Here is a 255536-nt window from a genome sequence, read left to right as displayed (position 1 = left end):
GGAGCCGGGCGGCCGCCATAGCCGCCAGGTGTCTACTGCTTTAAGCAGTAGACAACCGGCTCTAATGCCTCCGATCGGTCCCCAGACCGATCGGAGGCATTAACCCCTCCGGCGCCGCAGTCAAAGGCGCCGGAGGCGCCATTTTCCCGGCGGCGCATGGGCGCCGCCATTTTGCCCGGGATCGCCGGCTCCTGGAGCATGCTCCAGGGCCGACGTCATGTTGCCATGACAGCCGGGAGCCTGTACAAGGCTCCCAGGCTTGTCTGCAAATTGTCTCTTTTGCAGGCTGGTCTAGGCAGCCTGCAAAAGAGAGGATGATTTTTTGCAATGCATTAGCATTGTAATGCATTGGATTAGTGATCAGACCCCCTGGGGTTCAACACCCCTAGGGGTCTAATAAATGCAAAAAAAATTTTTAAAAAAAGTAAAAAAATATATAAAAAAATATAAAAAGTATTAAAAGTTCAAATCACCCCCCTTTCCCTAGAACACATATAAAAGTAGTTAAAAACTGTGAAACATATACATGTTAGGTATCCCCGCGTCCGAAATCGCCCGCTCTAAAAATCTATAAAAATATTTTTCCTTTTCGGTAAACGCCGTAGCGGGAAAAATAGTCAAAAGTGCCAAACCGCCGTTTTTTCACTGTTTTGATTCTGCTAAAAATTTGAATAAAAAGTGATCAAAGCAATAACATTTCCCGAAAATGGTAGAACTAAAAAGTACACCCGGCCCCGAAAAAAAAGACGCCCTATGCATCCCCGTACACTTACGTATAAAAAAGTTACGGCCGTCCGGATTTTAGAAAAAAAAATTTTTAACACAGTTTTGGATTTTTTTTTAAGGGGTCAAAATGTAAATAAAACCATATAAATTTGGTATCCCTGGAACCGTACCGAAACACAGAATATAAAACCAAAGCCCGTAAGAAAGTCGCAGAAATGCATTTTTTCTTCAAATCCACCCCATTCTGAATTTTTTTCCTGCTTCCCAGTACATTATACAGAATAATTAATGGTAGCATCATGAAGAAAAATTTGTCCCGCAAAAATTAAGACCTCATATGGCTCTGGGAGCGGAGAAATAAAAAAGTTATGGGGTTTAGAAGGAGGGGAGTCAAAAACGAAAATCAAAAAATGCCATCGGCGGGAAGGGGTTAAAGAAGTAGACAGTAATAGTCTACTGAATTATTAAAGTTCACATTATCATAAGTGGAAAAATAACGTCCCATTTGGACAGTTCAAAAGATTACGACGTAACTGCACTAATGAATCAGACTATCAAGCCCAGAGCCAAACAATAGTAAAAAGATTTAAAGAAAAAGAATATCCTCACTCAATCATTAGGGAAGCTAAATTGAAGGCAGGAGAACTAACCCAGAAAGAGTGCCTGGTGCCCAAGACGAATAAGATTCCAACAATTTCAAATACAACTTTATTACTACGTTCAATATGGCCCATCGTTCCATCCGAAAGATCATGGAAAAACACTGGCACATTCTACTAAACGATCAACATTTAAAGAAAACACTCCCCAAAAAACCAGCAATAACATTTAGGAGGGCATGCACATTGAAAAATATTGTTGCACCCAGTAGACTGAAACAATCAAGCACACAGAAAAATAAAACCCCAGGTATCAGAAAAATTACTGGAAGCTTTAAGTGTGGACATATAAGGTGTAAATGCTGTCTGAATATGACACATAATAAGAACACCATAAAGAGCACAACTACAAACAAAATGTTTCAAATTAAATCTAGACTTGACTGCTCTTCAACCTATGTGATCTATGTGTTGACATGCCCTTGCGGAATGCAATACGTAGGGCGGACAACCATGTCTCTGCGTGACAGAATAAAGAAACATAGGTCAAACGTACAAAACGGTTTTGAAAAACAAAGTGTGTCTAGACACGCCAAATTAAAATACAATTGCAGTTTTACTGGTTATTCCATGACCCCGCTAGAACAAATCCCAGTAAATAGTGACAATAGATTTGAAACATTGAGAAGAAAATAAATGTTCTGGATATATAAATTGAACACCTTATATCCAGAAAGATTGAATGAAGCCCTTGAAGATATATCTCGTTAGACATTTTCATTTTTAATCACATCATATTGTAACCATTACCCTATCCAATAATAGTTGGGAACTAGACACATATGTCCACTAAAATATTACTGTAGACTTTGAGTCATTTTTCTCCAACCTGCAACCTGTTTATATATTTATTGCTATTTATTATTTTTATTATTATTTATTTCTTTAGTTTTTTTATATTATAGATATGTAATTATGGATTTAATCGTGTATTATGTATTTTGTAATGAAGGTATCCATTTCTGTTTGTAGTTAAAACTATTATGTATGTATCCTATTAATATTATAAAGGTGAAAGTTTGTGAGTTTGGATGTTTGTGGGTTTGTGTGTTTGGATGTTTGTTCCTCAATCACGCAAAACCCGCTCCACCGATTTGGCTGAAATTTTCCACAAACATAGTCACTACACTCGATTGCGCAATAGGCTACTTTTCGTCACAATAGCGCACATACGTTTTTCCCAGGACCCCCACAAAACCCAAACTCACATCACTATCTCTGCAATCTCACACCATAGCAAGCCACAAAATTCATATTACCCTCTACAGCAGAGGTCAGCAACCCCTGGCACACGTGCCAAGAGTGGCACTCCTGCCATATTTCACTGGCACGCCAGCAGCACAGGACCTGCAAAAGTTAAATGAAGTCCGAGCGTCCCTTCAGTGCTCTGCTAGAGCTGAGGCATAAGGACACTCCCCTTCTCTCACTGCCCTCCAATGAGAGGGGTGCAGGAAACCCAGGGGGTGGAGCTTAATCGCTCAGGTCTCTGCCTGCTATAGTGATAGCTCCTGCCGTCTGCATCCTGCAAACGTTCCCCGAGGAGGAGAGGAAGCTGCTAGCAAAGTGAAAGTAAGAAACACACAGGTCCCTTCCTTTAGTTCCTATTCTCATTAATGTCAGGCATTTGGGGTTATTAGTTTAGTGTTAGTAACTCCATGTGCCTCACATTCACAGGAATTAACCCCATCATGTCCCTCATATTAACCCCTGTGTTCCTCATATAAAGGTTACTAATATGTGAAACATATGGAGGTACTAATAAAAGACCTCAATAATGAAGATATTTAATTATTACCTCCAAGTCTCTCACATATCAGTAACTCTTACACATGGGTTAATGTGAGGGACATGATGGGGTTAATTGCTATTAATAAGAGGCACATGGAGTTACTAAAATGTCATGCACAGGGCCAGACTTTTATCTACAATTGTGGATAACACTATGGTCCTGTAAATTTCAATGGGCCCATACACATAGATCCTGTTTTTGCGGCTGTGTGTCCGGGACAAATTGAGCTGTAAAATATAGAGCAGGTCCTATATTTGTCCTATACCTTTCCTACACCTGTCCATATTTGCAGCCCTGTCAATTTATTTTTAATCTATAGGTCAGTGAAAACCATATCCGTGCCATTTGTGTGCAGGAGGCCTAAGGCTGAAGCACCACGTTGTGTTAACACAGCGTTTTGGTTGCAAATTTTGCTGCGGTTTTATGAGCCACAGTCACCCATGTACCGTTTCAACACACCACAAACATGTAATGCTTGATAATAATGTCACCAATTTGCCTTACTGCCCACCTTAGAATTACCCGGCGTACCTTCACATAAACTAGAACTCAAGATTGGAGTCCCTGTCCTACTCATGCGTAATCTCGATACACCCCGATTGTGTAATGGCACGAGGCTACGTGTCACACTACTAGGAACAAATATCATTGAAGCCACTATTCTTACAGGAGCAGCTAAAGGTGACAGTGTGTTAACCCCACGCATTCCAATTATACCAAATCATTTCACATTACAATTCAAATGACTACAATTTCCCCTTAAGTTGGCTTTTACAATGACCATTAATAAATCCCAAGGACAAACGCTGAAAGTAGCAGGAATACATTTGGCCACACCATGCTTCTCACATGGACAACTTTATGTGGCTTGCTCAAGAGTGTCCTGTGCCCAAAACTTACATGTACTGGCGGAAAATAACAAATCATATAATGTCGTATATTGAAGTATATTCACTTGAAATACCTCTGTCCCAAAGACACTATGTACAGTTTCTCAGAACACCGTATAGCAGCTGAAATACAAATTACATTCAACACAAAAGTCTCATGTATTCTCAGAATTACAGCAAAAACAAGATACAAAGTTACATTTCATATCCCATCCCTTATAGACAGTACGAAAACCTTACCCGCGCCTGTATATACTCACTTCTACAATCACCACAGACGAAGTCGCGGGTACCAGCTAGTTTATTTATATATGTATTTATTGTGAATAGTCATTCTACTGATTATTCTGTTTAGTGTAAACCATTATATATGTATTATTTATTCTTTTATGTATCTATTGTTAATAATCATTTCACTGATTATTCATATTAACAAGATCATGTAAGATCATTACTAGAGATGAGCGAACAGTGTTCTATCGAACACATGTTCGATCGGATATCAGGGTGTTCGCCATGTTCGAATCGAATCGAACACCACGTGGTAAAGTGCGCCAAAATTCGATTCCCCTCCCACCTTCCCTGGCGCCTTTTTTGCACCAATAACAGCGCAGGGGAGGTGGGACAGGAACTACGACACCGGGGGCATTGAAAAAAAATTGGAAAAAGGGCGCTGTAAAGACGTGGTCTCCCTGAGCTCCCGGACCCCGTCGGCAACTTACCTCTCTCCACCGGTCCTACCGCTTCTCTGCCTCTTGCCTCACGATGGTCCGACGGGTGGGCCGAAAGACCTCCACTCCGGCCCGCTTGGAACCCCCGATAGCGAGGTTTCTTCTCGCAGCGGCCTCCTCCAGCTCTCCGGCGGGGACATCCAAAATGGCGACAGCGCGCGCCTCCGACCTGCAGCCTGAAGTTCCGGCTCCCTCCTCGCTCCGTCTGTCAGTGTCGGCTCCAGCTCCGGACCTGTCCGGCTCCTCTCCTGCCTCTACTCGGCTCTCCCCTGGCATGGGGACTCCTGGGGCTGCTGCTGACAAGGTAGGCCTGGCTCCTGAGACTGTCTGCCCTGACCGCATGGCGGCCCCCCTCCCCCAATCACTCTCCACTGTGCCTGGCCCTGGCTGTCCCTGGACACTCCACGCTGACCCTGTGTCCCAGTGCAGTGGTATGCCTCAGGATCATGGCTCCCCTCTCCCTCTGGACTCTGCTGGACTGCCTCCCCCCCGGGCCCTTTCCTCAGTTTTGGCTCATGACCCAGATGATCCACTGGCCCAGGTGGCCCAGGTTTTGGCCCCCCAGGCCTCCTCCACTCTGCCTGCAGTTCTCCCTCCTGGGACCCCTCCTGGGTCTGTCTCCCTAACTCTGCAATCCTCCCTATCCTCCTGGGCTGACCCCCAAAGGCCTCAGCGACCCCCGGATTGTGATATGGATTTTTCTTCTACTCCGGCAGCCCTCCGGGCCCCTGTGGACTCTGATTCCTCTGGCTCTTCCTCACATGCCTCCCTGTCTCAGGGACGACCTAAACGCCCTAAGTTATCGGATGTCTTGGAATTGCTTCGTGCTATGCCTACTAAACGAGACATCGAGGCTATGGTGCGCAGAGTGGAGGAGAAACAAGACAAGATTCTGTCGGGGTTCAAGGCGGACTTGCACACCCTTTCGTCTTCTGTCACGTCCCAACAGCAACGCACGGATTCTATCGATCAACGTCTCCTTGCAGTGGAGGACTCTCTATCTGCTCAACGCATGTTTAATCGCCATCTTATCCTGCAAGTAGACGATCAGGAGAATCGGGGTCGCCGGAACAACATTAAACTGAGAGGCATCCCCGATGCTGTCGCTTCCAAAGAGCTTCGCTCTATTGCAGTTTCGGTTTTCAACACCGTTCTGTCCCGACCAATGGATACAGAAATCAATATCGATAGGATCCACCGGGTGCTTGGACCTAAAAGAACCTCCTCCTCTGACCCTCGGGATGTCCTATGCCGGGTGCATTTTTATAAAGAGAAAGAGGACATTCTTCAGGCGGCATGGCGCCATGGTCCGGTTCCGTTTCTGGATGGCTCTATTTCCTTACTCCCTGATGTTTCCCGCCGCACTCTGGCGATGCGGCGCCTGCTGAAGCCTACTCTTCGTAAAATCCTGGACTCTGGAGCTACTTATCGCTGGGGTCACCCCTTTCATCTCCTGATCCGCCGAAATGGCGCTAACTTTGCTTTGCATTCCCCTGACCAGGTGGAGGATCTCGCCCATTTTCTGGACATCTCCGATTTAACTTTGCCGGACTGGCTGGAGTTCCCTCTTCCGCCCCCTTCATCTGCTGCTGGCTCTTCCTCACCCCCACTGCCCCGTCAGGGACGCCGTGGGAGGGACCCCTTGGGGGCCCCCCTGGAGAACGTTTCATCTGAGCCGATGGTCTAGACTGTGCTGGGCCCTCCGAGGCCGCCTAACTTCTATTGTTTTATGCTCTTTTGTATTTTTTCGTTAGTGTCTCTATGTCTACCCTGTTATTTGCTCCCTATGTCCGGTTTTGCGCCCTGGGGGTGCAAGGGGTGGATTCCTGTCCCCCCCTTCCCCCTAGCTGTACGCTGTTTTGCCTGCCTTCCTTCTTGCCCCCCGGCCGACCAGGGTTGCTCCATGTATGCTTTCCCTACGCCGTGGTCTCTGCCTGTTGAGGCTTCGTTGTACGGTGACCTGTTTTGGGAACCCTTATTGTGTTTGCCCTTTCCACGGGGCGCCAGGATTGGCCGGGGGGTGGGCTGTTTGTTCTCCGCAATTGTGGCTGGCCTCTTCAGCTGGCTTTCCATTGCGACCCCCGTTGTTTTCTCAATTGTTGCCGTGTTGCCGATGTGGGAATGGGTGGCTCTGTGTTTTGAGTTACCTCTCCCCCATCTAGTTAGGTTTAGCGGCTCTCTGGGTGCACTCTGCGGCGTGCCCCTGAGACCTGCTCTAGTGGGTTTTTTCCCACCGATTGGTGTTTTCCCGAGCTTGGATTAGCTAAGCTCGGTCTTAGCAGTTGTTTGCTTTTTTGTCCTCTTGTTTCTGTTTGTCTGTCTGCTTTTTTCCCTTGTCTCTCCCAGTTCTTCCTCCCTTTCCCCCTCCCCCTGCCCATTCCTCCCACCCCTCCTCCCTGGTCCCCTCCTCCCTCATCTGCTCCCTCCCTCGCCTTCCTTCCTCTCCCTTCCTCCTGGGGGCGGTCCCGGGCCCCCTGCCATGGATTCTTTAACCTTCTCCTCCATTAATGTGAATGGGCTTAATGCTCCTGAAAAGAGGTCCTCCCTTTTGCGATTGCTTTGGAGTAAGAGAACGGCTGTGGCTTTCGTGCAGGAAACACACTTCAGGGAGGGTTCTGTCCCCTCTCTCTCCTCTTTCAGATACCCTGACGTATACCATAGCTGCTTTTCGGAATCCAAGTCTAGGGGAGTTAGCATTTTAGTGGGGCGTTCGGTGGCTTGGAAGTATCGAGCAGCTCTTTCAGACACTTCGGGTAGGTTCCTGTTTGTTAAGGGGGAGCTGGCGGGAACCTTGTTTACCTTCGCTAATCTTTACCTTCCCAACTCGGATCAGATTGGTTCCCTGGAGCGCATCTTGGATAGGCTTTCCGATTTTGCTGAAGGGACCCTTTTGGTTGGAGGAGATTTCAATCTAGCTTTAGACCCCGCCCTGGATGTCTCTCGTGGTGTGTCGTACATGTCTTCTCGTGCCTTATGCCGGGTCCGTAAGCTTCTTCATTCTCATCAACTGATTGATGCTTGGCGCACGATCCATCCGGATGGTAGGGACTACTCATTTTATTCGCACCCCCGAGATGTCTACTCGAGATTGGACTATTTTTTCGTCCGTCATTCGGATGTCCCATTGCTTCGGGGTTCCGTGATCGACCCTATCACTTTCTCTGATCACGCGATGGTCCATGTTGAATTGTCGTCCCCCTTGAGGAGGCCTAGATCTTGGCAGTGGCGCCTCAATGAGTCGCTTCTGCAGGATGTCCCGACTTCCCTGGCAGTCACTTCTGCTCTGGAACTCTATTTCAAGGAGAATAACACACCTGACACCTCCCCTGTTATGCTTTGGGCGGCTCATAAATGTGTTATCAGAGGGGTGTTGGTCCAACATGGTTCTCGCTTGAAAAAGGAGAGGTCTAGGGATCTTGCTGCTCTGATAGCCGATGTGGTCTCTCTGGAGCAGTCTCATAAGCGCTCGCATGCGCCTGATGTTCGCGCTGCTCTTCTTCTGGCCCGCAGGAAATTGCGTGAGAGACTCGACGTTCGCACCCGTCGCCTCTTAGCTAGGGGGCGCCGACATTTTTATGAGTACGGTAACAAGTGCAGCAGAACGTTAGCCCGTTCCCTTCGGGAACAACGCTCGCGTAACTTTGTCCCCCTCGTCGCTGGGCCCTCGGGTACGCGCCTCACGGATCCGAATCGCATCGCGGAGGAGTTTGCTAACTTCTACCGGCGCCTCTATAATTTATCTCCCCACTCCGAGGTTCCTTCGTGTCCCCCGGTCCTCCCGTTGATTGATAGGTACATACGTGAATCGGGTCTACCTCGTCTTTCGGAGGAAGTGCTGGCGTCCCTGGAAGCCCCTATTTCTGGTGAGGAGGTTGCGCAGGCCCTTGGTTCTATGCAGCCTAGTAAGGCCCCCGGCCCGGATGGCTTCCCCGCCGCTTACTATAAAAAGTTTGCGCCTTTGCTCTTGGGCCCCCTGACGGGTGCCATTAATGCGGTTTCTGATGGTGCGCCATTACCCCCAGACATGACCAGGGCCCACATCACGGTCATACATAAGGAGGGTAAGGACCCCTCCTTGTGCTCCAGCTATAGACCCATCTCCCTCCTCAATGTTGATCTAAAGGTTTTTTCCAAGGTCCTGGCCACGCGCTTGGCTCCCCTCCTTCTTGACCTAGTGGATTCGGACCAGGTTGGTTTTATCCCCTCTAGAGAGGCCAGAGACAATACTGTTAAGGTCCTTAATGTTGTTCATTTCGCCCGCTCCCGCAATCGCCCGCTATGTCTTCTCTCCACTGATGCGGAGAAGGCATTTGACCGGGTAGGTTGGCCCTTCCTCTTCGCGGTGCTGGACCATATTGGCCTTGGCCCTTCTATGAAGACTTGGATTTCCTCATTGTATACTGACCCCTCCGCTTCCACGAGAGTCAATGGGTTCTTGTCCTCCCCTTTTCCGATCCGAAATGGCACTCGCCAGGGCTGTCCGCTCTCCCCCTTGATTTTTGTCCTCACTCTGGAGCCCCTTCTCCGGACACTCAGAGCTAACCCTGCCTTATTAGGTGTTGAGATGGGGGGCAGACATGTGAAAATAGCGGCTTATGCAGACGATCTTTTGTTCTTTCTGCGCGACCCTTCGGCCTCGCTTCCGGTCCTGATGTCGGAGTTGGAGGTGTTCTCCCGTTTGGCTAATTTTAAAATTAATTTCCAAAAATCGGAGGCGCTTGACGTCTCGCTCCCCCCGGGCCTCAGGGCATCTCTTGCCCTTGCTTTCCCTTTCCGTTGGTCTCACACTGCCATAAAATATCTCGGTGTTTGGATCCCTAGTTCCCTTGACGAACTCTTCTCTCTTAATTACCTGCCGCTTCTTAGGACGGTCCGCCTTGATCTGAAAAAGTGGTCCAGGGGCACTTATACTTGGTTCGGCCGATGTGCCATCTATAAAATGAATGTCATGCCCAGATTTCTGTATTTGCTACAAACCTTGCCCGTCCATATTCCTCCTAGTTTCTTCAAATCGCTCTACTCGGATCTGATTCGGTTTGTTTGGCAGGGTAAGCGTGCCAGGCTGGCGCGTACCATCCTGACGCTCCCAAAGACTCGGGGCGGCCTGGGTCTTCCGGATCCTCGCCGCTACTATGAGGCTGCCCTTTTGCACAGGGTCCTTGACTGGTGCCGTCACTCTCCCTTCAAGCAGTGGATATCTTTGGAGGGTTCCTTTTCCCATGTCCCGTTGCATCTGCTCCCCTGGCTTGACTCGGTCCCTGCCCCTGCCCTCGCCTCTCACCCCACGATTGGACCTACCCTTCGGGTGTGTCGACTGCTCTTTCGCAAGGACGGCCTTTCTCCCTCTCCTTCCCCCCTCCTTCCTGTTTTGGGCTCTCCGTCTTTCCCTCCGGGGCTTTCTCCAGGCCCTTTTCGATCATGGTTGAGGGCTGGGGTGCAGAGGGTGTTCCATTTCCGGGCCAATGGTCAATGGCGCCCCCTGAGTGACATTCAATTGGACTTGGCTCTCCCTTCTCTGGGGCCCTGGGGAGGCCTGCAGCTTACCCATTTTCTCTCCTCCTTCGCCGACTCGACCTCCTTTGATAGATCTCTTACGGTCTTTGAGAAAGCCTGTGTTGGCTCTGGTCTTCAACGCCACTCCCTGTCGGAGTTTTATGCCCTTTTGGTCTCCCCTCCTCCGAACCACAGACCCTCTTTCCTCTCCAAGTGGGAGGCGGATCTTAACCTCTCCTTCTCGGATGCGGACTGCTCTAGAATCTTGGAGCTCGCTCACAAAAGTTCATTGGCCTGCAAATACCAAGAGGCGGGCTACAAGATCCTTACCAGGTGGTACCATGTCCCTTCCCTTCTACATAAATTTTTCTCGTCTGCCTCTCCTCTTTGCTGGCGGTGTGGTTCGGAGGAGGGGATGCTCCTCCATGTTTTCTGGAGCTGCCCAGCTCTGAGGGAGTTCTGGGATGGTGTTCATCGCTTGACTTCCCAGATCTTTCAGATCGACCTGCCTAACTCCCCGGCCTGCTTCCTCCTTCACTTGTCTGGGGTCGCCCGCAAGGCCTACCGGAAGTCAGCTTTTAGGCACCTGATTAACGCAGCTAGGGCCTGCATCCCGGCCTTGTGGAAGTCCCCTCATCCCCCGTCTCTTTGCCATTGGGTTCGCAAGGTGGAGGACCTCCAAGCTATGGAGGATCTCACGGCGTCCTTGCGCGATGCCTATGACGCCTTCCTTGGAGCTTGGACTCCTTGGATCCTTTTCCAGGGCTCTGACCAATACAAGTCCATTGTGGGCAGTGGGTGAGGTCTTGGAGTGGGTGTTTCCCGGGACTCCTCCCCTCCCCCCCTACCCCCCTCTCTTTTTCTCTTCCCCTTCTTTTCTATTTCTTTCTCCTCTCTGTTGACTTCCCTCTGTTTCTCTTTCCCCTCCCCCCTTCCCCCCCCTTGTCTACCTCTCGTCCTCCCCCCCCCTCCTCCTCAGGCGGTTTTTCTCCCGCTTTGTTGTCCCCCCCCTTTTTTTACTCTCCCTCATTTTTTGTATTGACTCTGTGTTGGCCCCTCCTCCCCCGTATTGTTGGTTGTGGTGAGGTTTGGCCTCTGATTTTGTCGGGCGACCCCGCTTATGGTCGGGTCCCCCGTGTTTTGCTATGTGTTTGTTTTGGATTCATATATCCTTTATTTCCTCTTTTATGTGACCTTGCTTTCATAAATAAAGAATTTATAAAAAAAAAAAAAAAAAAATTGGAAAAAGTCATTGGCTGCCGAAATCAGGTGACCTCCTTTTTAGACGAATAGTGGATTTCAAATCCGGGTCATATGAGAATGTGAACTTTGTGACTATGAGACAGGGATAGCTGTACAGGCAGGGATAGCTAGGGATAACCTTTATTTAGGGGGGAATGTTATTAAAAATAACTTTTTGGGGCTCTATCGGGTGTGTAATTGTGATTTTTGTGAGATAAACTTTTTCCCATAGGGATGCATTGGCCAGCGCTGATTGGCCGAATTCCGTACTCTGGCCAATCAGTGCTGGCCAATGCATTCTATTAGCTTGATGAAGCAGAGTGTGCACAAGGGTTCAAGCGCACCCTCGGCTCTGATGTAGCAGAGCCGAGGCTGCACAAGGGTTCAAGCGCACCCTCGGCTCTGATGTAGGAGAGCCGAGGGTGCACTTGAACCCTTGTGCACCCTCAGCTCTGCTACATCAGAGCCGAGGGTGCGCTTGAACCCTTGTGCACACTCTGCTTCATCAAGCTAATAGAATGCATTGGCCAGCGCTGATTGGCCAATGTATTCTATTAGCCTGATGAAGTAGAGCTGAATGTGTGTGCTAAGCACACACATTCAGCTCTACTTCATCGGGCTAATAGAATGCATTGGCCAGCGCTGATTGGCCAGAGTACGGAACTCGACCAATCAGCGCTGGCTCTGCTGGAGGAGGCGGAGTCTAAGATCGCTCCACACCAGTCTCCATTCAGGTCCGACCTTAGACTCCGCCTCCTCCGGCAGAGCCAGCGCTGATTGGCCGAAGGCTGGCCAATGCATTCCTATGCGAATGCAGACTTAGCAGTGCTGAGTCAGTTTTGCTCAACTACACATCTGATGCACACTCGGCACTGCTACATCAGATGTAGCAATCTGATGTAGCAGAGCCGAGGGTGCACTAGAACCCCTGTGCAAACTCAGTTCACGCTAATAGAATGCATTGGCCAGCGCTGATTGGCCAATGCATTCTATTAGCCCGATGAAGTAGAGCTGAATGTGTGTGCTAAGCACACACATTCAGCACTGCTTCATCACGCCAATACAATGCATTAGCCAGTGCTGATTGGCCAGAGTACGGAATTCGGCCAATCAGCGCTGGCTCTGCTGGAGGAGGCGGAGTCTAAGGTCGGACCTGAATGGAGACTGGTGTGGAGCGATCTTAGACTCCGCCTCCTCCAGCAGAGCCAGCGCTGATTGGTCGAGTTCCGTACTCTGGCCAATCAGCGCTGGCCAATGCATTCTATTAGCCCGATGAAGTAGAGCTGAATGTGTGTGCTTAGCACACACATTCAGCTCTACTTCATCAGGCTAATAGAATACATTGGCCAATCAGCGCTGGCCAATGCATTCTATTAGCTTGATGAAGCAGAGTGTGCACAAGGGTTCAAGCGCACCCTCGGCTCTGATGTAGCAGAGCTGAGGGTGCACAAGGGTTCAAGTGCACCCTCGGCTCTCCTACATCAGAGCCGAGGGTGCGCTTGAACCCTTGTGCAGCCTCAGCTCTGCTACATCAGAGCCGAGGGTGCGCTTGAACCCTTGTGCACACTCTGCTTCATCAAGCTAATAGAATGCATTGGCCAGCGCTGATTGGCCAGAGTACGGAATTCGGCCAATCAGCGCTGGCTCTGCTGGAGGAGGCGGAGTCTAAGATCGCTCCACACCAGTCTCCATTCAGGTCCGACCTTAGACTCCGCCTCCTCCAGCAGAGCCAGCGCTGATTGGCCGAATTCCGTACTCTGGCCAATCAGCACTGGCTAATGCATTGTATTGGCGTGATGAAGCAGTGCTGAATGTGTGTGCTTAGCACACACATTCAGCTCTACTTCATCGGGCTAATAGAATGCATTGGCCAATCAGCGCTGGCCAATGCATTCTATTAGCGTGAACTGAGTTTGCACAGGGGTTCTAGTGCACCCTCGGCTCTGCTACATCAGATTGCTACATCTGATGTAGCAGTGCCGAGTGTGCATCAGATGTGTAGTTGAGCAAAACTGACTCAGCACTGCTAAGTCTGCATTCGCATAGGAATGCATTGGCCAGCCTTCGGCCAATCAGCGCTGGCTCTGCCGGAGGAGGCGGAGTCTAAGGTCGGACCTGAATGGAGACTGGTGTGGAGCGATCTTAGACTCCGCCTCCTCCAGCAGAGCCAGCGCTGATTGGCCGAATTCCGTACTCTGGCCAATCAGCACTGGCTAATGCATTGTATTGGCGTGATGAAGCAGTGCTGAATGTATGTGCTTAGCACACACATTCAGCTCTACTTCATCGGGCTAATAGAATGCATTGGCCAATCAGCGCTGGCCAATGCATTCTATTAGCGTGAACTGAGTTTGCACAGGGGTTCTAGTGCACCCTCGGCTCTGCTACATCAGATTGCTACATCTGATGTAGCAGTGCCGAGTGTGCATCAGATGTGTAGTTGAGCAAAACTGACTCAGCACTGCTAAGTCTGCATTCGCATAGGAATGCATTGGCCAGCCTTCGGCCAATCAGCGCTGGCTCTGCCGGAGGAGGCGGAGTCTAAGGTCGGACCTGAATGGAGACTGGTGTGGAGCTATCTTAGACTCCGCCTCCTCCAGCAGAGCCAGCGCTGATTGGTCGAGTTCCGTACTCTGGCCAATCAGCACTGGCCAATGCATTTCTATGGGGAAAAGTTAGCTTGCGAAAATCGCAAACTGACAGGGATTTCCATGAAATAAAGTGACTTTTATGCCCCCAGACATGCTTCCCCTGCTGTCCCAGTGTCATTCCAGGGTGTTGGTATCATTTCCTGGGGTGTCATAGTGGACTTGGTGACCCTCCAGACACGAATTTGGGTTTCCCCCTTAACGAGTTTATGTTCCCCATAGACTATAATGGGGTTCGAAACCCATTCGAACACTCGAACAGTGAGCGGCTGTTCGAATCGAATTTCGAACCTCGAACATTTTAGTGTTCGCTCATCTCTAATCATTACTTAGATTATGTAAATTGACCCACCATATTCAGACTGTTTTAAGTATGATGGATTATCGCATACATTATTCATTTACCTAATTTATCCCACACACATATACAGAAGCCTTTTTGGCAGCAATTCAGAAGCTAACTTAAGTTAACTTCGAGAGCGTCCGTAGAGCAACGGAGGTTCCCGAAGTCAAATTACCACGCATGCGCAGTCACAACATGAACGTCCGAAGAGCCACGGACACTCGGAGCTGGGGAAAACAGCTTTTTTCCACCTCTCCCCATAGCTTTATCCATGGAAACATGGATTGATGAGTTATTCCTTCTGAAAGAGCCATTTCTTGAACCGTTTCTAACAAACAAGAAACGGCACGAGGTGCGCATGCGCGACGGGATGCTAATTTCCGTGCGCATTCAAATCACTTAAAGGGCTCACATACAACACCAGTGTCGTATGATTAGCGCTTCAGTTATCCATTGTAAGTCCCTACAGGAAACCTACCATCAGAACGCCTGTAAGGTAAGACTCCTTTATTGCTTTCTAACAGTTGGTAAGCTAACCACATTGACCCAGTACATTGATCTTTCTAGAGGAGTAGGGGTCCTTCTGCCTAGGAAGAATCTGTTTAGTTACTGCCCCAATGAGTTTTTAAAACTAGATAGCACTGAACCACTAGGATTTCCTGGAATAGTGGTCGTGGGCACTTTTTTACATATATTTATCTAATCTACAATTTTAAGTAAATACAATATAGCTCTCTGGCGACATTATACATAATTTTTATCTCCCTATTTTAAACTTATAATCTCTTGTTCACTTTTAAACGGTCTTAATGGACATATGTTGTTATGATTGTATCATTTTACAGCTGGTTTTCAGGATGATTTTTATAGTAGTTTTGTTTTGTGGTTTATGTATTAATAGGATACGTGTGTATTGGTTGTACACTTGAAAAAGGGGTGCTCCCCGAAAGGCTGTCCTGTAGCGTCGTGTGTAAGAAACCTCAATAAAAGTGCTTGTTAACTCAACATTCTGGGAGTAGCGCAGTTTCCTTCCCATCCATTGGTCTTCATTTTCTAATGTTATTGTTCCCCATCATTGAAATAATCGCCTACCCAGATAGGCGGACAAAGCACCTACGTGTACCTTCAGTGTAGCAGCAGAGAGCCCTTTGTCTAGCCTCTCCTGAAGAAATCCAGGATCGCCTCTACTGGGGGATTGGAGGAGTCCACATTGTGTTCCTGGCTCCAGGAATTGAATATATTACTGATCCTGCAGTAATTTTTATTGGTTGATTCCACATGGGCACATGCAAGGGTCTTCAGGACGGCTCTTTACAGTCCTCTATTCAGTAATAGGGACTGGTCAACCTCCAGTCTGTCAGGTTGAATCTCCTAAGATCCTGGCAGCTCAGCTCTCCTTGGGTTACCAGGTTCTGGGAGGGGGAAGCCTCCAATATACGCCTTGACTCATCCTTATGAGCTGGGCAAATACCCGAGAATTGGTCCTGTCTTATTTACATCAATACGTCCTTATTATTTACATCAATACCCTTGGTATGATGGGAATTGGAGGGAATATGTATATCAGCCTGAACCTCCACGGGATGGACAGGGCATCCACTGCCAAGGGATTGTCCTCCTGGTACAGTGAGTAGAACTTTTCCACCTTGGTGTTGAGTCGGGTTGCCATAAGATCGACATCTGGGAGACCCCATCTTTGGACGATCTGTTAAAATATGTCTTCTCCTGAAACAGATCCCCCGACTCAACTGATCCGCTACTATGTTCAGGGAGCCCTTGATGTGAACAGCGGATAAGTGGTACAGGTTTTTCTCTGCCCTCGTAAAAATTAGATTCGCCTCTCTCAGCTGGGCTGGAGACCTGGTACCTCCTTGCAAGGCAACAGCTCTGAGCTCCTTCAGGTTGGATGTTCCTTTTTCCGGTCTTTTGCAACGTCCTTGAATGGTTTTGTCATCCAGATGGGCTCCCCATCCCCAATGGGATGCATCTGTTGTCAACAGGGTCCATTTGGACCCAGGACCTTACATCTTTCAGGTGTATCACCATCTGAGGAAAAGACGGGTACTGGGAGAAAGGCAGATCTTCTTGTGCTGTCCTTCTGGAGACCTGTTCCAGGTGCTCAACACTTCTATCTGGAGGGGATGCAAATGCCATAAAGCCCAAGGGACCGCCCTGGCCGAGGATGAAATCAGGCCGAGGATTCTCATGGCAGTTTGGAAGGTAACTCGCCAGGTCTTGAAGAAGAAACGGGCAGCTGCCTCTATCTTTAATTTCCTTGGGCTGTTAAGAGAGATCTGCAGCTTTTCTGAATCCAAGATGAAAACCAGGAATTTCTTCTGGCTAGATGGCACTATCTCTGATTTCTCTTAATTGATTAGCCATCCTAGCTTACTAGAAAGGAAATGGCAACCTGAAGATGACGTTGGAATACTGGAATAGAATGAGCTTTTATGAGCCAGTCGTCGAGATAGGGAACAATAACAGGCCTTGGAATCTGAATGCGGTGGCCACTGGGGCGACCACTTTGGTGAAGATGTATGGGGCGGAAGAGATGCCGACTGGCAGTATGGCAAACTGGAAGTGCTCTCTGTGGCCGGAGATCTCTATGGCAATCCTGAGATACTTTCTGTGAATGATAGATGGGGACGTGTAAATATGCGTCCTTTAGATCCAAGGTGATCATAACTTTGCCCTGCTGGAGGAAAGATGTCACAGAGTCTACAGATTCCATCCAGAATGGTTTTATTTTATAAACTGGTTGAGGTATCTCAGGTCTATTATTATCCCCCAGTCTCCAATGGTTTTGGAACCAGGAAGACTTGGAGAATAGACCTCCACTGACAGACTTTCAAAGATGGTCTGTTGAACAGCAGGCAAGCACGAGTTGTAACAAATCGGTCACGGGGAGGCAGGTCGAATTCGATGACATAACCATGCTCTACCACCCGCAGAACCCAGGGATCTTCTGTCCATTTTCACCACACAGTGGCAAAGTGGGAGAGCCAACCTCCCACAGGGCCCTCGGCCACAGAGAGCGGCGCACCTTCAAAAATTGGGTCTCTTCTTTGACTCTTCTCTGGAGAGCCCATGCCCAGCTCCTCTGGAGCAATATCTGGAACGCCTTTTAGGCTGAGGTCTAGCCTGAGAGGAGGAATCTCAACCCCTAGAAGTGGAGCTCTTCTACCGCTTGAAGCCTGTGGCAGGGATCTTCCTTTATCCTCGGTCAACCCTTTCATTAGGTCATCCAGCCCACGGCCAAAAAACCTTACCAGATTGGAAGGAAAGGGAACTTAAGGCGAATTTGGAGGTGATGTCAGCTCTCCATGGTCTAAGCCATAGGGGTCCTCTAGCGGCAGTTGACTGGACCATGGTTTTGGAGGCGAGTTTAAGTTGTTGCCTCAAAGCCTCCCCCAGGAAATCAGCTTCCATATGAATGGAATCCATGGATGCCAGTAGTAGCGTAACTACCGTGGTAGCAGTGGTACCGGCTGCCACAGGGCCCCCAGAGTATAGTAATTGTTTATGGGTGCCCACAGTGGAGCATAATACTGAGTGCAGGGGCCACTAAGGGACATAATACTGTGTGCAGGGGCCACTGAGGGACATAATACTGTGTGCAGGGGCCACTGAGGGAAATAATACTGTGTGCAGGGGCCATTAAGGGACATAATACTGTGTGCAGGGGCCACTCAGGGACATAATACTGTGTGCAGGGGCCACTAGGGGCATTATAGAGCATGCAGAAATGACGAGGAGGGGGTCAGTCGAGGTCTTCGGTGTCGGGGGGGGGGGGGGGAGAAGGCATGTCAAAAGTTTGCCATGGGGCCCCGCCATTCCTAGTTACGCTACTGGATGCCAGGATGTCATCTCTGGGGACACCAGCGTCAATGTCACGCACTAATTGAGCCAGACGGGTCCGTAAAGAATCAGATAATTCTGCTGATGAAATAGCGACTGCTGCCTGAGCCGATGCAGAAGAATATGTCTTCTTCAGGGAGGCATCTACTCTTCAGTCTAGGAGGTCTTTCAGGTTGGATCCATCCTCCATAGGGACGACTGTCCTACGAGGTCCACCTTTGGAGGAGGTCCCCATCGGTTTAGTTGGGATGCATCGATGGGAAACATACTTTGAAGACCCTTGAGGTGACGCAAGCTCTCTCCAGTTGCTTCCATTCCTGCTCCATAATTTTGGCCAGAGCAGCGTTCACATGGAAGGCGTCCCCCAGTGGTGGACGCGGAGGCTTCCCTTTCAACATCCTGGTCCCTTGACCAGATGGACTTCAGCAGCCTAGGTGTTTTACCACAGTGGAAATAGGTCTGCTGGAAATAGTGGACTGTTCATCATCTGATGGACAGGACTCCTCCTCAACTTGTAATCTTTCCATGGAGGGGGGTGGGGGCATGGGGTCTTCCTTACCAGGTACACTCGTGGTGCTTGCGGGCCCACTTCTCCCCCCATCTTTTCTTACTCCCTCACTCCTTCCTGTTTGTTGTTGTGCCCCTGGCCCATTTGTCTAGGAGTAGTTAGATTTGTTCTACTCTCGGTTCTTTTTCCCTTTCCTTTCTCCCCCCCCTACCTTTACTGCTCTCCTTCCTCTACCCTTTTTATTTTTCTCTTTTTTTTTTTTTTTTTTTTCTTCCCTCCCCTTTACCCTCTTCAATTCTTCGTCCTCTCCCCTTCCTCCCTCCCCCCCCCTTTATTATTTTCTCTTTTTAGGGTGTGAGCTGGGAAAGCCCGTCTCCCTCCATGCCTCCGCTTGATCGCCTTTCCTCCATCACCGTGGGCTCCCTCAATGTGAGAGGCCTTCATAGTCCGGAGAAGCGCTCCGTACTCTTCAATCTGCTCAAAGGTAAGCGCCTTCATGTTGTGTTTTTGCAGGAAACTCACCATTGCTCTACCAAGCCATACAAGTTGACTAATGCTTGGTTTCCTCATGCATATCATAGCTCTTCTCCCGACCCGAAATCCAGAGGGACTAGTATCTTGATTTCTCGCTCCCTGCCTTGGGAACATTTGGAGACTCGCACTGATTCTGAAGGGAGACTTGTTATGGTCAAGGGTCGTATCTCCTCTCAGCTTTTTACTTTTGTTTCTTTGTATTTACCTAACTCGGGACAGGGTCGTGCTCTTAGTTCTTACTTGGGGCTGTTGGACGGCTTTGTGGAGGGCTTCCTGGTGGCGGGGGGGGACCTCAATCTGGTCCTAGACCCTTCATTGGACTCTTCTGCTGGCGTCTCTTCTCACCCTTACTCGCTCATCAGGAGGGTTAAGAGGGATCTTCATTCCCACCAACTTGTGGACTCCTGGAGGTTACTCCACCCATTAGATAGGGATTACTCCTATTATTCTCCGGTCCATCACCGCTACTCTCGTATCGACTACCTCTTTATCCGTCACCAACATCTCCATTCTTTATTGGCTGCGGAAGTCGACAACATTACTTTCTCCGACCATGCTTTGGTTACTTTGTCTGTTTCCTTGTCCTCCCCTATTCCCTTCCAGCGTCAATGGAAACTTAACGCATCACTTCTTGATGACGTAACAATCTTGGATGACATTAAGACCCGATTGGGGGAATACTTTGAGAGGGAGGAACTGTTGGGGATTGCTCCCCCAATGGTGTGGGAAGCTCACAAATGTTTTATCCGGGGTATCCTGTTGCAACATGGTTCCCGCTTGAACAAGGAACGCCGGGCTTGCATTGAATCTCTGCTGCAGCGGATCCGCTCATTGGAACTTCTTCATAAACGCCAAATCACTCCTGATGTTTATTCTCAGCTTGCCAACGCCCGAGAAGAATTGCGTACGCTTGTCACTGATAGGGTGAAGGGTACTCTAGTTAAATGTAGACGTCATTTTTACGAGTTCGGAAATAAGAGCGGGCGTTCCCTAGCTAGGGCCCTTCGGGTTCAGCAGTCCTCCACCTATGTTTCATGCATCGGTTCCGCCCAGGGTACTCGATTACACATGCCCCTCGATATTGCGGCTGCCTTTCGGGACTACTATGCCTCTTTGTATTCTGTAGACTCTGGCCCTTCTCCTCTCCCTGAAACGGAGTTCCGAGATCGCATTCGCTCTTATCTCTCCTCCTCTGGTCTCCCGTCGCTGTCCCTAGAGGACTTGAAGGCCTTGGAATCTCCTATTGTTGAAGAGGAAATTTCTTTAGCTATCTCCAGTATGGCAACGGGTAAGGCCCCAGGCCCAGACGGCTTTACCTTGGTATACTATAAGAAACTTGGCCCTGAACTCCGCCCCAGACTGATGAAAGTTTTCAACTCTCTCACCGATGGCTCGGCCCTTTGTCGTGACTCCCTATGTGCTCACATAGCGGTTATTCCCAAACCCGGAAAGGACCCTCTTCTGTGCTCTAACTACCGCCCCATTTCGCTAATTGATGTTGACCTAAAAATTTTAGCCAAGATCCTTGCGACCCGTTTATCGCCCTTGTTAGGAAATATTGTTCACCCGGATCAAGCTGGATTTTTACCCGGCCGTGAGGCTCGAGATAATACTACCAAAGCTATCAACCTCATGTATGGAGCTAAACAATCGGGCTCTCCTCTCATGCTTCTTTCAACTGACGCTGAGAAAGCCTTCGACAGGGTCAACTGGCGGTTCATGGAAGAGACCCTGTTACATATTGGTCTTGGAAATCGCATGATGAGTTGGATCATGGCTCTATACTCTCTCCCTACAGCGATGGTCAGGGCGAACGGTTTATTATCCCAGTCCTTCCCTATCCGAAATGGCACTAGGCAAGGATGCCCTCTCTCGCCTCTCATTTTCGTCCTGACTCTTGAACCCTTCCTCCGCCAAGTTCGAGCCGACCCGAACATCTCAGGTGCTGCTCATTCTTCCCGTTTGTACAAAGTGGCGGCTTATGCAGACGACTTGCTGTTTTTTCTCTCCTCCCCGCATGTCTCTCTTCCGGCTCTGATGCTCGCCTTTCAAGTTTACTCGACCCTTTCGAATTTTAAAATCAACTTTTCGAAGTCGGAAGCCCTCAATGTGACCCTTTCCTCCTCGGCGGCCACCTGCTTGAGTCAATCTTTCCCTTTTCATTGGGCCTCCACTTCTCTCAAATATTTGGGGGTTTATCTTACTCCGGACCCGAAAGATCTCTTTCGTTGCAACTTCCCCCCACTTCTGGCGTCTATCAGGGCTGATTGTACTCGATGGTCCGCTGGAGCCTTTACTTGGTTCGGGAGATGCGCGATTTTTTAAAATGAACATTCTCCCTCGTCTTCTCTACTTGATGCAGGCGCTTCCCATTCACATCCCTCTGTCTTTTCTTAGATCCCTCACTTCCGTCCAACTGAAGTTCATCTGGTCGGGCAGACCCGCCCGAGTGAGCAAGGCTTTTCTCTTTCGTCCCAAGAGTTGCGGTGGTTTATCGCTTCCGGACCTGAAGTTCTATTACTTGGCTACCCACCTGACTCGTGTCGTGGACTGGTGTAGGCATGCTGTTTCTAAACCTTGGGTCTACATCGAACAGGCATTCTCTCCGATCCCTTTGCAGGTTGCCCCGTGGTTAGACTCCTCCTCATTGTCATCTCTCTTTTCTCACCCTACCCTTGGTCCCACGCTTCGGATTTGTTCCAGAGGCCTTGTCCGCTCCACTCTCCTCCCTAAGGATTCCGCTCTTTTTCCAGTGCTGGGCAATCCTGCCTTTCCACCTGGAATGTTTGACCGAGTTTTTCGTAATTGGCGCCGTCATGGGATTTTCCGTGCCTGTCACTTCCAGGATGCAGGGGGATGGACTACACTTCTGAATTCCCAGGCCCCTCCTGAGCTGCCCCCTTTAGATGCTTGGCGGGGGATGCAACTTCGTCACTTTTTACATTCTCTCCCTGCTCCTGCAGTGTTCCGCGTCGAACCTACCCCCTTGGAGAAGATTTGTGTTGGTGCTGGCCCCCTTCGCCACTCCCTCTCGCTCACTTACCGGATTCTGGTTGAACCTCCGGAGGATTTTGTTCCGCCGTTCTTGCTGAAATGGGAATCTGATTTGTCCCTTTCCCTCTCTCAGGAGCAGCGTAGGCGCATTTTTCGCCTTTCTCATACTGCTTCCATCAGCTCTCGCCACCAGGAGGCCAGCTACAAAATCTTGTCCCGATGGTATAGGGTTCCTACGAGACTCCATGCTATGTTTCCTCAGGTCTCCCCATTATGTTGGCGCTGTGGCAATGAGGAAGGCACACTGCTACACATTTTTTGGTCCTGTCCTGCCCTTTCGTCCTTCTGGGAGGGGGTCAAGTGGATAACCCTCCAGCTTACTGAAACTTCTCACCATTTGGGCCCGGCCCTGTTCCTCCTTAATCATTGTGAGTCTTCTGTAAAGGTCTTTAAGCGTTCCCTACTTAGATTCCTGATCCTCGCTGCCCGGGCTTGTATCCCCCTTTTTTGGAAACGAGTGGATCCTCCTCCTCTCTCCCTCTGGATTTCGAAGGTCAACGAGATAATGCGCATGGAAAATCTCACGTCTTTCCTGCATGGCACGACTGAGGCGTACATCAAAACCTGGTTCTACTGGTTCAGGTTTCAACAGTCTGCAGAGTACCGGACGCTCCTGGGCTCTGACCCCTCCTCTGATTGATACTCTTGTTGTTTGTCTCAGGTATTTGACCAGTGGTTCCTCCCGAACCCTTCCCAACTGGCTGTGGTATGGATGACCTGACGAGCGCTCTCACTGGTTTCCTGACTGCTCACACTCACCCCTACCTACCCTTTCACCCCCCACATTTAGTCCTCTCCCCCATCCATCTGTCCCACTAACCCCCTCCCTCCTCCTCCCCCCCTTTTTCCTTTTTCTTTTTTCTATGTTGTTTTCTTTGTCTTTAATTTTTTTTTTTTTTTTTTTTTTTATTCTATTCTATGATTGTATTTTGTGTTGCACTGTGTGCTTTTTCTGTTCGCAGGGCGGGTGTTCGCCCTGTAACTTGTAATTGTTTTTTTTTTTTTTCTTATTGTATAAAAAAAAAAAAAAAAAATTCAATAAAGTTTGAGTTATAAAAAAAAAAAAAAAATCTTTCCATGGAGGGTAAAGATAAGGAAAAACTCACTGTTTTTCCATGAGTTGAACAATGGGGTTACGAATAACCTTTAAAGAAACCTCCTATACAAGAGAGAGAGGATGCTTACCAGAAGTGAGGAAGATACTTCCACTTTTATTCTGGATCCGTACTCACCATAAGCTCCTTTACCCAAACCACTACTTCTCTTGTGGAGGGTCTATAATCTGCGCCTGCAAGATGCTTCTGCTCATGATACTCCCCTCAGGAGCAGAGGTAGCAGGTACTCAAGGCAGGTAGCCACCCCAGGAGGCCAGTAGCTTTGTCAGGGAAATGCCGCAGATGGCTGCCCAAGTAGCCGACAGTCAGTTGGGCGCAGGTAGTCAGGCAGACACAATAGGAGTCAGCAGGCAAGAGGCAGGCAGCCTTCAGGCGGACGCCGCAAATGGCAGCATGAAGATAGCCCAGGTGGTCAAAAGCCAGCCCTCTGATTGAGTACAAACAGTATTGAATTCTAGACCCGGTGCACACAACTTAAAAGTATGTTTTCCTACAGACTGAACCACAAGAAAACTCCCTTTTTTAAAAAAAAGGAGACTTGCTCACTCTCAAGAGTAGTCTTGGTGCACCTTCAGCTCTCCTCATCTGGAGCTGTGTGTGTTGCTGGTAATCCAGAAATCCTCAAACTCACTGCCATATGACAAGCTGCTGTTCACATTAGCTACGATTTAAGGCAGCGGGCAAAGTTCGGTCTGTCAGCGACTACAGAGCCTGATACAACTGTAGCAAAGGTAGGCACGCGCAGGCCATAGCAATAGATATTAGTCCTTTTAAATTCTGCACTGAATATAGAGGGAAACTGAAAGCTCCCACACAACTTCCACGGCTGCGACTGTAGCACAGGCAGGCGCGCACAGGCCATAGCAATAGATATTAGTGCTTTTAGATTCTGCATTGAACATAAGAGGCTGCAACTGCAGCACAGATAAGCACACACAGGCGATGACAAAAAACAACAGAAAGGAAGTTGATAGAGCGCCCATAGCAATAGATATCAGTGATTTTAGTTTCTGCAGTGAACACAGAGGAAAAGCTGGAGAGGACTCAGCTAACTTATTGCTGGGCAGTGAACAAGCTGTAACAGAGCTGAAAAAAATCAGAAACACCCTGCAAAGCAAGACAAAAGACTGCAACATAAACCTAAATCTTTCAGAAAGAAAGGAAGGGGAAAAAAAGGTTTACAGACACCTTCTTCCAAACCAAACAGGAGGCCACAGGGCCTCCACCACCTGTCCAGTCACACAGGACAGAAAAAAAAAACACGCAGGGGGAAGGTCTTGGTGCCCTCTTATAGGGTCATAGCTATGTGTATGTAAATTTGACTGATTAAAAATTCCGCCTGTCCTACCAGCACACAGGGGCAGAAAATAGCTCATATTGTGCTGCTGTGGGACGACAGAGAATTGTGGTGTATCTCGGCATATTCATACACCAGAAAATGGTCTAGGGTTCAGAGAGCGGATACTTGTGCGTGGGGGAGGTCATGATGTATGCGCGCTATTTCTCACGTCATGGCACGACTGCAGATATGTTGGAGAAGATTATATCAGTAATTTGCCTATACACTGTACTATATATATTAGTAGCTGTGGCTGAGCAGTCATTCTACAGCTATTCCTCTCACATCTCTCATGCATATGAACACTTAACAATCATACATGTGTTCTTAACAGTGACTGGCAGCTACTTATAGATGTATCATTCTGTAAAATAATGTTCATTACACTACAAGGACTGTTTGGCCAGTCAGTGGGTTTGTTTAATGTATATGGAGACATTTAGGCTGGGGCCACACACAGAACACACTGCAGAATTTCCACCATGGCAAGAAAACCTGAAATCAGATGGAGTTTGCTCCCAAGCAACACAAAGTACAAAGTGTTATAAAGTGTCAAAAACACATAGAAAATGAGATGTAAACATATAAACCAGTTTTTTGGTGCAAATTACGTCAGAATTCTGGTGCATATTTATTAGTTTGTCTGCCCCAGTCTGTGTGACAAGGCCTCAGCATTGAATGAAGAGCTAAATACCTGGACCGACTGTCCTCTCTAAGCTGTCAAGCTGAAATGACACAAGATGGCTCAGGTAAAGATCTGTACACATTCTACACTCATTGTGACATCATAAGATGTCTGTGATATCATGTGGCATCTACAATGCAGCAGAGATCTGCACCATAAAACCTTCATGTACTTGATCACATCACAGATATATAACAGTGACCGCACCCATATAAAGCTACATCACAGCACAACATGGAAGAGCCCTGGTATATTGTGACACATGTCTGAGTCATGACACACATATAAAGGGATGCTTTTACTTTAATAGATATCACCTACTGCTCTATTTAGGAAAACCCCGGATCCCAGACTGGTCACCCCCTGATCCTACATGACCAAAAGGAGCTGATAACAGAGAACTAGAGCATTGTCCTAACAGGTTTATGTTACAAAATGTTTGTTCTACAAATTATATGGAAAACTACCACAAAAAGAACCAAATTTAAAGGCATTGACTTAACTGGTTCACCTCCCTGCCCAAGTGCCCTGTTAGACCATATAGACATAACTTTGTGCATTTTGGAGGGGTAAAAACCCATTCCCCGGGTGTGCACATGTTCATAGAATGAGGCTGAAGAACATTTCTAAGAATTGTCTGTCCTGTAAAGAATTGTCCTGACAATCACAGCAAGAATCGCATTGTACAGAGGTCTAGCTGAGATTCTGGCAGTGTTGATGGAACAATCCTGAACTTCAGACCCCTCATCCCCCCTCCCAACAACACAATGTGTGAAGGAGTCAGCACTAAGTGAAGTGTCCTCTTCAAGCTGTCAAGCTCTAGTGGCACAAGATGGCTGACGTTGAGAACTTTACACATTCTACATCCATTGTGATGTCACAGGGTGTCTATGATGTCATGCACCTTGCAATGTCACATGGTGTGCCTGATGGCAAGGGGTTTTATAAAACGTTTACCTATAGAGATGATATTTAAGGAGTTTTATTCAGAATTTACCATATTTATATATATGGACAGTGCACAGTACTATTTGTCTTGCCCTGTATACTGGCTGTAATTCTCAGTATCTTCTCTTATTCTGTATACAGGGTCTATTCTAGGTGAAAACACAAATGACACCCCCATATGCGGTCCCTCAACTGACCCCCTCCCCAATTATATGTAACTGATTTCTTCAATTTCCCACTGCTCCAGCACAGATGCTATAGTGGTGCCTTCTAGTCTTTGCTTCCTGTTCTACAACAATGATATACTGAAATTCATGTTATCACTACAGTTCATTTATATATCCCAACTCTCCTGGGTGACCATCCGGACTGCTTGAAGAGCAGGTTAATCTTCCAGGCCACCAGGATAGCAGTCACATTATATGTGACTTGAACACTTTGTGTGCTGGTCATGTCCAACAAAGGGGAGTGTTCAGAACATTTAGTGCCCAAAGGGGAGTGGCTTTGCACTTAGGATACTTTCCCAGATACCCCATCCAAAATGTTGGCAAGTATGAGATAATACTATGACTACCTGCAGTGGTCACATGACCCTGGACCCCATGCAATTGCTGCTATGCCCCTTTACTGTATGCGCAAATGTACAGGGTGGCCATAAAATAACCTGGTCGTGTGCAGGCTGACCCAATGGACGGAATTGCCTGAAAATTTGTATGTGTGCTAATCAAGGCACGGGGAAACGGACGGCATGAAAAAAAAAAATTAATACCAAAACTCCCCACCTGGGGATAATGTGGGGCTGTACAGTGAGTGCGCGGCGCAAAACCCATCTGTCGATACTTGAGGATGTCCCATTTGGACCACCGACTAGCATGACTGTTCAATGTGGCCGCCATCATGCATGGTGAGCATGGTCATCCTATGCAGAACGTGCTCGATGCTTGCGTGTAATATCTCTGGTGAGATGCTGGTTATCCCTGGATGTATTTTACTGCTTTATATACTTGATATTCTTTCTAGCTGTGCATTATTGTTGTTATACCCAATTTTTCTTTATAGACTTACCTTTGTGTATACTTGTTGTACTTTCCTGAGTCGGTCCTTCAGTCTGATGGTATGCTGTCCTCCCTCATATAGTGTTTGGTACGATTTGTCTAATAAAGTTTTTGCATTTTGATTATTATTTTTTGTGCCCTAGTCATTTTCTTTGGTTTTTTGTTGTATCTATATTGTGACCTTTAGGGTCATTCAGTTATTTGGACCTTATCTAGGGAATATTACACTGTGTAATAATGTTTTAATTCCCTTTATTACCATGTTTGTTGTGTAGTTACAAGCGCATTGGCATGCTATGCACGCCGATACCGTGGACATCTATGCCGGAGCACGGAGCTGTAAAGTCCCTGATCTGACATAAATGATTGCATAGAAGACTGGGCTCAATGGCATTAGTGCATCGCGCTCCCTGTGACGGACCGTGCTCAATAGCAGGGAGAGAGTTCAGTATGAGGGCTCTTTGGTGGAGCAAGGGGAGTAAAAGTTTTATTATTTTCTGAAAGATAAAAAGGCACTATTACTGATAAGGGGTGGGCACATATTTATGAGCAGGGACTAATTTTAATAAGTCCAGGGTAAATATGATTTATAGGGATAGCTATTTATCTGGAGGATCTATTTTTAATAAGGCTAGGGGAAAATTAGCTTCCCGCATTATTATAATGAATAGTTCATCCAGCCTTATTATTAATAGTTACCTCTTATAAATAGCTTCCCCAATATACATATATTTATTAAATAAGGAAGATCTATTATTAATAAAGCTAAGGGAACTATTAGCCCCCCTTATTATTAATAGTTCCTCCGTATAAATAGCCCCCCCTTTATATATAATAGTTTCCCCAGCCTTATTAACCCCTTCCCGCCGATGGCATTTTTTGATTTTCGTTTTTCGTTTTTGACTCCCCTCCTTCTAAACCCCATAACTTTTTTATTTCTCCGCTCCCAGAGCCCTATGAGGTCTTAATTTTTGCGGGACAAATTTTTCTTCATGATGCCACCATTAATTATTCTATATAATGTACTGAGAAGCTGGAAAAAAATTCAGAATGGGGTGGATTTGAAGAAAAAATGCATTTCTGTGACTTTCTTACGGGCTTCGGTTTTACGGCGTTCACTGTGCAGCCAAAATGACCTGTCCCCTGTATTCTGTGTTTCGGTACGGTTCCAGGGATACCAAATTTATATGGTATAATTTACATTTTGACCCCTTAAAAAAAATCCAAAACAGTGTTAAAAAATTTTTTTTCTAAAAGTCGCCATATTCCGACGGCCGTAACTTTTTTATACGTAAGTGTACGGGGATGCATAGGGCGTCTTTTTTTGCGGGGCCGGGTGTACTTTTTAGTTCTACCATTTTTGGGAAATGTTATTGCTTTGATCACTTTTTATTCAAATTTTTAGCAGAATCAAAACAGTGAAAAAACGGCGGTTTGGCACTTTTGACTATTTTTCCCGCTACAGCGTTTACCGAACAGGAAAAATATTTTTATAGATTTGTAGAGCAGGCGATTTCGGACGCGGGGATACCTAACATGTATATGTTTCACAGTTTTTAACTACTTTTATATGTGTTCTAGGGAAAGGGGGGTGATTTTAACTTTTAATACTTTTTATATTTTTTTATATTTTTTTTTACTTTTTTTTAAAAAAATTTTTTTGCATTTATTAGACCCCCTAGGGGTGTTGAACCCCAGGGGGTCTGATCACTAATGCAATGCATTACAATGCTAATGCATTGCAAAAAATCATCCTCTCTTTTGCAGGCTGCCTAGACCAGCCTGCAAAAGAGACAATTTGCAGACAAGCCTGGGAGCCTTGTACAGGCTCCCGGCTGTCATGGCAACGTGACGTCGGCCCTGGAGCATGCTCCAGGAGCTGGCGATCACCGGCAAAATGGCGGCGCCCATGTGCTGCCGGGAAAATGGCGCCTCCGGCGCCTTTGATCGCGGCGCCGGAGGGGTTAATGCCTCCGATCGGTCCGGGGACCGATCGGAGGCATTAGAGCCGGTTGTCTACTGCTTAAAGCAGTAGACACCCGGCAGCTGTGGCGGCCGCCCGGCTCCCGGGCGGTTGCCATAGTTACAGACCCGACATGCGCCGTACTATTACGGCGTATATCGGCAAGGGGTTAATTATGCCTTATGTCCCATTTCCGCCCAAAAAATGCAGAGAAAAAAAGTCCTGTTTGCAGGACTTTCGTTTCCGTATTTTTGAAACGGAATGGGGAACAGAATCCCCGAACATTGTTGTGAACCTAGCCTTACTTATACAGCACTGAAAAAAATTAAGAGACCACTGTAATATTTTCATTTTCTCTGATTTTTCTCTTCATTGGTATATTTTTCGGTAAAATGTAGATTGCTCTTTTATTATATAAAACTACTGACAACATGTCTCCGACTTGTGACTATCCATCTTCCTCTTGATTACATTCCAGAGGTTTTCAATGGGGTTCAGGTCTGGAGATTGGGCTGGCCATGACAGGATCTTGATGTGATGCTCCTTCATCCACACATCAATTGACCTAGCTGTGTGGCATGGCGCATTGTCCTGATGGGGTACTTTGCCTGAGCAGAAGGAAGCCTTTCATCAATGAGAAGCAAAAGAGAACCAGGCTTAAGTTTGCCAAAGAACATAAGGATTGGACCATAGAGGACTGGAGTAAGGTAATCCTCTCTGATGTGTCTAATTTTCAGCTTTGCCCAACACCAGGTCGTCTAATGGTTAAATGGAGATCTGAAGAGACGTACAAGCCACAGTGTCTTGCACCCACTGTGAAATTTGGTGGAGAATCTGTGATTATCTGGGGATGCTTCAGCAAAACTGTAATTGGGCAGGTTAATCTTTGCAAAGGACATATGAATCAAACCACATACAAGGTTATCCTGGAAAAACACTGGCTTCCTTCTGCTTCCCATTTCAACGTCAGTGGAAACTCAACACATCCCTCTTAGAAGACACGACAGTTCTCGCCAACTTTAAAACCCACTTCGCTGAATATTTTGCTAGATAGACTGGGGAGCTTCTGGAATATGGGAGGCCCATAAGGGCATACTCCAGAGTTCTTATTCAACACGGCTCTCGTTCAAAAAAGGAGCTCTAGACCTATATAGAATCTCTTCTCCAACAGATATGCTCCCTTGAACTACTACGCAAGTGTCAAATAAGCACTGACAACGATACAACTTGTATGCATTTCCAAGAAACTTATAATCTTTCTTGTTAAACAAGGCTAAGGGAACCTTATTTTGACTTTTATGAGTTCAGCAATAAGTGCATTTGGACATTAGTGAGGGCCCTTTGCACGCAAATGGCCTCTACCTACGTCCCCCAAATCCAAACTACTCATAACACGAGGATAAACATCCCTCCTGAGTTTGCAGCAGCATTTAGACAGTATTACACCTCACTATTTTCATTCGATGCTTCCAACTGTGAAACGACTAATGCACTATTTTGCCACCATATTTGGGAATATTTATCCTCTTCGGGACTTCCTAGATCGATGTCATCAACCTTCGGCACTACAGCTGCTGTGAAACTAATTCCCAACATGCTCCATTCATTTCCATGGAAGTTCCAAGAACAGCAGAGCAAGTATACAAGCTGAGAGATGTAGTTTTACAACAGCTGGAGTGCTGTTCTAGATTGTCTAGCGAGGGCTTAGAGGTTCTGGTGTCTACTATAACAGACCAAGAATTCTCTGAGGAGCTTAAACACATAGCTATGGTTAAGGGTGGGCCTAGGCAGGTTGCCTCTCGCTTGTTACAAGAAACTTGGCCCAGACCTTAAAGGGGTATTCCCACGTCGCACACTCACCAGTCTTCGCTGCAGTAAATTCTTCTGTCTTCCGGCTTTGTTGCGTCATTGGTGGGCGGGGTTACATATGCAAAGCCAGCGGCGAGAAGTCGTCGCTTCTATGCTGCTGGCCCTGCGTGTGCGCTGCTGATGCACTGGGTATCGGACGTACAGCCTGCACAATGTAATAGAGACCCGGCATCCGCTGTAATAGAGAGGCGGATGCCGGGGAGTGTAGACGCCGGCACAGGTGAAGCCAGCAACGGCAGGCAGGAGTGATGCTGATATTCCGGAGGGGGGGGGACGGAGGAGTGGAATAGCAGCACCGCTCCTGCTGCTGATGGCTTCACCTGTGCCGGCGTCTACACTCCCCGGCATCCGCCTCTCTATTACAGCAGATGCCGGGTCTCTATTACATTGTGCAGGCTGTACGTCCGATACCCAGTGCATCGGCAGCGCACACGCAATCGGACGTACAGCCTGCACAATATAATAGAGACCCGGCATCCGCCGTAATAGAGAGGCGGATGCCGGGGAGTGTAGACATCGGCACAGGTGAAGCCATCAGCGGCAGGAGCGATGCTGCTATTCCACTCCTCCGTCCCCCCCCCCTCCGGAATAGCAGCATCACTCCTGCCTGCCGTTGCTGGCTTCACCTGTGCCGGCGTCTACACTCCCCGGCATCTGCCTCTCTATTACAGCGGATGCCGGGTCTGTATTGGTGGCCCTCCCTCCCCTCCAGGCTCGCTCCCGTGCACTTAGCCCCTCATCCCTCCGAGCAGCAGATACATCACTTGACTTATAACCAGATAAGTCAAGGGATGTGTAAAAAAAAAAAAAAAAAAAAAAATGAATAAAGTAAGATAGTGGACAAACAAAGCAGTTTTGCTGAAGCAGTGTATTTAGGAAAAGTCTTACATTCACATTAACAAGCAGTATAGATAGGATCCTTGTGATGGGACAACCCCTTTAAGGCTAGGGCCCCCCACTTTGCAGAAACGCTGTTTTTTTTGTTGAAGATTTTGTTGTGCTTTTTTGAGCCAAAGACAAGAATGGCTACAAATGGAATGGGAAATATATAGAAAGCTCTTATACTTCTAACTTCTGCTCAATCTAATCCTGGCTAAAAAAAAAAAAACACAAAAAAATAAAAATGCTATGTTTCTGCAAAGCAGGGTATTAACCTAAGTGTTCAACCTCTCGATGTCAGGTTTGTCTCTATGCCATGACTCCCTCTGTGCTCATGTTACCGTGATCCTCAAACTGGATTAAGACCCACACCTTTGCCACATCTACCATCTGATTTAACTCCTGAACGGCAATCTTAAAATACTCACCAAAATACTTTCCTCCCAGTTAACGCTCTTGCTAGGAGACATTATACATCCCAATCAAGCTGGCTTTATGCCCAGGGATGAAGCTAGGGACAATACACCAAAGCTAGCAATCTTCTCCAAGTATCTGTTCGATCTCTCATCCTTGTCTACAAATGCTGAGAAGGTTTATGAAACTCCATTATACATAGGACTCTGAACAAATATGATGAGAAAGTGGATTCTCTTACTCTACACTCACCCCTCTGCTCAAGTCCATGTTAACGGCCTACTTTCCTATAGCCAACGCCACCAGGCAGGTCTGCCCGCGATACGGCTTAATTTTTCAAAGTCAGAAGCTCTTAAATGAGACCCTCTCCTCCCCACAGGTTTCCTTACTGAGACAATCTTATACCTTTTTGTTGGGGAAATCGTGTCCTGAAATATCTAGGAGTCTTCACCCCTGACCCAAAAGACCTCTTCCAAACTAAATTTCCCAACCAAGCCTGAATCTTTCCAAACAGATTGTACCAAATTGACTGTCAAGCTCTGGGGCCCACGTCCTGATACTGTGAGAGATGGGAGTCTTTTGAAAGCTTGCTGGCCTGTCTTTTTTTTTTTATGTAGATTGTGAGCCCCATATAGGTCTCGCAATGTACATTTTTACCTATCAATAGGTCTTTGGAATATGGGAGGAAATCCATACAAACACAGGGAGAACATACAAACTCCTTGCAGATGTTGTCCTTGGCAGGATTTGAACTCAGGACCCCAGCGCTGCAAGGATGCAGTGCTAACCACTGAGCCACCATGCTGCCCCTGCGACATCACCCTCTTTGCCCTAGAGCACATATAAAAATGCTTCAGGATAGCAAACCACTTTTTTTTCCCAGAAACAAAAATGCACTATGCATCCCCAAACTCTGAAATTTAAAAAAAAAAAAATAAATAAAAAGGGTTTCAGAGTATGGCAATAGAGATGAGCGAACAGTGTTCTATCGAACTCATGTTCGATCGGATATTAGGCTGTTCGGCATGTTCGAATCGAATCGAACACCGCGTGGTAAAGTGCGCCATTACTCGATTCCCCTCCCACCTTCCCTGGCGCCTTTTTTGCTCCAATAACAGCGCAGGGTAGGTGGGACAGGAACTACGACACCGGTGACGTTGAGAAAAGTAGGCAAAACCCATTGGCTGCCGAAAACATGTGACCTCTAATTTAAAAGAACAGCGCCGCCCAGGTTCGCGTCATTCTGAGCTTGCAATTCACCGAGGACGGAGGTTTCCGTCCAGTTAGCTAGGGCTTAGATTCTGGGTAGGCAGGGACAGGCTAGGATAGGAAGGAGAAGACAACCACAACAGCTCTTGTAAGAGCTAAATTCCAGGGAGAAGCTTGTCAGTGTAACGTGGCACTGACGGGCTCAATCGCCGCAACCCAGCTTTCCCAGGATCCTGAATGGAATACACTGTCAGTGTATTCCCGTATACCCGATATATACCCCCGATACCCGTTCCAACGGTGTGCCCCCCCACCTTCACCCCAGAAATACCCTGCAAGTCCCCTAGCAATAGAATTGGGGCTATATACACCCACTATTTTTGCTACTGCCATATAGTGCCATTGTCTGACTGGGAATTCAAAGAATATATTGGGGTTACGTGCACCCACAATTTTTACTACTGGTATACAGTGCCAGTTTCTGACTGGGAATTCAAAGAATATATTGGGGTTACAAATACCCTCATTTCTTGCTACTGCCATATAGTGCCAGTTTCTGACTGGTAATTCAAAGAATATATTGGGGTTACGTGCACCCACAATTTTTACTACTGGTATACAGTGCCATTGTCTGACTGGGAATTCAAAGAATATATTGGGGTTATAAATACCCTCATTTCTTGCTACTGCCATATAGTGCCAGTTTCTGACTGGGAATTCAAAGAATATATTGGGGTTACGTGCACCCACAATTTTTACTACTGGTATACAGTGCCATTGTCTGACTGGGAATTCAAAGAATATATTGGGGTTATAAATACCCTCATTTCTTGCTACTGGTATATAGTGCCATTGTCTGACTGGGAATTCAAAGAATATATTGGGGTTACGTGCACCCACAATTTTTACTACTGGTATACAGTGCCATTGTCTGACTGGGAATTCAAAGAATATATTGGGGTTATAAATACCCTCATTTCTTGCTACTGGTATATAGTGCCATTGTCTGACTGGGAATTCAAAGAATATATTGGGGTTACGTGCACCCACAATTTTTACTACTGGTATACAGTGCCAGTTTCTGACTGGGAATTCAAAGAATATATTGGGGTTACAAATACCCTCATTTCTTGCTACTGCCATATAGTGCCAGTTTCTGACTGGTAATTCAAAGAATATATTGGGGTTACGTGCACCCACAATTTTTACTACTGGTATACAGTGCCATTGTCTGACTGGGAATTCAAAGAATATATTGGGGTTATAAATACCCTCATTTCTTGCTACTGCCATATAGTGCCAGTTTCTGACTGGGAATTCAAAGAATATATTGGGGTTACGTGCACCCACAATTTTTACTACTGGTATACAGTGCCAGTTTCTGACTGGGAATTCAAAGAATATATTGGGGTTACAAATACCCTCATTTCTTGCTACTGCCATATAGTGCCAGTTTCTGACTGGTAATTCAAAGAATATATTGGGGTTACGTGCACCCACAATTTTTACTACTGGTATACAGTGCCAGTTTCTGACTGGGAATTCAAAGAATATATTGGGGTTACAAATACCCTCATTTCTTGCTACTGCCATATAGTGCCAGTTTCTGACTGGTAATTCAAAGAATATATTGGGGTTACGTGCACCCACAATTTTTACTACTGGTATACAGTGCCAGTTTCTGACTGGGAATTCAAAGAATATATTGGGGTTACAAATACCCTCATTTCTTGCTACTGCCATATAGTGCCAGTTTCTGACTGGTAATTCAAAGAATATATTGTGGTTACGTGCACCCACAATTTTTACTACTGGTATACAGTGCCATTGTCTGACTGGGAATTCAAAGAATATATTGGGGTTATAAATACCCTCATTTCTTGCTACTGCCATATAGTGCCAGTTTCTGACTGGGAATTCAAAGAATATATTGGGGTTACGTGCACCCACAATTTTTACTACTGGTATACAGTGCCATTGTCTGACTGGGAATTCAAAGAATATATTGGGGTTATAAATACCCTCATTTCTTGCTACTGGTATATAGTGCCATTGTCTGACTGGGAATTCAAAGAATATATTGGGGTCACGTGCACCCACAATTTTTACTACTGGTATACAGTGCCAGTTTCTGACTGGGAATTCAAAGAATATATTGGGGTTACAAATACCCTCATTTCTTGCTACTGCCATATAGTGCCAGTTTCTGACTGGTAATTCAAAGAATATATTGGGGTTACGTGCACCCACAATTTTTACTACTGGTATACAGTGCCATTGTCTGACTGGGAATTCAAAGAATATATTGGGGTTATAAATACCCTCATTTCTTGCTACTGCCATATAGTGCCAGTTTCTGACTGGGAATTCAAAGAATATATTGGGGTTATAAATACCCTCATTTCTTGCTACTGGTATATAGTGCCATTGTCTGACTGGGAATTCAAAGAATATATTGGGGTTACGTGCACCCACAATTTTTACTACTGGTATATAGTGCCAATTGCTAACTGGGAATTCAAAATGCGCAAGGCTCCCGGAAAGGGACGTGGACGAGGCCGTGGGCGAGATCGGGGGAATGGTTCTGGGGAGCAAGGTAGCAGTGAAGCCACAGGGCGTCCCGTGCCTACTCCTGTGGGGCAGCAAGCATTGCGCCACTCCACAGTGCCAGGGTTGCTTGCCACATTAACTAAACTGCAGGGTACAAACCTTAGTAGGCCCGAGAACCAGGAACAGGTCTTGCAATGGCTGTCAGAGAACGCTTACAGCACATTGTCCAGCAGCCAGTCAGACTCTGCCTCCTCTCCTCCTATTACCCAACAGTCTTGTCCTCCTTCCTCCCAAAATTCCCAAGCTTCACAGAACAATAACCCCAACTGTTCCTGCTCCCCAGAGCTGTTCTCCGCTCCTTTCATTGTCCCTCAACCTGCCTCTCCACGTCACGATTCCACGAACCTAACAGAGGAGCATCTGTGTCCAGATGCTCAAACACTAGAGTCTCCTCCATCTCCGTTCGATTTGGTGGTGGATGACCAGCAACCCACCCTCATCGACGATGATGTGACGCAGTTGCCGTCAGGGCATCCAGTTGACCGGCGCATTGTGCGGGAGGAGGAGATGAGACAGGAGTTGGAAGAGGAAGTGGTGGATGATGAGGACACTGACCCGACCTGGACAGGGGGGATGTCAAGCGGGGAAAGTAGTGTGGATGTTGAGGCAAGTGCAGCACCAAAAAGGGTAGCTAGAGGCAGAGGCAGAGGTCAGCAGCTTAGGCGAAGCCAGGCCACACCCGGAATCTCCCAAGATGTTCCAGTTCGTACCCAGCCCCGAAAAACTCCCACCTCGAGGGCACGTTTCTCGAAGGTGTGGAGTTTTTTCAAGGAATGCGCCGAGGACAGATATAGTGTTGTCTGCACAATTTGCCTCTCGAAATTGATTAGGGGCTCTGAGAAGAGCAACCTGTCCACCACTTCAATGCGCCGTCATTTGGAATCCAAGCACTGGAATCAGTGGCAGGCAGCAACGGCAGGACAAAGGCCGCCTGCCGTTCACGCCACTGCCACTGCCTCTGCCACTGCCTCTGCCTCTGCCACTGCCACTGCTGACTGTGCTGGCGATGCACTCCAGAGGACGAGCCAGGACACCACTTCATCTGCCTCCGCCACTTTGTTGACTTCTCCCTCATCCTCCCCTGTTCCTGTCTTATCTCCTCCTGCACCATCAAAGGCACCATCAGGCGCTTCTTTACAACAACCCACCATCTCTCAGACATTGGAGCGGCGGCAGAAATACACTGCTAACCACCCACACGCGCAAGCCTTGAACGCCAACATCGCTAAACTGCTGGCCCAGGAGATGTTGGCGTTCCGGCTTGTTGAAACTCCCGCCTTCCTGGACCTGATGGCAACTGCGGCACCTCGCTATGCCGTCCCTAGCCGTCACTACTTCTCCCGGTGTGCCGTCCCCGCCTTGCACCAGCACGTGTCACTCAACATCAGCGGGGCCCTTAGTTCCGCGCTTTGCACAAAGGTCCACTTGACCACCGACGCGTGGACAAGTGCATGCGGACAGGGACGCTACATTTCACTGACGGCACACTGGGTGAATGTAGTTGAGGCTGGGACTGCTTCCCAAACTGGCCCGGTGTACCTCGTCTCCCCGCCTAACATTCCTGGCAGGGACACGAGAAGAACACCCCCCTCCTCCTCCTCCTCTACCGCCTCCTCCTCCGCCACCGCCTCCTCCTCCGCCACCGCCTCCTCCTCCGCTGTTAGATTGACCCCAGCTACGAGTTGGAAACGTTGCAGCACTGGCGTTGGTAGACGTCAGCAGGCTGTGCTGAAGCTGATCAGCTTGGGGGACAGACAGCACACTGCCTCCGAGGTGAGGGATGCCCTCCTCGATGAGACGGCAATATGGTTTGAGCCGCTGCACCTGGGCCCAGGCATGGTCGTTTGTGATAACGGCCGGAACCTGGTAGCAGCTCTGGAGCTTGCCGGACTCCAACATGTTCCATGCCTGGCCCACGTCTTCAACCTAGTGGTGCAACGTTTCCTAAAGAGCTACCCCAATGTTCCAGAGCTACTGGTGAAAGTGCGGCGCATGTGCGCCCACTTTCGCAAGTCGACAGTAGCCGCTGCTAGCTTAAAATCTCTCCAGCAACGCCTGCATGTGCCACAACACCGGCTTTTGTGCGACGTCCCCACACGCTGGAACTCAACGTTTCAGATGTTGAATAGAGTGGTTGAGCAGCAGAGACCTTTGATGGAATACCAGCTACAAAACCCTAGGGTGCCACAAAGTCAGCTGCCTCAGTTTCTCATCCATGAGTGGCCATGGATGAGAGACCTTTGTGACATCCTACGGGTGTTTGAGGAGTCCACAAGGAGGGTGAGCTCTGAGGATGCGATGGTGAGCCTTACAATCCCGCTCTTGTGTGTTCTGAGAGAATCCCTGATTGACATCAGGGATAACTCAGATCACACAGAGGAGTCAGGGATAGCATCCGATCCGTCACAGCTGGAGAGTAGGTCCACACATCTGTCCGCTTCATCGCGTTTAATGGAGGAGGAGGAGGAGGAGGAGGAGGAGGAGGAGGAGGAAGAAGAGTTGTCCGATGATGTGATGGTGATACAGGAGGCTTCCGGGCAACTTCGAATCGTCCCATTGTTGCAGCGCGGATGGGTAGACATGGAGGATGAGGAGGAAATGGAGATTGAACTTTCCGGTGGGGCCAGAGGAGTCATGCCAACTAACACTGTGGCAGACATGGCTGAGTTCATGTTGGGGTGCTTTACAACCGACAAGCGTATTGTCAAAATCATGGAGGACAACCAGTACTGGATCTTTGCTATCCTTGACCCCCGGTATAAAAACAACATCTCGTCTTTTATTCCGGTAGAGGGGAGGGCCAATCGCATCAATGCTTGCCACAGGCAATTGGTGCAGAATATGATGGAGATGTTTCCAGCATGTGACTTTGGCGGCAGGGAGGACAGTTCCTCCAGTAGGCGACCAAGTTCTCACCGGTCCACACAAACGAGGGGCACACTGTCTAAGGTCTGGGACACCTTGATGGCACCCCCTCGCCAAAGTGCCGCCACAGAGGGTCCTAGTGTCACCAGGCGTGAGAAGTATAGGCGCATGTTGCGGGAATACCTTTCCGACCACAGCCCTGTCCTCTCCGACCCCTCTGCGCCCTACACGTATTGGGTGTCGAAGTTGGACCTGTGGCTTGAACTTGCCCTATATGCCTTGGAGGTGCTGTCCTGTCCTGCCGCCAGCGTCCTATCTGAGAGGGTGTTCAGTGCAGCCGGTGGCATCATCACTGACAAGCGCACCCGTCTGTCAGCTGAGAGTGCCGACCGGCTCACTTTGATAAAAATGAACCACCACTGGATAGAGCCTTCATTTTTGTGCCCACCTGTGTAAAGCACCCCAACATGAAACTCCATGTCTGTACTCAACCTCTCCAATTCCTCCGCATCCTCATACTCATCCACCATAAGCGTTGCACAATTCTGCTAATACTAGGCTCCCTCCAACATGATTTCCCCCAACTCTGCTGGTTAGAGGCTCCCTCCACCCTGCTTTCCCACAACTCTGCTGGTTAGAGGCTCCCTCCACCATGAATTTGCCCAAACTGGGCTGGTTAGAGGCTCCCTCCACCATGAATTGGTCCAAACTGGGGTTTTTAGAGGCTCCCTCCACCATGAATTTGCCAAAACTGGGCTGTTTAGAGGCTCCCTCCACCATGAATTGGTCCAAATTGGGGTTTTTAGAGGCTCCCTCCACCATGAATTTGCCCAAACTGGGCTGGTTAGAGGCTCCCTCCACCATGAATTGGTCCAAACTGGGCTGGTTAGAGGCTCCCTCCACCATGAATTGGTCCAAATTGGGGTTTTTAGAGGCTCCCTCCACCATGAATTGGTCCAAACTGGGCTGTTTAGAGGCTCCCTCCACCATGAATTGGTCCAAACTGGGGTTTTTAGAGGCTCCCTCCACCATGAATTTGCCCAAACTGGGCTGTTTAGAGGCTCCCTCCACCATGAATTGGTCCAAATTGGGGTTTTTAGAGGCTCCCTCCACCATGAATTTGCCCAAACTGGGCTGGTTAGAGGCTCCCTCCACCATGAATTGGTCCAAACTGGGCTGGTTAGAGGCTCCCTCCACCATGAATTGGTCCAAATTGGGGTTTTTAGAGGCTCCCTCCACCATGAATTGGTCCAAACTGGGCTGTTTAGAGGCTCCCTCCACCATGAATTGGTCCAAACTGGGGTTTTTAGAGGCTCCCTCCACCATGAATTGGTCCAAATTGGGGTTTTTAGAGGCTCCCTCCACCATGAATTGGTCCAAACTGGGTTTTTAGAGGCTCCCTCCACCATGAATTGGTCCAAACTGGGCTGGTTAGAGGCTCCCTCCACCATGAATTGGTCCAAACTGGGTTTTTTAGAGGCTCCCTCCACCATGAATTGGTCCAAACTGGGGTTTTTAGAGGCTCCCTCCACCATGAATTGGTCCAAACTGGGGTTTTTAGAGGCTCCCTCCACCATGAATTGGTCATAATTGGGGTTTTTAGAGGCTCCCTCCACCATGAATTTGCCCAAACTGGGCTGTTTAGAGGCTCCCTCCACCATGAATTGGTCCAAACTGGGTTTTTTAGAGGCTCCCTCCACCATGAATTGGTCCAAACTGGGGTTTTTAGAGGCTCCCTCCACCATGAATTGGTCCAAACTGGGGTTTTTAGAGGCTCCCTCCACCATGAATTTGCCCAAACTGGGCTGTTTAGAGGCTCCCTCCACCATGAATTGGTCCAAATTGGGGTTTTTAGAGGCTCCCTCCACCATGAATTGGTCCAAACTGGGGTTTTTAGAGGCTCCCTCCACCATGAATTTGCCCAAACTGGGCTGTTTAGAGGCTCCCTCCAGCATGAATTGGTCCAAACTGGGGTTTTTAGAGGCTCCCTCCACCATGAATTGGTCCAAACTGGGGTTTTTAGAGGCTCCCTCCACCATGAATTGGTCCAAACTGGGGTTTTTAGAGGCTCCCTCCACCATGAATTGGTCCAAACTGGGCTGGTTAGAGGCTCCCTCCACCATGAATTTGCCCAAACTGGGCTGTTTAGAGGCTCCCTCCACCATGAATTGGTCCAAACTGGGCTGGTTAGAGGCTCCCTCCACCATGAATTGGTCCAAATTGGGGTTTTTAGAGGCTCCCTCCACCATGAATTGGTCCAAACTGGGGTTTTTAGAGGCTCCCTCCACCATGAATTTGCCCAAACTGGGCTGTTTAGAGGCTCCCTCCACCATGAATTGGTCCAAACTGGGTTTTTTAGAGGCTCCCTCCACCATGAATTGGTCCAAACTGGGGTTTTAAGAGGCTCCCTCCACCATGAATTGGTCCAAACTGGGGTTTTTAGAGGCTCCCTCCACCATGAATTTGCCCAAACTGGGCTGTTTAGAGGCTCCCTCCACCATGAATTGGTCCAAATTGGGGTTTTTAGAGGCTCCCTCCACCATGAATTGGTCCAAACTGGGGTTTTTAGAGGCTCCCTCCACCATGAATTTGCCCAAACTGGGCTGTTTAGAGGCTCCCTCCAGCATGAATTGGTCCAAACTGGGGTTTTTAGAGGCTCCCTCCACCATGAATTGGTCCAAACTGGGGTTTTTAGAGGCTCCCTCCACCATGAATTGGTCCAAACTGGGGTTTTTAGAGGCTCCCTCCACTATGAATTGGTCCAAACTGGGCTGGTTAGAGGCTCCCTCCACCATGAATTTGCCCAAACTGGGCTGTTTAGAGGCTCCCTCCACCATGAATTGGTCCAAACTGGGCTGTTTAGAGGCTCCCTCCACCATGAATTGGTCCAAACTGGGGTTTTTAGAGGCTCCCTCCACCATGAATTGGTCCAAACTGGGCTGGTTAGAGGCTCCCTCCACCATGAATTGGTCCAAACTGGGTTTTTTAGAGGCTCCCTCCACCATGAATTGGTCCAAACTGGGGTTTTTAGAGGCTCCCTCCACCATGAATTGGTCCAAACTGGGGTTTTTAGAGGCTCCCTCCACCATGAATTGGTCCAAACTGGGGTTTTTAGAGGCTCCCTCCACCATGAATTGGTCCAAATTGGGGTTTTTAGAGGCTCCCTCCACCATGAATTGGTCCAAACTGGGGTTTTTAGAGGCTCCCTCCACCATGAATTTGCCCAAACTGGGCTGTTTAGAGGCTCCCTCCAGCATGAATTGGTCCAAACTGGGGTTTTTAGAGGCTCCCTCCACCATGAATTGGTCCAAACTGGGGTTTTTAGAGGCTCCCTCCACCATGAATTGGTCCAAACTGGGGTTTTTAGAGGCTCCCTCCACCATGAATTGGTCCAAACTGGGCTGGTTAGAGGCTCCCTCCACCATGAATTTGCCCAAACTGGGCTGTTTAGAGGCTCCCTCCACCATGAATTGGTCCAAACTGGGCTGGTTAGAGGCTCCCTCCACCATGAATTGGTCCAAACTGGGTTTTTTAGAGGCTCCCTCCACCATGAATTGGTCCAAACTGGGGTTTTTAGAGGCTCCCTCCACCATGAATTGGTCCAAACTGGGGTTTTTAGAGGCTCCCTCCACCATGAATTGGTCCAAACTGGGGTTTTTAGAGGCTCCCTCCACCATGAATTTGCCCAAACTGGGCTGTTTAGAGGCTCCCTCCACCATGAATTGGTCCAAACTGGGTTTTTTAGAGGCTCCCTCCACCATGAATTGGTCCAAACTGGGGTTTTTAGAGGCTCCCTCCACCATGAATTGGTCCAAACTGGGCTGTTTAGAGGCTCCCTCCACCATGAATTGGTCCAAACTGGGATTTTTAGAGGCTCCCTCCAACATGAATTGGTGCAAACTGGGCTGGTTAGAGGCTCCCTCCACCATGAATTGGTCCAAACTGGGTTTTTTAGAGGCTCCCTCCACCATGAATTGGTCCAAACTGGGGTTTTTAGAGGCTCCCTCCACCATGAATTGGTCCAAACTGGGGTTTTTAGAGGCTCCCTCCACCATGAATTTGCCCAAACTGGGCTGTTTAGAGGCTCCCTCCACCATGAATTGGTCCAAATTGGGGTTTTTAGAGGCTCCCTCCACCATGAATTTGCCCAAACTGGGCTGGTTAGAGGCTCCCTCCACCATGAATTGGTCCAAACTGGGCTGGTTAGAGGCTCCCTCCACCATGAATTGGTCCAAATTGGGGTTTTTAGAGGCTCCCTCCACCATGAATTGGTCCAAACTGGGCTGTTTAGAGGCTCCCTCCACCATGAATTGGTCCAAACTGGGATTTTTAGAGGCTCCCTCCAACATGAATTGGTGCAAACTGGGATTTTTAGAGGCTCCCTCCACCATGAATTGGTCCAAACTGGGCTGGTTAGAGGCTCCCTCCACCATGAATTGGTCCAAATTGGGGTTTTTAGAGGCTCCCTCCACCATGAATTGGTCCAAACTGGGCTGTTTAGAGGCTCCCTCCACCATGAATTGGTCCAAACTGGGATTTTTAGAGGCTCCCTCCAACATGAATTGGTGCAAACTGGGCTGGTTAGAGGCTCCCTCCACCATGAATTGGTCCAAACTGGGTTTTTTAGAGGCTCCCTCCACCATGAATTGGTCCAAACTGGGGTTTTTAGAGGCTCCCTCCACCATGAATTGGTCCAAACTGGGGTTTTTAGAGGCTCCCTCCACCATGAATTTGCCCAAACTGGGCTGTTTAGAGGCTCCCTCCACCATGAATTGGTCCAAATTGGGGTTTTTAGAGGCTCCCTCCACCATGAATTTGCCCAAACTGGGCTGGTTAGAGGCTCCCTCCACCATGAATTGGTCCAAACTGGGCTGGTTAGAGGCTCCCTCCACCATGAATTGGTCCAAATTGGGGTTTTTAGAGGCTCCCTCCACCATGAATTGGTCCAAACTGGGCTGTTTAGAGGCTCCCTCCACCCTGCTTTCCCACAACTCTGCTGGTTAGAGGCTCCCTCCACCATGAATTGGTCCAAACTGGGCTGTTTAGAGGCTCCCTCCACCATGAATTGGTCCAAACTGGGTTTTTTAGAGGCTCCCTCCACCATGAATTGGTCCAAACTGGGGTTTTTAGAGGCTCCCTCCACCATGAATTTGCCCAAACTGGGGTTTTTAGAGGCTCAATCCACCCTGATTTTCAAAACAAATGTTGGTGCCAACCTCAACTTACTACAAGGGCCAAATTCACTGCTGGTGACAAGCTCTCCTCACTGCAAGTGCCAAATACACATGTTTCAAGGTGTTTTCCTACTGTCAGAGAGGTGGTATTGAGTGTGTAAAGTGTGTAGTTGTTAGGCTGTGATGTTGGGGTAATAGAGGGTCTTTGGTGTGTTAGATGCCCCCAGACATGCTTCCCCTGCTGTCCCAGTGTCATTCCAGAGGTGTTGGCATCATTTCCTGTGGTGTCATAGTGGACTTGGTGACCCTCCAGACACGGATTTGGGTTTCCCCCTTAACGAGTATATGTTCCCCATAGACTATAATGGGGTTCGAAACCCGTTCGAACACACGAACAGTGAGCGGCTGTTCGATTCGAATTTCGAACCTCGAACATTTTAGTGTTCGCTCATCTCTATATGGCAACTTTTAGGAAAAACATTTTTGTGAAGTTTTAAATTTTTGTTAAGGGGTCAAGATGTAAGTAAGAGTGCACATTTTCTCAAATTCACCGCCACAACCACCAGCAAGTCTGAGGTTTTTTTCCCCAGTACATAATACAGAAACAGTAAAACTGAGGTGAGCACATGCCAGAACTATACTCTGTATCTCAGCAGTGAAAGTAACCCTCCCCTCTAGTCCTAACTGCAATGATAGAATAAATGACAGAAAACTCTGTTGTACTAAAGGAGGAACGTATGTGGGGGCTAAAGGGAGAGCGCCAGCAGTAAATGTGCTATAATCCTAACCACAGCAGTGCAGAGGTAATGCTACAGTTTCAAAATATGTGTATATGTTTTTCAAGCTTTGGAGCTCCATTTCATGTAAATTGCTGTATTTGCATGTGAAATTTTTTTTTATATGAAGATAAACATGTTTGGAAACTGTAGAATAACTTCTACAAAGTACTGAGATTAGGTTTATATCAAAATTTACTACCAACAGACTGCCTTCATCTGATCAGTTTTTGACTGGTACAAACTTCAGTTTGAATTAAAAAAAAAATTTTCTAGAAAAAACAAAAACTAGTATGTGTAGTAGATTCATTCAGAAATGTATAGCTTATTAGATGATCCATAAATACACTGCCTTTTAATAGTAGATTTTCATGGTGTTTTTTTGCCTTTTCAGGCAAAGGCCCTAGGTAGCAGGCTACAGCAAAAAGCGCTCTGTGGGAGGGGAAAAAAAAAAATTGCAGCAGCAACGCATCGAGGTTTCTCCTGCAGTGCTTTTCACAGGAAGTCCACTTTCTGCTTCTATTATACCTATGGGGAATCTCAATCTCGAAATTGCAGCATGCCCGCTGCATGTACGCATTTTTCTGCAGTGTGGGGCCCTGGGTTACATGGAGTTTTTAACCTCCCCCGCCCTCCCAAAATGCAGCATGCTCCAAGTATGTTTTTTGTCTTCACATTAATTGTAGACAAAAAAAACAAAAACAAACAAAAAAAAACCAAACAAACACTAATTCTGTGTGAATTAAAAACACCAAGGGCAAAAAGTCAAAATGCAGAAATACTTATGCCAGAAGATGACGTCGGATCGTGCATCACCGCCCAGGGTGCACATTCAGGTATGATTTACATATATGTTTTTATAGTTTTATTTTAAAACGGGACGGGGGTTTAAAGGGGCTCTATCACTAGGAAAAGTCATTTTTAACTAATCACATCTTTGCATAGCCTTTAGAAAGTCTATTTCACACCTACTTATAGTATGTAGATTGCCTCAGTGGTTTCTGAATAAGTCCGTTTTTATTCATATGCTACTTAGACTGGTGCACGATACATCGTGCACTCCTCTCCTGTTTCCTATGGGAGACTGATTATGATGATGACTCAGCTTCCTGTTTGCTTCACACACATAGGAGATAATAGGAGAGAGGAGGCTGCTGGGAACTTCCTCAGCTGGCTGGGCGCTCATTAGCATATGAATAAAAACGGACTTATTCAGAGACCACTGAGGCAAGCTACATACTAAAGGTAGGTGTGGAATAGACTTTCTAAAGGCTATGCAAGGATGTGATTAGATAAAAGTGACTTTTCGCAGTGATAGAGCCCCTTTAAAATAAGATTACCGGTGCCTGAATAGCCTTTTTAAAGGTGATAGTGATAGAGCCCCTTTAAGGCCACACAATAAAACCCAGCAAAAACCATGTTGCTTTTTTTGCAGCAGTTTTCATTGCGATTTTTCTTCCCCCATTAAATATAAGGTAAAACTAATTAGGATTCCACAGCTAAAGTTACCATGCTGTATTTTTCGAAAACGCAGCTTTTCCACAAGGATATAAAAAAAAACAAAATCTTGTTCACTTTGCTGGTACTGTAAGATACAGCTTTTTAGCAATAATACGCCAACAATTGAGCAATAATTTTAAAATAAATCTCTATATTTTGTCCACTATATATTTTATTTGAAAAATGTATGTGTTTCTTCAAGTCTTTATAATACAGAATAACTTCTCACACCACACCAAGTTGACCTTCTGCCCATTAATAAATCTGATGCTTTGACCCAAACAGAGTTAGGATTATATTTTGCTCAATTAGTCAAGTGTCATTATACAATTTAAGATTCTTTATATACACTTTATTAAATGAAATTCATCTGATCTATATCCATCAACAATGATGTGAGAATTTCTGGTTGTGCTCATCTCATGGGGTATAAGGTGGGGGCTGAGTCTCACCAGCAATCTTTTCATATGCAGGGGGCGCTCCAGGAACCTTAAAGAAAAAACAAAAAAAAAAAAAACATATATAATCATTATTAATTCATGGACCTTTGGTGCAAAAGCTCAGCTATTTCCTTCTCTATCTGGATCTAGACCTCCCGGAAGTTTGTGGAAACAAGCATTCCATCCCCCCCACACATCGGTGGCCTTGAACATGGTGTCACACAGGGGAAATGATCACCGTCATCCCCACAAAACTCCTTCACTATATGCTGCAAACTGCTGTTTTAACACAAAAAAAAAACCAAACACAAAAACACACAAAACAACCCCCCCCCCCCCAAAAAAAAAAAGTTAACGTTCTCCTTTTGGACAGTGGAAGGTCATTTCAGTACATAGGGGTAATGCATTTATAGAGTATTGAGTGAGACCTGTGGGTTCCCCTGGCTTCTGGGCCCAAACACTGCACCAAAATAAAGGTTACATCAGTGAACAGCATTGTTACAATCCCTGGGCTGAACACATGGGGAAGATTTGTTTAGTCTTGTACACCACTTGCAGGGTCCTTCGGTCCCACCAGATTCAGTATTATAAGTGGTGGAAATGATGCGGAAAAGGTGCGCCAGCCATGGGCTGTGGTACATTTTATTTCAGACACATGGTGCACCTTTTTTTAAAAAAAAAAAAACAAAAACAAGGAAAGTCCTGAACACAAGACTGTCTCCTAAAAATAAGGATTGAAGAATGCTTTGATCTTGTTTTTAAAATTACACTGTTTGCATCATTTATTAGTATTTGAGTTATTCTGACCACGACAGATCATAACAGATAAAAACATGTTATATGAACCTGACTTCAGATTGCCATGTACACCCTTAAAAGGGATTTTATCATTAAAATCACATTTTTTTTTCTCGATCACACGTAGGAATAGCCTTAAGAAAGGCTATTCTCCTAACTTTAGATGTCTTCTCTGCACCGCTGTTCGGTAGAAATCCCATTTTTCCTCTGTATGTACAGAGGTCTCTCAGAGCACTGGGGACGTCCCCAATGCTTCAAGAAAAATCTCCAGCACCGCCTCCATCTTTTTCAGGAACAGGGCCTTAAGTAGAGCTGACTGCGCATGCCCGGCAGCCACAAGAAAATGGCTGTTTACACCAGCTTACTGTGTAATCGGCCACTTTCTTGTGGCTGCCGGGCATGCGCAGTCGGCTCTGCTCGAGGCCCGATGGCAGAGCAGACTGCGCATGCCTAGATGATTGAAACCTAGGACAGAAGACGCAGGGAGAGGCCATTCCTGAAAAAGATGGAGTCGGCGCTGGATATTTCTCTTGCAGCATTGGGGACGCCCCCAGTGCTGTTTGAGCCCTAGGGCCCGCCCCCAGCACTGTGAGAACTCATTTGCATACAGAGAAGAACCTGAATTTCTACAGAATAGCAGCACAGAGAAGACATCTAAAGGTAGGAGAAGAATAGCTTTTCTTAAGGCGTTCCTCATTGCTCTCAGTACAACGCAGTAGACGCTACTGTGAGGAAGGGTGTTCCTGACTGACTGTCAGAAATGCCTTTTTGGCACCGATACTGGCACTGATAGCTCTTCACCAGGGGCACAGAACATGAAAGCAGATAGTACTTTGAATTCAGCACACTGTCGGCTTTCTAGCAGTGTATTACATCTGTAAAGCAGAGGTCACCAAAGTCATCTGTTTTTCATGGGCCCATAGACTTTCAATGATTTGATTCATCAGCATCAGTGAATCAGGCCCTACAGTCTGCAAAAAATGTGATATCTAAATAAAATACATCAAAATGAATAGATATTTATGGCATGTGTGAAAAATACAGACGCCACAAAAATATGACATGTCAACATGTGTCTAAGGCATTACAACATAGAGAGTGTAAATATTACATACCACATTGTTTAAAGTGTTATAATCCTGTAGAGGCACTTTACATTCTCCATTCTCTCGAGATGTACCCAACATAGATCTGACTGCATTTGGACTGAAGTGGTGGGTCTGAAAAAACATTTTAGTTTTTTGAGAAATGGAAGATTGAAGGAAGGGGGGGGGGGAAAGAGTTCCATTTCATTTAAAGGGGTTGTCCCATCACAAGGATCCTATCTATACTGCTGGTTAATGTGAATGTAAGACTTTTCCTAAATACATTGCTTCAGCAAAACTGCTTTGTTTGTCCACCATCTTACTTTATTCAATTTTTTGTGGCCACAGCCCTGACTTAGCTGCTCCTGAGTCAAATGATGTATCTGCTGCTCTCAGGGGGGAGGGAGGAGGGGCTAAGTGCAGGGAGCGAGCCTGTGTATCTAGCTAATCCTGTGTCTACACCACGTGACCTAGGTCCTGCACTCAGAGGAGCTGCTTTCATTTCTTCTGTTCTCCCAGTTATCAGGCTAGCTAATTCAATTGTGTTCATTATGGCAGAGACAGGCAGTCTCTGTATGTAACACAGAATGGAGTTGCTGCTGCCTGTACTTCATAGTCCAATGTGGGTGGGCGGAGCTACATGGGAATTTGGGGGCGGAGCTAAACAGCAGGTTGCCTGTGAAACCCCACCCACCAAATGATGCAAGCAACCAGGAAGAAAGAAGATTTTACAAGAGTGAAGACTACTGAGTATGTGAGGTGGGAATACCCCTTTAAAGTTTATAAGGCATACACGTAAAGGAAATATAAGCCATTGTTACAGAAATTTACATATGTGCGCTCCCACCTTGGTTATGTGAGTAGTTGGCACTTGTGCACTTTGTGCAGTCACATGATGGGGCACTCACATGATTTGTCCAATGAGGTCATGAAGTGGTGTCCAAAATACCCTTATATTCTGGAGCGTGCCTCCAACATGGTGCGGCAATATCAGTCTTTTCATCATGGTAGACAGGAGGACTTCTGGTTGGATTTGTCCAAGTCATCATGTTATCTGCCTCCCATGACATACCTTATACCATTATTTAATATTCTCTAATATACTTGGCTTTTGATTTGTTATAGATGTTTGGCGTTTGCTTTATAGTTGTATGGCTGATATGTGTCATATTGATCTATTTGTTGTTTGGTTATGATGTTCTAATGTGTCTATTTACACTGTAGATACCAGTTCATAAAGTTCAAGTTGAGATGGTATCGCCCGGTATACACTGCCTATCATGCTACTATTCTACTAACCCATGGGATACTGCCATTTCTATTAAAATATGTGAAAAAAACTTTTTGATCATGTATAACCTCAGAGTGTTGTGGATTCTCTCTACTATTGTTTCTTCTCATTTTCCTGAAAGCCACTGCTGCTGCAAAAAGCAATCTAAAGCTGAGTTCACTTGGGTTTTTTTGGTCTGGATTTTGACATGGAATCCACCTCAGAATCTGGTTCCAAAAAATGCCTCCCATTGACTTCAATGGGACCTGTGCACTTTTTTCCGCTAGCTTTTTTTGCTGCTCGCGGAAAAAAGAAGCGATTTGCCCCATCTTGACGTGGATTCCGCTGCGGCACGACACTCCCTCCCAAATAGGCCCATTCATTTGGGCCTAACCCAAAGCACAATGTCCTATAATTTCAGGTTGCGGCTACCCATTTTTTGGACCGGATTCTGAGGAGGCGCCAAAGTCTGGTCCAAAAAAATCTGTGTGAACTGGTGGCATGTATGCAGGAATAGGCGTGCATAGTAAAGGGTAAAAGTTGCCGGTAGCCCCTGCAGCAATAATTGCAATTAATTTTTTTTCCACCAATAGCCTGTCAAAGTGAACTGTGCTGCAATCTTTATGTGACATAGATGGGATTTGTAGAAGTGGCTTATAAGAACTGCTTATAGAGCTGTCCAGGAGAAACCCTTCCATCACAAGCAGAAGGCCAGGTAGTAGGGCATATTGAAGCTGCATAATAAGACCATGTGTCAGGTCCACTGCTTTCAGGTGCGATTCCAATGCATCTTGCCCTGGCATTCACATTTACAGAGATGAATGGGGCTGATAATCTGAGTGTCTTGCATCACAAGTTCTGTAGCTATTGAACTACGTACCATGGCATGATCAAGTAGGACACCATTTCTATCTCTACTTCCCATTGAAAACAATGGCCAATGTTTTGTGTTCACTTTGAGGTGGAATACACCTCAAAAACAAGCACCAAATGCCTACATGTGAACTTACCCCAAGTGTGCAAGTAAGAATAGCAGACATTTCTGTTAGGTATAGAATGAATGCTAAGAATTCACCCCCTCCCCCCCCATAACTCATGTGTTATGAGAATATACAGTTCTTACCCCAAGTATTTTGTAACCATTTCGTTTCTTGAAGTACCAACATCCAATGATGAAGACAAGGGCAGCTATAATGGCAAGAATTGCAATGCCGGCAGTCCTAGCAAAATACAAAAGGAAGAATATTTCACAGACACCTAACATTATTTGTATATTTTTGCCACCATTGTAACTGACATCTACGTCACTGTTCCATCGCCTCCTTGCAAGTCTTTGCTCACTTGACTGCACATCAACACGTGATAGATCACTTTAGCCTGGCCTGGCTGCAGCTATGACAAATAAATTACATGGCCAGTTAAGACTGTGAAAACCCTCTACCTAGCATAGGAGCATGGTTTCTGCCTCCAGCAGCCACCCATACCTTGCCTTATAGAAAAGGTGATGGCATGTTGCTGTGATATAGCACTACTTCTGACTGTCAGACTATTAATGATCCCAAGAATAAAGGAGCTACCACAACACTAGTTTTCAAGCACCGGCACTTTCTATGATGGGGGGATGGGAGGGAGGGAACATCCCACACACTGAACAAGACACAAAAATGCACCATAGGAAAAAAAAAAAAATGCCAGCATTTCTGTAAAGGTATAATGGATAGCCCACAATTTTTGAAAACCCGTGGCTTTGAAAATGCAGCTTTTCCGCTGTAGAGCTTTTTTCTTTTATGTGTGGATGGGATTAAGAATCCCATTTACTTTGTAGGTACTGTAAAACGTAGCATTTTTTGCCCCTGAGTTTCTGCCTCAGCCAAAACAGTGTCTTCACAACATGGAGCCCTAGGCTTACACAAGAAAATATTAAGCTTTGCAACACCAGTACCTATTTCTGCATACAGTATTGCCCCTTCAAACCAGCATTCAGTGCAAACTCTTTAGAAGCATTAACATCTATAAAACCCATGTTACACGTTACATAAAGCACAGCAGGAACACATTCAACAAAACACCACACAGATTACATAGACTCAGTCTAAGATCACTTACTCTTCTGCACTTAGCCCCAAGTGTGGTCGGCCCCTGCCTGCATCGTATGCCCCCAGTGCACGAGATGAATCAGGACGTGGCATTCTCCAAGGTTCACAGAACCAACTTTTGCCAAACTGCAAGAAAGAATTGTTTATACCCATCACTTCAGTCTTGTTTTTCATGTCTGTGAGCTAGCTCTAAGCACACACCTAAATACCCTCTCAATCCCAATCCAATTAGCACTTTGGAGGTACATTAACCCCTTCATTAAACTGATCTAACTCCTGGTTCACATTAGCATATGTATTCCGTCCGGGGAGAGTCCACATGGAGACCCTCCCCCCGACGGAATACAATCGCAGTTGCAAGCAGTGTACTGCAAAAGCACACGGACCCCATAGACTATAATGAGGTTTGTGTGCTTTTACAGCACAGCGCTTGAAATTGCGATTGTATTCCGTCTAGGGGGGACTCCATGTGGACTCATACGCTAATGTGAGCCGACCCTCATGGTAAGTTCATACGTTTTTTTTTTGGTCAGGATTTTGAGGCCGTATCCGCCTCAAAATCCTGTCCAAAAAGACGACTCCCATTTAAATAAATGGGAGCCGGTCAGTTCTTTTTTCCAGGAGCCGTTTGTTCCGGCTCCCAGAAAAAAAAGAGGTAACATGCTCATTCTTCAGGCCGTTTCGCCTCACGTTTCAGCCTGAAGGTACTCCCTCTTCCCGACTAGGCCCATGTATTGGTCCTAGTCTGGAGCAGTGCACCGGCATTCAGTTGCGGCTACCCGTTTTTTGGTCCGGAACCTGAGGCAGTCTCCGCCTCAGTCTCTGCCTCAGGTTCCAGACCAAAAAACCCCTGTGAACTTACCCTTATGGGGATTAGGATGTTCACGATCTTACTACATCATAACTCACTATGGTGCATTGAGTTCAATTTCACATGGATCTAGTCAGTCTAGGAAATACAGCACACACATTGACCATGTTTCCCGTGTGGAACTTGGTCATGTGACTAAGCATTCATGTTGTGAAATGCTCCTAACATATAGGTCTAACATTACCATAGACTATCATTAGCCAATTTTTTATCTAATGTATATTTCAAGCCTTAGGGTAAGTTCACATGTGCGTTTTTTGGACCAGAATTTGACACGGAGGCCGTCTCAGATTCCGGTCCAAAAAATAGCTACGAATTAGCCTTTAAAGCAATCAGATTTATCATAGTGGCAGATCCTGGATGCTAAATCTGGTGTACCTTTAGGTTAAAGCACCACATTGGGGAAACACAGCTTTTTTTGTTGCAGATTTTGCTGCAGTTTTTTGAGCCAAAGCCAAGAATGTCAAGGAATGGGAAATATATAGGAAGTTCTTATACTTCTACCATCTTCTCAATCCATTCCTGGCTTTGGCTGAAAAATTGCAACAAAATCTGCAACACAAAAAGCTTCGTATCTGCAACGTGGGGCCTTAGCCTAAAACTGTCTACTCTGAAGATATACCACTTATTAGTTGGCTTAGATTGGGATACACATTTGTGGCATAATTTTGGCACACTTCTGGTTCACATCTTAAGCATATCTCACATGTCCATATTTGTTCAATCTTTTTACCATCTGTGATTCTACAACATTTCAAAAAAAAGAAAAAAACAGAGCAAATACGGAAGAATAATGGACAACTTGGAACACAATATAACAAAAGTGTAAGAAAAAAACTATCACTAATTTGCATTGTGTGTGTATTTTATGTGTATTTTCATAAGCATGTATGGCGTTACTGCTAAATCAATACAAATGTTTATTTTGTGTACACTGTGCTGTATAAAAATGAAATAAATTATTATTTAAATGAGCATTTCTTTCTCTGTGTAAAAATGTATAAGGTGGAGCTAAGAAAAAGCAATACAATTCCAATTATGTAAACTGATGTAAAAATTATGCGGCCAAAAATGACTGGTGAATGAGTCACTTCAAAGACCAGAGATTTTATGGGAAATTCAAAGAAATAATTTTTCAAAATCAAATTATCCACACAATAATTCTTAGCAACATGTCATGCAAACCATTACTGTCCAAATCCTAACTGCTTGAGTTAAAATGTCAAAGAATAAATTTACAGTTATATTAGTGTTTCGTTGTCATCATGGTCTGTTAAACAGTGCAAAAAATATTTTTAAATATAATTTTAAAGAAAAACAGATGCACCAGCTTGGACGTACCTCTTGGTCAGTGGAGTAGCTCCTTGTTTCTGGGCATAGATACTGCTTTCCTCTCTTAATCTTTTCAGTCTGAATCTTGTGACCGTCACGGGTTGAACTCTAAAGAAACCCTTTGATATGTTTTAATGAGCATGAAAGCTGAAGCTATCATCCCTTCTCACTGCCCTCCAGGAACAAAAATCTCACCATTACTTACATGAAATAAAATAGGTTTAGGCTAGATGTATAGTACACCCTGATGCGTGTATGGCTATATGTTAAAAAATACACTGCCTGGCCAAAAGAAAAAGTCATCTTGTGCAACAAGGTACCGTTCCACCCCTGATATAATTATGAACTGTTCATGACAGGAATTTGCATATATTCTTGAATATATATAATTGAGCTGTAGCCTGTCAAGTGCAGATCATAATTAAAGGTGTGAAGCGATGTCTAGCAATGGAAGAGCTACCAGAGGAAGAGATGTTAGTACCTTCAAGAAGGGGCAAGTCATTGGATTGCATCAGGCCAACAAATCGACCAAGGAGATAGCCGAAGTAACTGGTATCGGACAGAGAACTGTTCAGTGTATCATACAAGCATGGCGAGATGGTGGAGAACCCCCCCTCCAACCGTGGAAAGTGTGGGCGTAAGACTGTACTCGAAACTTGAGGTCGTAGGTCCCTAAAGCGACTGGTGAAGAATAACCACCGGAAAACCACCTTTGAGCTCATACAGATGTTCAACTCGACAGAGCGACACATTTCAGAGCGAACAATGCGATGAAAACTCAAAGGAATGGGTCTCAACAGTTGTGTCGCCACACGAAAGCCATTGGTGACAGAAACCAACAGACGTCGGCACCTGTCATTTGCAAGAGACCACAAGGATTGGACCCTAGAGCAGTGGAGAACGGTCATGTGTTCAGATGAATCACGTTTCACATTGTTCCAGAGTGATGGTCGTGTCCGGGTGCAACGAGAAGCACACGAAACACTGGAATGTGCTGGAAAGGAACCTGCGCTGTCACTCACCACCCCCAACGAATCTGCGTAATGGCCAATATGTATGGTACATGATGAAACTAAAAATCAGTCAGAAGATCTGGTGTAGATAAGGAGGAAATCTTTCTAAGATGTTTTTCTGTATTAGTGACGTCATCAAAAAATTCATAAGCTATAGATATGATCCTTATTTGATTTACTATATATTTGGTAGTCACTTATGGGCCATTCATATCACATTTTTCACTTGAGCAGAAAGTTTCGATACAGAAAAAAGTATTAAAACAAAAGTGTTGCTTAACATTCCCCTAGACTTATGTCGGTAAAACAGATGTCAAAAGTACATACATTTCACCCCGTTATACCTCCTGTAAGTTATGATCCTTTAGATTTAATGGACAGGAGAGTGTGGTAGGCCACACTTTTTTTCATCAAAAGACAGAAGGGTTTTTTTTAAATTAAAGTTAATGTACAGATCAGGGTGAACCCAGCCTCTCTGCTGCCTCTGTCTTTCTGAGGCCAACTATAGAAAGATACCCCCACTTCCAAAAAAAAAATACCCAACCCGGCAATCTATGTTTGCCTGATGGGACCCATCTAGCTGAGATTGTAGGACACACTCCCATCTACAGATAAAAAGATTCTCCTTATTTGACCCCACATAATATAACATTGCCTTTATTTTTAACCCCCCCCATGACATATGACCCCCACTTTTTGGCCCTCCATGTGGTATATGAGCCACTTGTCTGGCCACCACATGGTATATGATCCCTTTTTTTTACACCCCCCCCCCCTGCACATTATATGATCCCCCTTCCCACTCCTCACGATATATGATCCCTCTGTTTATGGCCCCCACACAGTATACATCAGTCAGCTACCTATTGCATCATCTGTCCACTCTTCTGTTCAGGCCTGCCACCTCCAAAGTGCACTGTAGCCTATTTTTAACAAAGCCAGGACAATGGACATAGTTTTTCAGCATTGTGACGTAAGTGTAGCGCTGCCTAGAGGCGGCAGCGGAGACTGGCCTGGACAGAAGCGTGGATGGGTGAGTAAATTATCAACCGCTGCCTGTTGCAATAATATAATAAGTAGTGGGTGATTAAAAAAATAATGAACCCCTCAGTTTATTACATGAGGTGCTGTTTAGCTTTGTGTTTTGATCTGTTATAGTGGGTCCGACATGGCACATCTGACTACCCCCTTTGCTTGGTCATATGCAGGGGTTGGAGACATCCTCCCATACTACAAAGACATACTGGTAGAAAATTAAAAGTCAGTTCTTTACCTAGCTATGCTAATGATCTGGCCTGTATGACAACACATCTTACTTCCTACTGATATGTCACCACTCCCACGAGTGAACATCCGATATTTATACTGATAGTTATTTAGGGAATGCTGTTGTACATGCAGAGTTTCTCATAGATGGATTCAGACAATCAAGTTTTAGTGCCAGTGTTGGATCCATAAACCTGGGATCACACAAGCAATTTTGTTGCTTTTGTGCATCAGCCAATTCCTTTGTGGGCTGTCCATGGCAATAATCGAGGGTCGACAGATTTATTATAACTCATTATTATTTCTTCAGAAATCTCTTTGTTCCTGCGCAAGTTGGGCCATTTATTACGACTGGTGTACGATACAATAAGTTTTTCCCATAGTCTTTTTTTGTATTCACTCTTCTGTTTGGCTTAAAAAAATGCACCAAACAATGCATGTGTGTATCCAGCCTTATGGTTTATATTTGATACAACTCACACGGTAATATTTATATTATTTTATTTATTAGATTAGGCAGTTGAGACTTTATAACAGTGTGGATTCTATCATGATACCCTATAAAGCATACCACATTCTCAGCTGATTTCTTGCATCCTCATGATGGTCATGGGTTTTAGTCTCAGACATTCCTTTACAACAGCTCAAGACTCTATTACAGTCATTGTGTCACTGAGGAAACAGTTTTGAAACAAAGTAATGGTATTGAATTAAAGGGGTATATATCTCAATGATTAACTTTTATTAGCTCTTTCTGGGAAGGAATAGAAAAAAAAACACAGCAATTTTGCCATTTCTTTTTTATGATATAAATTTTGCGCCATTCGCCATGCATCTTACATAACTTGGTAAATTTATTCATTGGGTTGATACCATTTGATATTTAAATTTTTATAACAATATTGAAGTCGAGACTTCTTTATCTTTTTTCAGGCCACCATTCCAGACTTGTGTAATACATGTTACTTGGATGTCTGTGATCTCACTATTACAAAGCATACAAGCCACTTCCACTACTGTGGCATTGCCAGGGTATTCACATGATGCAGTTTGGCAATTTTCTTGGCCTAGAGAATCACCTCCATTTCTTAGCTGTTCTAGATTATGGGGATAACGTCCATCCTTAGGGAGAGACCACCTTTTCAGGTGTGTGGAGACTTATACAGCCATAGTTGCTCCACTGCAAAGGAACATGGGAAGAATATGCAAATCTGTCTCCCAAGATGTAAACAGGGAGACAGTGCCTCTGTTATGTTCAGGGTGTTTCCCATAGAGGGCAACATAACAGAGGCACCGTCTCCCTGTTTACATCTTGGGAAACAGATTTGCATATTCCTCCCATGTTAGCTGTTCTAGTCATTCCAGTGCAGTTAGAATTTATTCTCTATCCTTCAATGTTCCTGAACAATCATGCAGTCAGTTTTGGTGCCTGATATGCTGCCAAGGTTTTGCACTGTCAGGTCTCTAATCAGATGCGGACAGTGTCACAGCTGAGAATTAAACTCCTAGCCTGTTCCTGCCTCACACCACCCATTTTACAGTACATAAATAGTGCATGAAGAACCAAAACTAACAGAAGTTATTGCTCAAGAAGGGCACCGATTGGGTTCCTTATATCATATCTTTTGGAACCACCCTGAGTGTTCTTGAGTCCTTAGACCTACTTGCTGAAACTGCCTTCTTCACATTTAGGAAAATCTAAAAAGCTAAATTAGTGACCCACATGACTGCAAATCTGACCAGCACAATAGACCGTTTCAGGCCTTCTGGAAATCTTGGGTAATCTATTGTATTGTACAGTGTCTCTGACAGTGGTTATTCCATATACGGCATTGAGATCCCAGTGCAGATTTAAATGCTGACAGCATTTTAACAGCTAAGGCTGGATTCATACAGTATCTGTGCTCGTTGAGTGCTCAGGGATTCCGTCCCCCATTCTGCTTAAAAAATGCGTAGAGAAAAGCCCTGCAAGCAGGACTTTTTTCTCACATTTTTTTGGGTAGAAACATTTCGGACCCCATTATAGTCTATGGAATCTGTGGGTTTCCACAGATAACCACTTTTTAAGCAGATTGGGTTTCCATTTTTCGAGTCTCGAAGTGGACCCGAAGAACAGAAAGCCAAGCGCAAGTGTGAACCTAGCGAATTTGCTCTGAATCTGAAAGGGCTATAATGATGATCATGGTATCAATTTAAAGAGATTCTCAATTTCCTAGCCCTAACGGATCCTGAGATATGGGGCACTAAAGTGTCCTCCCCCTCCAGCCTCAGGCATAATCTTAGAGTTGTGTGAAGGAGGAAAAGGAGGGGGAAGGAGCAGAGCTGTAGACTGCAGAGACAATGCTAAATCGTAATTGTCCGTGCATAACCTGTATGTGACCCAAGGGGGAGGGGTAATTTGAACTTCTGTCCATGTTATCCCCTCTCTTATCAATCGGAGAGAAAACTATACTTGCTATCTGATTGTCATATAGAGAGATAATGTGATACTCCTATGAACTTAATCACAGGGTCAGTGGTGTAAGCTAGGAATGGCGGGGCCCCGTGCAAACTTTTGACAATGCCCCCCCCCCTTTGACCGACGGATGCCAAAGACTTCAACCAACCAATTCCCCCCTTGAATTTCACTATTATGCCCATAGTATAATATACCCCAGAGTATAATAATAGGAGACCCAGGGGGGGATAAAAACATTAAAAAAAAAAAACAGTTACCTATCCCCGGTTCCACTGCACTCTCTGCCACTGTCTGCCATCTTCAATGACGTCCACAACGTCATGTGACCGTGGATCCTGCTTCGCGGTCCCAGTCATGTGACGTCAGGGACATCATGCAAGTAGGCCCGAAGCCTGCCCGGAGAGATAAGTAACAGTTTTTTATGTTCCTTACCTCTCCTGAATTTATGATCATTATACAGTACTTGGGGGTATGAAAAGACCCCCGAATATAATAGTGCTTGTGGGGCCCGCGCAGCGCCGTACCTTTAATGAGGCGAGGTGAGGCGCTCGCCTCAGGCGGCACACGGGAGGGGGGGCTGCAGCCCAGGCGATTTTTTTCTTTTTTTTTCTTTGAACCAGCGCAGGAGAGCTGCCGCTCGTCTTTGGCTGGTTCAGACGTCTACGTATCAGCGTAGGCGGCGTCATCACGCCGCCTACGCTGATACGTAGACGTCTGCCGAGAGAAGAGGATCGTGGAGGCAGCGGGAGCAGCAGCAGCGCGATCAGTAAGTATAATAACATTTTTTTTGTTTTATAATAGGCCGCTACCTGCTGGAGTATCTCCAGCATGTAGCGGCCTATTTACCAACCTCCCCGGACTTGCTCATTGCAGCCCCCACTTCCCCTTGTACTATAGGCCGCGGAGGCCGGCAGTGAATAGGGCCAGGTCACGATCCCACTGCCGCTATTATTATACTCGGGAGTCTTTTCAGACCCTCAAGTATAATAATCGGAGCCCCAGGGAGGTGAGGGAACATAATAAACAATGTTACTTACCTCTCCGGGATTCGATGTTAATCCTAGCTGGCTTCGGGCCTGGTCTAGTATATTACCATATAGGCCCAAAGCCTGTGCTAGCAGTACCATATAAGCACGAAGCCTGCTAGGATTAAAGAGGACCTTTCATGGGTTTGGGCAAAGGCAGTTTTATATACCGCTGGAAAGCTGACAGTGCGCTGAATTCAGCGCACTATCGGCTTTCCTGATCTGTGTCTCGGGTGAAGAACTATCGGTGCCGGTATCGTAGCTCTTCATAGTCAGAAGGGCGTTCCTGACAGTCTGTCAGGAACGTACTTCTTCCCAGCAGCGCCTATAGAGCAGTACTGTTTGAGCGGGGAGGAACGCCCCCCTCCCCTCCTGATAATACTTGTCTATGGGCGAGCACTGTGAGCAAAGGGAGGGGGCGTTCCTCCCCACTCACACTGTACAGCGCTATAGGCGCTGCTGGGAAGAAGTACGTTCCTGACAGACTGTCAGGAACGCCCTTCTGACTGTGAAGAGCTACAGTACCGGCACCGATAGTTCTTCACCCGGGGGAACACAGATCAGGAAAGCCGACAGTGCGCTGAATTCAGCGCACTGTCGGCTTTCCAGCGGTATATAGAACTGCCTTTGCCCAAAACCATAAAAGATCCTCTTTAACATCGGATCCCAGAGAGGTGAGTAACAGTGTTTATTATGTTCTCTCATCTCCCCTGGGGCTCCGATTATTATACTCGGGGGTCTGAAAAGACCCCTGAGTATAATAATAGAGCTTGAAAGGTCCACTGTGGCCCCTGTAACCTCTATTATGCCCCACAGCGGCCCCCCTGCAACCTCTAGTATGCCCCACAGTCTATTGTGCAACTGTGGGGATAATATAGGCTGCAGGGGCAGCTGTGGTATATATATATATATATATATATATATATATATATATATATATACTATATATATATTTATATTGGGTGCGTGGAGAAGTCAAAGATGTCTGTGTTTCCAACTTTACAGTCAAGTCACAGCTGAAAGAAGCGGTCATGGCGGTCCAAAGGGAATAGACGGGAAATGTGGGGAGACGTCTCCTGTGAGTATTACTGCATTGTATTTATTGTATATTACCAAATAGACTCAATCCGGGGGGTGGGGTGGGGGTCTTTCAATCGTCCGCCTCAGGCAGCAGAGAGGCTAGGTTCACCACTGGGCCCACGGCGTCACTTACCGATCCTGGCCCCTGCCGGGACCGGTAAGTACGTAGGGTCTAACTCCAGCCGGTAACAGCCTATTAAAAAAAAATAAAAAGCTGCTGCTACCCCGGTAGTTACGCCCCTGCACAGGGTTATTCTTACATAATACCCCTCTGAACATAAGCAGGAAGTTTATTGGCGCTGTGACCCAGACGTTTACCATTGTCTAGGTTGCAGCACCAAAGAATTGCACCAAACACTTTGTTATGTTACCGGTATATGCGGCTGAAATCTACTGGCCAAATGGAATAAGCCAGGAGCATATAGGTATTGAGGCGTAGTAGTCCGGGGTGCAGCTTGAAGTGAAGATCGTAAGAGTAATACAGCAAGTTGTAGAAACAGTCTTGGGAAAGACAGTTCTGAGGAGCATGAGCCTGAAACAAGTCACAATACTCAAGCAAAGGCTGTACTGCCTCATGGATGTAAACAGGCCCAAACCGAAAACAAGATGGCTTCGCATTGGTACAAATTGGTCATCCATGTTAAAGGCAATTCCTAGAATGAGCAGCTTCCAGTGGTGAGGAGTGGAAGTGCAACACAATAGTTCAGAGTGAGAAACAGCGGCCACTGGTGGTAGAATAGCAAACTACACCAATATTCTAACACACAACCCACACACAAATTTTTTTTATTTGACAACCCACACACAAAGTCATCAATAAAGTTTACATTTGTCTCTGTCCCTATCCTGATCTTTATAGAGTAAAAAACGTCAAGCGCCTCTCTAGAAGTAATCGTTACACACTAAAATAATAGCAAATATAATTATTATTAGAGATGAATATAGAAAACATTTCTAACAGGCTGTAAAGTTCCATCAATCAGAAAACACATTCTCATCTGCTGAATGTCACCATATAAAATCCAAGTTTTTGGCAGCTTTTAGATTGGTATAATAAAGGGTGGGGTTTTTTTGCGCCCACAGTACAAACAAAACACCTGGACTTCTAGTAGGTCATAAGATCTAGAATTATGACTCTCTAACACCATTAATGATAAACCACAGGAACTTCAGAGGTTTCGCCCATAATGTGCAAGCAATAAAGCAACCATGTTACGCCAATCTGAAACTGGCCCTAGTTATCACATTAGTTAGGTATAGAGATTATAATTATTCATTAGAGTTACAACTTTTATAGGGGGATAGAAAATTATATTCTTATGCAACCCTTATTTAATTAAGCAAGCACAAAATTGTATTTTTGTATTGCCTTTCTGCGATCTTGTCATTACTTTAACACCCGCACTTATAAATATGTGGACATGTGGTATTAATGAGTTCTTCACATCTTGCAGTTTCTTGGAAAGTACATTTTGTTTGCAATAAGGATTTATTTGAGCAAGTACTTTAGTGGCAAATTTGAATTTTTGTGAAATTTTTGCTTGTAGGGTGGCTGTATATATAAAAGTTGTGTTTTATAAACGGTATGCTATGCAAACTTAAAAAAAGTTAGATTTTGGTATCACAGTCACAGTTTGCTATTTGTAGTATAGATTTTTAACATATTAGTGAATGATAGTTTTTGATAGTACAGTCATGGCCAAAAGTTTTGAGAATGATACAAATATTAATTTTTACAAAGTCTACTGCTTCAGTTTTTCTGATGGCAATTTGCATATACTCCAGAATGTTATAAAGAGTGATCAGCTTAACAGCAATTACTTGCAAAGTCAATATTTGCCTAGAAAATGAACTTTATCTCTCCAAAACACATTTCAACATCATTGCAGCCCTGCCTTAAAAGGACCAGCTAACATCTTTTCAATGATTGCTCCATTAACACAGGTGTGGGTGTTGATGAGGACAAGGCTGGAGATCAATCTGTCATGATTAAGTAAGAATGACACCACTGGACACTTTAAAAGGAGGCTGGTGCTTGGCATCATTGTTTCTCTTCTGTTAACCATGGTTATCTCTAAAGAAACACGTGCAGTCATCATTGCACATGGCCTAACAGGGAAGAGTATCGCAGCTAGAAAGATTGCACCTCAGTCAACAATCTATCACATCATCAAGAACTTCAAGGAGAGAGGTTCCATTGTTGCCAAAAAGCCTCCAGGGTGCCCAAGAAAGACCAGCAAGCGCCAGGACCGTCTCTTAAAAGTGTTTCAGCTATGGATCGGCTACCAGCAGTGCAGAGCTTGTTCAGGAATGGCAGCAGGCAGGTGTGAGTGCATCTGCACACACTGTGAGGTGGAGAATCTTGGAGCAAGGCCTGGTCTCAAGGAGGGCAGCAAAGAAGCCACTTCTCTCCAAAAAAAACATCAGGGACAGACTGATATTCTGCAAAAGGTACAGGGAGTAGACTGCTGAGGACTGGGGTAAAGTCATTTTCTCTGATGAATCCCCTTTTCGATTGTTTGAGACATCTGGGAAACAGCTTATTCGGAGAAGAAGAGGTGAGCGCTACCACCAGTCTTGTCTCATGCCAACTGTAAAGCATCCTGAAACCATTCATGTGTGGGGTTGCTTCTCAGCCAAGGGAATTGGCTCTCTCACAGTCTTGCCTAAAAACACAGCCATGAATAAAGAATGGTACCAGAATGTCCTCCAAGATCAACTTCTCCCAACCGTCCAAGAGCAGTTTGGCGATCAACAATGCCTTTTCCAGCATGATGGAGCACCTTGCCATAAAGCAAAGGTGATAACTAAATGGCTCAGGGAACAAAACATAGAGATTTTGGGTCCATGGCCTGGAAACTCCCCAGATCTTAATCCCATCGAGAACTTGTGGTCAATCATCAAGAGACGGGTGGACAAACAAAAACCTACAAATTCTGACAAAATGCAAGCATTGCTTGTGCAAGAATGGACTTCTATCAGTCAGGATTTGGTCCAGAAGTTGATTGAGAGCATGCCAGGGAGAGTTGCAGAGGTCCTGAAGAAGAAGGGTCAACACTGCAAATATTGACTTGCTGCATTAACTCATTCTAACTGTCAATATAAGCTTTTGTTACTCATAAATAATATAATTGCAATTATATTTCTGTATGTGATAAAACATCTGACAAACACATAAAAACCAGAGGGCAGCAGATCATGTGAAAATATAATATTTGTGTCATTCTCAAAATTTTTGGCCATGACTGTACAAGCTCTTGTTGTAGTTGATGTTTGTGGTATATATAAATTGTGTACAGCTTGCTCTATTATTTTATATGTGTTTCGTATGTGATTGTACAGCTGAATAGGAGTTTTATGTGCAAATATAAGTTTTACTGCATTTTTTTTCAAAACATTACTTGTGTTTGTCACAAATTTACATGAAGGTGGACATGGCTATTGTTAACTGAGACACGTACTCTTCAGGTGGTCTACTTTTAAGACATATATAGGGTTTATATGTGCATATGTAGGTGTAGGCCTTGGTGATATGAATGAACTCTGCACATGTTGAACTCTTATTTGTAGGACCTTTGGTGCATATAGCTTTTTGTTTGATTTCCTCTTATAGCAACTAATATAAATGTATGTATTTTTTTTACACTTTAAATTCAAATTGGAAGAAAGTGTCTGTTCATATACAGTACCAAGTGGCATTATGACAATGCTTCTGGTGTCTACTTTCAGAAAATATATAGGTATGGGGGATTAGGGTAAGTAAGTTCACACTGGGTTTTTTGGTCCAAAATACGGGTAGCTGCGACTGGATGCAGAATACGCCTGAAAGAATGAGCATGTCGCTTCTTTTTCCGGGAGCCAGAAGGAACGGCTCCAGGAAAAGAACTGACCGGCTCCCATTGATTTCAATGGGAGCTGTCTTTTTGTTCAGGATTTTGAGGCGGATACGGCCTCAAAATCCTGACCAAAAATCCCCGTGTGAACTTACCCTTAGTGTAATTTGTTTCATGTTGCAATTTAGGTTTTATTCATCCATTTCCAAGCTGTGAAAATTGCCCTGGCAGCCGCAAAATATATGAAAACCCCTGGCAGTGAAAGAGTTAAACGATGCAACATGGATGGAATTATAACTGCATCAGAAGGCAGTGTAAGGGACTTGTGTTTAAGAAGCTGGATCAGTTGTAGCCAAGTACAAACACAGTGAGAACCAAGGAATCACTGTGAATCCTCTTAGAGCTGCTGACAAAGGTGGCTGAGTTTTCAGAGAGTTTACTCCCACATTGAACTTCTGTTGTTGATCCTTACTGCAATGGAACATGTTAATATCTTTGTGACTGAAAAAACTCCATCTCTGTAAAGTGGAATGGGGGAAGGAGTCTTTTTAAGCTGGACAAGATGGCGTTTTTATTCATACCATTTTGGTGAAGTCCTGATGGTTTGATCTGTTTTTATTTAGTTTTTATAGGAGGCAAAGTGTTGAAAAAAAAAATCGCCATTTGGGCATTTTGTTTTTACCCCACTACGACATTCACCATAGGGCAGTGGCGTAACTAGGAATGGTGGGGTCCCGTGGCGAACTTTTGACATGGGCCCCCCCCAACTGACACCGAACCCCTCGTCTGCATTCCTGCGCGCTCTATTATGTCCCTTAGTGGCCCCTGCACACAGTATTACAGCGTTGGCCAAAAGTATTGGCACCCATGCAATTCTGTCAGATAATACTCATTTTCTTCCAGAAATTGATTGCAATCACAAATTCTTTGGTATTATCTTCATTTAATTTGTCTTCAATGGAAATCACAAAAAGAATTGTCAAAAAGCCAAGTTGGATATAATTCAACACCAAACAAAAAAAAGGGAGTGGACAAAAGTATTGGCAGTGTTTGAAAAATCATGTGATGCTTCTCTAATTTGTGTAATTAACAGCACCTGTTACTTACCTGAGGCACCTAACAGGTGGTGGCAATAACTAAATCACACTTGCAGCCAGTTGAAATGGATTAAAGTTGACTCAACCTCTGTCCTGTGTCCTTGTGTTTACCACATTGAGCATGGAGAAAAGAAAGAAGACCAAAGAACTGTCTGAAGACTTGAGAAGCAAAATTGTGAGGAAGCTTGAGCAATCTCAAGGCTACAAGTCCATCTCCAAAGACTTGAATGTTCCTGAGTCTACCGTGCGCAGTGTCATCAAGAAGTTTAAAGCCCATGGCACTGTGGCTAACCTCCCTAGATGTGGACAGAAAAAATTGATGAGAGATTTCAATGCAATATTGTGCGGATGGTGGATAAAGAACCTCGACTAACATCCAAACAAGTTCAAGCTGCCCTGTAGTCCGAGGGTACAACAGTGTCAACCCGTACTATCTGTCGGCGTCTGAATGAAAAGGGACTGTATGGTAGGATACCCAGGAAGACCCCATGTCTTGCCCAGAGACATAAAAAAGCCAGGCTGGAGTTTGCCAAAACTTACCTGAGAAAGCCAAAAACGTTTTGGAAGAATGTTCTCTGGTCAGATGAGACAAAAGTAGAGCTTTTTGGGAAAAGGCATCAACATAGAGTTTACAGGGAAAAAAAAAGAGGCCTTCAAAGAAAAGAACACAGTCCCTACAGTCAAACATGGTGGAGGTTCCCTGATGTTTTGGGGTTGCTTTGCTGCCTCTGGCACTGGACTGCTTGACCGTGTGCATGGCATTATGAAGTCTGAAGACTACCAACAAATTTTGCAGCATAATGTAGGGCCCAGTGTGAGAAAGCTGGGTCTCCCTCAGAGGTCATGGGTCTTCCAGCAGGACAATGACCCAAAACGCACTTCAAAAAGCACTAGAAAATGGTTTGAAAGAAAGCACTGGAGACTTCTAAAGTGGCTAGCAATGAGTCCAGACCTGAATCCCATAGAACACCTGTGGAGAGATCTCAAAATGGCAGTTTAGAGAAGGCCCCCTTCAAATTTCAGGGACCTGGAGCAGTTTGCCAAAGAAGAATGGTCTAAAATTCCAGCAGAGCATTGTAAGAAACTCATTGATGGTTACCGGAAGTGGTTGTTCGCAGTTATTTTGTCTAAAGGTTGTGCTACCAAGTATTAGGCTGAGGGTGCCAATACTTTTGTCCGGCCGATTTTTGGAGTTTTGTGTAAAATGATCAATGATTTGACATTTTTTTTCATTCTCTTTTGTGTTTTTTCATTGCAAGCAAAATAAATGAAGATATTAAACTACTGCGCATGCACCCAGGGCATTTTTTTTTATCAATGTCAGTTCGCGAGCGCTGGAGGACATCGGAGGAAGAAGAGGCGTGGATGAAGAAGACGGCGCACCCTGAATGCCCGCCCAGCGTGCACGATGTATAAGTAGATCATATTGTTTTTTAGGGTATTATTTTAATAGTAGTTTAATATAACATTTACAGTGCCTGAATAGCCTTTTTAAAGGCTATTCACGCATATGTGGGGCTCTATCAGCATGATTTTGCTGATAGAGCCCCTTTAACTCCTATGCACACCAAAACATCCATGTACATCCTGGTGGACGTGACTAACTATAGCGGCTGCTCTGAAGGAGAGTGGATGAACTAGGGCATTTAACCACTTAGATGCCGTGGTCAAATGTGACCATGGCATTTCAGTGGTTACTTTCACTTACCCTGTCATGTTCAGTAATGGGGCTGCACCCCCCACACACACGTAAACCATAAACACATTAGGCATCCCTAAGTCTGAAAATGCCCAAAATATTAGGGCCCCTTCACACGCATATATGCCGATATACACGTGCTTCCCATTGAAATCAACGGGCTCTGTTTTGAAGCGCCGCACTCGGACACGTGTATACGTGTCTAAATGAGCAGCGCGCTTACGTCGTGTGAAGGGGCCCTTAAAATATAAAAATATTTGTCTCATATAGTAAATGCTGTAGTAAGAAAAAATAAAAAGCATCATAAATTCCCCAACGTGGTATTGATAAAAACTACAAATTGTCCTGCAAACCCCCCTCCCCCCAAGAAAAAACACTTTACACAACTCTGTGCACCAGTATAAGAATGTTACAGGTGTCAGAATATGGTGATTCAATGAATTTTTTAGCATTTTTTCCAAAGAATGGAAGCCGTAAAAACAAAACCTGTCAGTAAATGGCACCTCATCCTGAATTTTTTCCCACTTCCCAGTACATTGTACAGCAGCGCCGCACCTACCATGAGGCGACCTGAAGCGACCGCCTTAGGCGGCGCTATGCCAGGGACCTGGGGGTGGGGCATTTTTGCTTACCTAAGCCAGTCCTGGACAAGCTGTCCTGGACTGGCTTAGCGTCACCGTCTCGCAGCCCGGCATGGGAAGCGAGCGGTGGATTGGGAAGGCCCTGTGGACGCAGCGCTGCTCCAGCAGCCTCCCCTCACGCAGAGAGCAGGTTCTCTCCCTGCCTGCTAATGCCACTCCGCCACACCCCCTTCACTCCGCCCCTGGGTGGGGGCGGGGCGGCTTTCTGTCGTTCGCAAAAAAGGTAGGTTCACCCTTGTTGTATAGAACAATAAATGGTACCATTTTGAAGTACAACTTGTCACTCAAAAATCAAGCCCTCTTCTGGCTACATAATATGGCTAAATGGCTTTTAGACTGCAGGGAGTAAAACATTAAAAAACATAAATGATAAATATCAGCTTCACGCTAGAAGCGCCCAGGTCAGAGTCTATGGAGCAGTGAGCAGAGCTTCCCTGCTATGGTGGCAGGCAGAGTGTGGCTCTCCCGCCTCACCACTCTGGTTGCCCTCTCTCTCAGCAGAAGGCAGTTTGACCCTTTCCGCCCACTGTTATTTGCCGGCAAAGATAAACGCGGATTGTAGGCTTGTCAGCTGATTGCCTTGCATGCTAGCACCCTGATTGGACAAATGCATGACAGCGCGGTCTCTGATTGGCTGGAGGTTACCATGGCAGCGACAGGCGGAGCTACAGTGTGTCAGGCATGGAGCGGTCGGGGATCTCGGTTCGTAGGTCCCGGCACAATGTGGTCAGTTCTGGGACAGGGTCCGGTCATGGGAACCGACGCGAGGATAACGGTGGCAATGAACGGAAGGCACGGAGCCGTAGCTTGGTGTTTGGAGCCGGAGTCCCTGCAATACTGCTGCTGTATGTGCTCGGGATAAGAGCTCTGGTGCACTTCTCATTGCGGCAACTAGTGACACCTGGTACCCTCAGCACCGGCTTTAATGCCACCACTGCCAGGTAATGGCTATGGTCACTGGGGTGGGATCATTGTGTATAGTGCTAGTGTACTGTAAGCCATTCATTTGCCTGCAAGTCTATATGTATAGGAGCCATCAGGCCATAGCATGGCAGCTATACCGGTGTTACTATGTTATGTGAGTAGTTTGTAAGGAATGAATTCAAAGCTACATAACATTACTTATTGTCAATGGCACAGGTAGATACAGATTTTGCATTGGGGCCTAGGAGCTTCAAGTTACACCTCTAAGGATGAAGCCAGCGCTCTATGTCCCACTATGTTCACTTCTGTATTGTTGTCTCTATTTAGCGATTCCATGGCAATGTGTGTCCTGCAAGTCAGAGTTTTTTGTCTGGCGGTTTAATTTTAAAGAACTGTGACTGTTGTTGTACACCAGGTTCACACCTGCATTCGGGTGTCCGTTCGGGCCCCCTCCCCATGAAACAGGAACCTAATTCGCTTAAAAAAGTGGGTACCTTCGGATACCCGATGGAGAGAGAAAAGTGCTGCTTGCCGGACTTTTCTCTCCGTACTTTTAGGCTGGGACACCATGGACGCTGTGATTTGCCCGTATTGCTGCTGTGTTTTTTTTTTTGCTACGGGACGTCCTGTGGGGCCTTAGCCTTAAAGGGATCCTATCATACAAACATATTTTTTTTCTTAGTAACACGTCGGAATAGCCTTAAAGGGGCTCAATCAGCAAAATCATGCTGATAGAGCCCCACATATGCGTGAATAGCCTTTAAAAAGGCTATTCGGGCACCGTAAATGTTAAACTACCCCCCAGTTTTAAAATAAAACCCTAAAAAAGAATGTGATCTACTTATGCATCGTGCACGATGGGCGGGCATTCACGGTGCGCCGTCTTCTTCTTCCACGCCTCCTCTTCCTCCGATGTCCTCGGGTCCCGTCCTCCTCCGGCGCTTGCGAACTGATCTTGATAAAAAAAAATGGCCTGGGCACATGCGCAGTAGGATGTGGCTTCTACTACGACTACTGTGCATGCACCCAGGCCATTTTTTTTTATCAATGTCAGTTCGCGAGCGCCGGAGGAAGACTGGACCCGAGGACATCGCAGGAAGAGGAGGCGTGGATGAAGAAGACGGCGCACCCTGAATGCCCGCCCATCTTGCACGATGCTTAAGTATTTCACTTTTTTTTTTTTTTTTTAGGGTACTATTTTAAAACGGGGGAGTAGTTTAATATAACTTTTACGGTGCCTGAATAGCCTTTTTAAAGGCTATTCACGCATATGTAGGGCTCTATCAGCATGATTTTGCTGATAGAGCCCCTTTAAGAAAGGCTATTCGTCTCCTACCTTTCGTTGTCTTCTCTGCGCCGCCGTTCCGTAGGAATCCCGGTTCTTGTCCGTATGCAAGTGAGTTCTCTCACAGCACTGGGGGCGGGCCTCAGTGCTCAAAAAGCACTGGGGACGTCCCCAATGCTGCCAGAGAACTCTCTCCAGTGCCGCCATTTTCTCGTGGCCTGTGAGCATGCACAGTCTGCTCTGCCTGAGGCTTAGAAGTCTGAGACCTTCTTCGGATGAAGAGGATGTTCCTGACGAAGATGGAGGCGGCGCTGGAGAGAGTTCTCTGGCAGCACTGGGAATGCCCCCAGTGCTGCGAGAGAACTCATTTGCATACGACAAGAACCCGGATTCCTGCGGAACAGCGGCGCGGAGAAGACAATGAAAGGTAGGAGAAGAATAGCCTTTCTTAAGGCTATTCCAACGTGTCACTGAGGAAAAAAAAAGTGTTTGTATGATAGGATCCCTTTAAAGTGGAATGCGGAACATAATCCTCAGTTGGAGACTGGGTACAGGTGTGAACCTAGCCATAGCGCTTTTCATATCCGTTGTTCTAGTCCTTAGACAGACCAGACTAATGGATAGGCTGATGCCAGTGTGACTCTAGCGTCACTCATTCATCATATCATGACAGCTCTTTACCCTATTTGACACTTTCAGCAGGGTAATGCAGCAATGCCGCATGGGTTAGTTCCAGGTAGCTGACAGGTAGCTTCACAGCCCCTCGATCCTACAGAGTGTCTATGTGAGGAGGTAGAAAAGGGGCTCTTGGCATCTTTATACCCCCAAGTCATTTTCAGCAGCTGTTAGAAGTTGTCCTGTGCACATGGACTTATATTCCTGTAGAACGAGTTCAGCACTTAGTGGAATTCACTGTGCCACATTTGATCACTGCATGGATACCTGTAATAATTCAGTGTATACTTGGCCGTACAGTACACGGTAAACATTGCTATTTGTCTTGGGGATTAATATCATTAATAAATTTCATTAACTGCCAGTTATATACTTTTTTGGCACATAGTTTTTCCATTTGATAAAACACGCAAGCGTGAGATAATGTTAGGTTCATACAGTAGTGGTGCCCTGTGAACTATGAACCAGGCAGGAGATAAAGTAAAGTTTAGGTAATAATTTAGAGACAGTTTTCTTGTCCTTCCTCACTGTATGTGATATTGTCTCTGTATACGCGCGTAGCCGTATGTACAGTTTGCTGCTGCAGATTTTTATTTAGTGCATTGTTCATTGAACACCACAGTATGGATAATTGCAGATAACCACCCCCACTCATTAGCAATATGTATTCATTTCTAGTTTCTTGTACAGGATTTTCTCACTTTCAGAGTTTTTTTGCCACTTCCTTTTCTCCTATCTGTCGCTTTCACATAGTAACGTGCCATAGTGTGCGCTATTTTGTCTAATGGAAAGCATTTCCTCACATCCTGTCATCGTGCACATTTTTTTTATGGCTTTCACACCACTCTGCATTTCCTTTCTGAAAAGTTTGGTATCGATAGTTTGTGGTTACAAAACAGACCATCACTTACAACCATAAACTAAAGTTGTGTATACTACATTGCTTTTCCTATCAAAAATTGGGATGAGTCATGGTTACATTTTGCATTCACTTCAATAGCTACTTTGACTAAAAATCCAGCTCAATGCCATTTTGATCACTTCTACCCGACAGCTTGACCACTCTGAGAGTTTTTACTATTAATATGCCTGACAAGGTGCCCCATTGTCCGTGGTGAACCACAGAGTCTCAAACACCGAGACCCATCTTCAGATTATGCCCTCTCCATATCCATTGATGTCTGATTTTAGAAATAAACTTTTGATAATGCCATAACTTTCTTTATACGGGTTATATGTGATAACAATGTTCATATAAAAATGATTAAACATAAAAAATAAATAAATGGGGGAATGGATGACAGTATAAGGCTCGGTTCACATCTGTGTTCAGGGATTCCGTTCCTGTTTCTGCATTTTTCGTGCTGAAACCACACAGACCCCATTATAGTCTATGGGGTCCACGGGTTTCTTAAGGTAACTGCTTTTTTTTTATTGGGATTAAGTTTCCATTCAGGGGTCTCCAAGAAGACCCCCCCACCCACCCTGAACGCAGATGTCAATCAAACCTAACATGGAAATGAACACTGAACACAGTGGTGGCTCCAAATATATGATTGACTTTATTCTGCTTTATATGTAAACAGCCATGATGTCTATTATCTCCATCATACCAAAAGACCCTTTACCCTGGTGGATGCCACTAGAGATTATTCTGAGAGATGACAATCTTTGCACAATGCTAGAGAACATGTTGGCATTATACAAGGAACAAGCAATAAATTAGTGTGGTTGGTGGCTCTGTTGCAGATGTTGTATCATGGTTCAGAATTGTCAACTTAACCCTCATCTGCTCAGTCCAACAAATCTAGATGCGACATACGTTGGGGACCAACGTTTCGCAAGACGCTTATCTGCTGTTGGTTACCACAGAAAAAGACAAAGCAGAGAACTCAGTAGCCCATCAATTTTCTGACTTTGATGGGTGTAAATGTGGTTTATATTGGCCCCTTTTTATGCCACCACATTTCTGGAGCTGGAATGCACCAGCATTATTAACAGACTGGAGCTTTGTAATAATTCATGTGCACCTTGCGCCAACCAGGGAATTGATTTAGACTAAGGGAGCGTTCACACTACCGTCGGTGTCCGACATGTAGTGTCCGCTCCTAGTGTCCGCTCAAAATCTGTCACGGACACTAGGAGCGGACACTAGATGTGTCCGTGACACCTGTCATTCACTTGAATGGGCATCGGGTGCGTTCTTTTGCACTCCGTGCCCTTCCTTCTCTGTCCGCAAGAGAAGATGTCCGACTTCTCAAGCGGACAGAAAAACCCTGCATGCAGGGTTCCTCTGTCCGCTTGAGAAGTCTGACATCTTCACCTGCGGACAGGACAGGACGGGCACGGAGTGCAAAAGAACGCACCTGATGCCCATTCAAGTGAATGACAGGTGTCACGGACACATCTAGTGTCCGCTCCTAGTGTCCGTGACAGATTTTGAGCGGACACTAGGAGCGGACACTACATGTCGGACACCGACGGTAGTGTGAACGCCCCCTAAGCTTACTGAATGGTTCAATATATTTTTTCATTTGTGTTGAAATATATAGTGTAAAACTTAAACAAATGTCAGAAGGATTCTAAATATTTTGACATACACTGAAGATGTTTGAAGAGTTTCCCAGTATGACGGTTTAGTCATACAACCATGTTTCATCTGGGAAACGCTGACCATGTGCAGGCCGTATTTCCCAGATTGACCATGGCTATGTAAGTGTAACTCACTACATCATAGTAAGTTATGATACGGCCAGATCACTACTGTATTGAGCATTACAGCTGAGGCCAGTCTGGGAAATGCGGTCTGCACACAGACAGAATGTGGTCCTGTGAATAGGCTAGTCAAGTATAAGATGTCTGGTGCGCAGGCCAGTACATGAGACAATTACTGGGGAGGGAACCAGTTATATTAAGATTCTTCTTAAACCTAATCCTTCCCAGAGGGTACTAATGCACCATTGTTGGACACTGTATATATCCAACCAAGCATCAGAAATGAAGATTGCATTGGAAATAATTTCTAATGTATTCAGGTGGAGATCTTTACCTTTTAGGATTTTTTTTGATGTTATATGATCTGTAGCTGCCGGCTTTTCAGGTTTCAGGTATGTATCAGATTTAGTAAAGATGGCTACACCCTTGCAGCATGATGAGGCATAACTTTCTTAGAACGACCATTTTATTTGTGTAAATCGAGGGTGTGTATGAAAGCATTAATATTTATATGCAAAGTTGCACTTTTCGCCCACATGATTCTTGCGGAAAACACATGGACCCCATTATAGTCTATGGAGTCCGTGTGGTTTATTTGCTAACCACTTTTTAATGTACTCAGTATTCCATTTGGGGTGCCCCCAAGCAGCCTTCCTGAACGGAACACCGAACACATATGTGAACCAGGCCTATGATGTGAACTAAGCCTAATCTACTACTCGGGGTTTATCTGTAATCACTTTCACCAGGTGTCTGGAAATACTTGTCTTTCTTTCTCTAGCTCCAGAGAGTGGTGCCAATTTATACATTAAAAAAAACATGCAAGTGCCTTTTGACACAGTTATAAAATATGCACATTACTAATTCCTTTAAAAATGTTTTTCGAACGTTCAGGGTGTGGTATGCCTACAATAAAAGGCGGGGTAGGCATATATGTGTGTGTGCATAATAAATAAATATATATATATATATATATATATATATATATATATATATATATATATATATACACTCACCGGCCACTTTATTAGGTACACCATGCTAGTAACGGGTTGGACCCCCTTTTGCCTTCAGAACTGCCTCAATTCTTCGTGGCATAGATTCAACAAGGTGCTGGAAGCATTCCTCAGAGATTTTGGTCCATATTGACATGATGGCATCACACAGTTGCCGCAGATTTGTCGGCTGCACATCCATGATGCGAATCTCCCGTTCCACCACATCCCAAAGATGCTCTATTGGATTGAGATCTGGTGACTGTGGAGGCCATTGGAGTACAGTGAACTCATTGTCATGTTCAAGAAACCAGTCTGAGATGATTCCAGCTTTATGACATGGCGCATTATCCTGCTGAAAGTAGCCATCAGATGTTGGGTACATTGTGGTCATAAAGGGATGGACATGGTCAGCAACAATACTCAGGTAGGCTTTGGCGTTGCAACGATTGTCAATTGGTACCAAGGGGACCAAAGAGTGCCAAGAAAGTATTCCCCACACCATGACACCACCACCACCAGCCTGAACCGTTGATACAAGGCAGGATGGATCCATGCTTTCATGTTGTTGACGCCAAATTCTGACCCTACCATCCAAATGTCGCAGCAGAAATCGAGACTCATCAGACCAGGCAACGTTTTTCCAATCTTCAATTGTCCAATTTCGATGAGCTTGTGCAAATTGTAGCCTCAGTTTCCTGTTCTTAGCTGAAAGGAGTGGCACCCGGTGTGGTCTTCTGCTGCTGTAGCCCATCTGCCTCAAAGTTCGACGTACTGTGCGTTCAGAGATGCTCTTCTGGCTACCTTGGTTGTAATGGGTGGCTATTTGAGTCACTGTTGCCTATCTATCAGCTCGAAACAGTCTGGCCATTCTCCTCTGACCTCTGGCATCAACAATGCATTTCTGCCCACAGAACTGCCGCTCACTGGATGTTTTTTCTTTTTCAGACCATTCTCTGTAAACCCTAGATATGGTTGTGCGTGAAAATCCCAGTACATCAGCAGTTTCTGAAATACTCAGACCAGCCCTTCTGGCACCAACAACCATGCCACGTTCAAAGGCACTCAAATCACCTTTCTTCCCCATACTGATGCTCGGTTTGAACTGCAGGAGATTGTCTTGACCATGTCTACATGCCTAAATGCACTGAGTTGCCGCCATGTGATTGGCTGATTAGAAATTAAGTGTTAACGAGCAGTTGGACAGGTGTACCTAATAAAGTGGCCGGTGAGTGTATATATATAATATATGTCTGATTTCTTTTTGTGTATAAAGGGAAACTACCACCAGTGAAATTGCTTCTTTTCATGGGCCTTAACCTTAGGCATCCTCCTTTTTAATTTTTCTAGTGTGGTTTCTCTAGTTCGCAGTCCCCTCTTTATTTTTGCTGAGTGATCAGTATCTTCTCAGACAATTCGCCCTGCTGTGAGCTAGTCCAAGGTCTTGTGTGTAAGAGTAGTCTGAGAAACTTGCCTTTCTTGGATCTTGAGGGAAGTGGTTGTTCAGATTTAATAATTATCAATTGAAGATCTGCAGTGGTAAGCATCTGTTGGCATGGGAGATCTTTCTGTTCTTCTCCTCCTCTCATCTGCCGGCGCCTGCACAATAGAGCCCAGAGGCTGACTTCTTCTCTTCTTCATGTTTGCCAGAAAATCAGGAATCAGAAAATGTTCCTGGGGCAGTCACATTACCGCCCTAGCCAGTGCGGCGGGTAAATAACAACTGAGTTTTGCCTGTGCCATGCCTCAACAGTTATGCATTGATTCTGCCATAGACTCCAATACAGTTGAAGCATGGTCTATGTGTTAGTCTGTATTGTTTCCTGTATGGCGGACTTTTTATACTGAAACCAGTGGAAAGAACTGTTCACACCAGGTGTGTTACCCGGTGTCTGCAGGTAACCGCTGTTTTAGCGGTCGACTAAGTTCAGGTCCGCCAGGGTACCTGAACAATAGAGAGCCAGGCACAGATGTGAACCTAGCCCTAAAGTGTTGAGCTTCAACAAGAGACCATTTGGCGCAAAACATGTAGACAAAATACTTAACTCACATGTTGTAAGGAACAAATATTTGTTACATGCATCATAAACTACAGACTGAGATCCTCGCTCATTTATAGATGAAACAAGTATGTGGGGTCTGATGAGAATTTATGGCGCACATAGTAAATTGGCGTAAATTTATAAGTTTGCACCATTTTAAGCTTGATCTACTTTTGCACAAGAAAATCTGCACCGCATTTGTTCGTTTCTGTTTCATAAACATGTTGTAAAGTTACACTTCTAAACTACGCCCATCCTGCTGCCCATCCTGGGGGAAAAAGAAGCTTTAAAAAAATAAAATAAAAGTTCTAAATCCCTCCTTTCCCTAGAATACATATAAAAGTAGAAAATGACTGTGAAACACAAACACATTAGGTATGCCTGTGTCTGATAGTGCCCGGTCTACTGAATATAGGGGATCTGCAGTGCTACTGTTCCGTCCGGAAGGGGAAAATACCCTGCAAATACCCTATATTCAGCCAGGCTGCATTCCAATTGTGTGTGTGTGTGTGTGTGGGAACCCAGTCCTCAAGCTCAGGGAAGAGGCAGACAGACAACCAAAACACCCCCTCCCCTTCCCCAGCACCCAGCATCTCCTGCACCCAATAACTCCAACCATTTTAATTTTTGAAATTTTCCAGTAGCTGCTGCATTTCCCCCCTTCGGCTTATACTAGAGTCAATAAGTTTTCCCAGTTTTTTGTGGTAAAATTAGGGGCCTCGGCTTATATTCGGGTCGGCTTATACTCGAGTATATACGGTAAATGATGTGCACCATAATTTTTGGTGCAAATGTAGGCAGAAAAGCGTTTGAATTCTATTGGTAAATATACCCCGATATATACTACCATGAATGCTTAAAATTTATTCACATGGAGGAGTTTGGAGCAGAATTTGAGGTGGTCTTCTGTCTCAAATATCTGCTTGGAAAACACCCCCCCATGGACCTGGGGCAGATACAATGGGGCTAATAAGCATGCAGCCATGTGCTACAGCTTTACTGCTGGTTGTACTGCAGAAAGTATAGAAAGTTCAGGAATGATGCTTCTTTTAGGGGCATGAAGGCCACCTCAAAATCTGCTCTAGAATCCTTCATGTCAATATATCCTTAAAAAGAATTTTTTCCGTTATGTCACATGCAGACACTCAAGCGCTTTTAACCCTTACCAGGAGGTTTTACAGAAGACAGGCAGGCTGCGACATCATTAGCTTATGATTTTCCTTTTTGCCTTCCGGATGGATGGGTAGTAAGTAGCAGGGCTAGGGAGTTGGCAGACCAAATGTCCGATTCCAACTCCTCCTCTTCCTAACCTAACAGTAAAAAAAAACAAAAAACCAAAAACTAGTGAGTCCGTGAGAAATTAAATGTGCAGCAAACTACGTATTTTGTTATACAATATTATATTAATGTATTATGAGATTCTTTTATTTTGAAGCTGGAGTCTGTAACTCTTGTTTTCCAACTGCACCCAAGACTAGTCCCAATTCCTTAGCCCTGAGTATGGTTGGGAACATTTGGTGGCATGATGATGCAATTTATGTTGGTACATCTCTCTCTTTCTTCTTCGTTTGTGATGGGGAAGCTGTGAATATTAATCCAATTGTATTCAGTGAAAAGAATGTAGAGAATCGCTGAAATGTGATCTCTGTGGCTGAAGTTTCTGTTGTTAATCTATTTGTGGTTTTTACAGGGATTACTTGGAGCATATTACTGCTATTGACTCCAGGACAGTAGGGAGCCCTGCAAATGAAATCTTCGCTGTTAACTACTTAATGGATAAAATCAAGGAGATAGAAAAGAAAAGCAGCAAGGTCCACAAAATCACAGTTGATATCCAAAAGCCTACTGGATCCTTCAGCTTAGATTTTCTTGGAGGTTTTACCAGCTACTATGATAATATAACTAACATTGCTGTGAAATTGGAACCAGCAAGAGGGGCACAGCATGCTGTACTAGCAAATTGCCATTTTGACTCGGTAGCTAACACCCCAGGTAAGAATGACATTGGTTTGTTTGAACAAGGACAAGGGTCATCTCTTGCAGGAAATCCTGCAAACTGATGGTGCTTTCTGAGAAGCTTTGCATTTGCTCCTACTCCTTTAAATTCCTTCATACTTCACCGATACTTTTTTTATCATTTCTTTTTTCTATTGAAAACCAGAAGTTGATACAAAACATGCAGTATATAAAGAATACGTGACCTAAGTTAGAAACATTATAGGAATAGAGCCGATTTCTTGTCTGTTAGACTGATAACAAAACAATCTTTCTCTTTTACACTTTGACCATTTTATCAGTACATACTTCCTGCACATTCCAGGAATATATAGTTATATATGCGGCCTCTCCCATGATTCAAACAGTAAAGGACATGCAAAATGGTCAACACCTTTTTTCCAAGGTGTTCCTAATTTTCTTTAAATGCAGGCAATGGAAGGAATTTATTAAAGCAACTGTGCCAGTTTTCAATTGTAAAGTGGTGCTTTCTGACTTACCCAGCTTAGCCCCCATACAAGTGAATGGGAGGTGAGCCGTGGTAGTTTAGCATAGCCCCTACAATGAGAATAGAGCAGTCTGCTTCCATATATACTCATTGAATAGGACCTGCTAAGATAGCTGGTCATATTTTGAGACCTATCCTAAGGATAAGTCATCAGTTTCTGTGCCCAGAAAAACCCTTTAACCTGCTCTTAACTTTGACATCAATGACATACTATACATGTACAGGATACACGTGTACATATTCGCATTTAGTTCAGGAGAGTGATGTTGGACAATGCTAAAGTCATTAATCAATACTGGGTACTTGCACCATTTGCATGTCTAGTAATAATTTGGTTTCTCAGCAATTAAATGTCAGGTCACAATGACATGTTTGCATGTCTGTTTTACATACCTAGCCTGGTGATGTCCTATTGCAGACACTATTCACAGGATTTGGGATGGGTGTCAGATTGTTGGGGTTCTGACTGATGGATCCCCCAGTGATCAGTGGACTAAAAGTCACCTGCATTTCCCTTTGAGTGAAACGTCAGAGCTCTTGCACGTTTGCTTTTCACTTTTATGGGGCTGCTGGAGATTGCAGCCTCACATTAATCCCTGACACTTCATTTACAGGGAGGATGCAGAGAACTTTTGGTGCCCTTTTCTGATCACTAGATCCAGTTGTTGGAACCCCAGAAATCTGACCCATATTCATTCTTCTGTAATGGGACAACCTCTATTATAGGCAAAAATAAACAGACCCCCTTAAAAGCAATTTTACACTTGTAGCCTCCCTTTTGTAGTGTGTGGTTAGCTGCAAATCGGCTATGCAACAAGACAGATAATTTCATTTCTTGTGATCAATTCAATAATTTATGGCTGCTAGTCAAGAAAACTGTATGTGTGTAATATGTATATACGTGTGTGTGTGTGTATGTATATATATGTATATATATATATATATATATATATATATATATATATATATATATATATATTTATTTAGCAGGTTGTTTCTGAACATTTTCATCGCCCACTTCCAACCATGTTGCAAATTGTAATATCGTTACACTCAGTACCAGAAGATGGACTGTAGCTGTATACACTACTTCCCTTGTTTGTTTGTTTTATTTACATAATCATTGCTATACCAGTGTGTTCTCTCATGCTATATTACTGTAGGTGCCAGTGATGATGCAGTGAGCTGTGCCGTTATGCTTGAAATCCTGAGTTCCCTGTCTGGCACATCTGTTCCTCTGAAACATGCAATCATATTTCTTTTCAATGGTGCAGAAGAGAATATTTTGCAGGTAATATAAATCTTCCCTCTCTTTCATACGTATAGACAGTAAACTGAATTTGTCAGCAGTAAATTGGTTATAAGCCTAATCTCTGCACCTTTTAGAGATGATTTTACAGTTTCCAAATATGCCTCTGTTATTCAGCTTTGGAGCTCCATTTTTATGTAAATAACTGTGTTATTCACATGCAAATGAGAAGAGTCTTGAGCTGAGACCAAAGTCTCAGGGCAACCTAAGGCATTCCCCAAGACACTTTCTCCTCATTTGCATGTGAATAAAATAGCAATTTACATGGTAATAGGGCTCCAAAGCTGAATAACAGAGGCATATTTGGAAACTGTAAAATCACCTCTACAAGGAACTGGGATTAGGTTTAAAATGAATTTACTGCTGATAGTTTCCCTTTTAAAGGTAGAATATGCTATCACATTATGATCAGTGGGTATTTTCCCTGGAACCACCACTGATCCTGAGAATGAGGGGGCTGATCCGCTGGTGTAATGTTTTGTCCTTCTACTGTTTTTCCTGCACAGCGGTGCCCTAGCCAGATGTCAGAACCCAACATGTAGTAAAGATATTGCATATCCTTATGAAATCACTTTGTAAAATTGGAAAACCACTTTAAATATGACCTTCATGTTCCTGTTATCATTACTGCATTCATTCTTCCTAGTAGAATGTTTGTTCATTTAACTCTACATTTTGCTTTCAATCTATGTTTAACTGTAGCCCTATTAGAATCTTTTAGTGCTGGATATCTACAGTATGTTACCAAATGTACTGTTATCAGACTTTTACCTGGTTTATACTGGTATATTGTGTAGGAGTTAAATGGATTTGCAACAAGTTATCTCTGAGATTGCAGCACTATACATTAAAAGTAGCAATTGGTATAGCAGAATGGCATGGTATGTTTGTTTTTATAAACTGTGTAATAATTCACTTGATTCTCTCTGGACAGGGCAGTCATGGATTCATCACTCAGCACCAGTGGGCCAAGATGGTCAAAGCTTTCATTAACCTGGAGGCTGCAGGAGTAGGAGGGAAAGAGCTAGTATTTCAGACTGGTATAAGTATTTATGTAACCTTACATAATATCTCATTGCAGTGTGTGAGCTCTAATCTCGGTACTATGGCTGTAACTGAAATGGTGTTTGCTTGCACTACATCCATATAACACATTGTATGACTATGTAGTATTCATAATTCCAATTTTAATACATGTGATACAGTATGCACTCGTGGACAAAAAAACCCAATAAAACACACCCAAATAGACATGTCTCAGGTAGATGTAAATTACAGGTGTGGTCTAATTAAACAAGGAGTCTTGCCCCAAGCAAGCATAAAAATTATTCCCCTCCTTCCATATAAACAAGAAAAAAAAAAAAAAAAAAGAGTAGCACTAAAAGTTTCGCGATTATGTGCAGTGTCCTGTGGCCACTTGTGTTACCTCTCATGGCAGGACTACAACTGGCAATATTCTGAAGGATAATGCTCACACACAGCAAGGGTTTCATAGGAATGCCAGATTGCAATGCAACTCTTTCTAGGCCTAGCAGGTCGCCAGATTTTTCTCGCCTTTGTGTACAATTTTCCCCAATAAACTTATATCTTGCTCTGATATTGTAATCATTTACATATATTATCAATGCATTCACACATAGTCATGGCCATAACTGTTGGCACCCCTGACATTTTTTCAGAAATGTAAGTATTTCACATAAATGATTTCACATAAAACTCCAAAACTGACAAAATTACTGCTGCTCTCAACTTTAATATTTGGTTGCACACCCTTTGAAAAAATAACTGAAATCAATCACTTTCTAACCATAAACAAGCTTTTTACACCTCTCAACTGGAATTTTGGATCACTTTTCTTTTACAAACTGCTCCAGGTCTCTCAGGCTAGGTTCACAATAGCACTCTAATTTTGTTCAGGGATTCCGTCCCCCATTCTAATTTAAAAAGAAAAAAAAAATGCAAGCAGGACTTTTCGGGCAGAAACACGATATCTCGGTGGGTAACCGCTTTTTAAGTGGATTGGGGTTCCGGAAACCTGAACGCTAGTAGCTAGTGTGAACCTATCGTCATATTTGAAGGGTGCCTTCTCCCAACAGCAATTTAAAATCTCTCCACAGATGGTTTTGTTTTTTTTAAATGTAGATTGTGAGCCCCACATAGGGCTCGCAATGTAAATTTTTTTTTTTCCCTATCAGTATCTTTTTTTTTTTTTTTTCCTGGAGTATGGGATGGGAATCCATGCAAACATGGGGAGAACATACAAACTCCTTGCAGATGTTTTTTTGCCCTTGGCAGGATTCGAATCAAGGGCTCCAGAGCTGCAAGGCTGCAGTGCTAAACCTCTCTCCACAGATGTTCAATGGGATTTAGATCAGGACTCATATTTGGCTACTTCAGAACTTTCCGGTGCTTTGTTTCCATCCATTTGTAAGTGCTTTTTGAAGGATGTTTGGGATCATTGTCCTGCTGAAAGACCCATGACCTAGGAAGGAAACAGAGCTTTGACACTGGGCCATACATTGTGACCCAAAATACATTGGTAATCTTCACATTTCCTGATGCCTTGCACCCTGTGCTAGAGGCAGCTAAACAACCCCAATACATCTTTGAATCTCTCCATATTTGACTGTTGGTACTGTGTTCTTTTCTTTGTAGGCCTCATTCTGTTTTCAGTAAACTTTAGAATGATGTGCTTTACCAAAAAGCTCTATCTTAATCTCCTCTATACACAAAACATTTTCCCAGAAGGTTTTTGCAAAGATTGACTCAACTTCTCTCCTATCTAGTTTGAGGTGATTTTTTTTATTTATTTATTTATTTTATATATTGCCTGCATCTGTTACTTTCTAGGAAAATTTTAGGGGTGCCAACTCTTATGGCTATGACTGTATGAAGTCACACATAGGTTTGATTTGATTCCAATGACTCCTTATTGGTGCGTTATTTATTTATGAAATTTTTTGTCATTAAATGTATTTGCCTATGTATGCAAGGTGTGCATCTAGGCTACCTGATAACCTTTTGCTCATAAAATCAAGGATCCAAATTGTTACTTCTTTATGAATGCAGCAGGGAGCAGTGACTCCTATACTTTACTTCATACCGGTACTGCAATTTATAACTGAATCTTATTAGTCTAAGCACTGTTATGTAAGGCAGCCACTGACCATAGCATATGTCAAGAAACCCTCACTTGGCTCTTCTATGCATACATATGAAATGTAACGTATTAAAGGAGAGCAGTTTTTGTTTAAAGGAAAAATAGATTTTCATTTCCGCAAGAATTACTTGTTTCTGCATCATGTCCTGTAAAAAGGAGCTAATATTCTAAGCTTTGTCTTCTGTTTCTCGTCATTGTTGCAGGTCCTGAAAATCCATGGCTTGTGCAAGCCTATTCTGCAGCTGCTATTCACCCATTTGCGTCAGTGATAGCCCAAGAAGTCTTCCAGAGTGGCATTATTCCCTCAGATACAGATTTCCGTATTTATAGGGACTTTGGCAATATACCAGGTGTGTTCTGATGTCTTTTTGGTTTATTGAATTTTAAACATTCCATGATTTGAGGCTCCACTTCTTCCTCTCCTGTATGTACAGGTAGTTATTTACCTGTGCTATGGGGACTAAAGCCCTGTGCGAAGAGGAGGGAGGAGGTGGAGCAAACCGGGGGAAGGGGGCTGGTCCACTTCATGACTTGGAGTCGGAACCAGTCTGGTACCCTCAGATCTAAGTGATCAGACCAACCAAATTAATTTCAAGTCCCTGGATAACCCTTATTTCTGTTAAGTTAAATTTATCCTATACATTAAATATATAGTTACTCTTAGGCTAAATTCGCATGGCGGAAAGTGAAGATAAATTGTAGGTGAACATCCGTCTGATTCTTATTTTACTTTCTGTCTCTGATTAGGCCCAGATAAATTGGCTGCAAAATCTGTGGCAAGATCTAGCAGGATGTGGTTTTTTTTTTTTTTTTTTTTGTGGGAGGGAGGGGGGGAATTTCTTCTGAATTTGTTTCAAAAACAAAACAAAAAAATTGGATAGAAGTGCCAAAAAAAGGCATGTTTCAAATTACCCTAAGGCTAAGGTCACATGTAGTAAATCACAGCAAGGAAAAAAAACACTGAAAAAATGCTTATGTTTTTCACAGCTTTTTCAGTGTATTCTGCACTTTTGCTTTAAAGAGATCCTATCAGTCAGACACAATTTTTTGTAGGTACCACGTCTGAATAGCCTTAAGAAAGGCTATTCGTCTCCTACCTTCCGTCATCTTCTCCGCGCCGCCGTTCGCCTACAATCCCGGTTCTTGTCGGTATGTAAATGAGTTCTTTCACAGCACTGGGGGCGGGTCCCAGCGCTCAAACAGCAGCGTCATCTTCAGCCTCTTCTTCCGGCGATGACTTGTAACTTGTAGGCCTCGGCCTTGGGCAGGGCAGAGCAGACTGCGCGTGCCCGCAGGCCACGAGAAAATGGCCGCTTACAATACTGTGTAAGCAGCCATTTTCTCGTGGCCTGTGGGCATGCGCAGTCTGCTCTGCCCAAGGCCTAGAAGTTACAAGTCATCGGCGGAAGAAGACTCTGAAGACGACGCTGCTGAAGAAGAGGAGGCGGCGCTGGAGAGAGTTCTCTTGCAGCATTGGGGCCGCCCCAGTGCTGTCTGAGCGCTGGGGCCCGCCCCCAGTGCTGCGAAAAAACTCATTTACATACCGACAAGAACCGGGATTGTAGGCGAAAGGCGGCGCGAAGAAGATGATGAACGGTAGGAGACTAATAGCCTTTCTTAAGGCTATTCAGACGTGGTACTAACAAAAAATTGTGTCTGACTGATAGGATCCCTTTGAAGATAAAGCTGACCTGGTGCATTTTGCAAAAAATGCGTGCACTATTTCATGTGTTTCACGCAGTGTAGGGCTGAGATGGAATAAAATCTCATTTACTTTGCTCTGACTATAAAACACAGTTGTGGTGGTGGTTGTGTTTGTTTGTTTTTTTTCTTGGTTTGTGTTTCCGCTGTATTTCAGTAACTGCCAAACAATCTTATTTTTCCTCAGCCTAACACTGTTAATCTCATATCAATTTCTCTGTAGGCATTGATTTGGCTTTCATCGAAAATGGCTATCTTTACCACACAAAGTACGACACAGCAGACCGGATTCATACAGACACTATCCAGCGGGCAGGTAAGTAATTCTTAGCTTATCCTATTAATATTATAAAGGTGAAAGTTTGTGAGTTTGGATGTTTGTGGGTTTGTGTGTTTGGATGTTTGTTCCTCAATCACACAAAACCGCTCGACCGATTTGGCTGAAATTTTCCACAAACATAGTCACTACACTCGATTACGCAATAGGCTACTTTTCGTCACAATAGCGCACATATGTTTTTCCCAGGACCCCCACAAAACCCAAACTCACATCACTATTTCTGCAATATCACACACTTTGGACCATAGCAAGCCACAAAATTCATATTACCCTCTACAGCAGAGGTCAGCAACCCCTGGCACACGTGCCAAGAGTGGCACTCCTACCATATTTCACTGGCACACCAGCAGCACAGGACCTGCAAGAGTTAAAGGGGTATTCCCACCTCACATACTCAGCAGTCTTCACTCTTGTAAAATCTTCTTTCTTCCTGGTTTCTTGCATCATTTGGTGGGCGGGGTTTCACAGGCAACCTGCCGTTTAGCTCCGCCCCCAAATTCGCGTGTAGCTCCGCCCACCCACATTGAACTATGAAGTACAGGCAGCAGCAACTCCATTCTGTGTTACATACAGAGACTGCCTGTCTCTGCCATAATGAACACAACTGAATTAGCTAGCCTGATAACTGGGAGAACAGAAGAAATGAAAGCAGCTCCTCTCCTCTATCTGAGTGCAGGACCTAGGTCACATGGTGTAGACACAGGATTAGCTAGATACACAGGCTCGCTCCCTGCACTTAGCCCCTCCTCCCTCCCCCCTGAGAGCAGCAGATACATCATTTGACTCAGGAGCAGCTAGGTCAGGGCTGTGGCCACAAAAAATTGAATAAAGTAAGATAGTGGACAGACAAAGCAGTTTTGCTGAAGCAATGTATTTAGAAAAAGTCTTACATCCACATTAACAAGCATTATAGATAGGATCCTTGTGATGGGACAACCCCTTTAAATGAAGTCCCTTAAGTGCTCTGCTAGAGCTCAAGCATAAGGACACTCCCCTTTGAGAGGGGTGCAGGAAACCCAGGGGGTGGAGCTTAATCACTCAGGTCTGTGCCTGCTATAGTGGTCTGCATCCTGCAAACATTCCCCGAGGAGGAGAGGAAGCTGCTAGCAAAGTGAAACTGAAAAACACACAGGTACATAGGATTACTGTTCTCATTAATGTCAGGCATTTGGGGTTATTAGTTTAGTGTTAGTAACTCCATGTGCCTCACATTAATAGGAATAAACCCCATCATGTCCCTCATATTAACCCCTGTGTGCCTCACATTATTAGGAATAAACCCCATCATGTCCCTCATATTAACCCCTGTGTGCCTCATATTATTAGGAATAAACCCCATCATGTCCCTCATATTAACCCCTGTGTGCCTCACATTATTAGGAATAAACCCCATCATGTCCCTCATATTAACCCCTGTGTGCCTCACATTAATAGGAATAAACCCCATCATGTCCCTCATATTAACCCCTGTGTGCCTCACATTAATAGGAATAAACCCCATCATGTCCCTCATATTAACCCCTGTGTGCCTCATATTATTAGGAATAAACCCCATCATGTCCCTCATATTAACCCCTGTGTGCCCCATATAAAGGTTACTAATATGTGAGACATATGGAGGGACTAATAAAAAACCTCAATAATGAAGATACTTAACTATTACCTCCAAGTCTCTCACATATCAGTAACTCTTACACAAGGGTTAATGTAAGGGACATGATGGGGTTAATTGCTATTAATAAGAGGCGCATGGAGTTACTAAACTGTCATGCACAGGGACAGACTTTATGTGGCTTGCTCGAGAGTATCCTGTGCCCAAAACTTACATGTACTGGCGGAAAATAACAAATCATACAATGTCGTATATTGAGGTATATTAACCTGAAATACCTCTGTCCCAAAGACACTATGTACAGTTTATACCAACACCTTATAGCAGCTGAAATACAAATTACATTCATCACAAAAGTCTCATGTGCTCTCAGAATTACAGAAAAACAAGATACACAGTTACATTTCATATCCCATACCTTATACACAGTACGAAAACCTTACCCACGCCTGTATATACCCACTGCTACAATCACCGCAGACGAAGTCGCGGGTACCAGCTAGTAGTTTATATTACTGATCTGTACTGGTAAGTTTCCCTGCTTCTATTGTAATACTATGAGTACAGTGAGCATTCTCCTTTTCTATTAATAGCAAATGTAAGTCATGATACCGGATCAGTACTTTGTTTCCACCTCTGCAGAAAAGACTCTGATGTTAATTAGCTAATGGTGCACTGGATCCCAAAGTCGATAACGTGTGAGCAATGAACAGGTTTAGCTATTAACATTTTATTACTTATTTTTAGACCCCATAAATGACATGGTATTGTACGTATGGAAAGGTCTATATACAAGTGCAAAAACTAACTTAGGTGAACTGGTGCAGTTGGAGAGCACTTCAAATTTTAAAGTTTTACATTGAATATTTTGCACCCCCTATACTTATTTCAGTACCTGAGTCAACTTTCCCCACCTCTCCCTTATTTCAGGAGGTAAAGGTCAGCAGGTTGTAAAGAGTCTGACCAGGTTTTATTTTTCTTTCCCTTTCCATGCATAACCTAAGGAAACAACTTGTCATAATTGTCAAGAAATCTCATCTCATGTCTATAGCCAATTTTCATGTTGATAATAATAATAATAATAATAAAAAAAGGTGTTTTTTTCCCTTGTCCCTGCCGAACCAGTCATTGTCTTATTTAACTCTTTAAATGCTAAGCAGTTTGTGATTCATAGTGTTTGATTTTTCCTAGGTGACAATATACTGGGTGTCTTGCGCTATTTAGCATCTTCCCCCCTGCTTGCTGACTCTTCAGAATACCGCCATGGCAATTTGGTCTTCTTTGATGTCAGTGGCCTGTTTGTAATGTCTTATCCAGCGCGCATTGGAACTATTATTAATTATATAATAGCAGCTGTCACCCTATTTTACCTGAGCAAAAAGACCATTAAATACAGAAGAGGAGGTAAGCTTCATAAAGATAATCTTTTTTATTATTGTGTACACATAGCAGTCTCATTTATTGAAATACAATGGATTTACTTATTTGTATGCACTTGTTACATCACCACAGAATGACTGACTGTTTTATTTCACATGGATTTAGGTGTAAACTATGCCCGAGACCTCATGGTTGGACTGTTCATCTGTGTCATAAGCTGGATCTCTGCGCTTGTAACAGTCCTGATTCTAGCTGTGCTGGTTTCTCTCACTGGCAATGCCTTGTCCTGGTATACGCACTTTTACGTTGCTGTGAGTCTGTACGGGACTGCTGCTCTGACCAAGCTCCTATTAATGCACACAATGGCTAAAACATTTTACTTTGCTGTAAGTATATAGCATTATCTTCAGCGTGTTGTAAATGGTTAGATCCATTTATCAAGACATTTGCAGTATATGGTGTTATATGGCTCTCAAATCATTTGAATAGAAGTACCTGCATTTACTCCCCATCTACAGCTGTATCTTCCAGCACCCAGGCTTTGCCATAACAGTTGATCTGTGCAGGGTGGGACTGGGTGTCCGAGCCCTCGTAGGTCATTCACTGATGACCAATCCTGTGGATAGGTGATCAATATTTATTAAAAAAAAAAAATTGATTTGGGTTGAGACGGCCTCTTTCAGCTTGTATCTGAGTAGTGTTTCCATGTAAAAGACATTACCTAAATTGGCACAGCCATAGCTAGGCTTTTCCTTCAACTGAAGAGGTTCAAATCGCTGCCCTGGCCCTGTATGTGAATACTCTAGACGAGGTAAAGTGTCTTACTCCCCATAGAACCCACCACAAGTCCCCGTAACCTCCCTCTAGCTTACATCCTTGGATTAAAGGGGTATTCCCACGTCGCATACTCGCCAGTCTTCGCTGCTGTAAATTCTTCTTTTGTCGCTTCTATGCTGCTGGCCCTGCGTATGCGTTCCCAATGCAGTTAGGCATCGGACGTACAGCCTTTACAATGCAATACAGACCCGGCATCTGCTTTAATAGAGAGGCGGATGCCGGGGAGGTTTAGACGCCGGCACAGGTGCCTGCAACATTGCTACGCTTCTGCCCTGCATGAAGCCAGCAGCGGCAGGAGCAATGCTGCTATTCCGCTCCTTCGCCCCCCCCCCTCCTCCCCTCCGGAATAGCATCATCACTCCTGCCGCTGCTGGCTTCATGCAGGGCAGGAGCGTAGCGATACTTCAGGCACCTGTGCTGGCGTCTAACCCTCCCCGGCATTCGCCTCTCTATTACAGCGGATGCCGGGTCTGTATTGGCGCTCCCCCCCCCCCCCCCAAAGTGTAAACTACCCCCCCCCCCCTCCAGGCTCGCTCCCGTGCACTTAGCCCCTCCTCCCTCCCCCCTCAGAGCAGGCAGATACATCACTTGACTTTTGACCAGATAAGTCAAGGGATGTGTCAACAGAGAAATGAATAAAGTAAGATTGTGGACAAACACAGCAGTTTTGCTGAAGCAATGTATTTAGGAAAAGTCTTACATCCACATAACAAGCAGTATAGATAGGATCCTTGTGATGGGACAACCTCTTTAAGAATTAATGTCCTGTAGTAAAGTTTAAAGCCCTTTTTGTATGAAGATTCCTTCTATTGGCCATTGTAAACTGGGCACAGATCAGCCACAAATAAGAAAACTCCATTTTTGGCTGATCAGATCCTGTATGCAGACACATAGGTCATTGTATGTTTGCTAAACAAGTTTATATGTAAACACTCCCCTATACAGTTTATATTGAGTAGTTTGAAGACCCATTAAATGACTATCGTCCTATATTGATGATCAGCGCTCATTTCGAGCCTGCAAACCGTGTAAAATTTCCACATATATTCCACAATGTTTTTCATATATGTATGTGATGATTTTAGAATAGATGGTAACAAATAATGAATACTAGAAGTTGCATAGATGAGAACTTTGTGTTGATCGTTTTTGTTTTTTTTCTTGTTCCTCAGAATACGAGCAGACAGTATTTGGGAGACCTGTTCTTTGATGTTTCCATACTGTCATGGGGCATTCTGATGATGCTTCTTACTCAGAAAGGCCTGTGTTCTGCTTACTTCTTCGCCATGTGGGTGATCTTCCCATTAGTCACAAAACTGATTGCTGAACAGGAATCTGTCCATCAAGGTATTGAACTCCTCTATGTAGACGCTGTTGGATTGTATTAAAACGCTAAATAATTGTTAAATTCATTTTAATAATTAATGAATTTATTTATGTAACACCAATATATTCCACAGCACTTTACAAACTTGATATTTTCCTTAAGGGTACATTCACACTGAGTAACGCCGGGCGTGTATGAGAGCCGTACACGCCGGCATTACAGCAGACTGCCGAACACTTCCCATTCACTTCAATGGGAGCGCTCGTAACAGCGGCGTTTACGAGCGCTCCCATTGAAGTGAATGGGAAGTGCTCGGCAGCCCTGCTGTAACGCCGGCGTGTACGGCTCTCATACACGCCCGGCGTTACGTAGTGTGCATGCACCCTTATTTTGTCAGCTTTGTAATAAAGTATATTCTTTCACAATTTTTCTATACAACAGCAAGGAAATCTGGGCAATCGACGGCAAAATAACAGAAACCAAAAATCAGCTCAGTTAATTGATGAGAACTTGTTGATATTCATTATTTCAACAAGACTAAGGCCCCACAGGCCAGAAACACTGCGCTTAAACAACCGCGGTGGGAACACATAGTTCTTTCTGCAGCGCTTTGAACAAAGTACATGGAGGTTTCCTTCACGGCCTTTGTTACCATTATATCTACGGGAATATGGGGTATAGCATGCAAAAAGAGGGAGTGTCCTAAAATAATTGTTCATTAATCGTGGTAAAATGTCCAATTAATTGTTTTTTGTTTTGTTGTTTATTTGGCCAGCTCTAGATCTGTGCTATATTATCAAATAATATTGATCATGGTATATAGTCATTGGCTTGTGTACTTAGTGGCCTAAGTTAAAGATTGATGTTGCAGAAGGGCTGCATGTTTTGCTGCAAATGTGTGTTTTTTGTGTGTTGTGTTTTTTTTTTGTTTTTTTTTCGGTTGAAGACACTCTTGGCTTTGGCAAAAGGAATGAGGAAAATGTTTGTTTTGGTACCGTGTTAGCCAGTGGTTATAAAATATAAAAACAAAAAAAACTTTGCAAGTCTTCAGTAGGTGATACCTTTTTTAATGGCTAACTCATAATGATGACAGAATATGACGTTTCGAAGCTTTCCTCTGAGCTTCTTCTTCAGATATAACTAAAAGACACTTTCTAGAGGCTGCATAAATATGCAGCCTCTAGAAAGTGTCTTTTAGTTATATCTGAAGAAGAAGCTCAGAGGAAAGCTTCGAAACGTCATATTCTGTCATCATTATGAGTTAGCCATTAAAAAAGGTATCACCTACTGAAGACTTGCAAAAGGAATGGTAAGAATGAAGGTAGCACTTATTTGTCATCCTTATGCTAAATTCACTCCTGACGTCGGTTAAAAAAAAGTTTTCAGATTTTTTTTTTTTTTTTTTTCTGGGAATAAAGATCTTTTAATATTCACAATGTATGTGTGTCTGAAGGACAGAAAAAAAGATTAATGCAGCTAGCCTTCTCCTTCAAGCCAAAATGACTGATAGAAGAAATAATAGACCAGACTCTACTGCACAGTACATAAGAATACTTATCACTAGAGATGAGCAAGTATACTCAATCAAATACCTTGGCCGCATAGCTCCCGGTGCAAAAACACTTCCGGGGCATCAATTTTTTACTACCCCCTCCCACCTTCCCTGGCGCCGGGAGCTATGTGGCTGAGGTATTCGATCTAGTATACTGATCACTACAGTGCATTTAGACAGAATAAAGCAGATTACAAACAGCAAAAAAGTTTGTTCCCACACATCTCTGTTCAGAGACTGTCACAGTGTCAGTCTAAAGTCACTGGACGAAAAAGTCCTACAATACTCTGCACTCTTGTGAACCTAGCATTGCCTGCGAAAGCTTTAACTAGTAAATTCCTATTTGTGTAACTTACCGCATTGTTAAATTTTGCTAAAAAAACCAAAAAAAGTCCCAAAAAAATGTAATGATAATGAACCGTCTACATTAGGTTCTGTTCACATTTGTGCTATTGTTTTTCATTATTCTACTCCATTATAGGAGCAGAGTAATGAAAATCGCACAAATGCTGGTTCTAAAACCTCAGACAGGACAGCGACCTCCAATAATTACAGTATATTGGGATCCATCAGGTTCTTGGCGTTTTTGACAAGCTCTGCAATGGAGGCATTAACTGGTCCTCCAGAGAATGTGTGTCCCACAGGGACCAATTGTAAATCCAACTTGTGATGTACAGTATGTATTTTGCATGCCCTAAATTTCCCAGCATATATTATGTCATTTCCTCATTGTTTACAGGTTCTTCTTATAGATACATAGCTGTGTATCTCCTGGGATTATTTTACCCTTATTTGCACACAATTTATCATGTATGGGCAGTTTTTGAGATGTTCACACCTATATTTGGACGCAGTGGTACAGAAATTCCACCAGATGTTGTGATGGGTGCCTTTCTCGTTATTTGCACCGTTATCTTGATGACTTGTTTTGTAAGTATTTGTTGGTGTAACGCAAGCGTGTGTGCGTGTGTGTGTGTATATATATATATATATATATATATATATATATATATATATATATATATATATATATATATATATATATATATAATGTGTGTGTGTTATGCTAAGGCTTATCGTTTTATAAAATAATTCTTTGATGTATAGGTAGATAGGGATTGATAGATTGATCTTGGTATACAGAGAGATTCCAGATTCTGAACTACCACTAATAAAACTTTTAAGATTTTCTTTATGTATTGTTTTCCTTTTCATATTTTAGTTAAATGGCCCAATAAATAATTTAATTTATGCTTTTTAACCAATTATTTTGATTCATTGTGATAGTTTGATCAAAAATAATGAATATTTGATATACATAAACATTACATTGTTACATGTGAATTTACTGTTTTTATCTTTGGATTAAATGATATTTGTTCTCTTTTAGATCAAGTTTATTTACCTTGTCAAAAGTACCAGAACTTTAATGCTATTGTTGGCTGGTGTATGTGGTGTGACATTCATCCTTGTGTGTTCTGGAGTGTTCTTCCCCTACAGTGCCAATATGGACAGTCCCAAGCCAAAGCGAATCTTCTTACAGGTATTTAGGCATTATGCTTATGGATGTAGATCAGATAGATGTATGTATGTATGTATGTGAATAGATAGATAGATTGATTGTAATATATGGGTCAGATTATAAAATCCAGCCCCTCACATGCTGTCTGCCTTTACAAACGCTTGTGAAAGAATGGGTCCCTCTAAAGAACTCGGTGAATTCTAGTATGGTACTGTAAAAGGATGCCACTATTGCAACCAATCAGTTTCTGAAGTTTATTCTCTCTTAGACATTTCATGATGAACTGTGAGATCATTGAAAAGTGGAAGCATTTAGGAACTACAACAACTCGTAAAGTTACATAACAGAGGGCTGAGGCAGCTAGCGAAAAAAAAAAAAAGGGTGCATTCACATGGAGTACGTATACACCGTGTGAGATTTTGAGCGCCGTATACGCTCACATTGATTTCAATGGGAGCCGGGATCGTATACGCCGCGTTATTTTGCAGCCGCAAAATAACGCGGCGTATACGATCCCGGCTCCCATTGAAATCAATGAGAGCGTATAAGGCGCTCAAAGTCTCACACGGCGTATACGTGCCAGGTCAAGCGGCACGTTACTCCATGTGAATGCACCCTTATAAAAATAATCGTCAACAGTCTGCTGACTCTAACTGCAGAATTCCTGCTCTGGCATTAAGATTGGCAAATAAAACTGCTGGTAGCTTTGTTACATTGGATTCCATGGCCAAGATCTCTATGTAAGTCCTACATCTCCAAGCACAATTCCAAACATCAGATACAGTGGTGAAGCCTGACTGCTTCAGCGTAGCAAGACATTTTCTACAAACGTTGTCTATGACCAGCCTCACTAGTAACATCGTAAATCTCTCGTAGACTGCAAGTGATTGCCCTAGGGTAGCTAATAAAATTGTAAAAATATTTATATATATATATATATATATATATATATATATATATATATATATATATATATATATATATATATATATCCAAAAGTTCAAATCGACCCCCGTTTACCTAGAATACATATAAAAGTAAAATATTACTGTGAAATACATACACTTTAGGTGTCTCTTTGTCCAAAAACACCCAGTCTACAAATGTATAAACATGTATACGGTAAATGCTGTAGCTGGGGGGAAAAAAACCAAAAGTGGCAAACCACCATTTTTTTTTTTTTTTTTTTTCTCTGATTAAAAACTTGAACAAAAAGTATCCAAAGCAATAGCAATTCCCCAAAATGGTATAACTAAAAAGTATACCTGGCCTGGCAAAAAAAGACGCCCTATGCCTCCCCATACACAGAAATAAATAAATTAACCACTTCAGTACCGGGCCAATTTGCGTTTTTTTTTTGTTTTGTTTTGGGTTTTTTTTTGTGATGTGTGGTTTTGAGGGCAGTAACATTTTTCTCATACGTCTCATTCAACTAATTTCTGTGTCTTTTTTGGGGGGACACACAGGGCTTTGTTTTTATTTTTTTATTTTTGAATGTGTTTTTAATTTTTTTTTATATCTGGGAAAATATAAACATAATAGGAGGGAAATTGTCTGGTTTTCACTTTATTTTTTTTTTAAATTTAACACAAAGTGCTACTGAAAAACTTTATAAAATAGTTTTTCCTCTCCGTTACGGAAATTTTTATTTTGTATGGTGTTGTCGGGGGTGGGGCTATAACCTTTAATAACGGAGTTTTATTAGCGTATTTTATTTTTTTTTAATTATTTTATTTACTTTTTTTTTTTCTTAAACTTTTTTTTATTATATATACCGTATTTTTCGGACCATAAGACGCACTAAGGTTTTAGAGGAGGAAAATAGGGAAAAAAAAAAATTTAAGGAAAAAAAAAAATTGGTGAAATATTTAATAACCTAATAATATAATATTTCACCAATGTAAATAGAACCGGGGGCTTTCGGACACAGGGATACCAAATGTGTATGTGTTTCACAGTAATGTTTTTGTTTTATATGTATTGTAGGGCTATGGGGGTGATTTGAACATATCTATCTATCTATGTAATCTATCCTATCTATCTATCTCCTGTCTGTCTGTCTGTCTGTCTGTCTATCTATCTATTCTATCTAATCTCATCCATGGATGGAAAGAGACACCCTGCAGTGAAGCTATGTAAGAAGAGAAAAAGGGGCGGGCCAGACGGGTGAAGGAGGTGTGGTTTTCTAAGCAAACTTGAAAACACACCTCTTTCACCTGTCTGGCTCGTCCCTCCTTCACTGCCTCTCAGATGTCGCTTCTGCAATGATGCCACACAGGCAGGGAAATAGGGGCGGGCCAGACGGGTGAAGGAGGCGTGGTTTCAAGCTTGCCGAGAAAACCACGCCTCCTCCTCCCATTTGGCCCGCCCCTCCTTCCCTGTCTGTGTGGTTTCATTGCCGGAGCCAGATCTGAGAGGCAGTGAAGGAGGGACGAGCCAGACGGGTGAAAGAGGCGTGGTTTTCTCGGCAAGCTTGAAACCACGCTTCCTTCACCTGTCTGGCCCGCCCTTACTTCCCTGCCTCTCAGATCTCGCTCCTGCAAACACGCGACACAGACAGGGAAGGAGGGGCAGAGCAGGCAGGCACCGTGCTGCTCTTCTTTTCATTCGCACAGACGGGACACAGACGCTGCGCACGCTGCATTCGGACTATAAGACGCACACACATTTTCCTCCCATATTGGGAGGAAAAAAAGTGCGTCTTATAGTCCGAAAAATACGGTAGATTTTTTTTCAAGATTGTGTCCCCATAAGGTCATAGGAGACCTTTGGGGACATCTGATCACTTTTTTTTGTTAGGGTGGCTGATTTCTCCTACAACTGGGGCTGGTACATTTAGCATCAGTTGCAGGAGGAATCCAGCCTCTTGCACACTGTTCTTAGACTTACAGAGCTGATCTGGGTAGGACCCAGCAGCTGTTGTAAGACTCTGACACCAGCGGATCATTGAGCACTGTATACACAGCGATCAAGAAGGCAGGGAAAGGAATAAACCTTCCCTGTCTTCTCTCTGGGAGCTACAGCTGAAGTTACAGCCGGCTCCCAGCTTCAGCAGCTGCACGATTTTATGCAGCTACTGTGTTCTGACTGGACGTACCGGTACGTCCTGTCAGAACTAGGCGACCACTTCCCGGACATTTATAGTCTATGGGCGGTCTGGAAGTGGTTAAAAAAAGTTACAGGTGTCAAGAATATGGCAACTTTCAGGGAAATTTTTTATTTTTTTTTTTACAAAGTTTTTGATTTTTGTTAATGGGTTAAAATCCAAATAAAACCCTATGTCCCTGGAATCGTACTGATATATAGAATACAGATGACGTCATTTTGGCAACAAAGTGAACACCATAAAAACCAATCCTCTAAAAGTCGCACAAATGCACTTTTTCTTTTTCAAATCCACCTTATTCTGAATTTTTTTTCAGCTTTCCAGTACATTGTACAGAATAATAAATAGTACCATTATGAAGAACAATTTCTCCTGCAGACATTAAGCCCTTGTATCGTTTTGAGAATGGAAAAATTAAAAGGTTATGGGGTTTGGAAGGTGGGGAGTGAAAAACGAAAATCAAAGGGTCTTCCAATGCTGAAATTTTGATCTTTTAGAATATTACATCCACTGAAATCTTTGAACCCCGTCTCATTTCCTTAGTTGTTATTTCTTGGAGAAGTCCCCAGCACTCAGGGTTTCTCCCTGCACTATGATGTTTCCTGGGTGTGCTCAATAAAAGACACGAACAGTACAAATGTGTTTGTTAGATTGTGTTTGGCTATCATTATGACTTGGATAACAGTCAGACCACATTTTATTAGTACACAGATCCAGGTAATTCTAAGGGGTTCACTTACTTATTTTTGCAACTGTAGGTTATCTTTAACATGCTGTGCTTGGATAGAATTAAGTTTTGCTTAAACATACTCTGCAATAGGGTAAAGCTTAATACAGTTTGCTACACTCTGATCTACTCTATGAGCTAGAAGTTGTCTTTACATATATACAGTATTCTTATGTATCAATATTAATTTTCTAATGCTTCAGCACACAGCCAGGATCTTCCACAACTTGAATGGAGATGTGGTAAAGCAAGATTCTGGCATCTGGATAAATGGCTTTGATTACAGTGGAATAACACACATCACACCTCATGTACCTGAATTAAATGATACAGTCAGGGCCCCATGTAGTGACGGTCCTTTCTGCGGGTTCCCTTGGTATTTTCCTGTGCACTCATTACTCAAGTAAGTATATGTTTAATATTGGACTAATCTCATTGATATATCCTCTTATTCCAGTATGTGCTGAGCAGTATGCAGGTGTTCAGTATAGCGAATGTAGCACCCGTTGTTTGCACTTGGCTTATAAGTTGGTGCACTTTTATGTTATGAAAGTGATTGTATTCTACAGTGTTTAGTTACAACTTGGTTTGGCTCACATTAAGTGCTATAGGTGCAGTAATATAGAATAATGTGAACATATGGAATGGAGCGTAGCTGTGTACCCAGTGTGTATATTCATGAATGTCAAATAAGAAAAGATTTTTTTTGTTTTCTGGCAAGATTAAATAGATCAGCTCAATAGTTTTTTTTTTTTTTTTTTTTGTTTTGTTTTTTTCCCCCCTTAACAGAAAAAATTGGTACATTCCTGCACCCCCACCTCCAATCTCAGAGGACATGGATTTTAAGATGGAATCCAAAGAAGAAATGCCCTGGGGTGCTATACGCCTGAATTTTAAAATTAAAGGTGAGTGCCCTGTCTTATTATTATTATTATTATTATTATTATTATTATTATTATTATTATTATTATTATTATTATTATTATTTTTCATATAACCCTGTTATAACATAGAATAATATCTAAGAATGAGATGCAGCATGTTTTCCTTTCTGACAGGACCCAGCCATATAACAGTGTACAGCCATCCACATGAAACTTGTGTACTGTCCAGCTGGTCCTTGGGTGATGGGATACCAGTATCTGGTAGTGAGAGAGAATATTTTATATATTATTCCCATGGCCTGCATGCTCCTGCATGGAAATTCTGGATTGAAGTTAAGGTAAGTTATTGCACAACTCAGATTTCACTTCACTTTTTGTGCTGATCTGAAGTTATGTCATGTGTTCTACTCTGTTCACACCCAGAACTACAATCCAAATTCTTTTGCAGTGTTTACGCCTTTTTTTTTTTTTCCTTTTCTAAATTCAGAGTCAGCTGCATGTGTACGTTATTTGGTGTCAGTGTAAGCAATCCCCATTTCCCAATTAAACAGTACACATCTGTTATTGTGCAAAAGAACAAACCAGGGCCGCAAAACTATGAACTTCATTAGTCACATGCTTACTTCTGGCCTCCATGAATCCAACTTACACAACACTCTGTAAATAATAATAATAGTCTACTATATTTTTGATATTATTAGTCTAGTACAGGGGTTTGTAACCCCTGAGGAATACTTCCCAGAGTCATTGAGGGGTCGGCATTTGGGCAAACTCACCAAGTGCTTTTGTTCAGACCAAACACATCAAGAGGGCCACTATTTAACATTAGATTGTGTGCAGGGGCTGCTATGGGACACTGTACTGTGTGTAGGTCACTCTGGAACATAATACAGTGTGGAGGGTGCACTAGTGCACTATGGGGCATTATTCTGTATGGCGGTGTGTTTTTGCGCAACAACACAGGCAGTTTTCCAATAAAAGTGCAGCTTTACACCTAAGGGTGCTCCTGGACACATACATTACCACTAATAGAGGGCTGCACACGTACTTTCATTGCTTCTAATGGGAAAGTATATGTGCGCCCTGGTATATAGCAGTAAATGCATGCGTCCAAAAGCATCTTGTGGCAGCACTGCTGTGTTTACGGTTTTTCGTTACATCAGTTATTGTACAGCACTCCAAATAACTCATTCCATACAAAAAAGGTTTTCTACTCTTGGTCTTGTACATGCAGTACTAGTAGTGACAGTTTGCTGCAAAGGGTTGTGGTTACATCAAATATTTTACAGCTTGGGTGCTCTGATTACAATGATTTGTTGGATTAAAAAACTATAGATAAAAACACAGGGGTTTCCCCATCTCACAAAATTAATATCATAACCCAGTGATATACTGTCACTTTCTGATCAATGCGGGTCAGACTCAATTCACTTAACTGTAACTCTACTGCAGTTCCTTGTGCAGAGCATGGCTGCACTCAGACATCCGCCATTAATTAACTCAGATGTTAGCACATTATATATGACTCCCACTCAGGAGCTGAGTAGGCATCATGGCCGCCAGGCAACCTGGCAGCAGAGTTCATGATGGCCTCTGAGATGCCAAGGTCAGATATAGTCACGGCATCTGAGAGGTCAGTTTAAGAACAGCACCTCAAAGTGGGAGGTTCCCAAGATTACATATAAAAATAAATACACAAAAACAACAAAAAAGGTCAATAAATCTCCCCATGTCTGAAAATGCCTATACTAATAAAATCCAGAAATAGATTTATGAACCAGATTCTCCCAGAGCGGGAGAATGAAAATCTAAGTACCCAAAACAGCCTTCTAAAAAGCTTAATATAAATTTATCAAAAGTCATACATTTCCCTATTGTTTGTCAATAAAAACTGCAAATTGCTCCACCAAAAAACAACCTTTAGGCTAAGGCCTCACGTGGTTTCCCACAGCAAAAACGCGCTGCATCCAAAACCGCGGTGGCAACACATCGTGGTTCGCCTGCAGCACTTTAGACAGAAAGTTCAGAGGTTTTCTCTGTGGACTCCGTTTCAATTAAACCTATAGGGAAACCACCGATGTTTCTGTAGGTATAATTGACATGCTGCGGCTTCCGCTGCAATTTTGGAAATCTCGATGTGTCTGCAGCATAGTTTTTACCACAAATTGGGCATGCCGCAATTTTTTCCACAGCATTTGCGCCACGTGAAGTTCACAGCCTTACACAGCTTTAAGCTGGTAGCACATGACTGTGTGCTAACTGGCTGCCATTAATGAATGGCATGAGGGACACATGGATGTCATCCGTGTGCCACCCGTGTACTGGCCGTGTTTCTGTGGCCCCTTTCATTCAAAAAAATAGGAGCCGTGGAAGCGGGCCCACAAAAAACCCTCAAAAAAACCTGGTTAGCGCACTGAGCATTCATGTGGTCGTATGCCAGGGGGCTTACATAGAAATAGAGTAAGGTTACAAGTGTCTCAATATGGCAAAAAACAAAAACTGCCAGAAAATGGCACATCTGTGATTTTATTTACAATTCCACCCTGAGTTTATTTTTTTTTTTTAACTTCCTCCAGCTTCTCGTATATCATTTCGTATGTCATATTACTTGTCATATTAAATAGAAAGTAGAGTTTGTTTCCATAAACGGAAAAATATTAAACAGGAATATTGAACGGTAAAAATTTTTTTAAAAAAGGAGAGAAAAACAGAAAGTGAATAAAATGAGAATAAATGCACGGTTGTCCATTTTTATTTATTTTTTTAATAAACTGTCTGGTAATATATCACATAGCTCTTGACTATTCTTCTTTTCCAGTGTTCAGATGGACACCTCGATGGAATGGTCACCATTGCAGCTGCTTCACATTATTTCTTTGGGGAGAATCAACACTCGCCTGAACTTGACTCTTTACAGCAGAGATTCCCAAACTGGAGTTTTCCGTCCAGCTGGGTCAGTTCATATAAGCAGTATGTGTATTGATGTCTTTCTGTGCAAGCATCACTCTAGTGCTTGTATGTGCATGTACTATAGCACCAATGCTAAGGTGAAGGGATTATGGAAAAAGCATTTACTATACGACTTGCAAAGACAAGTGGACCACCGCCGATACTACTTCTGATATTTGGGGAGTTGGTTGATTTCAAGGTCCTCCAAACTGCACTGAATTTTCTAGAGGACACAGAAAACAATTCTGGATAAACATTGAACTTGAATATACTCTGCGTATTTTGAGTTACTGACATGCAAAGAAGAACATTATATATGGAGTTTGTAATATTTTTCACACTGGAATAACCCTGTTTACATCATGTCTGTGGTCTAAGCTAATATTACGTGTTCTGCATGTATTATACTGTATACTGGAGCAGCTAGTCCTAATGGTTTATGTGCAGTGTCTTACAAGCTGCTGCTGTTTGATTCCTGCATTGTCATATATGATGTAATACATGGAAAGCAGAAATTGGCTTATCCATAAAGAGGCTCCTCTCTTTACATTAGCTTTACAAAATACATCCTGGAGGCAATACCCAAAAACCACTTTGAGATTTTGTATTTGGTCATTTAACAAGGATTCCACTGCAGCCATATTTAAAAAGGACATGTTAATTCTCCTATAGCAGACACTTGCAGTTGCTATGAAACTTCATTGCTGGAGCGTCTTTTCTTAAAACTGCATTGTGCCCTTCTTTTATTACTCTTGTGATAGATTTAACAGTCTAAGGGTGCATTCACACTGAGTAAACGCTAGCTTATTTTGTAGAGTAAAATTACACTTGTAAATTTTGCTATCCCATTGACTTCAATGATATTTTTTTACAAGTGTAAAAATACGCCTGTAAAAAATACGCCTGTAAAATGTCATTGAAGTCAATGGGATAGCAAAATTTACAAGTGTAATTTTACTCTACAAAATAAGCTAGCGTTTACTCAGTGTGAATGCACCTTAAGGGTGCATGCACACTACGTAACGCCGGGCGTGTATGAGAGCCGTACACGCCGGCATTACGGCAGACTGCCGAACACTTCCCATTCACTTCAATGGGAGCGCTCGTAAACGCCGCTGTTACGAGCGCTCCCATTGAAGTGAATGGGAAGTGTTCGGCAGTCTGCCGTAATGCCGGCGTGTACGGCTCTCATACACGCCCGGCGTTACGTAGTGTGCATGCACCCTAATAGATCCAGCACCACCAGCATATGTGTCTTTACCCTATAGCACTGCTCAGCCAGTCCGAACAGTATCAGAGAGACACCCGCCATTAGCAAAGTCACAGAAATTTCAGTTGTCCATTTATTCATACATTTCCATGGGAGATAACTGGGAGCAAGCACAATTCAGATTTATGAGAAAAGATGCTGCATTTCTGATCTGTTTTACTAAGTATATGCACACACTATAAAAGCATGTCAGGACAACCTCTCTAAAAAAAATAAATAAAAATTCAAATTAATATGAAAAATTTCTGTATCATGAATCACCTAATCAATAAAAATAAATGAGGATTATTTCTTTTCTTTTTTTTTTTTATTACATTTTTAAAGGAGTTAATACCTCAGGATAAATGTTTCTGAATATTTTTTTTTTTTTATATATTTTTTTTAGGGGTCAATCACTGCCATATCTCAAATTGCTGCTAACAGTCTGTTAGACTGTTAAAATTGTTAGTTGTTAATGGCCACATGGTTTTGCACTTAAGCCTGTCTGCTAAACTTTATTTTTTTATTTTGCATACATCCATAGTGCCTGTCGCTTCACTTATTTGTCACCTACTGCCACTGATCAAATCTGTACAATAGAAGTCTATGGTGAGGGGGAAATAAGGAGTTCCTCAAAGGAGCGAGACAATTCTATTTCACAACACAGATTCCAACAGAAATAACTCATTTAATTCTCTCTCTCTCTGCACTATTGATTTATCCAAAAATTTGTGTTTTTTTTTTTTTAATAAACTCAACCTGTCTGCTCTTTATGGCATTTGTGTTGTAGTACATAGTGTATTGTTCCTCTGCTATTCCTATTATAAATGTATGAATAAATTGATAACCGAGTATTACCAGCACAGGATGTGTCCCTGCAGAGTCTGACCCTGTCCAGTTATTTCGGCCGTACCTACCAGAAGAATCCTGGCACTCATTTCATTGATTCTGTGCTTATATATAAAAATGCAAGTGTTACTGCAAGATGTGTTTTGGCTAAGCCTTTCTCATTTACCAGGCTTGACTGCATAAGTACACACATTTTATAATAAATAAAGTATCTCCCAGTTGTCAGTTTAGAACAAGAGAAAGGGTGTAGGGCAATGCTTGACTGACACAAAATCATTGGGTGCACGATCACTGTAGGAACTGACCAAACTCTCAATTCAATGTATAAAGAAGGATTTGTGATGACGCTCCAAAGAATTAGCGGCAGATGACTTATTATCAGTAGTCAGATCATAGGAAAGCGTATACAATTCAGTTATAAAATACTGCTGCAATGTTTTGGGATTGAGTCCCTCCATCAGGCATAGGAGTGCAAGGCGATGTGACGTCTCAAAAAAAATTAATTGGGGTGGTCATGTGGAGGAATTTCTTGATGGGTCTTGAGTAGAGATGAGCGAGCACTGTTCGGATCAGCCGTTCCGAACAGCACGCTCCCATAGAAATGAATGGAAGCACCTGGCACGTACACTTTGCCGGTCGCCGTGCCAGGTGCTTCCATTCATTTCTATGGGCTGATCCGAACAGTCTTCGCTCATCTCTAGTCTTGAGGCGTCACATGTCCTTCAACTCCTATGCCTATGCCTGATGAAGGGACTTACTACTGAAATGTTGCAGTAGTATTGGAAAACTGAATTATGGTATACATTTTTTTTTTTCCTATGATGTGACTAATTATCTGGATATAATTGTTTGGAGTGCTGTCACAAATCCTTCTTTGCCAGTTGTCAGTTTATTCTTAGATTTCTAGGAGTGATAAAAGACAACATATAGCTATAAGGATCAATTGCACACAGAGTTTTTTTGGCAAGGATTTTGCTGAATCTGCGTCAGAATCCGCCTCTAAAAAAAGCCTCACCATAGAGTTCTGTGTTCTGCTAGCTTTTTTTTTTTTTTCACTAGCGAAGTTTTTCCACTAGTGGGGAAAAAAAAAAAAAAAAAAAAAGTCATTACCCTTAGGACTCGTTCACACAGGGGGCGGATTTTGGCACCGAGAGTGACGCGGGGAGCAGCGTCACTCTCGGGTCAAAACCCGCCTGCCATGCCCATCGCAGTCGTGGCCTCCCCCTCCGGAGTTGGCTCAAATGAATGGGCCAACTCCAGAGGTTGCGAGCCGCGGAATCCGCCTAAAGAAAGGGCAGCTTGCTGCTTTTTTGCCGCTAGTGGTCTCCATAGACCATTGTATGGAGGTGGATTTTGAGGCGAAATCCGCTGTCAAAATCCGCCTCCTTGCCACCGTGTGAACTAACCTTTAGGGTCCATGCACAGTTTTCTGGCGAGGATTTTGGCACTGAATCCGTGTCAGAATCCACGTGGGAAAAAATGCCTCCCCATAAAGGTCTATGGGTTCTGCTAGCTTTTTTTTTTTTTTTGTTTTCTCTTCCTCCTACTAGCGGATTTTTTTCTGCTAACGTGGAAAAAAAACAAACAAAAAACTTCAGGCGGATTCTGCCTGCAAAAACGGACGGGAGGCAGAAAATCCACGTGTAATTGGCAAATTTCCTAATTCCAGAAGCAGATTTTTTCCTTGCCAAAGAACTGAAAGTCTGCTAGCAGAAAAAGGAACTCATTGAAGTCAATGAGGTGTTTTTTTTTTTTTTTTGAGGGCTGAATTTCCACACCAAATTCAGCACCATTTTCCTTCATGTGAATGCACCCTTGAGAGAAGATGTTCCAGAGACAGTGAATGGAGCAGCTGTGCATACGTGTGGCCTGCCACTCAGTTCAGGTGGGGCAATGGGACTCCCATCATGTGATCGGTGGAGGTTCCCGTTGATCAGCATTTTAGTCACTGGCTAGGAGGTAACTCCTTTAATGCTCTGAAATGCATGGATGTATCCCATTCTGCATGAGGATTAGTTTTCTGCTTGTATCTTTTGTTTTATTCATTTGATTTTAATTGACTGTTTTGTTCATACTTGAATTCTATGTGATTTGCTGACCAGATCTATATTTTGTGACATTTGTTGTAAACTTTTTATGGCTGTATAACTCCTCTATAACCATGTTATCTGTTAAATTACTGCATCAGCTGCTAAAATTTTTCCACAGAGCGCCTTATTTTCTGTTTCAGTTATCGCAATAAACTTGTAAAATTTATGACCAAATTGAGAAACAATTGTAATATCTGTTGTATTGATATCCATTGCAACACCTCAAAGCATATCAAAAACCGCTTGCAATGGTTTAACCCCCTATTGACGGCCAGTATGCCTTTTACAGTTAAAACAAACAAAAAATAATCACTAAAGGGATTTATTCCAGTACATCTGCCGTTTTACGGTACTCCATTGGATGGCATCATACCACTGAGAGAAGTAAATGCTCCCTGTTCTCAGTGGCTGGAGATGGCTAAGGGCTTGGAGCAATGATCGGAGTCTTCTGTGTCTCAGATTACTGTGCAAATACTATAAATGTGTTTGGTTTTTTTGGTTCATCTTTGATCACTGTCCATGTTTGGAGAGCTGAGAAAATAACCATGTCAGCAAGCGCCTTTTGGTGTCCCCACACAATCTCCAGGCTTTCTCCCTGTCATCATTAAAAGCCAGAATACACATCAGTAGTATATAATACACAAAGTAGTTCGTTCACTAGGTACTTGAAAAATACTGCATGTTTACCCCAAACCAATTATAGAGGTGTGCACAATGACAACAGGCTACAACCGTAAAAATTAAACAAAACAAACCAGGAACCACCACCTGAATCCCCCCTGCTTGTATTGACACCAGAAGCAGAATTATTTGGAAACTCATAGGCCCATCTACAGAGCGATTATCATGTCTTTACAGAAAACGGTTATACTAGTGTCTTCCTATATTACTCCATGCTGCAAGTGCAGGTGCCTGTGGGAAAGTAAGAAGGGGGAAAAAAAAAAAAAGAGCAAGAAGGGGAAAAAAAAAAAAAGAGCAAGAAGGGAAAAAAAAAAAAAAGTTGGTTTCCATAATTCCCGATCCTTAAACTAAGTTTGGTGAGTCTTAAGAGCAGGCAGGGCCTGGTGTAAAATGGAAAACATAAAACAGTAGCGATCCATCTTCTACTTATTCCTACTTACAACAGCTTTCAGGGAGCCAAATTGATCACATCAATTAAGTTGCCATTTTTTGTTATTTTGAAAATGTAAAATATGAATTTTTTTCCCAAAAAACTATATTGTGAATGTGTCATCTGTAATGTTATGCCTTTAGAAGATCATTCTCTCTTCAACTTGCTTAACTCTTCACAATAACAATCATTTTGATCACGGGTGTCCAAACTTTTGCATGCCACTATAAGTACTTCCTATATTCCCATTTTGTAGCCATTTTTGACTTTGACTCAAAAAAACCCCTTGCAAAATCTGCAACAACAACAAAAAAAAAAAAGGCTGTTTTTGCAGCGTGGTTCCTCAGCCTTAGGGTGCGTTCACACGATATAAAATGGAGCGCAAGCTGGTACGTATACGCGTGTCAGCATTTTGCGCACTCAAAAAGATCCCATTGATTTCAATGGGAGTTACGAGTGTATACGCTGCGTTATTTTGCGCCCGCAAGAATTACGGGCGCAAAATAACGCGGCATATACGCTCGTAACTCCCATTGAAATCAATGGGATTTTTTTGAGCGCGCAAAATGCTGACACGCGTATACGTGCCAGCTTGTGCTCCATTTTACATTGTGTGAACGCACCCTTAAAGTGTGTTGCCATCTGACTGTTAAAGAGACATGTGCAAACATGAGTGAATTTTCTACTATACCAAATCAGTAGGTGGTGGCAGCGTGTACCAGGGATACATGTACTGATTTGGCTACTAGGAACCCAACTCGCATACACATTTGTCTAACAGTCAAACAGCAAACACACTTAAAGGCAATGGATCTGTAGAACATACAGGAACCAACATTACAGGGAATGCTTTAATACAAAACATTCAGTAGTTACAAAAGGAGGCTAAACAAAAGCATTATAAATAGAGATGAGCGAACACTGTTCGGAACAGCCGATCCGAACAGCACGCTCCCATAGAAATGAATGGAAGCACCTGGTACGCAGACTTTGCCGGCGGCTGGCCGTTTCCATTCATTTCTATGGGAGCGTGCTGTTCAGAACAGCTGTTCCGAACAGTGTTCGCTCATCTCTAATTATAAACAACAACAAAAAAAAGGGACAAAAACCTTAACGTGGACCTTTCATCAGATTGGGCACAGGCAGTTCTATATACTGCTGGAAAGCTGACAGTGCGCTGAATTCAGCGCACTGTCGGCTTTCCTGATCTGTGCCCCGGGTAAAGCGCTATTGGTCCCGATACCGTAGCACTTTACAGTCAGAAGGGCATTTCTGACAGTTAGCCAGGGACGCCCTTCTGCCTCGCGGCGCCTATCGCGCTGTGCTGTGGAGCGGGGAGGAACGCCCCCTCCCTCTCCTGATAATACTCGTCTATGGGCGAGCACTGTGAGCAGAGGGAGGGGGCGTTCCTCCCCACTCACACTGTGCAGCGCGATAGGCGCTGCTGGGCAGAAGGGCGTCCCTGACTAACTGTCAGAAACGCCCTTCTGACTGTAAATCGCTACGGTACCGGGACTGATAGCTCTTTACCCGGGGCACAGATCGGGAAAGCTGACAGTGCGCTGAATTCAGTGCAATGTCAGCTTTCCAGCAGTATATAGAACTGCCTGTGCCCAATCTGATGAAAAGTCCTCTTTAAAAGTTACAGTTCTTCTGGTTCCATAGATCTTGGGCAGAATCTTAAGCTGGCTGCTACCCAGCCCTGCTGCCTCCAAAGGTGTGAGAAAGTTTTCCTTGCACATCAACATGATGTTTAGTCTCATGTTTCAGAGACGCCCTCCTGGATCTAAGATGCCTATCTAGTTGAAATTTTTCTTTGTCATCTTCTGAATCTGGGAAAACAAGGTCTGCCAAGCAGGTCTTAGTCACACTAAGCTGATGTGATACCTTTATGGGAAGAATATGCAAATCTGTCTCCTAAGATGTAAACAGGGAGACAGTGCCTCTGTTATGCTGCCCTCTATAGCAAGCACCCTGAACATGCCCGACTTCCCAGAAGCCTTTACTGCATGATGCGAGGTTATAACCAAATCAATTTCTCAGCTACGGAAGGCACCGTTTCTGTCTCTTTGGACTTCATCAGCGCAGCCTAGATTTAGTTATAACCTCGCATCAAGCAGTAAAGGCTTCTGGGAAGTTGGGCATGTTGTTCAGGGTGCTTGCTACAGAGGGCAGCATAACAGAGGCACTGTCTCCCTGTTTACATCTTGGGAGACAGATTTGCATGTTCTTCCCATGTTCCTTTGCAGTGGAGCAACTATGGCTGTATAAGTCTCCACACACCTGAGAAGGTGGTCTCTCCCTAAGGATAGACGTTATCCCCACAATGTGATACCTTTAGCCAGGATTCCGGTAATCACATGGGGTTTCTTTTCCCATGTGTTTTTATACCTTTGTAAGATGCTTATTTAATTAAAAGTTACATTTTACTTTTGGTGCAATCGGCTGCTGGATTTGCTCTCTTCCTTTGTTCCAATGGGACGCCTAGTTCTGTGTAATATGCTGATGCATAAAATAAATGATGTTTGGGGAATGTACATACTTGCTATCTCTATTAGACCCTTTACCCTTTCCCACCGATGGCATTTTTTGATTTTCATTTTTCGTTTTTGACTCCCCTCCTTCTAAACCCCATAGCTTTTTTTATGTCTCCGCTCCCAGAGCCATATGAGGTCTTAATTTTTGCGGGACAAATTTTTCTTCATGATGCCACCATTAATATTCTGTATAATGTACTGGGAAGCAGGAAAAAAAAATTCAGAATGGGGTGGATTTGAAGAAAAAATGCATTTCTGTGACTTTCTTACGGGCTTTGGTTTTACGGAGTTCACTGTGCAGCCAAAATGACATGTCCCCTGTATTGTGTTTCGGTACAGTTCCAGGGATACCAAATTTATATGGTTTTATTTACATTTTGACCCCTTAAAAAAAAAATCCAAAACTGTTAATTTTTTTTTTTCTAAAAGTCGCCATATTCCGATGGCCGTAACTTTTTTTTATACGCAATTGTACGGGGATGCATAGGGCGTCTTTCTTTGCGGGGCCGGGTGTACTTTGTAGTTCTACCATTTTCGGGAAATGTTATTGCTTTGATCACTTTTTATTCAAATTTTTATCAGTGAAAAAACTGCGGTTTGGCACTTTTGACTATTTTTCCCGCTACGGCGTTTACCGAACAGGAAAAATATATTTATAGATTTGTAGAGCGGGCGATTTCGGACGCGGGGATACCTAACGTGTATGTGTTTCACAGTTTTTAAAGGGGCTCTATCAGCAAAATCATGCTGCTAGAGCCCCACATATGCGTGAATAGCCTTTAAAAAGGCTATTCAGACACCGCTAATGTTATATTAAACTACCCCCCAGTTTTAAAATAATAACCTAAAAAAGAATGTGCTCTACTTACGGATCGTGCACGCTGGGCGGGCATTCAGGGTGTGTCTTCATCTTCATCCACGCATCTTCTTCCTCCGATGTCCTCAGGTCCCGTCTTCCTCCGGCGCTCGCGAACGGACATTGATGGCCTGGGCGCATGCGCAGTAGCATGCGGCTTCTACTACGGCTACTGCGCATGCGCCCAGGCTATTTTTTTTTTTTTTTTTATCAATGTCCGTCGCGAGCGCTGGAGGAGGACGGGACCGGAGGACATCGGAGGAAGAAGAGGCGTGGAGGAAGATGAAGACACACCCTGAATGCCCGCCCAGCGTGCACGATCCGTAAGTAGAGCACATTCTTTTTTAGGTTATTATTTTAAAATGGGGGGGGGGGGGTGGGGGTAGGGTAGTTTAATATAACATTAGCGGTGCCTGAATAGCCTTTTTAAAGACTATTCACGCATATGTGGGGCTCTATCAGCATGATTTTGCTGATAGAGCCCCTTTAACTACTTTTATATGTGTTCTAGGGAAAGGGGGGTTTATTTGAACTTTTAATACTTTTTATATTTTTTTTTTTTTACTTTAAATTTTTTTTTTTGCATTTATTAGACCCCCTAGGGGTGTTGAACCCCAGGGGGTCTGATCACTAATGCAATGCATTACAATGCTAATGCATTGCAATAAATCATCCTTTCTTTTGCAGGCTGCATAGACCAGCCTGCAAAAGAGAGAATTTGCAGACAAGCCTGGGAGCCTTGTAAAGGCTCCCGGCTGTCATGGCAACGTGACGTCGGCCCTGGAGCATGCTCCAGGAGTCGGTGATCACCGGCAAAATGGCGGCGCCCATGCGCTGCCGGGAAAATGACACCTCCGGCGCCGGAGGGGTTAATGCCTCCGATCGGTCCGGGGAGGCTTAAAGCAGTAGACACTTTGTGGCTATGGTGGTCGCCATAGTTACAGACCCGACATGCGCCGTACTATTACAGCGCATGTCGGGAAGGGGTTAAAGGGGCTCTATCATTGGGAAAGTCATTTTTAACTAAGCACATACTTGCATAGCCTTTAGAAAGGCTATTCCACACCTACCTTTTGTATGTAAATAGTCTCAGTAGTTTTGAATGAGCCCGTTTGTATTCACATGCTAATTAGCCTCCAGCATGCACCCGGAAATCTCAGCAAGCACTGTCTCTCTCATGTGTATACAGCACAGGCTTCTGTTCCTTCTGACTCCTCTCCCTGCTCACACACACACAGCATATAGAGAGGAGTGCTACTGAGACTTCCAGTGCTCGCTGGAGCCTAATTAGCATCGGAATAAAAACGGGTCATTCAAAAACTACTGAGGTGATTTACATACAAAAGGTACGTGTGAAATAGCCTTTCTAAAGGCTATGTATGTATGTGCTTAGTTAAAAATGACTTTTCCCAATGATAGAGCGCCTTTAAGCAAAAAAATAAAAATAAAAAATAAAACTCTTTCTACACAGAATGCAGGTTAAACTGCAATACCACATACAAGCCATGGATAGGTGGTGTGCCTATCAAAATGGTTCACCCGATGAGCAATTACCTCTTTATAACACAGTTTGCATATGATGGAATTCCTATAAGCAACACTTACAAAAATGAAGGTCAAATAAAAAACAAAACAACTACAAGTCAGATGTATTGAAAAGCAAGTTATGATAGCTTTATTACGTTAATAATTTATTGCACTTATTTGAATTAGTGTCTGACAGAATTGTGCATTGAGCAATGTAACAATCTCCAGATGTTTGTCCCTAGACTGTAGGAGAATGCAGAAATGTGTCTGGAAGAAAAAAAAAATCCAACATGATATTGAAAAAGAGGAAAGGGCAATAAGAAATCAAGCACAGGTTTCAGAACAATGTATTATCCATTTTCTAACATACTTCTTATATGACATGTACTGGGCTTCTGAAATCACCAATCTTTAGAATGACTCCAAATAATTTGGAGCTTAAACAGGTTTGTAAAGAATTTTAGAACAGTTTCTCTTAAGTGTTACTGCTGTTAACATCAATAATTCTATATATTTTTTTTTTTTGCCTACAATGGTTATTATAATCCTTTTTCTAGGAATACATTCTTTACATTTCAGATTTACTCCAGTAACAAAGGCGTTATTTAAGTGCAGATGTTTAGAGGATATGCCATTATTGTCTTAGAAACAGAACCCACAACTCTATTTCAGGATGGAGGTTGGGGAACACCATCTGGAGGCTAGTATAAATACATAGGTGGCTATGCATGCAAGGTTTTCTCCATTCATTTCTAAGGGGACATTCACACAGAGTAATGCAGTGCTGATTCTGGCATGATAACTCGCATTAGAATCAGCGCTGCAAAAAAGAATCCTATTGACTTCAATGGGTTCCGTTTAACGTGCATAACACATTGAAATCAATGGTATAAAAAGCCTCCCATTGATTTCAATGTGTTACGCGCGTTAAACGGAACCCATTGAAGTCAATGAGATTCTTTTTTGCAGTGCTGATCCTGATGCAAGTTATCATGCCAGAATCAGCACCGCGTTACTCCATGTGAATGCCTCCTAAGGGAGCTCTGTACCCTGCAAAGTAAGCATTCAGCCGTTTTCGGTACTCCAATAGAAGTTAATTGGGAGAGACACTCATGCTTGTCTACTGCTCTATTCATTGCTGCTAAGGGATGGTCCCCAAAACCCACTTAAGATAAACGTGGGTGACAAATGGGGCACTTGAACCTATAAAACACACAAGATGTATCCAGTGGATATGTCGTAAATGTCTACGATGGTAATAACGACTTGTTGAGCCTCAATTATCCACAAGTTAGACATGTTCATACTATAATTGAGTAATGAAGGACCCCTGAATATGTGCACAAACAAAAGGTCTGGAAAACAGCCTGATCAAGAAACCGACTCCCTGCACCATGGTAATCGAGGAGCTAAAAGTCTGTGGCTCCTCTATAGCCTACTGTATGTATGAGACAGTAGAACTACAGGAAGGCAGGGACTTTTAGCATCATAGATCACTATGATAGAGGGAGTCTGAGTCTCTGGACCAGATTTGGTGCAGGAAATGAAGGGAAAATGGTCTATATTTTCTGGATCATATCTGTACAAGTGCAGGTAGCCTAAGCTACAAGCACTGCTACCTCAGTCATTGTGAAACCTGTGTTGTTACCATCACCCTTCATCTTTTACCACATTCAGATGTGTTACTAGAAACATTTGGTCCACATAATAATCAAATAGATCTATTATAAAAATAAACATGTATGTCTTGTATAAAATAATACATATGCTTTTTTTTCCTCCTCTTTCAAATCACACAGTACAGACAGACATATCTATATCGTAATACTGTAATGCAAGGATACAGCCTTAGCTTTTTTAGATCTGGGGACATCAACAATGAGAAGAATTTCACAATGCATATATGTATGTTCAGATTTTCCATCCAAGCACTGATAAGTTACGGAAGGTAAAATAAGGTGGTAGTCATAGATGTATTAAAAAGGTCAAAAATACATTTTTGCCTATAGCTGAAATTGAAATTGCTGATATCATGGAACATAATTGCTGACTTTATTTACAACAAAAAAAAAAAACTGAAACCAAAAAAACCACACCTATGTTCAAGTGAATTATTGTACAAAGGTAATAAATAAAAACCTTATTGTACCTTATTTAAAATGCTAGACAACAGAAGGATTTGTTCTGGGGTCAGTCACAGTAGTTAAAATGAAGATTTTGTAGAAGCACAGTGTAGCTGATGATGACGTGATATTACAGAGTGTCGTGTCCGTTGCAAAGTGCAAAAAAAATGGCTTTCCAGCTAGTGGCAGGCTGACGCTGAGGAACCTGCAACTTTACCTTAGAAGTTCATAATAAAACTGCAATCTTTATAATGCTTAGAGAGAAGTATTCACAAAAAATGCACATTATTTACACTGTAATACCAAACCTCAGATGTATGAAAGAAAGATCATAGCACCCAAATGTTCAGCAATCTCAAAAGCCTGCTCCGCTGACCCATCAAACTGGATGACAAGTCAAGATTCCAGCAGCCTACACGGATTCCTCTTACTCCTCCCAAAAACGGAGGAGACCCAAACACTTATGAAGACGGTTGCTGTGTTATGTGAAGATTAAATAAATAAGTGGTTGAAGTGGATACTCTGGAACCGCTCCAAATGTGAAATAACCTGTTGCGCCACGTCTTTTTACACTGATGGGTAATTTTTCCAGATTTTGTATAGTGGAGGCCTCTTTACTGTGCTTCTCACACACACTCGTACGTTTATCCTCTTATCATACAGCTTAGCACAGCTTTGTATCCAGGGTATAGGACCAGGTGATTCCACATGTACACTGTCGTAAGTTCTCATTAATAAGAATAAAAATGTATTTAAGAAAAAAAAATATACAAAACAAGACAAAAACATAAGGCTTTAAATTTGCTGAGTTATGGTTTCTTGGAAACCACTGAGAAAATGAAGTTGTTTTCACACCCATTAAAACTGTCAGCTTTGTGACCAGCCACATTGATGCAGTCCATAATACTGTTGTGTTTGCAGCCTGAGAAGTTCCCTCAGCTTTAAGAGATAACGCAGTCATAACTTCCCTCTTGAAGAGCTTCGTCTTGCTCTTGTCTTGACACATTCTCCTCATGTCTGCTGACGTTACAGCTGCCTGTGTCACTCTGAGGGCTGGTACTGTGGCTGGTGGAGCTGCGGTTATCCTCTGCTCTGGGACTAGACTGCTCGGTGACCTTTGAGATGACTGTGGGCTGAAAAGCTTCAGGTTGCACTTGTTCCACTGCGACTTCACTTAGCTTCTGAAGTTGAGGTTTTATTATGTTTAGAAATGGCTTGTATCCAGGGCTGCAGAGAAATGCAGAACATAACATGAAACAACAGTCACAAACAGATGAGGCTGGGGTCCCAGCTCTGTCTAAAATTGCTGGAGGAAAAAAATCCTGCAAGTCAGACTTTTTTGTCCAGCAATTTAAGTTAAAATGACATATATCCGACAGACCATATAATAGTTCATTTGTGCCCTTCACAGAACAGACCCATTTTTCCAGTTTTCCGATGGACCAGAAGAACAGATAGACATACCCAGGTGTAAGCCCAATGCCAGTGATAACAGGATAAAGGTCTTCCAGTTTTAAGGCAACACTGCAGATGTCAAATCACAGCAGATGGGCCTGTAAGGTCGCCATGACATAACTGTACGCTACTGTGCATTGAAGGGTTTTCTTACTATACAGACTCCCAGGGAACAAGAATACAAGTGCTCACAAGTTACCCCAAGTGATCCATGTGAATGGAGTGTTGATGAGCATGCAGTTTCACTGATGGAAAAGCCCTTTATGGAACTGCATACAATGACATATGTATGTCAGAGTATGGCAAGGGGTTCTGCTACAATGCAAGACCATGATAAGAGCTTTGCGGCTAAGTGTTTAAACTCACCAGTCATTGAGTGCCCAGACATCCACAGCCTGGATTCCATTCTGAATGCCCTGTAACATCTCCTCTGCAACTTCAGGGCATTGCAAAAAGTTTAACACTTGGTTAATGACTGAAGAATCTCGTAGAATAAGACCAATGATCACACACCACTCTAGGCAGCCTGCCTCCATGAAGACATGCAACAGGTAACTAGAATATAAAAACAATAAACAGCTTCATTAGACTTACAGTGCTATGGAAAGACAGTAATCATAAAATACTGTATGCATACTGTATATACAAATAAGTCTCAATGGAATTTCCTATGAATAGACTATTTAAAATAAAATAAATACCTACATACATCTCACCCAGATAGAAATGTCAGATTGCTGCAAAATTTAGCATGCAGTTATATCTAAGGCTGGGTTCAGATATGTATCACAGTTTCCTTTGGAACATCGAAAAATCACTGGACAAAAAAGTGCTGCAAGTATTTTCAGTTTAAAAGAACAGACACCCAACAGATTCCACTGTAGTAAAAGGGGTCCCCCGGACACCACTGTTTGCGGTTTCAGCGGTTCGCCTGTCTGTTGTTCTGATTGTCTGACAGACCTGAGCAATGGACTACACAATGCCGATGTGAACGCAACAGGCTGGCAGAGATATAAATGATTAAATGTGGTGTGATTAGACATGGATTCTTGCTCTATAAAAATGTTCACAAATGCTACTTTTGGGTAGTGTACTTTTTGGTGACTGCTAGACATACATCTTTGATACACCAGAAGACATTCTGCAAAGTTGACAAACTTTGTTTAGTGATGCACCTCCTCTCAAAGAGAAGGAGGATGGTCGGTTTAATAGATTGCCCGCCATCTAGGCCTTGGTGTTGGGAGCAATGATTATGTGAAGGCAGGCAGAGATGGTGAACAGACTCGGGATTACACAGACAGATCACCAGTAGGGAGGATTGTTTGATCCACTGACATGCATGTGCAGCTTCCAGTTTCCTTGTCTACTAACCAGACACAGGAGGCATGCTCATTTTCACTGTCTTTGCTTGGGCCATTCCTAGGCACTTTGCAGAAGGAAATTAAGTGTCACAGCAGCCATTTTATTTCCTGCCACTGACAGCCATTTACCATTGCCTTAATCTGCAGTAGAGACCTGGAGTGCTATGGACAGGAAATGTATAGTTCTTTAGTGACAAACCCAGCTTTTGACTTATGTAATAACCGGGTTCAAGTATGAAAGCCTTGTGGTGAGCTTCAATCCTTCCTATGCTGTTAGAAAACACACTGCACCAACTGCTGGTGTGATAATCTGGGTAGACTGACAATTGGTCACGCATGCATTGGGGATTGCTTCTGCCAGACTGCAATACTTCCTTGGCTTCCCTGGTTGCTAGATTTATCGCCAATTGGGCAATTATGGTACCAGATGGGACAACAAGTGCAGTATTTGCAGATGCAGCTGCAACATCTATGGATAAATGTGCCACATAATGCTATACAGAACCTGTATTCCTCCATGTTCAACCATATCTCATTTTGCATCCAGGCTAGGACCAACTTTGTACTAGAATCTCCTTTCAATTGTACAATTTTACTGAAATTTCTCCTTTCACTCTAATATTGTAACCACTTACATATAGTTACATTCATTACATTTCATTTGATTCCACCAACTTCTTGGAGAGTTATTCTTTTTTTTATTTTTTGCCAATGAGTGGACACTTTCTTTCAGCTGCAATTATCTACTACCACATACCGTAGTTGGACTTGAGATTTGTGAGGTCCCTTGTTGGCCAACTCCATTGAAATGTGTTCTAGTTCTGACTGCGTCAGACTTAGGGTGGAGAAATTCTCATCCACCATCGTCCAGTCCCCATCTACCATGGAACTTGTTTCAGTGAGGTCAGTGGCTGAACCAATGCTACATTCGTCCCCTATGAATACAGAAATTCAAAAACATAGAAAACAAAGTCCACAATAAGTTACAGTATGGAGTGGGGTAAGGGAATTTGATTCAACACTGCAATTATGAGGTCTAACGTTAAAGGGATTGTGTAAAGTTAAATATATCCGAATTGAGATGCAGTCTTGTAATATGGTATTTTCAGTCTTTTATATGTGCTAACGAACTTTTACTATGACACTGAAACATGACTTTTTCTACATGTCGAAGTAACACTAGTGTTCCATTTTCCATCCTTTGGGTCTGCTTGAGGACCCTAAAGAAGTAAACCCTATCCGATCAAAAACGGGTTACACAAAGATCAAGATGGGGTCCGCTCAGTTTCTACCAACAATGGTGGAGAGAAAAGTCCTCCCTGCAGGACTTTTCTGTCCACTGATTTTAAGCAGAATGGGGGACAGAGTCTCCTACTGAGGCCCAAACCCTAGTGTGAACCTAGCAATAAATGATTGCATTTTCTATGAAAAAGAATTCTGAAGCATCTTTTCTCAGAGTCTTCACTGAATGCCCTGTCCACCTTTTCTACGAGTAAGAACACCATAATGGGTAATTCGAGTATTTAGTAAGGCTATGCTAGACTGCGACTTTTTGCAGTGCGAGTGATTGATTTTTAACTAGCGAGTGACAGCTGAAGACCACAAGATTGCATACAACTCAATGCACTTATTTGGACTGCAGCTGTAAGCTCAATAGTTAAAATCATTTGATAACACTACATACAAAATGCAGCAATGTAGCCCTGGTCTAATACAGACACAAGACTAAGATTTCATTTTTTGAGAAACAATCATAAAAGCCAAAGCCTGATCTATCAGCATACCAACTAACCAGATTATTCCAGCCATTTTTAAGCACCCAGTGACCTGGTTGGTTTCTTTCCTTGCCCTTTTTTTTTCTTTTCTTTCTTTTTTTTTTACAAGCATTACTTTGGTATAACAGAGGAAAGGTACAATATACAAATTTAAGAAGTGATGCTCCATAATTGTTATTTAATAAAGAATTACGAGTATTTACACTTCAGAAATATCTAGAGGATTTCGGTAAAGAGAACCTGCTTACAATTTTACTTCCAAGGTGCTGAGGTTTTATACTATCAAGAGGTTCTGTACTTCTGGAAAGGCGAGACTAGAGAATAGAATATAAAAAGGAACATATCACTACATACCTTTATTTAATAAAGGAGAAAGGAGTGCATCCTGTGTATGAGGGCTGTGAGATGAGGCAGTGTCCATTTCTCGATGAGCTGTTCCTATACTTCCCATCCAGGTGTGACTTCGAGGAACGCTCGGAACACCGCTGTCCACATCCAAGAAGTTATCAGTAGACTGGGACTTTAATATCTGCTCTCCAATTACTGTAGATATTAGCAACAGGACAACAGTTTAGGCTTATTAAAATGGAGAATGGCTTTGCCGAGAGTTTTACAAAATGATATGGTGGTTTATATAACACAGAGGAGTTGCTTTCTGTCAAAATAATCTGACTGCACAGTAACAACCATTTAAACATGTATCTCCAGCTACAGATACAAAAATGTATTTTCCAGAATAGAGAAAAATTTGACAACTATAGCCAACACACCTGTCCGGAATTTGCCATTCTTAAACGGAGAGCTGATGGAAGAGACTGGTATAACTGGAAAAGGCCAAAGGAAATCCTTATGAAGCCTCTTCAAGGCAGTAACAAAATCTTCCACCCGTGCAGCTCGTGTGCGCTCTTTGCATAGCCAGCCTATCAGCTCAAATCCCAGCTGTGCAGAGAAGCAGCCAAGGTCTTTTAATCGGATTTCTTCCAGCAGTCTTCGAGCATGCCTCCACAACATCATATCTATGTACATGTTCTCCGCACAATCACTGTCTTTACTCCACCTAAACAGAACATAGAAGTTATTCACACCAAATAACAGTGACTAAATCACCTGTGTGTGACTTAAGCATCTCAATGTGCAGGTCACCACCCTCATTTTGCGATGTGACCAGTCCATAACATGTCAACGTCACATATGAAACAACAAAGAGCAGACTGATTCAGGCGAATACTGCTAAGTCCAGGGGGTTTGCCTCCTCTTCTGAAAGTTTGGTAGGTCACCTCTGTTTCGGCAAGCCTCTTAGACATTCCCGGATAATTGAAAGGGATGCTAGCAATAGGTAATTGCTATAGTGCTATAACCCGGCTCAGATAGATTTACAGATTTGCAAACCATCAATGAGCAGGCTGAAATCACTTTGCCTTTTCGAATTGTAAAAGTGACTGCATACTGTGAAGAGCTTGGCTCTACAATCTAAAGGCTTCAGAGTATATTTCTTACCGTTTGCCACCAGGGCCAGAAGGCATACTAAAAGTTTTCTGAAGACTGAACTTTCCAACTGGAAGATTCTCAGCACACTGGGACAAACTTATGCTGCGGTTTCTAAAGAACTCAAAACCACCAGCAGAACTTGGTTCCTGTAGAATAAAAACAAACAAAAAAGTATAAAATATAATATAACAAAAAACTATGTCTTTCACATCTAGGAAAAGCCAGAATTTTCATCATTCACAAGAACAGTTCAGTACATTGTCTGTTTTTACATATAATTTATGATTCATACCAATTAATTGAAAAATTCTGTGTCCAAATAATCTGACAATTAACAAGGTGCAACCCATTCTTTTAACCATAGGAAAAACTTGTAAGTACATGGAAAGTACTCCTAGTATTTTTATTATATTTGTTTAGAATTTTAAAATCAGGCAAGATTCAGATACACTACAACGCCAAAAAAAACATGATTTCAAGAGAATATGCCATTAATATCGGGTGAATATTAAGAATGTTCATAGATGGCGACAGTCTACTAGGAAATGCCAGGTACAAATTGTTTCAACTCCGGGGCCACACGGTGGCTCAGTGGTTAGCACGGCAGTCTTGCAGCCCTGGAGTCCTGGTGTTCAAATCCCACCAAGGGCAAAAAACCATCTGCAAGGAGTTTGTATGGATTTCCTCCCATTCCACAAAAACATACTGGTAGGAAAAAAAAAAAAAAAAGAAAAAGAAAAGTACATTGTGATCCCTATAAGGGGCTCACAATCTACATTTAAAAAAAAAAAAAAAAAATTGTTTCAACTACGATAGTGGTGATAGGAAGGAGAGAGAGAACATTACGTGCTTGTAGTCAGCCTAAAGTCAAAGCTATACTTGAACATAAACTCTTCCATTGACAACATGAACTACAGTACAATAAATGATCTGAAATTTTTTTTCTGCTGTACTCCAATATTGTGTAACCAAAAAGATGGAAGACTCAAACTACTTCTGTGCCTCATGATACTTTCCACAGCTAATGCTTCTACCTGCCAGACCAATCTAACCTGAATAGCAGCAGTTAAGCCTATATTCACACAACAGTATGTGGTATGTCAGCCGTGTGACGTCAAATGGTTGAATAAAAATTCATGCATTTGAATGGAAGCTATTCAAATAACTGATATTATGACAGTCTGTTGTAATAGACAATCAAGTTATGTTCTATTTTTACCAGTTTTAACACTTCCCTCTATACACAGATTTTAGAAATCCATGAAACCAGTTGTGAAAAACCACCGTGAAAATGTACACTATTCACGAATGTTTTGCACAATGTTCATGTGAATGTAGCTTTAGGCTGTGAAAAGTACCTTGGTGTCTATTTGATACACAGCTGACTGGGCTGACACAGCATAAGAATAAATATTGAAGCCAAAGAGATGCAAATACAACACTGCCAGAACCGATTTCTTAAATCTTGATCACTTTTTCCACACAATTTTACAGCTATTGATGACACCTTTAGATATTAGCCATTGCTTAGTGTAAGAAAAATATAAATTACATTGATGCTTTGAAATGGGATTCTCAGCAACCCATACCTGTGAAGTGGGAGTAGCTGGAGGAGTCCCACATTCGCCAGATCCGATAGCCTTCAGAAAGCGTATCATGTGCCTGCAAAGATCCCATTTGCCCTGCTCCAGAGCAGTGTTAAAAAGAAGAGTTGCATGCTGCCTGCTTACTGCTGCTGCCTCCATATTCTTAAAAGAAAAAACAGTTTCATCTTTACTGGTAAAAGGAAACCTACTATCCGTTTTCATTGCCCATTTACAAAAATAACAAGATTTAAAAAAAAAAAAAAAAAAAAAGTCCTGCGTACAGACAACTTTAATCCTCAAATACATGTAGGCTGCAACAGAAGTAATATCTTACTATTGTACCTATGTCATTTTGTAGTGCTAGAGAGGATGACCCCATAACCACTCAAAATACATTCAAATACATAAGTCATTCACATTTTTAGATATCTGCAAGAAATTTCAGGTTTAAACAACATATAATGTAATAAAATGCAATGTATGTTACATAAGACTACCTGGAGGATGATGAGATAAGAGGCAGCCGTGTCAAGGTCCTGAGCCATTAAGCACTCTTCAAACAAGTCCTTAGGATTGCCTACAGCAGCAAACAGGTAATTCCATAGAGCGTACTCTGTCTTCCGAGCACAGTGCACCACTGTCTGAAGAAAGAGTGGAAATTCTGTAATGAATTTAGCCACGGTGGGAAGTAGTGGGTCGGGAATGGGTTCCCTTGAGGTAGCTTCTTCTTCCAATACTTCATGGAGCATGAGTTCTAGCACATGTGGGAAATAAGGTAAAGAGGCACAAGAGTGGGCTAAGAGCAATGCTTGCTCTCCTAAATTCCTGACTAACAGCTGTCTTAGGATGTGGTGGAGGTAGATCTGGGAGGTCCTTTCTACAATACAGTAAGGAAACTGAACCTCCAAATGTTCAGCGGCTGAGTCAAGGTTGTTCAAACAGTCATAAGCCACAGTTTCATTAATGGCTCCAAGAACCAGAGCATCTTCAAACAGTACTGCAAGTGGGTAGATGTTTATGTGAAAAGGCAGCATTATCCGTCTGGACAGAAAGGAATGTGGTTTACGATGATCTCTGGGAAACAAAGGAAGCCAAACTTTCATGCCTGCTCCACCACAGCTAAGCCACAATGCCTCCAGAAGATGCCGCTTTTGCTTGTTGGCCCGACAGGTGCTCCAGACATTTTCAACAGACTGCGCTAGGACCACCGGAGCACAAAATGGCAGCTAAAATAAAGCACAGCAAAATTCAACATTAATAAATCTGCAACTTGGGTTTACTTAAATTAAAAAGTAGCAACAAGAATGTCCATTTAAATGCAGAAAGGGGTCAAGATATGCAGATATCATAGAATTAGGATAGTTCCTACTACTGCCGTTACGTCTGTTGCAGTGGTCTGTCATAGAATGACCATAACGGACAATAACTGTTCCAAAGAACAGACTGAGTGTGTGCGTTCCCATTGATGTTCTTCTATCATTTTTTTTATTTTGTAACTGAAGTTAAAAAAAAAAAAAAAAGTCTACTACTACTATGACAAACTTAATAAAACTATACAAGCATTTACTATTGCGACAGTTTTCCAACTGTAGGTGCTAAAACAAATAAAGGCTGTAGAGGGCGCTAAATACTTGTTTAGTAACAGGATCTTCTGCTTGGAGTCATTCATTTGATAGACTACAAAGAATGCTGTAACTCATTATTATTTAGATGATGTGAAGGGCTAAAGGAATGTGAAAAGCAATAAGTACAGCAAGTTCATACATTAATAATGTGATCATTTTAACACTTTCAGTGATGGCAATTTGTAAGCAATAGAATTCACTAAGATTGCGGCCAGATATGGCAAAGTTTGGAGCAGGTTAGCTGCTGGCAGAAACATCAGCAAATAACCCACTGTGATATATAGAGGACCAGAGCAGCGGATGGGATTTAAACAAATCCCACGCACTGCTGACAAACTCCATAAAACAAAGTGTCAGATGTGGTGTTTGAACCTGCAGCATGTCAATTTTGGCATTGTTTTCAACCTTTGCAATGTTTTTGGCTGCTTTTTGCCACGGGTGGTTTTTTGGTGAATGGCTTTAGCCTTAAACTGGAATCGCTTACTTACAAGCTTTCGCTGCTGTGAGTTGGCTTCTTTTTCACGGATTTGAGGACCTGATCGATCTCGCTGTAGCATTATTAGCTGGCCTGCTAGATTCAACATAATGCTTTCTGCATCACAAGCCTGAAAGATGTAATAAAAATATCACCATTTTTCACTGAGGCCATCTTTGTCAGTTTTCATGGACACATGGACCCATTAAAAAAAGAAAAATCAATGGATCATTTTTAACTGATGTATAACAAATTGACGGAAAAAACTTCACCATTGTAAGAATAGCGCCTAATTTGAATTAAAAACATAGCAAAGGAGTTCTTATGGCATGAAAATATAGATACTGTACCTGCTGGGGCATTTTTAGTGAGATGCCGGTCTCTGTCCTCACAGATGTCAGAGTAACGGATACAACAAGTGAAGGGTGGGGAATGTATCGAGACATGGACACTTCCTGAAGCACTTGTAAACTGACCAAAGGATGAGGACTGCAATGAAAACAAAGATTTAAGATGGTCCTAAAATAGAAGTACATTGCACAATAATGGTCTAGAACACTGGAATATGAAAGGGGCTCTATCAGCAAATTATGCCGTATGAGTCCCACATATGCCTGAATAGGCTATTCAGGCACCGTTTTAAGCCAAGACCGTAAAAACATATATGCAAATTATACTTACCGTGCTTGGTGGGTGGTTCGTGCACTGGTGGACGTCATCCTCGGTCCCACCTTCCTCTGGTGTCTTCTTCTAGCGACCTCCTCCTTCCTTTCACCGGCAGGCTATGTTTAAATCCCGCACGTGTGCAGTATCGCTCCATGCGTTGTTTTTGTCAATGGAAGTTTGCGACTGTACTGCGCATGGGCAGTACGCTTGCGTAGTTCTAAGGGGAACTGAGCATGCTCAGTATGCTCAGTTACCCTTAGAACTACGACAAAAATGTCGCATGTGCGTGCGCAGTAGAGATTTAGGCACAACCTGCTGGTGAAAAGAAGAAGGCGTAGAAGGTGGACGTCGTTGGAAGAAGACACCAGAGGAAGGCGGGACCGAAAATGACGTCCACCAGTGCACGAACCGCCCACCATACACGGTAAGTATAATTTGCATATATCTTTTTACGGTCTTAGTTTAAAACAATCTCAAAAAGAAAAGAGACAACGAGCAACCCATAGTGCAGATCGTACTGATCGTGATAATTTCAGATGACAAAAAACAGGCTCACCTTTTAGGTTGTGCGCATACACAACTGTTTTGGTGATGATGAGATCACTTGGCCAAGGATCTCTCTCAGAATTGGATGCAGCTGCAGGGTACCTCACACTTCACGGGTGTATGTATAGTACAAAGATGGACCAGATAACAGATTTGTGATTGCAAACCTGAACACGTAACTCCGCCCTTCTTCAGGTGTAAAAGTTCTTTACCGTCAGGCCAGGAAGCTTCCTGGCCTGACGGTAAAGAACTTTTACACCTGAAGAAGGGCGGAGTTACGCCCGAAACGCATAGTGTGTTGTTCAATAAAAATCGTATATCTACTCATCCATTTGGCAAGCGCGGGTCCTTTGTGTTCAGGTTTGCAATCACAAATCTGTTATCTGGTCCATCTTAGTTTAAAACAAGGGGGGGGGGAGCCTTTTAAAATACCATTAGCTTGCCTGAATAGCCTATTCAGGCATATGTGGGGCTCATACGGCATACTTTTGCTGATAGATAAAGAGCATACTTCAAGGGGCTCTATTTCCTAGAGATTATTGGAAGATGCAGCCCCAGAAGTGGAGTTATTAAATTTCTGCTCTCTTTAATTATAAATACCACTTTAATGGGATGTCCCACAACAATGTGTACATAACATTTTTCTGTATAAAGGTATTTTTAAAATAATTGCTCCCATTTTTACATACTGAATTAAAATCATGGCAGCTGAAATAAAGTCATGGCAACTCCTGATGTTCTCTTGATTTCCTTTAAGAACAAGGGCAGCTTCTAGTGTGCCAAAAAATGGAATCACTTCATGCTCATGTATGACCATATGAGCAATGGACATCCTAATCTGACATCTCAACAAAAATCAAAGGAACATTAGGAATGGCAGGGCCCCGTGGTGAACTTTTGACATTGGGCCGCTCCCCTCCCCCCCCCCTTCCCTCCCCAACTCCATCTCCTGAAGAACCTAAGTATAATAATCGGAGACCCAGGGGAGGGTACAACCATAAAAAACACTGTTACTTACCGCCCTTGCTCTCCAGCACACTCCCGGCTGATGTTGACCATCTTCAATGATGGAAGAGACGTCACTGGAGTCGGGGCTTGCGTCGTGACACATAAGGATGCAAGCCTGGCCCATGTGACATCTGTGATGTCACCAAGCGGGCCTGAAGTCTTTCGGGGCCCAGGAGAGGTAAATAACAGTGTTTTTTATGTTCCCTGCGCTCCCCTGGGCCTCTAATCATTATACTCTGGTAAGTAAATCGGGCCTGTTACCTGCTGGAGTTACTACAGAAGCCAACAGCCTATTAAAAAAAATTAAAATAAAAATGCGCAGAGTTAGCATCTGCTGCCGGGCCCCCTAGTGTCCCTGGCCCTGTGGCAGCCACTACTGCTGCTACCCTGGTAGTTACACCCCTGAACACCAACAAGTTTCTAACAGCAATACATAGACATGAAGCATTTAAAGATTTCCAATTGAAACGGTTTTATGCTTAATGTGATGTGATATATGAGAAAAAACATTTACTCATGGAATAGCCCATTTAACATATATTGTATAATCCCTTATTTAATAAACAATTCATAGAAATAACTCACCCTTCAGATTTTCTTTCAATACTGTAGAGGCAGAAAGAACAGTCAGCTCGAAAAATAATCAACATATCTCTGAACACACTAAGAAGCAAAGTCTCTGGCTGCACTTTGGTCACATGTGCAAAAGCATTGTCCAGGTTGGATGTACGAAGATAAGCCCGTAGCTGAGGAAAACAAATAGACAGGTAGACAATATATAGAAAAAACTGATTCTATATTTAAATCATGCAAGGAAAATACCAAGTATTAGGGTAAAATGTATTCACCTCCTCTTGGTGATCATTTAAATTATAACAAGCCAGAACAATGAAGTCATTCCACCAAGACAGACCACCCGTCACCATCATGTTTTGTTCCTGAAAAGACATATAATAAAGATATTACTTGAAAGCTTTAAAATTCAAGCATCGAAAGAAAAATGGAGCAATAAATAAATAGACATATGAAGGTCACAGAGGTCGTCCCCACCTCTATTATTCTGGCATAAAGAGGATTACACTGTAATATAATATTAGGTCAGGCTCACCTGTTTAGAAGTCTCTCAGGATTTAGTTGTGGGTTCCAGTTCTTAATCCTGATAGAACCTGTTCACATTTCTCACATACCCTATTCATATGCTACAGGAATTTTTCCTAGTCTTATCAGCCACTTTTATCAGAAAAACGCACATGCATCTTTTTTCAATGGGTAAAGAAAAGGAGAAGTCGCACAAATAGCCAGTTGTTGTCACCTTCACTCTTGAAGTTTACAGACGCCAAGTTTAGTTTTGGAGACTTTGTAAAGCTAAGTGCAGGTTGACAGGGAATGTATGAACTCAGCAAGCCTTGGATATTTATTTTCAGGAGTTATCTTAGGGTAAGGACTTTTAGCACCGCAATAAAATTATGAATTTTTCACAAAACATTACATTTATTGGCAACAATTTTGCATGAAAATGTAATGTGCTTGGTGGCTTTTTTACATCTCTACATTCCGAAAAAATATGGGAATGGAGTAGAATATGATTTTTTTTTAAATTCTATGTAGCAGGTTTTCTTTTACTGCATTAAAAAATGTGACAACTGTCATTACTGCGGCTGCTACTACTACCAATAATGTGTATTAATTATATAGTGCCAACATATTTTGCAGCACTGTACAAATCATATGGTTTATGCACTAACAAAATAAGACATTACATAGTAATAAATCAATTCACACAATAGGAGCGAGGGCCCTGCTTGCAAGAGATTACAATCCTAGGTATTAAATATACAGCTCCTGCATGGGGTCATAAGACATTTGTGAAAGGTATCATGTCTTAGGTACTATGCAACAACCCTCTTTTCTTCAATTACGTTTTACGTTGTCGCATGCAATAGTGCCAGCTTACTTACTTGAGTGATATTTCCAAACAGCTTCCATTTCTTAGTTAGCAAAGAGTAGTGTGCAAATCCACATTTTCCCGAAACTGCAACATTTTGGCCAGTCTTGTCTATGGCAGCATACTGTAATTTGGGAGAAAAGACCCATAAAACTTAGGCAATTTTTTTTTCCAATAGGAAATGAAGTATCATTAAAACCACCACACAAACCATTTAAGTATAGTATGTAGACCTACGTGCAGAGGTGTCAGCAATACAAAAACTGCTCAATGAATATAATGCAGACAGGAAAACTATTTTATTAATGGAAGCAGTACACTCATTTTCGTAGGAAAATAGGGGAGGTGATTGGTACAGAATGTGGCTCTCAGAAGCTGCACAGGGGTTCTAGCCAACCCCAGCGGAGCTATATACTGATGAAAAAGATGTAATACAGAAAACAAGTTTACGGTGTCTAGGAAGAACTGATGTAAATAATTGACTACTATACTTAATGTATACATTTTATAGGGGATTCCCAGCCATGCAGAATCCTGGGACAAAAAATCTGAAGGCTTTTACCACGTGGTTTTGTCCTTGTCTGAGATTAAGTTTTAACAAGATTAAACGGCTTAGTCCAGCATGGCATCAATTGCCGTCATAGCAATAAAGAAAAAAGGTTCCCAAGGCTCCTAATCAGCCCCGGTGTGTGCGTTTGTGTAAAAAATCTGCTTTGTGGGATATAAAATAAAACCGACATTGTACACCCTAATGCAATTCCATTTTTGATCTGTGTCCAATGCAAAAGAAAACATCCCCTCTATACTCCCCCTTCCCCCACCAAAAAAAAAGATGCATCTGGTGTTCATTTTCCAGTTTCATATAGAAATGAAACTGCGAACAGATAACGTGTCTTTTCCCCACACCCCCAGACTTAAGTGGACCAGACAAGTAAATAAAAACAAACATATATCTTATGTATATTGGCAGCTAAAGTCCAATGCCAAAAGGACAATATACAAGGATTATATTTTTGCTTTACACATTAAAACAACATAAAAAATATATGCATTGTTAAAGGGGTTAAGCAAGGAAAGTAATGATCAGAGTACTGGATAAGTAAACTTGCTAATGCATATAGAGGCTCCCAGTCACACACATTTTTACATTTGCAGCATACAGCTGGGAGCTGGAACTTTTGTTCCTTTCCCTCTCCTGTTGACGCTCAAACTTGGTGAAGTAAAAGATCCAAAGCACCAGCAGAAGAGACTGAGCAGAGACTGAAATATATATATATATATATATATATATATATATATATATATATATATATATATATATATATATATATATATATACACACACACATATATATACTAGCTGGTACCCGCGACTTCGTCTGCGGTGATTGTAGAAGTGGGTATATACAGGCGCGGGTAAGGTTTTCGTAGTGTGTATAAGGTATGGGATATGAAATGTAACTTTGTATCTTGTTTTTGCTGTAATTCAGAGAATACTTGAGACTTTTGTGTTGAAGTTAATTTGTATTAGAGCTGCTATATATACGGTGTTGTGAGAAACTTTACATAGTGACTTTGGGACAGAAGTATTTGAAGTTCCCGCCGATGGCATTTTTTGATTTTCGTTTTTGACTCCCCTTCCTCTAAACCCCATAACTTTTTTATTTCTCCGCTCCCAGAGCCATATGAGGTCTTAATTTTTCCTGGGCCAATTTTTTCTTCATGATGCCACCATTATTTATTCTATATAATGTACTGGGAAGCAGGGAAAAAATTCAGAATGGGGTGGATTTGAAGAAAAAATGCATTTCTGCGACTTTCTTACGGGCTTTGGTTTTACGGCGTTCACTGTGCAACCAAAATGACATGTCCCCTGTATTCTGTGTTTCCTTACGATTCTGGGGATACCAAATTTATATGGTTTTATTTACATTTTGACCCCTTAAAAAAAAATCCAAAACTGTGTTTAAAATTTTTATTTTTTTTTGAAAAGTCGCCATATTCCGACAGCCGTAACTTTTTTATACGTGCGTGTACGGGGATGTATAGGGCGTCTTTTTTTTGCGTGACCGGGTGTACTTTGTAGTTCTACCATTTTCGGGAAATGTTATTGCTTTGATCACTTTTTATTCAAATTTTTATCAGAATCAAAACAGTGAAAAAACAGCGGTTTGGCACTTTTGACCATTTTTCCCGCTACAGCGTTTACCGAACAGGAAAAATATTTGTATAGGTTTGTAGAGCGGGCGATTTCGGACGTGGGGATACCTAATATGTATGTGTTTCACAGTTTTTAAGTACTTTTATATGTGTTCTAGGGAAAAGGGGGTGATTTGAATTTTTAATCCTTTTTATTTTTTTTTATATTTTTTTTTTACTTTTTTTAATTTTTTTTTTTTTTTTGCATTTTTTTAGACCGCCTAGGGGTATTGACATGGGTGGGGGGTGTCGCGGATTGTCAGAGCGGTGGGGGTCAGCAAACATGGCTGCTCCAGAGCGTTAAAGAGAGCCTCCTGGAGTATCGTTAAGGTGAGGGGCAAAGTGGTAAAGTATATGTATATGAGATTGTGTGGGGTTAGGGGCTAGGCTGTAGAGGGCAATATGAATTTTGTGGCTTGCTATGGTCCAAAGTGTGTGAGATTGCAGAGATGGTGATGTGAGTTTGGGTTTTGTGGGGGTCCTGGCACAAACGTATGTGCGCTATTGTGACGAAAAGTAGCCTCTTGTTTAATCGGGTGTATTAACTATGTTTGTGGAAAATTTCAGCCGAATCGGTCGAGCGGTTTTTCCGTGATTGAGGAACAAACATCCGAACATGCAAACATCCAAACACACAAACCCACAAACTTTCACATTTATAATATTAATAGGATATACCGTATATACTCGAGTATAAGCCGAGTTTTTCAGCACAGTTTTTGTGCTGAAAAAGTGCTCCACGGCTTATATTCGGGTCATTACGGTAATTTTCTGCTAGCAGGCCAGGATAGCAGACCCCCCCCCCCCCACTCCATCACACGCCGGGTGACGTGGCCACGTAAGCTCAGGCCCGCACCCGGCGTGTGGCTGCTTCCTGGCCTGCTAGCAGAAGTACCGTAAGTACTTCTGCAGCTCTTAATGTACAGCATCGCCGCGCTCCTAGCAGGAGCGCGGCGATGCTTTGGGCCCCGGCACGCGCCCCGTCTGGATGCCGGGTCCGGATGCCGGGTATGTAAGTGTAATGGCGCCGCTCTGCAGAGCGGTCGCCATAGAAACCGACACCTCCGCTGTAATGCTTACAACAGAGATGCTGAAGCTTATGCCTGCGATCTCCGATTGTAGGCATAAGCTTCGGCATCTCCGCTGTAAGCGTTACAGCGGAGGTGCCCTCCGGAGATGTCCTCCCCCCTTAGGCCTGCCCCATACCTTTAAAGATGCAGGCCGGCTCCTGCGCAGCGAGCTCGCAGTAGCCGACCTGTTCCGACGACAGACGGGAGCCTAGTGAAGGCTCCCAGGCCTGTCATCGCTTTATTACTATTACGGCTGGTCTATGATCAGCCGTAATAGTAATGTAGAGAATCTCCCATAGACGGCAATACACTTGTATTGCCGTCTATGGGACTTGCAATCAAATGACTGCAGGTTCAAATCCCCCAGGGGGGGCTAAAAAAATTGTAAAAAAAAAAAAAAAAAAAAAAAGTTTAAAAAATATATATATAATAAAAAATTAAATAAATAAAAGTTCTAAATCACTCCTTTCCCTATAATTCATATAAAGGCGGGTTCACACCAGCACCTGATCTCAGTTATGCAGGTTTCCGTTTTCTGTCTGGAGAGGACAGAAACCGACATTCAGTGTCTGTTGGTGAGCGTCTTCTGCTGCCCATGGCGAAACCGTTATGCATAACGGAGATTGGGCGCTAGTGTGAACCTGCCCTCAAAGTAGAAAATGACTGTGACACACATACACATTAGATATCCCTGTGTCTGAAAGTGCCCGGTCTACTGAATATAGGGATCTGCAGTGCTCCTATTCCGTCGGGAAGGGGTTAATAGGAGCACTGCAGATACGCTATATTCAGCCAGGCTGAATTCCAACTGGGGGTAAAAAAAAACCTAGTCCTCAAGCTCAGGGAAGGGGCAGACAGACAACCAAAACACCCCCTCCCCTTCCCCAGTATCTACTGCACCCAAGAACTCAGCCATTTTAATTTTTTAAATTTTCCAGCAGCTGCTGCATTTCCCCCCTAGGCTTATACTCGAGTCAATAAGTTTTCCCAGTTTTTTGTGGTAAAATTAGGGGGGGTTGGCTTATATTCGGGTCGGCTTATACTCGAGTATATACGGTGTATATATATATACGGTATATATATATATACACACACACAAATCTATCCACTGACAAGCTTTTCTTACCATGAATAACCCTTTCAGTGTTTTTTTTTTTTTTTTTTTTTTTTTTTTTTAACTTGACTTCCAGACACTGCAAAAAAGAACACCTACAGTCTCACAAACAAATCACTTACCCTTATAGGCCAATTGCTCTCAAGATAGGTGCTGTGTATCTAAGAAGAGAGAAAAAAAAAAGGTTATATTACAATGAGAAATTAACATGAGATTGAAAAACAAAAAACAACTCATCTTTCAAGTATTAAAGGTACAATTCTTCTTTATAAAGGAAAATTATTAGTAAATCAAATATTGATGGACAAAGACTAAAATAGCGAACAACCATTTAGCTATTACACGTAATATTACTCAAAACAGATTTGAGTAATAACTTTTCTTTTATAGCACCGTAACCAGTTCAGTATATAGATCCAGGAAAGGAAAGCTGGCATCACCCAATTCCATGATACAATATAACCATAGATACTGATCACTACTAACAAAAGACTTTGGTAAATGCAATTTGGAGAGGACGTCTGCTCAGTGACAACCTCTAAACATTGCCATATAATCACATCAGCAGATCGGCCTACGTGTCACACCTGGTAGCCCCACACACACACAAAAAAAAATATATATATAATCTGAGATTTTAAATAAACAGTGCAACAAAACTACTGTTGAAGTGAACTATACATAGTAAAAACATAATTCAAAGCCTGGCTTAGACGGTGGAGTTTGTTCATTTTAAATTACATGGTTACTCTGAATTCAACCCAACATTCTTTTTTCTTGTTACATTTTAATTCTGAAGAAAAAAAAAAGAAAAAAAAAAATACTACTATCATTAACGCAAACATGTCCTCCATGATGCACCTATGAACTTAAAGGGGCTTTCCAGGCTGAAAACATGTAAGACTTGTCTTAAGGGTAGGATTTCAATATCAGATTGGTGAGGTTCAGACAGCCAAAACCCCAATGATCAGTTGTTTTCATGGAGCAGAAAAATCTGCTCTTGGTGTAGTGGCCAAACCAGGTACTGCAGATGGCCAATCACTTGAGTGGGACTTAACCGGTTAAGGACCAGGCCCAAAAGTATGTTAAAGACCAGGCCTCTTTTTTCAAAACTGACATGTGTCACTTTAAATGGCAATAACTTTGAGACGCTTTAACTTACACAAATGAATTTGAGATTGTTTTCTTGTAACACATTATACTTCATGTTAGTGGTAAACACTAATCAATATTTTTGCATTTATTTATAAAAAAAACTAGGAAATTTGATGGAAATTTGAAAAAAATTGCAATTTTCAAAATGTGAAATTATCTGCTTTTCAGGCAGATAGTCATACCATCCAAATACATGAATAAATATTATCTCCCATATCTCTGCTTTATATTGGCATCATATTTTGATTGTCTTTTAATTTATTTTGGACGTCACAAGGCTTACAAGTGTAACAGCAATTTTCCAGATTTACAAGAAAATTCTCCAAACCAATTTTTTAGGGACCACTTCAGTTCTGAAAGTAATTATAAAGGCCTGTATAATAGAAACCCCCATAAATTACCCCATTTTCAAAACTGCACCCCTCAAATTATTCAAAACAGCATTTGGGATGTTTGTTAACCCTTTAAGCATTTCATAAGAATAAAAATAATATGGCAGTGAAATTTAGACATTTCATTTTTTTTCACTAATACATTCATTTAGACCCAAAATTAACACATTCACAAAGGGTTGAAGGAGAAAATGCATCTGACAGTTTATTGTGCAATTTCTCCCGTGCACAGAAATACCCCACATGTGGGTATAAACTGATTTTTGGGCACACGGCAGTGCATGGAAGGGAAGGAGCGACACTGGGTGTTTGAACAGCAGATTTTGCTGGAATAATTTTCAGCGCCATGCCTTATTTGCAGAGACCCTAGAGTACCAAAACAATGGAAACCCCCCAAAAGTGACCCCATTTTAGAATCCACACCCCTCACAGAATTCATCAAGGGGTATAGTCAGCATTTAGACCCTACAGTTGTTTCACAGATTTTACTAACATTGGGATGTGTAAATGAAAAATTACTAAAATGTCACTTTATCTCCAAAGTTTTCATTTTCACAAGGGGTTAAAGGAGTAAAAGCCCCCCACAGTTTGTTAAACAATTTCTCCTGAACACGGCAATACCCCATATGTGGCCATATTCTGCTGTATGGGAACATGGCGGGGCTCAGAATGGAAGGAGCGCTATTTGGCTTTTGGATGGCAGATTTTGCTGGAATAATTTTAGGTGCCATGTCGCATTAGCAGAGCCCCTAGAGTACCAATACAGTGGAAACCCCCTAAAAGTGACCCCATTTGGGAAACTATACCCCCCACAGAACATATTAAAGGGTAGAGTGAGCATTTTGACCCTACAGCTGTTTCACAGATTTTATTAACATTGGGCCATGAAAATGAAAAATTACTTTTTTCCAACAAACTGTCAATTTAGCCCCAAATTTTTAATTTTCACAAGAGGATAAAGGAGAAAAAGCTCCATAAAGTTCGTTACACAAATTCTGCTGAACACAGAAATGCCCCATATGTGGTCATAATCTGCTGTATGGGAACATGGCGGGGCTCAGAATGGAAAGAGGGCTATTTGGCTTTTGGAGGGCAGATTTTGCTGGAATATTTTTCAGGTCCCATGTCGCATTTGCAGAGCCCCTAAAGTACCAATACAGTGGAAACCCCCTATAAGTGACCCCATTTTGGAAACTACACCCCTCATAGAATTTGTCTAGGGGTAGAGTGAGTATTTTGGCCTCACAGGTGTTTCACAGATTTTATTAACATTGGGACGTGAAAATGAAAAATTACTTTTTTTCCCAATAAATCGTCCATTTAGCGCCATAGTTTTAATTTTGCAAATAGTTTAAGAATTAAAAGCCCCCCACAGTTTGTTACACAATTTCTTCTGAACACGGCAATACCCCATATGTGGCCAAAATCTGCTGTATGGGTACATGCTGGGGCTCAGAATGGAAAGAGCGCTATTTGGATTTTGGAGGGCATATATTGCTGGAATAGTTTTGAGGTGCCATGTCGCATTTGCAGAGCCCCTAAAGTATCAATACAATGGAAACCCCTCAAAAGTGACCCCATTTTAGAAACTACACCTGCCAAGGAATGTATCAAGGGGTATTATCATTTTGAGCCTAAAATGCTTCCCAAAAATTAATGTACAAAATGAAAATTGAAATTTTTAAAAATATGCCATTTCGGTGCCCAATACGTTGCACCCACTTTGTGTTGTCAGAGACCTGCACTCCTAAAACTATTAAGTGGGCCATCCCGGGGGTCAAAAAATTATATATGTGGGTGTAAACTGCTGCTTGGGCACACAGCAGGGCTCAGAAGGGAAGGACCACTGTGCGTTTTAGCTTTTGGGATACAGATTTAGAGGGACCCTCTGGGCGCCATGATGTTTTTGCAGAGCCCTGGAGGTTCCAGTAAACTGGAATTCACCAAGAAGTGACCCCATTTTGTAGGGGCAATTTTAGGGTCTCTGCAAATGTGACGTGGTGTCCAAAAACGAAGAATCTAAATCTGCACTCCAAAAGCACATATTGCTCCTTCACATCTGCACCCTGCTGGGTACCCAAATAGCAGTGTATGCCCACATGTATGACACTGGTGTACCCCGGATAACGTACTTAATGCCATATGTGGGTAGAATCGGCTGTTTGGGCACAACCGGGGACAGAAGGGAAGGAGCGCTATTTTGGTTTTTGGAGCACAGTTTGGTTTTTTTTGCCACTTTTGCAAAGCCCCTGAATTGCCAATAAAGTGGAATCCGCAGACATGTCACCCTATTTTGGACACTACCCCACTGATGGGATTTATCAAGTGGTGTAGCGAGAATTTTTAACCCTTGAGTGTTGCATTTATTTAGTTTCCAGAAATGAAATCGCAACTGATAGAGAAGTTAAAAATGAAAATTTTACAGATTTGCCATTTCAGTGTGCAACATGTTGTGCCCGACTTATGTCAGCAGAGACACTCCAAAAACTGTTAAACGGGTATCCCAGGCACAACAGCTTTTAGAGCGTTCATCTCTGATACAAGGTGGGCACAACATATTACGCACTGAAAGGACGTATTCCTGGAAAAATGGTCATTTTCACCTCTCACAATCCACTACAGTTATAGTTATATATATAAAGTTATAGCAACACTTGGGGGTTAAAAATGCTCTCTGTACCCCTGGAGAAATCCTTCAGGGGTGTAGTTTCCAAAATAAGGTAATTTATCAGGGGATTCCAAATTACTGGCGTTTCAGCTCTACAAAAGTGTCATGGCATCCAAAAACCAAACCGTCTGTGCTCCAAAAACCAAATGACCCTTCTTCCCTTCTGTGTCCGGCTGTGCCCTAGTATCAGTTTATACCCACATATGACATTATGTCCGTTATCCGGGGGTACACCAGTGTCATACATGTGTCATACATGTGTCATAAACTGCAGTTTGGACGTACAGCAGGGTGCAGAAGGGAAGGAGCGCTATGCGGCCTTTGGAGTACAGATTCAGATGTTTGGTATCTGGACGCCATGTCATGTTTGTAGAGCCTGTAAGGTACCGGAAAAGTGGATTCCATGGGGTACCAGGAGTGACCCCATTTTGAAAACTGCACCCCTCAAAGAATTTATCAGGGGGTGTAGTGAGTATTAGTATCCCGGACGTGACTGCACAGCGGATGGCGAAGAGGGAATGTATAAGCTGTGCGGAGGACATTGCAAACACCAAATTCCCTACTATGTCCCCGTAGCTCCTATGATTGGGGGAGTCACTCTGGGGGTCACTTTAGGGGTCACTTCTGGTGTCTGTTCCCTCATAAGCTGTAAATCTGGGGTGTCCCCTGATATCCGCTCACACAGCTTATATATTCCCTACATGACGCACCCAGTTGTGTTCTAATAATTTGGCGATTTTTGAGGGTTTTTGTCTTCACATTGTGAGATGCTATATTTTCTTTATGTTTCTGGTGACGCGGCCATATAAGGGCTTATTCTTTGCGGGATGAGATGCATTTCGTAATGACACCATTTTTGGGTGTCTACATCTTATTGAATACATTTTATTAACCCTTTTTTGCTGGATTTAAAAAAAAAAAAAATCAATCCTGGCATTGAGTTTTACTTTTTTAATTTTGCGCCATGCAGCGTACAGTATAAGTAACATGTTCCCTTTATTCTGCGGGTCGGTACGGTTACGGCGATACCTCATTTATAGTATTTTTTTATGTGTTACTAGTTCTGCAGAGGAAAAACACATTTGGGGACATAAATCAATGTTTTTTGCATCGCATCTTCTAAGAGGCGTAACATTTTTATTTTTCGGTTGACAGAGTTGGTTGAGGGCTTATTTTTTGCGGGACAACCTGCGCTTTTTATTGGTACTGTTGTCGGATGCATATGACTTTTTGATCACTTTTTATAGCATATTTTGTATGGTGAGATGGCGAAAAATCATTACTTCCGGCGAGTTTTTTTCCGTTTTTTTTTTTCCGGCGTTCGCCGTGTACATTAAATATTATTTCAGTTTTATTGTACAGATTGTTACGGACGCGACAATACCAAATATGCATTGTTTTTATTACTTTTGAGTTCTTTTTTTATATAATTCATTTTCTATTGAGAAAAAGGGATTTTTGGGCTTTATAACTATTAATTTTTTTCATACACTTCATTTTATTTTTTTTACATTTTTTTTTACTTTTTCATGTGTCCATTTAGGACACTTCAATCAGCAATACTTTGCTGATATAGAATGCCATGTGAGACACAGCCTGCAGGTGTCCCACATGGCATTCCGTAGCAGGATGTCAGGCTGTGTAGACGCACAGCCTGACATCAGAAGGTCCTGGCAGGATCACCAGGTATGTGGGGGCTCCGGGCAGTCTGGGGTCACTGGCCAGACCCCAGACTACCTTTTACTGCTATCGGCACCCTCCGATCTCGCCGCGGGGGGTGCCGATCAGCTTCAATTGTCGGCGGATGCCTTTCGATCGCGCCGTGATGTTTCACGGCGCGATCGAAAGGGTTAAAACTTCCAGTCGGACTCAGTTCCGACTGGACGTTATGGAGGAAGGGGTTAGGTGTTAGTAACACCTAACCCCTGTCCCCCCCGCACCCCTCCCCCCGCCAGAAAGGTACCTAAAGGCCGGACGTATTTCGGCAATAGTCCGGTCTTTAGGTACCAGCACATGAGGCCGTAAATTTACGTACGGCGGTCCTCATGTGGTTAAAGGGGTTGTCCCATCACAAGGATCCTATCTATACTGCTTGTTTATGTGGATTTAAGAGTTTTCCTAAATGCATTGCTTTATCAAAACGGCTTTGTTTGGCCGCTATCTTAATTTATTCACTTCATTGTTTACACTCCGTTTCTATAGCCCTTGGGATTATCTGCTCATTTGTCAAGTGATGTAGCTGCCTGCTCTCAGAGGGGGAGAGAGCAGCTGGGAGCAGCTCTGAGCTGTTTGTGTCTTTTAAGTATCGGAGCTTCTCAGAGAGCTCTGGGATTTCTGAGCTCTTATCAGTCGGTTTAATTGAATTTGGCTGATAAGGGCTAAGATAGGGAGTCCATTACCTCTGTATGTAATGCAAACTGACTCAAATCCAGCTCTGCTACATCAGCTCCACACTGTGGCAATTCATTTACAACCAATCCCATGCAAGTGATACCCCGCCCACCTATGTGCCGAGAGAAGCAGGAACAGCCTGCAGGTTAGGGAACAAGCGTCATGGGAATACCCCTTTAATCTGCTGTATAACTCAGTTCTGCCACTACACAGAGCACAGATGCCCGATTCCTGCTCTATTCTCTCTATAAGATGCTGAGAACAGCTGATCAGTGTGGGGTTTGGTATCAGACCCCCAACAATCCAATACTGAGAACCTTCCCTTAGGATAGTTCATCAATTTTTAGCCTCAAAAACCACTTTAACAACAGCTTTAATAGACACACCATGGCAGGTGATAGTCAGACCCGCAAGTGATACTTGTCTGTTTACTTATTTATAGTGGAAAGGTTTGTTTTCAGCAATTACAGAGGTCAAGACCATTTATAATTTATGGCAAGCAGCAGTCATCTGAGACCCATGAAGATAGAAGAAGTGATGTGTCAGCTGTGTTAAACAATCCCAGCTATGATAGTCCTAAGAGAGAACTGCGCAATTCATTTTAAAGTGAAGAACTGACTCACAAATTGGAATCATTTCTGCAATGGTATACTCCGTACCTTGGTGCATGCAAATGACAGTGTACTTCTACTATTGCTGATACAGCTTCACAACTATCAGCAGAGTACAGTCTGATCTATGACAATCTGTGGTCTGCATTGCACTTACATTATACGGTATAAGCAACTATAAACAATTATGCTACTGTATATCTAGATTCAATAATTGCTATTTACAAAAGTGAAGATCCACAACTGGAATGTCTAATATATAATATTATATATAATAGAAATATAATAGAGATTACAGAATTACATGAACACAGGAACTAGTCCTTAAACCCTTGGTATCACATGTAATTTATTATAGACATGGATGCTGTGCACTTTCACGCTCCTGTTTTGTATGTGGGCGGAATATGCATCAATGGGATGCCGTGTTGTCACAGCATACGCACAGCTCTCCTACTGTGCCACTCTCTGCTTCTAGGCTCCCACCTACTCTATGAATGTGGAAAGGAACTACACGGTCAGTAAAAAAATATAAATTTGATTTTTGCACATAAACACCTATGCTTGTTCAAATTACTTGAAATATATTTTCTGTACAAGTATATTATTTCGCCACCTTCCTTCTGCTGTAATGTATGCAGCTGAGAGCCTGGCGTGCTAAATAACTCAAGTTCTGACCAGATGTCTAACAACAAGATTAGGCAAAAGATGCAAAGAGATCTATTTTTCTGTGTAGGTGCAGAAGAGGTGGAGGAGACAAAGAATCCTATTGGTGCATGGGTACCCACAGAAATCTATAAAGGTACAGATAAAATGCAATAGTGCCACATGTACAAGGAGTACTTTGGTAATTTATGGAAAAAGCTTTGAAAAACCTCTAATGCAAAGAAATCTGTATATATAAATATATACATATATATATACATATATATATATATATATATATATATATATATATATATACACATATACACACATATATACATATATATAAAACCTCTAATGCAAAGAAATCTGTGTATATATATATATATATATATATATATATATATATATATATATATATATATATATATATATATATATAATGATGCATTAGAAAAGGAGGTTAAGCAAAATACAGTGTATTCCATTTGTAAAGTGTACACTTATACATTAGATTGGAAGATGCATATAAAATCAAAATCTCAGTGTGGATGGTAGAGCTTCAGAAGTGTTGAATTATTTCTAGCATTACAAGATAAAATCGCGACCTTCAGCCTTAAGTAAACACGCCTCATCAGTTTGCATTTGGCTTGACTCTACAGCTGAATTTTAAGCATTCCTTCATTCAACTGATATCAGTAGACACCTCTAACCAGTCCAATTCTAGCACAATCTTTCATCATCACAGTTATGAAAGAAAACACTATAAAGCCCACTACAATGCAAACTCTTTCATATACAGCATTTCAGCTGCATTATATACTGGTTGACTAACATCCGAAAAGGTTCGTTTTTTCACATTAAGGGCATTGTAAAGGGTCATGAAAACGCTCAGTATTAATGCTGCTATAATGCACTTGTAAACATTACTGTTAAATTTGACTCTAGCAACCCATCCTCTTCTATACTGGATACAAAATTATGCAAAGCCTTACACTAGGATCACATCTACGATTTGGTTTCCATTATTCAGGAAACCCAAACTGCTTAAAAAGTGGTTAACTGCAGACAACAGACTATCATAAGCTCCATCGGGTTTCCGACTGAAAAACGCTGAGAGAAAAGTCCTGTTTGCAGGATTTTTCTTGTCGCATTTTACAGCAGAATAGGGAACAGAATCCCCAAGCACAGATGTGAACCTACATGAGGAATACAGTGCAAGCACTGCATTTCCCCCCCTCGGCTTATACTCGAGTCAATAAGTTTTCCCAGTTTTTTGTGTTAAAATTAGGCGACTCGGCTTATATTCGGGTCGGCTTATACTCGAGTATATATGGTACATGCTTGATCCCTTGTTACCCCGGGAAATAAGCTGGTTCCAAAGAACATCAAATATAGCCAACATGAGCTTTAAACAGAAGGCAGATAAACAGGTAGTTTCTGTACAACCCCTTTAAATGGAACTTGTCAGCTCCATTATGCAAAGCAACAGGGAAAAATAATATCCTGAATACCATCGGACTCTGCTCTGGCATAGCTGTACACAATCTGCAATAATAACAATGCAAGTTCTAAAAAATTGTTACATATGAACACAAGTGAAAGACCACTGAGAAACTAAAGAAATCTCAGAGGGCATCATAAGTGAGCTGAGATTCCCTTTCATCTCCAGGCAGCCCAAATAGAGTTTCAAATGGACCATATTAAACTAGGGGAAAGCATTTGTCCAAGAGGTCTGCTCTCATGTACACACAAGAAGTTGGGAAAATATTTCCATTCTTATACAGGCAAATTACCTGCACAACGTGCCAGTGTCTGTGTCCCAGTAAAGTGCTTAAGCCCTGAGAATCTACATTTCCTACAGGAAACTGATTCCTGTCACGTATAGACTTGTGCTCGGGATGTGATGAAGAGCCTCTAACATGTTGTGTCTGAGTTGCATCCCCACAGTTCAAGTACAAGCGATCTTCTCCTTGAAGCAATACTTGCTCTTGGTTGCTCTGCAAGACAGTAATACAGTATTTTTTATATTTATAACCATTGAATGTTGTGTAACAGATACGCAAACAATATATAGTAGTTGGTAATATTTACAGAAAATAATGAAGAATGTTAGGAGACGTGCTGCATAGACAGTGATGAAATCTCATCTGTGTACATGGAACCAATACACCTTTGTACAGGTACTTCTGAAATGGACTTTTAGTTTCTGCACTACAGGTCCAGCAATAAAAATACATAAACCGGGTTCCTATTAGTTTCCTTGTGAATCTAGAGGTGGCGTGCAATACTTTCTTCTTTCTATAGGGGTACATTTACATTGTGGTAAGCACTCTTCAATCACAGTAAAGGGAATTAATATGCTGCATGTTCATACCTTGCTGACACAGCAGATTTCTCACAGACCATGAATAAGACATGTACTTGTAAACAGTCCTTAGGCAGGCAGTGACACAAATGGAGAGACTGCTATGTAAGTAGGGGAATATGGGGGAAAGATATAACTCAAAGGAACCAAAGAAACTTATTATGGCACAACTACAGGCAAGTGCCACATAAGCTCAAATCACTTACCATGCATGGGTTGACAGTAAGAGCACTCTTAATAAACTGAAATTGCAGTATTCCAGACTGCTTGGGTACAATTTTGTCACTTGCCACATGTCCAGTGCTCTCTGATGCAATTGCCCAAAGGTGGTAGCCTTCAGGACCCCAGCACTGCAGCAAACAAGAAATCCAAAATATTCCTTACATTTTACTTCTTATAATCCAAACATTTACAGGTTAATGTCACTTACTTTTACATGTCACTTACATGTTACTTTTGAGACTCATTTTTCTTGATACACAGCACCAAATCCCCCCGCCTTAATTCATTCTACAGTGAAAGGGGTTTTCCAGGACTAAAATACTGATCTCTTTAGGATAGGTCATCATTATTATTGGTGGGGTACAATAACCAGCACTCCGACAAATTAGTCGGTCAGCAAGTGGTCAGCATTCAAATGCAAACTAGGGCACCCTCAATACTTAACAAACACAGTGCTGTATAGTGTCTATAACCGCAGTCCCTCATTCAAATGAGACTGAGCTGAACATTATGAAACTTATACTTCTTATAGTTTATTTACAGTGCTCTCAGTTTGTGTGTGGAGATAACAGAGCACGTAAATTAAAGGGGAAAGGCCATTGATGGCCCAGTTTGTCTCCCAATAAAGTTTACATGCCAAAAGCCATGCTGCTGACTCCCTATACAAAACGTAGCCGTGGCTTTAGTACCAAAACCTGACACTATACAGTCTACTCTTTTTGGCTGTTCACACCGGTAAACAGACCTATAAACAACTAGGAACAAAATAACATAAAGAGTTATCAGAATAAAAAAAATAAAAAATAAATATTGAATCAGTAACATATGAGCAATGGGATGCCTGACTGATTAAAAAAAAAAAAAATTATCTGCACCATCTTTATTAGGAAAATTTGAGCAAGATTTATTTAAAAAAAAATACATACATACATACATACATACATTATATATATATATATATATATATATATATATATATATATATATATATATATATATATATATATATATCTTGCCAGTCCTAAGCAGGACACAAGTGAGTAGAAGATGCATACTTACCATTGAGCTGATTTTCAGAGTCTCTTTCTTTGTGCCATCTGCTCTGTATCTAAAGAAATAGGAATTCTACATGTAAATGCAACACCACCTAAATTTAGTTGATTCGGTATTACCTTGTTCTGTATTGAAGTGTACAAAATGATTTAACAAGCAGATGACTGTCCTTTCCATAACGGAATTGTAAACCTCAGAAGAAAATCAACCCGTATGGTCCTGTAGTGGTTATATCTTTCCAGTCTGTATTAAGGTGTAAATGCCCAGAAAATCAGCTTATAACCTATGTGCAAATGCCAGTGTACCTGTGCCCAGTGTAGCCTAACACACTGACTAACATCCTGCTGCATTGCCTACATCACTGTGTCCTCAGAGAAATCTAGTACATGTGCTGGTAGTGTCAAGGCCGCCACGTTTGTGGCAGTGCTCAGCATGACACAACTAAGTACAAAGACAGCACCGCACAAGCTAGAGGATCTTGCACAAGATTTCTGATGCAGGCAACACAAGGTTATTAGAAATGTATGCCCCCTACGCTTGAAACAGTCCCCGTGAGTCCATACTGGTGCCATTGGTGTGGTTTTTCTGATGGTACAATACTTTTTTTATATGAGGACACTGTGAAGGGAGGTGAGCACAGGTAAAAGACAATTCAGAGTCAACCGGACTGTGATTACTTACGCAAAATCTCCTCCAAGTGTACAAATTAGATGTGCCCCAAATACGCTCCACAGGGAAAGTCCTCCACATTCCCAAGTCACCATCACAACGCTATAATCAGGTGACCACCGTATTAGCTTGACTGATCCAGTCTTGTTCCAGATATCTAACAAAACCAGACAAGTATGAATTTTATGGTGCTCCTCGATAAATCATAAAAGTTTCAATGAACATCTCCTATAAAACTTTGCTTTCAAAACACATACTGCTATGTATGACGTTCCCCTCCATTGGCTAATAACTTTCTTAGTATTTGTACTGACATCTGTCCGAAGGGACCTATGACATCAGAAGCATCCATCCATTATAGCCATTTACTAGTGCTGCGCTTACAACTAAACAACCCCTATATAATCCTGCAAATGTACATAGTATCTGTATTATCCAAATGTTATTCAGCCTATAAGAGTATCGGTTCTCTATTGACACATGGTGTTATTTCATACTTTGCAAATCATTCAACATATTGCCAAACATGATACAGCATATAGTTAAAAAATGAAAAGATAACATTTTTATAAAAATATGGATTAAGAGGAAAAAGATGAATAAAAAATAAATAAAATAAAGTATCCATAGGGAAGAGAATGGTTACGGCCTCACCTGGATACTGCTTAGGAGTGAGCTCCAATTTATGAGAAAGCTGCATAGCGCCAGTTGTGTTATCTATTGTATACACAAGTACAGATCCGCTAGGGAAATGAAAGAAAAGGAAGGAAGAGTTATACCTCAAGTCTTTAGTAACAAAGCAGGCGAGTGGGGCATTGGATATCTGCAGTTGCTGCACTGCCCGGACATACTTGGCCATAGATATGAGGTTAATTACGATTGTTTTTTTTACAATTGCTAACTTTAATGCAACCCACAATAAAGAGAGCATTTTATAACAATCTTGGACTAGATATCTAGCCATGGGTGAAAAACATTTAAGAGGATCTTTCATTACCTCCCCTACTCCAGTTCTTTGCATCACTTAAAAGGTGCAGCTCCTGTGTACAAAAAACACAACTGGATCCCATTATCTACACCCCATTATTCCCGACCAATCAGTTTTGTTGGTACCCAACATGCTAATTAGGCTCTCTGTCAGGAGGGTGGTCATGAACTGGAACAGATAGCCCAGGACCACCCACATAACAGTAGAAAGCCCAATGAACATATTGGATATTGAAATTAACAAAAATAATTGCTCAGGAATGGTGTAGGCTAGAGAAAAATTACATCGGTGCCAGAATAAGTGCAGGGGCACCTACTGAAGGATGAAAAGAGATGGCGAAAGGTCCTCTTTATAATACGTACACACAATGCAGAGAAAAAGGGCTCAGTTATTATTTTACAAGATACACCACAGATACCTTAAAATTTACAAATGTAAGTTTACAGTGGTTCATTTTGTCTGATATTACATTATATTTTTTAGTGATTATTAAATCACTCAACCCAGTGCATGTTATATACCATTAGAGCGCTGTTTCTCTGCTGAATTCTGCGCACTATTTGTAGTTTTTCCCTGTTGAAGAGAAATCAGTACTGTTATTTTCTGCTACCAATATCATTGTACTGTCGTGGTGGCACTGATATCGCTGCAACAGGGAGAGCTGCAAACAAAAGAGAAAATGTGTTAAATTCAGCGTGAGAACAATTTACTAATGGTATAAAACATGCACTGGGTTAGAAGACATAAATGGTCCTCTTTAAATACAGGCATCCAGAATTGGCCGCAGTGTTGACCAGGATTTTTAGAAAATTGGCAATGAGCAGGATATGATATACAATAAAGAGATATACCCTATACGTACCTACTAAATCCCCCAGTGGCTCCAGGTTATGGAGCCCCTTCAGCACCTGAGCAAGAACCATATGTAAGGGTTCTGAAATCTACCGTAATAGTATAGCAGATTTTGGGGTAGAGTTAAAGGGTTGGCTTAGACTATGAAAATATGGCTGTTTTTTTTCAGAAACAGTACAACAACTATTGAAAAGATGTGTTTAATACTGCAGCTCAGTCCCATGCACTTGAAGGGAGATGAGCTGCAGTACCAGATACAACTCATAGGCAGTTTTTTTTGTCAGTGACTATATAGTTAACAACCCTTTGACACTGGGTGGTGGAGACTGCCCAATTGTCAATTTGGTTGTTAATTAGCTTACCAGGCACTGAACGTAATGGTGCCCAATGTGATAGAACAAGGAGCCTGTAGAAAAAAAAACAGACCTGCCCTATAAGAAAAGGCCAAGAAGCAAATCAAAGTATTTTATCAGCTTTACATTTGGATTTACATTACAGGTCCTTTTTTCTACACGAGAGATTTGCGACTCTGCATCAGACAAAGGGGCTCCTGCCCCTATACACAAACATTTTAAAATTAAGCACCATAGTATACCGGGATCTATTTAGATGACAAAATATAAAACTGTGTAACTAGATGGACACCGAGCATCAGCTATAACATTTAGTGTATTCTATACATTTATCGTTTCAGGTCACAACATATAGTAGCTAGTTTTCATAATGAAGAAAAGGTGCGTCTCCACAGCCCGGCTTCTTAAAATTTAACTTTTAATCCATAAATATTAAAAAGTTTCGGTACTGTTCCGTTATTGGGCCAGCAGAGCAGTTCAGCACCAGCATCGGGACAGCTGCAGTCAGCAGTTCAGTTCAGCATTGGGAATTACATCCGAGGACTGCTGCCCCGATGCTTGTGCCCTGTGTCTAGTAGCCAGTACATTGATCGATGCCCCATCCTCCTCCTCCCAGTGCCTCCCCCCAGCTCTCCTTACATCTGCCCCGTACCCTCTCCCCGCCACACGACTAGGCCTCACCGAAATCCTGACCAATGCTACTAGTTAGTCGTAGGACGCTGCAGGAAGTTTGTCCCTCCGGCTCGCCATAGCTCCCCGTTCCTATGGTCAGCATCGGCGCGTCCCTCGTCAAGGCCTGGACTGAGCCCTGGTATGTTTCCTTCCAGCCATGGCTTCCAGTGCAGGCATCTTTACTGCTGAACGTGAATGGCCAGATTGAGAGCGCCGAGGTGAGGCCTAGTTATGTGGCGGAGAGAGGGTACGGAGCAGATGTAAGGAGAGCTGGGGGGCAGCACTGGGAGATGGAGGATGGGGGCATCAATGTACTGGCTACTGGGCACAAGCATCGGGCCAGCAGTCCTCAGATGTAATTATAATTCCCAATGCTGAACTGAACTGCTGACCACTGCTGTCAATGCTGGTGCTGGCCCGATAACGGAATAGTACCAAAGTTTCTTTACATAGTGCAAAAAGACAAGAAAACGTACATAGTGCAAAAAGATTTAAAAGACGCAACTGACGCTTTTCGGGATCCTTAGATCCCTTAGTCCTAGCATGGTCTAAGGAGATACATCTACCTAGTTTTCATGTTCAATGGACAAATTTAACAATGAAAGCTATTGGTCTGCAAGCAAGATATAGAGAATAATTTTATATACGTAAAAGGTTTGATACTTACTTGGCACAGCCAAACGCCATTAATCTGTATTTATTGTTTACAGCTACACAGGTTCCATCAACAACATCCTGTGCCCAAACTCCATGAATCTGCTGATGACAAAAGAAACGCTGCTTTACTACATAATAAGGCATATCTGATATGTTTACACAGTAAACAAAAGGTCACAAAATCAGTAAACATAGGTTAGGTTCACATGCGCCTTTGGGTTTCCGTTCAGAGAGTCCGCTTGGGGTTAGACTATAATAGGGCCCGCCCGAAAAGGGCGAAAAATGCGGAGAGAACAGCACCGTTAGAAGTGCTCTTCTCTTCAAGTTTTTCAAGCAGAAAGGGGAAAGGAATCCCTGAACGTTGATACGAACCCAGTTATACATTGCAGGTTTAGTTAACACAAGGAAACTAAAAACAGGGCCGGCGTCAGCGCACGGCATAGTCGGGCAAGTGCCGGGGCCCACAGAGCCTCTGGGGGGCCCCCGGCACTTGCCTGTCACAATTTCAGCTCATCGGCGTCCGTCTGCCGATGAGCTGAAATACATACGCGATGCAGGAGCTGTGAGATCAGCTCCTGCTTTAAAGCTCCGGCCCCGGCTTGCGTGTGTAGGAGCGATGACGTCATCGCATCACGCCTACACACGCAAGCCGGTCCGGAGCTAAGCAGGAGCTGATCTCACAGCTCCTGCATCGCGTATGTGATTGGAGGGAGAGAGAGAGGAGCGTCGGGGGAACGAGGGAAGGTGAGTGATGTAAGTGTTTGTTTTGTATTACATATTAAGGTGAAACATAATGAAGGGGGCCCAAAGAAACTGGGGGGCAAATGAAGGGGAGGGGGGAACAGCATGACACTGGGGCAGATGGAGGGGGGGAGAACAGCATGACACTGGGGCAGATGGAGGGGGGGAGAACAGCATGGAACTGGGGACAGAGATGGAGGGGGCCCAATGAAACTGAGGGGGCAAATGAAGGGGGGGGGGGAACGGCATGACACTGGGGAAGGGGGTGGGGAGAGAACGGCATGAAACTGGGGACAGAGATGGAGGGGGCCCAATGAAACTGAAGGGGCAAATGAAGGGGAGGGGGGGTGGGGACGGCATGACACTGGGGAAGGGGGTGGGGAGAGAACGGCATGAAACTGGGGACAGAGATGGAGGGGGCCCAATGAAACTGAAGGGGCAAATGAAGGGGAGGGGGGGGGAACGGCATGACACTGGGGAAGGGGGTGGGGAGAGAACGGCATGAAACTGGGGACAGAGATGGAGGGGGCCCAATGAAACTGAAGGGGCAAATGAAGGGGAGGGGGGGGGGACGGCATGACACTGGGGCAGAGATGGGGGGCATGAAACTGTGGGCAGATGAAGGGGGAGAACGTGATGAAACTGGGGACAGAGATGGAGGGGGGACATGAAACTGGGGGCAGAGGAAGGGTGTATATGAAACTGGGGGAGAGATGGAGGGGGGCATATAATTTACGGGTGACTGTAGGAGGATTATACTGTGTGGGAGCACATAATAAATGAATGAGAATGGGTGGAATCAACATAAAAGTGGGTGGAGCTAAATTTGTCGCGGCGCGCCGCACATTTTGCCCCTCTTTCTACTCTTTAAAAGATTGGGAGGTATGGCGTTGGTGACGCCACCCTCCTGCATGACGTCACTCGCTTCATCTGCGACGCACAGTGTCTCGACTCCCCCCACCTCCTTTACAAGAGGGCCCACTGAGGCTCTGTCGCCCAAGGGCCCATAAAAACCTGGAGCCGGCCCTGAAACTAAACTTGCTAAACACTTAAAGGAGTTGTCCTGTTTCAGGAAATAAATGTTATTGTTTGTATAATAAAAAGCTATACAATTTTCCAATATACTTTAAAGGGAGTCTATAATTGCTAAAAGGCTATTCTAATACTACCTTTACCTCTTGTCTTGTCCCCGCCGTATCTTGGTAAAACGCCCCGGGGAACGCCCAAGGTGCTCCATGAGGATGATTTGCATAATGAAATAAAGCGTTTTAACAAGAAACGGCGGGGAGAAGACAAGTAAAGGTAGTAGTAGAATAGACTTTTTAAAGGCTATTAAAACAGGTGTCTAGCTAAAAAGGACTTCTTGCAATGATAGACTCCTTAAGTATCAATTCCTTATGGTTTTCTAGCTTTCTGCTTGCGGTCATTCATTCTGCTTACTTTCAGTTGATAAAAATCAGTGACTGGACACCGCATGACCATGGACTGGACACCGCATGACCATGGACTGGACACCGCATGACCATGGACTGGACACCGCATGACCATGGACTGGACACCGCATGACCATGGACTGGACACCGCATGACCATGGACTGGACACCGCATGACCATGGACTGGACACCGCATGACCATGGACTGGACACCGCATGACCATGGACTGGACACCGCATGACCATGGACTGGACACCGCATGACCATGGACTGGACACCGCATGACCATGGACTGGACACCGCATGACCATGGACTGGACACCGCATGACCATGGACTGGACACCGCATGACCATGGACTGGACACCGCATGACCATGGACTGGACACCGCATGACCATGGACTGGACACCGCATGACCATGGACTGGACACCGCATGACCATGGACTGGACACCGCATGACCATGGACTGGACACCGCATGACCATGGACTGGACACCGCATGACCATGGACTGGACACCGCATGACCATGGACTGGACACCGCATGACCATGGACATCGCATGACCATGGATTTTTATCAATTGAAAGTAACAGAATGAATCACAGCAAGCAGAGATCTAAAAAACCATAAGGAATTGATACAGAAAGTATATTGGAAAACGGTGTAAATTTTCATTATACAAACAACAACATTTACTTACCTAAACTGAACAACCCATTTATGGAGATCATTTCTCCAAACTTTCACTTTGTGGTAATATCACCAGGGTTCTACAGAATCAATGCTATCATACACTGATACGATTAAATGCAAAGTCATCAATCTGATACTGTGTATATTCTACACAAAAGACCATTGCCAGAATACAGTGGAATTATTATGCCCTTTCTATTGTACAAAGGAACCATTATTTTATACACAATGCTAAAGTGTATGTCTGAAAGCGAATGGTGTTCTTCTCTTTCACTATTCCCTTGTTGTTAAATATTTGACAAATCAATGTAAATCTATAATATCATTAAGCTTGTCAATGTAAATCTATAATATTATTAAGCTTGTCAATGTAAATCTATAATATTATTAAGCTTGATCATTTAAACCACTTTCTGGGTAAATTATGAAAAATTTATTGGGCCATGAAATTCACATCCCCTCCCCTAAGCCCAAGTCACTTTCCACTTTTATTCAATTAAGGATTTGGGCAAATCAACTTTTTACGCTAGTTTTCTGGTACATAGAGTTTCCTACAGCTGAGTCTAAGCACACTGTAGTAAAGATTATCACACAAACAGAAAAGAGCGAATATGGCGCAGATTTTCTTGTGCAACATGTAATGGTATAAACATTACAAATTCACCATATAGCACCATGCCAACAGATTGATGCAATGCACAGTAATTTCAATTGTGAATCTTTTCTCACTCTGCTATATTTTAAGCCCTCTTAAAGGTGCACTTACTGCATTTTCTTTGCCACCATGAAAAAAATGGCCATTTTTAACATTCCATAATTTTACATTGACAAGCCAAATCCCACACAAACACAGCAACCTCATACCGGCTGCAAAGCTGCACAAATAAGGACATCTTTCATCTGAAAATGAATAAAACATCTGGTGCTGATATTGGCTTGCCAAACATTGCACACAGGAAAAGCACCAAGCAACTAAAGTGTTGCCATTTCTAGAACACATGGTTATTCAACTCTACAAGCAGCCCTCAATCTTCACTAAAAATCACAAACTGAATAGCAAGAGAAAAAAAAAAAAAAAAAATCAACCTATGGTTCAAGTTCCAGCTTTGTACTAGCTTAACCCAATAATGGACATACATTTTTATGTTGCCTTAGAGCAGTGATGGCGAACCTATGGCACGCGTGCCAGAGAGGGCACGCAGAGCCCCCTCTGCTGGCACGCGTGCTGTCGCCCTGATCGCTCACTAACGGCGAATCCGATGCAGGATTCCCCGTTAGTGAGCGATCGCTGCCTTCAGCTGGATGTGCAAATGCGCATCCATCTGAAAGCTGTCAGTGTAGCTCAGTGTAGGCCACGCGTACTACGCGGCCTACACGGACTACAGAGTGTGACCTCTGAACAAGCGCGGGCGTGATGACGTAAGTCATCAGCGCGCGCAGTGAACAGAAGAGAGAACACCCGGCAGCTCTTCAGGTAACTATATTGTGTTTGTTTGCACTGGGAGGGGGGCAACGGTAGACATTTCATGTTGTGTAGGAGGGGGCTACTGTAGACTTTCATGCTGTGTGGGTAGGGGGCTACTGTGGACCATTTTATGCTGTATGGGAGGGGGCTACTGTGGACCTTTCATGTTGTGTGGGAGGGGGCTACTGTAGACTTTCATGCTGTGCGGGTAGGGGGCTACTGTGGACCATTTTATGCTGCTACTGTGGATCTTTCATGCTCTGTGGGAGGGGGCTACTGTGGACCAGTTCATGTTGTGTGGGAGGGGGCTACTCTGGACCATTTCATGCTGTGTGGGAGGGGGCTACTGTGGACCATTTCATGTTGTGTAGGAGGGGGCTACTGTGGATCTTTCATGCTCTGTGGGAGGGGGCTACTGTGGACCATTTCATGTTGTGTGGGAGGGGGCTATTGTGGACCATTACATGTTGTGTGGGAGGGGGCTACTGTGGACCAGTTCATGTTGTGTGGGAGGGGGCTACTGTGGACCAGTTCATGTTGTGTGGGAGGGGGCTACTGTGGACCAGTTCATGCTGTGTGGGAGGGGGCTACTGTGGAGTATACAGGTATAATCCTGTGTGGGGGCCACTGTGGGCCAGATTGTACTGTGTGGGGGGCCACTGAGGGGCAGATTGTACTGTGTGGGGTCCCCTCACTATGTATATCACACAGTATTTGTTTTATAGCAGACGTGAAATTAGTACAGGATGTAATAACATTGCACGGTAACTATAAAACAGATCCTGTGCAATGTAAATAGTGAAAATTAATTGTTTAACCCCTTAAGGACCAGGCCATTTTTTGGTTTCGCATTTTCGTTTTTCCCTCCTCACATTTCAAGAGCCATAACTTTTTCATTTTTCAGTTCACAGAGTCACATGATGGCTTATTGTTTGCGGGACAAATTGTACTTTGTAATGGCACCATTCAATATGCTGTGCAATGTACTGGGAAGCTGGAAAAAAATTCAGAATGAGGCGCAATTGGAGAAAAAATGCATTTGCGCCATTTTCTTATGGGTTTAATTTTTACAGCATTCACTGTTTGGTACAAATGACATGTTACCTGTGTTCTACGTGTCAGTACGAACGCGGTGATACCAAATTTATATAGTATTTGAAATGTTTTGATACTTTTAAAAAAATGATAAACTTTGCAAAATAGAAAAAAAAATTTGTGTCATCATGTTCTAACACCTGTAACTTTTTCATATTTCCATGTATGGAGCTGGTTGTGGTGTCTTTTTATGCGAGACAAGATGACGTTTCTATTGATACCATTTGGGGAAAGATCTGATGGTTTGATCACTTTTTATTCAATTTTTTATAGGAGGCAAAGTGTTGAAAAAAACGCTTTTTGGCTGTTTTTATTTTTTTTGCCGCTACGCCGTTCGCAGTACGGGATAAATGTTTTAATATTCTAATAGTTCGGGCATTTTGGAGCGCGGGGATACCCAATATGTTTATGTTTAATGTTCTTTAATTACTTTAATAGCTAATCTAGGGAAAGGGGGGTGATTTGAACTTTTATATTTTTTTTATTTTTTTAATACTTTTAAAAACTTTTTTTTTTCTTCTGTTACATTTATGATCAGACCCCTTAGGTACCTTGAAACCTAGGGGGTCTGATCGCTCATACTATTCACTGCAATACTACAGTACTGCAGTGAATAGCAGAATCCCAGCACTTCTATTAGACGATGCCTCTGGCATCGTCTAATAGATCTCGGGCAGAGACAAGCCTGGAAGCCTTCAATAGGCTTCCGGCTGTCATAGCAACCGATCACCGCCCTCATGTGACGTTCAGGAGGGCGGCGATCGGGGAAACATGGCGGCGCCCATGCCGCCTGCGCTGTTTACACGCTGCGGTCGCGTTTGACCGCAGTGTGTAAAGGGTTAACAGCAGCGATCGGCTCGGGCACCGACCGCTGCTGTTATTGGCAGGTCCTGGCTGTATTATACAGCCGGCATCTGCCGTGTATGGAGCGAGCTCAGCGTGTGAGCTCGCTCTATACATCCCCATGCGACCCATGACGTACAGTTACGTCAAGGGTCGCTAAGGGGTTAAAAGTACAGAATGCAGAGACCTTTACCTTTCAGTACAAGATCTGTAAAGCCCCAGTCACATGACTGTAATTTGTGGGTCCGCAATTGTGGACCCACAGAGTTTTAAGGTTAAATTGCCGTGTTGGCACTCCGTGATAATTTATTTGGTTTTGGGTTGCAGTTTAGGCACTCGGTCTCAAAAAGGTTCGCCATCACTGCCTTAGAGTATACACTGTAGTAAAAAGTTTTAGCCTGTTTGATTCCCTAATATACAAAGGTATTACCAGAGAAACAGTGCAGTGATAGCTGCTAAAACTAGCACAACCAATATCTGGTGGACACACAAAATACCAAATAAATGGAGTTCTAATTATTCTTCCGTTAAATATTTTTTTCTAGCTTCTTTGTTCCTCAACACAACAGAAACGAGAATTTTTCCTTTCTTGGGCACAGAAAAGAAGGAATATACTGCAGATTTTCTTTTACACCACCATTGGTATATGTTGCACACTTATGAATTTACTAGCTGGTACCCGCGACTTCGTCTGCGGTGATTGTAGAAGTGGGTATATACAGGCGTGAGTAAGGTTTTCGTAGTGTGTATAAGGTATGGGATATGAAATGTAACTTTGTATCTTGTTTTTGCTGTAATTCAGAGAATACGTGAGACTTTTGTGTTGAAGTTACTTTGTATTTGAGCTGCTATATGGTGTTGTGAGAAACTTTACATAGTGACTTTGGGACAGAAGTATTTGAAGTTAACCCTTTCCCGTCGATGGCATTTTTTGATTTTCGTTTTTCGTTTTTGACTCCCCTCCTTCTAAACCCCATAACTTTTTTATTTCTCCGCTCCCAGAGCCATATGAGGTCTTAATTTTTCCTGGGGCAAATTTTTCTTCATGATGCCACCATTATTTATTCTATATAATGTACTGGGAAGCAGGGAAAAAATTCAGAACGAGGTGGATTTGAAGAAAAAATGCATTGCTGCGACTTTCTTACGGGCTTTGGTTTTACGGCGTTCACTGTGCAACCAAAATGACATGTCCCCTGTATTCTGTGTTTCGTTACAATGCCGGGGATACCAAATTTATATGGTTGTATTTACATTTTGACCCCTTAAAAAAATCCAAAACTGTGTTAAAAAATTTTTTTTTGAAAAGTCGCCATATTCCGACAGCCGTAACTTTTTTATTCGTGCATGTACGGGGATGTATAGGGCATCTTTTTTAGCGGGATGGGGTGTACTTTGTAGTTCTACCATTTTCGGGAAATGTTATTGCTTTGATCACTTTTTATTCAAATTTTTATCAGAATCAAAACAGTGAAAAAACGGCGGTTTGGCACTTTTGACCATTTTTCCCGCTACGGCGTTTACCGAACAGGAAAAATATTTGTATAGCTTTGTAGAGCGGGCGATTTCGGACGCGGGGATACCTAACATGTATGTGTTTCACAGTTTTTAACTATTTTTATATGTGTTCTAGGGAAAGGGGGGGTGATTTGAATTTTTAATCCTTTTTATTTTTTTTTATATTTTTTTAACTTTTTTTTAAACTTTTTTTATTTGCATTTATTAGACCGCCTAGGGATATTGACATGGGTGGGCGGTGTCGCGGATTGTCAGAGCGGTGGGGGAAACATGGCTGCTCCGGAGCGTTAAAGAGAACCTCCTGGAGTATCGTTAAGGTGAGGGGCAAAGTGGTAAAGTATATGTGATTGTGTGGGGTTAGGGGCGAGGCTGTAGAGGGCAACATGAATTTTGTGGCTTGCTATGGTCCAAAGTGTGTGAGATTGCAGAGATGGTGGTGTGAGTTTGGGTTTTGTGGGGGTCCTGGCACAAACGTATGTGCGCTATTGTGACAAAAAGTAGCCTATTGCGCAATCGGGTGTATTAACTATGTTTGTGGAAACTTTCAGCCAAATCGGTCGAGCGGGTTTTGCATGATTGAGGAACAAACATCCAAACACACAAACCCACAAACTGGCAATTTACTTTGTGCGCCATATATTTATCTCCTTGGTAAGCAAGATATTATTTGTGTCTGCTTATATTGCACCAAAAATTTTAGAGTTTTTGATGTGTGTGCCAAACATTTGCTCATTATAGCGTGCAAGTTCAGGTTATTTTATCTACTTGTTTTGTGCCAAATATTTGTCTCATGTTGAAGCTCAACACTTGTAGGCAGATGGCATACGAGTCTGAAGTTTCGCATGTCTAGAAATATTCCAAATTTATGACGGTCAGTACAACAGATTCAGAAATCTGTCTAAAACTACGAATGTGATTTGGCAGTATTGATAAATGTGCGCCACGTGTCAAATGGAACAACAGTTTGGATTTGTGGCACAACTGATGAGTTCATTTGAGTTCAGATCCTAACAGGTACTTACATCTGCTGTACTTGACACTGGTGTGATGAATCCAATGCGACCATCATTAAAGACAACTGCAAATCCATCAAGAGTTACACAGTGTTCCATGTCCCGGATGTGGACACCTTCAAAATCTAAGAATGATCCTGCTGGGGAGAAAAAACACACAGTGAGACATAGCAGAAGCTGATATGCTGTTGTAGGAGCCGCTAGTGGTCATTTTCATGTCAAAGTGCAATCTTGCTGCCAAGAAATATTTTAATCTGTATGCAAATTTGGAACACCCCAGACATAGCAGTGTTTGCCGGAGCACCTATTTTTTTACATTTGTTTACAACCGAGAGCCACCCCCAAAAAAGATTGACAAGTCCCTATGTGCAAAGACCACAGGCAAAACCACTAAACCAGTTACAGTAAAAGCTGTTGTAGGGGCTATTAGCGATATAGTAAGCATACCATTTTTGTGACAAGATGCAACCTTGCAGTTGATTAAAAAAAAAAAAAAAAAAATCTGCATTTAATTTGGAGTCTTCAGGCTATGGCTGTGTTTACTGAAGCACCCGCTTCGACCTCTACAAATTACACATTGGGACTAAATCATTTTAAAACCAGCCAAGAATGGTCTTGAAACCACAAACACGCCATAGCAAAATCTGCAACAAAATCCTTTGTAACGTGAGTCTGGGATTTACGGTTATGAAAGGAATATTTATACACTATATGATCTGTGGGAGTTGGACAACCGGACCCTGCACTATAGTCAGCACATCCAGCAGTCACCAGGTGATGGAATCTGCTGCAGTGGATAGGGAGTGTGTGCAGGCTGCTCCTATGCAAGTAACCAGAGAAGCTCTGCAGCAGCTTTCGGTGCCTGGAGAATGCTGGAACAGCTGATCTGTGTGGGGTACCAGGGATCACATACTGATGACCTTTCCTGTGGCTACACATTACAAAAAAATCTGCACGTTTTGCTGAGTTTTTGAACCAAAGCAAAGACTAATTTCAAACGGAATGAGAAGTATAAAGTAAGTGCTGCCAATACACTCCCATAATAATATGCTAAAGTTTAATTTTCAGACACCAACAAATTCATTTCTATAGCACCATGTCAACAGATGGATGCAACATTCAGTAACTTCAATCGTGAATCCTTTCTTTTCCCATTCTTTGCAATATTTCAAGCCCTCTTACAGGTGCACTTACTGCATATTTTGTCACCGTGACAAAATGGGCATTTTTAACATTTCATAATTTTACATTAACAAGCCAAAATGCACACAAAGACAGCAACTTCATACCGGCTGAAGTGTCATGGCTATCGCTATATTTCTATTCCCACTCCCCTTTCCCCCAAGTATGGTTTAAGTTCCAGGCTTTATACTAATTTAACCCAATAATGGACATGTATTTTTACTTTGCCTTAGATTATACACTCACCGGCCACTTTATTAGGTACACCTGTCCAACTGCTCGTTAACACTTAATTTCTAATCAGCCAATCACATGGCAGCAACTCAGTGCATTTAGGCATGTAGACATGGTCAAGACAATCTCCTGCAGTTCAAACCGAGCATCAGTATGGGGAAGAAAGGTGATTTGAGTGCCTTTGAACGTGGCATGGTTGTTGGTGCCAGAAGGGCTGGTCTGAGTATTTCAGAAACTGCTGATCTACTGGGATTTTCACGCACAACCATCTCTAGGGTTTACAGAGAATGGTCCGAAAAAGAAAAAACATCCAGTGAGCGGCAGTTCTGTGGGCGGAAATGCGTTGTTGATGCCAGAGGTCAGAGGAGAATGGCCAGACTGGTTCGAGCTGATAGAAAGGCAACAGTGACTCAAACAGCCACCCGTTACAACCAAGGTAGCCAGAAGAGCATCTCTGAACGCACAGTACGTTGAACTTTGAGGCAGATGGGCTACAGCAGCAGAAGACCACACCGGGTGCCACTCCTTTCAGCTAAGAACAGGAAACTGAGGCTACAATTTGCACAAGCTCATCGAAATTGGACAATTGAAGATTGGAAAAACGTTGCCTGGTCTGATGAGTCTCGATTTCTGCTGCGACATTCGGATGGTAGGATCAGAATTTGGCGTCAACAACATGAAAGCATGGATCCATCCTGCCTTGTATCAACGGTTCAGGCTGGTGGTGGTGGTGTCATGGTGTGGGGAATATTTTCTTGGCACTCTTTGGGCCCCTTGGTACCAATTGAGCATCGTTGCAACGCCAAAGCCTACCTGAGTATTGTTGCTGACCATGTCCATCCCTTTATGACCACAATGTACCCAACATCTGATGGCTACTTTCAGCAGGATAATGCGCCATGTCATAAAGCTGGAATCATCTCAGACTGGTTTCTTGAACATGACAATGAGTTCACTGTACTCCAATGGCCTCCACAGTCACCAGATCTCAATCCAATAGAGCATCTTTGGGATGTGGTGGAACGGGAGATTCGCATCATGGATGTGCAGCCGACAAATCTGCGGCAACTGTGTGATGCCATCATGTCAATATGGACCAAAATCTCTGAGGAATGCTTCCAGCACCTTGTTGAATCTATGCCACGAAGAATTGAGGCAGTTCTGAAGGCAAAAGGGGGTCCAACCCGTTACTAGCATGGTGTACCTAATAAAGTGGCCGGTGAGTGTATATTGTAACAACAGTTTTCGCCTGCTTGATCTCCTATTATACAATGGTATTACCAAGGAAAATACAGTGAAAGCTGCTAAAACTAAAAGCAACCAAAAATCTTGTTTTCCATTGAAGGGATCACAGTACATGAAAGTCTTTCCTGTAACAAAGCCTACTATTAAGATACGCATAAAAGATGAGCTATAAGAATACTATACTATGCAAGTCAGACTTGAAGAAAACTTGGCTAAAATTGGCTATGACGCCCAGGTTCTACTGCACCTAACTCTTCCTGTCTAAGCCATCAAAGACTTCTCTTGCCAGGGTGGTAAAGCAGTTGTCATACAATATTTTCCTGTTTCGATCTCGGTCAGCACCATGGCAAAACTACATAGAGTTAAGTTTGCCACACTCTACAAGTAATTGTGCTATTATTACTACAGGAACAGAGGGCAGATGGGAGGTTCATGGCAAGGGAACACACACACTTGGTTGCAGTGCAGACCAGGCCATACAGCACATTATTGCTGTCTTCAAACTGGTCTCGGTAAATTCATGATTAACATTTAGCTATTATGAGGAGGACTTCAGGCCAGTTTAGTATTAACAGAGTTAGACATAAAAAAAAAACACCAACAACCACGCATACGGTCATGTACCCTGGCCCTTAAAAAAAAAAAAAAAAAAAAAAAAAAAAACACACTCCGGCACAAATTTATTTATTTTTCATTTTTATGCACCAATTCTCCCCCCGAAAATATATTCCTTAGGGCTCGTTCACATCTGCGCCCAGGTGTCCGTTCTGCAGGTTTCCGTTTCCTGCATAAAACAGAGCAGGATACGGAAACCTGCAGGAGTCTCTCTCACCCATTCATTTGAATGAGTGAGAAAGCTGTCCGGTCGTGAGCGGCGGTGAGCGTTTTATGCTCTCTGCCGCGAAGCCGGGTTTTATAATCCGGACACAGAGTCGGACATGCAGTACTCTGTGTCCGGATTTAAAAAAAACGGTTTCGCGGCAGAAAGCATAAAAAGCTCACCGCCGCTCACGGCCGGACCCGGTCTGTGGTTTCCGTCTTCTGGCATGCAGAAGACGGAAACCACAGAACGGAGACCCTAAACGCAGGTGTGAACCTAGCGTCAGTCAGTAATGTCCTTCTATCTGAATATTCATGGGATCATTTCACATTAGTTGCATTATATCTTATGGTGATGCCCTTAGAGAAATGCCCTTTTATGCCCCAAGAGGGTTCACCATATCAGGGATCAAACCTTACTATGTGATGAAACTGTATGAGCTGCACCAAATAGTTTCTCCACCAGAAGGACAAACTCCTATCACACAAGATTAGACAGCTGTAGGGGGCCGTTCACATGTTTTGAGGATTAGTTTTGCAGCTACAAAAAGTGATGTAAATAAATAAATAAATAAATAGTGGATGAAAGCAGATGAAAACTGAGAATCATACCTTTACATAGAGTCAATGACAATTAACTAAAAATGGATTTGTTTGCTTTGTCCATTTTTTTTATTTAACATTACCTCTATGTAAACAGATGGCCTTCAGTTTCCATCCACAGAACATGACGTGAATGGCCCTAAAGACAGCTATAATGATAAAGAGAATAGCATAGATCACTCCTGACTGTTTACTCATGGTCTCACAAGGTGTAATGGGATTGACAGTACAGTACAGAGAACTAGAAATATTCAGTAAAATTCAAGATGGTGTCTGATCAGAAACAAAGAATTAAGAACTACATGTAAGTGTGCAATATACATAGAAGAATAACAGTATAATCGACAGTCAGGTGAAGGGTGCAGGGATGGGAAAAGGTGTGCAGTGCTTGAAGTTACTGTTATAAGATTCCTTTTACATAAAACATCATTTTCTGTATGCAATTTTTTATAAAGAATCTGTCACATGTAAATTGCAGTCCTATCTTTTGGCAGTATGTTATAGCTCAGCAGAGATCTCAAGGGATAAATAACAGGTTACTGAATCACTAGTATTAACACAAACCTGAATATCAATCGGCTCAGCTTCCCCAGCTCTATGTAATACTAACGCACTAAGGAGTATTTTTCATGCAAAAAGTTCCTTTTAGAAGGTCATAAAAACTAAGGCGGTTACAGTACCTCTGGATGGCTGCAAGTCAACTGAAAAAGGAATGGTAGCCAAGTTGATTGCTTTCCTTCCGTTTGTCATGCCTTCCCAGTGAATGAGGTGAAGCAAACAATCCTCTGTGGCCACTAGAAGGTCATCCATCATGGACTGGATGCTAGAAAGAGAAATCATAACGATGGAAAATATACAAAATACACCTCAGTCTATAAAATGTGGTTAAATATAAATTCAATATGGTATTTTGCAAGCCCTTTACACATACCTTGTGATTGGAGCCTGTAAATCCAGAACCTTCTTGGTCTCCAAATTTAATGCAGGAGCACATTGTTCCTCCTTGTAATGAGGTATCGTCTTCGCATGAGAGCTTCCTCTATTAAAATAAAAATATATACAATAGATATACTAGCTCATGAAGAGTATGTTCTGGATTACATTAATGCAATCTTCCAAATTTCAGCAATTCAGTTACTTTTCTGTATCCAATATAATATCTATATCAATTTCAGACTTTTCTCAAGGAACCCTCATTGTTCATTTTCGGCAGATTGAGATTTCAGTCACACTCCATTACATGCTCTCCACTGTCACTTGTTTCACTTCTATCAAGAAGACAGGCACTTAATGTACCGTCGTGTCTGCACCAAATACAGATCTGAAAGTCAGATAGGAAAACGATTTAAATGGATTTTCTGGGATTTTAATATTGATGACCTCGTCCTAGGATTGCCTGTCAATTTCAGCCTTCTTTGGTGAGCACTGCAGCATCCTTATTGTGACTAGACAGTGCCATACATTATGAAGCAACTCCATCCCATTCAAGTAAAAGGGACGAGCGACTTGTAGTACCATGCATAGCCACTACAGAATGTATGGCACTGTAATGAAGAGACTGCAGCCCTTCATACAGATGATCAGGGCTTGGAGATGGACCGCCAGTGATCAGATATTGCTGATCTAAGCTCCAGTGCAAAATCTGCAATGGAGTATCCACTTATCATGTGCAAACTCTAATACTGATGTAAAGAGCCCCCCCCACCCCCCCTCCCACCCCTCCATGAGAAACAGGAACCCATACAATATATGGCAACCATATAGATTTGGAAGCATTCTTGTGAAAATATATTTCCACACCATCTCACAGATGATATCATTAATAGATACCGATCTCTGCTATATTATATATATATATATATATATATATATATATATATATATATATATATATACACACACACACACACACACACACACACACACATATATATATACCTATACACACATACATATACATACACACACACACACCACTCAAATCTAGATAGACATTAAATTGACCAAGAACTGAAGGCGTTCACTTACAATGAGGAGGTTGCAAATATTCTTAAAGATTCCCATGGCTTATAAAGGCACGTACAAATACAGGAAAACTCTTATAAACCTTTATCTACAAAGGTACCGGACTCTTACACACAATCAACCTCACCCAATCTGATTAACTGCTTGCGCCATAACCTTTAGAGAGGACCTTTCATCACTTGGGGCACATGCGGTTTTATATACCGCTATTTCCTGATCTGTGCCCCAGGTGAAGAGTATCAGTGCAGATACCGTAGCTCTTCACAGTCAGAAGGGCGTTCCTGACAGTCAGTCAGGAACACGCTTCCTCACAGCAGCATCTATAGCGCTGTACAGTGTGAGTGGGGAGGAACGCCTCCCCAGTATTCATCTACGGATGAGTACTGAGGAGACGGAGGAGGCGTTCCTCACCGCTCTCACAGTACAGAGCTATAGGCGCTACTGTCAGGAACGCCCTTCTGACTGTGAAGAGCTACGGTACCGGCACAGATAGCTCTTCACCTGGGGCACAGATCGGGAAAGCCGACAATGCGCTGAATTCAGCGCACTGTCGACTTTCTAGTGGTATATAAAACCGCATGTGTCCCAAGTGATGAAAGGTCCTCTTTGAAAGAGGGCTCTAGCTCACATCAGTGGAACTCTGTCCTTGCAGCCATTAAAGGGCATGTCCAGCCCACATTACTCAATATCACTGTCCTACACCCCTTTAAATCACTTGCATAAAAGTGTGGCACTTTTTTTTTTTTTTTGCACAAAATCTATGTTTTACTGGAGTAGTCAGTAGTAAATTCACCTCATTGTCGTTGCCTATAGGCCTATATTTTCCTTCAGGGTCCATTCACACGGAGGAAAATGGTGTGGAATTTTCCACACTGAAAAAAAGCCTCCCATTGATTTCAATGGGTTCTGCTAGCTTGTTTTTCCACTAGCGGACTTTTCCACCAGCAGAAAATTCACAGTTGCAAGAAGTGATCATGGTGGTGCAAAGGGAAGAGACGGGAAATGTGGGAAGACGCCTCCTGTGAGTATTACTGCACAAATTATTATTACATTGTATTTATTGTAATGTTACCGCTAGCATCCCCAACCTCTCCGCTGTCTGAGGTGGACAATAAAAAGATAAACACACACACACCCCGCCTCAATACCAGGGGAAGGGGAGCGTCTTTTGATCGTCTGACTCAGGTTGCAGAGAGGCTAGGGTTCACCACTGATAATACTGCATGTGCTTGAGGACATGAAAGGTCCTCTTTAAAGAGGACCTTTCATGTTCTCATCAATGTGAGGTTTTATATACCGCTAGAAAGCAGACAGTGCACTTTCCAGGTATGTGCCACAGTGCTTGCGATATCGGTGCCGTTAATTTTGACAACAATTTCTCTCTTCTTTCAGAAGGACTGGTTTTACAGCATAGCATCATCGCCGGGCTGTGAGGAAAAAAAGCCTTGTACTGTCAGGGGGCATTCCTCAAAGCCCAGCAATGACACCAGGCTGTAAGGCCAGCCCTTCAGACAGTGGGGAGATATTGGTGCTAAAATTAACAGCAGCGGGGCACATATTGGGAACACAGACAGTGCACCAAATTCAGCTCATTGTCAGCTTTAGAGCAGTACATAACACTGCACATTGAAAAAGCCAAAGTAATTTTTAAATAGAACAAATGACAAATAGTATCTGGTACTTATTGCTGTACTTCTGAACTAACTGTGTGATAAGATGGGTGCTAACACTTGCACTTCATTTGCTATATTAGGGGAGGTAGAGGTAATGTGGCATTATCCTTTAGTACGCTTCCAATGCTTTGCTGATCAATTTTTCCAAGGCTGTGGAATCAGAACCAGGACCAATGTTTTGCCTACCAACACGCTGTCTAAGGGTTGTGTTTGACTCCGACCTCCCCATATCCAATCACTCACACGCTCATGCCATCTCCACTTCAAAAACATCTCCAGAATCCGCCCTTTGCTTACCCCAGATACATTAAAGGCTTTAATTGTCACCCTGACTCACTCTCGCCTTGACTACTGTAACTCCTTACTAATCGGTCTTCCCCTTACTAAACTCTCCCCTCTACAATCTATTCTGAATGAAGCGGCCAGGTTCATCTATCAGTCTAGATGCTGTAGCGATGCCTCCGGTCTGTGCAAGTCGCTACATTGGCTGCCTATTCAATACAAGATACAACTTATCACCCTCGTTCACAAGACTCTCCATAATACTGGACCTCCCTAGAATTCCTCCTATATCTCTGTCTATAAGTCCAACCCCTGCTGTCCGTTCACTCAATAACCCAAGACTAACATCCTCCATTATCAGAAACTCCCACTCCCATGTCCAAGACTTCTATTGAGTTGCACCACTTCTCTGGAATGATCTATCCTGGACAATCAGATTAACTCCCAATTTCTACAACTTCAAGCACAAACTAAAGATCTAACATCTTTTCAGACAGGACTATCCCAATTCCTAATGTAAACCTTTCTGCAGTTAGAATTCCTAAATCAAACCCTCCTCTGTTCACGGTCGCGCATTACCCAACAGGATATGATGCCATATCAGAAAATAACTTTATATGTCCAGGCACTAATTACACTTTAAATGACACTGGTGACGGCTCATACAAGTGTGTGTGTGTGTGTGTGTGTGTGTGTGTGTGTGTGTGTGTGTGTGTGTGTGTGTGTGTGTATTATATAATGAAAATAACCTCTATCACAAAAAATGTCTGGACCACTGTATAAGCAATGCTATCTTCTCTGTGACCCCTGCTACCTCTTGTCTCACCCCCTCTATCTCATTGATTGTAAACTCATGTGAGCAGGGCCCTCAGTCCCATTGTATGAATTGACTTATTACGCTAATATTTTGTCTGTACTTGAACCTTCCATTTTGTAAAGTGCTGTGGAATAGGCTGACCTTATATAAATAAAATGCATTTATTTATTTTAGGGTTTAGAATTTTGTGCCAATGCCGCGTTGCATCATACATATTGTATGATATTTTGTGTAGTGATAGGAGGAGTCAATTTACTTAAAAGGAAACTGTGGCAGGTAGACTAAACATGCTAAACCAGCCTGCTCTGAGCTTTTCCTCCACTAGGTCTTTATGGTAAAGTGCTGAGCAGCCAGCCTGTAAACTTAACAAATTTCCCCTTGTATTTCTTCAGACTGAATTGCTATGACCTTTAAACAACAAATACGTGTTGCCAGCAGAGGCAGGGAGGAATGTTCGCCCGGCACTGCCACATCAGCAGCAGCTGCGCTCCAGCTCCACTTATCTGAAATGCACCAGCAGCACAAAGTGGAAAAAGAGTTCACACACTAACATTGTCAAGGGAAACACTGACACACTGTTTGCTACTATATGACAAGCAAATAGGAAAGTCAGCCCCTGCTTGTCATCACAGCACAGATGACATGCAAAAATATACTGTACTGCTCCAAGACAATGTCAGACATATATATATATATATATATATATATATATATATATATATATATATAATGAATGAGCCGACATAGGAGGGAGCTGCCGGGGGCGGAAGCCGCGCAGCTTCTGCCTGAAGAAAGGGAATGTCGTTTCTTTTTTCCTCTTTTTTCCGCTAGCGGCAGCCCGCCGCTAGTGGAAAAAAAAAGCCCGGTGGTCTACATAGACCGCCATTGTAAAGGGGCGGATTTTGAAGCGAAATCCGCTGTCAAAATCCGCCCCTTTGCCTACGTGTGAACTAGCCCTAATACAGATGCGGAAGCTAAACAGCCATTTCTTTTTTTAACTGATATTGGGCCCTGCGGTGTATAGTGGAAGACCCAATACATTTTCATCATTCAGTAAATTATATTGGGACTTTTGGAGAGCACAGAAATGCAGGCTAGAGTACGATCACATATACCAAATATAGAGCAATAACCAAATGAGGCAATACCAGATGAATTAGTATATTTATTGGGGGGGGGGGGGTAGAGTTACATAATGATAGAGGAAAAAAAAATACTGAATTGTAGCTTTAAAGTCACAAACAAGAAAGGGCAGACTAAAACATTTTCAGGAACCCAGGCAAAGTAATAACAGCCAGCAAGGATAATTTTAGACCTATATACATAAATGTACTCCTGAGAACAGCAAGTATTGTCAAAGCCAGAAAATGGAGTCTAAGAACATGTTCACTTCTCCTGTCCCAACTTGTGCCCTACATATGAGACACTACTGGAGAAAGAAAAAAAAAAACCTTAGGCATACAAAGATGATAATAATGAACATAACTGATAAAATGCCTAAAGGAATGTGAAGAAAACTGTTGAAGCCTATTAAGCGCAGACATAAAATATTCTTGCCATTAAAATCTGCAGATGAGACCATCAGGAGGAAAGACATGTACAGACAGAGCAAACTTCTTTGTAATGCAAGCCAGATTAAACTACTTGCTGCCATATTTCTGCAAAATCAAGAAGATTGTACTCAAGAAACACACATCTTAACAATACATAGGAAAGCCATTTAGGGGTATTAAAAGGGCTTTCCTACCTCAGGAGCTTTGGTAGACTTCAGCTATCTCCAGCAGTACAGTTGAAAGGAGAGGGCACAGTTTTGGGTTTTTTTCCAATTGCAATTGGGTGGGGGTGGGGGGGGGAAGACACACAAGACAGGAACCACAGGGAAAAGGAGGGGAACATAACACGTAGGGGGAGCCAGTAAATCAAAAATCATGGTGGGTCTGAAATATGTCCCACGGAGCCCATACAGCCTGCAAATACCCCACTCATTATAGGGCCGTCACATATTCCATTTCATCATCTAGCTGTGTTTAGGCAGAGTGACTGGTATAGGGATTGACAAAACCCGATAGCAGTAGAAATTTCTGATTTATGCAACTTTTCAAATAGTGTAGATTCAGGAGCACTAGCCCCCCTCGCAAACAGTGAAGGTTAAATGGGAAATCTGTATAAAGGAAAATGTACTAGCCCAGGGAAGGCCAAATTTTGATTGTAAAGCAGCAAACTGAAGGAGGGAACATGTCCTATATATAGTCCATTATGTCAGCAAATTTGAAGAGGAACTTTCATGTCCTCATGAAAGTGCGGTTTTATATACCACTAGAAAGCCAACAGTGCACTGAATTCAGCACACTGTTGACTTTCCTGGTATGTGCCCCGGTGCTGGAGATATCAGTGCTGTTAATTTCGGCACAGATATCTCCCCACTGTTTGAAGGGCATTACTCATAGCTCAGCGTCTTCGCAGGGCAGTAAGGAACATCCCTTCTTGACAGTAAAAGACTATGTTAGGGTACTCCTGAGGGGGGAAATACCAGAAAAGTTCAGCTTTCTAGCAGTATATGAAACTGCACTTTCATGAGGACATGAAAGATCCTGTTTAAATAGGCCAGCTCTCCCGTAACTGAGGTAGTGAGTACCAGGGAGGTTGTTAGGATGAAACCAAAAGGCAGTCATAGAGGAATGTTTGGTAGAGAGGGGAAAGTAAGGGCCTTTGAGCCCTGCAGAACAGTACTCGGGTACTATAGGTACCGGACCAGAACAGGGAGTTCGGATGATGGGGAGCAAGACAATTTCTCTCTGTTAATCCATTTGGAGTAGGCCTAGATAGAAGACCAGAACACCACCCGCCAAAGCAGAGTAGCCTAATACTACAAAACCAGATTAGGCATAGATAAGTCACCTCGAGTTTTGGGAGCCATCATAAGTGGTCTAAAAACCCTGCATCTTCCTCTGAGGGGCACACTTCTCTGACCATCACACTATTTAGACAGGAAAGAAAAACATCCCCGTTCTTGTGATCAGTTTGGGGTTTCAACAGTAAAACCTCCACCAATATGCAACTTGTTTCCTATCTCAAACAATTTTTGTTAGCTATGCAAAATAGACATTGAAGTAGATTCAAAATCTACTATTGCTGATAGCGTTACCCATGTCTAGTACCTGCATCAATGTCTACTTCGGGTTTCTGCGCAACACTACAAAGATCATAAAACGATATACCCACCAGGACCTTACACCATGAGAATGATGTCACCAAAATTTGAATACAAGTCCTTGTAAACTACACCAACTGCAAATGAGAATACTGGGGAAGGTAATGGGAGTTTGGTTACTTGTCTGTAAAAGGAAGGGCGGGGGTGGGTGGGAGGAAGTTAGGTTATAGGAAGTATGTGAGAGATGGAAGTTATTGGGAGCAAATTATGAGAGAGCCAGAGGAGGAACAGAAAAGCACTTTCACAGTTAAGCTAGGGCATAAGACCAGGGAGCAAGATTCAAATGAATCGGAGGGCACATAGTATCTATAGCAGAGAAAGACCACCTGTTTACACAGCAACCCATGGTATAAAAAAAATAAATAAATATAAGAGCAAGAAGTGCTGGTCAGGAAGTGGAAGGGTATGTATACACACTGAAGCCTCCCCAAGCAAGTGTCTTGGACTTCAAGACGCATAGCCCCATATCAGCTTAGTGTGATTTATATTATTTCTTGGAGAAGAATACAAGTTGGATGCAGGCTGTTACTAGCAGGTCTCCGATACAACTGTCAAGTCTACTAACTACAATAATATAAAGAGTACGTATTGTACAGTTAGCATAACTTGAGCTCCAAAATATACAGCATCTCAATTATTCTCTGGTATTTTCTTCTACATCCTGCTCTACACAAACATAATCCTCTCCCTTTTATTTGCAGTAGTCGGAACAGCATGAAAGTGGAAAATGTGAAAACTGATTCTCTGTGAGGGAAAGTGCACACCTATGTGCGTAACACAAAATGGCTAAAAGTGGATTAAGCTACACCAGTGTCAGTAATCGGCCTAACAGAAGTATAGCAGTTGGTGAAGGAGTTTCTGCTTGTATTTCAATTTACCAATATTCAGTAGCTTCAGTAACAAAGTTCATGATTTGTAAATGGTGATGCAGCACAATAGGGAACCAGAGGAGCACAAAAATATTTCCATTGATAAGAAAAAGTGAAGAATCCTTGGTGCTATCCAAAACACCTATTGAAGACCATTAAATAATTCAGACTTCCCTTGTTATATTTTTTTCTTATATACAAATCCAAAAGGTGATGCAAAATAAATCTAAAATATAAGCTTTTAATGATAATGCAGATAAAATTGTAAACCTGAAGAATGGTTCACAACCAAAATTAAGCCCCATACTAGGAATGATCTAAAACCTTCATAAATCACCCCAAAATTATGCCCAGGTAGGAAAAACCCAGTATTGCGCCTACAAAGGCAGGCACTGATTTTATATTATATTGTTGCCGCCACGCCTTGGTTTTGCCTACCTGGGTATAATTTTGGAATGATTCATGTAGGTTTTAGGTGAACCCTAGTATGGGCCTTAATTTTGAAGGTGAATCATCTGATTGTGAAGACCTTTTGTTATACAGATTCTGGGGATATATATATATATATATATATATATATATATATATATATATATATATATATATATATATATATATATATATATATATATTTATATTTTTTTTTTTTTTTCTTACTAAAGGATCGGTACCCGTAACTGTAAGTGTTACTGCAGTGACAACTGTCAATCACTGCCCACTAGGCTCCTAAGCATAGAAAGACTATGGAATTTAATGTGACATAAGTTCCACTGAATCTCTGGCCACATAACTATACATCAGCCTGCTCTCCTCCTCCCATCCAACATCATGTTGACAGATAAGACTGCATTTTCATGCTGACAGTTTCCCTTTAATTATTAGATCTCAGGTGCCACCAAGGCTATTGTCACATATTGCTGAGTCTGTTAAAGAAAATTCACCCCTTTAAACTGCTACCATTACTATAAGAGTCTGAATCTGTGGCATGGGAACCCCAAAAGGTACACATTAGCATGAACATGATATTTACATTGATCAACACTACCACCACTATTTTGGACCTGAAAAAAAACATCTTTCTAAAAAGATAAAATAACTCAATGCTATATGAAATGAAGTTTCATATTTACACATGCATGTTTTTCCAGACACTTTTTATAGCAAAAACACACAACTCACTTTGGATATACGGGTTCATATAAATACTTGTCCTCTGCAACAGGAACAATGTCGAAGAAGAGAATGTATCCATTGGCAGTCTGGAAAAGAAAAAAAAAAAAAAGAAAAATTATATTTAAAACACTTTCTAAAACAGTTCCAAAAATGGCAAAGCATATAAAATCACTAATAAAGTAATGATAAATACTAGTGCAAAAAGAAAAGTAAGATGCCCACAGAAATCAGCCTAAACATTATGAGCCTATATTAGCCTTACATTATTCAGTGTGGTGTTACTACCATAAGTCATATTGTAGTTCTTACCCTGCTCTAAAGGCCTCAGGGCTAAAAGAGTAAAAATGACTTGCTTATTTGAATAAAAAAAAATTATATCAACATTTTTAGGCCTCATGAACACACTTTTAATAGCTCACAAAACTGCCACAATCAACTTAGACAGTAGAGTAACATCTCAGGAGAGAACGTCTGAAAAGATGTGCCAAATTTAAATCAAAGATATTGTAACGCTTGATAAATTTGGCACAAAATTTTGCCAAAATAGACTCTAGCAAAGCTTACTGTAAAAATCAGTGGTCAGCACAAGTCTACAGTGGGCAGCAATGCAGTCTTGCAGTGCTGGGGTACTGGGTTTGAATCCCGCCAAGGAAAACATCTGCAAGAGGTTTATATGTTCTTCCCATGTTTGCGTGGTACCTCGTTTCCTCCCACACTCCAAAAACATACTGATAGGGAATGTAGATTGTGAGCCCTATATGGGAGTGTGTCTGTAAAGCGCTGAGGAATATGATGGCGCTATACAAGCTAAATAAATAAAATATAAATAAAAGATACAGCCACTGATTTTACAGATTTCTATAGAGGTAGCATCTGATCACCAGGGACTAGAAAAAGCAGGCACACTGTGGTCAGCTGATCGACAACCCAAGATAACTGGTTGTGGCATTCATGTGATAGCCCTCTAAAGACAGTCTCTCAAAACAGTCTCTCCCTCATAAGAACCAGACCCATATGCCATTTAAGTTTGGGATGTGAAAACAGATATTGTGGGTAACAAAGCCATGTTTGCTTTATGAAAGAGATTTTACTCTTGATAATGATATATGGAAAAATAGATTGCAAGGCGCAGAGTCAGTAAAGATTCAGAATGACATTCACTATCTGCCAGGGACTATCATCCCATGGGCCAGAAGAAAACTTCGAGGCACAGCCTTGTTTTGGCACATGAATATATTGTATACAAATTGTGTATAAACTCTTAGCAAAAGTAAAACATCTACCAAACTGTGGATTGCATAAAACATGTCCATCCCAATACATGTCAGAAGAAAAACAGATCTGGACCTGCTGATTTAGGAAGGACAAAATGACTGATGAATTTGATTTATTTCGTTGCCTCCCTATTCTCTTCTGACAAATGGCACCGAAAGAGCCCCCCCCCTCTCAAGAACATGTGCACTCTACTGAACCAAGTGGACATATGTATGGGGGAGCAAGATGTCATGGCTCTTGGCGGAACTAGTGTTCAGTAGCTACTAAAAAGGTACCTTCCTGGTAAATGTGTACACCTTATTTAACACTAGCTTTTACCCGCGACTTCGTCTGCGGTGATTTGAGAATTGGGCGGACACAGACGTGTGAAACTGTAAAAGTGCTTTAAAAAGTTTGGTGGGCTAGCAAATGTGATGTGATGTGTTGTATTGTGTATGTCGTGATACAGACATTGTGTATCTCGTGATACAGACAATGTGATGTGTTGTATTGTGTCAGACAATGTGATGTGTTGTATTGTGTGTGTCGTGATACAGACAATGTGATGTGTTATATAGTGGAAAGCTATATGTAAAATGTGAGTGAGTAGAGTGAGGGCTATTCCTGAGGTGACAGTAAGGAGTGTGCAGACAGGTTGAGGCAGGAAATGCCAGGCAGTGTGTGTGAGTGTGTATGTAGTGATACAGACAATGTGATGTGTTGTGTATGTAGTGATACAGACAATGTGATGTGTTATGTGAGTGAGTAGAGTGAGGGCTACTCCTGAGGTGACAGTAAGGAGTGTGCAGGCAGGTTGAGGCAGGAAATGCCAGGCAGTGTGTGTGAGTGTGTATGTAGTGATACAGACAATGTGATGTGTTGTGTATGTAGTGATACAGACAATGTGATGTGTTATGTGAGTGAGTAGAGTGAGGGCTACTCCTGAGGTGACAGTAAGGAGTGTGCAGGCAGGTTGAGGCAGGAAATGCCAGGCAGTGTGTGTGAGTGTGTATGTAGTGATACAGACAATGTGATGTGTTGTGTATGTAGTGATACAGACAATGTGATGTGTTATGTGAGTGAGTAGAGTGAGGGCTACTCCTGAGGTGACAGTAAGGAGTGTGCAGGCAGGTTGAGGCAGGAAATGCCTCTATAGCTGGGGCTAGGAGTCCTGCTTTTGTGAGTCTCCTGCTAGGAAGCCATGTTGTTTAGTGGCACCAAAAGTAGCCTGTGACTCAATCCTAAGGGAAAACTACGTTTGTGGAAAATTGCACACAAATCCGTCCAGGCGTTTTAGCGTGATTGAGGAACAAACATCCAAACTCACAAACATCCAAACACACAAACTTTCACACTTATAATATTAGTAGGATAGGATATGAGATATCTTAGTCTGTGGAACTGGAAACTGGGTGGAGTTGGAAGAAAAATATAGGCTGCAACCCTGCTTTCAAAGTATCATTAAATATTCTAATTTAATAATTTATTAGATGCATAGCTCAACGCACATTTACTTTCACAGGAATTAAGGAAAGTTAAGATACTATACATATATTTATAATATATAATTACATTCAACATTGAAATTGCAACACCAAGAAGGACAAGCTGTAAGTAGCAGATGTCGCTAAGTTCTATAAAAGATAAAATCTTCAAGCACCTAGCTACAGTCTGTAGCATTTTGGAGCAAAATATGAATTGAAGATATAAAGAAAAAAATTTTAGCCACATAAAACCTCAAAATCAGATGAAGTGGTGCAGAATGATTTTATGATGCCTTCTGCTCGTCAACATCCCACTTATCGCCACTTGTCACGATCTGAGGGACTTAAACCAAGAACTCGGAGTTCAAGCATAATCACTCTGGAAAATTGATATGTGCCTAGGAAGAGAGGTCAGGACTGTTCAAAGTTGCGCGCCCCAGTGATTGGATGAACGATGACTAACTGGAATGACAGCATGATGTGATATGGGGTGAAACTCTGCACAGACAGATATCCTGATTGAAAGAATTGGGGCATAGTGATCCATCCCATACTAGAAGTGAAATTGGAAGGCACAACCCAAGGGGTGGATATACAAACTATCAGAAGACATTTGTATGACAATGGGCAATGAGCCAGATGTCCAGCTGCAGGTGTTCTATTGACCTAAAAACACTGCTCTCATGGTGCACAGCAAGACAGCAATGAAGGTCTGTGAACAATGTCATGAAGAGGTCTATCTGAGGGAATACTACAACGGTCTTACTCCCAGGATTATGGTGTGTAATGTACAGTAGACAGAACCCTCTAGATTTAAATTTCTTTGATAAAGGTAATGTATGAAAAATAAAAATCTATCATCTATTAAAATCTTGAAGATGGAGGGGGGGAGGGGTGTAAAAAGTCAAAAGTAAGAAGTCTGGCTTACATCTCCATAGCCCTGGTTAACCCAGACTTGTTCTCAACATAAGCTCATTTGTAGGGCAGCAGATAAGCCAGATATTATTATTGGGCCATTACTCTGCCTGCTGTACCCCTCCCTTCTTAAAAAAACAAACAAAACATCTGCTGTATATACAGACACATTAGTATTTTTATTAACAGTTACTACACAGTAGAGGAAAAATTATTTTTTTATTTTACTCCAGTTTTTGGTTTCAGTGGATGAAAAATTCTCAAGTTTCTCAATTGTGTGACTTTTACTCTGTCACCCTTGCCACTTTCATTTAAAATAGGGAATTGAGTGGGGGAGGGCCACTGTTCAAGATTTATGATCATTTATACCAGTTTACTACTGTGAATGATGTCTGAAGTCTGTGCTACAGCTTTGAGATTTCAGTGGCAGCATAGAGCCCTGCTGGGGGATGTGTGTGCATGGTCATAAATGAGGATCAACCTCCGCTGTCAAACAAGATATGAAGACAAGTCTTCATAAATCTCTCCCAATATTTTTGTGATATTTTGTATAATACCCCACTGGACCAGGCTTTTTTACATGCTGCCACATTCCCTTTGGTAAATGTGTGTTTCCAAAAAAAATTAAATAAATAAATAAATAAATATATATAATAATACGCAGCAAAGAGTTAAACCTGCAAAACCTCCCAGACTGTTAGATTTTGTCAGGCGGTCACAGTCTATTCTTACAACATTCCATTCATACATACTTCATGCTTTATGTCCTAAGGGACTCTTCAAGAGTTTTCAAAACGCCTTACAGAACAGGGCAAAAACTTTCTATTCATACAGATAAAAAAAAAAAAAAAAAAGTTATGAAGACTCTAAAAAGAAGCAACATTGTGCCTTTGATCTAAAAAGGATTGTCATTTTTAAAACGTTGCATGAAGTTTCAGAAGTCTGTTACCACTAAGGATCTGTGGTCATTTATCAGACCGGCAAGGTTCCACCATTGTTGCCCCATAATAATTAAGCTGGTTCTATCAGGATATATTTGCATGTACTTTCACAAAGATCCAGTATACGTGTGCTCTATGCATACCCATCAAACCAGCGGAATCCACTGACTCAAAATGGAGAGTGCAGGGCTTTTGTAATGGTTTCTAGGCAGGGCTCTGTCATGGTTTCTACCATTTTTAAGTGTTTTATCTATCAGGCAGCAGATTTGGATGCATTTTAAACTAAAAAAATGACAAGTGGGAACAGAGCTTTTTTTTTCCCTTAAAGTAATAACAAGTTTGATTGCATATTCTCTGAAAAGATCCTCACAACTTTCACCAATGGTGAATATACCTATTAATACTTGTGATTTATATAAAGTCTGAAAAGTTTGTGACAAAGTCATCTGAACAAATATGGTCAAGAACCAAGTGCTGTGGAGAAGCCTTTAAAGATAAACTTTCACATCTTCATCAATCTGCAGTATTATATACTGCTGGAAAGCAGATCGTGTGCCGAATTCAGCCTTCTACTGGTATATAATATCGCATATCGATGAGGATGTGGAAGGACCTCTTAACCCCTTCCCGCCGATGGCATTTTTTGATTTTCGTTTTTGACTCCCCTCCTTCTAAACCCCATAACTTTTTTATTTCTCCGCTCCCAGAGCCATATGAGGTCTTAATTTTTGCGGGACAAATTTTTCTTCATGATGCCACCATTAATTATTCTATATAATGTACTGGGAAGCAGGAAAAAAATTCTGAATGGGGTGGATTTGAAGAAAAAATGCATTTCTGCGACTTTCTTACGGGCTTTGGTTTTACGGCGTTCACTGTGCAGCCAAAATGACGTCCCCTATATTCTGTGTTTCGGTACGGTTCCAAGGATACCAAATTTATATGGTTTTATTTACATTTTGATCCCTTAAAAAAATTCCAAAACTGTGTTAATTTTTTTTTCTAAAAGTCGCCATATTCCGACGGCCGTAACTTTTTTATACGTAAGTGTACGGGGATGCATAGGGCGTCTTTTATTGCGGGGTCGGGTGTACTTTTTAGTTCTACCATTTTAGGGAAATGTTATTGCTTTGATCACTTTTTATTCAAATTTTTATCAGAATCAAAACCGTGAAAAAATGTCGGTTTGGCACTTTCGACTATTTTTCCCGCTACGGCGTTTACCGAACAGGAAAAATATTTTATAGATTTGTAGAGCGGGCGATTTCGGACGCGGGGATACCTAACATGTATATGTTTCACAGTTTTTAACTACTTTTATGTGTGTTCTAGGGAAAGGGGGGTGATTTGAACTTTTAATTCTTTTTATATTTTTTTATATTTTTTTTTAAACTTTTTTTGCATTTATTAGACCCCCTAGGGGTGTTGAACCCCAGGGGGTCTGATCACTAATGCAATGCTAATGCATTGCAAAAAAGCATCCTTTCTTTTGCAGGCTGCATAGAGCAGCCTGCAAAAGAGAGGATTTGCAGACAAGCCTGGGAGCCTGTACAAGGCTCCCGGCTGTCATGGCAACGGGACGTCAGCCCTGGAGCATGCTCCATGAGCCAGCGATCCCGGCCAAAATGGCGGCGCCCATGCGCCGCCGGGAAAATGGCGCCTCCGGCGCCTTTGACCGCGGCGCCGGAGGGGTTAATGCCTCCGATCGGCATTAGAGCCGATTGTCTACTGCTTAAAGCAGTAGATACCCGGCGGCTATGGCGGCCGCCCGGCTCCCGGGCGGTCGCTATAGTTACAGACCCGACATGCGCCGTACTATTACGGCGCATGTCGGGAAGGGGTTAATGGTAAAACAGTATTAAACGTTTATAAGCAAGAAGGAGGGTGGAAGACACTTCTGCGTTTTGGACATGGCAGATATTCTTTAAGGGCTAGTTCACACAGAATCCACCTCAAAATCCGCTGCTAAAAACTGCTCCCATTGACTTCAATGGGAGCAGCTCCTTTCTTTTTTCCACTAGATAATAGCAGGAAAAAAAAAAAAAAAAAAAAAAAAAAGAAGCGACATGCCCCTTCTTCCCACGGTTTCCGTGGCTGACTCAGCCACAGCGAGAGACCCCCTCCTGATTAGGCCAATTCATTTGGGCCTAATCCTGAGCGGAATGCCACGACAGGATGCCGGTGCACTGCATTGGAATTCTGCCGCGGCTAGAGCGCGGTACGTTCACACGCAGAATCCATTTTCTGCCGTGTGAACATACAATGTCTGTTGCAGTCTTCTGTCATAGAAGATGGCAACAAACTTGCAGAAAACGGACAGACTGATTCTGAGTCTGTTGCCATTGACACTAATGTAAACAAAACAGCAGTAGTCTTCTGTCATGTTTGTTTACTTTTGTAACTGAAGATAAAGTAACATGCAAGCCTTTTCCTTCCAACAACAAAAGTAAACAAACATGGCAATCGTCATGTTGTATACATTAGTGTCAATGGGAGTGCATGCAGTATCAGTCTGTGTTCTCTGCAACAGTTTAATGTCTGTTGCTGTCATTCTATTATGGAAGACAGCAACGGATATCAACAACAGTTGTGTGAACCCTAGTCCATTATTTACCTATATATTTATACACTGGTAGAGTGTACCAATTGTTTTATTTGATGTAACGTTTGTGAGGAAATGGGTTGTATAGTGGTTGTTAGACCTTCAATAACCGTCAGCTGCATGTTCATTTAGTCAACAGCCCTTTTCCCCACTCCCCATGAGCATGCACTTTATAGAGTTTTAGTGGCCTTTGGTGTAAGACTTTGGATTATTTTGACTTTGACCAAGCATAATGGGAAAGCTAGTGTACATATTGTTCTGGCACTACGTATTTGAAGAATCCAAAGCATTTTCATTGTACAAAAAAAAAAAAAAATTACAAACAAAAAAAACATGTCCCGACATATGAAAGTCCTCTTAGTATGTAACAGAACAATAGGTACAAGATATGAAAATAAAGCTGGTTTGAGTCAATGCATAGTAAAATCCTATAGCGAGAAACTAGTTTACATTTCTGCCAAGGCCAGACAAGATACAATACAGGTTTAATGTAGGCAACTACAACGATAAAGGAAAAATGATACAACAGACAAGTCATTTCTGATACAGAAACAATATAAATGCATAAAAATAGTTAGTGAAGCCTCCTCAAGCATGAATTCACAGTTTAATTAAAGAGTACATGTCCATCAATGCTGTAATATTGATTGTTCAATTCAGATGGTGAGGCTGGATGCAGTTAAAACATTGGAAACAACAAGCCATTTTGATTTGGGTTTTTATCCAATGTTTTATTTTATGGGTAAACATGTATATATTGAAAATGATTCGCTTGTACAGTTAAGAACAATTAAACAAGGTAATACCATCTGTAGTCTTTAAAGGGTAAAAGGCTTAAGGCTTTCCATTTTTATCATTCCTCAATCACTTTAAAACATATATATATATTTATATACCGTATATAAAAAAAAACAGGTCCCGTCCATCATATTTTCTAACTAAAACATATATACAGTGTGTGTGTGTGCGCGTGCGCGTGTGCGTACAAACGCACTACAGCAATAGAAAAATAAATAAATAAATAAATAAATAAATAAATAATAGAAAGCTGATAAATAGCAGCGGTCCACACAATTAAAAATTGCCTATTTTGTCTACAGATGAGTTCTCAGTTGCCAACAGTTTGGGGTTTTTTTTCCACCAGATTATGTCCGGTTCACCTTTACTTGGCTGGTAAGATTTCTTGTTAAGCCATTCTTGTTTGATCTGCAGCCCACATATCTGGCTGCATGCAAGTTACACTGTCCTCCATGACCTTCCATTGCCTTTCCAGACATAGTGGGTTTCAAAGTGGTTAAAGGGGGACGTAAAGGATCTGTCGGGCTGAAGCGGAAAGGAGCCTCATGTAGTTATGACCCAGTACACTAAAGCAGTCTGTTAGCTTGTTTAAGGTTCCTTTATTTTCCTGGCTCCTTCCTTGAATAACAGGAAACCAGTTGATGGAAAGAAATCTGAAACCCTCCATTTCTTAGCTCCTCAAGTTAAGCAGCTGTTGCACTGTAAAAAAAGGTCTTTAGGACTCTAAATTACGATAGTTAGGATATTCCTTGCTGGTGTATTATTAGGGGCTCAGTTTCATGAGTCTGTAATATTCGCTTTTCCAGGGATGTATCTAACTTAAGTAGGAGCTAAATATAAAAAAGGCACAACCACCTAAACAAAGGAATGAAGAAACCAGATATAAAAATCACTAATGCTTGGTCAAATACAGGATAAGCAAACTATCACATACACAAAGTAACAGAACCCAAAGCTCATAACTGCGAGCGACAATGACCTACACTGGCACCATAAAAGATCCCCAGATCAACAATGTATGTTCAGGCTACATACATTTACTTAAGCTTTTAGTGATTCAAATAGGACATAATGGTGAACTCCATGGCCCTTTAGATGTTCAGTAAACAGTGCAGTATATCACCAGCTATTACTCAAACCTTTCACCTCACATCTGCTGTATCTATAAAGTGGGAAAGCTGCAGAACATACTTTCTGCAAATTTTTTTGCAACTTTTTAGTTCCAATCTGAAGCTACAAAGACCATCCACCACAGTTTCCAGTTGCAGAAGCATACTATTAATCACTAGTTCTTCCTGTAGTGCCATCATATTCAGTGCTACACAAGAATATATTAAAAATATATTCAAATACATACACACGCGCAGAATACATTAGAGCAGAGCTCCGTTCACACAATTCTAAAGCTTCCCACATTTCATAGGTTTCAAGTATTACCCGATGTATACCTTCAACAGATGGTGTTGATGTATACCACTGTACTGGAATTTTTTTATAGTAATAAAGGGTTAAAAAAAAAAAAAAAAAAAAAGTTTACCAATATCCAGTACACAGAAACTATTTTGAAGGTAAGATCCGCAGCTCTTGTTCGTTGATAAAAAATAACTTTTATTGCTTCATTTAAAAATTGGTAAAGACACCATAACGTACAAGTGAAAAAAAATTAGAAAAAACATGAAAGTGAATTAAAAACCGCAATAACTACATATTAGGCTGACTGACGCGTTTCGAGACACAAAAACGGTCTCTTATTCATAGTCTTGTGAATGCCCTAAACAAGTGAGACTAGAACTTCCTTATATAACCCATATGTTACAGGTGTGGTTAATTAAACTTCCTCAGCAGAAACGCCTAATCCTGTCTCAGGAATGACGTAAATAAATTTATTCGTAAAACATGCATCTTGTGTATTGTCCTTATTATTAGTGTAAGCTGAAGACCTTGTATACACCTACATAGATAGAAATTTTCTTATTCAACAACAAAATATCCTAAACATGTCACTATAGTACATTTATAGACCAAAAATAATCATATGACGATGCAACAATATAAACAACTATAAACCATAACATAGGCTAAATGATACATTATTCACAATATATTCATGCACGTATATTGACTGTTGGTAACGGTATAAGTGATATATCCAAATAAAACACTATAGGACTGCGTACCTATATAAATCCAAAAGGCCGCTTGTATAAGGATTTCAAGAAACGCTACATGCAGCCCCTAGTTGAGGTCTATCGTCATATACATCGTTTTTACTATCCCTCATTCATAGATTTTATTTAGTCACGTGATGTAAAATGACCAATCATGATGCATTCTATATGACAGTATGTTGGAAAGCGACCTCTAGCGTCTCTTTGTAGTATTGAGTTAATCACTACCCCTCATTCAAAGATTTATTGTGGTCACGTGATATAGATTGACCAATCACAATATATTTCTTTGATCCTGACCTGGGGAAGCGACCTCTAGCGTTCACTACTAATATTAGGTTCGCCCGACAAAGCCCGTCCAAGCTTCAACCAGCCAATCAACAACCAGGAAACCACCACAACCCACTCCCACCCACCAATGCAAGCACAAACCACACCCAACCACACGCCAAGAGGTAAGTGCAGTAGAATTATAAAGTTATAAAATATTGAACGGGTTTGAACAGATCAGATCAAAGTTAATAAATTGTAATAATAGAAGTATAGGGAACATGTACCTAAAAGTAAAACAGCAAGAGATGCATATAATTCCCTACTTGAATTAGAGTTAGAGGTATATATCTAAATCTTTTTTAATAAATTAGCGACAAATCCGATCTCATATTGAGGCCCTGTGGTTGTCTGCTGCCGAACCGCAAGATCCACAGGGCCTCCTTTTTAAATAGGAGCTCCTTAATGTTACCACCTCTGGGGGATGCTTGGATCTTATCTATACCCCAAAATTTTAGGGTGGAGACTGATCCCTTGTGTACCAGAGCGAAGTGCTTTGAAGCCCCCGACATGCCTTCTGATATGCTTTTGCTGCTGTCTTTGACATGCTCTAAAATTCTATTTTTTAACGGTCTCATTGTACATCCGATGTATTCAACTCTGCATTTCTCACACCTGATGCAGTAAACAACCGCATCAGTGCAGCAATTCATGTGTGAATAAAACCTGACATTGTAATTGGTTGTTAAACTAGACAGGCTAGTGATATCATTTGTGTATTTGCAGGTTTTACACTTAAGCTGTTTGCATTTAAAAAATCCATTAGGTGATAGTTTTTGATTCCCCAATTCAGCACTTGTATGTAAAAAACTTGGTGATAAGGCGTCACCTAAGGACGAACCTCTTTTGGGGACAAATTGTATACCATTCGCCAGGATTTTACCAGTAATGTCATCAGCTTCTAGAATGGGCAGATTTTTTTCTATAATATTTTTTATTTCCTTGAATTCAAGGCTAAAAGCTGTGGAAAAAACAACATTTTGTTTTTCATTAATGGTTGATTGATCTGAGAGCAAGGACTTCCTGTCTCTTATTTCAACTAAGGTCCTTGCCCTGTCAATCATCCAACTGGGGTAATCTCTTTGTTTTAATCTACCTGTAAGTTCTTGGGCTTGTTTGATATAATCTTCATCATTATTACAAGCTCTTTTGACACGTATTAATTCCCCCACGGGGATGCTCCGGACAGTGGCGCTCGGATGACAGCTGGTAGCTCTAAGTAAACTGTTGCCTGCCGATGGCTTCCTATATAATTTAGTAACAACCCTACCCTCCTCTGCCACTCCCCTCAGGGTAATGTCCAAAAAATTAATTTCCACAGACTGATGTTCAAATGTAAATTTTAAACCAAAATCGTTATTATTCAGAAACTCAATAAAACCTGGTATGGGCGCTACATTACCGACCCACACGATAAGTAGGTCGTCTATGTAGCGCCCATACCAGTGTAGATAATTCAAAAAAGGATTATGGACAGAAAACAAAAACCGCTCCTCCCAGTAAGACAAAAATAAATTTGCTAAAGATGGTGAGACCGTTAAAAAATAGAATTTTAGAGCATGTCAAAGACAGCAGCAAAAGCATATCAGAAGGCATGTCGGGGGCTTCAAAGCACTTCGCTCTGGTACACAAGGGATCAGTCTCCACCCTAAAATTTTGGGGTATAGATAAGATCCAAGCATCCCCCAGAGGTGGTAACATTAAGGAGCTCCTATTTAAAAAGGAGGCCCTGTGGATCTTGCGGTTCGGCAGCAGACAACCACAGGGCCTCAATATGAGATCGGATTTGTCGCTAATTTATTAAAAAAGATTTAGATATATACCTCTAACTCTAATTCAAGTAGGGAATTATATGCATCTCTTGCTGTTTTACTTTTAGGTACATGTTCCCTATACTTCTATTATTACAATTTATTAACTTTGATCTGATCTGTTCAAACCCGTTCAATATTTTATAACTTTATAATTCTACTGCACTTACCTCTTGGCGTGTGGTTGGGTGTGGTTTGTGCTTGCATTGGTGGGTGGGAGTGGGTTGTGGTGGTTTCCTGGTTGTTGATTGGCTGGTTGAAGCTTGGACGGGCTTTGTCGGGCGAACCTAATATTAGTAGTGAACGCTAGAGGTCGCTTCCCCAGGTCAGGATCAAAGAAATATATTGTGATTGGTCAATCTATATCACGTGACCACAATAAATCTTTGAATGAGGGGTAGTGATTAACTCAATACTACAAAGAGACGCTAGAGGTCGCTTTCCAACATACTGTCATATAGAATGCATCATGATTGGTCATTTTACATCACGTGACTAAATAAAATCTATGAATGAGGGATAGTAAAAACGATGTATATGACGATAGACCTCAACTAGGGGCTGCATGTAGCGTTTCTTGAAATCCTTATACAAGCGGCCTTTTGGATTTATATAGGTACGCAGTCCTATAGTGTTTTATTTGGATATATCACTTATACCGTTACCAACAGTCAATATACGTGCATGAATATATTGTGAATAATGTATCATTTAGCCTATGTTATGGTTTATAGTTGTTTATATTGTTGCATCGTCATATGATTATTTTTGGTCTATAAATGTACTATAGTGACATGTTTAGGATATTTTGTTGTTGAATAAGAAAATTTCTATCTATGTAGGTGTATACAAGGTCTTCAGCTTACACTAATAATAAGGACAATACACAAGATGCATGTTTTACGAATAAATTTATTTACGTCATTCCTGAGACAGGATTAGGCGTTTCTGCTGAGGAAGTTTAATTAACCACACCTGTAACATATGGGTTATATAAGGAAGTTCTAGTCTCACTTGTTTAGGGCATTCACAAGACTATGAATAAGAGACCGTTTTTGTGTCTCGAAACGCGTCAGTCAGCCTAATATGTAGTTATTGCGGTTTTTAATTCACTTTCATGTTTTTTCTAATCTTTTTTCACTTGTACGTTATGGTGTCTTTACCAATTTTTAAATGAAGCAATAAAAGTTATTTTTTATCAACGAACAAGAGCTGCGGATCTTACCTTCAAAATAGTTTCTGTGTTTCCTCTTCCTCCTCAAGTCCGGGAGAAATAGATCGTGCACCTTGCTTCGGGATATGGTGAGCTTTTACATTTGACTTTATTTGGAATATCCAGTACACTTTGATTTGACAGAGCTCAAAAGGACGCAAAATCAAAAATTGCCTATTACTCTAAAATATAAAGATCAACCCAAGGTGAACAGCGCCTTACACACTACAATAAGAATAAATACTGTATTGAAGTGTAGAGGTCTGCTCCCATGGTGGAATCTAGCACTGATTTCACCTTGATATCAGAAGATTCACACCCTGATTCCGTCTCCCATTGTTTTCAAAGGAAGGCAGAGATCAAAGCAGAATTCTTAAATAAATAAATAAATAAATAAATAAATAAGCAGACTCCCCACTGATAAGCCCATTCATTTCAGCCAAAACAGCAGTGGAAAGCGAAGAGGAATCTGAATTGGATGTCAGTCTCAAATTCCTCTTCCTTTTCAGTTATGTGAACATTTCCAGTCTTTATTTTTCACACGATAGTCTAGAGCAGTGATGGCAAACCTTTTAGAGACTGAACGCCCAAACTGCAACCCAAAACCTACTAAATTATTGCAAAGTGCCAACACATCAATTTAACCTTAATACTGTGCAGATCCAAAAGTTCAATTACAATTACAGACCCGCAAAATACAGTTGTGTATATGGGGCTTTACAGAGCTTTCAATTAAAGAAAAATTTTGTACCACATTTGGTATAATTTTGAACAATTAATGTTCACTATTTACATCGCACAGATTTGTTTTATAGTGATCATGCAATGTTATTATGACCTATAATAATATCACATGTCTGCTATATAACCGATACTGTGTGATAAAGGGCCCCCACTCAGTACAATCTGTCCCACAGTGGTTCCCACACAGTCAAATGTGCTCCACAATGGCCTCCACACAGAAGAAACTGCTCCACAGTGGCCTCCACACAGTATGATCTGTGCCACAGATGGGTGCCCATAGAGAAGGCTCTGAGTGCCACCCCTTGCACAATTGCCATAGGTTCGCCATCACGGGTCTAGAGGGATGTTTGGTGGGCATTTTTGTAAATATATATATATATATATATATATATATATATATATATATATATATTTTTTTATTATTATTCATTTATTTATTTATTTATTTTAAACTTCCTTTTAGTAGAAAGCTGGCTGTTACACTTCTGTAAAGTTATTTTCTCTGCCTTAAAATAAGGAAATAAGTAATTTTGCACACATAAGCAATAGTATTCATAAATGCATATGCTTTGCTATTACAAACTTCATAAAACCCAATAGTTTTCTGCTGACAGACTTTCATATCACTGTTGGAACCTTGTGAGGGGAGCACAGACCAGTTAAAAATTGGCAAAATGTCATTATTAACTGGTTAGATCTTTTCGTAATGACTCTCTACGGATAGGTCTATAAATGTGTTCACCTTCACAATTTGTAACAAGAGTCACCAGTCTTTGTATACACTGCGCACTAACTGGCTAAATGGACTGGCTAAAAGAGTATTCCCTTATTAAGGGAATACTCCCATATATCTCCTACCTATAGTATAGGAGATACAAATCTGAAAGTAAAGGTTCAGCCACTGAGGCCCCCACTAATCAGAGGAACGGAGAAGTTTTAAACGGAGTGGTAGTCAGACAGTGCGGCACAGATCCATTCAATACAATAGGAATGCCAAGTGTTGTATTCCAGCAGTCCCATTCAAAAAGAATAGAAAAATGCACATATGGCCCCAACCACCAGGTTTAGGCTGCAGTAAATACAAGCCACTGTGCCTTCAATGTGTTGGTCTAGTCTTGTGGAAATATCAGGGAGAAAGTATAGTTTTATCTCCTCTTAACTTCTTCCAAAAGGAAGAATTCAAGTTGTTTGGTCACCTAGTTCATGCAAAACAAGCTAGGGTCATATAGCAGGGATGCTGCATATTTGTCACGTTTTAGACTGTGGAAAAGCTTGCAAAAGGCTCAGTTTCACATTTTACAGTGGTGCTTGAAAGTGTGTGACCCCGTCTGTGTTTTCGATATATCGCCTTAACTTGGCAATAAAACTACATCATATGTTCACACGCATCCTAAAAGTAGATAAAGAGAACCAAGTCAACAAACTGTTTTTTTTGTTGTTGTTTTAGGTGAGACAAGGGGTCCCATGCTGGAAAGAGGTACAGATCCCAAAAGTGGGAAACGCCATACAGGTTTATGATGGGAACAACCCTTTAATGATATTCATACATACTGAACAACTACTTTTCAACACATTCTATTCGTTGACTTACTGTAACAACGACGACGCTGCTGTCCGGCCTCCATTCTGACTGTTTGTAGGCTCCAAACTGGGCTGCTGCCTTAGCAGACTCCTTGTAACTGGCTATCAATACGCTGGGCTGAAACACAGACGAGAACAATATCACAAGAAAGAACAAGAAAGCCTCTTTACAACAATTGTAACTGCAATCATCAGTGCATGGTGAGAATTATGCACAGCAAAAGATTTATTTACTAGTCACATCACATAAATCTTGAACTTTTACACTTTATTTATACACTGGTCATTACAAGTCATAAAAGGCTTGCATGTTTTGTTTTCTGTTATGTGTCAGTTTTCTGGATAGATTAGGACTAGAGATGAGCGAACACTATTCAAAACTGCCGTTTCGAATAGCCCGCACCCATAGGAATGAATGGACACAGCCGGCACGCAGGGGGTTGAGCAGCCGGCCTCCGGCAAAGTCTGTTTCGAATAGTGTTCGCTCATCTCTAATTAGGACATATTCTGCAGTTACTATGAGAATTATTAGGGTTTTAGTAAGATATAAAGAGTTGATAAGGGTCTGATTGGTGAGAGGTTCCACTGTCTGGGCCACCACCAACAAACATAGAAAGCATCATATGTCCCCCACATGGAATGACTATCGAGTATGTATGTTAATACTTGGGTTAACCCTACAGGAGATTAAGATAGAGTCTTAGGCCATACTACCAAAGGGGTTGTCCCACAAATTAATCTGACAAGGACCTTTTGCTCACCCCACATTCAACCTAAATGCAGTCAGGCTGAATGTGTGTGGGACTGTTGAATGATTTATATCTCAGGCGCTCCCACTGAAGTCAAACGGAGTGCTGTCTGTCACATATCCCACCCACTTTCAAACTGATTGCAGTCATGTTGAATGTGGAGTGTCCAAAAGGTCCTTACCAATTTACTTCATGGGACAACCCCTTTAAGACATATGACTAAGAATCCTTTATTTACAACAAAACCTAGATTACACAAGCATTTACACCACACACAAATATCAATAATTCTGCTCATACTGTCTTTTAGCATACAATCCTGTGACTTTTTTTTAGCTACTACAAATTTAGGTATTTACATAAAGATTTGAGCAGATTTATTGTGATAACTCGGATTTGTGCAAAATTTGCAACTTTTTTCTTTCATTGACTGGGCCGTGGCATAGGCAGCACACTACAGCGATCATTTAAGCCATTTTTCTGTTAAAGATCAAACATGCAAATCTATGCGAGCTACAAACAGTCATTGATTTTTAGTGTGCAGGAAGGTTGGCCCCCCTCCATTGTGCCTCCTTATAAATGAAGAACAAAGTCTGTTACTGCAAGGGATTAGAAGGCTGGTGTATTCTTCTACACCACTGCCTATGTTATAATTTACCCATGTGAACACTTCTACATGCCAGAACCCACTACTAACAGCTGTGATCGGTGCTGACATCAAACGCAGCTTTTAACACTTTAGATGCTGTGGTTAAAATCGAATGCAGCATCTATAATGCACAGACGCCATCATTAACCAACTGACCTCCCTCCAGATCATCATCGGAGAGCAGCAATTGGTTGCCAAGACATTCGGGAGCCCATTGAAGGCTGCCAGGCTTATCATTCCATCTGTTCTATTACACGCAACATGCAATAGAAGTTAATGGATTTTCTCATAGTATGGTATGAGTGATCAGATCCTGTAAAGTTCAAGGTCTCTAGAGGGTCTGAAAACATGAGAAAAAAAAATACATATATTATATATATATATACATATACACACACACACACACACGAGGGTAGTCTGAAAGGTTTCCGACCTCCACATGTAGATGGCAACACTCGTCAACCAAAGTTGGAGAATCTGATTGCGCATGCGTTGGAATGTACTCTCAAAAATTTCAGCTATTTTGCACCAGCGGTTTTTCTTTGACAGTCGTTTAAGTGAGTCGATACGAGTAATTTTGTGAAAGTGGATAAAATCGAATGTAGAGCAGTCATTAGATATTTGTTTTTGAAATGCAATATGCCTTCACAAATTAAAGACGACTTTGACGCTGTGTACGGGGACTCTACACCATCATGTACCACCATCAAATTTTGACGTGGCCGTACCAGCTTGGTTGGCGAACGTTCAGGACGGCCAAAAACAGCAACCACAAGCGAAAACATTGCTCAAGTTCACCAAATGGTGCTAGAGAACCGTCGAATTAAGTTTAGAGAGATAGCAGAGGCTATGAACACATCGAAAAAACGCGTTTGCCACATATTGGTTGAAATTTTACAGATGAGAAAGCTGACCGCGCGCTGGGTGCCGCGATTGCTCACTCTGGACCAAAAACGTTTTCAGATGAACATTTACAAAGCTCTGTTGGCGCAGTTTAGGCGCAATAAATCAGAGTTTTGGCGCCGATTAACTACTGTGGATGAAACTTACATTTACAATGTTTGATGCGTTTAACTCCTTGGTGTTCGGCTGCTTACACGGAAACCTATGGGAGGGAGATATTCGATCGAATACTACTCGCTCATCTCTAGTTGCAACTGCAAAATTCAAATGCGACTTTACCTTAACCCCTTAAAGAGAAAGCTAATTTTAGCTTTTGCATATCTGTTTTTTCCTCACCGCCTTCAAAGAACCATAAATGTATTTTTGGTTCTGCTATCTCTTTAACCTTCATTTGACTGTTCTCTAGCACCATTTGGTGAACTTGAGCAATGTTTTTGGCTGTCCCGAATGTTCATCGTCAACTAAGCTGGTACGACCACGTTTAAATTCAGCAACCCAAAATTTGACGGTGGTACATGATGGTGCAGAGTCCCCATACACAGCATCCAATTTGTCTTTAATTTGTGAAGGCGTATTGCCTTTCAAAAACAAATATCTAATGACAGCTCGATATTCGATTTTATCCATTTTCACAAAATCACTCACATCGACTCACTACAATGATTGTCAAAGAAAAACCACTGGTGCAAAATGGCTCAAATTTTTGCGAGTACATTCTAACGCATGTGCGAACACATTCCCCAACTTTGGTTGACGAGTGTTGCCATCCACATGTGGAGGTCAGAAACTTTTCAGACTACCCTCGTAATTTGCTCTATAACATGGTGGAGGCAGTTGACACTGTTTAAGGAAAGGATGATCACGCCATTTCTTGGTATAGTCTCAACACCGCTACACAAGGTTGGCAGAGTTTGGAAATTCTGGCCCTTGTTAAGCCTTATTCATGCAACTGTGGATAAAAATGGTCATGAAAGATTCTAATGTGGATTTAAACTTGAAGCGGTTGTCCAGGCTAAAATTTATTAATTTATTTTTTTTATTTAGGTCGGAGGTGAAAAAAAAAAAAAAAAAAAAAAAAGATACACAACATACTCACCTGGCCACGATGCTCCAACGCCTCCAAGTGCGGTCTAGTTCTGCAGCTCCGCACATGATTGCTGAAGCCAATCCTTGGCCTCAGCAGAGGGGACCCTTAAAGAGGACCTTTCATCAGATCGGGCACATGCAGTTCTATATACTGCTGGAAAGCTGACAGTGCGCTGAATTCAGCAAACTATCGGCTTTCCCGATCTGTGCCCGGTGTAAAGCGCTATCGGTCCCGGTACTGTAGCACTTTACAGTCAGAAGGGCATTTCTGACACTTAGTCAGGAACGTCCTTCTGCCCAGCAGCGCCTATCGCGCTGCACTGTGTGAGCGGGGAGGAACACCCCCTCCCCCCCTGATAATACTCGTCTATGGACGAGCTGTGTGAGCAGAGGGAGGGGACGTTCCTCCCCGCTCACACTGTACAGCACGATAGGTGCTGCTAGGTAGAAGGGCGTCCCTGGCTAACTGTCAGAAATGCCCTTCTGACACTAAAGCGCTATGGTAACGGGACCGATGGCGCTTTACACCGGGCACAGATCGGGAAAGCCGACAGTGCGCTGAATTCAGTGCACTGTCAGCTTTCCAGCAGTATATAAAACTGCATGTGCCCGATCTGATGAAATGTCCTCTTTAACTTCACAGCCTTCCGCAAAAGAAGACAGTCTAGCAGCAGGTGTGGACCGTGCTGGGAGAACACCGGAGAACCAGGGCCAGGTGACTAGGTTTGCACCAGCCTAATTTAAAAATAAATTTTTTTAACCAGGACTACCTAATTAAACTAATCCTAGGAAAACTTGCTCATTCTGTGCCACACTCCAGGGCGACCTGTCTTATTTTAGTAGATATATGCAGACAAGATATAGTAAAGCAGTTTCATTTGGCTGAAAGCACAATACAAGCTATATCATAACAAATCCCTATAACTTGTTAGAGCTAGTTTACACGAGGTTTCCTCGTGAACACATTCCGTCGTGGCTTTCCGCTCCAGATTAGGCCCAAATGCATGGGTCTAGTCTGCAGGGTGGTGTCGTGAGGCAGACACCGCAGCTGAATCAGTTGCGAAATCCACCTGAAGAAAGGGCATGTTGCTTCTTTTTTCCGCTCACGGAAACAAATTGCTCGCGGAAAAAGAAAATGACCGGCTCCCATTGATTTCAATGGGAGGTGGCAGGATTTTGACACTGATTTTGCGTCAAAATCCTGACCATTTTGCCCCGTATGAACTAGCCCTTACAGTATTGTGAGAAGCAGAATCAATGGGTCAGACACAAAAGTAATAGCTTTTACTAAGCAAACTATGTACAGTATACAAAATTCAGCTTCATTATAGATATATAAAAAAAATCCCCTTCCTAACACACCTATAAGAATTTCAGTGTTGTTCAGTGGAGAAATAAACAATGTACTTGTACAAAGCAACCTCATAAAACAGGCTGAAGGAGTTTTCCCGCCAAAAAAAAAAAAAAAAAAAATGATGATTACTTATCCCAAGCATAGGTCAACAATACGGGAAAAAAAACAAGGGAGGAAGGGGGAGGGTGAACCAGTGGCGTAACTAGGAATGGTGCCCCCCCCCCCCCCCCAATTCCTTTTTATTATAAAATAGGCTGCAACATTCTCCTTAGCAACCCTCTATCTGAGCTGTTACTGGGGAGAGTCTGTGCACAGTTATATTGTAAATATGCAGTACTGAGGCATTTACGAAAGGAAGGCATGGTCACTTCAAATGGCTGAATCCCCGTTTTATACCACCTACAAAAAGCTATCATATGATGCCAAACTTTTAGAACTAGCTATAACATAATCCGAGATATCACTAATCAAAAACATAGCTGGGAATGTGATTTTATATGCAGAATGAATCTCATCTTATGGCAGACTTGTGCTGTGAACATTTTTCATTTTTGCATACACTTTATTAATCTAACCAACTTCTGTTTAATAGAAAACAGGCTGTAACGTTCCCTTCAGCAATGCTCTAAGCATTGCCAGGAAGACTCTGCTCAATGCAGTATGTAGAGCTGAAGCAATTACCAAAAGGGGGATGGTCACTTAAAATGGCTGTATTTCCCTACCAATGGAAGGGTGATTGTATCACATATTCAGGTATCACCTTGACGGCCCCTAGTTCTCATTTATTCTCGGCGAATTATATCCCGCTTGTATCTAAGGTGTCCTCCTTGCTGGCTAGTTTTGCTAAACCGATGCTGTCCTGGACGAGCAGGATCGCTATTGTTAAAATGATGGCACTGCGTTTGATTTTATATTTATTCCGCACTGTGACCATCCCTATACCTGACTCCTATTTCTCTAAACTTCAGCGCATACTTTCACAGTTTATCTGGGAGGGCAAGAGATCCAGGATCCGATTTTCAGGTAATGTCTAGGCCCTGGTCTTCTAGGGGCGCCGTAGTCGCTGATATTAAAAAGTATTACGCGGCGGCGACCCTTGATCAACTCCAGGTTAGCTGGAGTGATGTGGCTAATTGGAGGTGTATGGAGATTGAGGAGTCTATGCTGGAGGCTCCACTCATGAGTATATTACGCCCCAAGGACCTTGGCCCGCAGCTTTATCAGTCCCTATTGCTGAGTATAAAAGAGTCTACATGGGCGTGGCGATATTTCCTGTCACATACCTCCTTAGAGGATTTGGTCTCCCTAGCGAAACTCCCACTGTTGTACACGTCCGCGTTTCTCCCCCAGTTGAGGATTTGCAGTTGGATAGCAAAAGGTCTTGGCAAAATCTCCCATCTCTATGAGAACGATCGCTTTAAATCCTTCTCTGTATTGCGGGAGGAATACGACCTCCCTCACAAGGATTTTTTCAAATTCCTGCAACTTAGGCACCTTCTTCAAACCCACGGAGCGTCGACACTTTGTTTTCCCAGGCTTGCATGGAGACTGTGGAGACGAACCGCCACCTCCTAAAGGTGGCATCTCAGATTTTTATACTTTTTTCTCCACCCCCTCAGAGTGGATCAAACCTCTTTGCCTTTCAAGGTGGGAGGAAGACCTTGCCAAATCTATTTCTCTGCCTGAGTGGTAGGAGGCCTGTGGGTTTGTTAAGCGGGTGTTGAAGGGTGCAGCCCACTGGGAGACGGCTCAAAAAAATCCTTCTACGCTGGTACAGATCTCCTGTACAGTTGGCGCATATTGATGACTCTGCTGGCGGGGTTGCGGTCGCAAAGGCACTCTATTGCACATGTGGTGGGAATGCCCCCCAGTTCAGGCCTTTTGGACCGCTGTCTTCGGCTTCATGTCCTCTGTAGCTGGTCTCCCCATCTCCCCCTCCCCAGGGCTGGCGTTATGCTTTCTAGATGCTGGGTCTTTCCCCACGGGTATGCATGTGGTGCTGGGTCAGATAATTCTAGCAGCCAGATCCATGATAGTGAGGCAGTGGAAGTTTATACCCTGTATGACAATAAATGAGCTGATCCATCATGTGGACTTGGCTTTCACCCTGGAGCGGATGTTGGCCACCAAAAACCATACCTTCTCCAGTTTCTGCTCTAGATGGGCCCTCTGGTCCGCTTTTATGGAAGATAGGAGAAATCCCTGGGCCAAGACTCCCCTCTCCACCCCTAGTGCAATTCCATAACGGGTCACGCGCACCGGATCATTGTTGCTAATATTATTGTTGGTACCCCAAGTGTTATGGCCGTTTGCACTTCTATTTGTATACTGACCTCCTTATCATTGCCATTCCCATTTGAATTGCACCATTCTGCTCTGAACATGCGGTGTTTCTTTTTTTTTTTTTTTTTTTTTTTTTTTGCTCTTAGATACTTATTCACTTTATTATGCCAAATCTGTTTTTACTTTTAACAAAGTTTGTTTTCTTCCATGCCCTAATCTTCCACCACCTTCCCTGTCCTTCTCTTCTGTCCCCCCCCCCCCCTTACCTTGCCCCAGGCCTTGTTCGGAAAGTTATTGGCTGCCACTCGAGAACAGATAGGACTACAGTTCATGCTTTTGTAACCATTGTGTATGCTCCCGAGTGTCTATATTAGATAAGAGGTTATTTGGATTATTGTACTTGACATAATACTGTACGGCCCGATTCGGCCACGGGTTTTTGTCTTTCTTCCCTTTGGCCCGTTGTTGTTTTGCTTTTCTTGTATTTTTAAAAATTTTTCTTCAATAAAAATCTAATTTTAAAATAAAATAAAATGCCTGTATTTTCAGTTTTATACTACCAAGAAAAATGGTTCTGGTATCTGTACAAATTAGGGTGGGTTCACACTACAGACACCTATCATAACAGACATTAATGGACAGTAACTGATGTTAAAGGGGTTTTCAGGACAGAAAATCTTTTTATAAAGGTCTGTTAGTGTTACTAATGGGTTAAAAAGTACACCCATGCACTTTTAGCAGTGTTTGGAGTGATTTCTGTCTCTGGAAGCTGCTGCATCCTCTGCATTTGTGTATTTGGTGTAACTTCCTGCTGTGCAGCTTTTCTGTGTAGCTGCTACACTAGTTCCCTCTTGGTCTGTTACAAAACCCTCCATTTCACTAAGCCTAGCTCCTCCCACCATCACTGACTAGCGATCCCGACTATTATTAGTCCCTCCCCCCGTCTCCCTAGCTAACCTATTCCGCCCACTGCTAGAAGACAGGGGGGGAGCCATCCCCGGACATAGGCAGGCTTGGTAAGTATCAGTTTATCCTCAAAACCCCTTTAATGTGTCTGTTTTTTAATGGACACATAAGCATCAGTTAGAGTCCTTTAGTGTCTTTTTTATCATTATTATTTCTTTATGAGCATGTGCTAGAGCTTTAACCCCTTCCCGACATGCGCCGTAATAGTACGGCGCATGTCGGGTCTGTAACTATGGCGACCGCCCGGGAGCCGGGCGGCCGCCATAGCCGCCGGGTGTCTACTGCTTTAAGCAGTAGACAACCGGCTTTAATGCCTCCGATCGGTCCCCGGACTGATCGGAGGCATTAACCCCTCCGGCGCTGCGATCAAAGGCGCCATTTTCCCATGCGCCGCCATTTTGGCCAGGATCGCCGGCTCCTGGAGCATGCTCCAGGGCTGACGTCCCGTTGCCATGACAGCCGGGAGCCTTGTACAGGCTCCCAGGCTTGTCTGCAAATCCTCTCTTTTGCAGGCTGGTCTATGCAGCCTGCAAAAGAAAGGATGCTTTTTTGCAATGCATTAGCATTGTAATGCATTGCATTAGTGATCAGACCCCCTGGGGTTCAACACCCCTAGGGGGTCTAATAAATGCAAAAAAAAATAAAAAATATAAAAAGAATTAAAAGTTCAAATCACCCCCTTTCCCTAGAACACATAAAAGTAGTTAAAAACTGTGAAACATATACATGTTAGGTATCCCCACGTCCGAAATCGCCCGCTCTACAAATCTATAAAAATATTTTTCCTGTTCGGTAAACGCCGTAGCGGGAAAAATAGTCGAAAGTGCCAAACCGCCGTTTTTTCACTGTTTTGATTATGATAAAAATTTGAATAAAAAGTGATCAAAGCAATAACATTTCCCGAAAATGGTAGAACTAAAAAGTACACCCGGCCCCGCAAAAAAGACGCCCTATGCATCCCCGTACACTTACGTATAAAAAAAGTTACGGCCGTCGGAATATGGCGACTTTTAGAAAAAAAATTTTTTAACAGTTTTGGAATTTTTTTTAGGGGTCAAAATGTAAATAAAACCATATAAATTTGGTATCCCTGGAACCGTACCGAAACACAGAATATAGGGGACATGTCATTTTGGCTGCACAGTGAACGCCGCAAAACCAAAGCCCGTAAGAAAGTCGCAGAAATGCATTTTTTCTTCAAATCCACCCCATTCTGAATTTTTTTCCTGCTTCCCAGTACATTATATAGAATAATTAATGGTAGCATCATGAAGAAAAATTTGTCCCGCAAAAATTAAGACCTCATATGACTCTAGGAGCGGAGAAATAAAAAAAGTTATGGGGTTTTGAAGGATGGGAGTCAAAAACGAAAATCAAAAAATGCCATCGGCGGGAAGGGGTTAAAGAGGCTCTATCATTGGGAAAAGTCATTTTTAGCTAAGCACAGACTTGCATAACCTTTAGAAAGGCTATTTCACACCTACCTTTTGTATGCTAATCACCTCAGTAGTTTTTGAATAAGTCAATTTTTATTCATATGCTAATTAGCCTTCTCTGTGCACTCCGGAAGTCTCTTTGTGCACCCTCTATTCTTCATGTGTATATGAGAACAGAGAGGCTGCTGTGCTGATGACTCATCTCCCTGCTCTCACACACAGAGAATAGCAGAGAGGGTGCACAGAGACAATTCCAGGTGCACGGAGGATGCTATTTAGCATATGAATAAAAACAGACTTGTTCAAAAACTACTGAGGTAATTTAAATACAAAAGGTAGGTGTGAAATAGCCTTTCTAAAGGCCATGCAAGTAAGTGCTTAGCTAAAAGTGACTTTTCCCAATGATAGAGCCCCTTTAATGTTAAAAAATATCTGATGCTTGACATGAATGCAGGATCTTTTGCCTGCCAAAAATAACGGATTTGGTGTAAGCGGGCAGAAACAGTCACTAATGGCCAACATAAAATCTGATTGAAATTAATGGAATTTTTAAGGGATTTGAGACTGTTCTGCAGTTGTCCATGAACTTCTGCATATTAAGTTCAGATTCTCAACTATGTTTTAACTAGTGATACCTCAGGGTCTGTTATAGCTAGTTCTTCAATCTCAGGATCATATAAGCGGAGAATCATTTTTCTAGGTAAAAACCAAAGCCATTTGAAGTGGCCATCCCCCTCTGGTAAATGCTTTAGCTCTGCATATTTACAATACAACTGAGTAAGGACTTTCCTTAGCAACAGCTCAGTTAGAGGGTTGCTGAGGGGAATATTCCAGCCTGTTTTCTATTAGAAGGGAAGTTGCAAAGCTTAATAAAGTAGATTACCACAATGGTCACCAAACAACCCCCGACACTGACAGAGTTCTATTCTGGCACCAGTCAGGGCCTTTACTAAGGCAAATCTTAATAAATTACAAAGTCGTAGAACTCTATCTTGCTTACATAAACCCAGAAAATCCCTTTTAAGTGTACCTATCATCAAAAAGGTCTCTGAAGTTACACTAGCCTCAGGTTACAATTCTTTCAAGTCACAGTAGTTTTTATTTACCTACCACAGCTTAAAGAGTTTTTCCCATGAAACAGGTTCTCTCTTATCCTATGAATAAGGGGTAACTTACAGATCAGTGGGGGTCTAACCACTTAGACCCCCATTTAACAGGAGAATGGAAGACTTTTGTTCCTTGTTCTGAATGAAGTGGTGGTTGCAGCGCACGCACAGCTCAATTTATGGGAGCATCAGAGAAAACTTTGAGCATAGAGTGCTGTACTTTAGTGATCTCTGGAGCTCTGAGATAAGTGGATTGTGCTCCCTGACCACTGTTCCATTCACAACAGTCCCCTGCTCTCCTGATCAGTGGATGTTTCAGAGGTCAGACCCCCACTCATCTGCAAGTTGTCTACCATCTTAAGAATAGGGGATAACTTATTTAGCGGGAAATTTCCTTTTAAACTAAATTTAACATACCAGTGGCATATCTATGGCAAACACAACAGCAGTCACTAGAAAAAAAAAAAAAAAAAGAAATCGTTCATCCATAAACCATACCTTCCAACAATCCCGGATTCAACAGCATAATCTCAGCTTTTGGGTCCTGTCCCGCTGTCTTGGTCAGGGGAGGTACACTATGTGATCAAAAGTATCCAGACACCCCCAAAAACATACGTTTTTCATATTAGGTGCATTGTGCTGCCACCTACTGCCAGGTACTCCATATCAGCGACCTCAGTAGACATTAGACATCGTGAGAGAGCAGAATGGGGCACTCCGCGGAACTCACAGACTTTGAACGTGGTCAGGTGATTGGGTGCTACACATCACACAGGTCGAAGCCAAACGACGCCTCGCTTGGTGTAAGGAGAGTAAACATTGGACGATTTGGAGTGAAGAATCACGGTACACAATGTGGCGATCCGATGGCAGGGTGTGGATATGGCGAATGCCGGATGAACGTCATCTGCCAGCGTGTGTAGTGCCAACAGTAAAATTCTGAGTCGGTGGTGTTATGGTGTGGTCGTGTTTTTCATGGAGGGGGCTTGCATTCCTTGTTATTGCATTTTTCAACACGATCGAGCACCTATTTATACTGAACGGCCTGTGGCGGAGTGGTTACACGACAATAACATCTCTGTAATGGACTGGCCTGCATAGAGTCCTGACTTGAATCCTATAGAACACCTTTGAGATGTTTTGGAATGCCGACTTCGTGCCAGGCCTCACTGACCTACATCGATACCTCCGTGAAGAATGGGCTGCCATTCCCCAAGAAACCTTCCAGCACCTGATTGAACGTATGCCTGCAAGAGTGGAAGCTGTCATCAAGGCTAAGGGTGGGCTAACACCATATTGAATTCCAGCAATACCCATGGAGGGCGCCACAAACTTGTAAGTCATTTTCAGCCAGGTGTCCGGATACTTTTGATCACATAGTGTATGTCTCGGCATCAACTTATCTGCGTTTGGAGGATGCAGAAGAGTCGAACACAATGGTGAAGCAGGAGCCGTCCATTCCCTGCTTCACCATTCAGCCCGTGTGTGTCTAGAGTTGTATGCGCAATGTGAAGGAATTACTCACATCATGCCTGCAACTCCCAGAAGCCTACGGGAGCAGAGACTGCTGACAGAACAGCAGTGAAGCGAGGAGAGGTGATTATTAGTGTTTTGGGGTTTTTTTAATGTTAAACTTGGGGCAACTGGAAGGGTACATTAAACAATGGAGGTGGCCGGAAAGGGACATTAATGTACCCCTTCAGCTGCCCCATAAACAGACATTAAACTATGGGGCAGCTGGAGGGTGACAAACTGGGGGTGCATCAGAAGAGGGACTTTATACTGTGGGGGGTATATAATGTTAGCATGACTGTAGGAGTATTATGTCGTGTGGGGGAGAGAGATGGATGGAAATAGGTGGAGTCAATGTAGAAGATGGATCTAAATTTGCCACAGCACACTACGTGGGCTTCACATTCTCTCCCTTTCTCCATCCTGGTATAGATAAACCAGTAACTAGAAGAAGGGGCCAACATAGGCCAAGTTCACAGGTGTGTCGGAGACAGTGACCACCAAAGAAAAAAGTCCTGTACAGAAGACTTTTTCTCTGCCACTGTCAATTTCAAAGCATCAGACCTCCATCTAAGTTAATGGGGTCTGCTGGGCGACATGTGCAACTGCTATTTTAGCAGTTCAGCTCTCAATTGTTCAGGTCCCCAGACGGATTAGAACAACGAAGAGCCCAGGGCTATTGTGAAAAAAAAAAGTGTAAGCTGGAACAATACCTCTAAGTATTCTAGGCTGTGTACACATATGGAAGAATTTTTCAGTTATAGATCTTGATGCAAGTCACTGGCAATTCTACAGCAAAATCTACATGATTACACATGGAGTGTGCTACAGATTCAAAGCAGATTTCACCCTATACATTAAAGGAGTGAAATCCATGATGAAAATATGTAGTATTTCTGCAACGTAGATGGACTTCTCATGCACTCATGCAGCCAGCCCTACTCTGCACTGACGAGAGGCACAACCTCAAAACAGCTGTCTGCATGTGGGAACCTCACCCTTCTGGACTTTACCATTATTCCCAAATTATGTCCTTAGATTTCTTTGAAAATCAGGTATTAATCTATAGGGATCTACCTTCCAATAGGTGGTGCTAATGTGTATATATAACACACACACACACTATATATATATATATATATATATATATTTACCAGCCAAACTGGAAGACTCAGGGATGGGGTAAAATAAAAAGGAAAATATTCACCTACCAAAAGTCCTCCATTGCTGCATTGGGTTCCATCCCATTCCTGCACTGGTCAAGCCAGAAATAAAGCGGATCAGGTAACCACTTTGGCCAATCACTGGCCTCAGCAACCACCTGTTGATGTACCCAACAGGCAATCGCTTTGGCCAGTGATTGGCCGCAGCGGTCACCTGAGACACAACACTTCCAGCTCAACTAATGTGGGCACAGAATGGAACAACAGCTCCATTGTTGCAGTGGAGGACTGAGAGAGAGAACTCCTTTAATTATTTTGGATTAAAAAAAAACAAACAAACTAGGGCACTTTTTTTTTTCTAGATAACCTGCATGGAAAGTCCACCACGTTCAATGTGCAATAACAGACTGCACTTGTAAACAGATGTAATCTAACAGCTGACCACATCATCATATGGGGATACTGGTTACAAAACATGCACTGTTTCATATTAAAGACTCACTGCGTCCACCCCTTGGCATCCTTCAATAAGTGGTTCTCCAAGAACTGGCACAATTGGAATATTCTCTCTAACCCCCACTATTCCTGACCAATCATTCAATATGCTAATAAGTTCTGTCGGATGGTTGGTCCGGGGCTGGAGTATACATTAGATGGACGATCCACCTGACACAAGAAAGCCCAAGATATGTTATGGACTAGAGAAAAACAAGGATACAAAGAGTCACAGCTGGTGAAAGTGGTGAAAGGTCCTCTCTTATTAATTTTTCCTACAGCTAATTATAAAACTGCGAACAATTTCCTAAGCGTCTGCAAAGCTGTGCTCAGTACATTCTGTGACCCCCTATACACTACAATATAACTGGACTGCAGACAGCTGGTAATAACTAAAAAGAAACATAAGGCCTGATAACAAGGGTGTCTATGTATGCCTGTCATCTAAAGGTGGCGCTATCAGCAATCCACTGTGTCTGCTGCTGATATATGATTGTCCAGAAAGCACTGGCAGCCTGTCACTGGGCAGCCGGGTCATGGAGCAGCTGGAAGAGCAGCATGTAAACACAGGTAACGTGGAACAGGACGGGTCAGCCATAGACAGGACAACACAGACGGACACTCACCCTGCTGTACCATATACTGAGCTGAGTGTGGGACAACACTGCCAAGAACAGGCGCTGCGGATCCGGCTGGATATGAAAGGGCTTCTCCACACTCTTCAAGGGGCATAACAGCCTCTGGGGCCAGCCGCTGAGAAAATACATGACGTCCGTCAGTGTACAGTCCGGCGCACAGGAGCAAACATCACTCCCAACTCTTCCGCCGGAACAGCCCCGGTCCGCAAAGCCCCCGGCGAACAATCTACTCCGTATGTACCGGAAGCGACGAATCCCCGTACAGTAACCCTGCAATACACTTCCCTGCAGAACTCCGCCCACCGAACCTCTCTCAGCCAGTTATCGCTTAGAGCAAGGACACCCAATCACGGGGCGGCTCTCATAACTGGCAGCCGGCAGAAACACGAGCTGCGATTGGATTGGTACTTTCCTAAATCCGTGAAGCGTGCTATGTGTGAATTTGAGGCAAAAGTTCGAAACAGACGTCATCAGGGAGAATGTGTGGGAGGAGCTGAGCTGGCCTGCCCCCTGGTGGGGAACTGCTTGGCGGCAGCTTATAGGACACAGAATACAATAGGTTTGTGTCACCCATTATAGTAAGAACCACCTCTAGGAGACAGCTGTTTAGTTGCTGAAGTTAGTTTCTTATGCGTCCAGTTTCTTAGTTGTGAAGCATGTACTTTATAAGTTCATTAATAAACACACCTCCTAACTTTCAAGGGACAGAATGTGTGGCGCACATAGCATGCTGCAGGTAACTTAGCTCCATCCACTTCTACGTTGACTCTGCCCATTCTCATCCATTTCTTTTTGTGTCCCCAGACAGTTTAATACTCCTACAGTCACCCCAACATTATGTGCCCCCACGTTATAATGCTCCTCTCTAATTGCCCCCACAGTATTAAAGGGGTTGTCCCATCACAAGGATGCTATCTATACTGCTGGTTAATGTGAATGTAAGACTTTTCCTAAATACACTGCTTCAGCAAAACTGCTTTGTTTGTCCACTATCTTACTTTATTCAATTCTTTGTGGCCACAGCCCTGACTTATCTGCTCTAAAGTCAAGTGCTGTATCTGCTGCTCGAGGGGGGAGGGGCTAAATTTAGAGATAAGATAAGATAATCCTTTAATAGTCCCACATTGGGGAAATTTCAGCGTGTTACAGCAGCATAGTAATACAGATACAGGATAATACAGAGTAATATATTACAGATGTAGACACAGGGAGCCAGCCTGTGTTTCTAGCTATTCCTGTGTCTACACCATGTGACCTAGGTCCTGCACTCAGAGGAGCTGCTTTCATTTCTTCTGTTCTCCCAGTTATCAGGCTAGCTAATTCAGTTGTGTTCATTATGGCAGAGATAGGCAGTCTCTGTATGTAAAAACCAAACACAAAGCAAACACGCATAAACAAATAAATGCGTGTGTCTCCTGTATCTATTGTAGGCCCTACCACAACATGTCCTTACCAAGGAACCAAGAACGACAAACCACAAACAAGGTAAGTATGACATCTGGTATGCAAATATTATAACACCAATACACATAGTATAATGTTAAAATTCCACAATTTTTATTAAATACCAATATACAAAATACAGAAAAAATATATATATGGACACTGTTAAGGACAAAGAAGTACAAATACAAGAAAGCTGGGTGTTATGAAGTGCCAGCTGGAATAATAGTCCCTGAAGATACTGCTAAGTTGCTATAGAACTCAAGTGCATGTAGCTGAAATATAGTCTCACCTGAGACTCAATGAATGTGTGAAAGCAATTCACATATATGGTAACAGATCAAGAACAGGATTAGAGCAAGTGCAAATAATGATACCAATATCAAAATATATTGTATACAGCCCCGTAACTCGATATCAATTGTAATATGACTCACTGTCACTACAAAAGGACTAGTAGATCTATAGTAAACGTATTATCCATGTAGAAGTATCACACACTGGAACTTACCCATAGTAAGGGACACTAAGCAGACTCACAGGGACGGGCACCTCACTACCCAGACCCCGACGCGCGTTTTGGCGCAATGCCTTTGTCAGGAGGTGGAGTAGAAATAAAACATAACTTTTATTTTTTAATATATTAAAATTGTAAAACTATTTCCTAATACCCTCTATACGTATTTCACTAGCTGATATTCTAGCTCATCAGGAGGTTTTTCTAAGGAAAGATGAAAGCTGCAGTGAAAACTGCACTTCCCACGTCCTTGGTGGTAGGATGTGGTATTAGGTTAGACTAACCTAATATATCAGCTAGTGAAATACATATAGAGGGTATTAGGAAATAGTTTTTTTTCCATGTAATAGTTCAGGGACTTACAATACATTTAAATTGAACCAGAGGATAGATAGGACTGCTGCTTATCCATTGTATACTGGCTATATCATTACCTGGTCAGACCTCTGAGTACTGTTGGGAGCTAATGCTGCATATTAACTCTTGCTCCTCCAAGTCCTGCTGAACAAATGGAATACTTATCTATTTTTTCCTGCCAATTGGAAAGATAAAGGGGAGAGTTTCACTTTATCAAAGAGATAGAAGCCATATCTACCTAATCTCTTTACTGGTTAGTGAATCTCCCTATTGGAATATTTTATGCTATAATGGGCACAATTTTAATATATTAAAAAATAAAAGTTATGTTTTATTTCTACTCCCTCAGCTGTATATACAAAATATTTTGAGTAGAATACCCGTCAGTGAATTGGTATGCAAATTAGTTCTCTTGCAGCAATGGGGGTGGGCCCCAGTGCTGAAAATGTGATGGGGGTGTCCCCACTGCTGCTCAAGAACACGATCCTGCGATGCCTCTATCTTTGGCTGGATCCTCCCCTTCTCTATCGTCTTCCTTTGCGTCACCTCCGACGCCTGCGCAGTTGGCTCTGCTAGTGAGACACAAGTGCGAATGCCGGCCAGCGGCCATTTTTGGGAGGCCGCTCTTGCTCTTGAAGTTCAATGCAGGAGCAGCCTCCCAAAAATGGCCACTGGCCGGCATTCGTACTTGGCTCTGCAACTTTGAGATGCATTAACTTATCATGGTGATTCTGAGATTGTTTTCTTGTGACACATTGCACTTTGTGTCAGTGGTACATTTTGGTTGATATGCTTTGTTTTTTATTATGAGAAAATAGGAAATTTGGTGAAAATTTTGAAAAAAATGCAGTTTTCAAACTTTGAAATTGCATGCCTTTCATGTAGAATGTCATACTACCCAAACTACTTCTATAAATACTACTACAACTACTATAAATTTAATCCCCCATATCTCTGCTTTATATTGGCATCAAACTTTAATTGCCCTTTCATTTTTTTCAGATGTTATAAGGCTTAAAAGTCAAGCAGTAATTTTCCAAATTTTTAAGAATATTTTCAACACACATTTTTCAAGGGACCAGTTCAGTTCTGAAGGGGTCTAGAAAGGCCTCTCTAATAGAAACCCCTATAAATCACCCCATTCTAAAAACTTCACTCCTGGAAGAATTCAAAATTGCATTTAGGAAGTTTCTTAACCCTTTCAGCATTTCACGGCAATTAAAACAAAATAGAGGTCAAATTTACCATTTTAATTTTTTTTCACCAATATATTCATTTAGCCCTAGAAAACGCATTCTACATTCTATTAGGCAATTTCCCCCAAGCATGAAACTATTCCATGTGAGAATGTTAAATGATGTATGGGCACACTGTAGGGTCCAGAGAAGAAGGAGCGCTATTGGGATTTTAGAGGGCAGATTTTGCTGGAATCTGTTTCAGGCACCATGTTGCATTTGCAGAGCCCCTGAAGTGCCAGAACAGTGGAACCCCCCCAAAATGACACCATTTTGAAAACTAGACCCCTCAAGGAATGTATCCAGGGGTATAGTGAGCACTTTGACCCTTCGGGTGTTTCATAGATTTTTTTACCATTGAGACATGAAAATTTAAAATTATTTTTTTTCTAATATTATGTCACTTTAGCCCCCAATTTTTCATCTTCAAAAGGGGTTAAAGGAGAAATTGCAACCCACATATTGCTACACAATTTCTACTGAATGCAAAAATATCCCATATGTTCTGGTATACTGATATACGGGCATATGGCAGCACTCAGAACGGAAAGAGCGCTAATTGGGTTTTAGAGGCCAGATTTTGCTGGAATCATTATCAGGCATTATGTCCCATTTGCAGAGCCCTCAAGGTGCCCAAACAGTAGAAACCTCCAAATTGTGACCCCATTTTATAAACTAGACCCCTTGAGGTATTCATTGAGGGGTATAGTGAGTCAGCCAGGAAGTGGCGAAACGTGCGTCGGGCGCACCAAATCTGGGTAGGCTCACTATTATATTTATATCAGTATTCTGTGCTTGGTCTTTATAAGTATTCTCCTTTTGTGTGTTTATATTTATTTATTCTAATGTTACTGTGGTTCACTTCACTGTTGTTATTACATGTTACTATGTAACACAGGGGTAGGGAACCTTCGGCTCTCCAGCTGCTGTGAAACTACAATTTCCAGCATGCTCCATTCACTTCCATTGAGTTCCAAGAACAGCAGAGCAAGTATGCATGCTGGGAGTTGTAGTTTTGCAACAGCTGGAGAGCCGTACGTTCCCTACCCCTGATGTAACATTTATTATTTGTTGTTGAATTGAGTGAATTAGTTGTGTTTGCACATTCTCACATTCATGACCTTGCCTGTTTTACTATTTGTTTAGTACAACACTGAGTCTCCCACATTATGGTCATTATTGGTTTCTTTTGGTCCTTCCCATATTTATTATAATATTATTATTGTTATATCATGTTTTTATGTATTTCAATAAAATATTCAACTTTTTATCTATAAGTGATCCTGTCATTTTGACACAGACTTTAATCATAGTTGTATAGTGGATTCACTGTTTTTGAGCCTTTTTGCATTTGGTATAGAGTATGCCCACATGTATGACACTGGTGTACCCCAGATAATGTACTTAATGCCATATGTAGGTAGAAATGGCTGTTTGGGCACAACCGGGCACAGAAGGGAAGGAGCGCAATTTTGGTTTTTGGAGCACAGTTTGGTTTTAGGACACCATGCCACTTTTGCAAAGCCCCTGAATTGCCAATAAAGTGGAATCTGCAGACATGTCACCCAATTTTCGACACTAGCCCACTGCGTGTTGCATTTATTTAGTTTCCAGAAATGAATGCGCAGCTGATAATGAGAAGTTAAAAATGAAATTTCTCCAGAGATTCGACATTTCAGTCCCCAATATGTTTTGTCCAACTTATGTCAGCAGAGATACACACTCCAAAAACTGTTAAGCGGGTATCCCGGGCACAACAGCTTTCAGAGCATTCATCTCTGATACAAGTCGGGCACAAAATATTAGGCACTGAAATGACAAATTCCTGGAAAAAATTGTCATTTTTACCTCTCACAGTTTTGTATTCATTTATGGATAATATATATAATATATATATAACATATATATAATATGGATTATAGCAACTCTTTGGGGTTAAAAATTCTCTCTGTACCCCTGGATAAATCCTTCAGGGGGGTGGTTTCCAAAATAAGGTCTCATATCAGGGGATTCCACTTTACTGGCGTTTCAGCTCTGCAAAAGTGTCATGATGTCCAAAAACCAAACCGTCTGTGCTCCAAAAACCCAATAACCCTTCTTCCCTTCTGTGTCCGGCTGTGCCCTAATATCAGTTTATACCCACATATGACATTATGTACATTATCCTGGGTACACCAGTGTCATACATGTACCCTAATATCAGTTTATACTCACATATGACATTACGTACGTTATCCTGGGTACACCAGTGTCATACCTGTGGCATAAACTGCAGTTTGGGCGCACAGCAGGGCGCAGAAAGGAAGTAGCGCGATGCAACTTTTGGAGTACAGATTCAGATGTTTGGTATCTGGACGCCATGTCATGTTTGTAGAGTCTGTAAGGTACAAGAAAAGTGGATTCCCCAAAGAACCCATTTTGAAAACTGCACCCCTCAAAGAAATTATCAGGGGTGTAGTGAGTATTAGTATCCCAGATGTGAATGCACAGTGGATGGCGAAGAGGGAATATATAAGCTGTGCGGAGTACATTGCAAACACCAAATTCCCTACTGTACCCCCAGTAGCTCCTATGATTGGGGGAGTCACTCTGGGGTCACTTTGGGGGTCACTTCTGGTGTCTTTTAGCTCATACACTGTAAACATGGAGTGTCCCTTGATATTCGCTCGCACAGCTTATATATTCCCTTCCTGCCGCAGCCAGTCGTGTTCTAATAAATTTGGCGATTTTGGGGTTTTTGTCTTCACATTGCTAGATGCTATAATTTCTATATTTATCTGGTGACATGGCCATATAAGGGCTTGTTGTTTGCGGGATGAGATGCATTTTGTAATGACACCATTTTTGGGTGCCTACAATTTATTGAATACATTTTATCAACTCTTTTTTTGCTGGATTTAAAAAAATAAAATCAATTCTGGCATTGCATTTTACCTTTTTAATTTTTCGACATGCAGCATACAGTATAAGTAACATGTTCCCTTTATTCTGCGGGTTGGTACGGTTACGGCGATACCTCATTTATATTATTGTTTTATGCGATACTAATTCTGCAGAACAAAAACACATTTGGAGACATAAATCAGTGATTTTTGCATCTCCATCTTCTGAAAGGCGTAACATTTTTATTTTTCGGTTGACAGTGTTGGTTGAGGGCTTATTTTTTTGCGGGACAACCTGTGCTTTTAATTGGTACTGTTGTTGGGTATGTATGATTTTTTGATCACTTTTTAGTGATATTTTCTTAGATGAGATGGCAAAAAATGACTACTTCCACCATATAGCTTGTGAGCGGAAAAAAATGGTCTCTAAGTACACAAACAATTCCGCTGAAATTTCGGGGTTGGACTGACACAATATACAAGAAAAAATGGCAAAAGTTTGAAGCCAGTTAGAAAATGTTTTCGCCACCTTCGGCTTTTTATCATCACCCCTGCCAAAACCCCTTTCCTTATCAACCGTAACCTGGTCTGGTGACAATAACAACCAGATATCAACATATTCCCCATTAATTATTTTATCTTTAAGCCCCGCCAAGACATGCGTACCCAGGGGAGCCACTCCACAAAAATAAGTGTCTCTATAGCGAAATCCAGAGGGAGGGGGAGCCGGCTCAGGCCGCGGCAAGAGAGATAGAAGGGGCCCTACCCTCCAGCTGAGAGACCATAACCTTTAAAACATCTAACATGTCGCCACCAGGAGATGGCGAATGAGAGGACCAGGCCTGCGAACAGGCTAACTCACCGGACGGGATCACCGATGGTTGCGCCAAAGCGACCAGGGGAGGAGGCAGCAGAACTGGAGCTGGTACTGGAGCTGCAACAGCAGGCACGGTTGGGGCGCCCTGGACGGACCCAGATTCCCTTCTCACACTCCGCCTCCGGGAACTCCTGCTGTAATCCAAACTCTGCAATCTATATGAATCACAGGAAGAGGAACGGGACTCCGACTGCTCTGAATCAGTGCCTTGGGAGCGTCTCCCCCTGCGCCTAACAGACCGCGAACCATGGCGACTATGCCTACTACGGGACTGGGACCTACTGCGGGACTGGATCTAAAGGAAGCACCATCAGCACCAGAACCCCTGTAGGGGTGATCTCATTCAACTAATTTTTGCCTCTTTTTTTCGGGGACACATAGGGCTTTATTTTTATGTTGTTTTTTATTTTCGAATGTGTTTTAATTTTTTGTATATCTGGGAAAATATAAACAAATAGGAGGAAAATTGTGTCTGGTTTTCACTTTTTTAAAATTTAATAACACAAAGTGCTACTGAAAAACTTTATAAAATAGTTTTTCCTCTCCGTTATGGTAATTTTTATTTTGTATGGTATTGTCAGGGTGGGGCTATAACCTTTAATAACGGGATTTTATTGACATATTATTTTACTTATTCTTTTAATTTTTTATTTAATTAAAAAAAAAAAACTTTTCAATTAATTTTTTTATATATTTTTTTCATATGGTGTCCCCTTAAGGTCATAAGAGACCTTTGGGGACATCTGATCCCTTTTTTTGTATTGGAGGCTAATTTCCCCTGTAGTTGGGGCTGGTACATTAGCCCCAGTTGCAGGAGGAATACAGCTCCTGCATGTTGTGTATACTGCTTGCAGAGCTGATCTGGGTCCTGTACGACTCAGCAGCTCTTGCAAGACATTAAGCCCGGTGGATCACATGACCGCTGAGTTAGAGGGCGGCCCCATCATGGCAGCGTACATAGCTGTGTATACAGCGCTCATTGAGCGCTGTATACACAGCGATTGAGAAGGCAGGGAAGGTAATAAACCTTCTCTGCCATCTTTCTGGGAGCTCCGGCTGAAGTTACAGCTGGCTCCCAGTATCAGCAACTGCAAAATCTCTTGCAGCTGCTGTGTTCTGACAGGACGTACGGCATGTCCTGTCAGAACAAGGCAACCACTATCCGGACGTATAAAGTCTATGGGCGGTCCGGAAGTGGTTAATGTCCCCCTCCATCTGCCCCTCAGTTTAATGTCCCTCTTCATCTGTCCTCCCCCAGTTTAATGTCCCCCTCTATCTGCCCACTAGTTTAATATCCCTCTTCATCTGTCTTCCCAGTTTTTAATGTCCCCCTCCATCTGCCCCCCAGTTAAATGTCCTCCTCCATCTGCCCCCAGTTTAATGTCCTCCTCCATCTGCCCCCAGTTTAATGTCCTCCTCCATCTGCCCCCAGTTTAATGTCCTCCTCCATCTGCCCCCCAGTTTAACCCTTTCACTGCCAAGGGTCTCTTGAAATTTTGCACCTCCAGTAGCCAGAGCAATTTTCACAGTTTTGAGATGGATAAATCAAACCTAACTTGCAACACTAAAAAATCATCCAAACCCCCCATACCTATATATTTTCTTAAAGTAGACACCTGCAGCATTGTCAGAATGCCACTTGGTACTGTATATGAATAGAGATGAGCGAACAGTGTTCTATCGAACACATGTTCGATCGGATATCAGGGTGTTCGCCATGTTCGAATCGAATCGAACACCACGTGGTAAAGTGCGCCAAAATTCGATTCCCCTCCCACCTTCCCTGGCGCCTTTTTTGCACCAATAACAGCGCAGGGGAGGTGGGACAGGAACTACGACACCGGGGGCATTGAAAAAAATTGGAAAAAGTCATTGGCTGCCGAAATCAGGTGACCTCCATTTTAGACGAATAGTGGATTTCAAATCCGGGTCATATGAGAATGTGAACTTTGTGACTATGAGACAGGGATAGCTGTACAGGCAGGGATAGCTAGGGATAACCTTTATTTAGGGGGGAATGTTATTAAAAATAACTTTTTGGGGCTCTATCGGGTGTGTAATTGTGATTTTTGTGAGATAAACTTTTTCCCATAGGGATGCATTGGCCAGCGCTGATTGGCCGAATTCCGTACTCTGGCCAATCAGTGCTGGCCAATGCATTCTATTAGCTTGATGAAGCAGAGTGTGCACAAGGGTTCAAGCGCACCCTCGGCTCTGATGTAGGAGAGCCGAGGGTGCACTTGAACCCTTGTGCACCCTCAGCTCTGCTACATCAGAGCCGAGGGTGCGCTTGAACCCTTGTGCACACTCTGCTTCATCAAGCTAATAGAATGCATTGGCCAGCGCTGATTGGCCAATGTATTCTATTAGCCTGATGAAGTAGAGCTGAATGTGTGTGCTAAGCACACACATTCAGCTCTACTTCATCGGGCTAATAGAATGCATTGGCCAGCGCTGATTGGCCAGAGTACGGAACTCGACCAATCAGCGCTGGCTCTGCTGGAGGAGGCGGAGTCTAAGATCGCTCCACACCAGTCTCCATTCAGGTCCGACCTTAGACTCCGCCTCCTCCGGCAGAGCCAGCGCTGATTGGCCAAAGGCTGGCCAATGCATTCCTATGCGAATGCAGACTTAGCAGTGCTGAGTCAGTTTTGCTCAACTACACATCTGATGCACACTCGGCACTGCTACATCAGATGTAGCAATCTGATGTAGCAGAGCCGAGGGTGCACTAGAACCCCTGTGCAAACTCAGTTCACGCTAATAGAATGCATTGGCCAGCGCTGATTGGCCAATGCATTCTATTAGCCCGATGAAGTAGAGCTGAATGTGTGTGCTAAGCACACACATTCAGCACTGCTTCATCACGCCAATACAATGCATTAGCCAGTGCTGATTGGCCAGAGTACGGAATTCGGCCAATCAGCGCTGGCTCTGCTGGAGGAGGCGGAGTCTAAGGTCGGACCTGAATGGAGACTGGTGTGGAGCGATCTTAGACTCCGCCTCCTCCAGCAGAGCCAGCGCTGATTGGTCGAGTTCCGTACTCTGGCCAATCAGCGCTGGCCAATGCATTCTATTAGCCCGATGAAGTAGAGCTGAATGTGTGTGCTTAGCACACACATTCAGCTCTACTTCATCAGGCTAATAGAATACATTGGCCAATCAGCGCTGGCCAATGCATTCTATTAGCTTGATGAAGCAGAGTGTGCACAAGGGTTCAAGCGCACCCTCGGCTCTGATGTAGCAGAGCTGAGGGTGCACAAGGGTTCAAGTGCACCCTCGGCTCTCCTACATCAGAGCCGAGGGTGCGCTTGAACCCTTGTGCAGCCTCAGCTCTGCTACATCAGAGCCGAGGGTGCGCTTGAACCCTTGTGCACACTCTGCTTCATCAAGCTAATAGAATGCATTGGCCAGCGCTGATTGGCCAGAGTACGGAACTCGACCAATCAGCGCTGGCTCTGCTGGAGGAGGCGGAGTCTAAGATCGCTCCACACCAGTCTCCATTCAGGTCCGACCTTAGACTCCGCCTCCTCCAGCAGAGCCAGCGCTGATTGGCCGAAGGCTGGCCAATGCATTCCTATGCGAATGCAGACGTAGCAGTGCTGAGTCAGTTTTGCTCAACTACACATCTGATGCACACTCGGCACTGCTACATCAGATGTAGCAATCTGATGTAGCAGAGCCGAGGGTGCACTAGAACCCCTGTGCAAACTCAGTTCACGCTAATAGAATGCATTGGCCAGCGCTGATTGGCCAATGCATTCTATTAGCCCGATGAAGTAGAGCTGAATGTGTGTGCTAAGCACACACATTCAGCACTGCTTCATCACGCCAATACAATGCATTAGCCAGTGCTGATTGGCCAGAGTACGGAATTCGGCCAATCAGCGCTGGCTCTGCTGGAGGAGGCGGAGTCTAAGGTCGGACCTGAATGGAGACTGGTGTGGAGCGATCTTAGACTCCGCCTCCTCCAGCAGAGCCAGCGCTGATTGGCCGAATTCCGTACTCTGGCCAATCAGCACTGGCTAATGCATTGTATTGGCGTGATGAAGCAGTGCTGAATGTGTGTGCTTAGCACACACATTCAGCTCTACTTCATCGGGCTAATAGAATGCATTGGCCAGCGCTGATTGGCCGAATTCCGTACTCTGGCCAATCAGCACTGGCTAATGCATTGTATTGGCGTGATGAAGCAGTGCTGAATGAGTGTGCTTAGCACACACATTCAGCTCTACTTCATCGGGCTAATAGAATGCATTGGCCAATCAGCGCTGGCCAATGCATTCTATTAGCGTGAACTGAGTTTGCACAGGGGTTCTAGTGCACCCTCGGCTCTGCTACATCAGATTGCTACATCTGATGTAGCAGTGCCGAGTGTGCATCAGATGTGTAGTTGAGCAAAACTGACTCAGCACTGCTAAGTCTGCATTCGCATAGGAATGCATTGGCCAGCCTTCGGCCAATCAGCGCTGGCTCTGCCGGAGGAGGCGGAGTCTAAGGTCGGACCTGAATGGAGACTGGTGTGGAGCTATCTTAGACTCCGCCTCCTCCAGCAGAGCCAGCGCTGATTGGTCGAGTTCCGTACTCTGGCCAATCAGCACTGGCCAATGCATTTCTATGGGGAAAAGTTAGCTTGCGAAAATCGCAAACTGACAGGGATTTCCATGAAATAAAGTGACTTTTATGCCCCCAGACATGCTTCCCCTGCTGTCCCAGTGTCATTCCAGGGTGTTGGTATCATTTCCTGGGGTGTCATAGTGGACTTGGTGACCCTCCAGACACGAATTTGGGTTTCCCCCTTAACGAGTTTATGTTCCCCATAGACTATAATGGGGTTCGAAACCCATTCGAACACTCGAACAGTGAGCGGCTGTTCGAATCGAATTTCGAACCTCGAACATTTTAGTGTTCGCTCATCTCTATATATGAACAGGAACCTTCATGCAATTTTGCTTTAAAGTGAATGTTTTATGAAAAAATGCAAATAAATGTATATTAGTTGTTAAAAGTGGAAACCAAACAATAAATTATATGCACAAAACCTCTTAAAAATAAGATTTCAACATGTGCAGAGTTCATTCATATCACTATGGCCTAAACCCGCATACATGTGTCTTCAGAAAATCGCTAGAAGTGGAAGGAACACAAATCTGATTTGAAGCTGGAAATGTTAAATAAGTATCATCCTATAAAATGTAGGGATTACACACCGTGAAAAGCAAGTGAACCCCTAAACCCTATATACATTTTGAAAGTAGACAACCTGAAGATTACATATGTCTCAATGGGTCATCAATAGCCACATCCACCTTCATGCAAAATTGTGACAAACACAAAACATTTTTTTTTTTAAATTCACTAAAACACATATTTGCACCTAAAACTCATGTTCAATCGCACATTCATATACAAAATACATTTAGAATAATAGTTTATGGTGTATACAATGTGTATATATACTATATGTACTGCAAACATCAACTACAACCAGAGCTCGAACGCCCAAAAACATGAATAAATAAGACAAGCAGGATTTTGCTGTTATTCACTAATACGTTAAAAAGCTGTATTGCATCTAGCAAACTGTGACTGTGACACCAAAATCTAACTTTTGTGAGATTACACAGCATTCCGTATATAAAAACACAACTTAATGTTTCATAAATACAACCACCTTCATGCAACGTTGCAAACAGAGGTTGCAAGCAAAAATTGCACAAAAATTCTAATTTGCCAGCTCAAGCAATCCCTTTCTGCAAACAAAATGTAATTTCTAAAAAACTGCAATATGTGAGGAGTTCATACATACCACACATGTGTATATTTACAGGGGCGGGTGTTAAAAAATCGCCAAAGTCGCAGAAATGTGCCAACCCATTTTGTGCATGCAAATTAAATGGGACTTTACATAAAAATATTATTTTCCATCCCCCTATAAAAATTTTAGCAAATCATACGTTCATCTCTAGTGATAATTGTTATTACTATTATTTTAGCGTGTAACGGACATCGCTAGAGGTGTATTTTACTCTAGAAAGCTCAGGTATAGACAGGACAGGGATTGGGTGAAATGTAAACTTTATTCATGATTTTGTGTATATGTTGAGTAAGTGTTTGGTGCAACTTTTTTTTTGGCGCTGCTACCTGGACAATGGTAAATGTCTCGGTCACAGCGCCAATAAACTTCCTGGTTATGTTTAGAGGGTATAACATAAGAGTATCCATCGAATCCGCTCTTTCCTTATCCCTGAAACTACTAAGATGCTCGTCCAGGCCCTCATAATCTCCCACTTAGACTACTGCAACACCCTTCTTCATGGACACCCAGCAAACACCCTCGCCCCCCCTCCAGTCCACCTTAAACTGTGCTGCTTGCTTAATTCACCTCTCCTCCCGATCTTCATCGGCTGCTCCCCTCTGCCAGTCCCTACACTGGCTACCCATAGCCCAGCGAATTGAGTTCAAGCTACTAACAATAACATACAAAGCCATCCACAACCTGTCCCCTCCATATATCTCCGAACTAATCTCCCGCTACCGGCCTACACGTAACCTCAGATCTTCCAATGACCTCCTACTCCGCTCTGCTCTCATTCGTTCCTCACACAACCGTCTCCAAGATTTCTCCCGTGCATCCCCCATACTCTGGAACTCCTTACCAAGACACATAAGACTGACCCCCACAATCACAGGCTTCAAGAACGTCCTGAAGACTCACCTATTCAGGAAGGCCTACAACCTCCAATAACACTATCACCGCACCACCATCTGTACAGTCTCCCCCCTCTCCTTCTGTCTCAGTCCCCCTTCCTTCATAGATTATAAGCCCTCGCGGGCAGGGCCCTCTACCCCACTGTGCCAGTCGGTCACTGTTAGTATTATATCTAGCTGTATAATTTGTGATTGTATGTAAACCCCCAAATGTAAAGCACCATGGAATTAATGGTGCTATATAAATAAACAATAATAATAATAATGAGATGCTTCCCGAGACAGGAAGGGAGGGGGGGACACTTTAAAGTCCTGTATCTCAGGACTCGTTTGGGCTATGAAGATAATTTTAGATTCATTTTAAAGATGAGAATCTCATCTTTAAAAAGAATACCAAGTTATTCATAATAGCCCTTACAGATTTTCAGAGAATCGCTGTTAAAAACTCTGTTGGGAATTGAGATCTTCAATGAGATCTCAATCCCCAATAGCGTATTCAACAGTGAATCGCTTTGGCACAGTAAGGGTTAACATGAAGACCTTGGTATCATTTTAAAGATGAGATTCTCATCTTTAAAATGAATCTAAAATTATCTTCATATCTTCCAAAGGAGTCCAGAGATATGGGCATTAGAAGTAAGCCCATAGCAGCTATGTCCTTGGCTAGACAAGTGACACCCTGGGAGGACGTAAAGCTACATGCTTGGCAAGAAAAGGGTTAATGTCCCTCTTCATCTGTCCCCAGTTTAGTGTCCCCCTCCATTTGCTGCCAAGTTTAATGTTCCTCATCATCTGCCCTCCCCCCTCAACCCCCAGTTTAATGTCCTCCAGACGCATATGAGATGAAGTCGGGAAATACCTCCAACTGACAGAAACAGTGGGACAGGACTTAGAATCCAGGACTGTACCGCTGAATCTGGGACGGTTGGGAGGTATAAATAATGAAAGTTCAACATAAGTAACAACAAACATAAGTAAATGGCACAAAACTGGGCATCAAAGTGGATACCGAAGAGTGTGATTAAGGCTTAGGGTAACACATTGACTTTGGTCGTGACTTCTATTGTGCAACTAAATTTCGCTACGTCGCAGGGTATCAACATTCCGTTGCAGCTTATTGCTTCTAAGTAGGCCGAGATTACTGTATATTTCCTTTCCATATATGAATATATCATTACTGAATTATATTGTCCATGTATATAGTGAATATATTGTTTATGCATGTTTCATCAGTATATTACATTAGTATGTGTGTATATACTGTAAGTAATGTCTGGAATGGGTTGGGGTGAGACTGTTCACTCCCTGCAATCTCACAACCAGATATCCTGCCATTTTATTATTATTATTATTATTAATTTATGTATTTATATAGGACCATTAATTCCATGGTGCTTTACATTTGGGGGTTACATACAGTACACAAAATATACAGGCAGATATAAACTAACAGTGACCGACTGGCACAGTGGGGTAGAGGGCCTTGCCCGCAAGGGCTTACAATCTATTATTCCGGACAAGCCAAGTTAACAACTCTTTGTCCCTATTGAAAATCAGTCAGGCAAGAGAAAGATGGGGGGTTGTGACCTAACAGACATCTCTGGTACTCAGCTTTGCTGGACTGTGATGGAACAATTAATTTTCCAGCTCCCCAATATTAGAAAACGGGATAGAGGGGGACATCTTGGCATGGATTGTGTCTTAACAAGCCAGAAATTCACCATGATAAAACAATGTGAATGCCTTGGAACTTTGTCACACTTTGCAAGCCAGCAAACCAATTGAGTGCGTCCAGCCCATATGAGATCTTCTAGCTCCATGGAAACAAAATGACTCTAAGTTACCAGTTTTTCTGTCTTTTCTCCTTTTTATTGTTAAGACGGTTGTGCTTGTCTTGTCATCTTTTTATTACAAAGATTTTTATATTCAAATTTACTGTTTATTTATAACTAAAGGTACACTTTAAGATGTTGTGAGAGGATGACACGCAGCGTGTTGGAGTCCCCATATATCAGCCCCAGGTTTCGGCCATATGTGTGGTCCAGGCTGGGTCTTGAATAGTCTTCAGCCAAGGTGTAGGTCCCAGCCTCGTTACTGGACCATAAAAGGCTGCAGAACCTGCACTTCAAGGCAGCTCCTGGGAGCTAGAGGAGGTGCCTGGGTCTGGCGTGACACTGTAAGTCTATTGAGACTATATTGCGCTTTTTTTGTTGATTCATGTGGCTGGTAGTAAGCCACCCACACAGTTAGTTCTTATTGTATAGTTAGTGCTCAGACAGGCAAGGTTTTGTTTCACATTCTTTTGCCTGAAGTTAAGGCTGTATTTTATTTTGCTCATTTTGTACCCAAGGTAAGTTTTATTTTGCTTTTTTTTCTAAATAAACCTGTTTGCTACAGATTTTGTGGCTCTGTCTCTGACTGGTCAGGTCCACACCATTGCTGCTACCGAGCTCCCTTCCCCACAGTGTTTATAAATTGCCCCCAGTTGGCATAATAATAATAAGTTTTAATTATATAGCACCAACATATTCCACAGCACTGTACAATTTGTAAGGTTCAAGTACAGGCAAAAAAAAAATGTTACAGAGAAATAGTTCATACAATGGGATTAAGGGCCCTGCTCGCAAGAGTGTACAATCTATGAGGTAGAGGGGGTGACACCAGAGGTACAATGTTGGCCATAAATATTGGCACCCCTGTAATTCTGTCAGATAATACTCCTTTTCTTCCAGAAAATGATTGCAATCACAAACTCACAAAAAAGGGGGTGGACAAAAGTATTGGCACTGTTTGAAAAATCATGTGATGCTTCTCTAATTTGTGTAATTAACAGCATCTGTTACTTACCTGAGGCACCTAATAGGTGGTGGCAATAACTAAATCACACTTGCAGCCAGTTGAAATGGATTAAGGTTGACTCAACCTCTGTCCTGTGTCCTTGTGTGTACCACATTGAGCATGGAGAAAAGAAAGAAGACCAAAGAACTGACTGAGGACTTGAGAAGCAAAATTGTGATGAAGCATGAGCAATCTCAAGGCTACAAGTCCATCTCCAGAGACCTGAATTTTCCTGTGTCTACCGTGCGCAGTGTCATCAAGAAGTTTAAAGCGCATGGCACTGTGGCTAACCTCCGTAGATGTGGACGGAAAAGAAAAATTGACGAAAGATTTCAATGCAAGATTGTGCGGATGGTGGATAAAGAACCTCGACTAACATCCAAACAAGTTCAAGCAGCCCTGCAGTCAGAGGGTACAACAGTGTCACCCCGTACTATCCGTCGGCGTCTGAATGAAAAGGGACTGTATGGTAGGATACCCAGGAAGACCCCACTTCTTACCCAGAGACATAAAAAAGCCAGGCTGGAGTTTGCCAAAACTTACCTGAGAAAGCCAAAAACGTTTTGGAAGAATGTTCTCTGGTCAGATGAGACAAAAGTAGAGAACTCCTGAGAAGTCTTGTATACGAGCGTGGGAGGTTCTGATAATAGAGGATGTAGGTGTTAGGTCATTGAGTGAACGGAGAGCACAGGTTGTACGATAGACAAAGACGAGGGAGGTAATGTAGGGTGGTACAGCAGTATGGAGAACCTTATGGATGAGGGTGATAAGTTTATATTGTATTCTGTGTTGACAGGCAATGTAGTGACTGACACAGACCGGAGGCATCGCTGTAGCATCTAGACCAGTGGTTCTTAACCTTGTTTGAGGTAACGAACCCACCAGTTTCATATGCACATTCACCGAACCCTTCTTTAGTGATAAATCAAATATGATTTATTTCCAAATTCAAGACATAGGTATATGTTTTTTTACTGGTACACAAAATGAACCGTGCATATGGCCTAGGGTTCGATCGAACCCTGGTTAAGAACCACTGGTCTAGACTGATAGATGAGCCTGGCTGCTGTATTCAGAATAGATTGTAGAGGGGAGAGTTTAGTAAGGGGAAGACCGATTAGTAAGGAGTTACAGTAGTCAAGGCGAGCGTGAACCAGAGCGACAATAAATGTCTTTAATGTATCTGTGGTAAGGAAAGGGCAGATTCTGGAGCTGTTTTTGAGGTGTAGATCATATGAGGGTGCGATTGATTGAATATGTGGGGTGAAGGAGAGGTCTGAGTTAAACATAACCCCGAGCTGGAGCATAACTACTAGGGTAGCAGCAGCTGCCACAGGGCCCAGGGATATTACCCCCAGCAGGTAACGGGCTCTATTTACTTACTGATCCTCACTCCTACTCATGGCTGACAGCACTTCCCCTTCTGTTGAAGTGGCTGTGAACAGGAGGGGGATTGGTAAGTAAGGCCTCTGGCCCGCAAACCCCACAAACACTGCTATAATTATACTCGGGGGAGTTTTTCAGACCCCCAAGTATAATGATAGAAGGGCTAGGAGAGGGGAGGGAACATAAAAGATACTGTTACTTACCTCTCCTGGGCTACAGCAGGCTTCGGACCTACTTGGTGAAGTCCCAGACGTCACGTGGGCAGGGCTTGGGTCTTTATGCGTCGCAACGCAAGCCCCGTTCACATGAAATTCCATCCATCATTGAAGAAGGCTGACATCAGCAGGGAGTGCACAGGAGCCCAGGAGAGGTAAGTAAGTTTTTTTTATGTTTGCATCCTCCCCTCGGTCTCCAAGCATTATACTATAGAGTCTTGTCAGACCTCAGAATATAATGATTGTTCATGGGTGGTCCACAATGGGGCATAATACCGTGTGCAAGGGTCGCTATGGGGCATAATATTCTGTGCATGGGCCACTATGGGGAATAATGCTGTTTGCATGGGCCACTATGCGGCATAATATTGTGTGCAGGGGCCACTATGGGGCATAATAGTGTGTGCAGGAATGTGGGGGAGCTTTGTCGGTCAGGGTCTTTGGGGGGGGGAGTTGGTTGGGGAGGGGGCCGCAAATCAAATGTTCTTCTTAGCGCCCTGCCATTCCTAGTTATGCCACTGACCCCGAGGCAGCAGGCATGCTGCCCAGGAGTTGTGGTAAGGCCGGAGACTGCAATGGAGATATCAGGGTTGGGTCTGTTAGATGATGGAAACAGCAGTAGTTCCAGAAGTTTGCAAAAAATGAGACGATGGAGCGGTGGTCCAACTTGAATAAATCTTTATTCCAAGTAGGTGTAACACACAAAGCGTTTCGGATAAAACCCTTATTTCAAAGTAGCCACATCCCCATAGGGGTGACGGGGTCAGAAATTGAATAAATGACAACAACAACAAAAAAATGTGACATGCTGGAATTGAAATAGAAATGCAATAAAGGGGAATACATATTGCAGTGGAAATAGAGGGGCAAGAAAGAGTGTGTTTGAAGAAATATGGAGATGAACGTGTTTGTTTTAGTGAATAATTCCCCCCATAATACAATTAGGGTATATTTGAATATATTCACATAGTGAAATTTGGAGAGATATTTCAGACATTTTTCCAGCTCAAAATCCCCTCCAAACCCAGCCATAGGCCCCACCTTGTGGAAACTAGGCATTTTTTTGTTGCAGATTTTTCTGCGTTTTATTTTTTGGGTATTTAACAGAAGGGAGAAGTACTTCCTTTATATTTTCCATTCCTTTTTAAATATAAAACTGTACACTAATCTAAGCACCCTCCCCCTGCCTAATTTCTAAATTACATATTTAATCAAACATGTATATTTACCCATGTGAGTGCCTCAGAGACATTTTCTGATTATCTGGTGACAATCCACTTCCTTATTTCTGGAAACAGATCGTCACTACTACTCCTCCCATCCCATCCACTCCATCATACTTACCTACCTTCTTACTGTCTAGGCTTCCCTCTCCAGGGAACAGCAGCTCCTCCTTCCTTGACGTTACACACACACATGCGCAACACAGCCAGAGTCCTGGCTTAGTGCTGAAGCCAACAATACATCTCTATTGCGCAAGCTGGGAGCCTGCGCAATAGAGATATATTGAAGGCTACAGCACAGTGCTGCGCATTACCTGCAGAAGGAAGACAGGAAGAGGACAGCTAAAGTATAATAGTACATTACAGCAGGAAGCTATACCATGAAAATGCAGAAGATCCCAGAAATCACGCAAAACACTGCTAAAGTTATATGGGTGCACTTATTAACACATTAATAGCACTAACAGACCGTTTTTAAAAATAAAAAAAAATTAAAAATGAAACATTTTGCTCAGAAAACCCCTTTGTCACTCCCAAGTATAGCTTAAAAAACTGCAGCAAAATCTGCAACAAAAACTTCTGTTTTCAACTGCAGGCAGTGATGAGTTCTTCTTTTTTTAATATGCTGAAAAAAAAGCTTCTTGCTCAATCTTGCCATGGCTTCTGTGGCTGAATCAGCTCTAAAACCATGGAGGACAGCCTCAAATTCCTCTTCAAATTATGCTTTGTGAACATACCCTTACAAATCACCCTTTCTTATAATGTTGTGTTGTATCCCTCCACTTTTAGTCCTACTAACTATATGACTATATAGAAGTTACCAGTTAAGTTGTGTCTCTCGTATTGTCAAATCAGCTTGAAGAGTATCAGACTTTGTAGGGACTGTGGGGAAGGTAGCTCGGTAGCAGCAGTGGTACGGACCCAATCTGTTAGTGACAGGGACACAAATCTGGAAGCAAAGCGGTTTATTTAAGAAAACCAGCAAAATAAATAAACCTTTACGTCAGCCACAAAAATTAAATACACTCTTAACTTCAGGTAAAATAACGTCAAACAAAATCCTGCTCGTCTGAGCACTAACTAAACAGAAAAATACTAACTGTACATGTGGCTTACTACCAGACAACCAAAAAAATCCACCATATCATATCACAAGGCTCTCAATGTCAGGAAAGACCCAGCCACTTCCTCTCCTCCCAGGATTTTCCCTGAAGTGCAGGCATTGCAGGCTTTTATGGGCCAGTAACGAGCCTCAGGACCCACATCTGGGTCTGAAACCTATTCCAGACCCGCACTGGACCACACATAAGTCAGGAATCTGGGGCTGATATAGCAGGAATCCAGCACTTTGCCTGTCACCTTCTCACATGACATACTCCTTTGACAGAAAGAATGATAACACCTAGTTATCAATTTATTTATAACTAGCAGGAGGAGCCGGCTTCGCACATGTATATGTGCAGACGCATGCATCTAATCCACCAGTGTGTGGAAATGTGTGCAGAGGTGCGTATTTAATCCTCCAGCATGTGGTATTGTGTGCAGACGCGTGTATCTAATCCCCCAGCATGTGGTACTGTGTGTAGATGCGCATATCTAATCCTCTGGCATGTGGAACTGTGTACAGATGCCGTATCTAATCCTTCGGCATATGGTACTGTCTGCAGACGCACGTATGTAATCCTCCGGCATGTGGAATTGTGTGAAGACGCACGTATCTAATCCTCTGGCATGTGGTACTGTGAGCAGACACATGTATCTAATCCCTGGCGTGTGGTACTGTGTGCAGACATGCCTATCTAATCCTCCAGGACGGAATGGCTCCAGGAGTTTCTCCTCATTAGGAGAATGGAGGCTTTGGTCGCAGAAGACTCTGTGGACCCTTCTAAATTTGAGACCCTCTGGCGGCCGTGGGTTGAGTTTCAGGAGTCGAGTGAGTTTTCTTCCCTTTTCGCTTAAATCCCCCCTGTTAGCCCCCTTTCCGGGTCCTCGGGGGACTCCTGTCCATTTTCTTATTTTCTAGCCTACCTCTGTCTGTTGCCCCCCTCTCGTTTCGTGTCTTCGTATGTGTTGTCTTTCTGTTATCTTTCTTTGTTGTCTCTCTGGATCCCCGGGTCGCTTTGACTTGTGGGTTGTTCTCTTAGTGTTGGATTTATATTATATAATGTTGCTCTTTTGTTGTGCATATCTAATTCTCCTGCGTGTGATACTGTGTGCTGACATGCAGGGCCCGGGACATTAGGGGGCCTGGTGACAGCCGCTACCACTGCATTTAAAAAAAAAAAAATTTTAATAGGCCGTTACTGGCTGGAGTTACTCCAGCCGGTAACGGGCCCTATTTAATTACTGATCCTGGCAGGCCCGGGACCGGTAAGTGACGCCACGGGCCCCACAAACACTATCATTATACTTGGGGGTCTTTTCAGACCCCCGACTATAATGATCGAAGGCCAGGGATAGGTAAGAAACATAAAAAATTTACCTCTCCACGATCCGGGTAGGCTTCAGGCCTAGTCGTCTGATGTCTCTGACGTCACATGACCCTGGCTTGTGTCCCGGGTCATGTGACGTCTGACGTCATAGAAGATGGACTACAGCAGAGGCCTGCAGCGGAGCCGGGAGATAGGTGAGTAACAGTGTTTTTTTATTTTTTATCCCCCTGGGTCTCCGATTATTATACTCTGGGGTCTAAAAAGATCCCAGAGTATAATAATTGTTTATGGGTGTCCACAGTGGGGCATAATACTGTGTACAGGGGCCACTATGGTACATAATACTGTGTGTAGGGGCCACTGAAGGACATAATACTGTGTGTAGGGGCCAATGAGGGACATAATACTGTGTGTAGGGGCCACTGAGGGACATAAAACTGTGTGCAGGGGCCACTAAGGGACATAACACTGTGTATAGGGGCCACTAAGGGACATAATACTGTGTGCAGGGCCCGCTAAGGGACATAATACTGTGTGTAGGGGCCACTAAGGGACATAATACTGTGTGCAGGGGCCACTAAGGGACATAATACTGTGTGCAGGGACCACTAAGGGATACAATACTGTGTGCAGGAGCCACTATGGGGTATAATACTGTGTGCAGGGGCCACTATGGGGCATAATAGAGTGCACAGGAATACGGAGGAGGGGGGCAGTCGAGGTCTTAGGTGTTGGTCGGGGGGGGGGGGGGGCATGTCAAAAGTTCGCCACGGGGCCCCTCCATTCCTAGTTACGTCACTGGAGTGACCATATGTATGGCACTTGGAATATGATTGAAAGACTTGCAGGTTTGTATTGGCTAATGGGGGTCATTGTTTTGGGAATTCTGTATCTCAGCAACGGTACAGATACACCTGAGGTATCTGTGTGGCAAATTTGGTGAAGATCGGTCTAGTCGTTTGATCGCGCATAAAGGATACACAGACAGAATTCCATTTTTATAATATAGAGAGATTTTCCAGGGCACAGCACAAAACAGAGATATAAGAAAACATGATCCAGTACCAAAACTAAATCAGTAGATTTGACCAGTCCTCTTTCAAAACCAATACAGTACTTCAAACACCAGATGGCGCCACAAAAATGTGTTTTGTTGATTTTGAACCAGTATCTTCAGACCATACCTTTAGCTGTTATAGTTTTAAGGGTATTCTTTTGGTTAAATGAAGATTTTCTTTAATCAAACAGATGAAAATTCTTATGTTTGAAGATAAAGTTGCAGAAATGCTAGTGAATTAAAATGCTTAAATGGGACAGGAAGCCTGGGGAAGAATAAAAGTGTTTTAAGCATACTTAGGTTATGTATGTTATGTTTGCTGTAAATCACAAGTATATGAGGTTAATTAACTTTACCCTAAATGTTTTTGTTTTGCACCACCACATGCAAAAAAGTATCACATGGTGTTTTCCTGAGCTGATATGAGAACAGTTAAATAGTGTTTATTCTGAATACAAAAATAGAAGCAAACAGATCATGATTTAGCAAAAACATTGGAAATACAGCTGCCCACACTATATTTCAGTTCTGCAAAGCAATAAGATATCCTGTAAAATCCAACCACTTAGAACCTGAAAATCTAGTTTTGATAACTGTTAACCCCTTATATCTAGCTCCACTGATATAATTTTCCTAGAGTTCAGTAAAATTGTGATATTAGGTGAAATTAGCAGTGCTCTCATGTTGCAATTGTGGAAGGGGTATTGGTGAAAGAAAAACAGCGACCAATTGGAAGTTGTATCCAAGCTGATAATGTTGATGGTGCCGGGGTCCAATCAGCACTTTCCTCTAGCACAGTGATCCCCCTGCTTTCTGAAGGCATAGTTCACTTTAGGGCAAGAATTTTATTTGGACTCCAGTACCCTAATTAACCCCAATTGAATGAAATGTCTCTATAAAATCGAAAACAGCACCTGTATTTTGCCTCTATTCTGTCATAGTCTGCCTCCCACAGTCCTGTGTATGGAACACCTTCACAGCAGAGCTAATGGCTCTTTATCAATCCTGCGGGACAAGGTATCTTTTACAGACATGTGGCATTGAAATGTAGTTCAATTTGGCACACTTAAGCTGAGTTCACACTAAGCTTTTTGGACCATATTTTGACATGGAATCCACCTCAGAATCCGGCTCCAAAAAAAGTGGGAGCTGTTCACTTCTTTTTTCCTCTAGCGTTTTTTCCTGCTTGCGGAAAAAAAGAAGCGAGCTGCCCAACCTTGACACGGATTCCACGTCTGCGGTGCGAGACTCTCTCCCGACTAGGCTCATTCATTTGGGCCTAATCCGGTGCGGAATGCCGCAGGAGGCGTTTTTTGGAGCCAAATTCTGAGGCGGCCTCTGCGCTAAATCTGGTCTAAAAAACTCCATGTGAACTCAGCCTTAGGGACACTAAACTCTAAAAACTTTGAGACACCCAGAGGGGTAAATGCCCGTGATCGGTGTGGGTACTAACCGGGAATATTAGCGCTGGGTGTCTACTGTATAAGACAGTAGACAACCGGCGGCTATGGCGGCTGCCTGGCTCTCGGGCAGCCGCCATAGTTAAACACCCAGCAAACCGTAATAGTATGGCAAATGTCGGGATGGGGTTAATATCAGTGGCGTAACTACCGTGGTAGCAGCAGTAGCAGCTGCCACAGGGCCCGGGCCATTAGGGGGCCCGGTGACAGCCGCTACCGCTGCGTTTTTTTTTCAATAGGCAGTTACGGGCCCTATTCACTTGCCGATCCTGGCTGGGCCGGGATCGGCAAGTGACACCGCGGGCCCCACAGGGGCTATCATTATACTCGGGGGGTCTTTGCAGACCCCCGAGTATAATGACCGGCGGATCGGGAGAGGTAATAAACATAAAAAACTGTTACTTACCTCTCCGCGATCCTGCCAGGCCTCCGTCCTACTGTTGTCTGACGTCTCTGACGTCACATGAACCCGGCATGCTTCCCGGGTCATGTGACGTCCGACGTCATTAACGAAGGACGCGAGCGCTGGTTAAGCACAGGAGGACAGCACAGGAGCCGGGGAACAGGTAAGAAGCAACAGTGTTTTTTTGGGGGGTTTTTAATGTTTTTATTCCCCGGGTCTCCGATTATTATACTCTGGGGTCTGAAAAGACCCCAGAGTATAATAATTGTTTATGGGTGTCCACAGAGGGACATAATACTGTGTGCAGGGGCCACTATTGGTGTTAATAGTGTGTGCAGGGGCCACTATTGGGGTTAATACTGTGTGCAAGGGACACTATTGGGGTTAATACTGTGTGCAGGGGCCACTATTGGGGTTAATACTGTGTGCAGGGCCACTATGGGGTATAATATTGTGTGCAGGGGCCACTATGGGGTATAATACTGTGTACAGGGGCCACTATTGGGGTTAATACTGTGTGCAAGGGACACTATTGGGGTTAATACTGTGTGCAGGGGACACTATTGGGGTTAATATTGTGTGCAGGGGCCACTATTGGGGTTAATACTGTGTGCAGGGGACACTATTGGGGTTAATACTGTGTGCAGGGGACACTATTGGGGTTAATAGTGTGTGCAGGGGCCACTATTGGGGTTAATACTGTGTGCAAGGGCCACTATTGGGGTTAATACTGTGTGCAAGGGACACTATTGGGGTTAATACTGTGTGCAGGGGCCACTATTGGGGTTAATACTGTGTGCAGGGGCCACTATTGGGGTTAATACTGTGTGCAGAGGCCACTATTGGGGTTAATACTGTGTGCAGGGGCCACTATTGGGGTTAATACTGTGTGCAAGGAACACTATTGGGGTTAATACTGTGTGCAGGGGCCACTATTGGGGTTAATACTGTGTGCAGGGGCCACTATTGGGGTTAATACTGTGTGCAGGGGCCACTATTGGGGTTAATAGTGTGTGCAGGGGACACTATTGGGGTTAATAGTGTGTGCAGGGGACACTATTGGGGTTAATACTGTGTGCAGGGGCAAGTAAGGGACATAATAGAGTGCGGAGGAGGGGGTCGGTCGAGGTCTTCGGCGTCAGTTGGGATGGGGGGGGGGGGCCCATGTCAAAAGTTCGCCACGGTGCCCCGCCATTCCTAGTTACACCACTGGTTAATATTCAGCAGTCTTTATTATAGTAATACTTTCCAAGGATCCTGAATTATAGAGCAAGGCAGAAGGTGTAAAACTTGTATTCAGCAATCTCTATTAGGGGGAGTTCACATGGTGTAAAGTGGCGCGCAATTTGGCACGTATACGCGTGTCAGCAGTTTGCGCGCTCAAAAAGATTCCATTTAGAGATGAACGAATACTGTTCGGATCAGCCGATTCGAACAGCACGCTCGCATAGAAATGAATGGACGTAGCCGGCACACGGGGGATTAAGCGGCCGGCCGCCGTCAAAGCGGAAGTACCAGGTGCATCCATTCATTTCTATGGAGCGTGCTGTTCGGATCGGCTGATCCGAACAGTACTCGCTCATCTCTAATTCCATTGATTTCAATGGGAGTTACGATCGTTTATGGCGCGTAATTTTGCGCCCATAATTTTGCGGCCGCAAAATGGGGAACGACACAGAATTGCTCCATTGCTCCACTGGCTTCTTCTTCAGGTCTGCAGCTGACGTCATGCGTTTAGGATGTCAACACTAAGACTTGTGGTTGGGTCTCAACGGTCAAGTGGGAGATGTTGACGTTATGATGCCAGCACACCCCATGTAATCACTCAGACCCCATCACAGGCCTCAGTGGTGATGTCTGGAACACGTTTTGTACTTGTTCAGGCACTGCCTCCATTAGAGTCTGTTACCAGAGTCTTCACTGGTCTGGTAAGTTTGACGTCCTGGGGTAAAAGATTGCAACTTTTTCTCCTCTTTACATAACATGCATAGCCAACTGGACTGTTTTCATAGAAGCCATCACCTATTGACTTTCGAACCTGTAGCAACATTGGGCATGGGATTTCTTGGATCTGATGATTCTGTACTCAAGCAAGAAAACTGGTTACATCTGTATAGTTACCATAGCCTGTGTGGTTGCAGTGAGGGAGGGTACTTACTAGTTCTTCTGTATACAGGCAGAATGAAACCCCTATCTCTTTGCAGTTGGAAGCTCTCAAGGTATAGAAGATCCAAGGGGCAAAGAAGAAAAAGAATTCAGACATTTCTATACCAACTTTATGATATTCAGGGCACCCTGCATGATATGGCCCTAATTTGGATAAAGGATGACTACCTTTCTAGATTTCTTTTGCTTCAGGTTCGGGACTAAGATTTGTTTGGGGTCTAACAAGTTTGGGCTGAACCACAGCTTATATTGGCTTAGAAAATAGTTTATAATACTATCAGGACTCCTAGGAACCCATCTACCCAATTTGTAGCTCTCTAAGACAAACACAGCTGAAGTTATTTCAGAGTGAAAGTGACATACTGTATATGTCTATGGAAAAACGGGTGGTAGCAGTGGATAAAAACTTAAACCATACACTGCTCTACCACTGGCTTTCATGCATTTTAATATTTAAAACGCTCCAGAGTTGAAAAGTGATGAAGAATTGGCTTTTCAATAACAAGTTAGTGGCAGTATAGCATGAAATAATATGTTAAACCAGACCGCAGGACATGTCTGGCTGGGTGGTGGCCATGGTGGTAGCTGCTTAGGAGTAGCAGGCAGCATCAGACAGTACAGTAAATGACGAATGATAAAGTAAGACGGAGCAAACTATATTTGGAGGAATCAGCTGGAAGTGTGTGGAAATCTTCCCTGATCTATGCCAGATTAATTTTGACAAAGGTATTTTTTTCCACACTGGCAGTGGACAGTTTCATCCTAGGTGTTACAACATCCCTCTCAGCTGGAGGCCAGACAAGATAAAACTCCCATGGCAAACTGGGTTAGCTCTTTACACTGCTCTAACCTATTGGCCCAGGATTCCATGTAGTAACAGTTATCTGCTGGAATATAGTTGCTGGTGAGCCGAGGTATCAGTTGCCTATTATGGGTCTGGTTGGTGTTAGGTGATACGTTTCTGGTTCATCATGTTCAAGATACTGTACTGGCTGCTGATTTTACTCCTGCTACTTGTAGCCGTGGCACTGGCAGAGGAGGTGGAGCAATGGCTGAGTGAGGAGAACTGGGAGTGGTCATGGGGCATTGGGGGTACGCATTCAACTAGTAGTTGCAGTGGACTCCCTAAATTCTGCAGTGACATGGATATACAACTTATCCTGATAATATTCCATTTTTCTTCCCTTTGGGAGACAGCAAAGAATTACACCATTTTGACATTTTAAAGCGCTGCTATCCAGTATCCCCTTGCTTGTTGCAGTGTAAGCAGTGGAACATACAGCCTGCCATTCATGCAAGTGTGTGCACATAGCCAGGGGTGTGTCATGGTTGGTGTTTCTGGCCATTGTCATTATCTTGAAAGAAATAAGGGTCACCTTCCTCCCCTGGTTGTACCTGTGATACATCAAGGGCCCCCTCTGCATCCAAATGAGAGTCTTCCTCCCCGTCTTTCAGTCTAAGAGTCCTAGTTCCTCCACCATAATGACCCTGACCCAAATGTTCATCCTACATCCAGTTCCCCTTGCATCAACCAAGGGCAATGACATTGACTGAGAGGTTGAAGCTGCTCTTTTTCTTCCATTCCCTATTGCATGAGTGTAGTTGTTTCCTGTAAGATATATAACAAAGGAAAACCAGCCGTATTTGAGCACTTTCCTGGACCAAAAAACCCCTTCCCCTCCACCAAACCCCTTTGTGTGTGACCTTCACATAAATACGGACAAAGTTACCTTTGAATGGGTGGGGTCGGCCACAGCTTTATTACATATATATGGCATATGTATATATATATATATATATATATATATATATATATATATATATATAAAACATATGCAGTACCCCTGTTACCCTCCTCCTCAGCGAACGTTGTGGTGTGTGTTATTAAGATTCAGCACAGACACAGGCACCATATGGGGAGGCAATGTGCTATTTAAACCAGCTGCAGCACAACAACAATATTGGTGCCATTGTCACTGGCAAAACTGCACAGTTGTAGCTGGCAAGGAGTCTTCCAGCAGGATACTTGCTGCAGGATACAGCGGCGCTGCTCCTCTGCTGTGTGGCTCCTCTGATCCATGCTCATTAACTGTAAAATTTCATGGCAGTACTTCACCTTAAACCCATGAAATGAGGGAGGAGGAGTGTAAACAGTGTATTGCCCTGGTGAGGATATGGGCAGGAAACAGTCCAGAGAGGAGGATTCAGTGGGGCCCTGCATGGTGTTGGTACTGAACCTGCAAAAACAGGGTGCACCTAGCACCTGGTCTTGTTGCGTTTCTGGTTGTGGCTACTGGCGCTCAAAACATTGACCCAGTGGGCCATAAAGTCATGTACTGTCCTTGTCCATAATTTCTGCTTGACGTGTTGATGGTGGCATGAAACTTTCCCCAGACTGACATATCCATAGTAAGACTCACATTCTCTATCACACTGTGAAATAAGAAATGAAAGAAATTTTCTGAGAGAAGTCCTCAGTAGTTGATACCTTTTTTAATGGCTAACTCAAAAAGTTTTTTGATGACATATTTCGAGCTTTCGGGACTACTATAAAGGTCCCTTCATCAGGATGGTATAACACAATCTCTGAAGGTAGGCATATATATACAGAGAAATGGAGTGTTAGATGCAAAATAGATGGAAAACAGAACATAAACAGTTTTAAAAAAAAAAACACATATATATCAGTTCGCAGGAAAGTTCTCTGGGTTTATGGCCTCTTTGATCAGTGACGTGGTGTCTAGTGGTTATAAAAGGCCATAAAACCCTGGGCCCTGTTTAAACCTTGTTGGAGAGTGCGAAAGGTCTTCATAAGTTTACTGTGAAATAAGGTCAGCTTTCCTAGAGAAATAATAGTGGCTAGGTATCGTCCATTGAGGTTGACTACATCAGTTAGAGAAAAACAGTTTAATCCGCTAAGTGGTACAGCAGTGACTGAACCACAAACAGTTTGGCTAGGTGCAAGATAATTTGCTGAACCGCCAGGTGACTGGATACATATTGCTGCTAGATTGTAAGCTCCTGCAAGCAGGGCCCTCAGTCCCCTTGACTATTTCTTTGTAATGTATCTATTTGTCTGTACTTAACCCTACAGATTGTACAGTGCTGCGGAATATGTTGGCACTATATACAGTCCTATGAAAAAGTTTGGGCACCCCTATTAATCTTAATCATTTTTAGTTCTAAATATTTTGGTGTTTATAACAGCCATTTCAGGTTTATTGTACTAACAGAAAATGTGCACTATGCATTAAACCAAAATTTGACCGGTGCAAAAGTATGGGCACCTCAACAGAAAAGTGACATTAATATTTAGTAGATCCTCCTTTTGCAAAGATAACAGCCTCTAGTCGCTTCCTGTAGCTTTTAATCAGTTCCTGGATCCTGGATAAAGGTATTTTGGACAAACAATTCGCGTTCAGTTAAGTTAGATGGTCGCCGAGCATGGACAGCCCGCTTCAAATCATCCCACAGATGTTCAATGATATTCAGGTCTGGGGACTGGGATGGCCATTCCAGAACATTGTAATTGTTCCTCTGCATGAATGCCTGAGGATTTGGAGCGGTGTTTTGGATCATTGTCTTGCTGAAATATCCATCCCCGGCGTAACTTCAACTTCGTCACTGATTCTTGAACATTATTCTCAAGAATCTGCTGATACTGAGTGGAATCCATGCGAATCTCAACTTTAACAAGATTCCCGATGCCGGCATTGGCCACACAGCCCCAAAGCATGATGGAACCTCCACCAAATTTTACAGTGGGTAGCATGTGTTTTTCTTGGAATGCTGTTTCTTTTTGGACGCCATGCATAACGCCTTTTTTTATAACCAAACAACTCAATTTTTGTTTCCAAAATGAAGCTGCCTTGTCCAAATGTGCTTTTTCATACCTCAGGCAACTCTATTTGTGGCGTACGTGCAGAAACGGCTTCTTTCTCATCACTCTCCCATACAGCTTCTCCTTGTGCAAAGTGCGCTGTATTGTTGACCGATGCACAGTGACACCATCTGCAGCAAGATGATGCTGCAGCTCTTTGGAGGTGGTCTGTGGATTGTCCTTGACTGTTCTCACCATTCTTCTTCTCTGCCTTTCTGATATTTTTCTTGGCCTGCCACTTCTGGGCTTAACAAGAACTGTCCCTGTGGTCTTCCATTTCCTTACTATGTTCCTCACAGTGGAAACTGACAGGTTAAATCTCTGAGACAACTTTTTGTATCCTTCCCCTGAACAACTATGTTGAACAATCTTTGTTTTCAGATCATTTGAGAGTTGTTTTGAGTAGCCCATGATGCCACTCTTCAGAGGAGATTCAAATAGGAGATCAACTTGCAATTGGCCACCTTAAATACCTTTTCTTATGATTGGATACATCTGGCTATGAAGTTCAAAGCTCACTGAGGTTACAAAACCAATTTTGTGCTTCAGTAAGTCAGTAAAAAGTAGTTAGGGGAATTCAAATCAATAAAATGATAAGGGTGCCCATACTTTTGCACCGGTCAAATTTTGGTTTAATGCATATTGCACATTTTCTGTTAGTACAATAAACCTCATTTCAATCCTGAAATATTACTGTGTCCATCAGTTATTAGATATATCAAACTGAAATGGCTGTTGCAAACACCAAAATATTTAGAACAAAAAATGATTAAGATTAATAGGGGTGCCCAAACTTTTTCATAGGACTGTAAATATGGTATTATTATTATTATTATTACTATTATTAATAATAATACCCCAGGGGGCAAAAGTAAAGAACAAGACAAGCTTCAACCAATTATTTTATAAGATATTTGTACACTTCAGCCAGCATTTCTTCTGTCTTTATGGTCTTCCACTACATGTGGTCTCTGTCAAACGGGTTCAATTCACTTCAAGATTCAGAAGAGCTCTCTGTGGTCTTCTGTATGTAAAATTAGACTTCCCCTCCTAATCAAGCATTGGAAAAAGTATCTCCATCACTTCATCTCCTCACAACAAGATAATTGGGTACATCATTTTCCTTAGGCAGAGTTCTCTTACAATAATAACTCTACCAAGTCAACTGGTACTTAACCTTTTCACATCCTATATGCCCTGCATCCTCATGTTCCTCTTAACCAGAGATTGGAAAACTTCTCAAGATTCATTTCATGCATGGGTCCTGATTCTTTTCGGGACGAACAAGTTCGGTATGAAGCACACTTTAAATTGGCTTAAAACATAGTGTAGACCAAAGGTCCTCAAACTCCGACTGGTATAGGATTCCCCGTTAGGGTGCATTCAGACTACGTAACGCCGGGCGTGTATGAGAGCCGTACACGCCGGTATTACGGCAGACTGCCGAACACTTCCCATTCACTTCAATGGGAGCGCTCGTAAACGCCGCTGTTACGAGCGCTCCCATTGAAGTGAATGGGAAGTGTTCGGCAGTCTGCTGTAACGCCGGCGTGTACGGCTCTCATACACGCCCGGCGTTACGTAGTGTGAATGCACCCTTAGTGAGCTTTTGCTGTTTTCAGTGGTCAACTGCGGCATACACTGACTGCAGAGTGTGACCTCTGCCCTGACACATCACGCAGACACATCGCCTGCAGTCTGAAGGAGGAGGACACGCGGCGGCTCTTCATGGGTAAGTATAAGTGTGGAAGTTTGTGTGTATGTATGTATGTGTATGTATGTAGGTGTGTTTAGGTGCGTACTGAAGAGCATATAATACTGTGCGGGGTGTACTGAGGAGCATATAATACAGTGTGTGGTGGGTGTACTGAGGAGCATATAATACTGTGGGGGGCGTACTAAGGAGCATATAATACTGTGGGAGGGGGCGTACTGAGGAACATATAATACTGGGGGGAGGAGCGTACTGAGGAGCATATAATATTGGGGGAGGGCGTGTTGAAGAGCATATAATACGGTGTGTGGGGGCGTACTGTGGAGCATATAATACTGTGGGGGGGGGCTGCTGTGGAGAATATAATACTGTGGGGGAACTGCTGTGAAGCATATAATCTTAAATTTTTTTAACATATATTTCGGCCCTCCAATGGTCTGAGGGACAGTGAACTGGCCCCCTGTTTAAACAATTTGAGGACCCCTGGTGTAAAATATTTTAGAGCTCCTATGAACCTATCTATACAATTTCTAGGTCTCTAAGGCAAACGCATCCAAAGTTATGTAAAAGTGAAAAGTGACAGTATTATACTCTGGGGTCACTTCAAGACCAAGAGTATAATTGATGGAGGCCTAGGGTAAGAGACTGCTGAGTATATAAATTGGCGAAAATTTCAGTTTTGTAAAAAAACAAATAATTTGGAATATTTTGGACTAATCATGTGAGTTTCCTACTGTTAACTTGGCATATGGGAATTTTTTTTTTTTTTTTTAATGTAGATTGTGAGCCCCACATAGAGCTCACAATGTACATTTTTCCCTATCAGTATGTCTTTTTTTTTTTTTTGGAATATGGGATGGAAAACCATGCAAACACGGGGAGAACATACAAACTCCTTGCAGATGGTTTTTTGCCCTTGGCGGGATTTGAACACCAGGACTCCAGCGCTGAAAGGCTGCAGTGCTAACCACTGAGCCACCGTGTGGCCCCGCATATGGGAATTTTGTACATGTTCGTCAGCAAACTAAATCAGCTTTAATCCAAGCTGCTGACAGTATGAAAGAATTTCCAGACCAGAAATGAAGATTGCCACTTGTTTTCTACTGGAAATAAAGTCTAGCTTTCATCTAGGAAATTTCAGATGAAGAAAACTTTATTTTTTTGTAATATTTAGACGCTCCTCGGATTCCTAATTCTTTTTATCTGGTGGATTGGACAGGTTTTGGTCCTGAAGAGAGGTCCTGGGAGCCTGCACAGACTATCAAGACCACTGCCCTTTTCAAGATATTTCTTCTCTACTCTGGACCCAAGAAGAAGGGGGTGGGGAATACTGTAATTCACACACTATTATGTCCCACTGTGGACACCCATAAACAATTATTATACTTTGGGGTCTTTTCAGACCCCAGAGTATAATAATTGGAGACCCGGGGGAATAAAAACATAAAAAACCACTGTTTCTTACCTGTCCCCCGGCTCCTACGTTGCCGTCCTTCTTCAATGACGTCGGACGTCACATGACCCGGGACGCAGGCCGGGTTCATGTGATGTCAGAGACGTCAGACAACTAGGAAGGAGGCCTGGCAGGATCGTGGAGAGGTAAGTAACAGTGTTTTTTATGTTTCTTACCTCACCCGGGCCTCCGATTATTATACTCGTATAGTTATATAGTATAATGATAGTGTTTGTGGGGCCCGCGGTGTCACTTACCGATTCCAGCACAGCCAGGATCAGTAAGTAAATAGGGCCCGTAACGGCCTATTAAAAAAAACCAAAAAAAAAAAAACCCGCAGCAGTAGTGGCTGTCACCGGGCCCCCTAATGTCCCGGGCCCTGTGGCAGCTGCCTCTGCTGCTATGGCAGTAGTTACTGGAAAGATATGTTTTTCACTTGCCTCCGTGCTAGCAAACCTTGAGATTCTAACATTGTAGTGAGCTACAGTTAAAGAAACACATGCATATACATTTTATTTAAGCCTGGGATACTCCAGATTCTTTAGGTGATGTTGAAAAAGAAATATATGCCATTGGAAAGTGCAATATTTTAGAATGTATAATAAAGTGAAGTAAAGTGCATATAACGGTCCATGTATTCTTATATCATAGAGCTGAAGAACGGTCACCTATGAGAAAAAAAGATTTAAAAAGAGTTACAAACTGTATATAATGAAACAATGAGAAAAAAAAATACATTTACTTTATTTTATGGAACTACAGAGTGCAAACTAACTTAAGGTATAAAGTACTTTGAATTAAAATACAGCAACACTATTAGGCTAAGTTCACACATGAATTACGTGTGGCATTAACTCCCTAATTAGGAAGTGGTTTTTGGACCTTGAGATGTTTTTTGGAGCATTTTCTGGAGCGGTTTTTGGTAAAAACCGCTTCAGAAAACGCTTGGCAGTCGTCCCCTCCTGGAAAATGAATGGACAGTAAAAACCTGTAGCAGTTTTTGGTCGCAGTTTTTGCCAAAACCGTGATGCGGTTTCCGCCTCCCATTCACGTCTATTGCCTTCTGGAGGCGGAATCCGCCTCAAGAAAGGTCATGTCGCTTCTTTTTTCAGCTAGCTGCAACATGCCGCTAGCGGAAAAAAGAACACTAGCGGTCTCCATAGACCACCATTGTGAGGGGACAGATTATGACGTGGATTCTGAGCAATAATTCGCCTCCTCTGTGCCAGTGTGAATGGGCCCAAAATCAAACAAAGAGCAAGTATGGATACATTCCCTTTATTGTCACCTCAACTGGTAATTTGGGAACATGTTACAAGCTGAAATATTTACGTTGCTATGGTCTTTTGAGCCAAAGTCAGGATTGCCATAATAATAACAACAACAAGAATAATATGTATTTATATAGCGCCAACATATTCCGCAGCACAAAAAGATACATTACAAAGAAATAGTCACTTCACACAATAGGACTGAGGCCCTGCTCACAAGAGCTTACAATCTATGAGGTAGAGGAGTGACACAAGAGGTAGCAGGGGCAACAATGGAGGTAGCATTGCTTATACAGTGGTCAGACAATTTTGTAATAGAGGTGACTTTCATTACATAAACCTGCATGAGCCATCACCAGTCGTGTCCTTTAACATGCAGATGGTGCCTGGGCATATAAAGTTAGCCTGAATTGGCATCATATCGTGTGGGGGTAATGTGGGAGCTGGAACAGAGGAGGATTCATTATAGAGATTCTAATTACGTTATGGAAGGGTTTACATTAGGAATTGTGATAGGCCTGTTTGAAAAGATGTGCCTTTAATTTGCGTTTGAAGTTGTACAGTAGAAATTGGGAGTTAATCTGATTGTCCGGGGTAGAGCATTCCAGAGAAGTGGTGCAACTCAGGAAAAGTCTTGTATAGCGTGGGAGGTTCTGATAATAGAGGATGTAAGCGTTAGGTCATTGAGTGAACGGACAGCACAGGTTGGGTGATAGAGATGAGGGAGGAAAAGTAGGGAGGTGCAGCATTATGGAGAGCCTTGTGCATGAGGGTGATTAATTTATATCGTATTCTGTAATGAATAGGCAACCAATGTATTGACGGTCTTGAAAAGGAATGGAAAATATAAATTCTAGGGTATGTTCACATGGCAGAAAATTAAAATGAATTCCAATTAATTTTCCATCACCACCGGGACAGGATGTTGGTGCAGAGCATCAGCATCTGTCATGGCTTTCCGCTGCTGATTAGGCCCAGATAAATGGGACTATTCAGCAAGGAGTCTTGAGCTGTGGAATTCGTAACATGATAGAGCAGAATACTTATTTTTTCAGCGTCCTATTGAAAAATTAATGGGCCTAATCAGCAGGGAGTCTCAAGCCACGGAATCTGTGGCAAGATCGAGCAGGACACTTAGGGCTCGTTCGCACGGGGCAAGAGGGGGCAGATCTTGGCACTGAATCCACGTCATAATCCGCCCCCTTCACATGAGAGGTGTATGTAGACTGCTAGCTTACTTTTTTCCGTAAGCAGCATGTTGGTTAGTGTAGGGATTTAATTTTAATTTTATTCCAGACAACCCTTTATCTGTTTATATGTATATATTATGTGTATAAGAGTCCTGTATGCCTGAATAATGTGTATATATGTCCTGTGGGGATTCGCTCAGGTAGATGCTTGTAGCAGTGCAGGAAACAGGGACACAGACACTGGGTTGCACACAAGTTCAGGCTTTATTCACTTAGTGCATACACTGCCTTTGCAAAGGCACAAATAACAAAAATCAAACACCTTATCGGCTGAGAACTGACTTAAACATAGGAACACTTTTCCCTGACTATACAGGAGACTGGCTACCAGACTCCCACCTTGGCAACAACAACGGGTGGCACAGTACCTGCTCTGTAGGTTTGGTATGGAGAGATCAACTGTCTATGTGGTGCCACCCTGCTAGTCTTCACACACAGACTATTATTAAGGCCTGATCAGTCAGCTGACCCCCCTGGTGTGAACCTTTACCAAACACCCTTTAGGTGCCTGGCTGGAATGGACCTGTCTTCTCAGACCACACCCTTCACTCTCTCACAGTACTTTTGTGACCAATATAGATAATGTGTAAAGTACATGCATGTATATGTGCATATTTTATATATGTATGTATGCATAAACCTATGCTTGTGTATATAAGTACTTTTTAAATGGACGTGAAACTTGTATATGCATGGATAATGTGTATGTGTGAATAAGCTAAACACCCCCACCCACCTTCTAAATATTTACTGACGTTCCATTTCTCTGTTTCCAAAAAAAAACGGAAAGTCACCAATACTAAACACCCCCCCCCCAATCATACTTACCTGTCTTCCTGTTGGGATCTTCTGGGCACGGGACATCACTTCTGGGTGGCTGGCACCATCTCTTCCTGATATATGCCAGTTGCCCACCCCTAATCAATAGAGCCGGAGTTCCGGCTACTGTGCATGCCAGCATTCCGACTCTATTGTGCAGATGTGGACAGCTAGCAGACACCAAGGAGGTGCAGGCTGCTCAGAACAAGTGAAGTCCTGTGTCCAGAAGGTCCTGCCCTGAAGACAAGTAAGTACCGTATGATCGGTTAGTGGTGGTGGTGGGGGGTTTGAGTTAGTTAGTAAGGGCTAGTGGTGGACAGGCTAGCTAGGGAAACAGGGAGAGGGTGTGAGTGGAAAAGGGAGGTGTAGGGAGTGAGAGAGGGAGGGGGAGGAAGCCAGTTCTGAGTGAAGAGCAAGGCATCATGGTAGTTATAGAAAAACAGAACAGGAAGCTACCCATGTAAACAAATGCAGAAGATGCCAGGAGCTCCCAGAGAAACCAGGAAATCACTCAAAACACGGCCAAAGGTATTTGGTTGAACTTATTAATAGCACTAAAACTTTTTATGAAAAATTATTTTTTGCATGAAAAACTCCTTTAATGAAAATATGATTGAATAATATACTGAATGTTCTTTCTGGTTTCACTTTTTCTCTTACTGGAACATATTATGCTGTCAGAAACAGTTACAGTACACTACAGGATATCTGAATCATTTTAGTACATCCAGTTTCACATTGCGTGACAAGGTGTTATCAGAGTGCATATATACTTATATATTACATGCTATGTCCACATGCAATCCATTTGTTCTGATAATAGACTATGACTGATACAGTCTGATTGTGAAATCAGCAGTGCCGGTAAACAAGGCCTAGTTTATAGGAAAGAGAAATCTATGAAAAAGAAACTGAAACGACTAAACCTTGCCCTTGCCAATTAAGTCAATCCACCAGCAAAAAATTGTAAAAGAATAAATGCTCTTCTTTTTCAGCAGGGTTACTGTTGAGATGCTGGGTAGCTCCACCTGTCTGCGCTCTGTTTTGTTTTCACAGCAGTTTTTCCCACCTTACTACGTGGGGCCTTAGCCTTAAGAAACGTATGTTTTGCATATCTAAATGCGTTGCCAAGGTATATCAGTCATATATGTTTTGTATTCAAAGAACAGGCCAAAGGAAATGTGTTACATATCAGATGTGTTAAATCAGTGTTCTTGAACTCAGCAAGGCAAAACAGCCACACATGGAAAAAAAATTGAGGGGCCACATTCCTTATAAATTCAATAAATACAAAAAACCCCAGGAGTGGCCTAGCACCATTTAATGTCCCCTCCAGCAGTTTCCTTGAACAGTACCCCCAGCAGTGGTCCCACATAGTTTAATGCCTCCTCAGCTGTTGACATGTACAGTTTTTTTTTTTTTCAACTGTAATTTTTATTGAATTTTTCAAGAGGGTGTACAACAAAGAAATAAAAAATATGCATGTAAAACAGCAACAACACAAAGAGAATCTGAAATCAACTATGGCCACACAAAAATTAACAGCATACAAGAAAAAAAACAAAGACACAAGGGAACGGGGAGGGGGGGGGGGGATACAGGGTGTACAGGCAAGTATTAAGAAAGAAACAACAGATCAAAAACCATGAGTGACACAGTAGGCTTCCCAGGACGACCACATGAAATTGAATCTCTCCACCGTATGGTTTAGAGTAGCCGTCATATATTCAAGGGTGCACACGTCCTTGAGACGTCCAATCAACTGGGACCTAGTAGGCGGGAGGACATCCTTCCAGTGATGGGCCAAAAGTGTTTTTGCTGCAGTACACAAGTACAAAAACAGTCGGAAGGTCTTCTTACCCAATTGTCTGGGGGGGCGGGGGGGGATTAAGCAAATAGACCATTGGGTCCAATGGGACACCTTGGACGAAAAGACTCACCGTCATTAGCTGCACCTCCTCCCAAAAAGGGCGGAGGAGAGGGCAGTCCCAAAACAGGTGATAAACCAAGCCCAATGAGGACTGACAACGCCAACAAAGAGGGGAAATGGTAGGATTACGTTTATGCAACAATGTAGGCGTGTGATACCAATACATAAGAATTTCATATTGGGTTTCTCGATAAGTGATACATGAGGATGACTTAGCGGCCCGAGACCAGATAACCCGCCAAGAATCCAGCGAGATCTGATGCCCCAGAGACTCTTCCCATCTAGACATGTACTTATGCGGCAAAGAGGTGGACAACTCTGACAGAGAAAGTAGTCTGTAAATGGCAGAAATGAGGCCCCTAGTGGAAGTACCCGCTCTACACAATTTCTCAAACTCCATGGGGGGGATACCCGTGAGGAACCCAGCTGTACAGTAACAAAATGTGCTATCTGTTGGTAGTGTAGCCACTCTGTGGGTGGCATACCCAGTGTCGAAGTGAAATACTCAAAAGTCTGAGATCCAATGTCAAGGGGTCAACCAATTCAGCCATATGGAACAGACCCCGCCCACCCCACTGACGTACCATAGCGGAAGAGAGACCCCCCCTGGGAGTAGGGGATTGTATAGAAATGAAATCATTGAGGACGAACGAAAGGCCAATACAAAGCGTTTAGAACATGCATTCCAAACTTCCCTGGTGAACCTAATAGGGCCTAGAAGCGGAGTGGCCAGATAGGGGTGCAAGACCAGAGGAGTGCATTAGGATGGACAGGGGCTTCAGAGCTTCTCCACCTTGACCCTCTTGGTGTAGGCTTGTGAGGCCGCCCAAAATGGGATAACCCGAAGATGGGCTTCCCAGAAATAAAATAGCAAATGCGGGACAGCCAGTCCATCGTCTCCCTTGCCAGCAAGCATCATGGATCTGGGGATGCAGTGACGTTTAGCATTCCAAATAAAATGGAACACACTTTTCTGGAGAGACCACAGCTCACCTCTAGGCACTGCAACAGGAAGGGTCTCAAAATAATAAGGAGTTTGGGGAGGAGGAACATCTTTACTGCCGAAATCCTCCCCATAAGGGAGATAGGAAGAGGACGCCACTTATCTAACATCGAGCGAAGCTCACTAAATAGACGTGGATAATTAGAGTATAAACCAGTATAGGAAGAGAGCTCTACTCTCAAATACCTACGGGATGCAACACGACCACTGAAAGTCATAGTTACCCTTAAGTAGCTGCAAAGAAGCGGCGGGGTTATTAATAGGGAGAGCTTCGGTTTTAGCAGGATTCACTTTGTAGCCAGAAAGACCCCAAAATCAATTAAAGTAGCCAATAGATTAAGAAGGGTAGTGTGGAGAGAGGTCAGGGTAAGAAGAACATCATCCGCAAATAAGGAGATCTTAAATTCCCTATCACGCACCTTAACTCCAGCAATGTCCGGATTCGCTCGAATTTTGGCAGCTAGTGGTTCTATACAAAGGGCAAAAATTAAAAGGGAAAGGGGGCAACCCTGCAGTGTCCCATTCCGTATGTGAAAGAGACGAGAGGCCGCATTTGGAGACATGTACAGTTTTATGTCCCCCAGAAGGAGCCCTTACAATGTAATTTCCTCCCAGAGTGCAATTTCCCAGATTTACAAAAACATTTACCAAACTAAATATTTTTTTGTACTACTACAGTTCTCAAGGGGATTATAAAGCCATATATAAATTAGAACCCCCCATAAATCACCCCATTTTCAAAACTGCACCCCTCAAATAATTCAAAAAAGTATTTGAGAACTTTGTTAACCCTTTAAGAATTTCACAGGTATTAAAATTATATGGAGGTGAAATTTAGACAGGATAACGTACTTAAAAATGTGATATTTGGGTATAAACTGTGAGTGGGCACAGAAGGGAAGGAGCAATATTTTGGTTTTTGGAGCAGTTTGGTTTTGCCAAATTGATTTGCCAGTTAAGTGGAATCCTCAGTTATGTGATCCCACTGTGAAAATTACACCCCTCAAGGGATTTATCAAGAGGTGTAGCAAGTATTTTTAACCCTTGAGTGTTGCAATAATTTAATTTCCAAAAATGAATGTGCAGTTGATAATGAAAAGTGGAAATTGCAATTTTTACAGAGATATGCCATTTCAGTGCCCAATATATTGTGCCATCAGAGACACACACTCCAAAAACTGTTAAATGGATTTCCAGAGTACAACAGCTTTAGGAGCCTTCATCTTTGATACAAGGTGGGCACACAAGTGCATATTCCTGGAAAAATTGCCATTTTCACCTTTAACCATCAGCTGCATATTAATTTCAAATTATAGAAACACCTGGGGGGGTAAAAATGCTCACGGTACCCCAGGATAAATTCCTTCAGGGGTATAGTGTCCAAAATGGGGTCAGGTGTAGGGATTACCGTATTTTTCGGACTATAAGACGCACTGGACTGGTTTTAGAGGAGAAAAATAGGGAAAAAAAATGGTAAAATATTTAATATATGGGAGTTGTAGTTTTGGAACAGCTGCAAGGCCACATTAACAGGTGACCCTGCAGCTGTACGGGGATGTATAGGGCGTTTTTTTTGTGGGGCCAGGTGTACTTTTTAGATATACCATTTTGGGAAATGTTTATTGCTTAGATCACCTTTTATTTAATTCAGAGGCAAAACAGAGAGAAAAACCCGGCAGTTTAGCACTTTTGATTTTCACGTTCACTGTACATAAAAATATTAGTAGACCGGGCATTTTCAGACACAGGGATACCTAATGTATATGTTTCACAGTAATGTTATACTTTTATATGTATTCTAGGGAAAGGAGGTGCTTTTATTTATTTTATTTTTTTATTATATTTTTTTTAAGTGTTTTTTTTTTTTTTTTTTACTATTTTATTATCCCCCGCCTAGGGGGCTTGAACCTGCAATCATTTGATTGCAAGTCCCATAGACGGCAATACAAGTGTATTGCCGTCTATGGGAGATTCTATACATTACTATCGCGGAGGGTCATAGACCAGCCGCGATAGTAATATATATCTATGACAGGCCTGGGAGCCTTCATTAGGCTCCCGGCTGTCATCGGAACAGGTCGGCTCCTGCGGCCTCGCTGTGCAGGAGCCGGCCTGCATCACTAAAGGTATGGGGCCGGTGGGGACCGGCCCCGAGGCTAACTAACTGCCGGGACCTGCGGAGGAGGAGCGGATTTACAGCATGGCCGCGCAACTGCCACCGCTGGTTTTCTTCAGCGGCAGGAGCGTGGCAATCTGCAAGCCCCGGCAGCTAAGACCATCCCCGGCATCTGCTGTAATAGACCGGCGGATGCCGGGGAGTGTCTTAGCTGCCGGGGCCTGCAGATTGTCACGCTCCTGCCGCTGAAGAAAACCAGCGGTGGCAGTAGCGCGGCAATCTGCAGGCCCCGGCAGCTAAAACACTCCCCGGCATCCGCCGGTCTATTACAGCAGATGCCGGGGACTGTCTTAGCTGCCGGGGCCTGCAGATTGTCACGCTCCTGCCACTGAAGAAAACCAGCGGTGGCAGTAGCGCGGCCATGCTGCAAACCCACATTCAGACTATAAGACGCACCCTCATTTTCCTCCGAAATTTTGGGGAAAAAAAGTGCGTCTTATAGTCCGAAAAATACGGTACATTTGACTAGCATTTCAGGAGCTCTGCAAAAGTGTCATGGTGTCCAAAAATCAAACCGTCTAAATATGTGCTCCAAACACCAAATAGTGCTCCTTTTCTTCTTGCCCGGCTGTGCCCAAATAGCAGTTTATACCCATATATGGCATTAACTACATTATCCTGGGTACAACAGTGTCATACATGTCGGCATAAAGTTCGTTTTGAGCACACAGCAGGTCACAGAAGGGAGAAGCGCTATGCGCAGATTTAGATGTTTGATATCTGCACACCATATGTTTGCAGAGCCTCTATCATACCAGTAAATTGGAATCTTCTAAGGATTTTGAAAATTGTACGGCTTAAAGAATTTATATAGGGGTGGAGTGAGCGTTAGTTTACAAGATGTAAATACACAGTGGATGGTGAAAAGTAAATATGTAAACTGTGTAGAGTACATTGTTAACACCAAATTTTCTTTTATTTTCTCAGTAGCTTCCATGATTGCGGGAGGTCACTCTGGGGGTCACTTCTGGTGTTTTTTTCCTCGTAACCTCAAAATTTTGTGTGTACCTTGATATACACTCAAATACAGTAGCTTATACATCTCCTTTCTGTCGCAGTTTTGTTCTAATAATTTGGCTATTTGGGGTGTTTTAGCCTTCACATTGCGTTAGCTATATAGTTTTTTTAGTCTTCCGGTATTGTAGCAATATGAGGGTTTTTGTGGTATGAGATGCATTTTGTAATGACAATATTTTTGGGTGTGTATAACTTATTGACTAAATTATATAAATTCTTTCTTGATGGATTAAAAAAAACAAAAAAAACAAACAAAACATTAACTTCTATCATTACTTTTTACCTTTTAAATGTTTTTTTCATGCAATGTTTAGCATAAGTATAATGTTACCTTTTTTCTGTTGGTCAATATGATTACAACGATACCTATATTTATATTGGGGTTTTTTATGCGCTATTAATGCTGGTATGGGGGGTCCTGGCAGACCAGGGTCACTGGTCAGACTCAACCCGAGCTTCTTAAAATACATATGGGCACCACCCAATCTCGCTGTGGGGAAAAGGGGATGGTGGAGGGCGAGGGGTGGATTATTGTCACCCCTTAAATGCAGTGGTCATGTTTCACCACATCATGTAAGGTGTTAAAAACCCCAACAGAGCTGTGCTCCAACTAAGGGTAATGGAGCATGATAATAGCAGTCGGTTACAGCTAACAATTGCTCCTGATTAGCGGACTGGAAGCTGTAACAGTATGGTGGCTTTCCTCCAGAACTAGGCATGGCACACATCGCACAGGGCTCTTCTCATTGTTTTCATCAACAAACTGGTGGTGGGCTTTGCCTGTTTGATGGATAGCACACTATGATGTACCTTAATAGATATAGACGTTGTCTTTACTATGAGAGATTATTTATTATCATTACTAGAAATCTATAATAATGCAGATCAAATATGCATGGTGAATGTATATTACATTTAGAGATGAGCGAACACTAAAATGTTCGAGGTTCGAAATTCGATTCGAACAGCCGCTCAATGTTCGTGCGTTCGAACGGGTTTCGAACCCCATTATAGTCTATGGGGAACAGATACTCGTTAAGGGGGAAACCCAAATCCGTGTCTGGAGGGTCACCAAGTCCACTATGACACCCCAGGAAATGATGCCAACACCTCTGGAATGACACTGGGACAGCAGGGGAAGCATGTCTGGGGGCATCTAACACACCAAAGACCCTCTATTACCCCAACATCACAGCCTAACAACTACACACTTTACACACTCAATACCACCTCTCTGACAGTAGGAAAACACCTTGAAACATGTGTATTTGGCACTTGCAGTGAGGAGAGCTTGTCACCAGCAGTGAATTTAGCCCTTGTAGTAAGTTGAGGTTGGCACCAACATTTGTTTTGAAAATCAGGGTGGATTGAGCCTCTAACCAGCAGAGTTTGGGCAAATTCATGGTGGAGGGAGCCTCTAAACACCCCAGTTTGGGCAAATTCATGGTGGAGGGAGCCTCTAAAAACCCCAGTTTGGACCAATTCATGGTGGAGGGAGCCTCTAACCAGCCCAGTGTGGGCAAATTCATGGTGGAGGGAGCCTCTAAAAAACCCAGTTTGGACCAATTCATGGTGGAGGGAGCCTCTAACCAGCCCAGTTTGGGCAAATTCATGGTGGAGGGAGCCTCTAAAAAACCCAGTTTGGACCAATTCATGGTGGAGGGAGCCTCTAACCAGCCCAGTGTGGGCAAATTCATGGTGGAGGGAGCCTCTAAAAAACCCAGTTTGGACCAATTCATGGTGGAGGGAGCCTCTAACCAGCCCAGTTTGGGCAAATTCATGGTGGAGGGAGCCTCTAAAAAACCCAGTTTGGACCAATTCATGGTGGAGGGAGCCTCTAACCAGCCCAGTTTGGGCAAATTCATGGTGGAGGGAGCCTCTAAAAAACCCAGTTTGGACCAATTCATGGTGGAGGGAGCCTCTAACCAGCCCAGTTTGGGCAAATTCATGGTGGAGGGAGCCTCTAAACAGCCCAGTTTGGGCAAATTCATGGTGGAGGGAGCCTCTAAACAGCCCAGTTTGGGCAAATTCATGGTGGAGGGAGCCTCTAACCAGCCCAGTTTGGACCAATTAATGGTGGAGGGAGCCTCTAACCAGCCCAGTTTGGGCAAATTCATGGTGGAGGGAGCCTCTAAACAGCCCAGTTTGGGCACATTCATGGTGGAGGGAGCCTCTAACCAGCCCAGTTTGGACCAATTAATGGTGGAGGGAGCCGCTAAACAGCCCAGTTTGGACCAATTCATGGTGGAGGGAGCCTCTAAAAACCCCAGTTTGGACCAATTCATGGTGGAGGGAGCCTCTAAAAAACCCAGTTTGGACCAATTCATGGTGGAGGGAGCCTCTAACCAGCCCAGTTTGGACCAATTAATGGTGGAGGGAGCCTCTAAACAGCCAAGTTTGGACCAATTCATGGTGGAGGGAGCCTCTAAAAACCCCAGTTTGGACCAATTCATGGTGGAGGGAGCCTCTAACCAGCCCAGTTTGGGCAAATTCATGGTGGAGGGAGCCTCTAAACAGCCCAGTTTGGGCACATTCATGGTGGAGGGAGCCTCTAACCAGCCCAGTTTGGACCAATTAATGGTGGAGGGAGCCGCTAAACAGCCCAGTTTGGACCAATTCATGGTGGAGGGAGCCTCTAAAAACCCCAGTTTGGACCAATTCATGGTGGAGGGAGCCTCTAAAAAACCCAGTTTGGACCAATTCATGGTGGAGGGAGCCTCTAACCAGCCCAGTTTGGACCAATTAATGGTGGAGGGAGCCTCTAAACAGCCAAGTTTGGACCAATTCATGGTGGAGGGAGCCTCTAAAAACCCCAGTTTGGACCAATTCATGGTGGAGGGAGCCTCTAACCAGCCCAGTTTGGGCAAATTCATGGTGGAGGGAGCCTCTAAACAGCCCAGTTTGGGCACATTCATGGTGGAGGGAGCCTCTAACCAGCCCAGTTTGGACCAATTAATGGTGGAGGGAGCCGCTAAACAGCCCAGTTTGGACCAATTCATGGTGGAGGGAGCCTCTAAAAACCCCAGTTTGGACCAATTCATGGTGGAGGGAGCCTCTAAAAAACCCAGTTTGGACCAATTCATGGTGGAGGGAGCCTCTAACCAGCCCAGTTTGGACCAATTAATGGTGGAGGGAGCCTCTAAACAGCCAAGTTTGGACCAATTCATGGTGGAGGGAGCCTCTAAAAACCCCAGTTTGGACCAATTCATGGTGGAGGGAGCCTCTAACCAGCCCAGTTTGGGCAAATTCATGGTGGAGGGAGCCTCTAAACAGCCCAGTTTGGGCACATTCATGGTGGAGGGAGCCTCTAACCAGCCCAGTTTGGACCAATTAATGGTGGAGGGAGCCGCTAAACAGCCCAGTTTGGACCAATTCATGGTGGAGGGAGCCTCTAAAAACCCCAGTTTGGACCAATTCATGGTGGAGGGAGCCTCTAACCAGCCCAGTTTGGGCAAATTCATGGTGGAGGGAGCCTCTAAACAGCCCAGTTTGGGCACATTCATGGTGGAGGGAGCCTCTAACCAGCCCAGTTTGGACCAATTAATGGTGGAGGGAGCCGCTAAACAGCCCAGTTTGGACCAATTCATGGTGGAGGGAGCCTCTAAAAACCCCAGTTTGGACCAATTCATGGTGGAGGGAGCCTCTAAAAAACCCAGTTTGGACCAATTCATGGTGGAGGGAGCCTCTAACCAGCCCAGTTTGGACCAATTAATGGTGGAGGGAGCCTCTAAACAGCCAAGTTTGGACCAATTCATGGTGGAGGGAGCCTCTAACCAGCCCAGTTTGGGCAAATTCATGGTGGAGGGAGCCTCTAAACAGCCCAGTTTGGGCACATTCATGGTGGAGGGAGCCTCTAACCAGCCCAGTTTGGACCAATTAATGGTGGAGGGAGCCGCTAAACAGCCCAGTTTGGACCAATTCATGGTGGAGGGAGCCTCTAAAAACCCCAGTTTGGACCAATTCATGGTGGAGGGAGCCTCTAACCAGCCCAGTTTGGGCAAATTCATGGTGGAGGGAGCCTCTAAACAGCCCAGTTTGGGCACATTCATGGTGGAGGGAGCCTCTAACCAGCCCAGTTTGGACCAATTAATGGTGGAGGGAGCCGCTAAACAGCCCAGTTTGGACCAATTCATGGTGGAGGGAGCCTCTAACCAGCCCAGTTTGGGCAAATTCATGGTGGAGGGAGCCTCTAAACAGCCCAGTTTGGGCAAATTCATGGTGGAGGGAGCCTCTAACCAGCCCAGTTTGGACCAATTAATGGTGGAGGGAGCCTCTAACCAGCCCAGTTTGGGCAAATTCATGGTGGAGGGAGCCTCTAAACAGCCCAGTTTGGGCACATTCATGGTGGAGGGAGCCTCTAACCAGCCCAGTTTGGACCAATTAATGGTGGAGGGAGCCGCTAAACAGCCCAGTTTGGACCAATTCATGGTGGAGGGAGCCTCTAAAAACCCCAGTTTGGACCAATTCATGGTGGAGGGAGCCTCTAAAAAACCCAGTTTGGACCAATTCATGGTGGAGGGAGCCTCTAACCAGCCCAGTTTGGACCAATTAATGGTGGAGGGAGCCTCTAAACAGCCAAGTTTGGACCAATTCATGGTGGAGGGAGCCTCTAAAAACCCCAGTTTGGACCAATTCATGGTGGAGGGAGCCTCTAACCAGCCCAGTTTGGGCAAATTCATGGTGGAGGGAGCCTCTAAACAGCCCAGTTTGGGCACATTCATGGTGGAGGGAGCCTCTAACCAGCCCAGTTTGGACCAATTAATGGTGGAGGGAGCCGCTAAACAGCCCAGTTTGGACCAATTCATGGTGGAGGGAGCCTCTAAAAACCCCAGTTTGGACCAATTCATGGTGGAGGGAGCCTCTAAAAAACCCAGTTTGGACCAATTCATGGTGGAGGGAGCCTCTAACCAGCCCAGTTTGGACCAATTAATGGTGGAGGGAGCCTCTAAACAGCCAAGTTTGGACCAATTCATGGTGGAGGGAGCCTCTAAAAACCCCAGTTTGGACCAATTCATGGTGGAGGGAGCCTCTAACCAGCCCAGTTTGGGCAAATTCATGGTGGAGGGAGCCTCTAAACAGCCCAGTTTGGGCACATTCATGGTGGAGGGAGCCTCTAACCAGCCCAGTTTGGACCAATTAATGGTGGAGGGAGCCGCTAAACAGCCCAGTTTGGACCAATTCATGGTGGAGGGAGCCTCTAAAAACCCCAGTTTGGACCAATTCATGGTGGAGGGAGCCTCTAAAAAACCCAGTTTGGACCAATTCATGGTGGAGGGAGCCTCTAACCAGCCCAGTTTGGACCAATTAATGGTGGAGGGAGCCTCTAAACAGCCAAGTTTGGACCAATTCATGGTGGAGGGAGCCTCTAAAAACCCCAGTTTGGACCAATTCATGGTGGAGGGAGCCTCTAACCAGCCCAGTTTGGGCAAATTCATGGTGGAGGGAGCCTCTAACCAGCCCAGTTTGGACCAATTAATGGTGGAGGGAGCCTCTAACCAGCCCAGTTTGGGCAAATTCATGGTGGAGGGAGCCTCTAAACAGCCCAGTTTGGGCACATTCATGGTGGAGGGAGCCTCTAACCAGCCCAGTTTGGACCAATTAATGGTGGAGGGAGCCGCTAAACAGCCCAGTTTGGACCAATTCATGGTGGAGGGAGCCTCTAAAAACCCCAGTTTGGACCAATTCATGGTGGAGGGAGCCTCTAAAAAACCCAGTTTGGACCAATTCATGGTGGAGGGAGCCTCTAACCAGCCCAGTTTGGACCAATTAATGGTGGAGGGAGCCTCTAAACAGCCAAGTTTGGACCAATTCATGGTGGAGGGAGCCTCTAAAAACCCCAGTTTGGACCAATTCATGGTGGAGGGAGCCTCTAACCAGCCCAGTTTGGGCAAATTCATGGTGGAGGGAGCCTCTAAACAGCCCAGTTTGGGCACATTCATGGTGGAGGGAGCCTCTAACCAGCCCAGTTTGGACCAATTAATGGTGGAGGGAGCCGCTAAACAGCCCAGTTTGGACCAATTCATGGTGGAGGGAGCCTCTAAAAAACCCAGTTTGGACCAATTCATGGTGGAGGGAGCCTCTAACCAGCCCAGTTTGGACCAATTAATGGTGGAGGGAGCCTCTAAACAGCCAAGTTTGGACCAATTCATGGTGGAGGGAGCCTCTAAAAACCCCAGTTTGGACCAATTCATGGTGGAGGGAGCCTCTAACCAGCCCAGTTTGGGCAAATTCATGGTGGAGGGAGCCTCTAAACAGCCCAGTTTGGGCACATTCATGGTGGAGGGAGCCTCTAACCAGCCCAGTTTGGACCAATTAATGGTGGAGGGAGCCGCTAAACAGCCCAGTTTGGACCAATTCATGGTGGAGGGAGCCTCTAAAAACCCCAGTTTGGACCAATTCATGGTGGAGGGAGCCTCTAAAAAACCCAGTTTGGACCAATTCATGGTGGAGGGAGCCTCTAACCAGCCCAGTTTGGACCAATTAATGGTGGAGGGAGCCTCTAAACAGCCAAGTTTGGACCAATTCATGGTGGAGGGAGCCTCTAAAAACCCCAGTTTGGACCAATTCATGGTGGAGGGAGCCTCTAACCAGCCCAGTTTGGGCAAATTCATGGTGGAGGGAGCCTCTAAACAGCCCAGTTTGGGCACATTCATGGTGGAGGGAGCCTCTAACCAGCCCAGTTTGGACCAATTAATGGTGGAGGGAGCCGCTAAACAGCCCAGTTTGGACCAATTCATGGTGGAGGGAGCCTCTAAAAACCCCAGTTTGGACCAATTCATGGTGGAGGGAGCCTCTAACCAGCCCAGTTTGGGCAAATTCATGGTGGAGGGAGCCTCTAAACAGCCCAGTTTGGGCACATTCATGGTGGAGGGAGCCTCTAACCAACCCAGTTTGGACCAATTAATGGTGGAGGGAGCCGCTAAACAGCCCAGTTTGGACCAATTCATGGTGGAGGGAGCCTCTAAAAACCCCAGTTTGGACCAATTCATGGTGGAGGGAGCCTCTAAAAAACCCAGTTTGGACCAATTCATGGTGGAGGGAGCCTCTAACCAGCCCAGTTTGGACCAATTAATGGTGGAGGGAGCCTCTAAACAGCCAAGTTTGGACCAATTCATGGTGGAGGGAGCCTCTAACCAGCCCAGTTTGGGCAAATTCATGGTGGAGGGAGCCTCTAAACAGCCCCGTTTGGGCACATTCATGGTGGAGGGAGCCTCTAACCAGCCCAGTTTGGACCAATTAATGGTGGAGGGAGCCGCTAAACAGCCCAGTTTGGACCAATTCATGGTGGAGGGAGCCTCTAAAAACCCCAGTTTGGACCAATTCATGGTGGAGGGAGCCTCTAACCAGCCCAGTTTGGGCAAATTCATGGTGGAGGGAGCCTCTAAACAGCCCAGTTTGGGCACATTCATGGTGGAGGGAGCCTCTAACCAGCCCAGTTTGGACCAATTAATGGTGGAGGGAGCCGCTAAACAGCCCAGTTTGGACCAATTCATGGTGGAGGGAGCCTCTAAAAACCCCAGTTTGGACCAATTCATGGTGGAGGGAGCCTCTAAAAAACCCAGTTTGGACCAATTCATGGTGGAGGGAGCCTCTAAAAAACCCAGTTTGGACCAATTCATGGTGGAGGGAGCCTCTAACCAGCCCAGTTTGGACCAATTAATGGTGGAGGGAGCCTCTAACCAGCCAAGTTTGGACCAATTCATGGTGGAGGGAGCCTCTAAAAACCCCAGTTTGGACCAATTCATGGTGGAGGGAGCCTCTAACCAGCCCAGTTTGGGCAAATTCATGGTGGAGGGAGCCTCTAAACAGCCCAGTTTGGGCACATTCATGGTGGAGGGAGCCTCTAACCAGCCCAGTTTGGACCAATTAATGGTGGAGGGAGCCTCTAAACAGCCAAGTTTGGACCAATTCATGGTGGAGGGAGCCTCTAAAAACCCCAGTTTGGACCAATTCATGGTGGAGGGAGCCTCTAACCAGCCCAGTTTGGGCACATTCATGGTGGAGGGAGCCTCTAACCAGCCCAGTTTGGACCAATTAATGGTGGAGGGAGCCTCTAACCAGCCCAGTTTGGGCAAATTCATGGTGGAGGGAGCCTCTAAACAGCCCAGTTTGGGCACATTCATGGTGGAGGGAGCCTCTAACCAGCCCAGTTTGGACCAATTAATGGTGGAGGGAGCCGCTAAACAGCCCAGTTTGGACCAATTCATGGTGGAGGGAGCCTCTAAAAACCCCAGTTTGGACCAATTCATGGTGGAGGGAGCCTCTAAAAAACCCAGTTTGGACCAATTCATGGTGGAGGGAGCCTCTAACCAGCCCAGTTTGGACCAATTAATGGTGGAGGGAGCCTCTAAACAGCCAAGTTTGGACCAATTCATGGTGGAGGGAGCCTCTAAAAACCCCAGTTTGGACCAATTCATGGTGGAGGGAGCCTCTAACCAGCCCAGTTTGGGCAAATTCATGGTGGAGGGAGCCTCTAAACAGCCCAGTTTGGGCACATTCATGGTGGAGGGAGCCTCTAACCAGCCCAGTTTGGACCAATTAATGGTGGAGGGAGCCGCTAAACAGCCCAGTTTGGACCAATTCATGGTGGAGGGAGCCTCTAAAAACCCCAGTTTGGACCAATTCATGGTGGAGGGAGCCTCTAAAAAACCCAGTTTGGACCAATTCATGGTGGAGGGAGCCTCTAACCAGCCCAGTTTGGACCAATTAATGGTGGAGGGAGCCTCTAAACAGCCAAGTTTGGACCAATTCATGGTGGAGGGAGCCTCTAAAAACCCCAGTTTGGACCAATTCATGGTGGAGGGAGCCTCTAACCAGCCCAGTTTGGGCAAATTCATGGTGGAGGGAGCCTCTAAACAGCCCAGTTTGGGCACATTCATGGTGGAGGGAGCTGTCAGGATCTTGTTTTATTGAACTCTTTTTTGCCAGCAGTCAAAATGGAGTCTTTTGTGTTTCCTGTCTGTGACTTACCCTGATTTCCTGATTTCTCGATTATTTAGCATGTGTGTTCTGATTACCCAGTTGCCTGAGTATTGGTTTCAGAAGTCTGTCTTCTGCAAGGTCCTCAAGCTTAAACTGACTGTTCCAAGTTGGTTAGTTACCTGCAAATTGGTTGCTACCTGGAACCACTACCCCCAGCAAGTCCTCCTGCTACTAAGACTTTGCCACCCACCCGGTCCCAAGGAGCCGTGGAACTACAGCCTCCAGCAAGCCCTCCTGCTGAGTATAGGACCACTGCTTCCGGCCAAGCCTCCCTGCCTTCCACAGAACAGACTGAGCCGTGGAACTACTGATCCCAGCAAGCCCTCCTGCTACAAGGACTTTGCCACCCACCCGGTCCCAAGGAGTCGTGGAACTACAGCCTCCAGCAAGCCCTCCTGCTGAGTATAGGACCACTGCTTCCGGCCAAGCCTCCCTGCCTTCCACAGAACAGACTGTAAGTCAATTTGTATATTACTATTGCTAGACTCACTGTTCCCAGCCATTGGTCTCTAGAAAATAGAAAGGGTATTGTGACAGAATACTCAGGCCATGATGACGGAGACCGCTGGTTCAGAGAGTTTGGAGGTACGTTTCAAGAAACTATACAATCTGACTACCTCTATGCATGTTGAGATGCAGGCTCTAAAAGCAAAGATTGATGCAATGGAGGGACAATCTAACCATAATACCCAGGTGTTTGGGCAAGCAATTCAGGAACTACGTAACCGCACTGCACAATTGGAGGCGCAGGCACCAGTTCCCTTTCCTAGTCCCATTCCTAAGTTACCACCTTTTAGATTCGGCGGTGAACGTGACAAGTACCGTGGCTTCATAAACCAATGCCGTTTATATTTTGATGCCAATGCTAGCCAGTTTCCAACTGATCGTTCCAAAGTGCTGTGTATTATCATGCTCCTGACTCATAAAGCCATATCTTGGGCCA

At 43.1% G+C, this 255536-nt stretch overlaps 3 protein-coding genes across 7 annotated transcripts; 1 reads left to right on the top strand and 2 right to left on the bottom strand.

The window, feature by feature from the left end:
- Positions 1-47105: 47105 nt before the first annotated feature.
- Positions 47106-54869, bottom strand: MLANA (melan-A). 2 transcript variants are annotated; one of them, XM_075263656.1, is made up of 5 exons: positions 54778-54869; positions 52576-52691; positions 51593-51689; positions 49230-49334; positions 47106-47365 (listed from the first exon to the last, which is right to left on the bottom strand). In XM_075263656.1, exons 2-5 carry the CDS (start codon positions 52656-52658, stop codon positions 47297-47299), a joined length of 354 nt encoding a protein of 117 aa, XP_075119757.1. In that variant the 5' UTR covers positions 52659-52691; positions 54778-54869; the 3' UTR covers positions 47106-47296. The 2 variants fall into 2 exon arrangements, with proteins under 2 accessions (XP_075119757.1, XP_075119748.1); XM_075263647.1 differs by lacking the exon at positions 54778-54869 and having other exon boundaries at positions 52576-52739.
- A 14664-nt stretch (positions 54870-69533) lies between these two features.
- On the top strand, positions 69534-103186 carry ERMP1 (endoplasmic reticulum metallopeptidase 1). Its single transcript, XM_075278909.1, has 15 exons — positions 69534-69821; positions 79207-79508; positions 81183-81310; positions 82263-82368; positions 84692-84838; positions 86413-86505; positions 89333-89545; positions 89687-89907; positions 91531-91705; positions 93977-94167; positions 94628-94780; positions 98796-98995; positions 99382-99497; positions 99651-99814; positions 102295-103186. The coding sequence occupies exons 1-15, from the start codon at positions 69562-69564 to the stop codon at positions 102457-102459; spliced, it is 2634 nt and encodes an 877-aa protein (XP_075135010.1). The 5' UTR covers positions 69534-69561; the 3' UTR covers positions 102460-103186.
- A 10457-nt stretch (positions 103187-113643) lies between these two features.
- Positions 113644-202133, bottom strand: RIC1 (RIC1 partner of RAB6A GEF complex). Of its 4 annotated transcripts, none has more exons than XM_075278767.1 (26): positions 201885-202133; positions 187567-187674; positions 171722-171801; positions 162597-162704; positions 162346-162488; positions 157592-157722; positions 148787-148878; positions 145909-145997; positions 145267-145411; positions 144592-144640; positions 143517-143660; positions 142739-142942; positions 133203-133241; positions 128711-128821; positions 127601-127690; positions 127338-127498; positions 124883-125021; positions 124546-124662; positions 122930-123658; positions 122436-122594; positions 120856-120992; positions 120129-120415; positions 119713-119901; positions 118341-118518; positions 116589-116777; positions 113644-115994 (listed from the first exon to the last, which is right to left on the bottom strand). In XM_075278767.1, the coding sequence occupies exons 1-26, from the start codon at positions 202023-202025 to the stop codon at positions 115709-115711; spliced, it is 4245 nt and encodes a 1414-aa protein (XP_075134868.1). In that variant the 5' UTR covers positions 202026-202133; the 3' UTR covers positions 113644-115708. The 4 variants fall into 4 exon arrangements, with proteins under 4 accessions (XP_075134868.1, XP_075134883.1, XP_075134875.1 ...); XM_075278782.1 differs by having other exon boundaries at positions 148787-148875; XM_075278774.1 differs by having other exon boundaries at positions 157592-157719.
- Positions 202134-255536: the final 53403 nt, after the last annotated feature.

This window comes from Leptodactylus fuscus, chromosome 1 (assembly GCF_031893055.1).
Source record: "Leptodactylus fuscus isolate aLepFus1 chromosome 1, aLepFus1.hap2, whole genome shotgun sequence".
NCBI lineage: Eukaryota > Metazoa > Chordata > Amphibia > Anura > Leptodactylidae > Leptodactylus > Leptodactylus fuscus.
Note: the sequence above shows the minus strand (reverse complement) of the source record. Positions and strands in the feature narration are given on the sequence as shown.

What these genes read in the sequence shown, in the direction of transcription:
- MLANA (XM_075263647.1), bottom strand. Translation starts at nt 52,739, where the DNA reads ATGAAAAACAAGACTGAAGTGATGGGTATAAACAATTCTTTCTTGCAG. An exon ending in TTGGGGCTAAGTGCAGAAGA is followed by an intron (nt 51,690 to 52,575) that starts GTAAGTGATCTT and finishes GTATTTTGCTAG; the next exon opens with GACTGCCGGCATTGCAATTC. An exon ending in ATAACACTTTAAACAATGTG is followed by an intron (nt 47,366 to 49,229) that starts GTATGTAATATT and finishes TTTTTCTTTAAG; the next exon opens with GTTCCTGGAGCGCCCCCTGC.
- ERMP1 (XM_075278909.1), top strand. Translation starts at nt 69,562, where the DNA reads ATGGAGCGGTCGGGGATCTCGGTTCGTAGGTCCCGGCACAATGTGGTC. An exon ending in GGACTTTGGCAATATACCAG is followed by an intron (nt 84,839 to 86,412) that starts GTGTGTTCTGAT and finishes ATTTCTCTGTAG; the next exon opens with GCATTGATTTGGCTTTCATC. An exon ending in AGACACTATCCAGCGGGCAG is followed by an intron (nt 86,506 to 89,332) that starts GTAAGTAATTCT and finishes GATTTTTCCTAG; the next exon opens with GTGACAATATACTGGGTGTC.
- RIC1 (XM_075278767.1), bottom strand. Translation starts at nt 202,025, where the DNA reads ATGTATTTTCTCAGCGGCTGGCCCCAGAGGCTGTTATGCCCCTTGAAG. An exon ending in GCAGCGTCGTCGTTGTTACA is followed by an intron (nt 171,802 to 187,566) that starts GTAAGTCAACGA and finishes TTTCTTTTCCAG; the next exon opens with ACTGCCAATGGATACATTCT. An exon ending in TTACTGTCAACCCATGCATG is followed by an intron (nt 142,943 to 143,516) that starts GTAAGTGATTTG and finishes ACTGTCTTGCAG; the next exon opens with AGCAACCAAGAGCAAGTATT.